Below are 239,045 nucleotides of genomic sequence, written 5' to 3'. Positions count from 1 at the left end.
ACGAAAAGAAAGTGGACTTCTACACAATTTTTTTCCTTTTTAAACGTCTCAAAATACAGTTGTGGTCAGAAGTTTACACACACTCATTCATAGGCATGAATGTCGTGATAATTTGGGGCTTTTAGTGATTTCTTCGACCTGTTCTTTTTCCAGGTTTGGCTGATAGGACATCATACATCTTTAATGACTTTAAAAAAACAGTCAGAATAATTCTTACTGGATATTTGACAACTCTTATTGTCAGACTCGGTAGAATTCATTCATAGTGACTGGTTTCATGGCATGTGCTTATAATCATAGTCTACAGATTTTGAGGTCTGGGCTTTGAGAAGGCCATTCCAGAAGCCTGTTCTATCTATTTTAGTTTTAATATGTGTTTGGGATCACTGTCCTGTTGGAAGATCCAACCATGTTTCAAGTTTCAAATGTGCAGCTGTTGATTTGAGGTAACATTAAAGAATTTGGAACTAATTCCCTTTCTTCATTCTTCCATCCACTTTGTCCAGTGTACTCATACCATTAGCAGCAAAAAGCCCCAGAGTATGATACTATGATACTACTTTTGTCATGTTAAAGACATTGTGAAAGAAGTCATTAAAAGCCCCAAATTAGTGACATGTTCAAAATGAGTGTATATGAATTTATTATTTATTACTTGAGGATTTAAATGTAAAAAATCCCTTTACTTCATTTACTGCAGATTTTCTCCAGTAATGCAGCATATTTTATAAAATCACCACAGCTTTAGGATCATGACTACCGCATACACGAACTGAAGTGCAGTAAGCTTACAGTAAAACTTGTCTGTGAATGCAGTTGATTATGACACAATATTTCTACTCATGTTCCATAAGCAGTATGAAAGAAATAATGACAAAAATCACACTGGGAACAATTACAGTATATCATTAGTTTTATTTTATATATTAACAGAAGAATAGTGTCAAAAAGGTTTTATTATCATCATTCATCATTATTTTTATTATTTTTAACGGTGCTGTGGGAAACATTTGCATCGGCCCTGAGAGTTGAGTCCCACCCCACACTGGGATGGAACCACAGGTCTCTGTAAACCTCTGCAGCAGAACTCCCTTCAGCTGATGTAAATCACATCTCTTCTCAGTGAATGGCTGACTGCTTCCTTTCACAGAACCCTTTATTATACAGTCACTGATGGGCTGGTGGTCGTGTGATATCTAGATCTCTCTCTACAGTTACAGAAGTCAACTGTTGTCCGCTACACAAACCCGACAGCCACTGCCAGAAAGTGCCAACATCAGGTTGTTGATGTCTTACCCAATAGCGCATCTCCATGATTTAGTCACCTCTTTCTCTCTCCCTTTCATGTAACACAATGTGATGTTTACTACACTGTCTGTCGCCTTCTCTGGAACAAACATGACACACTTTTATAGGGTTTATTTTCATGCCCTCAGGTGATTATTGTTCCCCAGCGGGGACCCCATACCAAAGGAAAACACCATTTTGCACATTGAAAACACTGGGAATCACAGGGAAGCACTTTGCACAGTAACTCTACACTATAATGATCAATTCAACCACAGCAAAGGCATCCAGGAATCATCAATCACTTCAAATCAATATTTTGGAATGAGGAATAGCGAATGGATCTTATTAAATTAGCTGGCTTAGTTTTAAGAGGTAAAGGAAATCTCTTATGAGAGCTTCACTCCTCTTTAGTTGTTTTAGTCTTTTAAATAACTAACAAATGTACACATTTTTCATAGTTTTCTAGCATGTTAACCATAAACTTTCTAAATTAAAGCTTTTATCTTAAGTGAAATGTTAGAAAACAATCACTTGGTGCCAACTAGGGATGTTATTGCAAATTCACACCATTTTAAAGCTGATCGTAGCTGAATAATAGATGAAATTTCACATTCTAATGAAACCTAAAAACAACAACTTAAAGTCACTTTGAAAAGGCACCGTTTATACCCGTGAAGTGGTTTGATGTAAATCACCATAAGGTTAAACAGTATGTAAAAGCAACACTGAGAAGGCCAGTGGTATTTTCTTCTTACAGAAACTCTGCTAAAATTATAGAGTGAAGGAATTGTGGCAGCTGCTAATGAAAAGATGTCCAAATGTTCTTAGTTGTGCCTTCCGTGATTTTTATGGAGAAGAATGTGTGTTTGTGTTGTTTGTGATTCCTTATGTTGCTTCTGTTTCCACACACTTTACTCTTTAGGGGGGAGAGCAGTGATGACGGATTAGTCACACTCCTGCCTGACATTTGCTTCTCATTCTGTCCCTCTCCCCCGCTGCTGACACACAAAGCGACCCTTCGGCTCAAGTGCTTCAGATGGACACCACCACTACCCTCATCACATGATGGAGCACTGCTCGGCTGACCCGGCCCCAGGGCCTCCAGGAAGATTGAGAGAGTCCATGTCAAAGTTAAAGCCAGGAGGCTGGAGAGGAAGAAAAAAAAAAAAGAGGAAGAAGCCTATAAATATTTGTGCTCATTTCAAATCACATAAAATTCAGATGAAAACATCAACCGCAGTTCTGTTATGAAAGGGACAATCAAATTACAGCACATTTTCTTTCCCTGAAATCTTAGTGAGGTCAAACACACAATGGTGTTTTTACTTACCGCATCACCTGCTAGCTCTTTAGGTGGTTGTCCAAGGTCTTGCAGCTGTTGGTAGAAGAAACAGGATGAGTTACCAGTTTCACTCTACACATAAACTGTTTTTTTATGAGATAAGAGATAGTGCTGCATCACCTTTTGCATCAGGTCCATGATCTTCTCAAATGTGCTCTCTTTATCTGCTGCACCCTCTCCCTCTCTCTCAAAGAGCTTACAGATGTCTCCCATGATTTTGGCCTGCTGCTCATAGCGCTGGTAATCCTCTGGACTAAGGCTCGGTTTGTTGGCTTCCAGCCACTCTGGGTACTGCAAGAATGAAGTAGAGTTAATACAAATACTGAATGGGACACTGCAGAATATAATGTCTGCTATAAAACCAAAGGCACACCTTAGTAGTGATTTCCTTCAGAGATGGATAAAGAACCTCCTTAGAGAGAAGATTCTGCATGATAGACTGCATGATGGGCAGGATGTTTCCATCATCACCACCTCCTTCACCCTCCTCCAACCCTAGGCCCTCTAGTGCTTTGACAAGATCATCTCCAGCTAGTCCCGAAGACTGCAAGAAAACAATCAGACTATGAAGTTGCTCTCATTTGCAAAACCTTCATTATATTTGCTCAATTTCAGCTTCACCCACCTTCAGGTTGTCTGCATTTTTGGCCAGCCCCTGAAGGGTTTCTTTTAGACAGCAAGTGAATTCTTGTTGGGAGGCAGTGTCAGTACCTGCTCAGAATAAACAGAGTATTTTGAGTAAAATAACAAGCCAAAATAGGCAGAAGACTCGAAGTAAACCATAGTCAACACAAGCCTATATCTTACCAACTTTTCCCGCAGCCTCTGATAGCTTTTGAAAGTGTTGGAGAAGCTCCGGCTCCTCCTGAGCCAGCTCCGTCATGGCCTTCTCCCACTCCTCCTTAGCTTGGGCAGCCATGTCCCCTTCAAAGAGAGTCTCGAAGAGCTTACAGTCCTCAAGCAAAGGGGGCTGAGACAGGCAAAGAAGAGAAAACAAACAAAATCCCTTATATAGAAATAAGGAAAAACAGAGGAAGATGTTCTTCTTTTCAGTGCATCTGAATTGAAACAGTTTTGTTTTTTTGTTCTAGACCCGACTCTAGCTTACAATGTTTTAAACTTGACGTAAACCTGCAGCAGTCTTGCTTCATAATAGTAAAAGAACCAACATTTGAAAGCTCAAAACTAAAATAACACTGACACTTTCTAGTTGCAGTTTTGGATAGAAAATTAACAGAAAAAGACAAAAGCATTGCTTTATCAGTCAAATATTGCCATCTGCAAATACTGATATTTACTGATATCAGGAAATAAGAAAGTTGCGATGTTTATCTGTTGTGTGACCTCAGTTTTTTGGTGGTGAAATGTTAAAAAAGTGATAAAGGACTGAAAAGACTTCAAATTGTGTCAGTTATTTCTTAAAATCAACATTTCCTAGATTCCCTAACATTAGGGGTAATAAATTTTAAAAAAAAAACTGAAAATGTATTGGTATTCACTATTAGCCAAACTTTTATTTAAAAATTTGCCACCGTGACACCACCGTGGTTGGACTCAACTCTGATGGAGATGAGACAGCGTACAGGACGGATGTAGAGAACTTGTCCCTCTGGTGCTTAGAAAATAACCTGAAGCTGAACGTCCTTAAATCAAAAGAACTCATAATGGACTTCAGGAGGCACAGACAGATCCATTCCCCTCTCATTATAAATGGAGAACGGGTGGAATCTGTCTCCACCTTCAGGTTTCTGGGCACCCACATCTCAGCTGATCTCACCTGGACCCACAACACCATCGCCCCGGTAAAGAAGGCCCAGCAGCGGCAGCACTTCCTCTGGGTCCTGAGGCAGAATAATTTGAACCGGAAGCTGCTGCTGGCCTTCCATTCCATTCTAAATATTCCATTCTATTCTAAATTATTTCGCAAGCACCTTTTGTGCACCACTGCTGGCTGAGGACGAAGCGGCTGCAGGTTCGGGGGCTGGAGGGGCGGGCGCCTTGTCAAAATCATCCAACGCACCTGAAAGAAAGAGATGATATTAGAACCAATTCACTCAAAATGCTTTTAATGGTTTCATACTCACTGACAAATAATTATCCAGTTATTCCATTGCTATGGGATAACTGGATAACATATAATGCTGCAGCAATTTTTCTGAACTTTAAAATAGTCATTCTTGTTTTTAATCAACTCATTCTGTGTTCAAAATTTTAAAAAAATTCATTATCAAAGAAATGAGCAAAAACATAATATATTCACATTTTAAAACACGAAAGCAGTGACTTTTTTTTTTTTTAAACTAATCAATTAATCAACAATCACTTCATTCTTCAAACACCAATTCTGGCCTTTAATTAGGAAAACAACAACCTGCTAAAGTTTAAACTGAGCATAAGAGTGGCAAAGAAAGGTTATTTAAATAACTTAGAATATGGAATGGTTGTTCTGAAACTGCTGATTTACTGGGCTGTTCCCACACAACCATCACTGGGGTTTACGGAGAATGGTGTGAAAAGAGAAAAGATCCAGTGAGCAGCAGTTCTCTGGGTGAAAATGTCATGTTGACGTCAGAGGTCAGAGAATAGCCAGGAAGCTTCGAGCTGACAGGAAGGCAACATTAACTTAAATAACCACTCAATTCAACCAGTCAACATACAAAATATGCAAAATACATCAAACTTTGAAGTACATGGGCTATAGGGGCATAAGACCACGCCAGGTGAAATTCCTGCCAACGAAGAACTAATTTGAACATTAGAAGATTGGAAAAGGTTTGACTGGTCTGATGAGTCTTGATTTCTGCTGCAACATTTGGATGGATGGGTCAGAATTTGGTGTACATAACACAATAATATGTTGTCTTATATAAGACAAATGATGACTTTAAACTGAAGGAAAAACATATAAAGCGGTTTGAAGATTTTTAGCCCTTTTCTGATGTATTATTATTGTTATTAATGTCTTTTATATTGAAAACCTACTGTTCAGAAAATAAAACTGTAGATGATTTAGCCTTTATACATATTTGGAAAAATAAAACTGTTTAAATCCTAAGCTGGGTTGTTTTGAAAATTTGCCTTGAACAAAATATGTGGTTAAGGAAACTGACTCCGTGTTCTGTGCAGATACACGATGAAGGACACAAATTGAACCCGGATAAAGTTATCTGACAGCAGAGACATTAAGCGATTCGTGCTGACGTTTCTTCTTGAACATTACTCCTGCAGACCCCGGCAGGAGCACCTGACGTTGAGCTAAGCCCTGACACGATGAAAGCACAACAACAACAACAAAAAAAGGACACAGCGACACCACGAAGCTGCACGAAAACCCCACTGCTGTGTTCAGAAATACACACACTGATAAAATATTAATGCCGACTCTTACTGTCCAATAATTCGTCCAGCTCTGCATCGTGCCCATCGGACGACCCTCCTGGTCCTGACGCCATGATGTTGCCTTCTCCAACCCAGCGCGGAAACTGCCGCTTCTGCTGTAAAAATGTCGCAAACACCTCTACGTCACTCCTCCGAGTGAGCGCCGCCTCGTGGCCGGTTAAATATTTTACTCTGGAGCAAAGTGTTGTTTAGTGTTCTGGAAAACACGCACACAAAAGCACAAATGTTTACATGATACTTCCTGTATTTTATTTGTGTTTGTATTAGAATTTATGTGAGTTTTTAAATGTTTACTATTTAATTGTGTTCCCCCCCTTTTTGTCATTATCCCATCTTCACCTCATTGATCTTATTTGTCCATTGATCTTACAATGGACAAATTCTGTATCTGTAAATGTATACTCATTGATAAGAAGCCACACTGATCTGTACATTTAGTCAGTTTAAAACTGATACAATGCATCGCTACACGAAATATTTCAAAGGACACAAGAACAATCGGCTGCGTTTGATGTTCGCCCGTGGAGCCAACGAGCCACGCGGCCTCATGACATGTAGCAGGTTGAAAATGTTTACACTTAACATTCGGGATGTTTTTCAGTTTGCACTTAACTTTGCGCTAATTTTGTACTTACTGTATTCCTTTTACTATTTTGCATTCTGATAGAGAAGTATAGAGAAGATTAGAAGGACTTGGACTGTGAATCTAGCCAAAGCGTGTGATAGAATGAAGTCAAGAGTGGCAGAGAAGTGTGTGAGGGCAGTGCGGGACACGTATGAGGACAGTGAGACAGTGGTGATGCGTGCAGTTTAATTGATAGATGGGTTCAAGGTGGGGGTGGGATTATATCAGGGTTTGGACAGGTTGGCAGATGAGGTCAGCCTGGAGTCTCTGTGGACGTCGACGTTGGTGGCTCATATTGTGATCTATATTGAGAGCAGGCAGCAGGTGAAAGAGAGCCTGGAGAGATGGAGGTTTGCAATGGAAAGAAGAAGAATGAAAATACGTAAAAGGCAAGATAGATTACATGTGTTTGAATGAGAGGGAGACAGGTGTAAGAGTGAAGCTGCAAGAAGCGGTGATAGTGAAGGTAGCTGCGTAAACCATCCAAAGCAATGGATGATGCACACGAGAGGTGAAGAAGAGAGTGCAGGCAGGGAGGAGTGGGTGCAGCCAAGTATCAGGGGTGATGTATGATAGAAGGCCAGCAGCCAGAGTGAAATAAAATTTTAAGGCTTACAAGATGACCTGCTATGATGTCATCTTAGAGATCATGGCGCCATCACCGGAAATGGTTACATCAGAGGGGCAGCTCAGGTTGAATGCCTTGGAGACAAAGTTAGTAAGGAAAGGCTGAAATGGCTGGATCATGCAAAGAAGATGGATAGTAGATATACTGATATGCATGCATTTGACAAAGGGTGTTGAAGATGGAGCTGCCAGACAGAAAGATTAATTGACATATGGTAGACAGGGGCTGAGATGAAAGCAAATGATCCACTGTGGTGAACTCCACTAAAAGGATCAGCAAAAGAAGAGGAGGAAAACTCTGAAACATGAATTGAATCAATATTGTTACAGTTTATACTGGTTATTATCCTCAATTTTAAACTGACAGAGAAGCTGTTTCATTTTCCCTTGTTTTTTATATCAATGTGTTGTATGTTTGGACATGTTATGAACATGTAAGATGCTGTTCTTAGGGGTTACTGAATTTTGAGCAATAGTTAGTTCATTTAGGCCTCATCCAACCCCTTAACTGTGCAGCCATTGTGCCAAATATCTAAGATTAGAAATATTATAACTTTATATCATTATGGGCAGATGCACTCCTGTGTGCAAAGTGGAAAAACTATCTTTAATTAGAATTAGAAAGACTAGTTGAGTAGTTTCATTTCTTTGTGCTTCTTAGAAACCTTTCCAGTTCAGACACTTTGTGCCACAATTTTTGTGATACAGCTGTAGTGCACAAGATGTTTTTTAATACAAAGCACAAGATGAATTTTACAGAGACATGATAACACACAGGACACTAGCCTATATAATAGATCATGGAACAGACATTCACATTTGTCATTATATTAGAAAATATATTGTTAGGCATCAACATTTTACTTTTAAACGGACTTCAAGAACTATAAATACTTTCGGAACCAGTAAAATTGTACATGAGCAACACATAAAATCACCCAAAGGAGTGTAACTTCCTTTTTAATGTCATGTGGAAATTGATTTATTTAGAAATTCAATAATAAAACCCCTGAGCTGTGTCATGAACAACTACTATTGCGAAGTAAAATACACTTTAAAAAAATGTCTATCTAGTTATTAGCCCCACAGGCCTTAATTGTTGAAATGTGAATGATTTAAATAAGTCAAATCAGTCTTGTATAAATGCCTATGTGATACCAGAGGGGGTTTCCTTTTTCTATTTTCAGGAAACGTGTCAGTTTTACAGTCCATACAAATAAATATGGTCGTCAGGGTGTCGTTGCTAAGCAACAGCATGAAAAAATATACTCCGAGTGCAAAGATTCAGAGGGAAGCGCTGACAAATGTTTAGCACATCCGGCCCGTAGCGATAGTAACGCTGATGGAGTTGACAACATTGATTGTTCACGTGGGGGTTTCTAAAACGTTAACGTCTAATTTTCTAATCGGATATCGGGCAACTCAGGGGTGTGTCCAGGATGGTACGTTGTGGGGAAATCTGAATATTTAATCACAAATAAATACAGTGTAGAAAGCCGGTGGATGATTTTCAGCATCACATGAAAAGTGTTTAAACATTAGTTTTCATTAAGCAACTTATTTTCCAAGGAGTGAAACACATACTTATATAATTGCTCCCATATAAAAGTCATGACCCTGCTTAAGTAACACAAAGGTTTTAGGATACCATTATTATCAACATCATGTTGTTAGATGATAATTATTGATTCATTAACCTGTACATCACTTTTACTTTGCAGCTGGAGATTATTTTACTTACTGAGCTATATATTTCTGATTGGTAGTAAAATATACAATATAATAATTAACTACAGCTTTAAAATAAACAGCAGCCTACAAGATTTGCAAGTAAAATAAAAATAGAATATAGAACTATATTCTATCACCAGCCCTATGCTTTTGTCCAGTGACATTATGATTAACAGTACTGTACAATTATTCAGTAGTTATGACCACGTGTGAATAAATACCTGATTAGAAGGAAAAAAGAAAAAAAATAATATTTTTTTTAATCAAATTAGATTTTTTTAATCAATTTTTTTTTAATTATTATTTTATTCTATTTTAGTTGTTTATTTTTATTTACTGCTACTGGGATTATGGTTGATCTGAGCTGTCCTAACTCAAAATGCTGCAATGCAATTTCAAAGTAACTGGAAACAAGTGATATTAAGTCGAGATTTTGAGATTAATAACCTGAAACTCTGATTTACAGATGGCAAAAATAAGTAAATAAATGAATCAGTCTCTCTCACACACATACACAAACACATGCACATACAAATCAGAGTTGGAAACAAGCTTCCATAGCTTATAGCAAGGTATTGCTAATTTCCCAGCCATTTTCTCTTATTGAGAAGCATCAGCTTCTTGGGTTCTGCCACCATCTTTGCCGTTCGTGAAATCTCCCTTAAACTTCAGTCCAAGATGTATTTGAGGGATACTGAAATTAATTTAGGTCAGTGTTCAAAATAGGTAAATATCACGATGGCTGGCAAGTCGTGCTTCTAGAAGGATTCTGGCACAATGAAAAGTGAACTTTCAGGTAGCTCTGCATTTCCAACAAGCATATCATGCTAACAGACTTCACATAGAAAGCTGCAGTCACTCACAGAAGCTTTTCATTATTTTGATTCCCTGCTTTTCATTAGTTTTGCACCAATAAATAGTATTAAACTAATTAGGAAGATTAGATAGGAGGGCTCAGAGTAACAGAGCAGTAGCCTGGGTAGCATGGAGGAGGGAGATGAGGAGGAGGAGAAGGAGGATGATTTAAGTCAGACGAGAATAACGGTGCAGACATTTGACGCCTAATTTGGTTTTTTGGGCGGGGAGCAGCTCGTCTGAGCTACTAGAAGATCCAGCCAGGGGGCTGAGGACCTGCAATCGTCGACTCTCCTACCACTTGCATGTTCTCAGGAGCTGAGAGCAGCAGCAGCAGCAACAACGAGAAAGCAGAAAGGAAACTTCCCGCTGTGGTGTTTTTGCGATCAAGGTAGGCGTTTTGAGAAGTGTACAGGAAAGTTCACAGCACACAGTGGTAGACTTTACTGAGAAGAATTGATTACTTAGTCTACGCTTTTATTTTGAAAATCTACAGGCTTTCGACGAATTAGAATTTTCCACCACGAGGAGTAACTTTAAATATCCAGATGTTTTACTAAATATTATCGCGTAGTTCGATTTTTCAAAAGAAAATGTTTGTTATATGTTTTTGAGACTATATAAAAGACTGCAGTGTGGTGTGTATCTGTGGTTGGAGCAGGGTGTGGCAAGTGGCACTCCCACTTTACTGTCAATGAATGAACTGCATGAGACTAAAACAGAGCTGTCAAACTTACATGTTTTACTTTACAAAGGGGTTACATTCTCCTTTTACCTATTCCCTGATATGCCTAAATATTTCTTCATCTTTTTTTAAGTTTTTCCTTTAATTTTAATTAAGAGATGTGTCTTTTGTTGAGTGGGTCAGTCTCAGAGAAGCAAAATGTGATCCTCACTGTACCTTTTATCAGAAAGATTTTGTGCCTCGACTACTTAGGATTTTTTCAGCAAATGCCTATCAACCTTTCAAAACGCAGTACTCAGTTTTGAATACACTGACATCATGCTCTGACTTGCACATACTGAAATTGTTGGCCAACAGAGTTCATCTTGTTCATCTTGTGCCTCCATCTCTGTAAGTGGATTATAGGTGAAATTGAGTAACTAACGTTGTGTCATGGCAACAAAACAAGGACACCACATGACCTCTCTGCTGGGACACTGAAACATTCGTTTCCTGAACATCTTGACATGATGGTACATCTTGACATTTGTGTGTGTGTGTGATATGTGTAAAGCGACTGTGCAGAGGAGCATGATGCTGTCACATCCTGATATAATCTATTTTCTATTTTCAGCATCTCTTGCAATTAAGGAAGTCCCCCCCCCACCCCACCCCTTGTGATTTCCATGCTGTGCTGTGCGACGACACTTTTTCCACGCTTTTTTCTCTATCATGACTATTTTTCTCTCCTTTATTCTTTCCCGATTCAATTCCACAAGTAGCAAAGCAATGGCAGTAGGAGTAGCGGGACTGATTTTTCCATTACGACCCTACATATTCATTTATTTTGAGTGGTTTACACAAAGCATAATCGGTACCCTGACTCTCAGGCTGGGTAGGGACTTTTGAACAGGGAGGGAGAAAGAGGACAACTGATGGAAAAGAGAGGCAGTAGCCAGCCACCAAATGAGACCATGAGGAGGAAAGCAAGGAAAGAAAAAGAGAAGAAAAGACAAAACTTGGCAAACATGACAAAGTTACCAGTTGTTCAGCAGCAGCCAGACTGCAGCACATCTGGAACCCATGAGTAACTTGGAAAATTTTTATAAGAAATAGGGGAGGAGGTAGAGAGAGAAAGGAGGAGTGGTGAAAGCAAGGGGCCTTGTAGTGACTCAACCTTCAGCTATTCCACTCCATCACTGTGTTTAAACTATGTGTCCTTCTGTGGCCAAGGCACAGGGCTTCCCCCGTGTTCCCCTCCCTCCTAGGGTGAAGTGAGTCATCCTGAATCAGTTTGCATGGACTTTTTTTCCCCATTTCTCTCTTTTTGTCCACTTCTTTGTCTTGATACCTCACCACCAGTTTAGCTTTTCACCTCCCAATCCATGACTGTGTCATAGATGTTTAATAGGACTAATGTAAACAGGCCTTTTCTCCATGTTTATAACTGTCTCTCTGTGTAAGCTGTGTAAGGAGAGGAGCACTTGTGGAGCCAAGCAGGCAATAGGTGTCATGAGGGGAAGGGAGGAAAGGGAGGAAAGGCAGCCAGTGTTGCCAGAGTGAATCTGAGCTGTAAAAATGTTAGATGTGGAAAAAAAAAACAAGGAAAAAAATCCAACCCCCCCCAAAACACCACTGTAGATCAGCTGCTATATAGAATTTTCCTAAAAGCATTACAGCAAGCACAATGACAGGATATGAACACTTCTGTAAGTTGACTAATCTTGTCAACCTTGCAGTGCAGTGCAGCTGCCCAACCAGTTGCAGTTTGAGGTAAATTATATTATCTGGAAAATACTTGCATACAGATCGCTAAAAGCATTTTGTAAGTAATTTTTGGTATGAAGTCTGGAGATAACACTAGTACTAATTATTCTGGGTGGAAGGCTGAGCAATAAAATTGAGCAAACGGTAAGAAGGATGAGGGATAAGTGTACCAAAAGATATAAGGCAAAAGCAGCGATGCTGTGTTTTGTATCAATTTGTATCAAGTTAAGTACTTTTCGAGTGAAAACGTTGCATTCAGCTTTGTCATGGCAATTTTGTTTTCTGACATTTTAAAGTGTGCCTAGCTGATTTCCTGCTCTGTAGCTTTGTAAAATTAACAGAAAAGCTGTTTGAGTTCTACCATAGAGCCACTCTCTTCCCTTGCAAACAGAAGGTTTGAACATTTAGTGGGTGGGGCTTCTGAGCCTGAGCTGTCTGGAGCTCGAGCTTTCGTCTGAAAAGGATTACCACTAAAAATGGTGACCTGATTATTTGAAGTGTTGACCACTTTAACATGTGCATCCACCATTGTGACAGTATGACACCCCAACCCCTGTGGATTTGTAATCTTCTGCGTTGAAGCGTCAAGTTTGGCATTCTGGTCATGTGGATGCTGTGGTTAAATCAAACCTTCATTTACTAAATGAACACTTGCTAATCTGAGGAAGACTCAAAGTAGAAATTAAGAGTATAAACACACTTTATACTGTCACCCAAAAAAGTAAGATTATATATAATAAAATAATAGTGCATTCATTCTCTTCATCATTAAAAATGTTCTTCATTGTCCAATTAAAATAGACTTGCTCAAACTCGACAGACTTATGAGTTTTGCGGTGACACCCATTCCAGGTCCAGTATGACCACTAATTTATTTTGGCCACTGATAACAAAGTTTATTGCTCAGTAATTTGTAATTATCATAAACCTGATGTTGGTTGAAGCCAAATATATGCAGTCTTGCATTAAAGCAACAAGGTGTCTCCAACAAAAAGCACCATGTTTTTAAATTACTGCCAAATGAAAGAAAAAAAGTTATGTGACACATTCTGTCTTTGAAATTAGAGGTCTTGTAGTTTTTTCTAGTCATTGTAAAATGCTAGCGTCAGCTCTTACCCCAGGTGGGTGTAACTTAACTGAAAGCAGCTCTGTAGCCAGCTGAAGAAGTAGTGACAGGCAAGTAGTGACATACTTGTTGGACTAAATCTTACATTTCCAGAAATATTTCTAGAAATATGAACTGTAAACTTTTTAACCACTGACAAAAATATTTTAAACTACATTAAATATTCTAGTCAAATATAAAATTTAATTAAAACACCTTAAAGATATTAGATATTAGGATCAATATAATTTTGCTTGGTGCTATGTTACACTGAACTTTCTACCCAAAAAAGGAGAGGACAAAAAGACTTCAGCTTTCCTTAGACTATATTCATAGTTTAAATTCAAAATTGCACTGTACTTGCGACACTGGGAGTGGGTGTGGAACAAATAGGCCACATTTGCAACACGATGACAGACAGGGGTCTGAGGAGTTTGTAGCACAACACCCATCTCTGAGGACATGACTATTGAGCAATGTCTGAAAGAAAGAGGCTGCACTCGGTGCTTCAATTCTGTTATGAGAACAAGTCTGGAGCTTGTATGAGACATAAACTACCAGAGAAATTAAAATGGTGTGTTCACCAGCTGATTTGACCAGATGTGAATGGGCTGTGACACGTTTGACCACAGTGAACTCATTATTTGCAGTTTCGAATTGTGTTTTCAGGATTTGAGTTGTTGTTTAAGTCATTCATGAAAATACAACGGTAGAATTGTTCCACTCAGAAACTGGTATGTAGTCGGATGAACCCTGTTTGCGCACAGGTTGCTGGTCTCGCATAGTTGTATCTTATATTTCATCTAGAGCCATAAAAAGTTGCATGAGACTCTAAAACACCACTTACTAATCATTATCTTTTTCTTCTTACAGATTTGTCTGCCTGACAGAGGAAACTCCCACAAATAAGAGGAAACTTTTCTGCTTCTCTCATCGCCCAATTCACCTCTCATTATGGGTATAGTCCTCCACTCCAGCCCTCTGCTGTGGACACGGCTGGCAGCCCTGGCTTTCTCCTGTGTGGCATTCTCTGTGGCCGTGCATGGTGCCCAACTCGGGCACGGCACCGGAGACTGGTGCATCTTCTGCTGGGCCTTCAGCTTTGCCGGCACTCTGCTCGTGATTCTGGTGGAGCTCTTCGGCCTGCAGACCAAAGCCCCTGTTTCCTGGAAGAACTTCCCTATCACCTTTGCCTGCTACGCTGCCCTACTCTGTTTGTCCGCCTCTATCATCTTCCCACTCTACTTCCTCAAGGGTTTATCGGGCTCCAGTTCGGTCCGCGACTACCGTATCGTGGTAACCGTCTTCTCCTGCTTGGCTACCATTGCTTACATAAGTGAGGTGAGCATCAGCAAGGCGCGTCCGGGTGAGGTGGCCGGCTACATGGCCACAGGACCTGGACTATTGAAAGTCTGTGAGACCTTCGTGGCCTGTGTCATCTTCGTCTTTGTGAGTGACCCCGTGTTGTACGACCGTCACGATGCACTGAAGTACTGCATGGCCGTGTACTGCATCTGCTTCATCCTGTCAACAGCCATCATCCTGCTCTGTATAGGCGAGTGTACTGGGTGCTTGCCTTTCCCATTCCCCCGGTTCCTGTCAGCCTACGCCATGCTGGCCGTGGTTCTCTACCTGTCAGCAACCATCATCTGGCCTATCTTCAACTTTGACCCCAAACACGGTGGGAATAAAAATAGGCCATACACCTGCAGCTCACAACCGGGGTTGTGTTTGTGGGATAAGCGCATGGCAGTGGCTGTACTCACCGGTGTCAACTTCATCCTCTACCTGGCAGACCTGATCTACTCCACCCGTCTAGTATTTGTCAATGCTTAAAAAAAAGGAAATCACGCTAGCAGTATGCTCCAAATAAAATTTAATTTGCCCACTTTGACAAAGGCTTTGGAATTGCTGTCTCTTTTATTGCTACAAGCAAATGGTGGCATACTCAGTCTAGCACTCTGATCACTTTAATGGTATCACTTGAGGACAAGCCGTGATAGGAGACTAGAGAACAAACTTTAGCATGATAGCACAGCTGAGAAGAATCCTGTGTGACACAATTTGTTGTTTTAAATTTGCCCTTAAAATGATATGATTTGACTTTTGCTAGAACCAGACAGAAGGAGAAAAGCATGCCCTATGGCCCAAGCTGCCCTAACTGTGCAGTGGTAAATACGGAAATGCATTTAAAAAAAACAAAACAAAAGAGAGTGTGCTCAAACCATGAATGAAGCTTTTCATAGGTAGAGATTGACATATTCGGCTGGTCAAAACACAGATCTTGCGCTCTTTTTGGCCCGAAACGTTAAAAATTAGCCCTGAAACCTTGCCAAATTTCATTTTGTGTGAAGTATACTGCATGACTGAATTTCTTAGAGAGAAAGTGTGTGTGTGTGAGAGAGAGAGAGAGAGAGAGAGAGAGAGAGAGAGAAGGGAGGAGTTGGAAGCAAGTTAGTGGTTGTGTCTACACATACAACAATATGACTTTCTGTTCATGTATTGGGGCATGTAAATGGCAAATATTTTCTTCCAGTCACCCAAATAGACTCTTATCTTTTATATAGAGACCTGAATGTGATTGCTGGAATCTGCTGATATTACTCAAAATTTTTAATGGTAGATCAGTTCCCATTTTTATACAGAAAATAAATTTTAATGTATGCAGGGATGCTTTGGATAGTAGTAATCTACCAACAGATTTCCCAAAAGAAGGCCACGTCTTATTTACATGCTGTGTGCATGTAAATAAGACAGAAAAATAAAAACAAAGCTAATGTTGAGTTTTTGTTTGATACTTTTGGCAGAGTGTATGTCAAAAGTGTATATATAAAAAGAAAATCAGTGAACATTTCAGATTAACTGTTACAGAAAATATTGCAGTGCCATGTGACTGACTTTTGTGACCTTTTTTTTTAATGGCATCATTAAACTTCATTGCAGTACACAAAGCAGCTGACAGGGTTGCATCAGTCAGTCATTTCTTTAAGTTCATATCCCAACAATTCAACCACTTAAAGAAGTGATGAATTGGTTTACATGATGTTAAAGATGATTGGTAGGCTAGCTTTTGCTCTTGTTATGGAATGTGCATATCTGTGAGCTATAATCTATTGTAAGAACATATATGGATTTAAAGAAACAAGAAAAACATATAGTCAAAGTGCACGTATTAATGTTTTCATTGTGTGTTTATATTTCTGGTGTCTCCAAATATCCAAGAACCTACTAATGCTGGTCCCTCACATCTAAGGTTATATTCATTACATCTATTTGTTTTGTACTGCTTATAGAAATCTAATAAAAAGGTTTCTCTCAGTCTAGATGATCTTAGGATTGTAGTCTTTACATTTTTTATACTTTGCTGTTCCAAGTGTGGAAACCGCATCAGTGTTGAAGGAAAATGTATTCCAGTGTTTCAATAAAACCACATGATTAACAGATGTTTGTGTGTTACTTTCATGTTTTATGCTTTGGTTTAGTCCCCATATGATCCAATTTGAACATTTTATTTAACTCTAAACTTATTTTTAGCCACCCTGTTGGTGTAGCTCCTCTTCTTAGTCAAGGCTGAAAAATGCCAACGTCTATTAGAAGCTGCAAAATCTGGTATAGATATTTAATATTAAGTGTGTGACACACACACATAGGAAAATAACTGGTAAATAAGTAGGTACCTGTCCAAATGGAAACAGCCAGGGTTTAAAGCAAGACCCCAAAAAAATCAATACCTTCAGTGGCAACACGGGGCTGGCTCCAAAAGTGAGTCCCACAACCAACTCTAATGTTAATACCTCCACCTTTCCAGCCAAAAAAAACAGCGTGTTGGTCTAAAGAGCTTGGAAAGAAAGCAACTGAACTTCTTTCAGTTTCTTGAGTTTCTATTTAAAACTGAGGTGAAACGCCATTGTAATGGAGAATGTCACTTTAAGAGGGATGGACTTGACCTCCTGACTATGAATAATGAAGATGATAAGGTGCTGACTCTATGAATCCACAATCTCAACAGGGTTGTCCGATAAGAACAGATGGCTTATCCACAAAATCCACTGCCACTCAGGTATCTGCCGTTCACTCATTTATTTAACAAGAATCCGAGGTACACATCCATAATGTGAGTGAGGGGATTTAACAGGCTGTAAAATGCCATATGCCGTGTGGTGAAGTGATGGTGTGGTTTCTGTTGGAAAGAACATAAAAGTCTTCCATGATTATGTGAACAGAGTGAATTAAATGTGTAATACAACAATACAAACAATACTGGGTAGTGGAACATTCAACCAAAATAAGGGAGTATCAACAAATGCTAATTTCACTATTTACATAAATCCTAACTAGGCACTTTACACTATAGCCAACATGAGAAATTAGTGACGGTCCCTTAATGACCGCATGGCAGAGGCTGCTTGCAGTAAATGGCAGTAACATTCGGTAAACAAAGTGTGTGCCAAGGATTTAAACAAGGGAGGATAATGGCCGCAGCAAAGAACAAACAGGATAAACACAGAAACTTACAGTCTCATGGACGCACACTGCTAACAGCACAAGGAACGAAAATCCACAGGGTGAGTAAAACTCTACTGACTCTCCCCACCTGCAGCTCCGACCGAACTCTGCGTCGAAGTGTGTGCGTAATGATGAGGTAGAATTGTGTCTTCTGATTGGTGAAGAGGATGGGTTGCCTCACCGCTCATTGGCTAGTCGGCAGCTGTATGCTGATATATTTACTCGGCAGATGTGGCTCTGTTCGTCGGTTCAGCCGACGGGCTGGCCTTTTGTACAGCCGCCCCCAACTTTGCGGAGCAAAGGTGCACTTCACTCAGGAAGGTCAGGCAGTAGACTCCGGTGGAAGAGCTGTGAGTCTGATGAGTCGAGCCACTGGTCGGGTGTATGTCTTGTCTCCAACCTGTATCTGAACGGTCCGAACCCTGCCATCTGCTCCAGGGATGACTTGGATGACCTTACCAACTGGCCATATGGCACGAGGGAGCTGCTGGTCCACAATGAGAACGATAGTGCCAACAGTCAACTCATCTCTTTCCTGCTGCCATGTATGCCGCATCTGGAGTGAAGGTAGATAATTCCGGATGTAGTGGATCCAGAATTGATCTGCCAAGGCTTGACACTGCCTCCACCTACGACGGCTCAGGAGTTCTGCTTCTGGGTAGACGACCTGTGGCATACTGGAATCAGGCCGCCCCATCAACAACATGTTGGGAGTGATTGGATCAGCATCTGCTATGTCTGAGGAGACATAACCTAGCGGCTTAGAGTTGATGATGCTCTCTACCTTGCTGAGTATCGTCCTAAAGACTTCCTCAGTGACATGCTGCAAGCCGAGAATGGTATGCAGCGCAGACTTGATGGAACGAGTCTCCCGTTCCCAGGAACCACCGAAATGTGGAGCCTGTGGAGGGTTGAAGCGAAAATGAATCTGCTGGCTGGCCAACTGTGACTTCAGAGCTGGGCCGAGGGCGTTGAAAGTCTCCTGGAGTTCAGAGCTACCACCTTTGAAGTTGGTACCTTGATCCAACAGTAGTTCGAAGGGCTTCCCACGTCTCGCGATGAAACGACGCAGTCCCATCAGGAATGAGTCAGTGTCCATGCTGGCAAGCAGATCAAAGTAGACTACATGGGTGGTTAGGCATTTGAAGATGATCCCCCACCGTTTCTCGGTACGCTGCCCCATCTTGACAAGGTATGGACCAAAGCAGTCCACCCCAGTTGAATAGAAGGCTGGGCGATGAAGTCTTAAACTGGATGAGGGAAGGTCAGCCATCTTGGGAATGACCGGCTGACGGCGCCACCTCCATTCAGGACAGTTGTACTGGTGCTTCCGGACGGCCTCTCGTCCTCAAAGTATCCAGAACCTGCGCCGGAGCTCAGCAAAGACCCTCTCGGAGCCTGGGTGAACAAGCCTGCGATCACAATCCTGGATGATGAGCTTTGTAATAGGATGCTGAGGGTCAAGAACGACAGGATGCAAGATGTCTTGACTGAGGGTTTCACATCTGCGAACGGCAGCAAGCTGGGCTCCCACATGAGCAGCACAGAGCTCCAACCTCAGAATGGACTGTTGACGGACGGGAGCAAATCGAGATCGGCGCGGCTAGGAAGGCTACCTGGATTCCCCCCATATGATCTTCCGTCCGAAGGTAGGCTACAGCTCCATATGCCTTCTCAGATGCATCGGAGAAGATGTGGATGCTCTGCTTGCAAAGGGATAGGTCTGTCTCTGGCTGCACATAACAACGTGGCAGGGAGACATCAGGGAGCTGAATCAATTCACTTTCCCATGCATGCCACAGCTGCAGCAGGTCGTTTGGCAGATTCGGATCATCCCAGTCTCTCCTTTTCCTCCAGAGATGCTGCACCAGGATTTTGGCCCGAGTGGTGTAAGGAATGAGGAGGCCAAGCGGATCATACTGCTTGGCCAGAACGCGATAGATGTTGCGCATTGTGGGCTCCACCAACTGCTCGGTGTGCCAAATCTGATATCTGAGCTCATCAGACTGACAGTGCCATTGCAGGCCCAGAGTCCGCTCTGGTACATCAGTCCCATCGGGGGAAAACCACAGTTCACTGCTCTGTGAGTCTGATCCAGGTGGCATATGACTGATGAGTTCTGGGTAGTTAGAAGCCCACTGTCGTAATTCGAAGCCACTGGTGAGCAGCAACTGCTGGATTTTGTTGACCAGTTGCTGGGCTTCGGGAAATGATGCGAAGCTCTGGAGGAGATTGTCAACGTAGAAACATTTCTCTACTGTGTGACGGGTATCTTCGCTGGGGCTGCTGTGATCCAGAACGTGCTGCTGCAGAGCATAGGTGGCACAGCAGGGACTGCATGTTGTCCTGAAAGGCAACACCTGCCATTCGTAGACATCTGGTTGCGTCGTGCAATCCATATCTCTCCAGAGGAAACGGAGGAAAGGCTTGTCCTGAGTCAAGAGGTGGACCTGGTGAAACATCCCCTTGATGTCACTGCTCACCGCAATGGGATACTCCCGGAAGCGAAGTAACACACCCAGGAGCGTCCAGCCCAGGGTAGGACCAGCTAGGAGATGCTGATTCAGGCTGGTACCATTGTGCACAAAAGAACAGTTGAAGACAATGCGATCCTTGCCATTATGATGAACCATGTGGTGTGGTATGTACCAGGTGCTGCCATCTATATCCATGTCCGCGATGGTCAGTTTACTCACATAGCCTGCATCCACCAGCTTCTGAATTTCCTGGTTATAGGTGGCTGCTCGTACAGGCTTCTTCAGGAGGCGCTTCTCCGTGGCTCGCAGGTGACCCAGGACAGAGTCCTTAGTGGAATGAAGCAGGACTGGTTCCTCTTTCCACAGCAACGGGGTGGCATATCGGCATATCTTCTCCTCTAGCATCTTGACAGCCATGGTATCTTGTTTTGAACGTGTGGCCACCTTCTCATTCTGGTATGGGAGAACATCCATCTGCCAGAGCTTGGCTACATTACTGAGAAGTTCAGCACTGGGAGTCAGGGTGCTTGTGAGTAGACACTGAGGAGTGGAGGCTTGATGTAGAAGAACCTTGGCTGGACCCTGCAGAGTCCAACCCAGCCGTGTCTTGAGTGCAGCTGGTCCTCCCCATGGACCCAGATGTACAGGCTCTATTGGAGTCAGGAGATGTGGGTAGTCAGAGCCAATCAGCAATAATGGTTGAGCTTGGTGGAACGAATGAAGTGGAAGACCTCGCAGGTGGTGGTAGGACCTTTGCAGTGCTGGATGTGAGTGTTTGGCGAGCCCAAGCTCAGTGGCAGTGAATGCTCTTTGGATCCGGAACCGTTTCCGAGGGCTATAGAGAAGGAAACGGAATGTCCCTCCACCGTTCTCATGTTTGTCGGATGGTTCGAAGCGCCAACTCCTCCCTCATTCCCTGAAGGCCCAGCTCTTGGGCAACACTGTGAAGAAGGATTGTGCGCTCTGACCCATCATCAAGGATGGTGTATGTCTCTAGCTTCCTTTTGCCATTGTAGAGACACACCCTGACCATTTTCAGTAGCACGCAACTGGTCCCCCAGGTTGGTTCAACGTAGTACGTGACGGGTTGGACCGCTTCCTCCGCCGGTCTGTCAGAGCTAGTGGATCGTGATGCATTAACCTCATGGAGTGTCTCCAAATGCACCTGACTGCATTGCATCTAGCTTTCAGGTAGCATTTCGCCTCTGGATGGTCCCTTCCGCATCTCCAGCACCGCTTGCCTGTCTGATTCCAAGACAACTTCTGCTCTGTATTGAGCTTCTTGAAATTTGTGCACTGATTGAAATTGTGCTGAAGATTATTACAGAAAGGGCAGAATTTCTTTGGCTTCCCCAATTTGGAAACTGGACGTGATGCCTGTTTCGGAGGCTCTGGTCCTTTAGCAGGAGGGTCGTAGCCCAATAAGACGGTTGTGGTTGCCGCTGTAGATCTCTGCTTGGGTCTGGCACCCTTCCCACAATCCACATGTGGCTCTCGAGGTTGCCGAGGCTGATGGAAATACACATCATCATCTTGGATGCGGACTTCATATTCAAGCCACTCTGCCAAATCTGCTAAGGTTGGGATGGGTGTCTGAAGAGGATTGATGAACCGCTTAAACTGCGCTCGAAGACTGTGTGGCAGTTTGGACAGCAGTCTGGTAACGTGTGACCCACACTCTAGTTCTGCTCTCCCCTCTTTCCCAAGCTGTTCCAACATTCCCACGAGACCCCTCACTTTGAGGGCGAAAAGACGGAACACTCGGCTGTCACCACTCCATACCAGAGACTCCGACAACACGTCTAAGATCCGCTGCAGGGTAAGTTTGTGAGGTTGACCATACAGCTCTATCAGAGATGACATGGTCTGGCTGTATGGGTAGCGGCTATTGCTGTAGGAATCGGCAATCAATCTTCCAACTTGAGGTGATCGACTAGGATCTGGTACTTGAAACGTTCAGTTGCATCATGAGGCAGGATATTGTCAAGTGCCATTCGCAAACGAGCGAACTGGCTGGGGTCATCAGAGGTGAAGTATGGAATGTGTGGTGTTGGTCCCCGGTACACGGTCTCTGTACTCGGTAGAGGTTCGTGCTGACCATATTTCCTCCAGTCTTTGGAATCAGTTGGCGGCTAACGAGGCGGGTCCCCAGTCATCTCCCGGAAGCTTTCTGGTTGTTGGCGCTGAAAAGTGTATGGCTCTGCATATTCAGGGGTGACCTGCCTCTTCACCCATGCTCCAGGGCCATACTCATCCTTCACGTTAATTTTCCTGACCTGTTCAGTCACAGGAAGTTGACTGTACTGATAAGGTGACGCACGTCTGAGAAGAGCTGAGGCTGCTGCACTAGCAGGAATTTCTGACACCGGAGGTGGTGGAACAGGGAATGGCTCAGCACTCTGAGGATCAAGTGGAAGTGATGCCTCTGGCCAAGGTAAATCCTGTATGTCATCCTCTGGTATGTGAAAGGAACGTACAGTGTGTGAGTAGTGCCTGGAGGCATGGTCAGGATGAGGAGACTGAGGCATGGAATCAGTCCACAAGGACTGCCTCTGGTCCTGGGTACTGGGGCCTAATGCAGAAGGTTGGGGAGCTGGCAATGTCTGGAGGGCTGAGGACCGGAGAGAGAGAGCACCAAGCAGTGTCTGAACCTCTCGTCTGAGCTGATTATTATCTTCCTGCATTTCTCTCAGTGCTGATAATACCACGTCTGAGGTGCCATGCTGAGAAGTCTGGTCAGCTGGAGTGGCTGAGGTGTTGGGATGTGCCCCATGGTCATCAGGGGAGTGGTTGTGCGACGCATGCACCTGTGGTAGTGATCTCCTCGACAACTGCACCAAGAAGTCATCAAGGTAACCATCACGATGAGGACTACTCCGCCTAGGCTGCACTGTCGAGTGCAGATCCACTGAGCGCTGTGCAAGCTAGCAAGACAGAAGCTAAGCTCGTTGCAACATGGCAACTGCCTCAACGCTACCCGAAATTGAACCTCCCCCACCCTCATTCAGATCTGGCGTTTGGAACCATCTTGGTTTTCATGTGAAGCATGACCCTGATGGTAAGCGCATCATGGACAAAAGTAAAACAGTATGTCGGATGTGCCACAAAATGCTCAATTGGTGAAAACTAGTGCGTTAGCGCAGTTAGCTTGTTAACGTGTTGACGCCGTCCAGCCCCACCCACGAGGCGATCCGAGGTAACTCATTAACGGAGATTTGCCACGTTATGGCGTTAATGTCATTTTAACGAGATTAACGCTGACAGCACTAGTGGGAACACAACGAATATGACTGCACATTAATGCCGACATCATCCTAGTGCAGCGGTCCCCAACTCCCGGGCCTCGGACCGGTACCGGTCCGTGAGTCGTTTGGTACCGGGCCGCGAGAGTTGAGGCTCAGGTGTGAAATGTATGGTTTTCAGGGTTTTTATCGGTTTTCAGCGTTATTTTGTTATCGTTTTTATCGTTAACTCGGTTTTCCTGGGTCTTTTTACGTGTGTTATGAATAAATCTTCTTTTTTTCGGTACCGGTACTAGTTTTATTTTGTTGTATTTATCCACGACACCTTAAAGGCCGGTCCGTGAAAATAATGTCGGGCATAAACCGGTCCGTGGCGCAAAAAAGGTTGGGGACCGCTGTCCTAGTGCAAAGACAAGTGGAAGCAGACAAAAACAACAAGCACACATGCTACAAACTTTACCCGAGTCATTTAGACAGCCGTTAGCACATGATTCTCCTTATGGGGACCTGATATGTTTAATATGCTGCTGAGAGTATACCCCAGAAGAAGCGTATAGTGGAAAGAGCCATTTCTCTGTAATAAACTCTCTTTTCCAAAGATGAGTGATTTCTTGATCAGATAGATTTATTATTTTATCCCTTTGTTGTTTCAGCAACATTAAATCTAAAAACTGTACTTTTGAGTTAAAATATATATTTATAATTTTAATAAATGACAAATTAAAAAAGCATGAACATTTTTTTGTATCGAAAAAATATCAAACCGTGACACCAAAGTATCGAACCGAACCGAACCGTGAATTTTGTGTATCGTGGCACCCCCTAATATACTCATATCGATATTGAACCGCTCGATACAGTGCTTTCGGTTCGGTATGCATATGTATCGAACAATACAAAATATTTAATTTATTTTATCAACTTTTGTTCTGACCATGTGTGTGTGTGTATATATGTATATATATATATATATATATATACATATGATGCATGTACCCATCACCTCTCTTCTCAGAGATTCCTTTCAGCTTTGTGCTGACCCCAGGGTGTGAATCAGTGACAACTGTCACAACGACTGTAAATTTTTGACCACTGGAGGCTGCAATTCTGTTATGAGAACAAGTCTGGAGCTTTCATGAGACATAAACTACAAGAGAAATAAAAGATGGCGCACTCACCAGCTGATTTGACCAGATGTAAATGGACTGTGATGGGTTTGACCACAGTGAACTCATTATTTGTAGTTTTGCGTTTTCAGGATTGGAGTTGTTTTAGCCATTCATGAAAATACAAAGGCATCATTGTTTCACTCAGAAATTATTATGTAGGAGGACTGACTCTCTTTGGGCACAGACTGCTGGCCTCACATAGTTATAGCTTGTATTTCATCTGGAGCCATAAAAAATTGCATGAGACTTTAAAACACCACTTACTAATCATTTTCTTTTTCTTACAATTTTCTCTGCCTGACAGAGGAAACTCCCACAAATAGGAGGAATCTGTTCTGCTTCTCTCATCGCCCAATTCACCTCTCATCATGGCAATAGTCCTCCACTTCAACCTTCTGCTGTGGACACGGCTGGCAGCCCTGGCTTTCTCCTGTGTGGCATTCTCTGTGGCTGTGCATGGTGCCAGGACCATCCCCATCATCGGAGACTGGTGCATCTTCTGCTGGGCCTTCAGCTTTGCCGGCACTCTGCTCGTGATTCTGGTGGAGCTCTTCGGTCTGCAGACGAAAGTCCCTGTTTCCTGGAAGAACTTCCCTATCACCTTTGCCTGCTACGCTGCCCTACTCTGTTTGTCCGCCTCTATCATCTTCCCACTCTACTTCCTCAAACATTCCACAGGCCCCAGTACGATCCGCGACTACCGTATTGTGGCAGCCTTCTTCTCTTGCTTGGCTACCATTGCTTACATAAGTGAGGTGAGCATCAGCAAGGCACGTCCAGGTGAGGTGGCCGGCTACATGGCCACAGGACCTGGACTATTGAAAGTCTGTGAGACCTTCGTGGCCTGCATCATCTTTGTCTTTGTGACTGATCCCGTGTTGTACGACCGTCATGATGCACCGAAGTACTGCATGGCTGTCTACTGCATCTGCTTCATCCTGTCAGCAGCCATCATCCTGCTCTGTATAGGCGAGTGTACCGGGTGCTTGCCTTTCCCGTTCCCCCGGTTCCTGTCAGCCTACGCCATGCTGGCTGTGGTCCTCTACCTGTCAGCAACCATCATCTGGCCTATCTTCAACTTTGACCCCAGGCATGGTGGGAATAGAGATAGGCCACACAGCTGCAGCACAGAATCGGGGTTGTGTTCATGGGATAAGCGCATGACAGTGGCTCTACTCACTGCTATCAACTTCATTCTCTACCTGGCAGACCTGATCTACTCCACCCGTCTGGTATTTGTCAATGCTTAAAAAACAGGAAGTCAGGCTAGCAGTATGCTCCAAATAAAATTGAATTTGCCCACTTTGATGAAGGCTTTGGAACTGCTGTCACTGTTACTGCTGCAAGCATACTCAGTTTAGCACTCTGGTCACTTTAATGGTATCACTAGAGGACAAGTCGTGATAGGAGGCTAAAGAGCAAACTTTAGCATGATAGCACAGCTGAGACAAATCTTGTATGACTCAATTTGTTGTTTGAAATTTACCCTGAAAATGATATGATTTGACTTTTGCTAGAACCAGACAGAAGGAGAAAAGCATGCCCGATGGCCCATGGTAACTGTGCAGTAGTAAATATGGAAATGCATTTTAAAAAACTCAAAAGAGAGTGTGCTCAAGCCATGAACGAAGCTTTTCATAGGAAAAGATTGACATATTCGGCTGGTCAAAACACAGATCTTGCGCTCTTTTTGGCCTGAAACTTTAGAAATTAGCCCTGAAACCTTGCCGAATTTAATTTTGTGTGAAGTATACTGCATGACTGAATTTCTTAGAGAGGAAGAGAGCGAGAGAGAGAGAGAGAGAGAGAGAGAGAGAGAGAGAGATGGGAGGAGTTGGAAGCAAGTTAGTGGTTGTGTCTACACATACAACAATATGACTTTCTGTTTATGTGTTGGGGCATGTAAATGGCAAATATTTGCTTTCCAGTCACCCAAATAGACTGTTATCTTTTATATAGAGACCTGAATGTGATTGCTGGAATCTGCTGATATTACTCAAAAATCAATTCCCATTTTAATACAGAAAATACAGTTTTCATGTATGCAGGGATTCTTTGGATAGTAGTAATCTGTCAACAGATTTTCCAAAGGAAGATTCAAAAAATGCTGTGTGCGTGTAGAAAAGACAGAGTGGAATAAAAACAACGATAATGTTGAGTTTTTGGGTTCTAGCAATTAGTCTTTTTTTAAGTTCATGATATCAACACTTCAATGATTTAAAGAAGTTATGAATTGGTTTACATGATGTTAAAGATGATTGGTAGCCTAGGTTTTGCTCTTGTTATGGAATGTGTGTGTCTGCGAACTACAATCTATTGTAAGAACATATCTGAAAAAAACAAGGAAAACATATAGTCAAAGTGCACGCATTAATGTTTTCATTGTGTGTTTATATTTCTGGTGTCTCCAAATATCAAAGAACCTACTAATGCTGGTCCCTCACTGCTAAAGTTATATTCGCTATGTCAGTTTGTGTGGTACTGCTCATAGAAATCTATTAAAAAAGGTTTCACTCCGTCTACATGCTCTTAGGATTGTAGTCTTTACATTTTTTATACTCTGCTGTTTCAAGTGTGGAAACCGCATCAGTGTTGAAGGAAAATGTATTCCAGTGTTTCAATAAAACCACATGATAAACAGATGTTTGTGTGTTACTTTCATGTTTTTATGCTTTGGTTTATTTAAAGCTCCTGTATGGTCCAATTTGAACATTTTATTTAACTCTAAACTTTTTTTAGCCACCCTGTTGGTGTAGCTTTGTCATGTCACAATGTGAGTCAATCCCCTTGTAAGTCAAGACTGAAATATGTCAAAGTTTATTAGAAGCTGCAGAATCTGGTATAGATATTTAATATTAAGTGTGTGACACACACACATAGGAAAATAACTGGTAATATGAGTCAATAAATATACACATTTACCTGTCACAATGGAAACATCCAGGGTTTAATACAAGCTTGTATGACATAAACTACCAGAGAAATAAAAGCTGGTGTGTTCACCAGCTGATTTGACCAGATGCAAATGGGCTATGATGTGTTTGATCACAGTGATGTCATATTTGCAGTTTCACTTTGTGTTTTCACCATTTCATTTGTTTTAGCCATTCATGAAAATACAAAGGCATCATTGTTTCACTCAGAAATTATTATGTAGGAGGACTGACTCTCTTTGGGCACAGACGCCTGGCCTCACATAGTTATAGCTTGTATTTCATCTGGAGCCATAAAAAGTTGCATCAGACTTTAGAATACCACTAATCATTTTCTTTTTCTTACAATTTTCTCTGCCTGACAGAGGAAACTCCCACAAATAGGAGGAATCTGTTCTGCTTCTCTCATCGCCCAATTCACCTCTCATCATGGCAATAGTCCTCCACTTCAACCCTCTGCTGTGGACACGGCTGGCAGCCCTGGCTTTCTCCTGTGTGGCATTCTCTGTGGCTGTGCATGGTGCCAGGATCATCCCCGGCACCGGAGACTGGTGCATCTTCTGCTGGGCCTTCAGCTTTTCCGGCACTCTGCTCGTGATTCTGGTGGAGCTCTTCGGTCTGCAGACGAAAGTCCCTGTTTCCTGGAAGAACTTCCCTATCACCTTTGCCTGCTACGCTGCCCTACTCTGTTTGTCCGCCTCTATCATCTTCCCACTCTACTTCCTCAAAGGTTCTATGGGCCCCAGTACAATCCGCGATTACAGCATCATGGCAGCCGTCTTCTCCTGCTTGGCTACCATTGCTTACATAAGCGAGGTGAGCATCAGCAAGGCACGTCCAGGTGAGGTGGCCGGCTACATGGCCACAGGACCTGGACTATTGAAAGTCTGTGAGACCTTCGTGGCCTGCATCATCTTTGTCTTTGTGACTGATCCCGTGTTGTACGACCATCACCATGCACTGAAGTACTGCATGGCTGTCTATTGCATCTGCTTCATCCTGTCAGCAGCCATCATCCTGCTCTGTATAGGCGAGTGTACCGGGTGCTTGCCTTTCCCGTTCCCCCGGTTCCTGTCAGCCTACGCCATGCTGGCTGTGGTTCTCTACCTGTTAGCAACCATCATCTGGCCTATCTTCAACTTTGACCCCAGGCACCGTGGGAATAAAAATAGGCCATACAACTGCAACACACAATTGGGGTTGTGTTCATGGGATAAGGGCATGACAGTGGCTGTACTCACCGGTGTCAACTTCATCCTCTACCTGGCAGACCTGATCTACTCCACCCGTCTGATATTTGTCAACGCATGAGAAACAAGAAGTAAGGGTAGCAGTATGCTCCAAATAAAACTGAATTTGCCCAGTTTGTCCAAGGCTGTGGAACTGCTTTCACTTATACTGCTGCAAGCAATTTGACTTTTGATAGAGGCAGACAGTAGGAGTTTTTAATGGCAGATCAGTTCCCATTTTAATACATTTTTTCATGTATACAGGAATGCTTATTATTTGGATAGTAATAAGCTATCAACAGATTTTCCAAAAGAAGACTCAAAAAATGCTGTGTGCATGGAAATAAGACAGAGGAACAAAAACAAAGATAGCATTGAGTTTTTGTTAGATATTTTTTGCACTATGGATACCCAAGAATAATTTTGGCATGCAGAGTGCAGCAGCCAGGGAATAGTACATGACCTGCTCTACCTCCTCAGCTACAGCCACCCTGATGTGATGCTGTCGTGTCAGTATGGACCAAAATTGAGGAATGTTTTCAACACCTTGTTGATGTTATCTTTATATGTATTTAAGTAAATTATGGCAGTTCTTAAGGACAAAGGGCATTCAACCTGGGACTAGCAAGGTATGCCTAATAAAGTTTCCAGTGAGTGTATGCTTGCAGTTTAGGATTCCTCAGGATTGACTGTTAAAACTGATTTTCATTCATCAAATTCATGATTGTCCACTGAAATAGATGCAAAGCACCACGTTTTCCTACTCACTCTTCTGAAACCTGATTTTCTGTTAAACTCTGATCTCTAATTGTGCTGAATGTTCACAAAGTATATAAATGAATTAACTAAGTAAACTAACTGTAAATCAGCATAAGCTCAATGAACACTATTTGCACTCCCCTGTTTTCTTGTAACCACCACCTCTGTTCTCAGAGAGACTCCAGCTTTGTGTGGACCCCAGGATGTGAATCAGTGACAACTGTGATTCACACCAACTGTAAATGTTTGACCACTGGAGGCTACAAGGGGGGCAGAGTGGAAACTATGAATATTTAAGTTGCCTGTAAATCTACCGTCAGGAAACAAGACAGCGGTGACGCCCAATCGAGACACAATGACTTGTACATTATTTTTCTAAAGGAAACGCTGGATATTCTGGTCTGGGAATGTGGTGCTGTAGCTGCTGGCAAGATCAGAGTTAATAGGGCTTTACCATAAATCAGGAACATGATGACTCAGCTTCAACCAGCCTAGACAGTTTTTAAAGTTTGGTTTACAGCATATATATGAGAAAAGTGGTCGGTAGATAAATGATATGAGGCTAAATTAACAGCTTTGTGTGATTAACCATGTTTACCATCCTGAGCAATATATCGTCATTAATGTGGACAGAACACAGAAGACTTTTTATGTTCTCTTTATACCAGAAATGTCCCCTTTGGGATTTCAATTATACTGAAATTCTTGATCATCAAAATGTTGTTCTGTATTTTCTCTGTCATGTCACTTCGATGTTTTACCTGCACAGAATTTAACAAAAAAGACTCTTTACTAGGTCATCTGCTAAAAGAGGAAAAGGACTCTGAGCTCATGCAAAAAAAGAGAGGTCAAGATGTTTACCAGTCTAGTCACGACTTGACTGGAGGCCAATCCTGGTCCAACTTCCTGCATGACGTAGTAACTTAAAGCCAGTATTGCTAAACGCTGATCAGTGTCTGGATTTTAAATGAAGGAGAAAAGAATAACTGTACTATCCTGCATTAAAAAACACCTTTGCTGCAATGGTTTAGGGATTTTTAAAGTCTTAAAAATCTGTTTTGAATCAACAGATAAAAACAAATCAGACCCATCTTACTACTTTGATTTAACAAACGTTTCATTTCTGATGTGTCTAAAAAAGTCATTCAAACATTTCAAAGTCCATTTTTGCACATTTTCATTTTAATAAAAGAAATATTGTGCAATCTGCAATAATTAAACATTACACATCTTAACTCTCTTGTGTTTGTGTGTGTGCGATTTTTTACTCCATCTCGTATAAGTTTCATTTTTAGGGACAAAAGTCCTGTGCAGATCAGCTTCCTTACCCTACGTTACTAAATTAATTCTTGGCCATCCCACTCTGACTCACAGGAAGAACAAAGAGTAAGTCAGCAGCACTACAATAGCTTGATACAATCTCAACTGAAAGAGGCCATAGAAAGAACTCTGTCTCTTACGCAGCATCATGTTTCCACTGGTAGAGCAGACGTGTTGTTCCAAACACTGCCAAGAGTTAAATGTGGAACAACAAGCACTTGAATGACAGCACAATACCTAACTGAGAACATGTGGCTAATTAACACAGACGCACAGATGTGCTGAGAGCCTGAAATGTGCAGCAGTGCTGACATGTATACATTCTCATCTTCCTGAAACTGCTTGTACACAGCCTTCTGCTTGGCCCGAACCTGATTTCTTCCTGATTTTTAATGGCTAATAGCTGGTCAAGCTGTGTGTGTGTGTGTGTAACAAATTAAGTAATTTAAAGAAGTATGTTTCCCAATATGCTCATTTGCTTTCAACATGTTTGTGTCCTCTGACTTTACACTGACCCTTTGCCGTGTTGAATTTAGCTTCTTACTGCACAGTCTCAGATCATCTTTTTATTTTAAAGGGGAACTTCAACACTTTACCACACATAAAAATCAGTGTGTTATAGAGCCTGTAAAGCACCAAGTCGTGTTTTTTATCAAAGGTTATGTGACGTCAGTCAAGAAACAGTCAAACACGAGACCCCCTCATAAAACCACAATTTGATCTCTTTTTACTTCCATTGGGGGCTCAACAAAAAGTGAAGATGGTGATCAAAAAGCTTTAGAAATATTCTCTTCTCACTTTGTGACTTTTTTTTATGCCAATCAAAGAGACTGATGTCTGCAGTCTCTTATTTATAGGTCAGCCTAGTAAGTAGCCATCCGTGTTCTTCTCAAGAGCATTTAACAGATTATAGCACAAGGTCCAAAGTAATTGGAGACATTTAGATGTATACTTACATTATAAACCTTATAAACTTATAAGGTTTATGATGTAAGTAAGTACAACCTTATAAGTTTATAGGAGATTAGTTAACATATTGTGTGTTCCAAACACCCCTGCTGATGAAACCTCTTTATAAGGGACAGCCAGTGAGAAGGAAATTCGGGTAAAGGGAGAGGAATAGCTAACATTTGTTGTTATCAGAAGGTTTATGAACTGCAAGTGAACAGTGGAGAGGGGCTCCACCAAGGCCCAGCATAAGATAAACAAAGAATATTTAAACAGTGACTCATTCAGAGCTACTCTAGTGGAGTCTAAGTGTAAAAATATGAAGCTGAAAATGAGCATAATTGGTCCTCTTTAACTCTATCTATTGTAATGTATTTTACATTGAAAACAGAGCATTCCTTTAATAGTACATTTTGCAGCTTAGCTGAATAGGTAGATCTTTTTTGGATGCCTGCTTCTTTACTTTTCTGCCATAATAAAGCTTGGGTAAGATAAGGCTGTCTCAGATGCAAAATGCTTTTTCTTCAGTGGTCTAATGTGATTTGCCTTCACTGTATATTGCAATCCAGTGCAGACGCCAATCTAAAAGGCTATCATTAGCATCAGCATTAGTAAAATAGCAAATTAGTGTGCTAAACACATGTTTTCGTATCAGTAATGGCAGTATTTAATCTGAGATTGCATAGTTGTTACTTGTGCCTGTCCATAGTAACAAAATCACAGCGATACACTACTTTTGACTAATATAAAAAAAAAATGCAAAGGACTATAAAACAAAACTTTCCACTTTAATCGGTTACCTTCATGTTTTGTTTTCTGCCAACTTTTGTGGTTGACAGTGTATCAGAGTCTGAATCTGACTTTTGTGATACTTTAGTAAGAGTTTATGCAACTCTGAGCCTCAGTCACGATTATAGTTACTCACAAATATTAGCTAAGCTTGTAAACATTAAACCTATTAATGATCAGCTGTCTCGGTGTGAGCACACTGCCAGGAACTTGTTATAGATTAACAAGAACTAGCATGATTAGAAATATAGTCAGTGGAGCATTATTGGCATTAAAACCAGAGCCTGTAGGCTGCTTTGTCACATTAACAGCAGGCAGCAGGCAGATTGCTATATTTGTTTCTCACATACTTGAGGATCCTAAAATTGGATTGCAGCTGCGTTTACTGATGAACTCGGCTAGGGATTTCTACAAAGACAAAAGCTATGTGAACCTGCATGTGTCGGTCAGGCTGGCCAGAGCTCAGTCTCTTATGTTTGAGATTATACCTCCCCCTGGTGAATATCTGTGTGATTTCATGTGACAAGATTAATCTGTAGAACAACAAAACAAGAGTCACTGTAATGAATATTATCTGTGGTGACCAGGGAGATCAGGTGAAAGTTAAAAACCCTTTACTGTAGTAAAGCTGAGTCAGGTATACAGTAAACAGGTGATCGGTCAAACCTGGCAGATAAAACCAGGAGAAACAAGCAAAGAAAAAAAACAGAGAGACAAAATTGGGTCAGACACAAAAAGGAAGTCTAACATGAGGCGAGGATTACCGGAAAACAGTGCGTGCACAATAATGAGGACAATGTGGCAGATGACAGGGGAAGACAACAGGACACGGGTGGAGCATATACATTTCTCAGTTTTCACTTCTTTCATTCCTTTCCTCACACCCTCTCCTCACATCTTGGTCCCTCCCATCATAGATGCAAGCAACAGAACAAAATGACACAGCCTTCCTTTCGGGAAGTCGTTTTAAAGCAATATCAATTACATTTTTTTGTGGAACAGCTGTATTGTCTGTTTTTATGTCACATCTGTCACATCTTTATGTCACACTGTCACATCTCAGATGTGACCTCTATATTTTGTCTTACTTTTAATTAACTTCACACAATGTGACAAAAAAGGACATATATGACTTCACAGGTTAAAAACCCTTCCTCATAGAGCTCCTCCACCTCTCCCTTCCTGATGCACTTTAGAAATGGAAACATCCTTCAAGATGCCATACTGTGATAAAGTCCACTGTCATAGTCAATGGGAAGAAGGAGAGAAGGATACAAATAACAGACAAATGAGAAAAAAAAACACACAGAAGGGCAAGAAGGGAAGGGTGAGTAAACAGATTGTGCCATATACAAAAAATTCACTAGTGCACAGAAAAGCGAAACATATTTTTTCTGCCTTCACAAAAACATTTAAGCACTATTTTCTGGCCTACTAAAACACTTAATGAAAACCTACATGGATTCAATTTTACAAGGTCGTTCAGCAGCTTGAAGTCAGGGCGACCTCGTTTATCCATTTATAGGATGAGAAACTATGCAGTACTGATAAGATAGTGACAAAGTTCAAAAATTAAGAGATTGTGGAAGTCATAATCTACAATCTGGCTGCAGATCGTGCTTTTATCACACTGAAGATGTTATTAAACCTTGAACTGACAGACAGTCACATAGTTTGGACCAAAGTGTTTTTTCCCAGTAGGAGAACACGTGGTGTGTTAGCAACGAGAAGATGCTGAGGTTGATTCTTTCATAAGGCTTTTTTTCTTCATTTTCTTCATTTTTTCAATTAACAAAAGCATTACTTTGTATCAGAGGACTGGAAATACAGTGGATCTTAAAAAAAATACATAAATATTCCCATGAACATGCTTACACATACATGTATAGAATGGCGGTGTCTGCCATTGAGATGTTGGCAGTGGACCCCTTGGTTCCTGTGGTTTGCTGGGTGGGGATTCCTTGGTCTGATTCTTGTGCTTTCCACTGTTGCTCACCGGATTGGGATCTGGGGAGTTTGGAGGTTGGGCTAACAGTTTAAGCTATTTTTCTTGTTCTGGAAGATTTTTTTGAGCAGCGTGGCGAGCCACATTTTACTGCCACTGTCACTGGTGCATGACTTTGCAGCGGTTAGGGGTGGGGGGGTGGGGTGGGGGGGTTCAGATGGGTGGTATGTGTCAAAGTAACCTCTGCACGAGTGCCAGGACCGAACACTGTAACAAGATGATCAGTGTTATTTACCTCATGTGCTGGTTGTTTTAATGCTGTGGGCCAATCGGTGTATAATCACTCCAGTATGAAATAGTTCTTCCACGCAATTCTACATCTGCACTAATCAATTCCAACGACTGCACTGTCCTGTTATCTGATTGTGATTTGATTCCTTTAACTCAGCCCTTTGTGCTCTTCAGCTATAATTAAAATGCTATTTGCAGCTTTAAATGCAAGCTTTCCATTTATTTATTTTTGGCACGTTTGCTTGTCATGAACTTTCCATGTGTAACTAACAACCTTTCCTGAGCTGCAGCCAGAGAGAAAAGTAGGACAAGGAAACGGAAAAGTCAGTGTCATGAAGGCGTTATGGCTTCAGTAGAGCTACATTCAGAGCTCCACGGCAGCTATACTGTAACTATCCTGTACCATTAGTGATTTTGGTCTCAAGCTCACAGCATGCCCATGTATGGTTGCAGCGAAGCATGTATACCCATAAAAGTGTCAGCAAACTATCTGCTGCAACTTTAAGATCTTCTTGTTGTTTGAAAACTTTTTATTACCTTGAATGTTTTGCGAGACTTAAAGACTTTTCATCCATCTCTCCTGTAGCCACAGTTCTTTAAGAGGAGGAAAAAGGACACTGTAAAGGGTTGCAGGACTATGAGTACTCTTTCAAACAGCTGCTGATTTAAGACTGCTGAGGCATCCTTCTGCTGAGTCACCCACCAACTCCTCCATGTTTCACCATTCTGAAACAAACTTGCTCTACTTTGAGGTATTCTAACAAACTATATCTCTTACAAACCTTTCAAACTGTTTTAAAAGTCCCTGCCTTATCATCCTTTCAAGAGGTCAAATATCAGCCCTGCACCAGCCGATATATACTGAGAAACAGTAGCAGCTGGTTTCCCAGTTGTGGATTAAGCCCAGTTCAGGACCAGAAGAAAAACATCAATGAAGACAGCCCCTGAAAAAAGATTATGGTCTACTATGTTTTGCAGACATTTCAAACTCAAGCAGTTTCTTATATAATTTATTTTGAAAACATGTTACAAATATTAGTTTCCCTTTATAAAACAGTTACCTGTGGTCATAATTACAACAGTGTCCTGGTAATCCCCTTTCAATATTACATGTAACTGCAGCGACACATCTTGATACCGAGTGCATAAGGAATTTAAAATGAGGCTGAATATCAAACGGGGGACCCTCTCAGCTCAGTTTGGCTGGTTGTCCATCTGTGAGCTTGGCTGGTAAGACTGGATGTCCTCCCCGATGAACTCTGATACTGTGGAAGGAGAAGAAAATCACAGATTCACTGGATGCAATTTGCTGCTGCAAAATACAATACTAACCTATACTGCACTGTCAGTTTCAATCATATGTATATTTTCAGAATTCATTGGCTTTATTTTAATCGTATTTCAACATCCCCTTTTTAGAGATTTTGTATTTGGAACATCTAGAAAAACTGCACACCACATCTTCTTGCATCAAGTAAAAATAAAATCTAGTCCCTAACTTAACCACCAAGGTTAATGCTTTGTTTCTTTTTTAAAATGTTATAATGCAAATTACAGTGAAGACTGTAAACGTCTAAAAACACCAGCAACCACAAGATGCTACCAAACATTACATTGACTAATATCTGTCTATATATCTGTCAATGACTATAACTTGTATGCTATTTGATAAAAAAAGACAAACAAACATAGTTTGGTAATTAGTTTATAAACAAAAGACAGTTGTTTTTTTATGTTCAAGTTACCAGAAATTTTTAGTTTTGATGTATCAAAAATAGTTTATACAATTATCAACTCAATCAAGTCAAGTCACCATCAATAACTCCATGCAGTTAAATCAATCATCAATAATCGTAAAACCCTACAGTATTGGGTAAAACCCAAACAATTGAGCAACCCCTTAAGAGTAAGCACTTTGTAACAGGAAGCAGGAAGAAGCTCCTAGCAGAACCCGGCAAGAGACTTTTGAGGGTGTTTTTAGAAGAGACTGAAACTCTACAAATAAGGAGTTACCTGTTTGAAAACTAGTCTTTCGGGGTTCTTTTATTTTAGTCAAGAGGTAGGTTGGAATTAACCACTTTGTTTCTCAAGCTACCAGTTTACCTACAACAAGGTTTCACTTTCTCATCAAAAAGACAATTTTTGTTGTGTTGCATGTCATATCACGTTCTCACTCCATAAGGCAGTGTTTGTAGATCAACTCAAACCCCAAGACAATGCACCAGTGAGTAGAAAAATATTTCAGCATTAATAAACATGATTTAATAAACTTGTTTTAAAAAGTGCCTTTAAAAATCATAGTCCCGGGGCTGAAAAACAAGGACAACACTGAAGTGCTAAAAACTGCAGTTCCTATGGTGGCCACTGGAGACTGGCTGCAAAAGTGAGTCAACTTCCGCTGATACCCACTTTAAAATGGCCAGCTTTACGGCATTAAAGTCGTGTTTACAGTCTGGTACAACAAATTGTTTCTGTGAAAAGTTTGAATATGAATGAGTTTGAATATGAATAGAATGTCTATTAGACTTCTAGTATTGCCCTTTCAAAAAAAAAAAGTTATTTTATAACCTGTACATTTAGATACTAGAAAGGCTGCTAAGTGTAGTTGTGCTGTTTGTGTGGTACAGCTGTCCAAGAACTTTGTGATCTAGTTTTGTGGAGTGAAATTTCTGTTTTTTATTTTTATGTTTCTTATCGATAATTAACAGATATGTATGTCAAATTTGGTGATATTACCAGATATCTTAGGACTCCACATTCTCTTCCAAATCTGGTCACTTCTGGCCAGAAAAACAAAATAAAAAACGCCCAAAATACCTAGAGAGTGGCAGCCAAAATGCACAGTCCATTCAGTGGATACCATTCATTCTTCTATCCAGAATATTAAAAATTCTTTGTATTTCTTCCTGCAACATTTCTGTATCTGTGTTTGTAGCCACTTATGTCATTTTTTATCAAATCAGTTTTCAAATATCACTTTTATTTTTTGAAAAAACTATGTCTCACCTTCTTCAAAGGTAATGTGGTGCATAGAGGCAGAGCTGGTAAACTCCAATGGGTACTCCTGGATCTTGGGATCCCTCTCTCCCCCATTTCCTGTATCCAGCACTCTTCCCTGGGGGTCCCAGCCCTCATAGTGGGAGTAGGATGCTGGGCAGATATCCTGATAGGGGTTTGGGTTGGTAGGAGGGGAGGGACAGACCTCCTGAGCATAAGCAGAGTACTGTGGGTAAGGGGAGTTGGGGATGGGAGGCAGAGGGGAGGTTGAGATAGGACTTCCAGCTGGGAAAGGGCTGAGAGAGGATGAGTGGGAAGGAGAGGGTGAAGAGGACAAGTAGGGTGAGTCCAGCCATGGGGAAGGTGAAGGTGAGGGAGGCTGCGGACCACGTGGGTACAGAGGGGGAAGGAGCTCGGTGAAGCCCAGCTCTAGGTTCTCAAAACTGGGGCGACGCTCGGATAGTGCTGGCCTGGTCCCGCCGGGCTCTTCCACCGTGGCATCAGGTTTAGAGCAGTACTCCTCATTGTAGTTTATGGGTGGGCACGGAGAGGAATAGGTGGAGGGGTAAGGGGGTAGGTGGAAGCTCAGATTTTGCTCATCAGACATCTGGTCCCCTCTCACATGGAAGCCTCTGTCTATCCTGGGTGGACCCCCTGCAGGACACATGTTTCCGCCATCCAGAGGCAGCATAGGGGATCGAGAGAGCAGGGGATCATCTTCTTTGAACATAACTGAGGGAAGAAACCGAGAATAACTGACACACATAACTGATGTTCATGTAAAACATGTCCAGCTGACACATATAAGTGTTGTATTTACATTGGATTTCAAACTGTAAATCTTTTTATTTCAAAATTATTTGTGGGATTAGATACTCACTGGGTAAATACTTGAAGCAGTGAGTGCTGCTCCGTTTCCTCTTCCCATTAGAAACATAAAGATTGACCGACACAGGCCGACTGACGGATAGGTCACTGTAGGCTGGGACCCTCACACATAACAGACACTGGAAGGCATAAAAACGACATACAGGGGGATTAAAGAGCATTTATCAGAGCATCTCCAGTTGTGTTGGATGCGTCTGCTGAAATTTCACAAATTTACCTCATTGCTGTTGTCACGGTCAACATGAGCCTCCTCCTCCCACTGTAATTTGCCATCTAATGCAAAAGAGCACAAGAGCAAGGTTTGACATAATGAACACAAGTCAATTAAAAAAGTGCAGCATCAAAATTAAGCTTCATTTAAAATGTCTGTTAGACTTCTAGTATCCCCCTTCTGATTCTGAACTCATCATTCAATCAAATAATCATCATATAATCTTTTCTTTGTGTGTCTTCTGGGTTGAATTTTGATGTTCAGCTTGAATAAAGATTTGTTTGTTGATTTTTTTTTAACTCTTGAGTCTCTATCTGAGTCAACGTTCTCCCCACATTATGACATACATGTGAGATAAGTTTCTAATACCTGGATTACACAGACCTGAATGTGAAAATTATCAGCATATAATGAACTTCAAATATGTGAAGACAACCATTTAAAGGGGGCTATTGTTTGTTGTAATAAAAATATTGTCCCACATCATCTTCAATGTTTATTAGACCTAGTTGCACAAGCATTGCATCAAATCCTTCGTGCTCTGCATTTGAAACTGCATTATAACTTAATGTGGTTTTTGAACTGTTTTAGGTTGTTTGGTATTTTTATTTTGGTTTATTGATCTTTATGTTGTTTGAACATTTTGCTTTTCTCAGTTCTTGACTCATTTTTTATTTGTTCCCTCAGTATTTGTTCCATTTAGTTATGACTCTCACATTTAATTTTGGAAGTTCCTTGTCTTTAGTGTCTTGCATTTAATTTTATTTCCTCTCTTGCCTCTCTGTGTATGTATAGTGGGTCTGTTAACTCTCCCATGCATGTTTAATTAGTTGGAGAAGTTAACAGTTAGAGAATTGTAAGTTCTAACTGTGAATTCCTGCAGCACTATTTTAATCTAAATCTAATGGGCTGAAGTATCATTTACCTAATATTAAAAACTGATTTCAAATTATTTTCTGTCTTATTATATTCCCAATCAACTTTTACTGCCAGTTCTGTAAATTAAAATGCGCCAAGGCTCCTCTGGACGCTTACCTGTGCCTCTCTCCATGAAAAGGACTCTGGAGACTGGCAGGAAGTTTGTGCCGCTCAGCAGCAGCTCCTCCCCTCCTTCCAAAGAGCAGGAAGTGAGGCTGACCGACTCGATGACAGGCAGCTCCTGGGCCGAACGCTGGGCTGTGGTGGAGAGAAACGATAAATGCATATGTAGTCATCAGACTTTAATCATACACTACCTTTCATCAAGGTTAGTGCATCTCAAAGTGCTCTACAGATGACGGACAAGCCATTAATAATACAGAGCAAAATGCAATAAAACATCAATCCATCCATAAAATACAAAGTAAAATAAAATGTAAAAAAAGCAACAAAGAGTAATCAGTGAAGTGCTTGAGTAGTGGAGCAGAAGTAATGCAGGATAAGGTTGATTAAAAAGACATGACATTATAAAGTAGAATAAAATCAAATATATCAAATAAGATCTGTAAGTGAAAAACAAAATAAAATAAAATAATGTTTATAAAGCAAAGCGCTTGTGATCAGTGTTTGCAGAATTATAAAAAATCTCAACCTTTGACAAATCCAAGTGACAATGCGTGTTTCAAATGTGACTCCTTTGTAAAAGGATTCTGTATCATAATATGAATTCTCCATAAAGCAGCCACTCACAGCATTCGATGGGCAGAGAGGCAACCTGCAGAGCCAACACTCGTCCAGGGGGTCCTGAAGGGGGCACTATAGGGAGGTGGGTACGAAACACCAAACGAACACGTGTGTTTTTCCTTCCAACATCTGTTTCTCCTTTCCTCAGCTCAATGTCTGAGTTCCTCAGTTTCAAAATCCCGGCACAGTCGATGCTGTGAAACACAAGATTTGTCTCATGACATAAATTTGAGTAGGAAAAGTTTCACTCAACACTGAAACTGAAACTTTAGGGAAAGAGCTATTTAAAACTTAAAGTAGACCAGTTACAAAGTGTGACACAGCAGTCAAACATGAGCAGCCCATCTGAGCATATATAATAAGCAACTCCAGCATATGTGTTAAAAAAATCCTTTTTCTACAAACATGACCAGGACAGTGAGAGCATCCTTCTGACTTACAGAGCAGTCATGTTGTTCTCGGAGCTGAGGGGGATGTCCAGTAGTTTGGTCCCCACCTGGACGCTCTCGTGACTGGCAGTGCCCACCATCTTTCCAGTCACTCTGAAGGGGAACATACGTTTAAATTTACCAGCTGAGAAAAATAAAGTGAAATCCCAGCAGAACACAAGTTATTTATGAATGGAAAACAGTGAAATTGCTTCCAAAATGTGAGGATTTATGCTCCTTTTCACGTCACTTCAAATTCTGTGAACACATGAGATCAATAATCACTAATATCACCCTCACTTTTTTTCTAATGACTTGAAAAAATAATGAGCATTAGTTAAAGTCTTGCACTTATGTTATTAACTTAAAAAAAACATTGTAATATACAATGGCTGGAAAATTTCACTGGCCACTAAAAAAATATTCATCTAACTTGACCTCGTAGACTTACTTTGATATTTTTAGTATTGACTGACAGTTTAAGGTGTGCAGAGTTGACTACATTCCCTTCTGAATGATAAATGAATCTCTCACATATAATTTTAAATTATCCATCCATCTATCCATCGATCTTCTTCTGCTTATCCGGGGCCAGATCACAGGGGCAGCAGCCTAAGCAGAGAAGCCTCCTCCAGCTTGTCTGGGGGGACACCAAGGCATTCCCTGGCCAGCCGAGAGACATAATCTCTCCAGCATGTCCTGGATCTGCCCTAGGGCCTTCTCCCTGTGGGACATGCCAAGAACACCTCACCCAGGACGCGCCCAGGATACATCCTTGTCAGATGCCCGGACCACCTCAACTGGCTCCTTTCGATGTGGAGGAGCAGCGGCTCTACTCTGATCCCCTCCCAGATGGCTGAACTTCTCACGCTATCTCTAAGGGTTCTTGACTCAGTTTTAAATTATATTCCTTTCAAAGATGGAACTGAACTCAATATTGTGTTTAAAATACAAAATTTGTGTGGGTGTGGTTTTTTTCTCCGTTTGGATCTGCTTTGCTTTGGATCTGCACTTCACTCGATATAGGATATCATAATCAAAAATATATTCTCTGGATTATGGAAAGGGACTAAGAACAACTGTAACACATTTTCTGGACCAACACGAGAACCAGCTGGTGGTTTATTGCACAATGGTTAAAGCTACGACAGTCACGTGATTGGTCCCCTGAATTTTGTGCTCCTTGAACATTATGGCATGAAGAAAACGTTTGTGTTTAAATAGAAAAATACTGCAGCTCAGTACCTGTGTATCTGATAGAAAGGATGTGGTCTGATTGATCGGTCATCAGCTGTTCCAACGAAAACCTGAAGAGAGAGCGGCTTCCTCTCTGTGTAACCACACAGCTGTGAAGAGAGAGAGAGAGAGACGCAGTGTGAAATCAAACTGCGATGAGGCCAGCAGCAGTGAGCCGCGACCGTGTGGCCAAAGAATTTGTTCCAGTGTTGTGTGAACATGATCAAAGACATGTTAACCTTAAATTAGATCTGATATCATATAACACAGTTAAAGGTGAAAAAAAACCCTGAGAAATTTCATTTTCACCTTGACAACAGGATGTCCAGTCGGTGCAGCTTTGACGGCTCCTCTGCTGCCCTCCGTCTCGTAGTGGGCTCTGTGGTGTGGCCGAGGCTGGACCTCAATACGCAGCTCATACTGGTCAAACTGGGATGGCAGAGGCCAATCAAGTGGCGGCAGGGCGTTAGACCTGAAATAAATCAGATGTGAGAATTTTAGATGCAGTAAGAATATAAAGAACCACATGGAGAGAAGCAAGTAAATTTACAGGATTGAAATGTTGAAAAGTGATGCTGTCCTTGCCTGAATAGAGGGCTGTGGGCGCTGGCTCGGGTTCTGCCCCAGGCCAGAGGAGGGGGAACAGAGAGGTAGTCCATGCCCACAGATGGGGGCTCTCTCCTGTTCTGCTGGGTCTCTGGCAGTGGGCAGGGAGAGCTGTGGCCCAGAGCCTGCTCCTGGTCCACCTCCCTGGGAGATAACTGCAATACAAAAATCTGACCTCTTTAGTTCTCCACAGACTTGTTTTTGCTTTTCTATTTCTATTATGTTTCTTTTATATTTCAGTCTTCTCTGTATGGTTATGTTTATGTTTATTTAAACAATTCATCATGTGAATGTGCCAGATTTAGCCGCACGGGCTAATTTTCATCTGTAGTCCCTGGCAGATTGATAACATATCAAATTAACCAACAAAACCACACATACACAAGCATGTGAGGCTAGCTAAAAGAGAGAAACATATCTAAAATAAACACATGCCCATATAACGTATTAAAAATCAAATGTTAAAAATCCTTACACATTAAAGACTTTCTTTGACACTACTCAAAATCATGACAACATGTTTGATTATCCAAAAACCAAAGTTTTATAGATTTAGAGAAAGAAGTAAATGTTGTTTTCCTTATTTCTGTGTAAGGGAACCCTAATGTACTCTAAAGCAAAGTCAACAAAACTATGGCAAGGAACAGATGCCAAAATAAAGGAGTAAGAAAACATGCCAATGCAGCCTGAAAATTACATCATGGTCAGCTTTTGGAGGTATCTACACTAATACACTAATGCAATATTAGCAACATTTATGCAATAATGTCCAAGCACGTGGATTATAGGCAGGCCCTCTACACAGAGGGGCCTGCTTATCTCTAAAAAAAGATTACAGAGGAAGTATAGTAATGGCAAAACTGTTTGGACCGGCAATCATGTGGAACTATTGCTGAAAGTAAATGGACTGATACTTAGATATAGATATAGCACTTTTCTGTTCTAACTGAGCATCCAGAGAGCTTTTTTACACCCAGCCATACACACATTCCATGCCTTTACATGGTTTCTAAGCACACACACACTCTCACACTCTGATGACTACATCAGGGTTCAGCAATAACGCAAGTATAAAGCAGCCACAGCACCAGAACACACAGACTGGGAGTTTTTGCACAGTAAATACAGAAACTCTGCATTATCCATCACCAGAGGAAGCCAAGGTATTGGGAAAGAAATATCCATATGATGAAAATGAAATCTCAAAACATAACAGAGTTTAATCGTTGCAAATTAAACATCCAATCAAGAACTAAAACGTTGGTGTCTGTATCATTAAAAAGTCGCAGCTTTTAGCTTTCTTGAAAACTGTTTTAAGACTTAAACTGCTTCAGTTTTTGTATTTGCTAAAATGCATATTTAGTGCCGATGCTAGACAGAAGCATAGTAAAAACAACATAATATGAGCATACACTGTATAGATGGCTCTGAAATAAAGGTCCTTTGAACCTGCATTCTTTGTGATAGCCAGCAGGGGGCGACTCCTCTCGTTGCGAGCGCCATTACATAGAAGTCAATGAGGAAATCACTGAGTTTTCACTCGATTTTCTGCCTCACTGAACATTTTCCTGATAAGTTTAATGGGTCAGTCACTGGTTTCAAGTCTTCTTCAGTACAGCTTGGTGTTCATTTGATATATGATGGTCACATATAGACTCAAATAAATCATGAAGCTGGACATTCATTATGGCTTGGCTACCTTGAGTTCCACAAGTTTTTTACTGTGTGACTGTGAAGTGTCCTTGGCTTGACAGTCAGATTGAACCCTCTCTTGTAATTTCTGTTTTAATTTAAAAACAAACAAACAAACTAGACAGGGATGGCAGCTTGAGGTCTAAGAGCAGGAGCCGAGTTAGAAAACAGAATTTTATACTGCTGCTTTGAGAGGCCTACTCCAGGTTTGGCAGGGCGGTACCTAAATAAAGGCAATAGATCACACACAGCACTTTACCTGCTCCAATGATGTCTTCCTGGTTTTCTGAGGAATGCTGAGCTCACAGCTGCTGGGCGGAGCTTGAGAGTGAGGGGTGGACTCTCCACCCTCCAGGTTGCACCCCTGCAGTTCCTCTGAGTAACTCCCTCTGCGCGAAGTACAGGGAGACGCCAGCGGGGAGTTTCTACGCTTCTTCCCACTAGGTGAGGTGGGCCTTGAGGATGATGAGTGCCCAAAATTGATGCTGCCTTCGTTCAGCTCCTCCTCCTCCACCAGCAGAGAGTCGCAGCTGGAAGCGGGACTGAGCCAGCCTCGAGAGGAGGGGCTAGAGGCGGGGCTGGGGCTGAGGGAGCTGGGGCATCTGTCACGATAGGTAAAAGGATCCAGTAGAGGCAGGTAAAGGCGCTCTCTGTCCCAACCGCCGCTGTTGCCCATGTCCCAGTAACTGGAAATGGTGGGTGTTGTGTCATCGTCAGGCGAGATGGTGGTTATCTGGATGCTGGGGCACTCGACCACACGAGATTCAGAAACCTGGAAAAAAGATAAGAGGCTCGTCACAAACATTGTCACACACAAAAAAATATATCTAATTAACAATTCAAATCTCAGTAAGAAAGCTGGCAGTAAGAAGCACAATTTTAAATAGCTCTTTAAACCATTGTTATTACTTTGACCTTCAGATCAATCTTTTGACCTTTAAGGAGAGGTCAAAGGTCAAATGCAACATGATAGTTTAAGATTCTCTATGGTACTTTCTACAAACACTGCACTTGTAAGAATCATATTTTTATAAGTTATGAGGCTTTTTGACAATTTTCAACTAATAAATAATGAAGTTGACCTTGAAGACCTTGGTGGATGCAGACCAAATTTTAATGGATTTTTTAACACGACCCACTCTACATCCTTACCAAGTCTTATCAGAACTGGAGGAGTTAATAATAATAATAATAATAATAATAATAATAATAATAATAGTAATGTATAAAAAGCAAAGAAAAAATATTAGAAAGTGTTCATTCTTGTGGTCTCCACCAAGTAGTTAAAGGGGACATCTGTTAACGTCAAGGCAAACAGCCGTTATTTATTCCCTTCTCTATTTAGAGAGCACTGAGGCAGTGATCACTACGTTTTGTTTGTATGTACTAAGAATTTCATTAAACATCGTGGTGAGATAAACTATGAGAAAACAAGCTTTTTTTATGTGTGGATTTGTATCCTTTTCTTGGCACTGACCCTTTTTAAGCATGTGCTCCCTGAAAGCCTCTTTAGCTTAATTTGAAACCTAATATATAAAATCTGCCACAGTGAATTTTAGCTGCCTTCAGACTTTTTCAAAATTACTCCAGGACTGTAGGAGAAAGTAGGCTGGGTGTCTGGCTGTGTTTAAAACCTCTTGTTTGTCAAGTCCTGTGGTTTTTATAATTTTGAGTTTTAGTTAATATAATACAGTTTGGGTTATGTGTTTTATTTGTGGGATGTTTTTATGTTTTGAGGAACATGCTTGCTTCTCCACCCTCTCGTTGTCAAGTCTTCTTCTTTTTCACGTGATTCGCTGTGCAGTTACTTCCTGTTTTATTTTAATAGTCTGTTTTCCTCTCTGTGTTTATTCCCTCATGTATTGTGCAGCTGTGGAATTTTCAACTTTTGTAAAGGACTTTCAACCTAATCAAGGATTATTTTTCATTTACCTTGTGTTGTCTGCAAGTCCAGAATTTGGGTCCTTCAGGTACAAAAGACCAATCTTTACCCAGTAAACCACAGAATTCAGTGAAAACTGTACATGTACTCTCACCTTGTTATATTCTGAGACAGTATTACAACATATTTCAGCAGCTGCCCTGCAAAATGCTTAAGTCATAGTAAAGAAGTAGCTGAATGCATAATAACAAAAAAACTTGCCTACCAATAATAATATATGAAAAAAATCAAACCAAGTATTGGTGCTATTGTTTGTCAATCTCAAGCAGTTTTCAAGTCACTGTGAGTTGATTTTCAGGCTGTGCTGAGATGAATTGAAACAACTGTCTGAATGAAAAGCAGTACATCCACTTCTTGCCTAATATTTCCTCAACTGCATGAGTAGAAACACTAAATGTGTGTGTTTAAAAGTCTGTTTACTTTGTCTCAAAAAACTTTAACTTATATACTCTAAGTCTTTCGGCCCTTGGTTTGGATACAGAAAAAACTCTCCAAGTAAGGAAAACCTCTTAATCTTAAGGGAAAATGGAAGGAAACCCAAGAAAAAGCTGCTGAGGAAGCCTCCTTCTTCTTGGACTGACTTACATGCAATCGACGGCGTGTCTACAAAAGTTGAATATGCTCTTGGAACAAACTTAAGGTCAACCAATCAGACGGCTGCTGCAGCTGCTGTAGCTGATTCTTTCTACGGTCATTTGTTCAGTCAAGGTTGAAACTGCAGATTATATGAAATACTTAGACATAGGCAGTCTCACCTGTACAGAGCGTGCCGGCAGGCTCTCATAGGTCCCGCTGAACTTATTGAAGTGATCCCTTCGTGGAGGTGGGGAATGCATCCCTGCCCGCTGACTGGACGCAGGTGTTGGGCTGGGGATGTCGATTGAGTGACCTGCGTGAGAGGCAGCCAGGTTTTTGTCTGTAACTTAAAATACATAAAGGTTAGACACATGAAGGGCACACCCACAAATTATATGAATAGAAAATCTTTACAATACTCTTTCTGTTGGCAAGTTGCCCGCTTGCTTAAACTGACTATAATCCCATGCTCCCAAAGAACAGCACTTTGTTCTGTTCACTTTACACCTTTTCATCCACATGAGAATAAATAATTATTCATCTACTTTTCATCCCCTTAAACACACAATAATAGCTAGCTCTGCATCTGTCCTGCTCTTGTACATCTGGCGTGAGAGAGACTCGTTAGATGAAAATCAAAATATTGTAAACACAATTTGTGGTGAGTAAAGATTCATTTTTTATCATCAGTGTGCTTCTATCATGCTTTACACATCAGTTTCCCTTCATTTTACTGTAATTGCTACCATATGGAAAATGCACACGCTGGAATTTTACCGCAATAATGTCTTAAAAGCAAGTGCAGCATTTTTGTCACTTTTAATATAAATTAGGAAATAGAAGTAATTTTCGGAAAATGCAAAACTACTCCAAACAGTTTAGTAACTTAGCTTTGCAAATAGATAAGAAACAACTAGCTGCACTGACAGAGGATTAAGTCGTTTGACATTTTTAGAAAATCTGAGGCAAACAGCTGCTTAACATTGTTGAGTGATTTTAAAACATTTTGTGTACAAGGTGTACTTGATAGCCAGCCAAAATCTTAAGGCAAATAGTGGTATTTGGAAGCCTCTATTACATCTGTCATTTAAAATTTCTTCTGATTACATCGCCTGAAGGAACATAGCATTACAGCGGTATTTGTGTTCTTAGTAAAAAGCTCCACTAGCATCACACCATACATTTCCTTGCTTAAAAAAATGAAATTAGGAGTTGGGAACGTCGCCGTTTGCTGGATGCCCCTCTTAAATCTCAATGAAAAGAAAAGCAAGCAATTCGAGAAAACATACTCCACGAGTACACCTCTAACATCTGACCTTGTGCTTTGAACTCTGTCTCTTGTGGTACTGAGCAACCTGAGCCAGACTCGTGTCACATCACAGGGTTATAATGCAGACACTGGGGTTAGGAAGGTGACAAATGTCATAATCCAGACATGTAAGAGTCCATGAAATTAATGAAACAGAATTTACATGTAGACAAATGTATATGCCATTATATTTAAAAGCAAAAGTAGTTTGTGTATATAGGTGAACTTCAGTCAAATGCTAATGTATTTAAAAAAGATGCATGCATATGCTTTCCCAATTGCCACAACCTAATCAACATTTATAGCTCTGTCTGACCGGACTTCCACTCTACATGGAAGAACCAATGTGAACATCTGCCCACAGTTTTTACCATCACAACACTAAAAGCATTGCTGTTTAATTCTAGGATATAATTTGTCTCTGGCACCTTATCAGACAGTTTTATACAGTCCACAAAAAACAGGAAAAATGCTGACCATGTGTCACGTTCAGAGCTTTTTTGGAATGAGCCAGGTCTCAGTCACAGACCAGTTTGTCTTGGGAGACCCAACCTGGAGAAAATGCCCCCAACAACATAACCCCCGGGATCACTCTGACACTCAAACTGCTGCACCATCATAACGTGACCATTCACTGAGGTGAATCCCAAGGCATATCTACACTGTTCCTTGGTACACTATTTGGAGACAACTAGCTTAATTTTATAGCATAACAACTGGAAACAGCTAGTCAGAAGCATAAAAATCAGTGTATTATTATCTCTGAAGCTGTTGTTAAATCTTTATGCTAGCTAGGCTAATTAGCAGCTAACTATAGCTTCACATTTAAAAGGCAGACATGAGTTTGGTATCAGCCATGTTTTCTTTGTGACTCTTGGACACCAGTTGGTTTTCATTTTAAAATTCTTCATGCTATTTTTTAGTCTTAGTCTTTATTATTTTGTTAATAAAGGCAACAAGAAACAGGGGACCAAACTTGGAATGGTAAATGCTGCCAGCTTCCACATTCAGTTCAAAAACATCAACGTAGATGTCCAGATGAATCTAAATATGGGCCAAAAAGACTGTGATAATCTTGCCTTAAAGTGGGATTTGGTTTTATCCATAATCACTCTGTCATATGGCAACAATTTATCAAAATCCCTCCAAAACTCCAAAACTTTCAGCTCTACTTTTAAACTATTTCGTACATTTTTCCATGTATTATAGTTACAAATTGCACAATAAAGGGTGAAATGGGAATTCTAACTAAATCATGAAGTTTACTTTTGGCCCACTGATTCATTTCACAGCATGAGGAACCACACACCCAAATCCACCGCTGACCTTGACATTTATATAGAGACTTTTTTCATTGTATAATCTCAACATGACTCCTTTGGATTTTGCCCATAAGCCACCAAACTGACTCCTTAAGGCCACATTCCTTGCCACAACATTTTCCCAGTGTGGTGTGGTCTGGCTTCACATGGAGTCAAACAGTAGTTACTCTCTAATGAACGAGGCTCCGACTGATCACTGCCGCTCCGTAGTGGCGGCGGGCCATGCGGGCAATTTTTGGGCAATGCGGACACACAACAGCAACTGCCAACGAATTAAGAAGCTGGGTGAAAAAAAAATCTCTTCAAATGTTTCCTGGCAACAAAAGTATTTCCAAGTGATTAAAGCTGCAGTACTGAGGCAACTCTTCTGCTGGCGGATTTTTCACATGAATCGGTGATTTAGCGGTTTATATGTAGACCAGCAGGAGTTTATGAGGCACCAGAATTTAACTAACACTTATCGAACAGGGAAAAAAAAGACTCACTGATCTAATATACTTTCATGTTTGTTTCCATGTCCTGAGCTGAACCTCAAAAAAGCAATGTTTACCTCAACCTGGGGGTCTGTGGGGCCTCACAAGTGGTGGAAAAATACATGAGAGGGGTCATGAGACATTGAGAGAAGAGAAAAGCAAAAATGTCATAATACTGCTGTGTGCCCCCTTGTATGACATATATATGTATGTATGTATATATGTATATATATAAGCCTTATAGGGTTCAAAGGAAATGGAAAAAAAATATACATTTGTGCCACTCAGATTGATTTCTTCTTAAGCTTAAACTGTTGTCTTTTTTTTTTTTTTTGCCTCAATTTAATGGGCAATTTATCTCTTCGTGTTCTCTTCTTAATCTTTTTTTTTTTTTTAAAAAAAACATAATTTAAATTATCATTGGATCAGTTTCTTTTGGAGATACCAGTCTAACAGATCTAATATACTTCAGAGAATCTCAGTTCGAGAGTCCAGCTCTTTAACAAACTTCGATCTTAAATGAGATGGTTTCCGGCATGAGGTTCGGGGTAAAAACAATAGGTCACAAAACAGATCTGGAGCAGCATAATAGACTGATTCACCTAAAGTATAAGTATTTTTGCAATAATGTATTTTTTAAAAGTCTTTGACAGTTAAATTATTCAACTCATTGGTGAACAAACTTTACCACCACAACAATCTTGTTGCAGCTAAATTGGCAATCTGTTTACCTTGATAGATATTGGATTCATATTTAACTTCTGCATTGCTTCGTTTTGAAAAGCCCAACTTTAACACATTTAATGGGCATATCCATGGAGATTTATACCCAAATAAATAAAACCTACATACTCTGAAACATTAAAAAAAAAAGTGAAGAAAAACGTGAAGACTTGCCCTCTCCTTTTTCTCCTGTAGTTAATGTTCATACCTTGGGTGTGGTAATACAAATGTATGCCAGTGTGGGCGGGAAACAAATGAGTGAGAAGATGTGAGGATGTGAGGTATGTGTATGTATTGGTGGAGCTCGGATGAAGACGGGAGGGAGGTGTGTGTGTTCAGTACACAGAGGTTGAGGTTCCTTCCCAGATGGCAGCTGTTAACTCTACTCACACGCACAGCTGATTAGAAACACATTGAGTCTGGGGCTGCACGCACGCATGCACAAGCTCACAATGCGCAAAGATATGCACGCAGATGCATACCACACAGAAAACAAACACACAGTAAAAATATACTCGTTCTCACGCAAGCATCGGACGTACGTTCAAACATACACATCACATAAGCACAGGCATGCAGATGAAAGCCCCATCAGACGACACGCAAAGGCACGCACGCGCACAGAAGTTCCCATGAGTTATAGAAGCCAACCCGTCAGGCCGCTCAGACCCCCTTTATCCAGTATGTCCCTTTGCTTTTACCACATTCAGCTATTCAGGAAGTGACTCTAACCCAGGCTGCTGCTGCTGGAGGAGTCGAGTTGCAGCAGGGCGCCTTCACTTTCCTCCCCGGCAGCGGAGCTCTCCGGCTCGGTAGTGCGCACCGGGGATGGACCCTGGCTCTGCCGCGACGGCGGATCCTCCTCAAAAACCAACTTGAACTCGAACTCTCCCTCCTCCCAGCCCGAGCCCGGCGCGGCCCCCATCGCCCTCCGGCAGCAAGGACAGGATACAGATATACTGATACAATCTTGTCTCCCTGCGTCAGGCGATTTTAACGTCCCTTGGTGTGCCTTTAAAAAGAATTCAAAAGAACTTTATTCCCCAAACTCTTCTCCTAAGTGCGTGTCATTGTGCTAATATTCCTCATCTGGGATATGTAGGAAAGTTTTGCTTCAGAAAGTTTCTACGCGAAAAATTCTGCTTCTTGCCTCCTTGTTTGCAAGTTTTTCCAGACTTGATGTCTTGATATCCAAATCAAATTTTCGCTCCGGATAATTTACAGTCTTCTCCGAATCATATTTCCAAAATACCGTCGGCTCTTTCATTCTAGCTCCATCGTCATCCCTGTAGCTTCTTCTTCTAGTTCTTCAAGAGACTGGGAGGAGGGGAAAAAAAGTTTATCAAATATTTTTGTCGTCCTTTACCCTTAATTGCCTTTGGGTGGGTTTCCCAGCTCCAGTTGGTCCGTTACTCATTCCCCATAGGACCTCATGTCTGTCAGTCATGAATCCCCTCTGCCCAACCTCCTGCCCCCCTCCTCTCCCCCTGCCTCGCTCACTCTGAAGGTTTCTCTTGAAGTCATTCACTTAACATTCACTTATTATAACAATCCCATGCAAATTTCTCTTTTCTTGTCTCATTTTGCATCATTTGCATCAGCTCATTTAGTTTTTCCTTTTAAAATCAACTTCATGTCCTCATCATCCTTATCATCAATTAGATTTTCGCACAGTTAAGCCCAAAACAATATGATTATTATTCCAATCATGAGCAGGACACATGGCAAGAAGTTCATTATCTCTGAAACCTGCTATAGGCCGCCTGCACGGCCACCAGGGCTGTGATGTTAACTGTCAGTTAGTGAACATAAGAGGGCCTATTTCCTGTGGCAATGAACACAACAGCCCCCCCTTTTTTGGCTGTCACTCCTCCCCTTTTCTTCTCTTGCATTTTTTTCCTTTCCCTCCCAGCTCTTTCTCCCCTCTTCTCCCCACTGAATCCTCCTTGTCCCTCCTTGTCCTGAGTCTTGCCTCCCTCCTCTTCCTCTCCGCCAAAGGTCTGTTTCTCATTATCCTCTGTAGTCTGCTCTCTGTCTGAGTCAGGAGACGAAAAACTTAAATAAACACTCTCTCTCTGGCTCTCTCCGCCTCAGTTCAGCTCTCAGTGCCCCCTCCCCTCCACTCTGTCTCTTCTGTCCTCCTTCCTCGGCCTCCTCTCGTTCTCACAATCATTAGGAGTATGTTATACTGGTGTGTAGCTGGGGGCCTGTTTCACTCTCTATGTCATCCTCTTGGGGTTGTGTGGGCAGGCCTTGGATGCTGGACTGATTTCAAGATGTTGCAGTGTGGTTGGGGAGAGGAAAAAGTGCAACCAGCAAGGCAGGCACAAGAATTTCTGAGGCCCTAACAAGCCTCAGACTTGATAAACCTTTACACAACCACGGTGAAAAAAATCCCACTGACTCCACTGGGTTATAATCAGGGAAATTGTTTTCTCTGTGGTAAAGAAAAAACCCCATAGAGGTTTGATTGGTGACCTCATGATGGTTGAAATTTTCTAATCAACCATTTAGTTTCCTGCTTTCCTAAGAGACAAGAAAATGTCCAAAATACAAGTGAAAGCATGCTTCAGACAGTGTGATTAATATTTAAAGTCCTCCAGTACCTTTCCAAAAGCAGAAGTATGTGAAGCCAGTTGCTCCAGCTCTTGTAACGAGTATTTTCCAAAAGGTCTTGCATAGGGCTTAGTTGTTGCTAAATATTTCCTCCTAATGAAACAAATGGCCTGTTTGGAGCACCCATAATTAGAATCAGTGGCGCTATTATAACCGAGTACTGATGATAACCATCTTATTTAAAAATGAAACATCAATATCATGGCACAAAATCACATAGGATAACAGGATACACAGGATGAGCTTCAATCCATATTATAATATTTTTATCAGCTGTTTATCCAGTTTAGTTTTAGGTTGCTTTTTTTTAACAAATGTTGTGACCCTTTTTGACAAGGATAAAAATTTGACATCGTGACCACCCTTGATAACAGTGATAGATATTCTATTTAACATCTTAAATAAATATTGGACTCTCTCAGGGTCACGTCCACCCATCAAACCACCCTGAGCTCCTCCACAGTTATTAGAGACTAGAGAGCACTGTTTTTAGGGGAAATATATATCAAGTTGGACAAAAGATGCTTATATTTGACTGCAACTGAGTTTCTAAACACAAAGGAATGCCTTTACTATTAACTTACTCGATACACCTGAGGTTGTACAGGGGGTTTTACAGTGTAAGATAAACCTGCCTTTTGAAACCCCCATTTGGCCACAAAACAACACAGAGTTTTGCACCTTTTTATAATGACTTCCTCTAGCTTTACAATACAATGAAAATACCACATGTTTTTATTACATAGTAATCTCCTTGCAATGTGCATTTGCATGTATCTGGGTCAATCCAGTGCCGGAGCTGTCAGGACTGCGTTCACACAGCGGTGTCACTGAAATTAATGCAACGGTTTGTGTTTTTCATGCAGTAAATAATCCAAGAAAAGAGGTGAGGGGTGGGGAAAGTCTTTTCTTCTTGTTTGTCGTGTGGAAAACAACAAAAAGTATATATTCAGTCTGCTCTCTCTCATTCCTCCTCTATATCATTTTCACTTCAGGTGAGTTTACAGGTATTTATTTTAAACAGCTTTATTTTTCTTTCTGTTATCGAGATAGATAGATTAAGACTTTGATAAAGATATAAAATAAAAAAACTAAATGTGCATTGTCCATTGTCACTTAGAGGATAAGCATTTATTGTAATTAATCAGTCTGCATGTGTATGTTCTGAATGATTTTTTTTTTTTTTTTTTTGCATAGATGACAAAAGTACTCTCTTATAAACACTGAATCCTAAAAATCTATGTGTAAGCAGTGCTGTACATTTCCAGCAGTTCAGAGATAGGACACTGCTATAAATGGAAAGATTTAAAGGGCTGTGAAACTGTAAAGTTGAATGGCTAATAAATTGTTTAAAGCAGCACTGCAGTATGATGGATGAGTGCAAAAGACAGGAGGAGCTGCTGAGTGTCAAGTATATGGGAGGAGAAGACACAGAAGGAATGATTCCCGTGGATGTGTTGCCCTCGTGTGGTGAAAGCTAGAATAATTTTACTGTAACTTTCCTAAAAAGCAAAGTGAAGTGAATTTTCAAAGTGAAATTTACCAAAAATGATCAGTAAAATGATTTTGGCAACATGATTTCCGTTATACATCAGATTTGCTGTCTTTTTTTTAATGCTGCTTTTATAACTCAGTGTCTCTCTGGGATTGATAAAGTTCCTGTGCTCTGTCGACACAGGAACCACTCCACTCAGGAACCAATCCCAACCACTCCACCACCATGGTTGATATTTCGTTTTGTTCATTTTATTGTAAGTGAGAAAACTTACAAATTCACCAGAGGCCCAAATAATTATTTCTCCCAGTTTACTGGAGGCTGAGTCTTCACTAGTTTGCTTGGGTGACGTTGGGGTTGAGCTAAGGGTTGGTGAGACTGCCACAGGTTAAAGTCTATTATCAAGTTATCCAGTGAATGTCGATAATCTTCTTATTTTTTTATATAATACTTTCTTTTAAGGGGGCTCCTGGTCCCAGGCAGACACATTTTCACAGAATCACGTACATCACATACAATCACATACAAGGTCTTGAATAATCAGGCCCCATCTTATCTTAATGACCTCATAGTGCCATATCACCCCATTAGATCATTTTGCTTTCAAACTGTGGGCCTACTTGTTGTTCCTGGAGTATTCAAAAGTAGAATGGGAGGCAGAGCCTTCAGCTTTCAGGCTCCTCTTCTGTGGAACCAGATTCCGTTTAGATTTGGGAGACAGACACTATCTCTACTTTTAGTATTAGGCTTAAAAGTTTCCTTTTTGATAAAGCATGTAGTTAGGGCTGGATCAGGTGACCCTGAATTCTCTCTTAGTTATACTGCAGTAGATGTAGGCTGCTGGGGGAAGTAGTTCTCCTTCAATCACTATTTCTAGTCACTATGTGTTTATAGACCTCTCTGTATTTAATCATTATTTATTACTATCTCTGGCTCTCTTCCACAGCATCTCTTTCATCCTGCCTTCCTCTCCTCACCCAAGCCAGTCATGGCAGATGACTGCGCTTCCCTGAGCCTGGCTCTGGTGGAGGTTTCTTCCTGGTAAAAGGGAGTTTTTCGTTCCCACTGTCGCCAAAGTGCTTGCTCATAGGGGGGCGGTCGCCCCATGATCAGAAGGTCAGTGGTTCGAATCCACTGAACGGCTACCCTGAGGTACCCCTGAGCAAGGTAATGTCCCTGCACACCGCTCCTCGGGCGCCTGCTTAGTGGCTGCCCACTGCTTCACTGAGTGAATGGGTCAAATGTGAAGAAAAACAAAAGTGATTTCCCCACAGGGATCAATAAAGTATACATTATTATTATATGACTGTTGGTGTGATTTGACGCTGTATAAATAAAATTGAATTGAAATTCAGGTTTATTTAAAATGTTTAATAAAAAGAAACCCTCAGTTTATTTTGTAAATGAAAGACAATGAACTTCAATAAAAGGACCATCACATCTTTCACTAAATGTTTACTGTATAGGATGAGCACACAGAGTTCATCTTGAAGGGTGACAGATGGTTCTGAGAAACTAAATTACTTCCTTATTTTACTTTTTTCCTAATTTACACTTTTAGTTCAACTAAAACTACAAACTAAAAATATTATACACAAATTTCCAAGTACTTAATTGTTTGGATGGCACTTTTCCACTTTTACTGACGACTCAAAGCACTGCACACATTTACATTCAAATCAAAATGATCTGTTTTTATTTTGGTCTGTAGAGCTATTTTCCACTCAAGTTTATTTTAAAATTACTTACCCAAATAAAAGTTCAACTTTTAGAGTTTAATCTTAAAAATTAAACTCCTTAGACATTCTTTTGCAAGCATGTCCTATAGGTCATGATAGGCAGTATTAACGAAGCTCTTTAAAAGTAGTGGGAATAAGTGGACCAGAAAAAACCGGCAGAAGCAGGATAAACTCAACACTTGAGCCCTGCGTGAGTTCAGATGTAAGTGCGTTGTGGTATGAGGAAACACTGAATCATCATGCTGCTGGTGGTTACTCACATCTATGCCCACGATGAAAGTGTGAAAAGTCTGACAAGAGTGAGTGAAAAAAAATTACCGTTAACACTCACAGAGTTGAAATGAGGTGAGAATTCCTTAGAATTATTACATTTGGCTTGTTTTAAACATGTTGAAAGCTTTTAAACATGGACAGAGATTTTGCTAAAATACATCTGCACTATAAAAGTCCACTGTTTTTGAGATTTACCTTAATTTATTCTTGACATGAATGCATGACACACTTAAAAGACACAAAGTATCCTACCATCAGACTGAATTTTAAACCTGTGACACCAAGAGAAATAATACATAAGAAAAAGTGAGAAAATTTCACCCGCTGTCTGATTTTTGTTTACATAAACACATTTTCACTGTAAACTGATGTAGGATAATATCAAACTAGAGCATCAAACTCCCCAGGCAGGAAATGAATGTCTGGTTTTTCCCCCTCTTTTTCATTTTATTCAGTGGTGCAAACAAACCTGAATAAGGGAACCGCTAAATACACTAAATACATATAATGAATGAACTAATTTCATCTTGAAGAATGGCATGCTGGGAAACTGAACCACTTCCTCACTTTTCTCTTAAAATAAACTATCAAGCATATTTACCATTTCAATTTCTATAAAACATTTTATCCATTCTCAGTTATTTTAAGACCACCTCGCACTGCTACAATCAGAGCCCCCTCCTTTAATTAATATACACTCCAAATATTATTGACATGTTTCCAAATAATGAATTGTTTGGTCTTTCTTGGACTTTTGGGACTGGAACTTTTCTAATCTTCCTGAACACTTAAAGTCTTTTACCCATCATTTTGACAATTTGTATCAAAATGATGGAATGCCAGTTTCCAGTCCAGGTTATTTTGGTGTTATTTACCCATTTTTTGATATTTAGGTTGAGCTAATGTAAATAAATCATGTTTCAAAATCCAAAAAAACGTCAAAAATCTATAGAATCACTCTCACAAATCACATTTTTAAAACTTTATTTGACCAGGAAATGTAACTGTTTTAAGCCAAGACAGGCAGGATCAAACTAGTTTCTTCAGTGGTGGCACTAACTAGACCACAAAGCCGGCACAAGCAGGATAAACTCGGTGCTTGAGACCTGTGTGACATCTGAGTTTGACGAAAGATGTAATCACCACAGTGGTTACGGTTGACACATCGATACTGACGACGAGAGCTCAGGAGATGTGACAACACTGATATAGTAACAGGATGTTAACGTAGCCACCCTCAGTTGAGCTACTTTGGTTGTCAGATGAAGTCCAGTGTAGAAAAATCGTTAATTGAACAGCTTTTTGAAAAGTAAAACGAGTATTTTTGTTTGTTTGTTTATTTTGTTTAGTGGTTGCATTTGAGGTTATCTGATTGATTGTGGTTTGCACATGTGGTTTCTCCATTTCAACAGCTTAGAGCAGATAATTACGAGAAACATGGCTTCACTAAAGGTAGACATGCATAATCTGGAATTCCTGGAAGTAAAAGAAAAGGAAAAAAAACCCGTCATTCACTCAGTCCGTGAGCGGGTTGGGCTTCTCCAAAGTTTCTCTCTTCCCCGTTTCATGGAAAGCTGCATTCCTGTCAGTGACAGAGACTTGTATGAACAAGAATGTTTTGCTTATGCGTGTCTATTCTCTAAAATGCAAGCTTTTAAATTTTATCTATACGCCTCGGGTGCTTTTAATAACAATTGACTCAGGGTGAAAAGCGTCTCAGGAAACAGAGAAATGCATTATGGTACCTCACACTGGAACATGTTATCTTAAAGAATGCATGCTTTTTTATAGATAATAACAGAGTGAAGACTCTGTTTTAGCACAGAAAAAAAATCCCAGAACAATCATACATCGAGATAATATAAAGGTTTCGACAGAAAAGGGGAGCGAGAGAGTTGAAGGACACGCCTCTCTGAAGCGCTCCCTTAAACCACAGCATGTTACAACCCGCGAGGCGAGATGTTATAGTTTGAGCTCACAGGAGCACTGTCAGGGCTGGTGAGCAGCGGATATTTGAACGATATACATATCACAAAGAGAAAATACATCGTGAAAAGGTGAGTGGATTATAAATAAAAACACTTAGCACCTGTTTTTTTGGACCACCTGTTATTTTTTTGACAAGTGAATTTATTTCAAAGCTAAAAAAATCTTAAAATAATTTTTCTGAAGTCAGTTATTGATACAAAATAACATGTTTTTTAAAACCCATCACATTATCGGAATGCTTAGATGCACATTTATTGGCTTTTTCGCAGTTCTTTACTTTTCAGACTTTCTAAAGTAGATGATAATTTTTCATCTCGTTTATTTCGTTCTCAAATGCCTGAAAATAAATTACTTCTTCTCATCATGTCATGATATGATGACCAACTTCTGAACCCATAAACTTCCATCACTCACGTTTATGTATTTATGTATTTATTTATTTGTGGTCAGTGTGCACAGATACACAAAGGCTTTTACTACAGTGTGCAAAATTGACTCAGAAGCCAACTGCTTGTACTGCACTTCCAGTGAGAGACTGTAGTGACACAAGTAAGGAAAAAAACTTCAATGTGAACCAAAGACTGTTGAAATAATGCTCTTCGATGCAGTATTTGCTGTTAGTATCAATGTTTGGTGCGTTTTAGCATGCTGTTTATGAGATTATGCTGAATCATTGGCTAGAGCCTTGGATGTAAATAATTTAAAGGCTGCAGTACAGTAGTAAGGAGTGAGCCAACAATTGTTTTTATTTTCAGTTATTTCTGTACAAAAAGATGTAGAAAAAGATGACTGAAGAAGAAATACTTCCCATGAATCATGGCAATCCTTCAACATCCTACGCCTATTGCAACCTAACAAAGGGAGGATTCAGGGTCACCTGATCCAGCTCTAAGAATCTGGTTAGATCTAAGATTTTTAGGGCCAAGTACATCACCTCAGTTTTATCTGAATTTAGAAGCAAAAAATTAGAGGTCATCCAGGTCTTTATATCTTTAAGACATTCCCGCAGTTTAACTAATTGGTGTGTATCATCTGGCTTCATGGAAAGAGAAAGTTAGGTGTCATCTGCATTGCAGTGAAACTGTATGCGATTCTTTCTGATGATACCGGATAAAGGACGCGTGTATAATGTAAACAGAATTGGTCCTAGCACTGAACCCTGCGGAACTCCATAATTAACCTTAGTGTGTGAAGAGAACTCTCTATTTACATGAACAATTTGGAGTCTATTAGATAAATATGATTCAAACCACTGCAGCACAGTACTTTAATATATATACAGCATGCTCTTATCACTGTAATAAAGTATTATGGTCTACAGTATCGAACGCTGCACTGAGGTCTAGCAGAACAAGCACAGAGATGAGTGAAACTCTTCAAAGAAACCATTCCTCTGCAGATGATCTGTCAGCTGTTCAACAGCTACTCTTTCAAAACGTTTTTAGATCAAAGGAAGGCCTAAGACAGCTAGAGATGGCTTTTTAAGTAATGGTTTAATTAGTGACAGCTTGAAGGCCTGTGGTACCAATTATTAGAGATAGGTTGATCATATTTAAGATTGCAGCATTAACTAATGAGGCAGCACAGTGGAAGGGTGGTTAGTACTGCTGCTGCATAGCAGGAAGGTCCTGCGTTCAATTCCACCATCAGGCTGTGTTTTTTCTGTGTGGAGTTTGCATGTTCTCCCCGTGTTTGCGTGGGTTCCCTCCGGGTACTCCGGCTTCCTCCCACTGTCCAAAGACATGCAGTTTGTGGGGATAGGTTAATTGATTAGTCTACATTGCCCATAGGTGTGAGTGCAAATGGTTGTCTGTCTCTCTGTGTTAGCCCTGCGAAGGACCCTCGGGAACAAATTAATTTCGTAAGTCGGGGTTCCACTGTAATTATTCCTGCGTCTTTCAGGATCTTACAAGACGACGCATTGACTATTAAATTTGTCGTCGCGATTTTGATAGTCGATGTGATCGTGACTAGTCAACTAATTGTGGCAGCCCTACTGGGAACACAGGGAACTTGGAGCGTGGAGAAAACACAGCGTGATGGGACTGGTTTCCCCAAATCTCTGACCACAACGCTACTGAATTTTTTTGATCTCTGCTTAAAAGTTGTGTCTATACCAAAAAATCCACCAATTTAAATTAACTCTACTATTTATGCCAAGAAGAATGATCAGATAGCTATCCACAATTATACTAGAAGCTTGTTAATGGCTAGCAAAAGCCTTGGTTGAGGTGAAACTTGCTAAGGGATATTTAAACAAATATTAGTGGAGGTGTACATATATATTTGACTCTGCATATACTTTTGACTCTATGTGGATTAGAGAAAACCCAAGCTTTATAAGTGCATGTAGGGAATATGTCTGTTAAGTATGTATATTGAAGCTCTTTTTTGACTAGTAATTCATGTTTCAATTGGAGAGTCAAAGAAAACCAATGGGTTTTTCTTTCAGGTTCAAAAGTTCATCTAGCATGAACGACATAAGTGTCTCATTCCTGACTGGCCCAAACCCCACTCCTGACCCTGATGAGGAAAATGCTGTGAAAAATGACTATTCCACAGCCATTGGTGCCCTCATCTTCAGCTTGGTCTTCCTCCTGGGTGTCCCTGGAAATCTCTTCATTGTCTGGAGCATCCTGGCCCGCTGCCGACAACGCTCAGTCACCACCCTCCTCATCCTCAACTTGGCATGTGCTGATGGGTTCCTCATGGCTCTCTCCATCTTTTTCATCATCTACCTGGTCATGCAGTCGTGGGTCTTTGGTAACACCATGTGCAAAATTGTGTTCTACCTGTGCAACTCCAACATGTATGCATCAGTCTTTCTGATAACCCTGATGAGCGTGAACAGGCTGTTGGCCGTGGTCTTTCCACACACACTGTATCACCTGATCACCAGGAAGGTTGTGAAGAGGGTGCTCCTAGGCACGTGGGTGCTAGTGATGGCCATTTCCATTCCCTCGTTGGTGTTTCGAGATGTGAAAAAAGAAACTGATGATATGAATCAAACAACATATGTGTGTGCATCCAATCACACACTGCGAAGACATGTAAGTACACTTGTGTTGGTTATCTGTCTGCCACTAATCAGATTAGATTCATAACCATATTTTTTTCCATCATCAAAATGCCTTCTAAAAACCTTCTGCATGTGAGAGCCCGTGAAATAGTGAATGAGGTATTGAACATGATCACGCTTTGAGCAAAAGGGCCAGAATTCTTCATTCATGACTTAATTAATAAAAGAAAAAATGGTTCTTTAAAAGACTGGTTAAATGTTGTTGGGGAAATCTACGCAATGGAAAAAATGACTTACATTCTCAGATTAAAGGAGGATATTTTGGTTGTTTGTTTATTTCTCCTGAAATGTAGTATATCTCTGTGTTTAAACTGTAACTATTGATAAAAACTACCGTGTCAAAAAAAAAATGGTAATACCATTTTATAATACTCTACATTTTATTAGATATGATTTCATGAACAATTAGACAGCTAAATCATTTGCCTATTTTAACAGGAACACACTATCTGAAACTGAGAGGAAAGAAATATTGCAGATGTGTTTGTTACTGTGTTTAAGGCCTTGAAAGCTGCAGCTTAACTAGTGTTCAAAATGTAGTTAAAATAACTAAAATTACACCAGACTGCACGTTTTTTAAGCCCTTGAGCCCATACACTGTAAATCCTGATGCATGAGCAGTGGCACTGCACAAAAGTCTGAAAATCATTTTTGCATTGATCCTTCATAAATGTAGTAATGCTCTTCTGTAAAACATTCCTTCGAATCAAAATATTCTAAAACTACATAAAGTAAAATGATTAATTTTGCAGAATGGCCCTTTTCAGATCAAAGACCATAACAACATTACTTGGTTTTAGGTCTTCAGATGTTTCATTTTGTCCTCTCATTTGACAAAAAAGAACCAGAGAAGTTGATCAGTTTAAACAGTTTCATAATTTTGGCTCTATTTCTTTGTTTTTCATTTAATATCTAAGGAAACAGCTTTTCTTTATATCCTCTCATGTGCAGGTGAGGTTTGAGTACGCCTTTCAGACAGTGGCAGGATTCATTATTCCTTATGCAATCATTATAACCAGCTACGTTCTCATCCTGAAACGCCTGAGGGAGACCAGGTTTCAACGAAATGTCCGCAGCGAGAAACTTATCCTGGCTATCGTCATAATGTTTGGCCTGTTCTGGTTGCCGTACCACATCATCAACATGATACAGGTGTGCAAGGGCATCTTCTCTACCAATAACCCAATAACCACATCAAATCTGTTTGTAAATCGATTATCTGAGGATTCGATTGAATACTGAGTGGGTTGGTGTTTTTTTTTTCCACCCAAGGTGGCAGCTGCGTGGTACCCAAACGACACAGCAACAAGAAAACGGTGAGTAACTGAAGATTTTCATAAACGTGGTGCTAAAGTTAGTGAAGTACAATATTGTCATTTTATGCATTATGTCCAGTAATAACAATACTCTGTAATTCAAAGCTGATATTGGTGGTATGTCTCCGTGCATGCAGTGACATACACCTAGATTTAATTTTTACCATCCAGTAAACTGAATATACTATAATTGTAAAGAGTTTGAATGTGCCGCCATCTTCAGTATATAATATTATCAAAATATTCCAAAATCTGGAGAAATCTCAATATTTGGGCTTCATGTGACACTGCACTAAAAGCAGGCAGGATTCTGTTGTGGAAAATCACTGCAGGGGTTTAGGACCACTTCCAGAAATCTCTCTGTGAATACCATGTTCACCTTACCATCCAAAAGGTTGAAGCTCTAACAAACAAGAGACAGAGCTGGGTATCGTCACTGATTTCTAGACTCGATTCGATTCCGATTCACAAGGTCCCGATTCAATTCGATCCATGATTCGATTCGATTCAATCCAATTCAATTTTGACCCAGACAGTCAGAGATATTATAATTCTGATCATTTATCAGTACTGGCACTTGTGAGACTTCATCAGAGGTGTAAAACACAGAAAAAGATTAAGGAGAGTTTCCTGGCCTGGCTTTTTATAGCAGATAACCTTAAAAATATTCTGCAGTAGATCAAAAATGGAAGAAAAGCACAAATCAGTATATGAACATTACTGATGCTGCTGAAGTGAAGGAGTGCAAAGATACAGAGGGTTTATTAGAGACACTTTAAAAAAAAAAAAAAAAAACAGCAGCCGACAATGCTGTAAACAATGGTAGACTGGTGCGAAATGGGAAACTGTTCTTGAAGTACACTGAGAGAGAGCAAGAGAGAGAGAGCTGTGCAGGAATTGTGATTTTATTGTGGTGGAAGCAAAACAGCAAAAGTCAGAGCGAATTAATGGCGATGTTTATGAAACGTGAAGCATAGTTTTGATCTTCTTTTGCTGCCAGTCAATTTAGTTTGGAGAGTGACAAAACCTGCAGCTTCAGAATGTGTGAGCTCTCGGCTTTCAGCCCCAATGGGTGAGAAAGCTGACATCTCACAGATTCTGAAGCATCGGCTCTGCGCATTGTGTTTACATCTTTGTGTGGAATCCATTTACCTGCTCTCACTTGCTTTTTTAGCTGTTTGGTGGTTGTTGAAATAGTTTTGTGAGTTTTAACCTGAGATTCTGGCATTTCTGGCAAAATACATGTATATTTAAAAGTCGACTCAGGATTTAATGAATCAATATCACTTTATTCAAGCTAAAATGTTAATTTTCCGATTTTAATCTGAAATTCAATTATCGAAACCACCCCTAGTTGAGACTCCTCCTCTGGACATGTGCAGAGGAGGAGTAGTAGGTAAACTGGATAACAGATATGCAATAAGGAGCTGCCAGGAAGGAGGAAAAGACTGCAGAGAAAATTCAGAATGAGAATACTTTAATTATCCCTGGGGATTATGCGGTTCTCCCCCTGAAGGGAGAAGCCAAAAGAATAATAATAAAAAGACTCAGAAAGCATCTTTTTATGGAAGGTCTCAATATGTCTTGATACTGCAGGTGATGATTAAGGGGTACTTGAGTCAGTCTGTACAAAAACAATCACCATCAATGTGAAAAATCCAACTTTAACTTTCTTGCCTGCAGATTGCAGGATTTTGCCGACTTAACCCGAGCGGTGACCTCAGCTTTGGCCTTCATCAGCAGCTGTGCTAACCCGGTCCTCTACACCTTTGCTGGGAAATCCTATATCAAGAATAATGGCTTTGCCTTTATGGCTAAGCTGTTTGAGGGAACATCATCGGAACAAACAGGAACCAAAACCACCCAGTTCACAGCAAAAGACGATCTGGGAAAGAATAACGTTGATTCTGAAAATCATACACTGGCTTCTACTCAACAAAATCGATGTTGAATGAACTTAATGCACTTAACAGACTGTATATAAATGAGAACATTTAAAATTGTGTAAATCTTTAAATGGAATATGTAGCTTGAGCATTTGAGGCTACAGACGATAAGCACCAGCACAGTATATTTAGAATCTGATAACAGAGTTTAAGTGAAAGTCAGAGGCACAGAGACAGCCGGGCTACTTTTGCCTGCATGCACCTGAATATCTGTAAAGTGTATAGGACTGTACATACTTTTTTGTGTGTGTCACATTATGTGTATGTGAGAATGCTACCTAACATAGAAAGCAGACTCAGCTGAGTGTTTTCATGCTTAGTGTGTTCATTTATAGTCAGGTGAATGAATGAAGATGGGACGGTTGGGGAAATTTGCGAAGTTTGGCCTTACACAGAGACACAGATTGAATGGTTTATATGACACTGTGTGGGATGTGTTCATGTGATGTGTGTGTGTGTTTTTTAAATGCAACTGTTAAGAATTGTAAATGGCTGTACCCAAAAGGCAGACTCACAAAATTGCCATAAAGCTCAGTAGGTTGATTTATAATGATATAACTATATAAAATGAGCTGACAAAGAGTGATGTAGCCTAGGTGGGCCTAGGACGTAGTCTAAGAGGGTCATGAGAGAGAGAAAACAAGTGTAAGTGATGACTTGCAGGGAGGAGAAAAAAAGTTCGGCTCAGAGGAGACATTGTGAAGTATTCCTCAAGGCAGGCCTAATCAAAATTAGGTTTTTGGGGCCTTCTATTACTGTCAGTAATACTGCTTAGTGATCATTCACACACCTACTATTATCTTATTTCATTTTCTAATGTTCCATTATAAATATGCTTGTGAAACTAGATGTGAGAACTTTTTGTTGTTGTTAGATTGAGCTTTAGCACTGTAGATTACAAAAAATCAGAAAACAATTTGCACACTTGCAGAAAAATAATTCAAATAATATTTAGCAAAGTCAGCATCTCCCCACACAGACCACATGGCCACACAGACAAGCAATATACAAAACCTCAAAGAGCTGCACAGTTGCAGCAGTGTTGTTTGCATCATCTTATTGCCAGCCTGGAATGTTTAACCCATCTATGACTTTAATCTGAATTGGTAGTAAGTTCAGCTGCAAGTGTGCCTGGGATTGATTTACACTTGATATTCAGTGTGATATAATATTGTAATAATTGTTAAAGGCTATTCTACTGTGACAGGTTGACTACCTGTGTGCACTGTTGTTGTTTCTTTAAGAGACATGTTTGGTTGTGCAGCAGGAAATGTCAGTGAGTGTGTGCAGGAAGAGAAAGGGAGTTCTTGTTGGAGCTGGAGAGGAGTTATACCGGAGGTCTGTCTTAGGGGTTAACAGCCTGTGTTCCTCTACCTACACAATAAACTGTGGTGAGATCAAAATGTCTGGTTCTTGAGAGCATATGTGAACATTACAATATTAACTAGGATACTGAATGTCATAGGCCAACTAAAATTAACAAAATAGAACAACAAAATTGTATTTACTATAAATACATCAGCTGCCTTATTATTTTTGGTTTAAAAAAAAAACTGTAACAGCTTTCTGCAACAACAATTTGAAGTGCAACAACACAGCACTACAAAAATTAGACTAATGATTAAAAGCAATTCAATGAACCTATGTACTTAAAACATGGAGCTTGCCTTCTCAAGCACTTGCCTTGCTTGTCCAGAGGGAAATGCCTCTGTGGGATCCACAGGCTGACTTTGGGCTTTTGCTAAATGTTACGTACTGTCTGAAAACGTGTTGCTAATGTTTTGTTGACAGTTGGTACATGATTTAATGTAATTCATCTAATTCATCTTTCTGTGATGTTAAGTGGGCTAGAGCAATTCAGTTCAGTTCAGTTCATGTATGTAGCACAAAATCACAACTTCTGGCTTGGAGCATAACCGGTCAGTATCACCCTTCTGTCAGTTTAATTACACATTTAAAACCTGAGATATTTTGATATTAAAAAAGTATCACAATTTCATCTGTACATCTCAGTTTTTCTACATGATAAATGATGAATCTATTTTGTAGGGTAAATTGAACACTGCACACTGTACTGCTTCACGGCGTGTGCAGCCCTTTACATGGCTGTAGAACAGAAGCATAGGGCCCTTTGAAGGGCTGTAAAGCAAAGGCCTGCGGCCCTTTGAATGACGGTACAGCAAAAGAAGGTGACCCTCAATAGTGTTTATTTTTTCCAGCTGAGTAACAAAAGGATCGGAGAAATCGAGTGAGGATCTCAACACAATACATGAGAAAAGCTATGAGTATGAATAGAATAAAGTTAAATTAAAAAAAAATGCCAGGTGGCGCAAACTCAAAAATATAAATTATTAGCACATATTTCAAATTAAATTTTAAAAAATTGTCTTATTGTCTCAAACTTTGGAGTAACTTGAAATTTTTAGACATTTTGAGATACAGCTGACTTTCAAAGATTTTAGATGTGGTCCAAAGCAGTTTTATAAATTATGTCAAGGCCAGCTTTCATTGCATCACGCACATATTAAACAAATATGTAAGACTGCTTTCTTCCATTTGCGCAGCATCTCTAAAATTAGAAATATCCTGTCTCAGAGTGACGCTGAAAAACTAGTTCATGCATTTATTACTTCCAGGCTGGACTACTGTGATTCATTATTATTAGGATGTCCAAAAAACTCACTGAAAAGCCTTCAGCTAATCCAAAATGCTGCAGCAAGAGTACTGACAGGGACTAGAAGGAGAGAGCATATTTCTCCTGTTTTGGCTTCCCTTCATTGGCTTCCTGTTAAATCCAGAATTGAATTCAAAATCCTGCTCCTCACATACAAGGTCTTAAATAATCAGGCCCCATCTTATCTTAATGACCTTGTAGTACCATATCACCCTATTAGAGCACTTCGCTCTCGCTCTGCAGGCCTACTTGTTGTTCCTAGAGTATTTAAAAGTAGAATGGGAGGCAGAGCCTTCAGTTTTCAGGCCCCTCTTCTGTGGAACCAGCTTCCAGTTTGGATTCGGGAGACAGAAACTATCTCTACTTTTAAGATTAGGCTTAAAACTTTCCTTTTTGCTAAAGCATATAGTTAGGGCTGGACCAGGTGACCCTGAATCCTCCCTTAGTTATGCTGCAATAGACGTAGGCTGCCGGGGGATTCCCAAGATGCATTGAGTTTTTCCTTTCCAGTCACCTTTCTCACTCACTATGTATTAATAGACCTCTCTGCATTGAATCATATCTGTTATTAACCTCTGTCTCTCTTCCACAGCATGTCTTTTATCCTGTCTTCCTTCTCTCACCCCAACCGGTCGCAGCAGATGGCCGCCCCTCCCTGAGCCTGGTTCTGCCGGAGGTTTCTTCCTGTTAAAAGGGAGTTTTTCCTTCCCACTGTCGCCAAAGTGCTTGCTCATAGGGGGTCATATGATTGTTGGGTTTTTCTCTGTATCTATGAAGCGCCTTGAGGCGACTTTTGTTGTGATTTGGCGCTATATAAATAAAATTGAATTGAATTGAATTGAATTGCTGCTATATTTCTTCAGCCCATAATTGGACTGGGAATTTTCTAGACTTACTCACCACTCAATGCATTTTACACATTTAAATAGACAATTCGCTGAAAATTTTGAATCATATGTATTTCTGTTATTTCATTTTATTCTTATTTTAAAATATCTGTGATTTATGCCATCTGTTAATATAATGATGTTCGCCTGATGGTGCTCAATGTGCAAATTTTACATTGATTTGTTTATTAAATGGGGGAGGAGGGAGGGAGGGCAAGGCAAAGGACAGGGGGAGATGCTGACAATAAATGCACACCAGGTGCTTAGGGGGAAAGGTATATTGCAGTGGAATCAAAGCTAAGTTATTGATTACTCTTTCATATGGTTGTTTGTTTGTTTTTTTGTAATTCATCTAATTCATCAGATTCAAGATAAATCCCAGCCAAAAGTGAAAAAGAGAATAACACTTCCAGCAGGCTCCTGGTACATATTTTCGAGATTGAAGAAAAAAAGTCTTTAAAAATCCACAAGATTTTATGTAAATGTAAAGTGACATTCCTTTAAGTTTTGATTTACTGTAATGTAAAAGTACAGAAAGTTTCTGTGTTTTAATTATTTAAAAAATCTATTTTTTTTACGGCTGTTGGAATATTATTAAAAAATATTAACACATTTCTTTGTTTTGTTTTGTCTTGTTTCATTTTGTTTTATATTGTGAAGAGTAGCATCTTCGTCAGTGACAGAGCCTTGTATGAACAAGTAGGTTTTGCTGTTGTGTGTGTGATCTCTAAATGCGTGTTTGCGCTTGTGTGCCCAGCATACATGACACAGGAAAGTCTTTTGAATCATCTAACCCCCCGGGTGCTTTTCATTGCACAACACTTAGCTTGGAGTTAAAAGTGCCTACGGACACAGAAAAATGCATTCTGGTACATCACATTGGGACATCCGTTTTTAAAGAATGGATATAAAAATAACAGAGTTCATATTCTGTTTTAGCATAGATACACAGATACAGAAAAATTCTACACGACACTCATACATGGTCATGAATACAAAGCTTTAGAAAGAAAACGGAAAAGCGTGACTTTTAAGGAAGGGCATGCCTCTCGGCATCCCTCCCCTCACTGACAGCATGTTAAAGCCTGCGAGGCAGGAAAGGGTTCAGTTCGGTTTTTATGGTCTGAGCTCACAAGAACACCTTCAGACTTCGGGAACACATCACAGAGAGATAACAAACCATAAAAAGGTGAGTAATATCATAAATGAACATTTAGCATATTTTCTTTTGGACCTCCTTTTGATATTTTTGATACATGGGTTAATTTCAAAGTTTAAATTAATGCATACCAAATGGTTTACAAACCTTCTGCATGTTATGGAGCCCTTCCATATAAAGTTATTGCCATTCTTTGCAGTTCTTTTATGATTCCCAGTTTTTAACCAACATTTTTGGGGGGTTTTCTACCCAAAGAAATGCTTGAAATTGAATGAGATAAAGACAATCACACCACTTATTTTTTCTTTGCGGTCAGTGTACAGATGCTTTTTACTACAGTGTCCAAAACTGACTCAGACAATGTCTGTGACATCTGCACTTCAGTTTTCTATGTGAAAAAATGAGGTGAGAAAAAGAAAAAGAAAAAAAATCAAGTTGAATCAAAGACTATGTTGAAACACTGTTCTTTGACGCAGTGCTGCCAATCTTCAACGTGTTTTAGCACGCTGCCTCTGAGGGCTGAATCGTTGGCTAGATGCTTGGATACAAATATTTTAGAGGCTGTGTCAGGGTAGCACACGTTCCTCTTTAAAAAAAAGTATTAGTCATTTTTTTAATCTTCCGTATCTGGTTATTATGGGTTTTTTTATTGAATGAACCAAATTGTCAAAGAACTCTGTGTTCAGTAATTTCTGTCACTTTTTGCCTCTTACATACCTTTCTATCTGTTTCTATATCTTTTCAGGTAATTTCTTTTTTTAATGCAGAGGGATGATTCAATGGAAATACCACTTTTAATTATAACTTATGTGTCAGTGTGGAGCTCTCGATCATATGCCCATTCAAACCACTTGTTCATATTTTTCACCTCATGTTTCATTTTACCGATTACCGAAATTACACATTAGCAGACCTCACAACTAGAAAAAATACAGTCACATAATTATGAGGTGTTGTTTTTATATATAACTATATTATAAATTATGTTTTATAATATCTAAGTATATCACTGGTTGGAGATACAATACGTATGTGCATTTGTTTGATAAAATTTTAGAGTTTCAATATTCATCTACCAGACATATTTAGGAAGTGTCTGAAATCCAACTGTACAGAGCTGATGGTAAATGTCAAAAAACACACTTTACCAAAGTCAAACTTTGTTGTTTTCATTTTTGTATAAATTTGCTCAGATCAATTAAGTAAGATACAATTTAGGCTTTAGCGGTGCAGGTGACAACGTGTTTTGGATGGTCTCCAATGATAATTTCTGGATTAATGTGCATTAATCCAGAAATTACTTGTTACTGTCTTGACAAGTAATTTCTGTTCCATGTGGAGAGCCAGAAAAAGTACTTCTAAGGTGCTTATCTTAACACTTTCACGCATAGTGGTCACTAGAGTGGACAGCTATTCGAATGCTGTTTTCTTGCATTCGTGTCAGTGTTGATGCGATATTTGCACATAAATTACTACATTGGACACTGATGTGTCACTCCATACCCTGCCACCCACCGGTCGTTCAATGTTACTATAGATGTATGACGCGTTTCATTGTAATTATTTAACCCTGTCATGCATGACTTATGACAACCTTAATATGGATTTTTTTTCTTAAATATTTATTCTATGTATTTATACATTTTTTTCATGCCTAAAGATGAATAAAAATACTTTAAAAAATCCACATTGAGGTTGTCATAAGTCATGCATGAAAGGGTAAAAATTATAAATGAATGAAAGAATAAATAAATAATACTGTAGTGGCAATCTGGTAACCTGACAGTTCCATGCTGAAAACTGAAGTTAGCATTTATCAAAGTGCTACTTTAGTGTTTTGGACGTCATTAGTTTTGTTTACTAAACTGTTGACTGAGTTTGTGTTTGAGGTTCTAATGTTTTTTCCCACCTTCAGGGTCAAAAATTCTTCTACAATGAGTAACACGAGTCTCCCACCTCTGACAAATCCAATTCCCACTGAACCGGCAGAAGATAGCGCTGTGAGCAATAACTATTTTACAGCCATTGGTGCCCTCATCCTCAGCTTGGTCTTCCTCCTGGGTGTCCCTGGAAATCTCTTCATTGTCTGGAGCATCCTGGCCCGCTGCCAACAACGCTCAGTCACCACCCTCCTCATCCTCAACTTGGCATGTGCTGATGGGTTCCTCATGGCTCTCACCATCTTTTTCATCATCTACCTGGTCATGCAGTCGTGGGTCTTTGGTAACACCATGTGCAAAATTGTGTTCTACCTGTGCAACTCCAACATGTATGCGTCAATCTTTCTGATAACCCTGATGAGCGTGCACAGGCTGTTGGCCGTGGTCTTTCCACACACACTGTATCGCCTGATCACCAGGAAGGTTGTGAGGAGGGTGATCCTAGGCACGTGGATGTTCGTGATGGTCATTTCCATTCCCTCGTTGGTGTTTCGAGCTGTTACTGCTCAAAACAAAACAAAAGTTGTGTGTGCACCCAATCACACACTGTCTGAACATGTAAGTACACTTGTGTTAGCTATCTTTCTGCCACTGATCTGATTAGTTTGATAACTATATTTATTGTCATGCATAAAATTCCTTCAAAAATCATCTGTACATTTGAGAACCCGAGAAATAGTGGGTAAGCTACTGAACATGATAACATATATTGAGTAAAAGGTCCAGAACAACTAGCTGAAATTGAGGCTTTTTTTGTTTTGTTCTGAAATAAAGATGCATTAATAACTTAAACATCTGCACAAGCTGATATCAGCTTTCCTAATTCATATCAGTTTATTTCATGATAGAGTGCTGAATCGGTGAAGAAAGAAAGAGAGAAAGAGAGAGAGAGAGAAAAGCTTTGTTACTGTGTTTAAGACCTTGGAAGCTGCAGCTTAACTAGTGTTCAAAATGTAGTTAAAATAACTCAAATTACACCAGACTGCATGTTTTTTAAGCTCTTGAGCCCATACACTGTAAATCCTGATGCATGAGCAGTGGCACTGCACAAAAGTCTGAAAATCATTTTGCATTGATCCTTCATAAATGTAGTAATGCTCTTCTGTAAAACATTCCTTCTTTACAAGTAAAAGTCCTCCAAAGACCACATTGACATGACTTAGGTATTTAATCTCTAAGGAAATGGCTTTATATCCTCTCATGCAGGTGAGGCTTCAGTACACCACTGAGACAGTGGCAGGATTCATTATTCCTTATGCAATCATTATAACCAGCTACGTTCTCATCCTGAAACGCCTGAGGGAGACCAGGTTTCAACGAAATGTCCGCAGCGAGAAACTTATCCTGGCTATCGTCATAATGTTTGGCCTGTTCTGGTTGCCGTACCACGTCATCAACATGATACAGGTGTGCAAGGGCATCTTCTCTACCAATAACCCAATAACCACATCAAATCTGTTTGTAAATCGATTATCTGAGGATTCGATTGAATACTGAGTGGGTTGGTGTTTTTTTTTTCCACCCAAGGTGGCAGCTGCGTGGTACCCAAAAGACTCAGCAACAAGAAAACGGTGAGTAACTGAAGATTTTCATAAACATGGTGCTAAAGTTAGTGAAGTACAATATTGTCATTTTATGCATTATGTCCAGTAATAACAATACTCTGTAATTCAAAGCTGATATTGGTGGTATGTCTCCGTGCATGCAGTGACATACACCTAGATTTAATTTTTACCATCCAGTAAACTGAATATACTATAATTGTAAAGAGTTTGAATGTGCCGCCATCTTCAGTATATAATATTATCAAAATATTCCAAAATCTGGAGAAATCTCAATATTCGGGCTTCATGTGACACTGCACTAAAAGCAGGCAAGATTCTGTTGTGGAAAATCACTGCAGGGGTTTAGGACCACTTCCAGAAATCTCTCTGTGAATACCATGTTCACCTTGCCACCCAAAATTGCAGGTTTAAGGTCTGACAAATGAGAAGTCATATGTGACTAGGATGTACAAAATTAGAAATGAATACATCAAAGAGTCAGATCAGGTTAAGCCGACAGAGGTAATATTAGAGAGGCAATGTTGAGATGGCATGCAGAGGAGGAAAGCATCTTTTCAGAGAAAGTCTTAATAGGGTCTTGATACTGCAGGTGATAATTAAGGGGTACTGAGTCAGTCTGACGAGGCTATAATGGCACTCTGTATAAAAACAATCACCATCAATGTGAAATATCCAACTTTAACTTTCCTGCAGATTGTATGGTATGGCTGAGTCAACCCGAGCGGTGACCTCAACTTTGGCCTTCATCAGCAGCTGTGCTAACCCGGTCCTCTACACCTTTGCCGGGAAATCCTATATCAAGAATAATGGCTTTGCCTTTATGGCTAAGCTGTTTGAGGGAACATCATCGGAACAAACAGGAACCAAAAGCACCCAGTTCACAGCAAAAGACGATCTGGGAAAGAATAACGTTGATTCTGAAAATCATACACTGGCTTCTCCTCTACAAAATCGATGTTGAATGAACTTAATGCACTTAACAGACTGTATCTAAATGAGAACACTTAAAATTGTGTAAATCTTTGAATGGAACATGTAGACATGTAGCTTGAGCATTTGAGGCTACAGACGATAAGCACCAGCACAGTATATTTAGAATCTGGTAACAGAGTTTAAGTGGAAGTAAGAGGCACAGGCACAGCCGGGCTACTTTTGCCTGCATGCACCTGAATATCTGTAAGGTGTATAGGACTGTACATACTTTTTTGGAATAATCAAATAAAATTGTGATAATATTATGTGTATGTGAGAATGCTGCCTAACATAGAAATCACACTAAGGTGAGTGATTTCATGCTCAGTCTGTTAATTTATAGTCAGGTGAACGAATGAAGATGGGATGCTTGGAAGTTTGCAAAGTTTGACCTTCCACAGAAACACAGATTGGATAAATGCTTTATATGACACTGTGTGGGATGTGTTCACAGCTAGTGTGACGTTTGTAATTCCTCATTAGTGTTTGTGAGCATATTTCCCTTATTAAAAGACACTGTATTGAAGCTGTTTTTGTTGTTTTGTGATTTAAAACAAAATCATATTGCAACTCTGCCAGCATAACTCTTTTGACTTAAAATTGTAAGAAATAAATGTGTAAAATTGCAGAAAAGGTTCAACAATTTTCTTTTCTTGTTGAATACAAAATTTATGCCCTCCTGCACATTTTCCACAGCCATGCAGTGGCACTGGATTAGAGTGTTCCCCAGGCCTTATGCTTGACAACCCCTGATTTAATTGTTCTTAAGGCAACTTTTTTGCAGTGGAGATTTTCTTCTGTAGAGTAAAGATACGTAAATTTTAGGTATGGCAGAAGCACAGACTCTTTGGAAGTACAGATATCTGTGTTAAAACATACTCCAGTAAAAGTTGAAGTACTGAAGAAATTTCTTTACTCAAGTATAAGTGAAAAAGTACAGGCTCTAAAATGTACTCAAAGTAAAAAAGTAAAACGAAGCTCCTTGAAAGACAATTCTATTTTTGTACAAAGATAACTGAACCTTGTGCTATATTAATATAATAATCAAATAATATTAGTACATGAGAATACAAAAATTATTTGAATCTAAATTTTAATTCTAATGAATGTGCTTGCTTTGAATCTGCTTTGTAGGGCATATTCAGTAAAAAAAGAACTTTAAAAAAGACTTATTGTCTGTTGTCTGCATCGTAGAGGGTGAGTTTGCCTCCACAACTACACAGTTAAATGAGTGCAGTCAGCAGTTACAGTAGGATTCAGGAGGTATGGGAATAAACTTTTTGGGATTTCTTTACTTGGATGACTGAGCATACATCGAGACATAGCTTCAAAGGGTTTTCATGTGCTCACTCACTCAGATGACATGTAGTTGTCTACCTCCACAAACAGCTAAGACACGGTTTGTGACAAATGTCGCAAGTCAACAAAACTTGTCAAACACAAACAAAAGTAAATCACAACACAGAACATGATAATGAGTTTGTATGAGGCCAACTGACTCAGGGGACAGGTGCTGCTAGGGTGAGGCAGACGTCACCGACGAAGTCCTTTGGTGCTGCAGGCAGCCACTAGGTATCGAGGGAAAAAATGTGCATCTGTTTGCGATTTGCAGCACCATTGCTGAATTTTGGCAAGTCACCTGGGTCTGGGCTTAGAAATAGATTTCTAAACTATTTTATTAGAAATATCCTGTCTCAGAGTGATGCTAAAAAACTAGTTCATGCATTTATTACTTCCAGGCTGAACTACTGTAATTCATTATTGTCAGGATGTCCTAAAAACTCCCAGAAAAGCCTTCAATTAATCCAAAATGCTGCAGCAAGAGTACTGACAGGGACTAGAAAGAGAGAGGATATTTCTCCTATATTGGCTTCCCTTCACTGGCTTCCTGTTAAATCCAGAATTGAATTTAAAATCCTGCTCCTCACATAAAAGGTCTTGAATAATCAGGCCCCATCTTATCTTAATGACCTTGTAGTACCATATCACCCCATTAGAGCACTTCACTCTCGCACTGCGGGCTTACTTGTTGTTCCTAGAGTATTTAAAAGTAGAATGGGAGGGAGAGCCTTCGGCTTTCAGGCTCCTCTTCTATGGAACCAGCTTCCAGTTTGGATTCAGGAGACAGACACTCTCTCAACTTTTAAGAATAGGCTTAAAACTTTCCTTTTTGCTAAAGCATATAGTTAGGGCTGGACCAGGTGACCCTGGATCCTCCCTTAGTTATGCTGCAATAGGCGTAGGCTGCGAGGGGATTCCCATGATGAAGCGAGTGTTTCTTCTTCAGTCAACTTTCTCACTCACCCCTCTGCACTGAATAATACTTGTTATTAATCTCTGGCTGTCTTCCACAGCATGTCTTATTCTGTTTTCCTTCTCTCACCCCAACCGGTCGCAGCACATGGCCGCCCCTCCCCGAGCCTGGTTCTGAGAGTTTATCCGTCCCACTGTCGCCAAAGTGCTTGCTCATAGGGGGTCATATGATTGTTCGGTTTTTCTCTGTATGTATTATTGTAGGGAGTACCTTAAAATATAAAGCGCCTTGAGGCGACTGTTGTTGTGATTTGGTGCTGTATAAATAAAACTAAATTGAATTCAAACAATGGAGTAAAGCCACACAGATGGCTCTAAAAAATTTTAGATGTAGTACAAAGTAGTTTTGTCAGTTATGTTAAGGCCAGCTTTTTCTGTTGCCATACATCTTTACTTCATATAAACTCCAAACATTATATAAATGTTTTGGTTTGGTTTTGTCTCTCAAGTCATTGCTGTACTGCAAATTTTCTAGTCTTACTGATCACTCAAAGCACTTTGCACATTTGAATAAACAATATAATTCAAAATTAAAATGACATCTTTATTTTATTGTTTGTTTATTTTTTATATATTATCTTCTGTAGAGATTCATGATGTCTTTTGAAATAATGGAACTAAATGATATTTACCAAACAGTCCTCAATTAAGAAATACATTGGAAAAAACAAATCTTCCAGACTATACCTTCAAATTCTACATTTTTCAAACTTTTAAGATCTCCTTTTGCAAGAGTTTCTTAGGTTGATTCTGCCAATCTTGGCCTAATTATTTTTCTGAAGGAATAAAACAAAATAGCACAAGCAGGATAACTTATAGTATAAACTTCAACAATTCGTGACCTTGTGAAGTAGTCAGACTGGAACATCAAGGAAGGTGGTAGGGAAGCAGACTACGCAGACATTTCAGGTTTCCAGAGGTGAGCAATTTATTTACAGTGAAGTTAATTTAATGTGTAACTTAACAAGACTTCCCCCAAATCAACTCCATTAACAAAACTCAACAGACCATGGACCTGGCAACACAGCTCACCTCTCCTCTCTCTGAATCTGGTAGAGACTGGCTTTAAACAGGGCCATCAATTTCCCTCCAATTAGCCCAGCCAGTACCACTCACTCGAACTGAGGGATCTAAAACTCTACACAGATGATTAAAAAGACACAAAACATCTTCACACTTCTAATATGCACATTTACACAACTAAATGGCGGTATTAACGAAAGGAAAAAAATTCAACAAATCCCTATAAACCTTAACACAAACAAAAGGAAACATCTCTATGGAAAAAGAAACCCCTCCACTTGGTTTGACCTGCTGATGTCATGTGTAACATCATGTGTGACTTTAAAATGAGAAAATGCTAGGCGGGTGTTTCCCCACACCTGACCCTCATGAAGACTGAAAAGACAGAACAAAGTAAGTATGAACAAATGACTTAATCTGTAACATAATAAAATATAAAGAAACATGTAACTGAGTATTTGCCTTAATTTGCAGAATGTTTGATTTGCCGGCAACAGAACGCTTACACAAACGAAACCCGGGATAGTGAGTGCAACAATGTTACTTAACAAATAGCAAATCATAGCAAATAAATAGAAACAGAATAATGTGTATAATGTGCAAAAAAAAAAGGTCAACACATATGGGACAGTAGGAGAGCATTGCAACTGCTCATCCACTTTATCACAGACCTTCACAATTTGGGTTGGATTTCTACAAATTCTCTTCACTTTTCATACAAAGTTTAATATATTTCTAAATGTATGAAATTCTAACAAAATCACAAAAAAGTCATGTAAAAACTAAACATGATTATAAAAGATTATAGTCAAAACTTCATAAATTGAGTGGAAATGACAAAAAATAAGTAGTTTCTGTTATTTTTACATGGATTTGTTAATAACTGATATGTTGTGCAATTAAGGAACTTTTCACACACAAAAAATGGTGAAAGAAATTAGATAATTCTTTCTTTTTTTTGTGCATGACATCTAATTATAAGTATTAGTCAATTGTGAAAAGGTATAATAAGGTAATTACACAGATTTCACAGTTATATTAGTTGTATATCTTGTAAGATTATTCACTGAAATTGGTAACTGTAGAAAACTAATAGATAGTGATTTAATGATTTTGAACAATAAATGTTAAATGCATGTAGAAGTAAAAGGTATGATATAAAAATATAACAAAATCTAAAAATATCATTGTACATATAATGCATTTTGAAACTGACACTGAAAAAATGCAACAACAACAAAAAATGAACAACTAATTACATTAGTTTGACAAAAATCCTTTCCATGATTATATAAGTTGATTTAAAGAGGTATTTTTTGGAATGATAAACAAAGTCTAGAGTCTGATTAACATAAAATTTTAATGGGCTTCCACTCCCTCCATCCTCTTATCATTACCGGGGCTGCAGGGAGGCATCATGGCATCACTCGTGCAACCATCAATTACAGGTGACCTGTTTGTTAACAATTCTGACAACAAATTAGAGTGCAGATGGAGGAGATGGATGTTGGATTCGCTCCAAAACCTCGATGCAATTCCAGCACAAATGCTTTAAATGTTTCACTGTCTCACATAGCCTCATTTTGGCCCTCACAACCTTCAGGGAACTTAGAAAGAATGTTCCTTTATGGTTCCCTGAAGGTCACTGATTGCTGGGTTATGTAATTAAAACAGAGAACTTATATGTATTAGGAGCAGCTGTTTTTCAGGGATCTCTGCTGATGTTAGGTAGACAGAGTGCTGAAGTGTTGCTGCCCTCTGCTGGACTGTGTATTGTATTCAACAGTCTAAAAATAAGATACCCATGTAATCCCTGCATGCTATTAAATGGTGTGAAGATTGAAAACTGCTTCTACTGATTCTGAAAACTTTCCATCGGGATCTTTATTAATCAGTCACCTCAATCATTAACTCACAACCACAGAGTTTCAACCTGGTTACAATAAAATATCTTTTAATAGTGGAGAGAAAGTTTATTTGTCATGGCTTTCATGAATGAAAGACTTTCTGTTTTCCTTGTTTTCACACATTTCCTCAATGGTTATGACATATGTACGTTCGGTTCTTTCCTCAAGAGTGACTCTTTTTGCGAACTGATCTTCATCCGCACTGCCCTGGACACCCACATGCAGTGCATGGCAGCCAAACAATAACATGAACCCGACATCTCTGCCTTAAACACTGATATATTGTCAGGAATTCTGCATGCCTTTTTAATTCATGAATTCATCTATCAGTACTTCTCTTTCTGAATCTTTTTTCTTCGGTAAAAATAATTCAAAATGTGTTTAGCTACTGGCTTCTGGATCTGACAGACAGGAAGAGATTACAGTGAATAACAGATCTGACTTCATTTAGCTCCCAGTTTAGAATTGGTTGTTGTTGTTCTCAATTGTTCTGTATTTTTAAGGCTGTCGAAATATTTTTTTTTATTTTTGTTCTGTTTGGGTTTTTTTGTTTGGTTTTGTTTTATATTTTGAAAATTAGCATTTCTGTCAGTGACAGAGACTTATGTGAACAATTACATTTTGCTGATGTGTGTAATCTCTAAATACATGTTTGTGCCTGTTTGCCCAGCATACGTGACACAGGAAAGTTGTGCAAGACAGAAAAAGAAATAGCATGACTTTTAAGGAAGGACATGCCTCTCAGCATCCCTCCCCTCACTGATAGCATGTTACAGCCTGCGAGGCAGGAAAGGATTCAGTTTTTATTCAGCTCACAGGAACACCATCAAATTTTGGGAACAGCGGACATCTTAAGCTCATACACATCACGGAGAAATAACAAACCGTCAAAAGGTGAGCAATATAATATATACTAAATAGCCATTTTAGCATATTTTCTTTTGGACGTCTTTTTGATAACAAACAGCATCTTATTTTTGTTGCAATACTTACTGGTGATGTAAGCCTGGCAATAATAAATTTTTTTGCTCTTGCAAAAATCCAACGGGAAAATAAACAGTGTGTTTTAGTGGTACCAGAGAAAAGAAATTAATTCTCATCATATCATCGTATGTTGACCAGTTTGTGAACCTTTAGACTTCTGTCACTATCACTTATATTTATTTTGTCTTTGCGATCAGTGCACAGATGCGTCATACTTTTTACCACAAGGTGCAAAACTGACGCAGAGGATGACTGTCTGTGACTTCGGCATATCAGTTTTCGACATGAGACAAAGGAGAAAAAAAAATCAACTTGAAACAAAGACTGTATACTTTTCTTTGACGCAGTGCAGCTAATGTTCGACAAGTTTGGGCTGAATCGTTGGCTTGGTTGCAAATATTTAAACGCTGTGTCAGGGTAGCACATGTCCCTCTTTAAAAAATTCTAGTCTGTTTTTTTTTTGTCCTCATTTATTGTGTATGACTGTCTTCTTATTATTATGGTTTGTTTGAATGTTGTTTGTTGAAAGAATCAAATCATCCAAAAACTCTGTGTTCAGTCATTTCTGTCACTTTTAAAAAAATAATAATAAACTAGTAAAAAACTATATCTAATTTGCTTAACACAGAGAAAAAATAGGTTGTGGTTTTAGGAAGTGTCTAAAATCTATCTGTACAGAGCTGATGGTTAAATATCGAAAAATAAACACTACCAAAGTCAAACATTTTGGTTTTCATATTTGTAGAAATTTTTCAGATCTATTTAGTAAAATAGGATTTAGGCTTTGGCGGTACAGGTTAAACGTATTTTGGGTGGTCTCCCATGATTTCTGGATTAAGGTATTGAAGCTCTTTCTTGATAAGAAACATCTGTTCAACTTGGAGAGTCCGAAAATGCAGTTCAAAGGTGCTTATCTTAAAAAGATAAATGAATGAATGAATGAATGATAATAAATAATACTGAAGTGGCAATCTGCTAACCTGACAGAGTCATGGTGAATTATAACCACTGTAAACAGTTTCCATGAAGTTAGCATTTATCAAGGGCTACTTTAGTGTTTTGGACCTCATTAGTTTTGTTTATTTATTGATTTATAGAGTTAAATGTCAATCTCATTTATTTCGCCTCTGTAATATTCTTGATATTTAAATTGATCTATAATTATATATATTTTAGAGCTATTACTGATGTTTTGTAGACTTTTTAATACATTGTCATATTAAATTAGTTTAGTCTGTTACTGTCATTGTCTTGGAGCAGCTGTAAGCTACATAATTTCCTTTTGGTGTTCTAATGTTTTTTCCCATCTAAAGGATCAAAAATTCTTCTGCCATGAGCTACTCAAGTCTCTCACCTCTGACTGGACCAAACCCCACCTCTGACCCTGATGATGAAAATGCTGTGAAAAATGACTATTCCGCAGCCATTGGTGCCCTCATCCTCAGCTTGGTCTTCCTCCTGGGTGTCCCTGGAAATCTCTTCATTGTCTGGAGCATCCTGGCCCGCTGCCAACAACGCTCAGTCACCACCCTCCTCATCCTCAACTTGGCATGTGCTGATGGGTTCCTCATGGCTCTCACCATCTTTTTCATCATCTACCTGGCCATGCAGACGTGGGTCTTTGGTAACGCCATGTGCAAAATCCTGTTCTACCTGTGCAACTCCAACATGTATGCGTCAATCTTTCTGATAACCCTGATGAGCGTGAACAGGCTGTTGGCCATAGTCTTTCCACACACACTGTATCACCTGATCACCAGGAAGGTTGTGAGGAGGGTGATCCTAGGCACGTGGGTGCTAGTGATGGTCATGTCTATCCCCTCGTTGGTGTTTCGAGATGTGAAAAAAGAAACTGATGATATGAATCAAACAACATATGTGTGTGCATCCAATCACACACTGCGTAGACATGTAAGTACACTCGTGTTGGTTATCTGTCTGCCACTGATCTGATTAGTTTCATAATCATATTTCCATCCATAAAATGCCTTCAAAAAACCTTCTGCATGTGAGAGCCCGTAAAATAGTGAGTGAGGTATTGAACATGATCACATGCTTTGAGCAAAAGGTCCAGCACACCTATCAGAAATTGGGTTTGTTTTGTTTTTTAATAAAGACGCATCAACAACTTGAAAATCTTCATTGGATGATATCAGCCTTCTTAATTCACATCAGTTTATAATAGGGTGCTGAAGAGAAAAAAAAACTGAGAACAGTCTTTTCTTTAAAAATGAATTCTGTTTCAATGTCACTAACCACTGACTTAAAAAATAATAAAAGAAATAATGGTAATACTATAGTGTAATACTTACATAAAAATACATTTCATTAGATACAACTTCATGAACAAGTAGACAGTCTATTTTAGCAGGAGGTTGCAGATGTGTTTTTTACTGTGTTTAAGGCCTTTTATAGCTACAGCTTAACTAGTATCCATAGCGCCTTGAGCAGATTACTTTAAAAAAATTCTTTATACACCAGACTGCATGTGTTTCAAGCTTTTGTGTTGATCCTTCATAAAAGATCAATGCAAAACATTCTGTTTTTACAGGTAAAAGTCCTCTTTTTAAAATACTAGTTTTGTTTGCATTTTTCCCTTTATTAGATAGCAAAGCAGTTAAGATAATACTTGAAGAGGAGGAGAGAGGGAAGACATGCAGCAAAGTGCTGTACGTCAGATTCAAACCTGGGTCATAGCTCTTCAGCCATGTGGCAGGTGCTCGCTTGTTCACCCACTAAGCTAAAGTGGCAACAATAAAAGTTGTTGTTAATTAAGGCTGCAAAACTAGTAGCATCCAAATTCCCTTTAGAATGTATAAAGTAAAAATACTTATTATGCAGAAGGTGCTTTTTCACACAAAAGACATCATGACGTGGCTTAAAGTCATCAGATGTTTGATTTTGTCCTCTAATTTGACGAAAACAAAGCAAATAAGTTAATTCAACTTAAACAGTTTTACAATTTTAGCTTTTACTTCTTTATTTGTTTTCCATATTTGGAGAAATCAGTTCATGTCTGAAGAAAAATGCCTTTCTTTATATGCTCTTGTTTTCAGGTGAGGTTTCAGTACGCATTTGAGACAGTGGCAGGATTCATTATTCCTTATGCAATCATTATAACCTGCTATGTTGTCATCCTGAAACGCTTGAGGGAGACCAAGTTCCAACGAAATGCCCGCAGCGAGAAACTCATCCTGGCTATTGTCATCACATTTGGTCTGTTCTGGCTGCCGTACCACGTCATCAACATGGTACAGGTGTGCGAGGGCGTGTTCTTGACAAATATTCGCATCAAATCTGCTCAAAATTTCTGTTAAGAGAGCTGAGCTTTTGAGTGAATACTGAGTGTGTTTTGTTTTCTACCAAAGGTGGCAGCTGCTTGGTACCCAAAGAACTCACCCATAAGAGAAAGGTGAGTAACTAAAGTTTTCTGTAGAGGCTCTTTCTCCACTCTGTTACATATTCTTTACTTGGTTGTACATGTGTGTGCTTTTGTGTGGCATCAATATATGGTTAGTGTGTGGTGACAGTGTGTGTCCGTTTACCTTTATGGTGGGAAGCCTGTCTCGGTAGCTTCCCAGGATTCTGTTGCCCTGATCCCCACAACAGAAGAATAAAGTTGTAGCTGCTGTGTCTCTAGCGGCTAGCTGTGGCTAATGTGTTAGCCAGTGAGTGAGACCCTCGGGTCACATCCCTAGCTCAGGACTGATGAGGAAAGTGGATATCTCACAGGCAATGGCAGAGTGTCCAGGCCCTTGGGCGGGATCCACTCCCTTATCAGCTTTGGGATCAGACTACAGCGGGCTAGGCCACCACCCCCTCCCCTGTCTGAGAATAACTTGGGGCGCCTACAGCTCTGTGGACCCTTGGGTCACGTCCCCAGCTCGGCCCCCCACTTCCCACCACACCTGAGCAGGCGAGGAAGGTGGAAGTGTCTGGGCCCTCGGGCGGGATCCACTCACCCATCTGCTGTGTGGCCAGGTCAACCTTCCTACTGGCCCTTCCCTGCCCTCGCACCAGGCAGCAGCCAGTGGAGGGCAGTTATCAGTTGTCTGTCCTTTGAAGCTGTGCCATGGGGACAGTCCACAGCTACCTCCACAGGTACACAGTTGGGCCGACATTAAGTATTGTTGTAATAGGCACGGCTTCCAGGGCTCTGGGGACTGTGGGGTGTGGCCAAGCTAGATTCATATATATATAAGGAAAATTGGTTATATATATATACATATATATATATATATATATATATATATATATATATATATATACATATACATATATATATATATATATATATATATATATACATATACATATATATATATATATATATATATATATATATATATATATATATATATATATATATATATATATATATATGTATATATATATATATGTATATATATGTATATATATATATATATATATATGTATATATGTATATATATATATATATATATATGTATATATATATATATATATATATGTGTGTATATATATATATATATATATATATATATATATATATATATATATATATATATATGTATATGTATATATATATATATATATATATATATATATATATATATATATATATATATACATAGTAACCAACCAATTTTCCTTATTATTTCATTCATTTGAACAAAAACAGTGCCAATTATAAGTTACTGAAGTTCACTATAGTCATTTTATGCATTGTGTGCATCTGCTGAAACCAAAAGCTGTTTTGGGTGGGGGGGCATTCTTACAAGAGCAAGTACAAACTTTGAATGTTTAAATGCAAACATACATGACATTTTAACTTTTAACATTCAGTCAACTTATTTTAACCATTTTGTAATATACTAGGTTATAAAAATAATACAAAGTTGAGACGCTGTGCAAAATGTAAAAAAAAATGCACTGATGTGGAAATCTCATGAACCAATATTTTATTCACAATATAGTATATAAAAACATCAGATTTTTCAACCGAGACACTCTTCTATTTCATGAAAAATATTAGATTGAATTTGATGGCAGTAACATGTTTCAAAGCTGGGATAGTTTTCGCAAGAGATTAGAAAAGGTGAAACTAAAAAGAATTAGCTAGAGGAACAGGTCAATAAGAAGAGCATCTTAGAGAGGTATAGTTTTTCACAAGTAAAGATGGGTAAAGGGTCACCAATCTGCAAAAACTACATCTAAAATATGTGCAGCCATTTCAGAGTAATGTTCCATTGACCATCCTACCATCTCAAGTACATAATATTATGAAATTATTCAGAATGTGGAGAAATCTATGTGCAATGAACACAGCTGAAAAAAAAAATATATATATGACTTTTCAAACTTTTCCCCTGCAGATTAGATGCCATCTCTCAGTCCAGCCGTGCAGTGACCTCAGCTTTGGCCTTCATCAGCAGCTGTGCTAACCCAGTCCTCTACACCTTTGCAGGGAAATCCTACATCAAGAAAAATGGTTTTGCCTTCATGGCTAAGCTATTTGAGGGAACATTATCAGATCAAACAGGAACCAAAAGCACCCGACTCACAACTTATGACAATGTCGGAGAGAGTAATGTTGATTGTCAAAATCCTACAGTGGCTTCTACTCCAGAGAACGGAAATCTTGAATGAACTTCCTACACTAACAGACTGTATATATAAATGAAAGCACTTAAAATTGTGTAAAGCTTTAAGTGGACTTATACATTTTAGGCTACACACAACAAGCATTAGCACAGCATGTTTTTTTATTTAAAATGTGATAACACAATTAAAGTGGAAGTCAGGAGTGTAAGCACAAGCAGTTTACGTTCGTCTACGTGCATCTGAATATCTGTAAAGTCTCAGGTCTGTAAATACGTTAAAACTACAAAAAAAAAAAAAAAAAAAAAAAAAGCGTAATGTATGTATGACACCTACAAAAGTTTTTATTCCTTAATGTAAAGACGGATTTTGTAAAATAAAAATTGTGTGAATGAAAACCGATGCTTGCTACTAAAGTACACTTTAAGAAAACTGCATATTCAATATCAAGAAATTTTTAATGCAGTTTACTTTCAATTAAAAAAAACAAAAAAAAAAACATTTAAAATCTTCTGTAATTGACAGTGTCGTGAGCTTCTGTCAGATTTGTTACATAGAAGCTCAAGTCAAAGGACTCGTGTTTAACCTGCTCTTTGTCCAACATTTCTACATAATCTGTTTTTATTTTGTCATTGTTAAAACCAGAATGACTTTGAGCCAAGAAAAGGCACCACCAACTTAAACTAATTGTTACAAAGGTATGTAGAAGAGCATCTCTAAATTAAAGCAAATTGGCTACAGCTGCAGAAAATCCATACCAGGTGCCATTCCCAATGCTACAATTTCCTCACCAAAAATGGTCAAAGTCAGAGTTTTGTGCAAAAGTGGATTCTCCAGGCTTGCATCGATGCTGGTGATCAATGTTTGAGCGTTGTTAAACACAAGTACACTTGCATACTATTGTTGCGGCCAAGGCACAAGGCTCAGGTCATCTCAAACTGGTTTCCTCAACTTGAAAACAAGCTCACTGTGCTCAAATAGCCTCCAGTCACCAGTCTAATACAGCACCTTTGGTATGTGGAATGAAGGTTGTATCAGCTGCCAAACCCAAAGCAACTTATTCCATCACATCCAAATAGACCAAAATCTGAGTAGTCTTTTCAGCATCTTGTCAAATCTCTGCTATAGTAGCAGGCTGTAGCCAATGAAAGAGCCCACTGAGTGTATACGGAGGTCAAGACCTCAGTTTTACTGAGGCTTTTCATACCTTTCAGTAACGCCTTTTCCCAGATTAGGCAACAGAAATTTTAATTTAGTCATTTTCCCAACTTCACTTTAAACATGTTTTGACTGGTCCATTTAGACATGCTGCTACAGTGTAATTTTAATATTCATTTACCCATTTTGCCCCAACTTCACATTAACCATAATTAAAAAGAAGTCATTTGCACAGTCCAAGCCCAACACATCCCACAAAAACAATTCAAATTACACATTTTAAATAAAAACCTGCAAACGTTTGATTTACAAAAAAAAGATGCTTTATTGAACACACAGATGTACCTACTACAAATTGTTATTACTGAAATATAGAGCAAGAGAATTGTATTTGTCAGTAAACAAAGATTTAATTAAAATAAATTACATCTAATACTTTAAAATCACAACAGTTCCACCTGAGGAAACCCAGCAGCCAGAGCTCATGAAGGATCCATCACCTGTCAAACAAAAAAAATAATATTAATAGAGCCTCAAAGGCATTAATTCAGCATTACAATCACTTTGGAGGGTAAAAAGGGGGTGCTGTTGAACTATGTTGTACTAAACTCTGGTTACACATTTTAGTACACCACAATCTAAAAAAAAAACAAAAAAAAAAAACAAAACATACTGCACAGACTAAGTAACACTTTAATGTTAACCTAAGATTTAAAGTCATCAACTTAATGGCTTTGCTGACTTCATGCGTCACTGACTAGCCAATCAGTGACACGCAGTCTGACGTCACATCTACGGACACATTTTCATATTTCTGCCTCGATTGCTTGGTACCCCGGTTGAGTTAGTACTAAAAATAAAAAAGTACCAGGTACTATCACCTAATGGAAAACCCCAAAAAGTGTTCTGACCCAAATAGGGACTAATGAAAACAGGCTATTAGATAATATGGTTCCTTTGTGATGCAAGCTTATTGGCCATTCAATATCAGATTATGGGCTGGATTTTGATATCCAGAGTGGATTGCATTAACCATTTAATTTCAAAAGGTCAAAGAAATTATCCAGCAGAATCTGACCCTAGTTAAATTTTGACTGCAGCATCTTAAATTTCTTAATTTTATCTCCTTTTCTGTCTTCATTTATTTATTTGTACCATTTGTATTTTATCTGCTCTATTTCTATTGTATATCTTAACCAGCATCTGAGGGTGGACAGCAAAGAAACAATTTCATTGCACAGAGAAATGCCTTTCTTTGGACACATGACATTAAACACCTTGAATCTTGAATCTAAAGCTTGGAATTTCCACACTTTTAAACCAACAGATATTGTGATGCAATTTCAGCGAACAAAAACTGAAGAAAACCTTACCTTGGACACACCCAGGTTCTGAAATCCTGAAAGAGAAAAGGAACATAAGATTAGCTTAACCGTGCACTTACACACCAGAGTGCCTGACCTGCGTGCTTACTGTCAAACCCATCAGTGCAGTGAAAGATAATCATGAGGTTTCAGGTGAAACACGGACTCACATGCAACTCATCATCAAGGTTTGACTAAAAGCTGGCAAGTCTGCATCTGCAGCAGGTATAGGATGAGAACTGAAATGGCACAACTGAATTAATGGGCCTAGTGTGATAAAGCTAAGAGTAAAGAAATAATTTCTTATTTTTTATATAATGCACAGTTTAGTTGATGCATTTTAAAATGTGTGAACTGAGCATTCAGCTTGTGATTTTGGTAAATATTACAGCAATGTTTAGAACTTACAGAACCTATTTAGCTCATTTAGGAATTTACACTCTCAGATAGGACAAGACAGGAAACCCTTTGTTTTACAAGCATAAACAAAGGGAACTCGCTGACTCCTCAAGTTCTTACTAAAACGGATTATACCCTTTGTAAACAAGGCCTTAGTGCTTGACCTTTATATTAGTTTTAACTTTGTTACTTATGAAGTTCATATTGGACGTTAGTTGACCCAACATAGTAGCACGGACGTCTTATGCACGGGTATTGTCTTGTTTGACGCAACTAAAATTCACTTCAAGTTTTAATCAGTTTCGTTCAGTTCTCGGTGAAGCAAGCCAGCTTCATTTAGATCGTTTTGTATGTGATGTTTGAAGTACACACCAACCCTTACCCACAGGTCTTCCTCCTATGGGAGTCATTAACCTCAAACACATCAACCTAAACTGTTATAACATTACAGAACACAGCCCCAGCACCTTATGTTTCACTGGGCTCCCAATCAAAGCCTAAATTGCATCATTCCCTCGTATGCATCGTTTAATATTCAGCTGCATTTTCCTCATCAGCGGAAACCACGAGGTGCATTTGGCGCTACTGAAGCTGCGAGCTAACAATGTGCGGAAATAACGGCAAGAAACGCGCAAACGCATAAATATAAACACGACACCTGCGACAATAACGAAGTGAATCATCACTAAATGTGAACATTTAAAGTAAAACAAGGTTTCACCTCGTCAGTTCTCGTCTCTCCAGCACCTCACGTCCGACCTGAATCACCGCAACAAGGAAGAGAGGTCGTTAATGAGCCTGAGCCGCAATTTATCTCTTTATCAAAACCACGTGTCCCCTGCTCTCTGCCGTCAAGCAAGCAGCTTCCGGGTTTGCCTGTGCCGCATAAAAGCAATACAATAAAAACATCGTTTAACAGTATACTTTCAAGACATCTTCTCTTTAATACGCATCCTGCATATTATTACTGAAACACATTACTACCGAAATGTAAACATAATGACATAAAGTAGCAGCATAGAGGCACAGCCTGAATATACAAGTAAGGAAAATAAATACAGTGGCATACAGTACATTTTCCACATGACTTTATCAATCTCTCACGTCATTTTGGAGGAATTTAGGCCCACAAGTGCTTACGGTGTTGCTTCAGCTAATTGACGTTAGCAGGCAAACTTTTATGCACAGCTCTCCGAAGGTCCTGCTACAATATTTTAATAAGGTTGCAGCCTGGACTTTGACTGAGCCAATGCAACATCTTTTTTTAGCCATTCTGTTGTAGATTTGCTGCCAAGCTTTAGCTTTGGGACCGATTACTTCTTATTTGACCCTAGAATACTTTTGATTAGCACAGTGAATGCAAGGTGCACAGGTCCTGTGGCCGCAAAACAGTCCTCAAATTGTTACCCCCCTCTACCACCAACAGCTGGTATGAGATGTTTGTGTTGATATGCTGTGTTTGGTTTTTTGGCAAACATGGCGGTGTGCATTATGACCAACCATCTCAACTTTGGTTTCATCTTTCCAAAACACATTGTTACAGAGCTCTAGTGGTTTGTAGCAGCTTAGCAAATCTAAACCATGCTGCTTAGGTTCCAGGGAACCTAAGCAGCATTCCCCAGAAGGGAATTTGTAAGGACACCCTCTCCAGGGAAGAGGACACACACACACACACACACCTACACACACACACACACACACACACACACACACACACACTTGACTGTATAGCTAACATAATTAACAACATTAAATTATTATTGTTGTTACTGTTGTTAAGATTTTTGTTTAGCTTTTGTTGATGTTGGACTGTGGCCCATGGAGCTATTGTAATATTTACGTTTTGTATTACCCTTTAATTAGCAGAAAATGATACCATAAATGGCATTTTTATTTCACTCATATTCCTGTGCATCTGTGCTAATCCTGCAATGATAAATGTCTGTTACAAGATATTCGCTTTAAACTTAAAAAAAAAAACCTTTTATTTGTTTTAACTATGACCTGCTACATTAATAATTTATTGCCTAATATTACCTAATTTCTTACCTAATCAAGGGTAAACATTTCTCATTCGGATGCTGTAGTTACGTGTGAGTTGAACTTTTAGTACTTAAAGCTAAAAAAGTTTGGGGTTATATCTCATATTATTCCTTTAAATTTGAAAAGGAACGACATCACATCACTAAAACCAGCAGGTGTCAGCTGTTACTAAAGAATTCCGACTTCGGCCAAGCCAACTGTTAACTACAAAATGACGTGTTTGCATGTCTAAAGTACGGAACGCCGATTGGTCCAAACTCGCTGAAATTACAGTTTGATAACAGAGAAGCTGGAGAAGGAGAGGAGGGAGGTGGAGATGGGGGAGATGCCTCTAGGACTGAGAAGAACACATCTTGTACTTAATTATTGGGCAAATCTTCAAGGCCATGAACAGGATCACCCACCACAAGCAGTTCTCAACCCTTGCTGGGAGAAAGAAAGGTGGAAATCAAAGAGCTTTGGATGGATTGTGGGTGGAAGAGCAAGTGAATTTAAACTGGATCAGTTGGACGTTTGTCAAAGAGTTTCATTACCAGCAATATCTCCCTGGATACTTCCTGAAGCCATAGTTGATTTCACTCTACTGGATAAGAAGACTAAGGATGGGGCATTTATTTTAAACTCCTATACTGTGCAGGCTTACATTGACCAGTTTTATGGTTGTGTTCAATTATATACGGATGCATCTAAGGATTCAGCCAGTCAAATTGGTGTAGCAGTTGTGGTCCCAGAGTTCATGGTTAAAATAGAAAAAAGGATTACTGATAGACTGTCAGTATTCACTGGAGAACTGCTTGCAATTCTGTTGGCGGTTCAGTGGGTGGAAGATATGAGGCCATTAAAAGCTATTGTTTGTTCAGACTCAAGAGCATCATTGCTTAGTTTACAAGGTAGTCACTCAGATGCGAGAGCAGATATTCTAGCAGAAATTCAGCAAACACTGTTCAGGATAAACATGATGGGTCTTACAGTTGTGTTTCTATGGATTCCAGCTCATTATGGAATAATGGGGAATGAAATGGCAGACAGAGTGGCGAAGCAAGCCACAAAACATGGGACAGTTGACCTGGCTGTTAGTTTTGGTCAAGCTGAAGTGAAGAGTATCATACAGCAAGAAATGAGGGGTAGATGGCAAAAGCAGTGGGAGGAGGAAAGGAGAGGACGGTGGTTGTATACAATACAAAGGGGGGTAGGAGAAATGAGGACCACTGGAAGGAGCAGGAGAGAGGAGATGGTCATATCGAGATTGAGATTTGGACATACTGGGTTAAATGCTACATTATTCTTGATTGGGAAACATAATACGGGGAAATGTGCCTTCTGTGGAGACACAGAAACTATAGAGCATGTGATATTGCACTGTCCGAAATATCAGGTGGAGAGGAGACAATTATCCCAAAACCTTATTAATATGAAAATGAAATTGGATCTGGTTGACCTATTGCAAAAGGATTCTGGAAGTAAGAGTTACCAGGCTTTATTTCAGTTTTTTAAAGCGGGAAGAGTGTTTAGAATAGAATAGAATAGAATGCCTTTATTGTCACTATACAGTTGTACAATGAGATACAGAGCATCTCCTACTCAGTGTAAACATGCTGGGGGGGGGGGGGGGGGAGTACAGTTCTGCAGCGCTATGTACATATGGACAGTATTAACATAGGGAAAAACATATATATATATAAAATGTACAATATACAAGCCGTAAGTAATATGTAATAAATAGTGTTATGTATATACAGTTGAGTTATTGCACATGGAATTGGTATAAATAGAGTTATGTATATACAGTTGTTTGAAAGGCTTTGAGGTGGGGTTTTTTTTGTTTTTTTGTTTTTTTCGTTTTTGTTTTTGTTTTTTTCTTTTGGGGGGGGGGGGGGGGGGGGGCGTCATTCCAGTCCACACTCCATACTAGTGGTGGCGGTAATGCACCAATCAGTTGTTTGCCAACCGCCAATAACATTTAAGAAGAAGAAGAAGAAGAAGAAGGAGAGGCGGGACTCGTGTACGGTGGCGTTTTGAGATTTAACTCAAGGTTAAAGGGCAAGCTTCTGGCCATGAGAATTTTAATAGGTATGTACAATTTTTAGTTACACGTTTTTTAAAGTTGCTCGGAAAAGACAGAGTGACATTACGCTTTCAGATAGCTTATAGCTAATGTTTACGTTGCAGCCAATAATGAAGTGCCCTATATGCATTAGTGAGTTTGTACTTGTGCATTATGTTGGGCTGTAGCACTAATGCGAACAGAGCCTGGGAGCTTTGAGAAAGCGTGCTGAAACTGTGTGCTTATGGTGTGTTTCATAGTTGAGTTTGCTCAGGTAATGCACAAAGCAATGTTTTGTAAGCATGTACAATACGCATGCGCACCACGCATGCCTGACTCGCCTAATTTTGAGGGTTTTTTTTAAATAATTTTGAAGCGTTTCTATGTATTTATTTAGTTGCTTGGTTAGTTAGTTATTTTCACCCTTTATTTACATCTGTAAAAATCGGCTAAATAATAGAAATATTTCTCTTTAAGTTAAACTGCAAAAACGAGAATAAAGTTGACCCAAAGCCACCTTAACGTCATGAGCAAAAAGGGTTTTTTGAAAGTTGCGACTTTCCTTTGTTACAGCAGTTAAAACTGAGTGTAATTTTAAATTGAACGTAAAACGTTAAAAAAAAATTTTTAAAGCACGATATGATAAAATAAATCCGATTTTTTAAAGATTAATTAAGAAAAAGAAATACCAAAAAAATTACATGAGTGTAATTTTAAAAGAAGAAGCACTCAGAGAATGCAAACCTCCAACAAAGCAGCTCACTATCTGGAATATTAATTTTCTTTTAAGAAAATAGTATTGTATTTTATATATATTCATGCAATTTTCTTCTTTTAAAATGTACTTTAAGGAGTTTGTAGTGCAGGAAAGTGAATAAATTTTGAGGTCAATTAGAAAGAAAGGTAGATGTGAAATGTAAAAATGAGGTCATAGGTAAAATGTGATATGATATTTGGATACAAATTATGTGTGACATTTACAATCCCCATTTACCTGTATCATTTCCTAAATGTTCCCAATACAAACAAAGACAGTAGCATTTTAAGCTGTTTTAAAGATACATTTTATCAAAGTTTGACCTTATTTAACCTTGAAGAAATCGCCAGCGCTAACTTGATATTTAAAATGCTCATATATAATTCCTTATGTAGCTACATGTTGTCAATACAATCAGCAGTTAGAAACCTAGTTTCAAAAAATCCCATATAGCATTGCATTAGTGTCACCTGAAGTAGAGGACAGAGGTCAGCTGTGACATGCAATTTAAATCTTTATACAGTACTTTCTTTACACACTTGTAAGAATCACAGTTTCTAAGTTGGAGGACGTGTGGGGCTTTTGTTTTTCAGTTTGTTCCTTTTGATGATTTCTCTGTCCGTTGTGTTTCTTGTAGGAGGGGGATCTGGCTTCGTTGGCCGTGAGCTTACCCGCCTACTTAGGGACAAAGGTCATGAGGTGACACTGATATCCCGCCAGCCTGGTCCAGGGAAGATAACATGGGTATGACCTAAAGTTAATACAAAGTAAAAAGCTCATTTTAGGACCTGTTGATTCATCACTGTTAACGAAACATCATATTGGAGCTGATGCCTGATGGTTTGAAGGACTGAGATTAGAGAGGTAGAAGAAATTTATTAATCCCTCGTGTTGGTTCCTCTGGGAAATTCAGTATGTACAAACTGTACAGACAGAGATGTACAAACTGATAAATGTGGAAGGGGGATAGTTTACAGATCCAGTGACATTTCTAAACATCTTTATGTTTCTTCCTCTCTGCTCCTGCAGGGTGAGCTGGAGTCTCAGGGTCTCCCACCGTGTGAGGGTGCCGTCAACTTGGCTGGAGAAAATCTCATAAACCCACTGCGATGGTGAGAAATAAATAATCAAAGAATCCATCCTAATATTTGCAGCATTTTAATGCATTTACAGGGATTGCCACTGTTTTTTCCCTTGGGTTCTGTTTTGAAGGTGGAATGAAAGCTACAAAAAAGACTTGTTCTCCAGTCGCGTTGACACAACTAAAGCTCTTTCTCAAGCCATTGCTGCTTCCTCCAGTCCTCCTCACTCTTGGGTGCTGGTGTCAGGTGTAGGTAAGCATTTAATAAGTGAGATTCTACTCAGCACAGCAGATCAGATGAACTCATTGATAATATAGATAGTAATTCTATTATTGCTTTTTCATTGTTTGTTTTCATGACACAGCTTGCTATAAACCCAGTCTAACAGCTCAATACACAGAAGACAGTGAATGGACTCCGTTTGACCTTCTCTCGAGACTTGTCAAAGAGTGGGAAGCAGCAGCACTACTTCCTGAAAATGTGGCAAAAACCACCAAACAAGTCATCATCCGGCCTGGTTTGTATACGGCACATGCTTATGTTTATTGTCCATCCTGAATCTGTCTAAATCAGGGGTGGGTAACTCCAGGCCTCGAGGGCCGGTGTCCCTGCAGGTTTTAGATGTGTCCTCGAACCAACACAGCTGATTTAAATGGCTAAATTAGCTCCTCAACATGTCCTGAAGTTCTCCAGAGGCCTGGTAACGAACTAATCATGTGATTCAGGTGTGTTGACCCAAGGTAAGATCTAAAACCTGCAGGACACTGGCCCTCGAGGCCTGGAATTGCCCACCCCTGGTCTAAATGGATCAGATGAAGGGCCACATGCATCTTTCTGGTCCTATGTGAGGTCTTTGCTGGATCTTTTTCCTATTTCTTAAGAACATGGCTTTCAGATACTGTTCGTCTGCTGTAGATGGTTTCTTTAGGCCTGCCACTTCTTCTTTTGTCCTCACGTCTAGTTTCTTGGCGTCTGTCTTGTGTCAGTGATGTAAAAGACGGATTAAATGCGACATGACCATTCAAACAGCAGTCGCTTTCTAAAACATCAGATATGTAATGGATTCAGTACCACATACGAAAGTGACCTAGGTCGGATTTGAAAATATCGGGTTTGTGCTGTTCAAGCTGTCATACCATGATCGGATATCAATCAATCAATCTTTATTTATAAAGCACTTTCATACAGAAATGTAGCACAAAGTGCTTTACATGGTTAAAAGCAGCCCACCCCACCCCATCCTGCCCTCCAATTCACCACCCACACTCTCATTAACATAAACGGTCATGGATACACACACACACACACACTCTTGAAAAGTAAAATTGGGCCCAATTTTGAGTGGGATAGGGTCAAAAAAGTCGGATTTGATGCGCTTTCGCCTGCAGTGTGAACATAGCCTAAGTGTTCTGCTCATAGTTATTTTGGAATCACCAAAAATACAATTTGTATGCCTGTCAAAATATATTATCCTTGGCATTTTTCAGAGATTGACTAAATCGACTTAAGCAATGTGGAAAAAAATTTTGTTTTTATGACTGGCTACTAATAACCAAGTGCCTAAGGATACATTTTAAAAACAGTGGTTCATTTCTTGAATTGGGTGCCTTTTTCATGCTTGAATGATTCACAGGTCAGTGTTAACTGGTTTAACAAACTAAAGAAAGAAATTGGGGCAAAAACCCTTTGAAGATGATCAGGTACAAGAACTAGAATAAAAAGAGTGAAAAGGCTACCAGCATCCAAAGAAAAACTTTAAAAGACCATCAGTCTGTTAAACTTTTGCATTTTGTACATGCATACACAACACGTGAAGATTTAAAGTATCTTATCTCTGTATTACTTTTATCTTTTTCAGTTTTTCTAGCATGAATTAAAATTTTATCTCGTGGGCCATTTCACGGCAGATAATCTGACTAGATTGACTGAATGAACAACATAAACTTGAACTAATGGTTTCTCAGTTATAAAGAGTATCCCAGTAAATCATCATTAAACAAGTTAAAATGACTGCAGTGAAAAACATATGTGCTTTCTTATTTTCCATGCATTCCCCAGGGGCAGTGCTGGGTCGTGATGGTGGGGCCATGAAGCAGATGCTGCTGCCGTTCTGGCTCGGCCTCGGGGGTACCCTGGGATCTGGAAGACAACCATTTCCCTGGATCCATGTTTCAGACCTGGCAGGAATCATTGTCCGCGCACTGGACCCTCCTGCTGACACTCCACCCTCCTCATCACCACAAGTGTTCAACGGAGTCGCTCCGGCTCTCAACACCAACTATGAATTCACTAAAGAATTGGGTCGGGTCTTGAGGCGGCCCACCATCCTTCCTGTACCTGGCTTTGTCATGAACGCCCTGCTGGGTTCGGAGAGGGCCGTGATCCTTACTCAAGGCCAGAAAGTCATACCTAAGAGGACTTTGGAGTCTGGATTTCAGTACAACTACCCTGACTTGACCTCAGCTTTGAAGGAGATTGTTAATTAACAAGAGAGTACGGCTGTTCATTTTTTACTGTAATACAAGAATAAACAAATATGAGCCTAAATGAGTCATTGAAAATGAATCCCAGGATCATGACTCAGTAAAAGACGGTTGTAAATTACTTATTCATCAGATCTGTGTACTGATGAACTGGTGTTTCTCATATTGCTAAAGAGCAGTTATGGGATCATGTTTGAAAAACTGTGTTTTAAATAAAACGTCATGCTTTGCTTTAAAGTGTTTCTCCGCATTTGGGACAATAACAAGCGGCTCTAAAGCCTGGTGTGACGGCATCTTTGCTTACATTTAGAAAGCACTGGGACATGATTGTTGATACTGAAGTATTTCTGTAAAATAAATCTGACAGAGTTGAGTCTTGATGACAGATGTGTCTAAACTTTCTCCTTTAGCAGCTTTTGCTCCTTTCGTTCAAACTCATGAACAGAGCTACAGAAGATAATCTTGGATGGTTGTACATCTAGCCATTAATGCTGCAACTAGTGACTGTGTTTATTGTTATTAACTCCTAATTAATGGGAAAAAAAAATGTCAGTGACACAGTGGTTAGTAATACTGCCACGTGTCAAGAAAGTTCCTGGTTTGAACCCTAGCTTTCCGTGTGGATGTTGCCTTTCCTTGTGCCTGTGTGCGTCTCCTTGGTACTTCAGCTGCTGTCCACAGTCCAAAAACATGCTTTTTAAAATATTTAGTGAATCTAATGGTTGAGATTCAGATAAAGTCCCTTAAGTGTAAATAATAATCCCCTAAATCTTTAGTTAAACTGGTCTTGTCGTCTGAATTGCTTGTAATCGTCAGTAAGACTAGACCAGTAGTATATCAATGCCAGACCAGTTGTCTAGCTTTCACTCTAAAGTGGCCTCAATATTTATAGTAATATTTACTGGAATCCTGCTGTTCAGCAGTTCAGTCAGGAATAAATAAAAGATCTGAACAGTTGCACAAACCAGTTAATAAAACTTTCCTTGCATGGTTAACGAGTTACAGCTTTTTTGTTAAGGTCTGCTTACAGATACAAAGCAAAACACTACGTGTAAAACTGTGCTCAGGTTCCCTGTCTGTGTGTGGATTTCAACTCACAAGTAAATTTTGACCCGATTTTTCTTCCTTTCAACTGATTGGTCAATATCAGATGGGTTTGGCTCTCAGACAGGGAGCTTTACTGAGCTGCGGGTCCTGGAAGGATAATACAGTTTGAAGCTGGGGGATCTCTCTATATGAATGTCCCATAGGGCTCATACAAGCCAGGTTCCTTATCTTTCAGTAGCTGTTGAAAGGATAAAGGTTTTGGTATATCAGTGGTTAGAAATACCATTATTAATGTAATGTTACTTTCACACAGAGTCAGGGCTGAGCCAGGACCATTGCTGTGAGTCACAGTGCGCAGCATAAAGGCCCTTTCACAGCGGACGCAGCATGCGCTGCTAATGCTAACTACTAACTAGAGCGAAGATCCAGAATTTGTTGCGCTAACTGCTGAGCTGTGGTTTTTTTGCGGCAGCTCTACGTGTACTAGATACGCCTGTTGCTCGTCGTTTCTGTCTCTGACTTGAGCATGATATTAGACCACAGAATCCTGAGAGAACAGATGACAGCAAAAGTATCACAACACAAGATGTTTATGACTCCAACAAAGAAGAAAGTCTAGCTCGTTTATGGCAGACATGACATCCAGCTGTTTTCATGACCACATTACTAATGGTGAAGCACCGAAACAATTATTGGAGCTATAGGTCATGGCCTGGAGTCTTTTTTTTGTTGTTTGTTTGTTTGTTTTTATAAATAGTCGTTTACATAAGTCTAGGTTAATAATCAAGTTTACTGGAGCTTTTTTGTGGCCTGCAGTAAATTAAAAATGTTGCTGAAATCTCATTTTGAGTCTCACAGTGTCACTGAATTAACCTGCAACACTGAAACATGTGCAAAAAGAAAATTTACCCTTTTTATTTTAAGGCTGTGAAATGTTATGTTACCAAAAAAATACATAAAGCTCATGTTATGTATTGTTCTGCTGAATAAACAACTTTAAGGTTTGTTTGGACCGCATTGAAAATGAAATGCTTCTCAAGGTAAATTCAATTTCAAAATACTTTTTAAAAGACACATTTCAGTCCAAAGAGCATCACACTTAAAAATATAATGGTTTATTGGAGGTGGTACACAATAAAGAAAACTGCAGAGAGGAAATGTATATGTAATTTGCAGCTCCTTTGTCTATAAATCAAAGTATTATCAGTTTCACGATGTATCGTATGTTTCCACAGAGTCTGTTTTTACGGCTGAATCGTCACTCTGAATCACTGTTGACGTCTTCCTCTACACCCTGAATGATCGGCATTTGATCTCCCCAGTCACTGCTCCGAGCGCAGCGGTACATATCTCTGATTAAAATGACATTGAAATAGAACAATTAAACAGAAAAAAACCCAATACAAAACAAAACAGTCAAATAAGTCCATCAGTGACAATAAAACTCATACAACAAAAAGAAATAAGAACATCCAGCAACCAAAGGCTGCCTGTAGCACAGAGTATCGATTATTATGACATACAGAAGGTTTACAATGAATTTCTGCTCCATTTGGTCTAGTTCTGACACATTTTCGGATCACATAATTCAGAATTATAGCAAATTTTGATCAGCGATTCCCCAGTTTGAAGTCCAGGCAAGCCAGATCTTTTGCTGCATTTCCTTCCCTCATTCTCTCTTTCTGTATTTCCCGCATCTTTCCTGCGTACCTACCTGTGTCTAGGTTAAACACCCAAGGAATTTTGTTAATTTTAGAAAACGCTGTTGATGAACTGCGTGGCCCCACACTGAATCAAATTCAAACAGTACGCAGCCCTAATAAGCATTTTAATGACATATTTCTTCTTAGTTTATTTTAACGCACCTGGTCCCTAACATCATATCCTAAAAACCCTATGGTATCCGATCTGACCTAGAGTCTTAATATCTCTGGATTCAGGACTGATATCCTCTCGATTATAAAATGAGACCTCAAACGTTTCTTTTTGATGAAACCTGAGCAGAATTTGATGACCCTGAAGAATCCTTTTGTCAGACTGCTGGGGGACTTCCCATGATGCACTGAGCAGTTCTTCTTCACTCTCTTCTTTTCCCTCCCAATGCACTCACCTGTCACTACTGAATGTCAGTACCTTTTGTCTTCTCTCTCTATGCCAGAGGTGGGCAACTCCAGGCCTCAAGGGCCAGTGTGCTGCAGGTTTTAGGTGTATCCTTGAGCCCACACAGCTGATTTAAATGGCTAAATGACTCCTCAACATGTCTTGAAGTTCTCCAGAGGGCTGGTAATGAACTAATCATTTGGTTCAGGTGTGTTGACCCAGGGTGATATCTAAAACCTGCAGGACACCGGCCCTTGAGGCCTGGAGTTGCCCACCCCTGCTCTATGCTAGCATTTAAGGAAAAGGACTAAACCTATTCTGCAGCTGATGAATTTGTGTGACACTGATTTTTCTTTTTACCTGCCATGTTTACGGGCTGTCACCACCATGTGCTGTAGCTGTCCGTCCGGGTAACACACGCGACAGTGGACATGCCTCGTTCTGCGCAGCACTGGTGCAATCAGCCTGGCCCACTCCACACCCTTTGTGCCTTCCTCCACTGCTTCTGTCCGCCTCAAAATTAGGTAGCTGAACTTCTCGATCTGACGGTCATTGTGCTGGAAAAGGAAAAAAAAAAAGTGTTGATATGGAATTCATTCAGCATTTATCTGAAAAAACAAAAAACAAAACATGTTTGCATATATAGCACTTTCTGTGTAAAGTGTAAATTAATAATACTTAAAAGGCAACAAGAAGAAAAAGTTATGAAGTTAAAAATAACGAATTCAATCCAAGATAAAATCTTGGCGCAAGACTTTGTGTCTTTTATGTTTTACATGCTATTAAATAAATATGAGTTTCCTGATAATATACAATAATACGAAACTTCAGCTGTGTTCACAGAAGGGAATAAAGTGCAGCTGATTTTAATAGAGCCTGGTACAGAAGACTATATGTTGTTTTTGCTGATTACACTAAAATGTTTTAGTCTTATTTGGTCTGTTGCTTTGTTTGCAGGACCAGCATTCTAAGAAGAAAAGCCTCAGAACTTCCTCTCCTCCCGTCACCCTTCCAGCTCATCCGAGGTGTTCCCAAAGCAGCTGAGGCATAATCTCATGGGTCTGTCCCAGAGATTCTCTAAGTAGAATATGCTCAAAATTCCTCACCAAGGAGGTGTCCAGGTCATATCCTAGTCAGATCCTCAAAAACCCTCAGCTGGCTCCTTTCAAGTTGCGGATGTACTCTGAAGCCCTCAGAAAGGACTCCCAAATGACAACAGTGAGCCACCCTGCGGAGGTAGTTGATTTCTACTGCTTCTATCTGTGATCTTTTTGTCACTAGAGCTTGTGACCATAACTGTATACCCACCACTGCTTGCCATCTTTCTCTGAGGGCAACTCTAGACTGAGAGTCCAGCCCCTCTCCAGGAGACCTGTTGCAGAGCACCAGCTGTGCGTTGAGGTGAGCCTGACTATATTAGCTGGTACTACTCAAGCACTAATTCACCAGTGTTGTCTTAGGACAATAAGGATAATTTAAAATTCATGCAATGCTGCTCCGGTGGAGTCCAAGAATAAAAAGAAAGAGACCTGGTAATTAACAGATTAGATCCCATTTAAAGTGAAAAGCTGTAAACAGACATAGACAGTTGAGTCTTACCCTGGGTAGAGACAGAGGTTGGTAATGCTGCTGGAAGTTGCAGGGTGTGACGGGCTCATGAGCCAGTTTGGGACACACCAGTTCATGCGAACACTAAAATAAATAAATAAATAAATGAATAGACGTGCAATAAGACTGAGACACTAATGGCTCTATGTATGACTTTAATTAAATCTACTGGGTGTTAAACTTACTGGAGCAAACACTGATGCTGGCCTGGAGTCATAAACAGTCTTCTCTTGTTTCTGGAGTCAGAAAACCAACAATTTAGTTTGATCAAATAACAACTATTGTGAACTGCTGTCTTATCTAGTGTGTTTAAATACCTTCAATAAAGTATCTCTGGCTTCCATGAGTATCTGATGGCCCTCTTTGGTCCCATTTTCCACCAGCACCTAGAACATAAAATGCAACGAGTAATAGGTTTTTTTCTGTTTCTTTTTAAACACCAGAGGCTCACCAATCATTTTCTTAAGTTGTATCTTTATTTGATCTCACCAGATATGAGCTTGTCTTTCTCCAAAGAGTGAATGCTGCCTCCTCTCGGTCTTTCACATTTGGCAGCTCTGAGAGGGTAAAAGCTGCAGTGACTAAATCAAACTGCACCTGAAAGGAGAAAAAGGATGGTCAGGATTTCCAGCTGTTGAGATTATCTGGAACATTAATGACAGCAAATCAAAAATATTGGGATTTTCTTTATTTTTTGATTTTGTCTGTTTGTGTTCTTTTCTAGAACAACAACTAAAAATATTTTAAAAATCCATGTATAACCCAGAATTGAAGTCTAGAATATTGCATATACATTTTTAATAACACACTGAATTGTTTAAACTCTTGACAGTGAACACATTGTGACTTAAATAAAAGCTGAGGGAGTTTTACCTTAGGAGAGACAGGGAGAAACTGCCTGAAATACACTTGTTTGATGCAGGGTTCAGCTCTTTCATCATCACCTGCTCAATTCAAAAAATAATAATAATAATAATACAATTCAGTCAGTTCTTATTAACATCTGTATTTCACATAAAGAAACAAATAAATTGTCTACATGTGTGTCTACCTTTCAGAAGTCGTTCTGCCAAAATGTTCATTGGCCCTGAGCTGTCCACACACACCATCTCCTTCAAAGAGTCACCCCAGCATGCGTGAGATGCCCTGAGGAAACGGCCAGATTATAAACTTAGTTTAGCTATTCAGACTAAAGCATTGACATGTTTTACTAGTGTTGCACACTAACCAGACAACTGTTCCTAACCCAGAACCAAAATCCAGGAGAGTGTGAGGAGCAAAGGAGGGATCCCTCTTCTTTATCTAAATGATGAGGGGAAAAAAACTGCAGGTATAACTGAGTTTAACCACAAAAAACAACTTGTGCTTGGATTCAAGCGATTCTTAAAAAGGAAGCTCCCTGTATCACCACGTAAGCCGATCGCCTCCACAGCACTTTGTTACCTCATTCAGAGCTCTCCTCACTGCAGCATAACCGCCAGCAAGTCGAGCTGCCATGTAGACCACGCCGAGCTCTTCATCATACCTGAAACACAGTGAGATGCTTGTAAATCTACTGCACGTCAAATTTAAGGACCAAAACTACAACTTCAGGATGGATCATGGTGGAGCGCAACCATTCACTGGGTTTATCTAAAGAAAGCATCTTAAGTCTGTTAAAGGTATAAAATGTTCAGCATTTGTCATAAATCGCAGTTTTAGCTTCTCCTATTATGGGTAAAAGAGGCTTTTTCTCCTTTAGGAATGAGTAAATATAACAAAGAGGCATTCAGAACAGACTGAAACGTGAAAAACTGATAATGGATAACACTGTAGTTAAATGACATGTTACTTCGTGGGTGCCCAGTGATATGTCGTTCTTCGGAGCTCTGAGAGAACTTTCCTCCTGATGCGGTCTTCCATTGCTTGCTCGTCTATATCTGCAGAATGAATGTATATTTATTTTTTCTAGCTGCTGCATGATATGATCTTGTTGCATGTGTATTATTACTTTAAAAAAAATTATACATATGTCACCCACCTCCTCCCTTTTGCATGGCTTTCTCCCACAGTTCTTTCTCCAGACTCACAGCTTTCTGCCTCAGAGTTAAATCCTCGACCGCTCGTTTCCTGCTCCACAGGAAGTTCGTGAGCTTGTGAATGCGCTCGGGAAGCTGATTCACCTGAGCTCCTACAGATGCAGAGATGGATGAGAGGCAAAGGGTTTCAACCAATGAAGCTGGTCAGAAAGATCTGTTATATTAACTGATTTACCAACACTAAGCTTACTGTGAATAATCGACTGTGCAGCCACGTGGAGTTCCTCAGGTAGCCGTAGAGTTTTCAAGTTGGTCACACCTGGGTGTTTTCTGTGTGGTTCACCCTTTAGGAAATCTACGTGTGGCTGTGGGTGTGTAGCTGCACTCATTGCCTGAAATAACAGGTTTAAATGATGCCGTTTTACTGACCTTTGAATTAAACTGAAATATGATTATATGAGGAAAATAAAAAAACAGGAAATCCAATTACAGCCAGATTTTAGAAAAAAACAAACAAACAAAGAAACAAAACAAAATCTGTGTTTCATTTTTTCAAAAGATCCAGTGGCCACTACATTAGGCACATGTACTGTTTGAGTGCTTGTTAACGTAGGTATTTCATCAGCTAATCACATAGCAGCGACTTAACGCATTTAGGCATGACAACATGGACAAGAGGACCTATTGAAATTCAAACCAAGCATCAAAATTTGGATGAAAAGTAATTTATGTTACGTGACGTGGTTGTTTGTGTAACAATATACTCGAGTATTGTTGCTGACCATGTCCACCTACTTATGATCACAGTATTCTGAAGGCAAAAGGAGGGCCAATCCAGTGCTAGCAAGGTGTAAATAATGAAGTGGCCAGTAAGTGCAGTTTTAGTTTATTTAATGAAATGTTTGAGTCCAAGGTAACTGGGAACCAGACAGCAGCCTTACTGGCTCCAGTTATAATATCAGAAAGACATAGCCAAGAGATTTTTTATGCTGAGCTGATAATAACCCCAGAAAATCCCCTCAGTGTTGTATTCAGAGATGTGTTTGGGCAGTGTTTGAATGAACGTAGAAATCATGTTTTACACCAGTGAGAGCTGGCAGCCCTGACATCTGGGGGACAGGTAGAGTAGATTCACGACTAAATGGTGTATATTATGCCAAAAAATAAAATGTAAATGTACAGACTGAAACTATTTTGTTCTCTATAGCTTATGTGTCTGACCTCTGCGATTAAAAAGCTGCATTCAGTGGTAATATCAATCCTTACTCACCCGGCACACCAGCATTCCCAGAGGTGTTCTCTGACAGAGAACACAGGCGCTAAATCTACGTGGTACCATAACATCTGCTTCTAAACGTTACGTTTAAATGGCTTAAAATTCAACTTTCATCCAGCCCTCCTAAAGTGTCACGTTAGAATCCCACTAATCCTTCAACAAAATAATTCCGACCACTACCTAAGGCGGAACACTTTCGCCCCTAATCTCTGTTCCCACCTCAGGAGAACAACGAAAAGTGCTACTCCGCCTACTGTCCAGCATCTGCGACATCAAGTTTACCTCTCGGCCACAGCATAGACAAAGTTGGGACTAAATTAAAACAAATATTAACCTAAATGTATTTTAAACTTTGAACTGCGTTTAATATAAATCGCTGTCATATTAACTGCCTTCGCGCCGGAAACAACAATGGCTTCAGTTTTCACGGCGGAGTGACTCATCTTCTCATGAAACAATCGTTTGCAGTGCGGCTGCCGGTCAGGAAACAGTAGTACGGTGGGGAAAAGTTTCCCGCCGTGTTTTAGTGTTATCGCTGAGGTTCCCCTTTAACAGCAGCCAGATAATTATTTTTAATAACCCACCATGAGGCGAGCGAGAAGTTCCAGAAATAAATGTGAGAGTGCACCAGAAAATGGAGAAGCCCAGTCAAAAACAGGTCTGTGTGTCTTATTAGCATAATATTGTAGCTGCTGCAGGGTAACTACGCCATTGAACTGTGGACATGTTCGGACAGGAGACAGCATGAAGATCAATATTATGAAGCTTCACTCATAATTCAGACACCGGTACTGTCTGTGTGAAATAATAATAAAAAATTGTCAGCTTAAAAAACAAACGAAACAATTTGTGTAGCTCGGTTTGCTGATAAATCCGGTTGCGCTTCTAAAATTTCAGGTAAAACAAGTTCCTAAGTGAGCGGTTAAAACGACCAATAAAAAAGTATTTATTTGTTGTGAGCTACATTTATTGCATACCAAAAGCGAAGGGGCCTTTTCTAATGTGACCTGTTTTCTGTCTAATATATACTGCTAACATTCTGGAATGTTTATGTTAAATATGACCACTTTAATTTTAAAATAATAATGCCAATGTGTGTAGAAATGATTATGCTTTAAATTACTGTAAACATTTAGTTTTTGACATTTTCCCTCAAATTTTTGTTCCAGATGATGTCAGTGAGAGGGTTAACTCAAACATGATCATGCTACTTTTTAAACCTTCTGTTTGCCTAGAGCAGCCAATCAGAACAAACTTGGAATAAAGGGAGTTTGCACTGAAATGAAGGCGAGAAAAAACAGTTTGTTCTGATGCATTTGTTGAACTAAGGGGAGAATTCGAGTGTAATGAGCTCCCTTTAAAAGTAAGGCTGATTTTTTTTGCAGCCACTCTTTGTATTGCTTCTGTTAAAATTAAAATGTTTGACAGCTATTTGCACCTTCCAGGAAAAAGAAGAAGCATGTATTGGTTTTATTTTTCTTTTTACTATTTTGCAGTTTATCCAGACTTTTTTTCATTTTTTTAAACAACAGCAGCATTAATACTTTTTTTATTTTAATATAATTGGTATTTGTCAGGGGACAAAAATTAAGGAAGTTTAAAACAGGTATTACACACACAGAGTTTTAATAACTTAAAGACTTGTTTCTGATCTCTAAAAGGCCACTGTGTAAGAGTTAGATTTTCTTCTGTGTGTATTTCTAATCAGTGTGGCAGTGGATGGGGGATAAAAGACAGTGGGAACCATACTCTCCATCAGCCTGTGCCGTCTTGGACTCGGCCATCTCTTCGGGGAAAACATCTGTCACTCTCTCTCTGGGCTCGGGGACAGCCTATGAAGTTGATCTGAAGAAGATGGTTCAGATCAATCCTGTCACAAAGTACAAACGGAAAGTTCGCTGTCAGACTGTAAAAGCAGGTGTGTTTTTTGTTGTGAACTTTCTGTCATCCTCCCTGCTCCCTGTGTTCTGTTTTCATAAATCCTCATTTTTAAATTGTGTTGCTTGATATTTTCTTAACTGCAGTTTAGTTCATTTTTAAATAAATGTCTTTTGTAGAAATGGTATCTAAAACATAATTTCATGAAATTTATATAGTTTATTTCAGTTTAAATTTAATTGAAAAATCTGAATTCTTGGAGGTACTCACAGTCTTTCCTCTTTTCTCCTGTTTTATTAAGAAAGTCCGAATGAAGCTGGTGACGTTGCTACTCATAATGAGAAACCAGCTCAAGTTAAAGAGGAAGAGGAGGACACAGAAGCGCAGCCTGCAGCTAAGAAGAGAAGAGGACAAAGCAAGAGCCAGACAAAAACTGAAGAAATGCCCAAAAAAGCCAAAGAAGAAGTAAAAAGTGAAGGTAACATGGATCTAATTTCTGTATATACTTACAAAATTTTACAGCCATGACAATATTAGTCATTATCAAAGCACAGTAACTTTTAAAGCTTTTAAGGATCAGGTGAGCATGGAATTGCATCTGAACTGTAGATGTTTCTTCACCTCACTACTCTTTTGTGTTTGATCTGTTCTGAACAGAAGTTGTGAAGACAGTGGTCATGAAGGGAAAAGCACCAGTAGACTCTGAATGTAAAGCCAAACTGGGAAAGGTACAGTGTCTGCATCCACACGATATATAAATCTCACGATTCGTGTCAGTCATGCTTGTGGTTTGACACCTGGCTGCTATAAGGCAAAGCTTTCCCCCAGTTACAGTTCCTCTTGTGACTAACTATTCTGATCAGTGTCTGGTTAAACACAAATAAATCTTTCAGTGAAGCTTAAATTTTCTAAATGGTTGTTTTCAACTGAATACCTTATATATGATTGCATTTTTCCACACACTAAACAGATAAGCAATAAATCTGAGAAGTATTGTTACAATTAGAGGATAATTAAATTCATCTTACCTAATTGTCAGTAGATTTACATATGACTGTTACATGAAAATATAAGACGTGGTAATTGGTTCTGTTTAAATTATTTTTTAACATAATTGCAAATCTGTTCTTTTTAAACACAAAAAAGTAAATATTTTATATACAAATATTTATATTTCCTGAATGCAGACATGGTGGGATTATTTTGATTTGTATAACTCAATTTTATATTTCTATTTCAGGCTCATGTTTACAATGAAGGAAATGATGTTTACGACGTGATGCTCAACCAGGTAACACAATTAAAAGGAAATAAATTATGCTCAGTTCCATGTTTATAGTTTTTTTTAGGGCTGTGTGCCTTAGATCAGCAGTCCCCAACCCCCGGGCCTCGGACCGGTACCGGTCCGTGAGTCGTTTGGTACTGGGCCGCAAGAGTTGACGCTCAGGTGTGAAATGTGTGGTTTTCAGGGTTTTTAGCGGTTTTCAGCGGTTTTCAGCGTTATTTTGTTATCGTTTTTATCGTTAACTCGGTTTTCCTGGGTCTTTTCACGTGTGTTATGAATAAATCTTCTTTTTTTCGGTACCGGTACTAGTTTTATTTTGTTGTATTTATCCGCGACACCTTAAAGGCCGGTCCGTGAAAATATTGTCGGGCATAAACCGGTCCGTGGCGCAAAAAAGGTTGGGGACCGCTGCCTTAGATGGTCATACTAGGGACTATCCCTGTCTATGACATCATCTAAAGTCAAGAGCTGAAAAACCTGCCAGAAACTGACTGTTTGGAGCAGACTGAACCCTGAGGTTTTGGCTCACAGGGATTATTTGTGCACATGCTGACCTCATTGTTCAGTAAATATGCGATAGCATGATAGATCTATTTTAATAACATTTATTATTATTTCGTCCTGGAGCAGTATAGGTAGTACTTTATAGGTAATAATGAAAATGTGAAAAATTTAAAACTCACAAATTCAGTTTTTTAGCTTTAGTTTCCAATTTTTAGCCTGCAGTAAACATCATTTGTTTCAATTTGTAGACAAATCTTCAGTTTAACAACAACAAATTTTACCTGATCCAGCTGCTGGAGGACGACAGCTCCAAGGTTTACAGTGTGTGGATGAGATGGGGCAGGGGTATGTTCAATGTCAACTGACAGTTTTTGTTTGAAAATATTTGTCATTTTGCAGAAATTGTACCACCTTTGTGCATTTTGTTGATTTCTATCATTTGTTTCTGCAGTGGGTAAAGTAGGTCAAACCAGCCTTACGGTCTGTGGTGGAGACCTGCTGAAGGCCAAAGATGTCTTCAAAAAAAAGTGAGTTTTTCTGACGTTTTTAATTTGGTTCTGCCTGCTTCTAATGATGTTGATTTATTAACAAATCTTTTTAATAATTACTGTCTTTCTATTATCGATAATATTTGCCCTTTTAAAACTAGACTAGCCCCTGTTACAAAACCCTCGCCCTGGATAAACGACAGCATTCGCTGTTTAAAGCTTGTCTGTCGTAAAGCTGAGCGTTTGTGGAGAAAGACTCGTTTACAGGTTCATCTCTTTCATTTAAAAGACCTTTTAGTTTCCTTTAACGCTTCAATTCGTGATGTAAGGGCTGCTTATTTTTCAAACCTAGTCTCTAGGAACAGAGGTAACCCTAAGGTTTTATTTGACACTATTAGGGATATTGTTGCTCCGGCTTCTGCTGCTGTCCCAATTTCTTCGAATGAAGACTGTGAAAATTTTCTTTCCTTCTTTGTTGAAAAGGTTAGCAATGTAAGGAGCAACATCTCTCCCTCCATGTACCATTTGCCTGTTCCGATTTTACTTAAGCCTGTCATATTTGAAAGATTTTCACCAGTGTCTTTACCAGAGTTGTTGAAGCTGGTTACTTCAATTAGATCATCCTCTTGCCCCCTTGATATTTTATCTGGGTCTTTGTTTAAAAATGTTTTTGAGTCTATTGGTCCTAGTGTTCTTAAAATTATTAATGCATCTCTACTCTCTGGTCAGGTCCCTGGTTACTGTAAAAGTGCTGTCATTCACCCACTTTTAAAAAAGCCTAAACTTGATCCTTCTTTGCTTTCCAGTTACAGACCTATCTCAAAATTGCCTTTTATTGCCAGGATTTTAGAAAAGGTTGTGGCCAAGCAACTCACAGTTGTTCTAGATGAACATAACATTCTTGATAAATTTCAATCTGGCTTTTGTAAGGCTCACTCTACCAAAACTGCACTTCTTAGAGTGTCTAATGATATTTTGATGAATTATGATGCTGGAGAGTGCACTGTTTTGATGTTGCTGGATCTGATCTCTGCCTTTAACACTGTTGATCATCTTATTTTGTTAGATAGATTAAACCACTGGGTGGGTGTATCGGGTACCGCATTGGAATGGTTTAAATCCTATTTGTCAAATCGATCTTTCTCTGTGGCTACCTCTAAGTTCAGATCCTCCGTCAGCTCTCTTGCCTATGGGGTGCCTCAGGGCTCTGTCTTGGGACCGTTATTGTTTTTGTTGTATTTACTCCCTGTTCTGCAACTTCTTAGCTCTTTCTCTGATATTTCATATCATTGTAATACAGATGATATTCAGCTATATATCTCTTTTAGGCCACCTGATGTTTCTAAGCTCCAAATCTTGCAGTCCTGCTTAGATTCCGTTAGAGATTGTATGGCTGGTAATTACCTTCTACTAAATGCTGATAAAACAGAAGTCATTGTCTTTGCTTCTGAGAAATTTTGCCCCTCGTGGTTAAAAATCTAGGCCCTCTTGCTTCTTATATTAAATCCTCCATTAGGAACCTTGGTGTTACACTTGATCCAGCTCTGACGCTGGACACACACGTCAAATCTTTGGTTCGCTCTTGTTTTTACCATTTAAGAAATATCACTAAGCTGAGTCCCATTGTGTCACGTTCCGAATTGGAAATGATTATTCATGTTTTTGTTTCATCTCGCTTAGACTATTGTAATTCCTTCCTTGTTTACTTGCTTAAGTAATGCCTCCCTGGAACGACTGCAGGGTGTTCAAAATGCTGCTGCTAGGCTTCTGATAAAGCATCACAAATACTCCCATGCCACTCCCCTGCTGATTCAACTGCATTGGCTCCCTGTCAAGTTCAGGGTCCATTTTAAGATCATAATCATGACTTATAGGGCCCTGCACAGTGTAGCTCCAACTTACATAAGTGATCTTCTTCTTCCTTATCACCCCAGCAGGTCCCTGAGGTCTTGTGACCAGGGGTTGCTGGTTGTCCAGCATACAAGGTTAAAAACAAAAGGTGACAGAGCGTTTGTATCAGTGGCTCCCAGACTCTGGAACTCGCCCCCTTTGAGTTTGAGATCTGTGGACTCAGTCATGTCTTTTAAAAAGCAGTTAAAAACGTATCTGTTTAAACTTGCTTTTGGTTGATTTTGTTTTGTTTGAGATTTTAATGTCTGTTTTCTGCCTTTGTAAAGCACTTTGTGATTTTATCTTGAAAGGTGCTATATAAATAAAATTTTACTTTACTTTACATTATGTGACTGACAGTGGAAAAAGAAAGGTTTTCCAGGTGCCTTGCATGGATGTGTGTTTGGTGAAATTCAGACTTGTTTGTTTTGCTGCAGGTTCTTTGAAAAGACCAAGAACGAATGGGAGCATCGAGATAGTTTTGAGAAAGTAGCTGGAAAATATGACATGGTGTTTATGGACTACAGCACGAATGAAAAGGTACGTTTAGGAAAAGTCTTACTAAAAGTCATTCTTGGCATTTAGCAGCCATGTTGGCAAAGCCTCTGGGTGTTCTTACTTTGAAATTCCTATATAAGTGAATAGAAAAAAGCCATACTACTAGTGACAAAATTACTGCTTCATAAACACCTCAGTCCAGAGGCCTGAGCTGATTAGCATCTCTGGGTCCTAATTAGCTCTTTGGGGGCCGGATAACTGTCATCTCTGTTGTTGAAGAATTGTACCATTGATTTCTATTAAGGAGTCTTTGAGTGTTATAATGCCGAAACTTCTGTCAGCAGAAGTTGCACTGGAGAAATATGTTCAGAAATATGTTATATTCAATAAAAGATCACAGTAGGTAGCCGCCCCTCCCCGAGCCTTGTTAAAAGGGATTTTTTCTTCCCACTGTCACCAATTGTTTCCTTATATGGGGGCTGTCTGATTGTTTGGATTTTTTTCTGTATCTTTTTAGAGTTTCACCTTACAATATAAAGCACCTTGAGCTGACTGTTCTTGTCATTTGGCACTATATAAATAAAACTGAACTGAATTAAAAGGTTGGATGTGTCAGATTGTATTCTTGGATGTTTTTCACCATTCCAGGAGGAGAATCAGACCACAGTGGATACTGTACCAAAAAAGAAAACCTCCGAGCTGGATTCAAGGATTCAGTCTCTCCTGGAGCTCATCTGTGATCTGAAAGCCATGGAGGAGTGTGTGCTGGAGATGAAGTTTGACACCAAGAAAGCTCCTCTTGGTCAGTCTGACTCAAATTCATTATTATAGGTTGATTTGACTAAATGAGAAGATGAAGTTGGTGACAGAGTGACCAGTATTTCCATACACTGTGTCAGACTTGACATTTTTCTTCCTTTCTACCTTTAGGCAAGCTGACCCCAGAGCAGATCCGAGCAGGTTACTCAGCACTGAAGAAGATCGAGGATTGCTTGAAGAAGAAGAAAGGGAGCAGTCGTGACCTTTTAGAAGCATGCAATCAATTTTACACCCGCATCCCACATGACTTTGGGTAAAAGGATGAAACTTTAGACAAAACCAGAGTGTGGATAGTTACCACCGATTCCTGTCTTGCTGTAACTAAAAGGTGTAACCCTTATAGGTTGAAAACTCCCCCACTTATCCAAACAGAAGAAGAGCTGAAAGCCAAAATTGCCCTTTTGGAGGTAAAATGTTTTGATTTTATTCAGTTTGCTTAAATTTTTTTCTTAACTGAACAATGTCTCCCATCCCTGTTTTAAAGGCACTGAGTGACATCCAGATAGCAGTAAAAATGGTCAAGTCCAGTGAAGACAGCGATGAACACCCTCTGGACAGACAGTATCACTCCCTCCAGTGCAAACTGCAGCCTCTGGACTCCAGCAACAATGAGTACAAGGTCAGTGTGATTTAAATAGTTAACTAACCAGTTTTACCAAACCGTGTCACATTATTGATATTACTTGTTCTTAGCCTCAAAACAATTTGATAGGCTGATGTAGTTGCTTAAGACTTTTCTGCATCTAAATCATTATGCACAGAGAATAATTTATTCATTTGTAGTCATTTCACTTGAAGTGCTGCAACCTCAGTGTTGACTAGTCGATAGTTTGTGGTGAATCTTCTCATCTGATCATATTCTCCTTGGTAGGGCAATTGCTGGTGTTACTTTATTAATGCCAAACCTGTCAGGGCTCATATATTATTTTTGGCAGCAGGAGGAACAGACTACTTGTGACCTTCTGACTGCTAGTTAATTTATGTTTACACTAACTAAACTAATTGACACTATGTCAAGAACATAGTGTTCCAGAGGTCTGTCTGCAAACACAGATAGTTAGTCTGTCAGCAGAAGCTGCTGCTGCTGAGTTTGTGAAACCTCCTGTCATGTCCAAATGTGAAAACAGCACAGGCTCTGTTGTTATGATTTCAGTTGAAATAAAAAAATATTTGATATGCTGGAAATACTAGCTTTTTAATGTGTGTTTTTTTAATCATTATTATTATTATTTTTATTTAGACTAAAATACCTATCTGGTGGGGCACTGCTCTGTAAACAGTGGCAAATCTTGTTTAATTTAATCAAGAGATAACGTGCATATATCTCACAGTGGACTGACTGATATTGAGGAGGTACCATGGAGATTTCCTTTGGCTGACTACATTTCCATTCGCACTTAAACTTGTGTAGTTGTTAGTCTTCAGTATTATCTTGGATTCCTTTCAGCATTTTGCATTGAGCTAACTTTCCTCCTCTTTGTGTGAAGGTGATAGAGCAGTATCTGCACACCACTCACGCCCCCACCCACTGTGACTACAGCATGACCGTGCTTGACATTTTCTCAGTGGACAGAGACGGGGAGAGCAAAAATTTCCTGTCACAGTTAAGTAACAGGTAGGAAGAAATACTGTTACTGCTTTATGACTTCAAGCTGACTTCAAAATCAGATTTATTATGTTGCATGTTTGCCTTGATAAAAATTCAACATTGATGTCAATGAAAATTATGTTTTCTTTCACAATGAGCCAAGCTAACCGTCTACCTGTCTGCCAGGACTCTGCTGTGGCACGGTTCACGTCTGTCTAACTGGGTCGGCATCCTCAGTCAGGGACTTCGAGTGGCCCCCCCTGAAGCTCCTGTTACTGGTTACATGGTAGGATGGAATATCAAAATTCAAAAAGACCAGTCCATAAGACCAGTCTTAGGTCCAACACGGGTTGCAGTACACTAGCGGAAAGCCTGGATATTAAATATTCAATATTTATTGAATATTGAATATTTACAGTACATATTGTTATCATCATTGTTCTTCATCGGTGTCTTAAAATGTCTTGATTTTAATTTTTTTAAACAGTGTAGGAACCTCGGTGAGAGAATGAAAGACAAATAAAATATGCAGTTTGACTTTGTCTCAGCTTGTATGTAACAGAAGTTAAACACATTTTTAAGAAAAAATCAATAAAATTGATCTAAATAATTACATTTCAAGGAGTCTCTAAAATTTGATCAATTTTCAACATGAAATTATCTCAGGCATTGAAATTAAACTCACATCGGTATATTACATTTTCTCATTTCTCTTTCACTCAGTTTGGTAAAGGTATCTACTTTGCTGACATGTCATCAAAAAGTGCCAACTACTGTTTTGCCAACCAGAACAACAACGTTGGACTGCTGCTACTGTGTGAAGTAAGGGTGGTTTTTTTTTTTGTTTGTTTGTTTGCCATTAATAATTTTCATTATTGAAGTTTTGTTGCAGCTGCTCTGGCCTGCAAATTTCTTAAATTTGCTGCCAAGGAAATGTCTTGTCTGTAATCTGCAATGAAGTTTTGTTTTTGCAGGTTGAACAGTTATATTTATAATTTGTATCCAGATACTTTTTTGATCCTGCAATGAGGATGTTTACTGCTGAGGTCTCAGGTAGAGACCCGTAGGAAGCCAAAAAAGCTGAATTTGATACCCAGAAAAATTCCTCTGCAAAGTGTAGTGGCCTAAATATAATGCAGCACTGGTAAATATTCATATATTCATGCCCACAGGTCGCTCTGGGAGAATCTAATGAGCTGCTGGATGCAGACTATGAAGCAAACAATCTGCCTGCTGGAAAACACAGCACCAAGGGGCTGGGACAGACTGGACCTGACCACAAAAACTCTGTCACACTGTAAGTCTTTCTAATTATAATGATATATTTAACACAGGCCAGTTACTGCTCAGTTATTTGGTCCATTGCTTTAAAACGAGGCCTTCATAAGTTTTAGCTCACTCAAAACACAGCTGCCTATCTTGTTTAGCACTGCTCATTCAAGGACAGTATAGACGGGATGCATGCAACCTCTAAGTTCAGTGAAGCAGTTCTCCACCTGCTGCTTACAGCAGGTTTCCAGAGCCGTCTAAGAACTGTCATTACCAGCTGCTGTTGTAGTCTGTACTACTCCAGGATAACAGACTCTCTGGAGAGCAGCTGAATGACACCAAAGAGCACAACGACACCCTGCTGGTGGGAAAATACCATGGGAAGGTCCAGGAATAGTTGTGTAGAGATCACTTATCGTTTAAAACAAAAGGAAGGGAATATTGTAAATAGATGGGCAAAATAAATAAAAGAAATGCTAAAAAGCAACACAGAATACACTTAGGCAGCTTTAATGTCCCTGTCAAGCCCACTGAAGTAAAGTCTAAAGCTCAATTTGTGTGGGAAGCACTGATTTAAGGTGATACATTTAGTTCAGAGACCCTTGTAACCCATAGTGCTTGTATAGATTACCTAAGCTGTTTATCTAATCTACTTAGACCTCTCTACTGAGGGCTATGTTCAAGCACTTCATATAAATGTCGGATGTTTATGTTACAGAACGAGGCAATTTGGAGTGAGACCACTTAAATGAAAGTCAAAATCCTGAATGCTGAACTCTGCTGGCTACATGGTGACTCATTCGTTAATGCACTGGCCTTGCTTTCCCCTTGTTTATTCTGCTGTTTTTCCTGCTGTGCCGCTTCTCCTCCATAGCTTCCACCAAATTCTGTTTTTCACTGCAGACCAGTCAGCTGGGCATGAAACACAGCAGTGAATGTGTTTAGCTCCATTTGTGAAAATGAAGTCTGCCATGATAGAAAATTCAGTTTGTTTGTGGTTTGCTATTACCTTATTAGATGGTTGAAACTGCTGCAGTCTGTGGGGTTATACACTCATAGCTTCTCTAGTCTGCTTGTCACAGTTTCGTAAATCCCTTCGGTGTGTAAGGAGTCTGTAAGGCTGCAATAAAACCGTAGCATATATGAATGTGGTGGGTGACGGTGTTTGTTGTGGTAGTGGTGTGTGTAGGCGTGAAAATAGGTGCACAAAGGTTTCTCAAATAATTTATTAAATAATACGAATAGTTTCTAAATGTAATTGGTAACCTGTCCAGGGTGCATCTTACTCTATGACAGCTGGGATAGGCTCCAGCCTTCGTCTGACACTGAATTGGATAAGTGGGAGAAAATGAATGCATGCATCAATAGATTGACCCACTTTGTGAAGAATAAGCAGTATAAATGTCTAACTGTGATCCCATGGTTGGATTTCAAACTCACTGGAGATGTAGCTGGATGAGAAACAGACCAGCAGGAAAGGCCAGGGGTAGGTGGTTAGCAACATCTGAATTGTTTCAGATGGATTAAAAAACCAAGTTTGAATAAATTGCCAAAGATTAAAGAGGTGTTCACATAACTGTGCCCCATATAAAATCGATGTGTTTGAAACACTGGGTTGAAGTCACTGTGAGTAGTCAGTGAGACTAGAACGATGCTCCCTAAATGCACTCCATTTACCAGTGAACAAATTCATAGTCACAATCTACAAAAACGATAGAGAAGATTCAACAGTGTGAACATTTTAGAGCCATATTTATTTGTTGTTGTTGAGTTGTCTAAAAACAAGAATGCTACAGAAAGTAATTTCAAGATATTAACGCACGGTTTACAGTCCTACGTTAAGGCCTGTAAATTACTGAATCCTGTTTCCACTATAACGACTTTGTCATTATATATAGTGAGAAGTCTCACCTTAGGCCTACATTTACATGCCATGAGCAGTAATTCTATTCTTTTAGACTGGTATTAACAAACTGCACCTGTCCTGTTAGTAAGTTACCTGAAGCTGAAGAAATTAGTTTACGACTTTTCACTGCAGTTTTTTTAATGCCTTAAAATGCTCTTTAATCTTCACATGATGTAACTAATTCTGTTAAAATTAGCAGGAGGTTTGGAATATATCTTTATCACTTGCATAACAACAGCAGCCCTGCATTTGTCCAATACAAGCCCAAGGTTTGATAACGGAGCTTATTCTATTTGCAAATTAATTGTAGTATACTGCTGCACACTGTTTGACTACAGTTTAAGTGATTTGCAAAACATCCCCAAAGATGGATGGCATAGTGGTGCAGTGGTTAGCACTGTTGTCTCACAGCGAGAAGGTTCTGGGTGTGAATCTCCTGGCCAGCTGGAGTCTGCATGCTCTCCCTATGTGCGCTTCCTCGGCTTGTTAGGTTAATTCTAAATTAACGATGAATAAGAATGTTAGTGGCTGTCTGTCTTGTGTTGGCCTTTTAATAGATTGGAAGTGCCCTGCCTCTCGCTCCAAGATATCTGGGATGCGATTGAGCTTTCCCATGATTCTGAACTGGAGAAGGAGTTAAGAGGATGGATCCCCAAAGATCCTAAAAAATACCCGAAGAAAAAAAAAAAGAAATTGAAGCCAAAGAGTGCAGAATGTTTTCCTTTTTTGGGAAAAAAAAATTGTTACAATCACCTAAAAGAAATTTTAAACAAAGGTCATTTGTGTTAATCCCACGGATTTATTTTATTGTTTCTCGATTTCTTTCTCAGGGACGGTGTGACGGTGCCAATGGGGCCTGGCGTGAAAACGGGAGTGGGTAAAACTAACGCTTACTCCCTCCTCTACAACGAGTTCATTGTTTACAATCCTGCACAGACTCGCATGAGGTACCTGCTGCGTGTAAAGTTTAACTACTCATCACTATGGTGAAGCCTTGGGAACTGTGTGCCTTTGTGAAATATGGATGAATGTTTAGGTTTTTTTAGTCATTCTTCATGTAGCGTTAACTTCTATGTTTCGGGCCATGGGTGGGGGTTGGATGTTACACCTGAAAACACTCATTCATATAAGGCTGCAGCAATTGCTCAACTGAGAAAAATCATTTACAGCTGTTTTGATAATATAATGAATTGTTTTAGGGGTTTTTTCCAAGACAAAAACTGTAGATGCGTCATCACAGGCATGACTGGTGGATGTTTCATTATACAATAAATTATATTAAAAAGGAAAATCTTGCATATGAATTGATTTTTTCCCCCCATCTTGGGATTAGTGCCAGCATTTTCACTTCTTTGACATCTTATATAGAATTGACTGCTGGGTTGAAATAACTCAAAATAATCACTGATGCTGGCAGCAGGATTTGCTGAAGGTTCTGCATCTCCATATATAAATGAGTGTCTGAGGAAACCATGAGGGACCAACTGAGGGAAAACATCAACTTTAAATTCAACTTTTTCTTGGATTTTCTACAGTTTCTCTTATATCCTGGTATCATGTATAAGAAAAAGCTGTTGTTCGACAGAGGTTTGTTATACTAGATACTAGATACTTTAACATGGAGAGGATACACAAAACCTTTTGCACTACTTTTTGTCCCTGTATATGTATATTACTAAGCGTCCTTGGATCAGTAGAAGGTCTCATTATCATAATTAAGGGTAGGATGGTTTTAGTGTAGGTGTTTGTTGTAACACAAATATTCTTCTGGATCTGTTATGAGGATGAAGGTTTTTTAAATTTTGAAGAGTGGGAATAAAAATAAATGACTCAACATAAAGTGTGGTGTTTTTGTTTGTTTGATTTTTAATGGATTTAAATCTGAGACAAAGACAAGATTCTATGCAAACATTGATTTTTTTTTTTTGTGTGACATGATGCGAGGAGATTATATACAGCACATAATGATAGAGGACATTTTAATCCACAGTCTGAAGTGTCCGTTTGTTTTGTATATGCAGTTTCACCTCCTCCCCAGGATGTAGAGGAATATTAGGACTACATCTAGGTAGATTCTGAGAGCAGCGTTGATGTAATCTTCTGGATCTGCACTGTAGGCCATCCTCCCCATCACCAGCTGACAGTCGATCACCAGGTACTAAGAGAGGCAGAGGAGGAGGAGATTTAGACCAGTGTGAGAAAAATGCGATCAAATTATATTAAAATACGCTGTATTTTAAATTAAACAAAATACAGCTAATGCAGATTTATTTAAACTCCTTGAATTAAAGCTGAAACTCTTTGTTGTTGTATTTTAAAAGTGTCCTCGTTCGAAAACCTGTGGACCTTACTGGATCTTGTTCCTTCTCTCACCAATGAAAACAACAGAGCTCCCAGACATCCATAGATAACTTCAGCGATGTAGCTGTAGTAGAATGTGCAAAATATCCCAAACATGGCGACGTCCACGACCAGAATCAACAAAGCACTGTTGCAATAAGTAAAATCATAGCGAGTCTGCAAATAACAGAAAGACATAAAGACATGAATGTCATTATTAAATAATCTATTGGTGTCTAATCTTATTTAGATTTTTTTCTGTAGTGCACAGTAACCATGTGACATATGAAATGAACATGTGAAATATTAATCTTTTGAAACTTGAAGCATATGAGAGTCTCATAAAATAAGGCATTTCAGATCTTTCAAATATAAGGAAAAAGTGTTTGCATACTCTCCAAGGGACTATGTTAATGTATTTAAATGTCTTGGATGAGAAATAATCTACAATATGAGCAATATTACATTTACTGTGATATAAAAAAAAAAACCCTGCAAAATTAGCAAATGTTTGCACTGAAGGAGGCGGGACCAGTGATTTATAATTTTCTTTAAAATGAAAGATTGCTTAATCATTAAAAATAGAGAGGAGAATAAAAAAACTATTGGTTGGGCTGATCAGTATCGGTATTTATAAATGAATATTAAAAAAATATATATAATAATGGAATCCTTCAACCATGGTATGAGTGGTGAAGTTGCATAGTTTGTCCACCAGAGGGCAACCTGCAACTTCCCTGCTGGCAACACATGTTGGAAACGCCACAAACAAAACAACCCGCTGATCCAAGCAGAGTCGGGCAGAACGTAAAGCAGTGAATAAATAACTACAGATCATGAATGTTAGGGGAATCTATTTATGTTTCATGTGTCTGAAAGAAAAAAAAATCTCAAATATCAGAATATTCGATTTTTGAATAACCAAATATTGATATCAGTCTTACAAATATCAGTCTATTAAAAGCATCTATGACCAAATAGTTAATCAGCTTCCCTTTCACGTTACATTTTTCACTGCATGCATTTTGTGTTATTCTGATGTGCTGTGGATTTTCTTTACAGAAACTTTTCAGAGTTTTGCCTTCAAAGTCAGCTGAGAAATCTGCACTCTGCTTTTGTGAAGAAGAAGAAAGCTTTTCAAATGCAGCGCTTCTGCACAGCCTGACGGTCTCACCTGCGCTGAAAAAGCGATGATTGAGATAGAAATGGCCAGCGTTACTCCCATAGCGAGGATCACAGCAGTGGTGTTGTGAAAGGAGGCGATGGTCCCCGTCATGTATGACATGCTCACGGTGACAACAAACTGGAGGTAGAAAATTAAGTGCATTAAACATCTCCAGAACACGTGAAACATATTTTCCACTTATTTTCAAAACAGAAGAGAACATGTACAAGAAGCAAGGCCAGATAGAAATTGTGTGAACGTGGTCTTCAGGTATGGATGCTTGTTTCCGACATTGAAAAAACAAACTTTTATATTCGGGCAATGTGGCCATTTGGCCTCTGCTTTTCTAGTTAGTTGTGTTTGCCAGTCTCTTCCAGGAATTGCTGGGTTGAGGTGACCTAGATAAGAAAGCAGAACACATGAGCAGGTTTGGTTTAAGGCTTTTTCTTTTTCTCTTATACACACACTCATTCACACACTTGCCATGCATTCAGACATGAATGCACTTAATGAGTGCTTTTAAAAGAAAAGGTGCAGCAGTGAGCTTCTGCTTGCGTTTTGCTCTGCTGTACGTGCAGTATTTAACAACAACAGGAACAGGAAGAGCCTGTCCTAAATTAACATGCCAACCAAACCTGAAATCACCCAGTGAATCTGCTGCCCTTTAGAGAAAACTTTAGAGGTTTTGTTTTGGAAAATGTAAAAAGCAAACTTTTCACAAGTCATTTAGAGCTTTGAGTGCTCAGTTAGAATAGAAAAGTGCTACATAAGTGCCAGAACATTTACCATCTGTTTGTGGAAGTCTAAATCTTTGACAAAAGTCATCAGTGATTTTTTTTTGTTGCTGTTGTTCTTATTCTGACCTTTATTTCCTTTTTTTAAAAAAAAGTTGTTGCTGAGCACTTAGCACGTATACTTTAACTTCTAGTTTTTAGTTAAGTGGTTCACAAGCTGAGGTGCCATCCTGACTGCATGACCAAAGTATTTCACTTCTCTTTCCAAAATGTGACTGTGCCGTGTTTCATATCCATCTGATACATGGTTTTGTTATTTGTGACCCACCAGTGCCACAATGTTCCACGGGTGATGCTGGCTGAAGGACTTGCAGCAACTGAGGGCGATGGCGACCACAACGAAGACGATGAAGGAACTAAGATAGACCCAAATGTTTGATTGCACTGCCTCTTTGACCACGCTGGAGAAGGTGAACACGCACACTACAGTGAAGGTGAACAGCAGCTGGAGCGTCACGATGCTAAAAACCTGTGCAGGAAAAGAGAAAAGGCTGAGTTTTGTTTTTTAAATTACAACTTTATTACTAAGTAACTACACTGTAAAAGAAAACTGCAAATGTTTTGTCACATTGACAAAGAAGAACTAGTCCAACAATGTCAGCTGTTTCCTTAGTCAGAGGCTGCTTTGAAATATTATAAACATGGTGTCAAACATGCAGTTCTGGGGCCAGAGCTGGCTCACCAAAGACCCCAGACCAGCCCCCAGGATGGCCCAAAGAAATCTTTGATTTTTCAGTAAAACTCACACTGGAGTCAAAGAATATTAAAAGTTGAGTATTTTTAGATCTCGAGACGTTATTTCAATCACAGAGTAAAATACTATCAATGTTTAGTGCGTGAAACCTGTAAATGTGAAGAGTTTGTGCTTTTCAACAGTCGCTGTGAATTATAATGTACAATAAATCAGTTATACTGTTGAAATTACACTTTTTTAAGGTGTATCATCTGCAAAAGCAGGGTTCATTAAATGTTATTGTTTTTAAAACATACTTTTAGTTCTCTATATTAAAATAAAGAGGGGTTGTTATACAATTTCTTTACTGGCTAGTCCCACTCAAATTGGGCTGTATGTAGATCATCTATTCATTTTCCTCAGCTTATCCAGTTCAGGGTCACTTAGCAGCTGGAGCCTATCCCAGCTGTCATAGGGTGAGAGGCAGGATACAACCTGGAGAGGTTGTTAATCTGTGGCCATCCTAACAGAGTGGCAGCCGATCACATTTGGCCAGTTTAATGTCAACAGTTAACCAAAGTGTGGGTCTCTGGACTGTGGAGAAAGCTGGAGTACCCGGTAAGGACCCTTGCAGGCTCAGGGAGAGCGTGGAAATTCAAGGATGCTTGTGTGGTCCTTGAAAATAAGTTTGACTTCTCTTATTTCTCAAATCTACTTATTTGTGCTCAGGAAGAAAGTGAGAGAAACAGCCTCCTTAATCTTCAGCATACAGGCACAAAATAGTTCCTGATTTTGCCAACTGTAACATGTGAATACCACGTGCTGCAATTACCAGTTCATAAAATAAACAGCTCCCTAAAAGTAAACAGGATTTGAAAACACCCAACTTCTCCCACTCCAAGTGGCTGTTGTGTGAAGGTAGACCCGACCAAAACATCTGGCTGCTATGTTGAGGTGCCATTACGGCTTCCTGTAACTGGCTGTGAAATTCAGGGTTACTTAAGTTTTGTATGTTTTAATTCCTTTTTGATTCTTTTCCTCTTTTATTGTTTCAGCCTAGTTTTTAGTTTTAAAAATTGCTTTATTTTTATGAGCTTTTGTGTTATTTTCAGTTTCAGAATATAGAATAATATGTCATTTTTCAGGGGCAAGAAAGTTTACTTACTCAGTTAATTTAGTCTGATTTTTTTAAGGTGCATAATATTACTTATTTTATAGCTAAATGGAGTTAAAATTACTGATCATAACAACAACAAAAGAAAGCAGTTTTGTGTTGTTGTGTTGCAGCAAATACAAAGAGTACTTGGCGCACATGTCTCAGAAAGATTTTCAACATTTATGGTGGATTCTTAGAGTTATCGTCCAAAACGTAGCGTACAAACCTTTCTAATAAACCCTTTCCTCACTATCTCGTCATCAAAGGAAGATGAGGACATCAGCGGAGTCGTTTCTGATGATATCTGTGGGTTTATGTCATGGAAAGACTCATAACGAGAGATTTGAGGTGGTTTGTACGCTGGTGGGGCTTCAGAGTAGGCTGGAGGCTGCTCTCCTTGGTAGGAATGCATCGATGCTGAGGGGACATCAGAGCCGGGATCGTGCTGTGTCTCCTTGGAAGTGATGACTGCTGACATTCTGGTAAAAACTGAAAGTCAGTGACAAAAGAGGAACCAAATGTAAAAGTTAAATTCAAGTAAACATCAGCTGTGGTATGTATGTCAGCACAAGTGGAAAGTGCAAGGTTTAAAAAAATACAATAAAACACGAGGACGTCATTAAAATCAGTAACCGAGCTACTAAAAGAATATTTCTTATTCTTTTATTCTTATTGAAACCAAATCATATATTTGGTTTCAAATAGCTGCAATAATTCTGAATGTGGCCAGAAGGGTCATCCACAGCATTGCTTAAGTCAGATGCAGATTGTTTTTTAAAAAATCCAGGCTTGCCGCTGACTTGATACACAAGAATGATGTGGGCACTGAGAAGTAAAACGTTTGATTTCAGCATTTACCGTGGGAAAGTTGGTGTTGTGTCAGCTGATGTTGGCTAAAAGATTTATGATACCCAATTAAACTGAACTTATTTTGTAGCTGCATTTTGAGTGTTTGCAGCAAACTATATTGCAGCTTTCACACTAAAATTAGACATGCTGTCTTTACTTAAAAATTAAACACTTGAACACAAATGACCTTACTTTACTTCATTTAAGTTTAATGCACATTACACAATATTATTTTAGCTAATTTTGTTACAAATAAACTGTTGCTGGGAATATCCTTGATCTTTTTTAAGTTAAGACTACTTGTAGACAATGAAGTGTTTAATGGACAGAGCTCAGTTTTTGCCTTATCTTACATGAATTCTGTTTTTATGGACATTTGAATTAGAAGTCTATAAAGGGAACTGACCCAGAGTCATGGTGGCCTTTTAAACCTTTCAGGTTTTTGGTCACACTACGACTGGAAATCATATCAGACATCCACAAGAATCTGAACGTCTAAACACAGCAAAACTTAAATAATGATCACAACATCAGTAAAGTAAGAGTCTGAAATTAGACATGATCAGATCCATGAATGAAAAAATGCTGCCTTATTTAGAAAAAGCAGTTTTTACCAGTAGGAGAAGCACTGGTGTCAGGTACACAGGACGTTACCTTTTACCTACTGTAGTATAGGTCTATAATAGAGAGTAAATTATTGTTCTTCCTACCTCTGTTGCTTGATAATCCCACAGTACTTTATGTGATGAAGGCTACACGTTAAACCTGGACAGGCTGACAATGGCAGCTGTATATTTTACTTACGTGATATCGAGTTTCACTTCCTTCCACTTTAAAGTGGCGAAACCTTCTGATGACTGACAGGGTTTAAAAACTCCTTTGTTTCTTAACAGATCGTTGGCCATTAAAGTGTCCAGGGACTTCCCAGGGTCCTCCTCAGTCTGAACTTCCAGAATTGAGTGCTGTAAAAATGTAAAAATGATTGATTTTTACATATTCCCCTGTGTCATTGTCCTGATTGTCTGTACCTGTGTATCATTCCTCCAGCTGTTCCTGCTTCCCTGATTACCTTATATGTATAAATAGTCCTCTCCTTTCCCTTAGATTTTGACATAGTGGCTGCATCATTCATTAGTTGCTCAGTTGTGTGCCTTCTCTCTGCATTGATTTGGCTTCTGTTTGCCCCTGTTTTTGGACTTGTTTCCTGGACTGCTTGCAACCTGAATAAAGGTTTGCCATTTGTTGCTGTCATCCTGCCGTATCCTTTTTCTCACAGTCTACCTAAACTGCAGTTTGTGACAATATGGCCAGGCTTCTCCTTCTGCAGCAAATTTGCTGAGACCTTACTCCAGCAGTCAGCCTCTCGAATCATCTGATCAGAAGCTACTGACTGTTCTGCTTTCATTTTGAATCTGTTAAACTTTCATTCACTTTAACCTCCTAAGACCCGAACTCTTTCATGGCATGCATTTTTAATTTCTCTTTGCTATTTGGGCTAATTGGGACCTGATGAATGTAAAAACAAAGAATTACGTTATTTTTTTTTACCTGTCTGTCTGTGGTTCAAAGTATTGCTTATGTGTGCAAATGTAGAAACACGTGCTTGAACATGAGTACATTCATAATTGTCTGGTTTTATTCAAATTATGAGGAAGTGCTTAAAGTATAACACAAATAGTTCTTTTTTAAAAATAGTATTTATAAATGCTAACTAAATACAATATTCATAGAAATCTGGGGTAATATTTTGTCTTTGGAAAGCTGTGCTGAAAATATTCACATATTCAGTTTGTCTGCTGCTGCCAGGCATAACTGTAATTGCAATAATAAGTGTGCAACCTATTTCCAGACAGCTCATTCAGTGCTCACATTTCCCTCAAGAAAATAAAAGTACTAGGATAAATATTCATCTTTTGGGACAACACAAAATATTTTGTGTTAACTTCAGTTATTTTTAATGTCTGCTGTCCTTAATTAAAAACAGTATATATACACACACAACCATAATGAACAAACAGACACTAAGAGGAGTTGTTATTTAAGTGATAGCTTTTATTTCACAGGTTTATTATTTTTAAATTATGACATAGCTTATATTTTTGAAGACGGTTGTGGTATATTTTCAGGTCTGTTTACCTCACTGCCTCTTTTCAGTTTCATTTTCATTGTGTTTATACAAAACAACCATAGTGTGTGTTGATATTTAGGAAAATCCATTCTTTCCTCGACGAATGCTGTGATTCTTGTAACACTGGCTGCCGGACACTTCCTAAAAATTTAAAGTTACTTTACTTTCTTCAGGTCAATTTCTGGAGCAGTTCGAGCTTAGAGTTCAATGGTGACGTCGAGTGCAGAAGAGGAAATGGCTGAGGGGCATCATGTGGTAGAGCTGAGAGCTTCAGTTCACAGATACTGAGGGGATGTTGTGGTTTCAACTGTAAAAAGAACTAAGGCACAAAACATGCTTTTAAATGCAACAGTAACGTTGTGCCCGCCCTGATTTTTAGATTTAATGCAGAATAAAGTCAGAAATTCGGAACTTGGAAATGACCACATCACAAACTTAAAGCTCAGATTTCGTAAATGGGAACTGTGTGATGTTTGTCTTCATTGCACAATGACCCATACCATTGCATAATGGTTGGGCTGTGCTGGGACTTGCAGGTACCAGCTGCAGGAGCTACAGCTGAGCTAGTTTAGACACTTGGACGTTTATTTTAAAGCATTATTTCAATTAACTGTAATGTTGGTGGTCACAGGACACAAAAATTGCATGTATGGAATCTCCAGGCAAATCTGATCAAAACTGCTTAAAACGTTTGGTGACTTTCATCTGAAATAAGGATTGGAAGGATTTGATTTTTATTACTCCTGCTGAATTACTCATGCTTTTAAATTCAGGATTGTTTGAGTGCCACGTCTCGCTCTTATAATGTCTGTGTACATTATAAGAGTACATTATGTGTACTGAACACAGTGTACTGTGCTTTATAAAAGCTCCCTCATTGTGCTGTCTGGCTCTCACAAACCTCTTCTATGCTCAGCAGTGTGCACTTTGCTGTCTGCCACATATGCATATAAGCCTGAAATAACTGATATGCTGGCTTGTTACTGATGATTTTTGTAAAATAAGTGCATTACTTAGTGGCAGTCTTTAAGTCAGCCTACGACAGTAATACAAATCCAATTATTGTTTCTTTTAGGACTTTAAATATAAATGTGATAAAGCCATACAGCTGAGTAGACACTCTGGTTCATAGGTTGCCTTAAATTTCATTTAACTTATTATAGTTTTGTATTTTCTAATTGGTTTTTAATTTTACTTTCACTTTGTTTTTAATTCAGTTTAAGTTCCAGGGTAGTTTTCCTGTTTCAAGTTAGTTTTTATTGTCAGAAAATGTTTAGTTTTATTCGTGTAAGTTTTTCTTTTTAATTATATTACGGAGGGCAAATGTCAGAAGTAAGATTTGGGAGCATCAGTACAAGTATTAAAGTAAGAACACAGAACCTTTTGAAAGCTGATGACTCACAGTCTTGGAGACATCTAGAAACTCAATAAACACGTGCCTCAGCAGGCTTGTTGTAATACAGTTTTTACCAAAGTAACAGATCCTAAAACTACAGATGTGTCCTATAAAATGTTTTTTCACATCTAATTATTTTTAGTTAACTACATTAACTGATCGGACCATCATGAACTGTAACATTTAACATGCTAACTGAGGCCTCTAGCCTCTTAGATTTCAAGTTTCTCAGAGCATTGCAGAGTCAGTCCTTGGGCAGGACATCGTTGGGACATTTCACTTCTGGGAAGGTTGGCAAATGTCTTGACCGTATTCCCACTTGTGAATAATCTCTCGCTGTAAAATGACGGACTTTTTTGGGGACATTGCCTTTATGTATTTTCCCTGCTAGCTCAAATCAGATAAATATCTTCTGTGTTTACCTGGTTTCAGTCATGAGAGTTGGACCATGAAGCGTATCTGAAATCGTGCTACTTTTATGCATTTTGTTTGCTGAAATGTGATGTCGTTTGCAAATCTGCTTCAGTAGCTCAGATGCATTTTAGCAGCAATTTTGCATATTTTCAAAATGGTGCATTTTTCTGCACCTTAAGGACATCACCATTGTGGATGTTTTTCATCATTTTTAGGAATTATTTATTATTGGGGGATGAAAACAAACAAGAACAGCCAACGATGGCTTAAGATTAGTTACCAAACACCTTCCTCTGCTTACTATACATTAATTATTAAAGAACAAGTAATGCCTCTCCTTCTGTTTATAAGATTGAGGAAACCTGCAGTCAGCTGAGACTGAAGAAGTCACTTGGATGAGTGACGAAGCGTTTCTCCCACTGAAAACGCTACGTCCACATGAACAGTATCAACTTTTGGAGATTCCTCTCCTTCTGTTCATATGGAGATGACATGTCCAATGTAACTCCTGAAATCTACACATATGCTTAAGCAGGCGCCGCAGTCAAGCTCCACAAACAAGGAGACATTTTTGACAACTTAACCAAAACAAAAATATATATACACACACACAAAACAGACACGGACAAAACATCTGTCACACATATTTATTGTAAAAAATACATATAAAAACAATTTTTGAGACATACAAAAGATTGGAGCTTAGAAACAGTATATTGAACAGACAAGGACCAAGCAATTTTCTTGAATTGTATTACATATTTACAATTTAATAAATAAAACTCAATTTGTTTGTTTTATACCAGAGTAAAGGCAGATTGTCCATATCTTGGGGATGCAGATACCGCTGTGGTGACAGTTTAAACATCGGTCTGTAATCACAGGGCAGGCAGGGAAATGGCGCCCTGTGATTCGAAACCAAAGACTTGAGAATATTTATACAAAATACATCCTTGGTTGGAGAGGGGCTAGTTTGCACACCGAGCATTTAGCTAGCATTGGTAAAAATTTGAGGTATTGCACCGCACAGCTTAGAGGGGGTTAAGGAAGTAAATCAAGAGTAACGTGGCAGTTTTGGATTGTCTGTAGTCTTTATTGACAACCCAACTGCCACCAACACCCCTCTGAACACACACACACACACACACACACACACTCACACAAACACCCCCCCTTAAAACCCTCCCAGCCAAAGTATACAATATCATAACTTATCACCACGACAAATGTAATCTGAACATCTAAATGATCAATGCGCCTCCTCTTCTGCCCTGTCCCCCGCAACAACACAGACCTAAATGCACAAACAAACTATTTTTGGCTTTATTTTTTTCTCCGATACAAAATAAGAGAAACATGCACAGGGCTGCCCTCTAATGACGGGACAGGTTATAGCACCGCAGACTGCAGAACATTGGGGTGGGGGAGACAGAAAAGACCAACAGAGGCTGGGGTGAACAAACCTGTGAGCATGGCTCACCTCTTGGCCAACCTCTAAACCGCCCCCACACCACTGCAGCGCTGAAAGGTAAACACCTTCAGAGCAGGCAGCAAAAGCAATCAGTTACAATATATTTTTTGTTCTTTCTGCTAGAGTTTCCACTGGCCTACGTACAACCTGTATCAGGCAGCATCTGTTGAGCAGCCTTACTGTTTGGGCTTCCACTTCAGCTCAGCCCCCAAAAACGACACCACAAATACCTCTTTTCACAAGAACCCCTTCACCAGGCAAAAGGCAATCAACACACACACACACACACACACACACACACACACACACAAAGAAAGGCCAAGGATAGCCATTTAACACATTTAGCAATAAACATGAGCATTGTGATAATAAAATAGCCTAAATTAAAAAAAAAAAAAAACCAAAAAAAAAAAAACCAAGGGGAATGGGAGGGGGGGCTGCTTATGTAACAATTAACCATCAGCTGTCCGTAGCCTCCAGTGTTATGGATCGAGGCAGATACCACATGGTGTACACTTGCTCCAAAAATACATCTGTCCCTTTATCTCCCCTCGATCTGGCATTTGTGTAACCAGATGGCGAAACTGTTGCGTGGTCCAAAAGCGGAGAAAAAGAATCCAAATTACACCCCAGAGGACAGAGGAGGCAGGGGACAAAAACTCAAAACAGCTTTCAAAGTAGAAGTTTCGACCATGTGAGCCGCCATGTTGCGTACCAAATACAACATTAAACAGAAAGGATGTTGAATGCAGTTAAGCCGGTTCACCAAGCAGACTTCTGGGCAATTTACAGTATACACACACACACACACACACACACACACACACTTGAATTTACAGTCGTGCTCAGGACATAGTCTGTCCCTGGTTGTTATCTAAACGTGCACACGCGTACAAACACACACACAAACAATCTTATCCTGGATCTTATGGTTTAAACTAAAACAAGCCTGAGGGACAAAAGTGCACAAGTTGGTGCAAACACCAGCGCTACTATGGCCCTATAAAATACCTACAAACCCTCCTCAACGCTCACCAAGTAGCAGCACATTAAACCCACCGCTATTCAACCACCTACAAGAGTCTGACCTACCAAAAAAAATGACTTATTTTTCCGCTCCCCAAACAGTTAGGCCCCCAAACATCCCCTGAAATGTTTACATGTAACAGGAGAGGAAAAACAAACAAAAAAAAAAAAAAAACACCTAATGATGGCAGCCCCCATTCACCAAATAAAAGTCCTCAACCTCCAGCTCAATCAAAATAAAGCAATGTTTACATAGTAACAGTTTGCGCTTTCAGTGTGAGGTTGGTTCATTTTGGGGTGAGCCGAGAAAAGAAAACATTCATCCGATGTATGACATGGAACGATAATCGTTCTGTTTTGGATTTTCTCTTTTTTTTTTGCAAAACACTTGATAAAATAAACAATCCCGTTGGGAGGGAGAGAAAATACACAGGAGAGGATCCAGAGTCACAGTTAAGACCATTTTTTCCTTTTCTTTTTTAGCCCCCCCCCTTCCCCTGCAGCCAGGTTTAAGTTCGTTCTAGGATGAAAATATTTATACGTTCCGCAGTTTAAAGCCAAGTGCGCAGAATAGACGGATAAACGCTGTCGTTTCTGTTCCAACCGGGAGGGGATGTCTCGACCACGGATTTTTAAACTGTCGGGAGGAGTTTGGCTTGAAATGGTCAAGCTCAAAGGGAGCGATCCCAGCAGAGAGCATCAGGTGTCTTCACGTGCAGCTTCCTCTTAGGATCGTCTGTTCTCCGCTCATGTATTTGTAGTCTGTGTCCAAGAGTGACAGTGGGCTTTCGTTTGTTCAATTACACATTTTTTATTGGGGTTTTTTCGGATTCAGTGTAGTCTCCTGTGAGGGCAGAAAAAGACACGAAAAAAGAAGAAGAAAAAAAAAAGATTCATTAATACAGGCTGTGGGGACTGTGCTGAAAAACAGACCGCAGCAAAGACAGAAAAAAATGTGAAAATTTATGTTAATTCGATATCTTTTTTGTTGTTGTTTTTGGTGTTTTACAGAAACAATGTGGCCACAGGCAGAAGTTCTTTGTGCTGCCAGCATTTATTTTCTATTCAAACACTATTAAGTTCAGCACTGACGCAAAAACTTTGAGGGTGCAGCTTCTCCCAACCCCACCCACCCACTCACACACACACACAGTGTTTTTTACAGCAGAAGCCCTTATTTCAGGAGTAGAGCAACACTCTAAAAATGAGTCAGCGGGGGAAAAGGCTGCCTTTTGGGCTCGATCAAAGAGCAACTTCCAGCCATTGATAACTAGCAGACGTCCCCTAAATGTCCCCTGATGCTTGACAATACAAGTGAGTCAATCAAAAAGACTCCCATGTTAAAAACAAAACCTTTACACCGTTTACAAAACAAAAACATTCTGGCCTCTAAGCATAGTTTTGCCCAGAGCAGAGTGCAGTTTTTCTTAGAACTCATCCACCTGGAAAATGGAGTTAGAGGTGCAGCCACTTTGACTGGAAGGTGGAGCTGGTTTATTTTATTATAAATTATATTGGAGCATTTTTTAATGGATGGATCTGACGAACTATTATCAAACTGTAACAAACGGAGGTAGTTTCCTGGTCTGAAAAGCGAAACCAGTGCAGCAGTGTCTTAAACCTGCATTATTTCTAAATGGCCACCAGGGTGCAGTCTCTCTGGTTGCTTTTTATGGGAAAAGACTTCTCGGATTTGACCTTTGAACACTTTCCTGACGAAATTATGTGCACAGTCCCAGAAAGTTGAGTCTGTTCAAGTGGATGTATCCACATCAGCATAATCCAAATGAACAAAATCATCTTACTGGGATTTCCTAACCTGATGACAAGTTGGCTGAGTCACTCATTTTCAAAGCCATGCTGTAAAACTCAGAAACCAGTCTTACTTGTTATCATCTATCATCCACCTGGGACTTACAGAGTTTCTGTCTGATTTCTCAGACTTTTTATCTGATTTAGTGCTCAGCTCAGATAAAATAATTATTGTGGGTGATTTTAACATCCATGTAGATGCTAAAAATTACAGCCTCAACATGGCATTTAATCTGTTAGACTCAATTGGCTTCTCTCAAACTGTAAAAGAACCCACCCACCACTTTAATCACACTCTAGATCTTGTGTTAACATGTGGTATAGAAACTGAACATTTAACAGTGTTTCCTGAAAACCCTCTTCTGTCTGATCATTTCCTGATAACATTTAAATTTACAATAATTGATTACACAGCAGTGGAGAGTAGACTTTATCACAGTAGATGTCTTTCTGAAAGTGCTGTAACTAGGTTTAAGAATATAATCCACCCACTGTTATCTTCAATGCCCTGTACCAACATAGAGCAGAGCAGCTACCTGAACGCTACGCCAACAGAGGTCGATTATCTTGTTAATAATTTTACCTCCTCACTACGTACGACTCTGGATACTGTAGCTCCTGTGAAAACTAAGGCCTCAAATCAGAAGTACCTGACTCCGTGGTATAATTCTCAAACACGTAGCCTAAAGCAGATAACTCGTAAGCTGGAGAGGAAATGGCGTGTCACAAATTTAGAAGATCATCATTTAGCCTGGAGAAATAGTTTGTTGCTTTATTAGAAAGCCCTCCGCAAAGCCAGAACATCTTACTATCCGTCACTGATTGAAGAAAATAAGAACAACTCCAGGTTTCTCTTCAGCACTGTAGCCAGGCTGACAAACAGTCAGAGCTCTGTCGAGCCAACCATCCCTTTAACATTAACTAGTAATGACTTCATGAACTTCTTCACAAATAAAATTTTAATCATTAGAGAAAAAAATTGCCAATAATCATCCCACAGATGTAATATTATCTACAGCTACTCTTAGTACCATTGATGTTAAGTTAGAAAGATGAATTGGAGAAAAAGAGTCTGAGTTAACTTCAATAATTACTTCCTCCAAACCATCAACGTGTCTTTCAGACCCCATTCCTACAAAACTGCTCAAAGAAGTCCTGCCATTAATTATTGATTGATTGATATACCTTTATTAGTCCCACAAGGGGAAATTTCATAAGGCTGCCGACCTATTGCACGCAATGGCGGCGCCATCTTACCCTCCGACCATACATACATTACACAAAACATCACATGGGGAATTAATGCTTCAATCTTAAATATGATCAACTTATCTCTAATAATCGGCTATGTACCACAGGCCTTCAAGCTGGCTGTAGTTAAACCTTTACTCAAAAAGCATCTCTAGACCCAGCAGTCTTAGCTAATGATAGGCCAATCTCCAACCTTCATTTCATATCAAAAATCCTTGAAAGAGTAGTTGTCAAACAGCTAACAGATCATCTGCAGAGGAATGGCTTATTTGAAGAGTTTCAGTCAGGTTTCAGAGCTCATCACAGCACAGAAACAGCTTTAGTGAAGGTTACAAATGATCTTCTTATGGCCTCTGACAATGGACTCATCTCTGTGCTTGTCCTGCTAGACCTCAGTGCAGCGTTCGATACTGTCGACCATAATATTCTTTTAGCACGATTAGAGCATGCTTTCGGCATTTCAGGTACTGCGCTGCAGTTGTTTGTATCATATCTATCTAATAGACTCCAATTTGTGCATGTAAATGGAGAGTCCTCTTCACACACTGAGGTTAATTATGGAGTTCCACAGGGTTCAGTGCTAGGACCAATTCTGTTTACACTATACATGCTTCCCCTAGGCAGTATCATTAGAAGACATAGCATACATTTTCACTGCTATGCAGATGACACCCAGCTCTATCTATCTATGAAGCCAGATAACACACACCAATTAGTTAAACTGCAGGAATGTCTTAAAGACATAAAGACCTGGATGGCCGCTAACTTTCTGCTTCTTAATTCAGATAAAACTGAGGTTGTTGTACCCGGCCCTGAAAATCTTAGAAATATGGTATCTAACCAGATTCTTGCTCTGGATGGCATTACCTTGGCCTCCAGTAACACTGTGAGGAACCCTGGAGTCATTTTTGACCAGGACATGTCCTTCAACGCACATATTAAACAAATATGTAAGACTGCTTTCTTCCATTTGCGCAACATCTCTAAAATTAGAAATGTCCTGTCTCAGAGTGACGCTGAAAAGCTAGTTCATGCATTTATTACTTCCAGGCTGGACTACTGTAATTCATTATTATCAGGATGTCCTAAAAACTCCCTGAAAAGCCTTCAGTTAATCCAAAATGCTGCAGCAAGAGTCCTGACAGGGACTAGAAAGAGAGAGCAGATTTCTCCTGTATTGGCTTCCCTTCATTGACTTCCTGTTAAATCCAGAATTGAATTCAAAATCCTGCTCTTCACATACAAGGTCTTAAATAATCAGCCCCCATCTTATCTTAATGACCTTGTAGTACCATATCACCCTATTAGAGCACTTCGCTCTCGCACTGCAGGCTTACTTGTTGTTCATAGAGTATTTAAAAGTAGAATGGGAGGCAGAGCCTTCAGTTTTCAGGCCCCTCTTCTGTGGAACCAGCTTCCAGTTTGGATTTGGGAGACAGACACCATCTGTACTTTTAAGATTAGGCTTAAAACTTTCCTTTTTGCTAAAGCATATAGTTAGGGCTGGACCAGGTGACCCTGAATCCTCCCTTAGTTATGCTGCAATAGACGTTGGCTGCCGGGGGATTCCCATGATGCATTGAGTTTTTCCTTTCCAGTCACCTTTCTCACTCACTATGTGTTAATAGACCTCTCTGCATTGAATCATATCTGTTATTAATCTCTGTCTCTCTTTCACAGCATGCGTTTCATCATCACCCAAACTGGTCACAGCAGATGGCCCCGCCCCTCCCTGAGCCTGGTTCTGCCGGAGGTTTCTTCCTGTTAAAAGGGAGTTTTTCCTTCCCAAAGTGCTTGCTCATAGGGGGTCATATGATTGTTGGGTTTTTCCTCTGTATCTACTGTACAATATAAAGCGCCTTGAGGAGACTGCTGTTGTGATTTGGCGCTATATAAATAAAATTGAATTGAATAAAACAAACTGTTTCTTTCAATCTGATTATTCTGTTTTAGAAAGCAGGATTAACCAGGGTATGCTGGGCATTGTCTGATGACTTATTGAGCTCATCTTGAGGTCTCAAAATAGAACCCATAAAAAAATGTTTAAAAAAATAAATAAATAAAATAGTTGCTTTCATTTTTTATATTCTCTATGGCTCAGACGCTAACGCTAAACTAAAAGATTCACATTACATTTCTTTACTTTTCTGAAAAGTACAACTAATAAATCCATCTTGAAAAACACATCATTTTGATGAACAGTAAATAAATCTATAACACATCCACTGGGAAATTAATATGCATACCAGACTAGCATTTTACAGACATTGCTGGCATTTATCACACACAATAGCTAATCAAGAAAGCAATCACTGGATCCGTCAATAATGGCATAATTAACAGTCGCAGCTCTTTGTCTTGCGTCAATTTCACACTCAAGGTGGGGGCCTGTTTCCCTCCAGATAACAAATCTAACCACACATTTTATTTTTTTCAACAACTTGCCAACAACTCGTGGATACTGGCACTCTTATTTGGTGCTGGCTCTTGTTGTGGCAATGTCTCACTTCCTGTTCCCGTTGCAACGCACCGCGGTGCTTATCTGTAGTTTAATCTGTAGCTTGGTTAATTACAAGCATGCACAAAGCGACTTATTTCATTGTGTAACCTACACGTGGGTTATCAGAGCACACTTTCTGCAAATTAAATTTACAGCTTAATGTGTCTTCAGGGGTTTGAAGGGCTTGTCGTTTCTCACCAGCACTTTCCTGCTCAGTGTATCCAATGTTTAGTTACACCTAGGCCTCCTTTAGTGCTAATAGGACTCATAATAAATGTCGTTCTTTCATAGCTTTGAAGGCCTGGTTCTTCAAAAAACACAATTGCTGATGCAAAAAAATCCACCAGCTCAGCTGTAGTACTGGCAACATTTTAAATGACTGTGTGACCTAAATACATTACACTTAATAATTGTAGTTATGCGTAATTTAGTGCACCACAATTGTGTCAATTTGCGTATGCATCTCCCTAGGGGGATGCAAACATTCTCCACTGCAGTCCTCCAAAATCCCAAATGCATGCTGCTGGACACGGATGATGCCGTGCATCGGTAGAATGCTGAGTGGTTGGTAAGAGGGCCAGAACAGGGAAGGGAGCAACAGCAGAGTTAACCGCGAAAGTGAGAGGCATTGTCTTCAAATTCAAAGAGCTGAAGTGAAACTGAGTCTGTTATAAGTTTGCTTTTCTCCACAGCTCGCTGATGGACCAACGGTAGCACAAACAGGGGAAATCCACAGACTGGTTGTGCCACATACATCACATGCTGACCCTATTGAAACCAGGCGCTCTGTGCAAGTAGACTGGCACTCCGGACTGCACACACGCTACCACTGCTGAACCATAATGTCACCATTACTCTTCACTGCAGGCAGTACTAGCTGCACGTTTTGGTCATTTATCAGGTCAGCAGAGCACGTACCTGAGTCAGGTTGGTCACGGCGTGGAATACATGTCACCCCATGAGTCAATCAAAGGGATGTTCAGGGCAGCAAGGCTTCACCTTTGACCAGGAATCAATGCAGCTGCAGGGAGACAGAGCACACTGAGAATGTGGAGACACCAAGACGATATATTTGAATCAACTCATGCGAATGTGGGAGAAGCTCGAAGGTCTGCCTGTGGTTGTAGCGTCTCCCGCAAGGCCTAATCCACTCACAGGAGGTGTGAAACCAAAATAAAAGGGTAAACATTCAGCAGTCAATCCTTTAAGGCCTCGTTGATTCCCTGAATGCAAATGGAGCAGAGATAAGACGCCCGAAGACCTCGGGGCCTCTTTTGGCTGTTTTCCTTTGTCTTTTTGTTTTGAGTTGCAAAAGTCTGTTAGGAGTTTTTTTCCCCCTGAAGTTAATGGCCTCTTTACTTTTAACTCGTGCCCTCACCTCATGTTTTTCAGATGGTAATGACTTTTATTTTTATTGGCTTTAAGTCACTAATCTGGAGCTGAGACAAACAGTCGATACTTAATGAGCCTGGATGGGGGGAAAAAAAAAAAAAAAAAAAAAAGGGGGGGGGGGGGGGGGGGGGAGGAGCAGCAGCTAAAGCAAAACATTTACCAGCAGGAGATTTTAGGTTGTGCTCCCTTCTCTCTCCTTTTTTTGGATAATTAAACTGAATGTTTTGGGTGATGCTACTACTAAAACAAAATTAAGTAATTGCATTGAGCGTTGGGTAAACACATTGAATAATGAAAACCGGTATAAGATTAATCAACAGTAAAAAATAAAATACTTGTATAGTCTTGTATAAACTGTTTAAAAAGACACTCAATCAATACAAGTAGTTTTATATAAGACACACACGATGTAGTCACATAAGTAACCCACTGACTTTCTTTATTCACTAGAAATATTCAATGATTTTGGGTCTGTTAGCAGTGTAGCTAGTAAAACACAAAACAACATTATGGCAGATTGTCCTCATATACCTCAGACCCGATTAGTGATCCTATTCGTCTCCTGGCTTGTGACCGGCTCTAGCAGCGCGTTCCATTTGAAGTTAGAAATTTTCAAAGAAAGCTGGAGCAGCCTCACCGACCCAGACTTAACAATCCGAGATGGCAGCAGCAGTGCACGTAAACATTCATAAAACTGCAAAACTTGCAATCTGTACAACTAATGTACATTTGTTATTCACCAAATGAGCCACACGCAGAGCACTGACCAGACTCTGTCCATGACTGTGCTTACAGTGTTTTTAGTCCTGCGCTCTACTTTTAGTGATGCATAAAAAGGCCTGCCGTACTAAGGAGCAAAACAAATCCCACTCAAAACGCTACGTCCAGATGAACAGAATCAACTTTTGGAGAACTAATTATGTTATCTGTAATTTTTTTAAAAGTTATAAAAAATACAGCAGACTGGATCTTGAGCGATCGATTACCTAATCTCGGTAAATCGGCTGTACTGAGATTAAGGGGAAATCAGTGGCTTCTTGGAAGCTGGGCAAAAATCAAGTGATGAACATTACAGTTTGTTTTAAACAGTTTTTTTAAATAAATTGGCTGAAACATACAACATACAGGATCACAGTAAAAAAAAAAATCTCCTAGAAATGTCATTAATTTCTTGGAAGTTACAAAAAAAATAAAGCGCTAAACATTACAGCACGTTTTAAAAATGTCAAATGGGCTGAAACACATTATGAAAGTTGATAGTCATTTAGTTTTTTCCTAGAAATGTCATTGCCACTTAGAAAACTCTGTGCTCACATCTGGTATTTGTGTAAGAGTGTCAAATTAAAATGCAATAATCCTGCATGTGTTTTCACAGTTGTAAAAGCTCTTACTGAAAAAATATTTAAAGTCTTCCCTTTTTTTCTGTCACATATTTATAATGGAGGATGCTCTTATTAAACGTGGCCAAAGTTTAAATGAATTAAAAACATACAGCTGGAAATTAGCATAATAATAAGTCAAAATAATGTGAACACATGTTTGGCTTTAATCCATTTTATCTCAAATTTCAAAACAAGGCTTCCCAATTCCATCACTTTAGCCAAGAGTTGAGTCTGGCACATCCTATCTGGGACATGAGCAACCAATCTGTAATTCTCAGAAAAGTGTAGCTCTATATACGATACACACTAGTACAGAACAACTTTTGCGTCCTTGTTTCAGATAGATGTCAGCTCTGGAAACCACCACATTTGCCCAGTGAGTTTACTTTTAATGTCACGTTTTGTCCCAAGCGAAGAAACAAGCTTATCTGCCCTATATTTTATTTTAATTTCATTCATACCTCTTGTGGTAGACGCAGAGGCAGGCCAGTCTGGCGATGGTCTCTCCCTGTACCAAATCCTCCAAACAGATGGAACACTCTCCACTGTCTTTACTGAGCACATCCGCTGTAAATGCACAAACACACCAATCAACAATCAGGGTTTTTCCAGGCTAAAAATGGCCCTCTGGGGAATGGCAATGCATGTAACCAGTCCATATATAGCAAAGGCAATGAGTCTATAGAAGTCCGAATTTTCCTCTTATTACGTTCAGTTTGATGAACAAAAGTTTCTTTTTTGACTTGATTAAATTAAAGCCTACTTAAAAATAAAGTGTTGCTCATATTTTTGTCAGAGACTTTGTGATCTTCTCTTCTGGGAAGTTCAAAAGGCACTTTGATGAGTGCCAGAATGGGGTTTTTTTATGCATAGGAAAAAACCCTGACATTAAGTCACCAGCCTTTTAATAAACACAGCTGTAGGAGTATTTTAGTGGCACGATACTTACTGTTGTAAGGTAGAGGAGGAGATGTGAGGCAACTCAACAGGTGATCCTCAATCCGACCCCCCGGGAAAGGCTTTGAGCAGAAAGGACAGCGGATATCTGCAGAGGGCACAGACACAACAGACCCAAGATTAACACGGTGTGTCACAGCGCGATATAAATGATAGATGATGCGCGCTGAGCACAAGTGCTGTGTTTGGACATCTAGGTTGCACAAGCTGAAACCGCAAACCATAGAGCAGCCTGAAACACACATGCTAAATGAGGCGTTCCCGTGCCTGAGATGGTGAGAAAGACGTTGCCCTGAGTGTAACTGACCTGAAATAGCGTTATTTGACTGTACTCACTGCTCAAAACACTGACTCAGTCTTGAGGGATGGCCACTGCTCGAGCCATTCGTAGATAGGACAGTCAGGCAGAAACAGTGCCTCGCTGCCCTACATTTGCCTCCTCCATCTATGATTCGCTGCCAGCAGTGAGCAGGCATGTGCAGTTGTGACCCATTTCCCTACACTTGCTAGAGGGCTGGCCTGGGAAATCCACCACACTGCTCTGTGTTGGCTCAAAATGTCACGCTTGCCGTCACATCTCCACCATCTCTATTCATCTGATTATCTAATGCAGGCCGAGACAAGTGCAATTTTTTTTGGCTTCCTCTGCACACTAATGTTCTAATTTTAATGCAAGTTCTTTTTTTTTTTAAAAAAGGCAGTTTGTTGCTTAAGACTTTCATGCTGCAGGATTTACCACGGACAGCCACTGTCAGCAGGCCTTGTGAACTGAATGGACTTGTATATCATCACTTCCAGTTTTATGCCACATGTCTGCTTCATACAATAGGTCCTCTGATTATTTTAGTCAGCATGCGAGCAGGGGAAAAAAAAAAAGATTATCTGTCCAAGAATGTAAATTACTCAGCAAATCCATTTAATTCCAGACTGGCTTGATTGAGGGTTGCACTGTGGCATTTATGATGTCGTTATATCCAAAAAAAAAAAACATGTCTTTTACTTAAGGATGCAACAGTTGCATTTTTCTCTTAGTCAAGGTTTTAATAGCCCTGTGTTATTATTTTGTCTGACTTCAGATTAACATCAGCTGTCTAATGAAAGCACAGTCAACCCCCATATTTTTTCCCCTTCTCCTCAGGTATTGCGCAATCTTTTCCCGTCATCTTCAAGCTCCAACACATCCATGGATTTTATGTAGCTTCTGTGGAAAAACGCCTAGCTGTATGCAAGCGTTCCTGGCATCTAAAAACGAGCCAAACCACAATTACTGGTGCAGACCAGCCCCGTTACTAAGGAAATGTCATTTATGTGGCGCAAATGCTACAGATTGTATTTTTAAAAATATATATACATATCTATCTGGTGCTGTTTAGATGTTAACTTACTGCCGTGGCGATTGTTCAAACGGTAAAGGCCGATCCAAGCCTCTGACACCGGCCGCTGGTGTGTGCTTCGAACACGGGCGGACCTTGCGCCAACACGGGTGGCAGAGTGCCGATTCCCGGGCAGCCGCTCGGAAAAGGTGCGGTGTGGTGTGCGGCCTGTCTCCTCAACCTGCTGGTGTTCTGCGTCGACGGGAGCCTCTGGGCTAACATTGCCGTCTTCCTCGGGTTTCCCCTCGCTGTTGTCGTCGTCCCCGGGTGACGCCTGGCCAATGCTAGAGGGGATGCTGTGGTGGTCAGCGGGGCTGCCGTCCGCGCTCGCTCCGAGCTGCCCCGGGTCCGAGTCACTACCCTCCTCCGATCGGCTTCGGTTAGCCTCAGTGTCATCGAAGCTCACCGAAAAGTCGACAACGAGGCTGGTGGGCCTCGTGCAGCGAGGTCGCCGACAAGAATCTCGCTTCGTCCCATCTTTCCCGAAAGCTGAGGAAACCGTGTCTTCGTGTAGGCGACTCGTTCTCGTCCCCATCTCTGGTAGGCTAATTGAGCTGGTTAGCCGCGCTGCTTCCTCAAAACAAACTACCACAGAACGAGGTGGACGGATTAACTTCGAAACGACCCGTAATATGGTAAAATACTCGGATGGACAGTTTAAATAATCCCAACTGCCCAGTAACGTGGTCTTGTGAAAGGAGTAGTTGAAGTTCGACGTGTTTCCTCCGGCCTCAGTTCGTCCTCACTATCCACATTTTCCTTTCTTTTTTGATGTACCCGTTCTGGCTGCTGCAGCGGAAATAGAGCGTTTGCGTTTCCTCTTTGCGCCTCAGTCCGGAATTTACGGTAACTTCATCATCCATAATAACTTTATTATTTGAACATTAAACAGCTTAGATATGTTTTATGGTGTTATTTGTTTATCTAAGATTGTTATCTTTTTCAAATAAATATATCTGAATGACAGATATGACAGTTGTTCTTTTCTGGTCGACACACATATGTCCGGTATTACGGTAAAAAAAAACTCGTATTACGAACACAGTATTCTGACCAATCATTGGTCTTTTGATAGCCGGCTGACAGGACAGGTGTTTGTATGACAGCCGTTTACAGGAAATCAGTGGTTACTCTTGACTTGAAGGTGCTTCGAAACAGAAAATAACGTCTGACTGAAACGTTGTATATCAAACTCTCTACCCACGGAGTTGAAATTGTGGGTTTTGCGGTGAGTTTCCTGTGTCTAGCAATCGTTCTTGTAGCTAACCACGCCTATGAAAACTTGAGTCACTGCAAAGAACGAAACATTTGCTCCCGTATTGAATTCAGCTGCAAATGTTGTGCTGTGTTTGCATTTGACAGTTCATTCATTGCAGCTAATGTTCTTTCCGTATAACTTATATCAGTGTTTGTTTTATTTCTGACTTTGGTGGCTGATTTTACTGCCCTTATTCTTGTTGTCTACATATGGATAATTGTCAAATCGATGACATAACATGAGTTGTTGTTTTTGGGGGTTTTTTTTTTTTGTTTTTTTTTTTTATCCAAAACAAACTCTGGAGAGCACCGCACCAAGTTTAAACGTCGTAGTCCCAATTATGTATCAGTTTAGCAAGTTTTACTTTAGTTTCGAGCCGCGTTTGCGGTCTGCTTCAAGGCCCCTTTATATTTGCATTTATATTTGACATATTTATATTTGTTCACATTTCTGCATGTTATTCATGCATTATTCTGTATGTTTCCCAATGACACTATCTACAGTCTGTTGGGCATCATGTTTTCAGACTTTGTTCCTGTAATATGGTTCACGCCCTTAGATACAATAAAACAGTGCTTGTTCAAACAGTAGAAGGAATCCTGCCACTCAATACTCTGTGCTCTCTAGGATTATATGGCTTGTGACTGAGAGGAGTGGCTTTTGATATTCTGATCTCTCTTTTTCTGCAGAGATGAGTGCTCTGACTTTGCAGTCAGCAAGCCTGGCTCCAGGAGTGCAGAAGCAGCAGCAGGCAACATGTGGGAGAAGTTTGACTTCAAATTATTCTCCCCCAAGTCTGGAGAATAAGTTCTTAGCTCAAACCTCCACAATAATTCCCCAGCTTTCCTCCCCACTCATAGATTTTGCAGCACAGCCTTCCTCTTGCTCCTCTCTCCAACCCTCCAAACTATCTTCCACCTCATCCTCCCTTCTCTCCACCTCTTCCTTTGCAGCCTCCTTCACTTCTCCCCTCCTAAGCACCCAGAACAAGCTCCTAGACAGTAATTTATCTCATCATTCTTTTTCCTTGACCTCCTCAGTCCCTAATGACTCTTTGCTCCCCACATCCCTGGCCAGTGGTGCCCTACTCACTAACTTTGCTCAAACTCCTTCATTCTTCCACCATGATCTCACGAGTAAAGAAGAGAAAAGGGATGATGGAGGGGATCCAGATGATAGATATGAGATATCTGAAGTGATGCCTTTCAGTTTTGAAGAAACAAGTGTGGTACATGAAATATTCCTCATTCCTCTTTAAACATAAAATCATAACACATCAACTTTTATTAAAACTTTTGTTGCATGTCATTTTTAATTTAATTTGTTCTGCACAAGCAGATTTCTGAGGATGAAGATAATGAGGCTGAAGAAATTGATGCTGAGAAAACTATGGACTTGCCTGTACTGGAAACAGAGTTGATGGAACAAGAACTTGAACAAACTGAGGTTGTCAGACAGGAGGAGTTTGGAGTGGTCGAAAGAGGAAACGAGAAGGCCGAAGAGGAGCTGAAAGACAAAAAGGTTGTAGAGAATAATTTATTTGTGTTGGTGTCGCCAAGTTTACATTTCTGTAGACCGGTGCTCCCTAATTGAACTCCTGGGTGCTGATTAAAGTGACTCCTTGTCTTTGTCTGTCCTTCAGTATTTCCTCTTGAACATTGTGTGTTGCTCTCTGGTCAATGAGAGCACAGCTCCAGGCCAGAAGGACTGGGACTCAGAGGACAGTGTTTGGACCAGAATCACAAACCTGGCAAAGGATATTTCTGCCTATGACCCACAGTTTCTTCTGAAGGTATGCATGGGAACTAAATTTTTAATATTTTAACTCCACCAGGACTTCATTATCATGTCAATATGGTAGAAAAGCAAATTAAAAAAAACAAAACAGATAAACACTCAACACCATGTGACAACGGGATAAATCTACTATGACTGTATATATCACAGACAATATTAAATTATTGCTCTGTTTCAGGAAAATATTGCCGGCACAAATGTGTTGTTATAATGGAGTGCATTACTAGCTACACATTACTACATGCAAATTAGCTAACTCTTTTACAGTCTCCTCATGTAGGTCATGAGGAGATCTGCAAAGACTTTCCAGACCAATTAATTCCCACAAGCCTGTATTGTTGGTTGAATTTATGAATGTCTTTAGTTCAACCCAGGATAAAAATGACATGGTTTATCACAAGGTCACACAGCTTCCAACATGCAAATTTTCAGTTTGCATTAAGGTGTGCCCAACATGTAACAAGAGCTTTACTTTCTTGGATGTTCAGAATATTTTCATAGACTATTTCACTGTACTCATGCTAACTATTTAGAGCCAGAAATGATCCCATTTGGACAACAGGATAGAGCATTGAGTTCCAACTAAAGGTAACAACCTGGTTTGCAAGCTGCATCCAAAAACTGTACAGATAAGACTGTACTGTTAGCATTCAGATGCTAAAATCAGACTGATCAAAACTGAAAAAGAAATATCCTCCTCCTACACCAGATCATCTGCCTCCATCTCACCCTGTCTCTAGCATCCCCCTCAGTCACACCAGCCCATGTCCTGCATGTCCTGCTTCACGTCATTCACAAATCTTACGGCAGCTGCTTATTGCACATCCTTGGTACACTGTATCTGCTATCCCTCTTCTTCACGTCCAGACTATCTCAGCTTTGCTTCTCTAACTTTGTCTCCAAATTGCTCAGCTCAGCTGATATACTCATCTCTAATCCTGTCCATCCCGGTCACTCCTCCTGTCTTTTTGTCAGTGGCAAAGACTCCAAACCATACATCATAGTGGGTCTCACTGCCATCTTATAAATCTTGCTATCCTATTGACACAAACGACTCCTAACACTCATCTCTCCACCTACTCCACACTGCCTGCACTCTCTTCTTCACCTCTCTTGTGCACTGTACATTGCTTTGGATGGTTAAAGTCAGGTATTTAAACTCATCTACCTTGACCACTTCTTCTCCTTTCAGCTTCGCTGAACAAGCCGTATTATTAGTGAGATAATGTGATTAACAATGCTCAAAGTTCCAGCAGCAAAACATGGTAGAGAAGTCCAGTTCAGTGGCTTAAGTTAGCAGAGATAAGACTTAGAAGATGGCAGTCAGCTATAGCTGTCTATGTTTCAATACCTAACTGTAAGTCTTACCAATATATCTTCAAGATGAACTATGAACCCACTGAACACATGCTGTGTTTTAATCAGATAAGCCATAAAAAAATTCCCAAAGGGTCCAACAGCGTAAAAACAGTAGAAAATCCAGTTTAATCACTCAGAGGTCAGGGATAGCACAATCAGTTTTAGCTGCCTGTCGATTAAATTAGCCACGTCCCTAACTCTATCAAAGCGAGCGAGTTATAAAACAACAGCAACAAAAAATATCACCCCTCTTAGAGTTGTTATGAAGAAGGAAATTACTCATAGAGACCAGAACCTACTTTTTAATGCTAATAGTTGAGCATTTTTAGTGAGAGTGAATTGCTTCTGGAGCCAGGCTGAAGGGCTCATTGAGGGAACTGCAGTTTTGGGTTTTTTTACACTTTGGTGTTTGCTTAATTTTTCAGCCCTGATGCACACACATCAGGTATTCTCAAATAACCAATTTAAAGTGGTGCGTCATGAGAGTAAGCACAGCTAATGAATGGTACACAGCAGGGCTATAATCATGTATATCATATATTATATGGTCTGTCTGCTCCAATCTAGGTGGCACTTTACACTCGACAGAAGCTAAATATTCGGATCACTGCGAACTTCTTATTGGCTCTAGCTGCCAACCTGCCGCCCACCAAGCCACATGTCCGCAGATACTTCTGTGCTGCTGTACAGCTGCCGTCTGATTGGCTGGAAATAGTCAGAATCTACAGTACAGTAAGTCATAATGATTATCTGTTATATGGTCTGGACAATCTGGATGTACCAAGTCTGTCTTCACACTACAATCTGATGTTTCCAGTGCTTCAGCCGCTCTCTGCCGATGTGCCTGAAGAAGGCGATGGCTGACAAGTTCAAGCAGTTCAGCGAGTATCAGCTGGCCAAATACAACACACGCAAGCACCGCTGTAAGCACAACCGCAACAAGCGCAAAGCAAAGGTACACATTCAGTGATTATGTTCTCTCCTAACCTTTTAAGGTCTCAATGTGGAAATTAAGGCCTAACCAAGTAATACTAATTTCACCACCTTTTTAGTGGGGAAAAAACGTTAGTACTAGAGATGAACACTTTGCTTTTATTGTTTTTACTGAGTTCTGCCTCACTGACTCAACCAGAAAAAACTGCTTGTGGTTTCTGTGTTTGTGTAGCTGACTCTAAATTCACTTCTTATACATACATGCTTTAAATATCTGTATCTGACCACACTTATTATGGCATCTGTGACTTCCAGAAGCCAACCGATAAACAGATGAAGGAGTGGGCGGACTTGGTCAGATCAAATGCATCAATTCTGAAGAACTTTGTAAGTCAATACACTTTACTGTCTTTCTATTTTTTTTAGTTACTGTTTAATGAAGTGCTTTCTTAAAATAGACCTATTATGCTGGTTCTTATTTCCTGTCATATATACAAAGATATAACCAGGCTTTACTAATTAGTGAGGCCCAGAACTTTATTTTCTCTTAATGTTTTATATTTAAGTCATAGTGCTTGTGCTCCAGCGACTAGCAGAAAAGGCTACACTTTTGAGGAGATAACATCCTGCTTTTTCAAGAGTAACTGTGTATATAGAAATATGTATATGGAGTTTTGTGTGTATAAAACAATTAATTAAAACAAAATACAGATTCATTCATTCACTAGAAAATAAACTAGCACAAGGGAAAAGTTACTTAATCTATATTTCTGTCTCTCCTGTGCCGGTGGCTCACTCTTCCTTCCTAAACCAACCAATTATCCATTCTTATGAGTCATGCTTCAACCAAACCCCCCAAACACAATCCAGTGAGAGGAACACTACGGTGGGCCGTAACTCTTTAGAATTTCCATGGAGTTATTTTAAAGTGAAAATCATCTTGAGCATCACACAATGATTCATGTCACCAACTACTGTAATAGGCATACCTTGCTAGCACGCAGTTGTACCGCCTTTTGCCTTGAGCACAGAAGCTCCACACACCTGCTGTTCAAACCAGTTTTTGACAGATGACCAATCAGGAAAAAGTTGACTTAAAATGAGAAGAGCTAAAACAACTTGTTTCAGAGAGAGTATGAGTTGTTCATATCATGAAAATCTGCTAACTACTAAGAAATTGCAGTCTCTGGCCTTCCAGTAGTGTGCACCTTTATGATTTTATGAGTGAAGCCAGCAGCAGGGGAAGAGTCACCTGACTGCTATCCGAATTATCAATACTGTATTTGTGAAAACTAAAATAAAATGTGTGTTTCGTTTTGTCGTGTAAATAATTATATTTTGCTGTTTATGTCAATTTTCTACACGTCTTTACTGAGCACGGTTGGATGTGCACCTCCTTCTGGAAGCTTCTGTGCAGTGGGCTTAATCATAAACGTAATGGATCTCGTAGATTAAGCAAACTCTTTTCTGACCTAAAGGGAAAAGTGCTAAAATGGTTCATATAAAAAAAAAAAGAAAGGACAAGGTTGTGAGATCATTTAGTGCAGATTGAGTTGAAAAAGTTCCTGCTAAACAACTGAAAAAATGAATGACTCATTCATCATTTTAATATTGCTTTTGTTCTCTTGAAGAGCCGTTTCAACTCTTGTTTAAACGTCGGCTATGGCTGCTTTATTTGTGTCTGTGATTGGATGCAGTTGCGGTTAAAGGTCGTGGATAAGAAGCAGAGCGAGTTCAGCATAAAGAAGATGATCAAGAGGCTTCACATCAAAGAACCGGCTGAACACGTTATGGCCATTCTGGGAAAAAAGTAAGACCTGCTTTCACGTTGCATAAGCACATAAAAAAAAAAAAAACCATGTAATTCTCATGCTGTTTAATTATGCTTCGTCCACAAGTCCTAATTTTTTTTTTTTTTTTTGTGAATGACACCTTGTACCTGCTTACTTGTATGTTTACAGATGCTTGTCACCATATCTGTTCAAGAACCATTTATTAAAATCTTTCTGTACTGGCTATAAATGCTGGAGATAGGAAGTTAAAGTCTCGCTAAAAATATAAATGTATGCAGTGCTTTCATTTTTTTCCACTAGAGGTGCATTATCCTTTCTAATTTATAAGATAGCTGGTATGTCTCAGAGAAATGAATTTGTACTCAATTCTTTGTAAAATGCAGCACATTTTTGTTGCAGTTCCTGTTTTGACCCTCTTTGATATTTATTCTTTAGAGAAATGAAGGTAGAAATCGGGTGCATATAAAAATGCAGTGTTTTTTGTTGTTATCAGGTATCCAGCTGATGTGAAGGCATTCACACACAGTGGAATGAAAGGCGTGTGGGACAGGGAGAGAGCTGGGCAGCGAATGAAACTTAAGGAGCCGCAGACGTGGGAACGGCTGCTCAGTATGGAGGGCAACAAGGCCGCCACCTGGGAGAAGCTCATAGGTCTGAAAAACAAAAAGCTTAGGCTTTCTGTTGAACTGAACAACGTGCACGGGCTTGTTGACCACAGCAGTGCAACCGCTGAATCACTTTACCAAGCACATGATGATAGGAAAAAAAATGCATCATCTTTCCCTCTGTGTGTTCAGTGTGTTTCAGAGGTTCATTCCTTCAAGTTAAAAGCCCCCAATCACTCTTTACAACACATCAATGAATTTTATGTTTAAATTAGTTATTTAATATTTAGTACAGCAGACTTTAAAGTAGACAGAGCATGCGTGTATACATAACCTGCAAATACTCAAAGATAAACATGATTACACACACACAGACAGACGGATAATGTCTCCCCTTCGCAGACACCAAGTCTCTTCCATTCATGGCCATGCTGAGAAATCTGAGGAACATGATTACTAAGGGCATCAGTGAGGCTCATCACAACAAGATCCTCAGCAGACTGACCAATGAGGTGAAACACACTATAAATCTTTATTTTAAAGCATATAAAAAGCGAGTAAAAGATGAGTGAAATTGTTTTGCTGTTGAAATTAGCTCATCAGGTTCTCTGTAACTGTTTGTAATTTGTTTACAGAAAGCAGTTGTTCAGAGCCGACAGTTTCCTTTTAGATTCCTTGCTGCCTACAAAGTCATCATGGAGCTCTACGCTATTGGTGAGATGCACTATAGTGCAAAAAACGTTCCATATTCATTATTAAATTAGTATTAGTCTATATTACATCAAATAGGCTATTTTAATTTAGATGTTAGATGTTAATTTTCGCCAATTGACTGCTATTGACTGTGACAATCAGGTGATTAATTGGCACCTTATATTAGGGATGGGAATCAAGAACCAGCTCTTGTAAAGAACCGGTTCCTAGTAGTCCAATTTCTTGGAACTGTTAGTCTGCTTGCCTATCAATTCCGCTAGTATCAGCTGATTTCAGTTCATGTGTCTAAGAACGAAAAGATTGGCGCAGTCTGCAGCGTAGATATGGACCTTGCTTTTATTTTTATTGCACAAAAGGATGAGAGCACGATGGTAAAGTGGAAACTGCGTCCAGAACAGAAACAATTGCATTATGCTGCTAACAGAACCTCAACTTGTTTCAAGCACTTGCGCTGACAGCATGCTTACACTAAGCTACTCAAGAACCCACAGTGATGTTAAAGCTAAGTGAATGTCAACACAGGCCCAGCAGCCTGACCCTGAACTTCAACAGGTTCACTGATGAGCCGTAAGGCTTCAGCCTCCTTTTCTATTGGTTTTTGTTTCTACAGTAGAATTACTGTGGTCATCTCTGCTGGTTTTCATCATTGCTTTGTGTTCATATTTAAATACTAAGGGAAAATCATATGTGCGTCATTATTAGGATAGGGATTTGTGTTTGTATGTGGGGCTCTAGGCTAAGGTTTATGCTATTAACTGGTTATTATGTGACAGTGCGTTTCAGCATGAAAGTTGCACGAAAGTAACAGAACGAGTAGTATAATGAATTACTTAATTGCTCACAGGAGAAGGTAACACACTGCATTTAAGAAAAGTGTTCTGTGTGATATGTGTAATACATTACATTTTTAAATAATGACCACAACACCATTTACAACAAAGACAGCAAATACCTCCAACATTCACAAACATTTGACTGCAGAGCATGCAATTTATTTGCAAAAATGCAATGCCTTTGATATGCTGCTTAGAGATGGTGTTGGCTCTCAAAGCAGAGCCAATGAAAATCACTAATAAATCAAATTGATAATTGATATTGACAATGGAATTGCAATTGCTGAATTCATATCAGTTCTGATCTGGTTAGGGCCTGTGCTATAGGGCAACTTCAAGCTTTTACTCCCCAAAACCAAATTGCAGCATTATTTGAAGTGAGCCCTAGGACCATCTCCAAATTGAAGGCCAAGTTTCAACGGTGGATGTCAGAGATGGGCCATGAAGAGGGCATCCCAAGAAGACAACAACACAGGAAGACAGTTTCCTCATCCTGGCAGCACTAGGAACTGTAGGCAGTCCTCTACAGTCTTGGGGGCCAATTGGGAACAACCAATCTCTAGTCTGAGAGGGCTGCCATGTCTGCCCTTTACTGTTAGGCCCAATTGTACTGGTGTCTGCAACATGTGGACTGTAAGCAATGAGTTTTTAATCTGAATCAACTTCAGGCATCCAATCCAATAAACTACACCAAGCAAGAGTCAATAGCAGAATAAGCTGTTTGTGATTAGCAGAGAAATTTTGGGAGGTTACTTAACTCTGCTGCTCAACCCACGAATACATTTTCCTTACAAAAATAGGACCATTTAAAGTGAAATAAACAGGCTTTCCAACAGTTTAAGATTTATTGCCAAGAAGTATTGTTACAACTAAGAATTAATCGACCACACACAAATTTTCATACTTTTTCTGCTAAGTTTATGTGACCAGTTTTAAACTAAAATATGTCAGCAAAATGACACAAAACCTAACCCTCCATAGATGAGGTGTAAACATCTGTGAAAAACAAAAAAACACACATAGCACTTCTCCTTTCAATCTTTTTTTCTTTTAGCCTCTGCAGCACAGCAACAACTACCCTCTGCCAACAAGATCCTGATGGACATCCTGAAGAAGATTCCCAAAAGCCAGCGCTTACAGCGGCTGACGTGGGAAACGACTAAAAAGAGCAGGATCAGGCTGACACTCAGGGTGCCGTTTATCTCTCGAATGTATAGAATGAAGAAGGCCCAGCTCATAAAAGCCAAGTATGTGAATGCTATTTTTGAGTTGGTGATAATTACTTTTCCTTTTAGCTTTAGTTAATTTTGGAAAAAACAAACAAAAAACAAAAACATTCCTGGTTTGCTAATCTTTACACTGCATTGTTTGGATGTTTTCTATATATAATTTGCTTTTGCAGTGATGCACAGGTTACAAATGCATCACATGAAGAAAATGTAATTATATACTGCCACAAAACTGCTTATAATGACATTGAAAATGTTTTTATGTTGCAGATCTGTTCAGATTAAAATGTATTTGGTAGTGAGAAAAAGAATCAATCTGCACAGAGTGTAAGACTAAAGTTTTCTGTATGTGTGCAGTCAGAGGAACTACACTGTTGCACTGTTGGACCGTTACCGTAAAGCTCTGGAGACTGCCGTTCAGATCTCCTGTCGTCACAACGTGCCTCCGCTCCCTGGACGGACACTCATCCTGCTCTCTCCGGGCATCTATTACGATCAGTCTGCGATCCAGAAACTGGACTTCTGCCTGCCTCCTGACCCAGAGGAACAAGAAAATGAAGAAAAAGAGGCAAAAAACCCAAAACCGAAACGCAGGAAGACGAATATCGAGGATCCTGACAAACTCACTCCAAGTGTAACTCCCTATATTTTTATTTATTTATTTTTTTGTGTCTGGAAAAAGTTTGGCATATTAAAATGACGGAACCTGTTAACCTCTCCACCCATTTATTTATCATGTATCTTGACAGAAGATAGAGGTTGCAGTTTTGCTCGCTCTGATGATCTCCAGCAGTACAGAGGATTGTGAGTTGTGCATAACTTATTCCAATCAGTGGGAAGAAGCAAAGCTGAAGTCTGATGTCCTGTTGGAAAATGTCAGAAGTGTGCTCAAGCAAATAAAGGTCCAAATTCTGTTATAGCATCTTATTCTTTATTTGTTTTTGATTTGAGAAATGAAGATTATTGCTATTATTATTGTTCTTAAACCAAGCATGGTAAACTATACTTATAGTTGTTGATAGAGGACAACTGTGCAAACTGCTATAAAGTTTGTTTTCTTTTGCAGAACATTTATGAAGACAACTCTGAAGAATGTGACACAGCTTACTTTGACAGAATATTAAAGAGCAAAAAGGTTGTTTTTTTTTTTTTTTAATGTGTAGTTTGTGATGATGCGTTTGCCTGCAGAGGTGTAACACAGGAGTTGTTTTCACCTACACTTTCAGTTTTCTGTTTCACGCTTTCACTAACATCTCTCTGAACTGTATTTTCGTACTCTCTGCCATATCGTTTTTTATTTTTCTAACAAAAATATTTAATATGATTAGTTTTTAAATAATCCTGCTGTATCCCTACTGTTAACTTCCCTCCTTTCACTCACAAACAGCAGCTTTAATAATAGACTTAAGTTACTGTTTTCATTGCCTGGATGGGTCATGAGCTTTACAGTTGCAGGATTTTTCTTGCCTGTACATGGCACAGATGAGTATCTACAGCTCCTGTAAGAAGGTGGCACAGTACTGTTTTTCTGCCTGCTTTTCAGGTTCACTCACATAAGTTTCTTTTTTAAATTCACTTAAATACTTTTGAAACCTCAGGTGAGCAACATCATCATGCTGTCTGAGTCCTGGCTAAGTGCAGAAGTCAGCTTTGCCATCAGGAACTACAGGACGGAAATAAACAGCAGTTCCCTTGTAGTGCACATTTGTTCAGATAGGTAATGGTGTTTTTTTTGTTTGTTTTTTAATTTTTGCTGTTCTGTCAGGAACAGCAAAAACAGTCATCACTGGGATGATAAAACTCAAATATGCAATAATTTGTATTAAAATGATTGGTTTTAGTGATGGAAACTCAGAAACCCTCGACAGGAACCACGTAGTGCTGACAGGCTTCAGTGAGCAGGTGCTGAGGTAAAATGCATAATTTTTTATTATTCATATAAACGATATATAAATGTTGCATCCATTGGCACAGTAAGGTGTTATAATAATACTGATAACAACAAGCGTTTATTTCACTTGATGTTTAGTCATCATTCATCTTTTAGCCAATATGATCATTTACTTTCTTGCCACAATGAAACCATTGATGCCACTTCTATATTTTTTAGTTGAGTGTGAAACTGGAATCAACAGCTGGTTAGCTTAGCTCAACACGAAGCTGGAGAAAAATACCCTCTTGAGTAAAATGTAATATCATATTTGTTTAATGTCCTGAAAAACTAATAATAATAGCAGCAGGTTACCCTGTTAAGCCATTATCTCAACACTATTATTAGAGTTACAGTGGAAAGATGCAAAATATATGGGAAAAAACATCGTAAAACTCCAGCTAGGACCTGTACTGAGCACTCACTGTTGAAGATGTTTGTCAATGTGCTTCTGGAAGCAGGTTTTGCCACATCACAGGCATCTGGAAACACCTCGAGGAAGCATAAGTTAAATGAACTTTTATTTTCATCCTGACGTGAAAACTGCACGTTTTCAGCAGTTAAACCAATTTAAAAGGATCCTTATAAGTTTTGGATGAGATTAACAAAGCTTATAAGGATTTTTATTGTATGTAATGACAGAATATAAGGTTTAAAAAAGGTTTTTCCACTGGAACGTCCAGTGATGAAGTGGAAGGGGCAGCTGGTCACACCAAAAGTGTGCCCCTCCCATGGACAGAACCTGCCTTTAGTGTTCCTTTGTTTCTAGTTGTTGCTAAGCTAAGATGACCAGCTGCATATTATTGTATGGATACAACAAAAGTTTATAGTTATCAAGAAAGTCAATAAATATTCCAATTCTTTTTTTCACTATTTGACCAGGTTTGTGGCCGAGAGAGGATCTTCCAGGCTGCTCGATCACGTGGAGCATTTGGACAAATTATATAACATTCCTCCACCAGAGGGGGGTCAACACTCTCAGACCACGAGCAATGTGGTCTCAATACCAACAAGCCCAAAATTAAGGTATGTTTTACATTTTAAGATGTTTCCCCCCCTATTTCTCCTCATTGGTTTAACTGTAGTTCCTCCCTCCATCCTCAGATGGCAAGGTGTGCGGGTGTTCATCTCCTCCACGTTCAGAGACATGCACTCTGAACGCGACATCTTGGTGCGGAGCGTCTTCCCAGAGCTACGCCGGCGCGCTGCACCACACTGCCTCTACTTGCAAGAGGTAGAACTGCGTTGGGGTGTGACAGAGGAGGAGTCTGAGCGGGCCTCAGAGTTATGCCTGTCAGAGGTGTGTCGTAGCCAGATGCTGGTGGGAATCCTCGGGGAGAGATACGGTCAGGTGCCCCCCAAACCTGACCTACCAGACCTCCCACAGTACAGCTGGGTAAGACTTATGGAACAGACGTAACAGGAAAAGCTCTGTAAATGTGAGCGGGAAAATACTGGAAAGTACAGAACAAACAGAAACATATTCTGACCAAACCTGTCACACCGACACTAAATTAAATAGATTCCGTTATGACCCTTTAGAAGAAATCTTTGTAATAATTAAGGGAATGACAGTTGAGTCCAACAATACAAGAATAAATTATAATCCTATATTCCAGACATTAAACAACCAGACTTCTGCCTACATGAATTATAACATTTGTAGAAAATGGTACCAACTATCTTACTAACAACTTACTTTATGTCATATTTATATACATATAAAATTAGATGTTAAATTTTAGATACCAAGAGCAGCATATTATAAAGGCTGTCTCTGTGAGAACCAGTTTGCCTCAAAGTGCTTTATATTGCAAAGTAAAGGCCCTAAAATATTACAAAGAAACACCAACAAGCACGGTGGCACAGGGGTTAGCACTGTTGCCTCACAGCAAGAAGGTCCTGAGTTCAATTCTACCATCAGTCCAGGGTCTTTCTGTGTGGAGTTTGCATGTTCTCCCCGTGTTTGCGTGGGTTCTCCCTGGGTACTCCGGCTTCCTCCCACTGTCCAAAGACATGCACTTAGTGGGGTTAGGTTAATTGAGGTCTTTGTCTATGTGTTAGCCCTGCGACAGACTGGCTCTGTACCCTGCCTCTTGCCCTAAGACAGCTGGGATAAGCTCCAGCTGACCCTGAAAGGGATAAGCGGAAGCGAATGCATGGATGGATGGACCAACAAGCACCTGATCCTCTATAAGGACGGACTTAGTGACTGTGGGTAGTAAAAACTCCCTTTTAATAGGGAAAAAATCTCAAGCAGAACCAGGCTCAAGGAGATAAATTAGCACAGTAATTAACTTCATTGATGATAGTTACTTTGATAGGTGTTTAATAACTTTATATAACTATTTTGAAATGAGTGCTTATTCATATTAGTGATTACATGAAGGTTAAGAAACCTAAAGTGCTGTAGTAGTGCATAACATATAACATTAGAGACAAAAACATCAAGCATAACAATAAATGTGTCACATACCTGACATGTTAAGATGTACAAACTAAATTTAATGATGACTTTTGTTTTAAGTTATAAATCTGAGTTGAACTGAAAGATGAATAATGTATTCTTTGCAGCTGGCCTCAGCCCCAGCAGGTCTGTCCATCACAGAGATGGAAATCCGTCAGTTTCAGGCTCTTTATCCCGACGTAGCACACCAGCGAATGCTTTGCTACTTTAGAGATCCGAACATCATCAAGTATGTAGTTTAATATTTTAATCTGATGTTTTTATACATTTTATACATGTTGGGTTTTTGTTTTTTGGGAGTTGATTTAAGTATAGCAGTCCAACAGCAGTATAGCAGAAATGCATTACATTACTTTATCCAGTATTTCTATTGGTGTTCAGTTCAGTTCCTGTGGCTTGGAGATCACATTTTGCTCCTGAATCAACGGACGCTGCACATAAAATGGCCTCTCTGAAGGGAAGACTCTTGTCCAGTGATGTCAAGGTCACTGAAAAGTGAGTCGTCTCAATCACTCACATGCTTATAGCACTAAAGCCATAATCTAAGTAGTTTAAAAGTATGCTCTTTCACTGTATGCTCTCTACTTTTGTTTTTTGGTCTTAAATATTATGTTTGTACCAAAGTTAAAAGCCTTAAAAGATGAGCAGGTAGGGAAAAGGTCTGCAAATCGCACCAGTTGTAATTTACTTTACTTATTTATGTGTTTCACCCCACAGACCATAATAAATAACTGATAAGTTTGATGTGTTGATGTTAATTATTGTCAAATTAGAGTCATAAAGGACATCTTTTATATGAACAGAGTCGCCTGGAAATGTCCAGGTTTCTGTTCGGATCTCTATTGGATAAATTAAATATTTAAATTAAATTTAATAAGAAAATTAACTTGTTTTGTTCCTGCTTTTCAGTCCTGAAAAAGTCAGTTAGCATTCAGCTTTTAGAAATGAAACCACATTTCACTAAATTTCTCCGTGGTATAGTTATTCGTGTGAGTGGGGAGGCGTTGTGGATGGGAAACCATATCTGAAAAACTTGGAGGACTTTGGCAACACTGTGCTGGAGGACCTTTGGATGGCTGTGAAAAAGCTGTTTGTCGACGTGAGTCTGATAAGCTCTGATGAGCTATTTTGCTTGTAGAGGTAGAATCTTCTGATATGATACATTCAGTATCTTTATTCTTAGATTTTCTTCAATGCTGCACCTTACTAATCGACTCAATAAACACTTCATAATTACACATCTCACAGGAGGCTGAGGAGGCTGAGGCTGCATCAGAGGTGTTGGAGCAGGAGGTCCACCAGGAGGCGATGCAGAGGCAGTTTTTTGGCAGGTCCAAACTCCTGTCTAACGCTGTGGATTTGGTGGAGCAGGCCCAGACCAAAGGAGGGATGATTGTGGTGGAGGGAGGACCTGGAGAAGGAAAAACTGTCTTCATGGTAAATTTCTGAAAGACTTTTAACCTCCTGCACGTGTAGGAGGTGGACATAATGAAAGAAACACCACATGAAGGCATCAAAATTGATTATGGTGCCTGAACTTTTTGAATGTTTTAGAACGAGGTAGATTTTCTGGCATTTTTGCTTGTAACTAATTGATTGGCAGTTTCCTCTCCAAGTTGCATAACAAGCCAACAGTCATTTATTATCTTGTGCACTTCTCAAAGACTCAAGCTCAAAATCTCTAAAAACACATAGTTAGATTTTTAACCTGTAACCTTTTAGGTAAGGAAAGGTTTCATTCTCTCTACCAGGCAATCCCAATTATCATAAGAGGCCAAACATCTTCAGATTTTTAGATGAACGGAAATGAAAAGAAATGTGTTTGAGTTCACGTACTTATTTAGTCTTTACTTTCCAGCTAATTTTCCAAGCAGGCTTTTTAGAGCAGCGGTCCCCAACCCTTTTTGTGCCACGAACCGGTTTATGTCCGACAATATTTTCACGAACCGGCCTTTAAGGTGTTGCAGATAAATACAACAAAATAAAACCAGTACCGGTATCAAAAAAAAGGAAGATTTATTCATGACACACGGGAAAAGACCCAAGGAAACCGAGTTAACGATAAAAACGATTAAAAAAATAACCATAAAAACTCCGAAAACCATAGATTTCACACCCGACCCTCAACTCGAAATTTGTATCTTGATATTTTTATTTTGTTTCATTATCTTTTGAGCTGGTATTCAGAGCTCATATGGTCAAATATATTCTGGCCTAAATGTATATTTATTGTTTCCACACACAGGCTGGTCTAGCTGAGGCCCTCAGGACTGGAGTTAAGTCCAGGAAAAACCTCGTCTGCGATGTAATCTCTTACTCTACAGCCGCCAGCCAATCAGCACACTCTGTGGAAAAACTCCTTCGGTGTCTTGTTAAGTGGCTGAGAAAGATAAAGGGCACAGAGGAGGAATCGCCTGTTCCTCACTCGTATAAGTAAGTAACTTTTTGGTCATGTAATCTGTTCCCTTACAGTGGTTTCCAGCTGTCTGTTTCATGACCGATTTTTTTTCTTCCTTTTCTCAGAGATTTGCTGTCAGAGTTTCACTCCACATTAAGTAATATAAAGAGGAACAAACCTCTGGTGCTGCTAGTTGATGGGGCAGATCTTGTCCAGGATGGCAGAGGTCAGGTCAGCTCTGATTGGATCCCACAGCAGCTTCCACGGGTCACCTGGGGAGAAAAGGTGCTTCATCACACATAAAAAATAGCAAAGATTTGCATTTATTTCAAGGGACCTGCTGCAATTTTACGTATTATAAGTTCAGATACAGCCCATCTTAATCAAATAGATCCTTTTATTCTCTGGTATGCACAACTTTTATTTTGCATTAAAATATTTGAAAGTTGATGACCTGCAAAAATGAAATCTTATGTGCAGGCGAAAAACTCTCCATAATTTTTTCATCCCTGTCTTCATAAACTTTTTTTATATGTGTAATGTGCAGGGCTGCTCATCCATTTATTTACTTTCGTTATGTTTCAGTTTTAACTGCAGTTAATCTCAAATAATCCTGGTCTTAACAGGGTGTCTGTTTGGTGGTGAGCATCACGTCTAAAGCAGCTCTGTTACAAACACTAACCAAGAAAAAAGGGACGCTCCTGTTTACGCTGGGACAGCTTACCTTGCCAGACCGAAAGGAGATCGTTCAGAAGGAACTGGATGCATTTGGCAAGAAACTCAGCGACTCTGCTTTCAACAACCAGGTTCTTCTTATGATATCTTTGAATTCAAAACATTCTCTGGATGGTTAAATTTGTCTTTTATATCCATCTTTACACTATGTTATGCTTGTGTGTGTTTGTCCAGCTCCAGACACTAATATCCAAGAAGGGAGCAGTCAGTCCTCTTTACCTGCACCTGGCTTGTGAAGACCTGAGGAACTTTGCTTCTTTTGACAAGGTTCAAACTCACTGCTTTAGCCCCCTTCTCTCTGGTATTTTAATTTATGTGAAAATTTAATCTAACACGTAACTACAATAAAGGTAATAAAGAAATGCTGAAATATTAATACAGTGTTTAGTGGAAGATTACTAAAATACTTGAATATTTATTTAATTTTACATGTAGGAACATCAACCAGTAAATCGACACATTCACACTCAGCTCTCTCTTCCACAATAAACCAGTGCAGGATCTGCTTGACTGCAAATGAACTGTTGTGCGAATTATTTTGCTTGGTATACATTTCCTCTAAACTTTAGACTTCATTGTCAGCCTCCATATCTGTTCCCACATTAAATGGTCTTCAACTTGCCGGCTCCTTATACCATGTGATGTCCAGTAGTCCATTAGAGTAACCAACTGCCAGGAGAATTTGTTGTTTACCTGTTTGCCCTTTATCCTGCCACCTCCTGTGTGCAGAGGTAGCTTCTTATGTACACACTAGTTGAATCCTATATTTAAGAAAAGGCATCTTTGTACATCATTGTCTGGAGTTCATGTGTGAAAGCGGCTTCTGTGTTTGCGTCCTAGCTGAAGGAGAGCCTGCAGGACTTGCCGCAGTCTCTGAGACAGCTGGTGCAGTACAGCCTGCAGAGACTCTGCTCACAGTACAGAGGCATGCTGGGACTCCGCTGGGCCCTGGCTACACTCACTGTCAGCACCACAGGTATGATTGATGTCCCAATATCATATGTTAATTGCACATTTATTCTTGAATAAGAATCGATAGACATAGAATAGGAGTGGGAGGAAGTGTTTAATCCCACACCTTCTCCATAAGTTATCGTTTATTATTTATCCAGCTTCATTACTGATATGAACTTCAGTGACAACAACATACATATTTCTAATAACAGAGTACATACACGGTGTAAAATACAAATTACTATCGTATCATCATGTTTTTACAACACCATAACTTTTACCTCCACTCATCAAAGTTAAATACCTTTACTTTTGGAAATTTAATTGTAAACTAAATATGAAGTAGTAACTTACTAAACAGAGACATTCATTGAAATTCACCATTTTCCTCTTTCTATCTTATTAGTCGCCTAATAACCTCTTTTTGAGGTTATTTATGTTTGGATACTGCGTCAACTCCACACTTAAACTGTTTCACAGGCTCTGTCCACACACAGAAACACAAATCTTTTCCTGGCTGTATACACATTGAATGCAGTGTACCTTTTATAGTTGTTGCCTCAGACTTTTGGAAAACACTTCAAATAAGATGAAACCTTATTTAAAAACTTGTTGCTGTTGTTGTTTTTAATAATAATAACTTTAATAAATCTCATCTTATATGTATAATCAATGTTTATACACTCCTAACCAGAAGTCTGATTTGAGGAGTGAGCGTAAACTAAAGTGACCTACTCTGCCTCAACATTTCCTCCTTTTTATCCACAGGCCTGAAGGAGAGAGATTTATACTCTGTGTTGAACACATGCAATGATTTGTCTTTACGGGATGGACAAGTCACATGGCAGGAAGTGCTGCAGTTGTCCAGAGAGCCCAAAGGACGCATTCCTATGGCAACCTTCACCCGCATAGTGCAGAGTTTACAAAGGTATAAGCCCAGAGCATATAAGCATATTATTTAAGTTTTATGACATATTACGTTGTGTTCATGGAAAAAGAGGCAGTGGTCTGTGTGGTTTCTTGAGATTCCTTTAATAATTCATAATACTGTATTGTTATTATGGAATTATTTGCATTCTCTTTCTTTACAACTCAGATATTAATAAGAATAAACAATATCCTTTATTTTCCCTTTTCTTCCATTTAAGTTTTTGTCTCAGGTTTTGATCCGAGTGTGTTTAGAGTTTTAAGCCATATTACAAAGTTTTAAATAAGCATTACACTTGAATCTTTTCCTGCAGTCTGATTGGTCCATCTCATTGCCACAACACTGACGACCTGCTGGCTTTAACCAATCCGGAGGTGAAGCAAGCCTTTGAGGACTTTTTTCTCCCCACAGAAAGTGACAAAACCAGAGCTCACCTCACACTGGCAGGTAAAGTACTCATAATTAGCTTTTAGTACACTGAGTGTAAACCGCTGTAAATGTATTGGTGAGTTTTTTGTTTGTTTTCCCACAGCTCATCTGTGGACACAAGCTGACCCTCGGGGCCAAAATACCTTCCTTCACTGTGAAGCCAACTCTATCACGCACCTGCCTTCTAGCCTGGTTAGGAATCTTCCATCATTAATTCATGCTGCGCAACATGAATATTAATAAAATTCAGCAAAAAAAAAATACAGTAATTTATTATAATTACCGCAGATAAAGCACAATATATTGTATTGTATAAGTCCTAATCTTGTGGGAATCATAGCTACAGTTGATATTTCTTGAAGATTTTAACTTCTCACTGCTTTTGTTTGGCTTTGTTTAGATTCAAAGTGGACAACTGGGGGAACTTTCTTTCCTGCTTTCCAGCTATTATTTCCTTTATGCTAATGTGCGCCACGGCTTCCTGCACCACCTCTTGGAAACATACAGCTGGTATGGTGAGTAACTTTCTGAAGCCTGTTAGGTGGGTTTCCTTTTAAACTTTTACATCTCTTCTGTGTGCAGCTGTGTATATTTTAAAATGTGTTTTTTTTTTGAGATTACACTCCTCAAAAATTCCTGATATTTATATCCTGTAATTTCTGCAGATAAGAAGCAAGAGTCTGCACCATCATGTAAGTGCTTAAAAGTACTTTACCCACAAATCCTTGCCAGGTGTTTGATTTATTCATTCCAGTTTCTTTTTGTCCTCTCAGCTGCCATCCAGGACGATTTAAAGGATTGCCGTAATTTCTTGCGGCGTCATGCCTCCACACTCTCTTCCTGGCCAGCTCTTTTCATTCAGCAGGCCCTCAATGAACCTCAAGAGACCTCCGCTCACACCTGGGGAAAAGGCATGGTGGGCAAAGGAGGAGTGCGGGTAATTGAGTGTCTGAACATTGATGGGAACAGTGATGGTGAAGAAAAAAGGTAAGGGGTTCTCCTTCAAGGTGATTTCTTTTTTTTATTGTCAGTAGAAGAGTTCTTGATGTCTCTTACTGTAATAAAAGTGGTCATGCAGCACTTTAAAAATATATTAAGTTTTAGCACCAACATGAACTTAAAAGTATAAAAATAAGTTTCACCCGGAGAAGTCATACTTTAAAGCAGGGATGGGGAAGTCCAGGCCTTGAGGGCCAGTGTCGTGCAGGATTTAGATCTCACCCTGGGTCAACACACCTGAATCAAATGATTAGTTCATTACCAGGCCTCTGAAGAACTTCAAGACATGTTGAGGAGGTAATTTAGCCATTTAAATCAGCTGTGTTGGATACAGGACACATCTAAAACCTGTAGGACACCGGCCCTTGAGGCCTGAAGTTCCCCTTCCCCTGCTTTAAAGGGATGTGCTATTTTCAGATATATTTTATACAGAAAATGAAGATAAGGTTCATAATTCTGTGTTAACTGGGGTCTAATCCTCTAAAAAGAAAGGAATGTCCATTGTGTTGTACCGCCATGTTTCTACAGTAGCTTTGCAGAACTTGATGGTATCTCCTGACCACTAGAGGTCACCAACTGAAGTTTTTTTTTCCTGAAGGCTTTTTGCCTGTTGTCCAAGATTACATATTTTTGGGGCTTTTTTTAAATTTATTTTTTTTAAGTAAAATAATCTTTCTGCATCTTTTCTGCAATGTATACTGTAAATTGTATATGCTTATATTATAGGAAATGGTAAATGTACTTGTGGGATCAGTAATACCAGCAGAAGTACAAAACAAATAAGATGTATGTATATGTTGGATAATATAGTCCATATTGTTTTATTGTGTTGATATTCTTGTGCGTTTGAACTCCTGAACTCAGCGAGCTGCTGTCAACCTTCCCCTCGGAGCCCACCTCTCTGGTTGTGAGCCAGGATGACCAGATGATGGTGGTTGGTACCGGCGAGGGAACTCTACATTTCATCCACACGCAGACTGGACAGGTACAAATGTGTTTGTTTTAAACACATTTTATAACGTTATGGATCAACTCAGCAGCTTGTATTCATGCTTTCAATTTGTGAGATCAGTAGCAGACTGGATTCATTGTCCATGTTTGTGTGTAGTTAATATCCAGTTGGTATTTATTGTCATTAATGTGAACTTTATGCGTTTGCTGTTTTTTATTTCTAGCTGAGACATTTTCTACCCTGATTAAACAAAAATAAATTCATACATAAATAATGTGCTGTCACACTTGCTGAGAATAAGAAGCCTTTAAAATGTCTAATATGCACTTTCTCCTGGCTGTGAGCAGGAGGTGAAGTCTCTGATCAGCAGCTGTGACGGCATCTCGAGCTGTGTCTTCCTGAAGGACTTACGACTTGCTACCACCTCCTTTGATGGGCGAATAGAAGTGTGGGACATTGAAAATGGATGCAGGTGAGAGAAGGGTTAAAAGAAAGGTTTAGATTAAATTTTTTACAAATATAGCACCGAATCTTTAAATCATTTTACTTGTGTTTCTGTAGGACTGACGTTATTGATGGCCACACTAATATGATAACAGGAAGTGATGTCACTGCAGACAAGAAGCACCTCGCCACGGTTTCCCTTGACTGCATGATTAAAGTAACACTTTAATGTTGATATGTTTGTGTTTTTCTGCCTCGACTTCTCTCTTGATTCAGTATCATGTGAAATAGGACCTCAGGAATGCCAGCGCATGTGGATCAAAAACAAACAGTGTTATGTAATTTAGTTTTGTAAAGTGTTCATTGAACGAAATAATCTTTGATATCAGCTAGGTTGTAATTAAGGTTCACGGAAAGGTATAATATGTCCACTATTTTTCCAGCGTCTGTGTATAATAACGTTCAACACTTATGATTATGAGTTTTGCCAAAGCTGAGCAGCCCTAATGTAGATACAGTTGCATAAAAAAGTAACTTTGCTTTCTTTTTTTCATAATCATTGGAAGTTGAAATTGTTCTCTAACTCTAGTCTGTCTCCCTGAGGGTGAAAGTGATGATTAAGCCGGGATGTGTTGTTAGTCATTTGTGCAGCTGCTTTGTTATGGTTTACAGCCTGACGCTGCACTGCCAGGTTTGACATCGTTCCTCGACTGTATTAATCAAACCTGTTTCTTCTCTTCAGGTGTGGTCTTCTGATAAAGGTACCGAAGTGTCCTCTGTGCTCAGCAGAAGCCCTATGAACTGTGTGACCTTTGACCCTAAGGGTCACCTTCTGGCTGCTGGCTGCTGGAATGGAAATGTGATCATGTGGAACTGGCTCAAGAATAAAAAACTAACAGTGAGCTCAATGCTGTGAATGTTGCAGTGTTATTTCATTTTCACCATGAATGTATGTTAAAAATACATAATCAGTTCTGCTAAAAATCTACAGGAGAAAAAAAAATTGGACCATAAATATAACTGAAGTATGGAATATCGGAACCAATGAAAACATGTCTACAAAAGGGGGTGTGGTCTATTGAAACTGAGATGTTTATTTTTAATTTCAGTTCTTTAGCAGAAGAGGGCTTTTTTGAAAGTTATTATTATTATTATTATTATTATTATTATTAGAGAACAGCTGAAAGAAGAACTATTTCAGATAATGCACTCACTGTTTTTCTCTCTCTCCATCAGTCCCTGTGCGGCCACACACGATCAGTGCGCAGCCTCTCTTTTTCTCCCTACTCCTCCATGCTCTGCTCTGGCTCTGTGTCTGGGGAGGTGAGGGTGTGGTCAGTGCCCACCTCCACCTGTGTGGGATGTTTCCAGGCTCACTGTGAAGCCACAGAGTCCCTCACCTTCCTGGAGGAAGGATCCATGCTTCTGAGCGCTGGCTCTGATCACATGGTGAGACATCAGTCAGCACATAATAAAGCTTCTGCTTTTCCCTTCAAATGTTGCTTATTTTAATCACCATTTGGTTTTGTATAACATAGCCTTTGGTTTAAAACGTCTTGATGCATTCTCAATCATCCAGGTAAGTAAATCTCCGAACGCTGATTCTGTTCATCTGGACGTAGAGTTTTCTGTAGAGTTTTCTGAAAACTCTACGTCCAGATGAACAGAATCAACGTTTGGAGATAGCCTTTGGTTGTTTTCTGATTTATCTGAGGTGACTGATATGACACTGCTGTTTATTTTCTCAAAAACGACCTCAAAAAGCACCACCTCTGAAGCAGTCATAGTGCAGTTATCAGGAGAAAGTCAGTGCAGGAACAGGCACCAGTATCTTCTCACAAACAAAGATTTCAGTGATTATAAAGCTAATCATCACCACCTCCCATTTCTGTTTTTTCTGTTCAAACAGCTCAACCTCTGGTCTGGAGGACTTGGACGTTCTGTCACTGCATTAAAATGTGATGATGTAAGTTGTAATATTTTGCTGGACCACTTTTAACTTTAATGATGCTGCACATTTACAAGGATCTTGTACTGATGATGTTAAGTGTTAAGGTGGGGCTCTATTGATGGAAAAACCTGTTTATTCATATATTCATGAATTTCAGCATCTTCATGTTCATGTTTTTTGGGGTTTTTTTTTTTTTTTTTTTTTCGTCAGTGGGTGCAGGAACCACCTCTGAAAAAGCTAAAGGCTGTAACGTCTCAGCCTGCTGCTCTATGCGTGGCTGTGAATGGAGACTATGTTGCTGTGGGATACCACGCTGATGGCATCAAACTTTTCAGCCTCAGATCAGGTGCGTTGTGAGCTACGAATGTTTCAGAAATGTTTACCAGATGGAATCACTACAAGAAAGTGTGTGTGTGTGTGTGTGTGTGTGTGTGTGTGTGTGTGTGTGTGTGTGTGTGAGAGAGAGAGAGAGAGAAGTGGGGCCAGTGGCTCAAAAAAGACATCTCTGGCATTAAAATTCAAAGCATCTCCTCTAGGTTTTTTCTTTTCTTGCTCTTTTTAAGTGTGTGCACTATAAAAGAAACAAACTGTACCAAAATTAATTTTTCAGGTGAGAAGATTTGGGCCTCTATGGACCTGGACGTGTCTGTACCGTGCATGCTGTGGGTCATTTTAGAAGCAGAGCAGACCGACACCGATCTGCTGGTGTCTGGAGGAAGTGACAAATTTCTGCGGGTGTGGAAGAGAAAACAAGAAGAGGAGGGAATGATGGAAGTCCTGGAAATGGTGGGAGTGTTTGGTGTGCAATCGGGCACCATCCAGGCACTCGCACAAAACTCCACGTACCTGGCGACAGCTTCAGGTAGGTGTGATTGGTGGTAGTGATTATGCTTTCTTCTCAGGGTATTATCAAAAGTTCCTCAAGTTCCAGTCAGTTTGACTTATGTCTAAAAATGTTTTATAATGTTGCTCTTTGAATTAGATGACTTCACCATTGGGCTGTGGTTATTGTCTGATCTGACCTGTGACCCTCCGATCCAGCCAAATTCCATACTGAGGGGCCACAGTGGCGGAGTCACGTGTCTGGCTTTCAGGCCAGATGGTGCACAGCTGCTGTCTGGTGGAAAAGATCAGGTACCTGTAACTCCCCCCCCTCCCCCCAGCTTTCAGAAAATGTTGAGAGGTGCCATCACAGTTACCCAGAGAGGTGAAACCAATGCTTATTTTGTTGAACCTTATGAGAGTACCTCAATAAAAGGTTACAACTATGAAATCAGTATGAGAGGGGGGAGAACGTTGTCTCATTTGAGAGGGTGAAATCATGAATTCTGGGTTATTCTTACTTAAAAAAAATAAAATAATAATAATAATATTAATAATGATATCATGTAGTTGCAGTGCTTCATAGATTCAGATTAGGGATACTGCCTACTGAACATGTAAGATTTTTTGGTACACTCAAATTACCTTATAAGGTAACTAAAACTCCATCCATCCATCTTCTTCCGCTTTATCCGGGGCCGGGGATAAAGAGCTGGTCCAGTGTTTCGCGACCAGGACAAAAACGGCATTGTTCCTCCTGTATCTGAGGTTCGACTAGCGGACAAACTCTCCTTTCCAGCACCCTGGCATAGACTTTCCCAGGGAGGCTGAGGAGTCTGATCCCCCTGTAGTTGGAACACACCCTCCGGTCCCCCTTCTTAAAGATGGGGACCACCACCCCGGTCTGCCAGTCCAGGGGTACTGCCCCTGATCTCCACGCAACATTGTAGAGGCGTGTCAGCCAGGACAGCCCTACAACGTCCAGAGCCTTCAGGAGCTCAGGGCGGACCTCATCCACACCAGGGGCTCTGCCACCAAGGAGTTGTTTAACTGCCTAAGTGACCTCGCCCCTGGAAATTGGCGGGTCATCCCCAGACTCTGCTTCCTCCTCGGAAGGCGTGTCAGTGGGATTAAGGAGGTCCTCGAAGTATTCCTTCCACCGCCCGACAATTTTCTCAGTCGAAGTGAGCAGCGCTCCACCAGCACTATACACAGTGCAGGTAGAGCACCACTTTCGCCTCCTGAGTTGCTGACTGTTTGACAGAATCTCTTCGAGGCAGTCCGAAAGTCTTTTTCCATGGCCTCTCCGAACTCCTCCCCCACCCGAGTTTTTGCTTCAGCCACTGCCCGAGCCGCATTCCGCTTGGCCTGTCGGTACCTGTCAGCTGCCTCCGAAGTCCCACAGGCTAACCAAGCCCGATAGGACATCTTCTTCAGCCTGGTGGCTCCCTTCACCTCTGGTGTCCACCATTTGGTTCGGGGGTTACCACCACGACAGGCACCAACCACTTTGCGGCCGCAGCTCAATGCAGCAGCTTCGGCAATGGAGATGCTGAACATGGTCCATTCGGACTCAATGTCCCCACTCTCCCTCGGAATGCTGTTGAAGCTCTGCCAGAGGTGTGCGTTGAAGATCTCACGGACCGGGGCCTCCGTGAATCGCTACCTTATCGTGGTGGAGGGGTTCCCATGGGCTATGTTGTCCGGGGGCTTTTGCCCCCTGATAGGGTCTCCCATGGCAAATTGGTCCTGGGTGAGGGACCAGACAAAGAGCGATTCAGAAGACCCTTATCAGGAGAACATCGAAGGAACAGTTTAGCCTGACGGGATAGGGTTACCGGGCCCCGCCCTGGAGCCAGGCCCGGGGAGGGTGCCCGAGGGGGAGGGTGCCCGAGGGGGAGGGTGCCCGAGGGGGAGGGTGCCCGAGAGGGAGGGTGCCCGAGGGCGAGGGTGCCACCAGACCTGGACTAAGACCAGGTCTGGTGGCAGTCCATGGGGCCTGGCTGGGCACAGCCCAAAAAGGGGACATGGGCCCATCCTCCCGCAGGCCCACCACCCGCAGGTGGTGCCGTAGGGGTCGGGTGCATTGTGTGCTGGGTAACCGCCAGGAGCGGAGGCCCTGGCGGACTGATCCCCGGCTACCAAGACTGGCAGTTGGGAACTAAAACTCATGTAGTGTAATTAAAAGTGTAGTGTTTCAGTGTGGAATGCAGAAAAATAAAGCACATAAAACATAAACACTAACAGTGCACTTGTTATATTCCACCTCTGGAGAGATCTACATTGGTTTTCTCTTCATCTGTTATCATAAACATTTGATTGTTTCAGGCTCTGATGGTGTGGGATGTGAGTGCTCCTGCTGTTCGTTCTAAGACTCTGCCTCATGCTCACCGAGACTGGGTCACAGGCTGCGTTTGGACTCCAGACTGTGTGGTCGGTCTTCTTTTTCTTTTTTCTTTCTTTTCATATTTTGTTTGTGTCATAAAGCAGTGGTTCTGAAAGTGGGATCTGTGGTCCACAGCCAAGAGATCAAAATAATTATATATACAAAGCTGTGATGTTATATTAAAATGGGGATGGGGGCATGTCGAGACCAACCAAACAAGCGTCCTTTGTCCTTTACTACAATCACAGTTATTGTAGGCCAGTGGAAAGAAAAATACAAATAGTGGCCTTTGCCTGATCCTTGTCGGGGTTATGAGTGGTGCTTTGAAAATTTTCTCCCCTGTTTAGTGTCATTGGTGCTAAAATGTCTCACACCTGACTCCATATTGCACTGCTACCTCACAGTACAACAAGATCAAATTTAACAGGGCAACTAAGGAAAGGCAACAGGTGGCATCAAAAGATTTCATGTAAAAATTCTTTAGTCGTATGTACTGTATTCATGATAGTTAAACTGTTTATGGTCAAGTCTTTCAATTTAAAAATAAAAAAATAAAGAAACTTAGTCAAGAATTGCTGTACAGCTACATTGTAGAAAGGTTTTGTGGAAAAATTTGGCTCATTTAGTTAATAAACAGTGTATCGAAGAGGGTTGCTGTACATGTTTTGGTTGTTTTTGTTGTTGTTGTTGTTTTTTGGGTGGGTGGGGTCTATGTGTTTGGGTTTTTTTTTTTTTTTTTTCAAACTAATTTTCTGTTTTTCCTTTTTTTTGTTTTTTTGAGCCTAAAGTGTCCACATTTGGCTAAGAAGATGGAGTGTTAATTTATCAGCTAGGGCTAGGGCTAGCAAGCTTGGGAGCAATGCACAGACACGCATATCTGATAATTACATCTAAGTAACATACAAGTGCTTTCAAAAATGTGTTTTTTGTTTTTGTTCCAGTTAAGCTCTTCAAATGACGGCAGACTTTGTTTGTGGGACCTTCAGGCTGGGCAGTGTCTGAGGGAAATCTCCTGGACAAGTCCACTTACCTCTGTCTGCTGTCTGGTGAGTCACTTATGCAGCTTTAAGTAAATAAGCTCTCTATATTGTGTACAATGTAAAGAACTGTTTAACTATAGCACGAAATTGTCTTTTTCTTTGGTTTTATAAATTATTTTCTTTGTTGACCTGCTCTGTCGTGTTTTCTGTGGGCAGGGACAATATGTGATAGCCAGCTGTGCAGAGGGGGCACTGCATGTCTGGAAGTGGGAAACAAACACTGAAATCTGCCATATTTCTGCTCACATGAGACGCATACACCACTGCTCTCTTCTCCCAAATACAGGTACCACTCCTGAGAAAACATGCTGGGAAGTGATTACACACATAGTCTCCTCCTCTTTCCATCATTCAGTACGCTGTATTGAGTTAATACTGCATATTTTGAAATTAATATTTGATATTTCTAAGCCCACTTTTTGTTTTTAAGACAAAGGGAAGGAAGTGAAGTCAGAAGAAATGTCCGTTTTCACAGCGTCTGATGATGGCACAGTGAAATTTTGGAAACCCTTACAGGTCTCTCAAACAAATAAAAAAAAATCCTCTGAATTTTTAAAGTGCCCAGCTGCTTCTTCAGATGTATTTTTGTCACTGACTAGATATGTCGGTTTATTTCCAGGTGGAGCACTTTAGCACCTTTCGCGGTCACAGCGGTGCGATTCATGGAGTCGTTTGCAAGGAAAGGGTCCCACAATTCTTCACTGTTTCTGAAGACCGCTCGCTGCGATGCTGGACATGGGCAAGAGGTAAAAAAAAAAAATTTGGTTTAAATTGAGACTTTTATTTTTTTACCATTTATATAAATGATACAAATCATAATTATCAACTCACAAGTGTCTACAAATCTGCTGGGAAGGCACCTAAAGAAAGCTCAGCAAAAACCCGTAGTGATCCCGTATGTGTCAGGAGTATTGGAACAGTTAAACACAGTGTCTCTGTGGCTTTTAAACCCCAAAAACTGCGCCAAAAATTGGTCCAGACACAAACAGAGTAACATAGTGTACGTTGTTAAGTGCCAGGAGGATTGCCAGGATTTATACATCAGGGAAACCAAACAAACTCTGGTGAAGCGGATGGCACAACACAGAACAGCTACCTCGTCAGGCCAGGACTCTGCAGTCTGTTTACACCTACAGGCCAGTGGACACTCTTTCAATGATGAGGATGTACACATCCTGGACAGGGAGGAACGCTGGTTTGAGCGGGGAGTCAAGGAGGCCATTTACATGAACAGGGAAAGACCATCTCTGATTCGAGGAGGGGGCCTGAGGGTACATCTTTCGCCATCTTACAATGCTGTGATTGCAGCCATTCCCCAACTCTCTGTGAATGGTACTCATGGCTATTGATCAGTGGTCTTTGATCAGTGGTTGTTGATCAATCGTCATGAGAATTTGCATATTAATGATCAAGGAACCAATCTCCCAGCCCATTGTTCCTTCAGTGGTGCTAGTTTCAGTCACTGTGCAAATGTACTGTGTATAAGATTTGGGAAACCTGCAGTCAGCTGAGACTGAAGAAGTCACTTGGATGAGTGACGAAACGTTTCTCCCACTGAAAACGCTACGTCCAGATGAATAAAATCAACTTTTAGGGAGCTACAAATCTCTCATTTTTCTTATTTTAGTACCAGCTGTTTGGCTCCAGCTTATGTTCCATAAATTGGCACGGTAAGCCAGTAGAAACATCTCATATTTGAAAATGGATTTAACTCTCGTTATTTATTTTTTACTGTATTAAAAAGTCAATATTTATCATCTGCAATTAGGTAATGAACATTTGAAAATTGGTTAACAACGCATTATTATGTGGCCTTTTGCAGCTGTAAGTGCTTATGAGTAATGCTGTTTAAAATGCTCCCCTTTTGTGCACTGATAAGGAGGACGTTATATAGAGAGATGCAAAAAGAGAGAGGTATGATGTTAAATATTAATGTCTTTAATTATCTTTCCATTTTCCCATTAAATTTCTCACCAATATTGTGCAAAATTAGCTACTTAAAATGTCTTTAAAACTCCTTATAATTTTCATTTCCTTTCAAGAAAAACATCCTCTAATATTTTATAAGAATGCTTATGCACATCTTCTTGTGTTAGAGCCCAGACTTCATTTCAGGAAATCTTGAACCAATTAACTGCGATGTCCATCTCGGTCATTGTGTTCAAAATGGTGTGCCCACAATCCAGCACACAAATCTATGTACTTATAATGACTGCATTTAAAGTTTACGAGAGTGCATCATTTTGGTTTCAGATGCAATTACGCACAAATCAATGTGTCTTTATGAGTACAATATTCTTTTTCATATTAAAAAAAAGGCCTCAAAAAAACTTATTGTACTTTTTAAAACATAAATGAATGATGGTGAAAAAGATTGAAGAAATTCTAATTGATACTCATATCTGCCAGTGTTGAATTAATCAAAGAAGATTTTTTTAAATCTAAAAATAAAATAAGTACTACTGAACACATGCTGGGAGCTAAACTGGTGCCCTATGTAGCCTTATCTTTAAAGTAATGACAGTGTTATTAAGGGTCCTTATACACATTTTGTTATGAAAACTGTGTTTCTTCTTTTTTCCACAGCAAGTCCTCCAAACCTGAAAGGCTCGGTCACAGCTCTGTGCTTCTGTCAAAATGATGACCTGCTCCTCGCTGGGTATGAATCTGGTTTGCTCGAGTTGTGGCAAAACAACTCAGTGGTTGGCCACAAGCAGGTGAAGAAGTGTACAAAGAAAAATAGTTTTTTTTAACTCTTTTTAAATGTGTTTTTTTTGTTTTGTTTTGACCATGCCATCCATCTTTGTGTGTGTGTGTGTGTGTGTGTGTGTGTGTGTGTGTGTGTGTGTGTGTGTGTGTGTGTGTGTGTGTGTGTGTGTGTGTGTGTCAGGTATTTGATGACCCCATTACAGCGGGCTGTTCCATGCCTGATAGTCAGATCGCTGTGGCGAGTGTGAAACTTATTGGTGTTTGGAAGTTGGTGTGGAATAAAAAACATGACACAGCAAGGTAAACACCAACAGCTAATACATAAGATGCCCAAGCACTCTCATCTGCATTAGTCCTATAAAGTTAATGACAATAACTAATTTTGCCTAGTTTGCTTAATAAAAAAAAATCATATGACTGTCTAAGCGCTGTGGTAAACTGGCATGTGAAAGCTGTTTTGTGTTGATTAAGATTGTGAAGTTTAACTGATTCTGAGCTTCAGTGCATCAGCAGTGGAGGGAGACATCACATGAGGTATTATGAGTTTCAGTCTTCACACTAACTAGTTCTTCTTTAATTTTTGTCCCTTGCTTCCAGCTTGGTGAAGGTAACCACCTACACAGTCAGTGAACCAGTGGTGTGCCTCTTCTACTGCACTGCTTTATTTGGGGTGAACAAAACTGGAGAAGTATTTGATGTGGCACCCAAGAACAATGAGGGCAGCTGGCACAATAAAGTCAACAAGTAATGTATTTTTCATGCTTTTTTTTTTTTTTTAAATCAGCCATTCAGCATAATAATCCTCTCATGCTGGACTACATTCTAAAACAAGCTGTTTTAGCTTCTTTCCTCAAACTGTAGCAGACCTTGGATCAAAATGCTTATTTGATATTTGCATGACCAAAATCCAGTTCAACAGCTCTTTGATGGATTCCTTGTTGCTTGTTTTTGGTAACTCTAAATGTGGGTTGTCTCTTGTTATCAGTTGGCTCTATGAAGTTGAATTTCACTGCGTGATCCACAATGATAAGAAAAGCGTGTGGCTGGTGGGCGAATCAAAAGGAGAGATTTACATCGGCTTCCTTGTGAGTATACTAACCAGCATTACTCCACATTAAGCGTTAATTCACCATCAAAACCATTCTGAAGATGAAAAGAATTGGTATTTTAGAACTGGTGCAAGCACCATTTTAAAATTTAAGATAACTGAAATTATGAACAGTTGAAAGATTTCTCGTATATAAATGAAAACAAAAAACTGTACATATTAATTTTGAATACAGAATTACCCCTTTAGTTCCTGTATTATAGTGAGTTCCCCAGATCAAGACAAAAACCGTTGATTTGAGCATGTTCCTCATGTAAAAGACAAACTAAGGGTGCTTTCAAGAAGGAAATAATCCCCTCCCTAGAACTGTGGACACTCATAATCTCTTGTGAACAGATTTAGTACATGTCTATAGGCAGAGATGGGCAGTAATGCGTTATTGTAATCCGATTACTTTTTTAAAGTACTGTAAGGGATTACTATTGCAAAAAAATGTAATTAGATTACTGTTACTTTCCCGTAAGCACACTGCGTTACTAAACCCTGATTTTTGTTTGCGAGAGTGTCTCATGACAATCACGTAAGCGCGTGCAACGTCCGTGGCAGCAACAGACGTGTGTATATCAACAATGGAGAGAGTACGACCATGCAGCGTTTAAAGCATGGAAGTACTGACATTGGTAAATGGTAAATGGCCTGTATTTGTATAGCGCTTTTACTAGTCCCTAAGGACCCCCAAAGCGCTTTACACATCCAGTCATCCACCCAGCCACAGCCACCCTGGGGCACACTGACAGAGGCATTACTTTGAGTTTGATTCCATAAAAAGTGACAAAAACATTAGCATCCATTGTGCACTCTGCGTGGGAAGAAAACTTCTTTCTACAGCGAAAATTGTAACTTCAAATCTGAGCAACCACCTAGCACACTGCCACAGGAATGTGAAAATCACAGAGAAACCCCCGGATCCCCCCACTGACATGACCGTTGAGGCACCGGTGATAACACTGAGTAATAAGACACCGATGAAAAGACAGAAGCTGACAATCATATCCTCTTAATTTTCAGTTTCCCATGAGTCGGGAAACATCCCTTCAAACAGCTTTCAGTACACTGAACATGAAATGTGACGAGGAAGAGGAGGAGGGGAAGAAGAAGAGGATCCTGATAACAGCTGTGATAATGGATAACGGTAAACATCAGACCTGGAAGTAAAAGATGTTTACTTCAGTTGATTTTTCATGCTAATTTGGTCTCAGAAAAATAGTCAAGATATTCACTTTTCTGCAGCATATGACTAAAACATTGTATTCCTATGCATCACTGCCTAGATTTTGCACCCTTGCTTTAAAAATAATGGTCAAGATGATGCAGGGTATTCAAATATTGTAAATAAGAAGACGGTTAAGTAGAATTCCACCACACTGTTTTGCTTCCTGTTGGTTAAATTCATAAGGTAACTAAGCAAATAAGGTAACTAGGCAACACCTCTTCTCTCCCATACCATATATACACATATAGGAAATGTCCCAATGATCCCAACAGCCAATCAGAGGACTACTGAGGTTAATCTGATTAATGAGTATCTCGGACACGTGCATTAGGAGTCAGAACATGCTTGATATTGCAATGTTTTCATGTGTAAACAAGTTTTGTTTTGTGCTCTGAACTTTTCAGAGTTTGGAAGTTATATGGATTTGCTAATGATGTCTATGTATATATGGAGATTCTGTCACACCTGAAATGTTTGTCTGTTTTAGATTTTGTGGTGTGTGGAGATGCGGAGGGCAACATGTGGTTCAATCGCCCACCAGAGCTGTCCTCATGGAGCAAAAGAAAGCCTGTAAGAGTTCAAGAGTGAGAGAACAGAGTGACTGACATGAACATATAAAACTGAACATTTCAAGCAGTCTGAAACCTGAGTTTTTGGCTCACATTGATTATTTGGGCAAATGGTGACCATACACTTAATATCAAGCTTCACTATTGTAAAAACGTTTTCTTATTTTCTTCCTGTCTGACAGAGAAAAAAAAAGAAAAAAGCTTAATAAGTTCCCAGTAACGTCTGAGGTCTTTTAACAAAGCAGAAAGAGAGAAAACTGCCAAAAAAAAGCTGAAAATTCTCATATTTCAGCAGGTAAAATTACAAATCTGGCAATTTTTCCTCTGAATTTTTAAAATTTATTTATAGACAAATCAAATTTGGTCATCTTGATTTAAATGTACAGAGAAAAGAAAGCAGACAGCAGACATGATATACAACTTTCCTCCTTGTAATTGTGATGCTTTATCTGCAGGCTCACAGTGACAGGATCAGTGTGCTGAGACTCACTGACAGCACCATCATCTCAGCCTCCTATGACCGGACAGTGAAGCTGTGGGACAGAGACACCAAGAATCAGGTACTCTACAAACTCCACAAAACAATCTGGTCATAGATTATGTTTGTCTCCTTATCATATTCTTGCTAACTTACTGTGTTTACAGTGTTTTTGCAGCTGAAAACAGTACCCAGCAAATACATTTTACAATTATCTCTACTAGTAAATTACAGTCTCTACTTGTGAGGTGTGTTAAATCTTTTAACTTAATTTCCTGAATAGGAATAAATTGATTTATGCCTCAGCTTTCCCCTATAAATACAACATTTGATATTTTCCCCTATACCAATGATGCGTTTTGACATTTGATTATATATATGAATTAAGACCTGGTTTGACAACCATTAGAATTGTTTCTGGGTTTTTCCAAGGGTAGCAGCAAAGTTGTAAGATTCCTGGCTTTATATTGTAAAAATTGTGAGATTAATTGTCAAATTATTTTAACTTCTCTTAAAGCAAGCATGATTTTCTTCACCCTGTCTCTTTTTCTTTCTGCAGGTGGGCTTGTTTGTGTGTGGAGGTCCTGTTCTGATCTTGGAGGTGAATCCACAAAGACCCACTGAGCTGGTCTGCAGTGACGGAGAAAGAAAGCTCTACTTCCTCTCTTGGAGAGAGTAATTCTCTCTGCGTTACACTCTAAGCTTTAGGAATTCAGGATAGTTTGTAACAAGTCACAACACTAAGCAAAGACCAATAGGAATGCTTTCATTTTGGTGTCGAATGTACAATAAATTCATGTGAAGAAAAAAGAAAGTGAAATGTTTACCTAGCCACATTTGACCTACCTTTAATTTAGATGCATGCAAACATGACAAGCAAGGTTAATAAAAAAATAAAGCTTCAAATGTTAGATCTCTTTAATTAAAAATTCAAGCAGAAGAAGAGAAAAATGTGTTTGCGTCTTTTTTTAAATTCTTCCCATTGTGTTATTTTGGGGTATTTTGGTGTAAATTTTATTAAATATTTTTACATATTTTTCAAGTGTTTACATGATTTTCCCTTGACAGTTCTTCAAGCGTTAGATGATAGCAGATATGGGTTGTTTGTTTTGATTTTAATTACTCGTTATTTCACAGTTGTTTTACCTATTTTAAAAAACACATTTTATTTACTCACGTTTTAATGAAAGTTCTAGCAGAGACCCCCCGGATATTTTTTAATTAATGTTTGTACAGTGACTTCTTTTGACCTCCTCAAAGAGTCAGTATATAGAGGGATCAAAAGTGGTGTCGGTATTAATGATTTTCAACACAGACTATACTTTTTGAAGGGATTTTCTCTAAATGTATCTAAGTTTTAAGGAAAAGTTTAAGGAAAAAACGCACCGTATTTAATGAGCTATATTTTGTGTAAATTTACACAAATTCTAAAACGCCAAACATTGTTTGAAGTAGCTTTAAATGGCACATATTGATTAAGAAAAAGGTTAAAATGTACAGTAAGCATGCTTGTCACAGCTGTTGATAGTATAATAGGTGCTTTTATTTTTAGTACACAGACAATTTTTTACAATTATTTGAGAGACATTAACTTAAGTACTTAACCTGCTGATATCCTTCTAGTTGTATTTTATACCCTAAGGCTGTAAAGGGAATTTCCGAACTGCTCCCGAATGCAGCAGAATCGGGTTGACCGCTCCCAGATGAGACGATCACTCACCCTCACCTGGACCACGGTGAAGCGGACAACCTCCGCCAGTTTCAAGCGATAACCCAGATCTCGGGGAAGTATTCCCATACTAGCCAGTTTCTTTTTCCTTCTGTTTTGTAATTTTATTTCCTACAAAGGAGGGAGGATCCTGACCTGCGCAGCTCGCTGAGTGAAAACAACCGACAGTATCAACAAGCAGAGGACACAAAGTCCTTCTGAGGAGCGGGACTTTTATATTTATATCCGTTAACCTCTGACAACAAACGGGACAAGTTCACCGTAAGGGAGACAGCAGTTCCCTATAATGGTACGGTGGCCGTTACACGTCTCGCCCTTTATGGTGAACGCCTTTATAAAAATAGCGTTGATACAGTAAATATGTAACCTCTTGTCTGTTACAGGAGCGGTACGGTAACCTTGATTTGGACCTGGAGTGTGACGGAGGAGCTGTCTCTGTGAGTACAACTTTAGTTTGTCGACGTTTGTTTTGTTTCTTCCTGAAGTCAGCCAGTAAGCATGTTCCACACTTTACTGACTTTTACCACAAACTCTGCGACCGCAAACAGACGCATAAGTATGCGGAGAGTTCACGTTGGCTCTTCGTCGCAAAGAGACATCGCAAAGTAACGCCTGCGAGGTTACTTTAAGGGTTTATTTTTAAGCGACTGTAACTTAGCGGGTTGATCGAAGGCGAAAATAACCCTCCGGATCCCTCGTTAACTCTGCCTTTCACTGTTAAACTTCCATACTTTTAAGGTTTTATGAGGTTCCATACTCATAAAACTCATTAAAAATAGTGAGTAAAGGTAAAAGAAAATCTGCTTAGGTTGCTCAAAGCTCAGACATATGATTTTTTTTTTTTTAACTCAAAAGTTTTCTCACTTTTTTACATGAGAGATTGTTAAGCACACCAAGACGCAGTAGTCTGCTATCAGTCTGCAACTGAACAGGGTCGAGTTGGCAATTGCATACAATCTGTTTCTGATAATTTACATATAAACTATTTGTTGAAAATCATATCTTGCTATGTGGACATAAATTTGCATTTAACAGAAATTCACATGAATTGTCGCATTTATACACAGCAACCTTTCTGTTCTATAGGAATATGACCATAATACAACCAGTTGTCTGTCAGCCAAAATGCGCCCTCTTGTTCGTAGTATCCACAGAGTACTATTTTAATATATTTAATAAAATATTGATGTTTGGTCTCCCTGCATCAATACCATATCTCCATGCAAAATATCGTGATACTGTTCTAAATCAATTCTTTGCCCTGATCCTACAATTATGAGACGTTGGTTTAAATGTCCTCTAACATTACCCCAGTGAGTATGTACCATTCACTAAACTAGTGATGTTTAACTGAAAGAATAGCAGTCCAAATCTATGGTGACTATCACAAAAGGTGGCACTTGTATGATACATGATCCTGCGTCATGCCCAATAAAGCCAGTTTCTTACAACAGCTGACCTTGGAATAATATCCTCCCTCTGGAATAAATAACTGCCTGAATGTGTCACCAAGACGGCATGACTTGCCCAGAAGGACCTTGCCCCAACTAATCTACAAAGAGCACATTCACAATAATGAACAAACATGTTTGTTTTTTTTCCTGTGACGCAGAAGAATATTTCCAGGCCTGCTGTTTTCTTCAGCCAGAACATTCGAGTAGGTCCACTGGGCTCATATCCAGCACTATATTTGTTTTCGGACTCTAGCGTTTTATTGTGTAAAATAATGCCCATTTTCCTTATCAGACTTTTTCAAAACTCCAAGTTGGGGCAGTGACTGTGCATGTTCCCACGATTGGTTGAGATATAGTTGTAGTACATTCACATTCTAGTCTTTAATATACTAACACATGCGTGTCCATTATATTCGATATAGATACATACAAATTACTTAATAAAGATTTTAAGTTAAAATAAATTAAACTTATAACAAAAACTGTTAGTAATTTATTAATTCTTTTGTTTATTATTACTTTTTTCTTTCAAAATCAAAGCCTTTTTTATAGTATATTTGATTTTTGACACTTTTATGGTTTTATGTGCTACTAGTGTAATGCACAACTTGGACAGTATGAAGTTCTGTACTAAACAAAGTAGTTCAAAACACAGAAAATGAATAACTTTTCTCTGACATGTCACCTGTAATATACTGGACTAAATATTAAACAATCTGATTATGTCTGAGCTGCTCGGCAAATTTACCGTGAGGCCCAAAGGAAGACTTTGCTTCACTTAAGTGGTCAGAAGCCAGAAGCATTGTGGTCCACTTTTAACTTGTACGTACACATGCTGTAAATACAAAAATCACTCATGATGTTTTCCAAGTCCAGACATGAAATCAGCTTCAATTCCAGATTTTAAATTCAAACATGAGATTGGAGTGAGACCCTTAAATGTGTAAGTGCATTAGTAACAATTGCATTCGTTAAAATCTTTTCAGTTTTGAGTCCTGAGAGCAGAGCTGTAATCAGCGAGGCATTTTTTTATACTGCAGATTTACATCTTTTAATGGCAATGTTTCTTTGAGATGGATTTCAGTAAATGAATGTCTCTTTTTTTTAAATTTTCAATCAGCAAAAAGCCTCATTATTCAGTGGGATATTCAAAAAATCCTCCAAGTCTAAAGAACTGCTTCCATCTGCACAGGTAATGTTGCGGCTTTAATTATCCTTATTATGCGTATTTGTTTATTTATTTTGTTGTCTTTTCAAAAGCTTGGATCGAGGACTGACTTCCAACAGATTGCAGCAATTAGCTGTAACTAATTTTAATTAATTAACTTGAAACAGTCAAATTTATGTATTTGTAATCAAATTTAAAGCAACTTTTTTTAATATAATTTACATACTTGTATCTCCAATTAATGATATATTTGTGGTTGTAATTATGCTGCAATGCTTAAAGGAATGCCTGAAAATCTGCCAAAGAGGATCAGACATGACATTATACTACAAATGCAAATCCTGTCAAGTCAAAACTTTATGTTATGAATGTCCCAAACAAGTAATGTAATGAAAATTATCCCACAGGAATTTTCTCTAAACCAGAAGTAGTTCTTAAGTTTGTATACATATGAAAAAAAATAATTAAGCCCTAACAGTAAGTTTGGATAATCAGTACCACATTCATTGATAAAAGTAATATTTTCCTGTTTGTTTCCTCTTTTGCTTCAGGTTTCTTTTTGTTTTGTTGGTCATGTTTTTAAATATTTATAAGATAACAGGGAATAAAAGTTTTCTGCCTTTGTGGCTTTAATTTCCTTAGTTTCATATAACCAAAAACACCTTTTTTGTTTTTGCAGGCTGCCTTGACATTACAAAATCCTGAACTGTCTGCCAGCAATGACAGTTTAACCAGCAAGTCAAAGGTAAATTTGCTCTCTTTCTGTGATATACATATTTTTTTAATTCAAATTTTGCTTGTATTTTAACATAAGCATAGAAATGATGATGTGCAGAATTTATAGCAATTGCTAGTTTTCAATCCTGTCCCTATTTAACTATCTGCAGATCTTATATATGTATAAACTATAACTACAAAACTCCACTAAATGCTTGTAACTGGGGAAAATCTTCAAAGCTACAATGCAACAGAGTAAAAAAAATACATTATTTAAAAATAATTGCAATGTGGTTCATTAAAATAGCTGCTGCTATGATTTGCTTTTAGCCAATCATTAAGCTGGACTGTTAAATATTTAATACCTATAAATGATTTGGATTTAGTTGGACTTCACAGAGAACAACGACTATCAAAGTTCATGTAATCTCTGTGGATTTCCTGCCTAGTGTTATGTCTTTAAATTCTTTTCTGGACATTTCTCTTCAGGATAAATCAGGTGTGCTGGGTGGATTATGGAAACTATCTCCCAAACCAAGACATGTGCGGAGGCCTTCGCAGGTTAAACACAATCTTTTATTACATTTCCTCCACTCACTGGAGGTTCATGCAGGAAATGCTACTAATGACTAACTGGCTAAACTGTGTATTATTATGTTATTTGTTATTTACTGTGCATTCTTGTATGCTTCAGGATCTAAAGGACATCTCAGCCAGTAATGACAATCTGTCTGAGGACACCAATGCAAAGGTAGGTCTAATCAGCAAACAGCAATTTGAGATTCTCTTTTAAAGTTCCCATTTATGTCTTTATTAACAAAACTACATAACATCGACGAGAGGTCCATGCTAACATCAAAAAGCATTAGTCAAAATCTCTACAACAGATACAATCAAAACTCTGCAACATAAAAAATGCAACAAAGAAATACATCTTAATAAAAATGGTAATATTATCATTTAAATAACAGTATAGGGAATGACAATGCCTCCTTCTACTGCTTATTTCTCCAGTTAACTAACCGCCTCTGTCGCTTGTTATTAAAAGTGCATTTACCACTTCATAATACAAAAAAGTACCCAAACTGAATGAATGAATTTATTTGATTGAATCTTAATGGTAACTTCAAACACCAAAGGAAAAAAGGGACCTGATAAATGTCACTTCAAGCACAGATAAAGATACTGGGCAAGAGCATGTTTTTCAGAGATTTATGAAATGGTTATCTGTTAAAACCTTTATGTGTGATTTTTCTAGTATCATCCCCTGGAAAATCCAAATGTGCTTTATTAGTGACTTACAATACGTTGGTGAGTTTGAGCTACAGTAGCAATGTGCCTGAGTGGACAGGTTTTTGTTGTGTGTGTTTGTACGAGGGGGAAAAAACCTGCATGCATCAGCTATCTGGAAAAAGTGCTGGCAAATGTTTGTGGCACTGAACCCTCCCTGTCCATGTGACTGATGTGCCAGTTTAAACAAAGGAACTGCTACTTTATTCATTTAAAACTAAAAAAGGTGTTTTTATACATTTCTTTATGTATCTTTGCACATCTCTTTTTGTTACTTTCAGGAGTCAGGTGGATGACAAGTAGAATTTTAAATTTTTTTTTAACAAAGGACTCCAAAATGGGTCTGACTCCTCTTAGTTTCACCTGTGTTGAAATACATATTAAGTGGTCAAAAGGTTTTGTTTCTCTTGTTAGGAGGATTTGTCCACAACCGTTAAGATCTCAGGCAGCAACGACAATCTGCCAGTGAACAGCAACACTAAGGTGAGTTTTTTAAAAGCTGCTTCCTCCATCTGCAGCAACTGGTTTTAAAGTTCGCTTTCACCCTATAAGCAGCTAGAAATAAAAATAGTGATGGTAAATGGACTGATTCTTATATAGTGCTTTTCTACTCTCCCAGAGTACCACATTCACCCAATCACACAATTCTCACAAGCACTTTCTGTATACATAGTGCTTTCTAAGTACATTCACACTCCGATGGATGCATCAGAGAGGAACTTGGGGTTAGTATCTTGCCCAAGGATACTTGACATGCAGACTGGAGGAGCTAGGGATCGAACCACCAACCTTCCGATCAGTAGATGACCTACTCCACCTCCTGAGCCACAGCCACCCCAAAGCTCACAGCACCTGGTATTCCCAGGCGGTCTCCCATTCAAGTACTAACCAAGCCCAACCCTGCTTAGCTTCCGAGATCAGACGAGATCGGGCGTGCTCAGGGTGGTATGGCCGTAAGCCATACCACGCCGTGATGCTTCCGAGTGATTCTTGTTAAGGTAGCGCGCAGCGTCAAATCCTTGCCAAACACCAATTTTAATGTGATTTGATTTTTTTTCTTTAGGAGACAGGTGGGATGTTTAGCAGTATGTTTAAAAAATCCCCACACCCTCAGGTAAGAGATTAATAACAATGTTACAGTCCATTTTCTGGACTGTTATGAGTATTGTAGTTGATAAAGTTTTTAAACTTTTTTTCTGACCTTCAGGAGGATTCTGCTGCACCAGATGATCTCTCTGGCAGCAAAGATAAGAACCACACAAAGGTAAGTTTTTTTTCCCCTGTTTGAAAAACACAAAACCAAACAAAAGTCAGCTACCATAAGTAAATACGGTGACACAAGTGTCACTAATTGTCACTCCAGTCATGTTTAAGACTATATATAGTCGACCCCCAAATGCTCTTTTTTATGCCAGACACAAAGCATGGCATAAAAAAAAAAAAGATTGATCGCTTTTGTTTTATTTTCAAAAGTGATTTGGTGATTTGTTGCAGGGCTCAAATGTAAGGACATTGCTTGTATGACTTTAACAATGAATCATTTTGATACTGGGTTGTTTTGGAGTTAACACTGCTGTTTTTGTCTGACTGACTTTTTTGTTTGATTACTATTTCCCTTTTGTTAAGGATGATTTGTCTGTCGATGATGAACTCCTTGCTGGTAATGACAGTGCCGTGGAGAAGTCTTCAAAAGTAAGTGATAAGGTTACTGTTACAATATACAGGAAATACGATCAGTTTCTAACCTTAACTGCTCTGAATTCTGTCAGGGTGGCGTTGCAAAGGTCTTGAGGAGTCCCTTCACCTCCTCCTCTCAGGTTATTTCCTTTCTCAGTAATATCACGTCCTCTACCTGCCTGTGCGATGCATGTGTGATTATGCTTTCTGGTTTGTGATATACATACTTTGTATGTTACCAGGATAACGAAAAGACTGACCACTCAGGAGACTCACAGGAGAACAGTTCTGCCACGGGGAAGCCCAAAACCAAGGAGGTTGGTTGTTTCACCAAGCTGAATTTCAGCTCTCTTTAAAGGAGATTTTGCCTCACAGTGATTGATGATATACACTGACCTCGTTATTTTAACCTTTCCCCATGCTTAATCAGAGGATGCACGAATATAACAGTGTTTTAATTTTTTTGAAGAAAGAAAAACAACAGTTTGGCTTGATGATTTACTCTAAACAGTAACTGTTTTTGTTTTACCTCATAATGGTTTCAGTCAAATGATGAAGAGCACGCTCTACAGTAATAAACAAGTGAGAGGTCGCTTAAAATATATGAGGCACGGAGAGAGCGAATGCCTCAAAAGCATTTTAAAAATGATTATTGAAGACATCCAAGGACACTTAACAATAGAATAAAACACATAATAGAGATGACAAAATGAAGAACAATAAAAACAAAAGAACAAGATAAAATTAACAAACAGTGGGTTCACAGTGAATATGCTGATTTGAACAGATGGGTTTTGAGTTGAGATTTAAACTGGGAGAGAGAACCAATGTTTCTTACATCTGAGGGTAGAGAGTTCCACAGCCTGGGAGCAGAGCAGCCAAAAGTTCTGCTTCCCATGGTGCTGACGCGGAAAGAAGCCACAGCAAATTGGATAGCAGAAGAAGATCGAAGTGAGCGGGTTATTGTGACATTAACTCAATCAAAATTGTCATCATCCACAGGAGAAAAGCTCCAACAATGATGACGAGAAGAAAGTGGACCATGGAGATAACCAGCCCACTCAAAAACAGGTTTGTGTTAATGTTTGGTTCTTCTTCTTCTTCTTCTAAACCCAACTTTTGACTGAATGAACAGGAAGCAGGATCGTCTTCTTCTTCTTCATCATCTTCTTCTTCTTCTTCTTCAGCTTCTTCATTTAAAATACTGTTTTACCTCATATTCAGAATAAACTGGCTGGGGGAATGACGAAGCTGAATCCATTTCGATATGCAAACAAAGTAAGGATGCTCTTGATTATCCCTTGGGGGAAAAAAATCTGAGGATTGTACAGCCACATTCATCCGTTGATTTCTGTCTGTTCTGTACAGAATGAAAAGGAGGCAGGCTCAATAGAAGAAGATTTAACTGTCAGCAACAAGAAGTCATCAGGCCATAAGCAGGTATGGTTATAGATATTTTTCCCTGTTTAAAGTGCATTTGTTTGACATTTCTCAGTTTATTTAATTCAAGTTACGTTTGACAGACACTGAGGGGAAGTCTTATTTAGTAGGAAGCTTGCTGCTTCCTGTTCATTCAGTTAAAAGTTGGGCTTAGTTTCACCACCATTGATGTAAATATGGGAATGAGTGAAGTGCATTTTTTATTCTGACAAGCAGTTGTTCCCATAGGCCCTGTCTGCAGTCCTGCCTCATTTTTCCTGTCAGGCTTGTTGACATCTTCCTACATTAAGTCTTTAAATTAAATGTTGCTGAGACAAAACTTCTTGAATATCCATAATCAGCCAGACTCAGTGTTCTCAAACCATTTTTGTCATTTATTGTGCCTTCATTTACAACAACTCACTCACTAGAAGAAAAAAAAAGGACAACAAAAGATGCGGGTGTAGTTCACTGGGTTGAGGAGGTGACCCATGTTTTATAAAGGTAGTGCCCTGAGGCCATTTACTACATGTCTTTCCCCTGCCCTCTCTCCACTTATTCCCTGTCTTCTCTCCACTGTCCTGTCTCAACAAAGGCTTAAAAGTCCCCCTCAAAAAATAATTTTAAAAAGGACTAAGACAAAACAAAACCACGCTGTGGCCATAAGGCTTCCACAGAATTTAAATCTGGAGATCTACAGTGGCTTGCAAAAGTATTCGTATTTGAACTTTCCCACATTTTGTCACATTACAGCCGCAAACATGAATCAATTTTATTGGAATTCCACGTGAAAGACCAACACAAAGTGGTGTACACGTGAGAAGTGGAACGAAAATCATACATGATTACAAACATTTTATACAAATAAAAAACTGCAAAGTGGGGTGTGTGTAATTATTCAGCCCCCTTTGGTCTGAGTGCAGTCAGTTGCCCATAGACATTGCCTGAGGAGTGCTAATGACTAAATAGAGTGCACCTGTGTGTAATCTAATGTCAGTACAAATACAGCTGCTATGTGACGGCCTCAGAGGTTGTCTAAGAGAATATTGGGAGCAACAACACCATGAAGTCCAAAGAACACAGCAGACAGGTCAGAGATAAAGTTATTGAGAAATTTAAAGCAGGCTTAGGCTACAAAAAGATTTCCCAAGCCTTGAACATCCCACGGAGCACTGTTCAAGCCATCATTCAGAAATGGAAGGAGTATGGCACAACTGTAAACCTACCAAGACAAGGGCGTCCACCTAAACTCACAGGCCGAACAAGGAGAGCGCTGATCAGAAATGCAGCCAAGAGGCCCATGGTGACTCTGGACGAGCTGCAGAGATCTACAGCTCAGGTGGGGGAATCTGTCCATAGGACAACTATTAGTCGTGCACTGCACAAAGTTGGCCTTTATGGAAGAGTGACAAGAAGAAAGCCATTGTTAACAGAAAACCATAAGAAGTCCCGTTTGCAGTTTGCCACAAGCCATGTGGGGGACACAGCAAACATGTGGAAGAAGGTGCTCTGGTCAGATGAGACCAAAATGGAACTTTTTGGCCAAAATGCAAAACGCTATGTGTGGCGGAAAACTAACACTGCACATCACTCTGAACACACCATCCCCACTGTCAAATATGGTGGTGGCAGCATCATGCTCTGGGGGTGCTTCTCTTCAGCAGGGACAGGGAAGCTGGTCAGAGTTGATGGGAAGATGGATGGAGCCAAATACAGGGCAATCTTGGAAGAAAACCTCTTGGAGTCTGCAAAAGACTTGAGACTGGGGCGGAGGTTCACCTTCCAGCAGGACAACGACCCTAAACATAAAGCCAGGGCAACAATGGAATGGCTTAAAACAAAACATATCCATGTGTTAGAATGGCCCAGTCAAAGTCCAGATCTAAATCCAATCGAGAATCTGTGGCAAGATCTGAAAACTGCTGTTCACGAACGCTGTCCATCTAATCTGACTGAGCTGGAGCTGTTTTGCAAAGAAGAATGGGCAAGAATTTCAGTCTCTAGATGTGCAAAGCTGGTAGAGACATACCCTAAAAGACTGGCAGCTGTAATTGCAGCAAAAGGTGGTTCTACAAAGTATTGACTCAGGGGGGCTGAATAATTACGCACACCCCACTTTTCAGTTATTTATTTGTAAAAAAAAATGTTTGTAATCATGTATGATTTTCGTTCCACTTCTCACGTGTACAACACTTTGTATTGGTCACGAGGAATTCCAATAAATTCATGTTTGTGGCTGTAATCTGACAAAATGTGGGAAAGTTCAAGTGGGCCGAATACTTTGCAAGCCACTGTAAATATAGTCTCGGACACCACACGAATAAAAGCTTTATTAACTTTAAGCTTCAATATTCTCCTGATGTTTTCTCCCTCCCAGAATGCCGTGGTTGGAGCCATGTCCAAACTGATATCTTTCCGCCAAAAAGTAACTACACTGCTAAATATGTTTGATGTTGGTCAAGGTGTTACTGAGGCACTTGTAATCATGGCTGTTTTTTGGTGATGGTGGTGATTGTTCATTTTTAGCAGTAACGATGTTTTGCACACATTAGGGATGGTGGCAGTGGTGTAGATAGTACTATTTATCCCACAGATTTTGCAGACTACATAAAGTGCTGGTGTGGGGTGTATTTTTTTTTTCCATTTGGTTCCCTAATTTCATGAAAGTGCCACCTCATTTTTATATTCATAAGCCCAATATTTATTTTCCTTTTGTTCAGAAAGACACAGAAGATGCAGAAACACTCAAGGAGAATGAAAAATCAAAACCAGTAAGTTTATTTAATGCGTCACCGTGAGTCTTCAAATTACCCACCCACATACATGCAGTCAAAAATACTCACACTTCTTATTCCATACCTTTCACCACTTCCTTCTTCTCCTCTCTGCATGACTTCCTCTTATCAAACCTCCCTGTCGTCATGCACTAGTGCCTTCAGTTACACTGCGTTTGTTTTTGGGTTTGTGTGTGTGTGTGTGTGTGTGTGTGTGTGTGTGTGTGTGTGCGTGCCCTTGTGAGGTCAAAAGTAACATGAACCAGTACGAAAGAAGGGAAAGGAGTGCAGCTATCCTGGTCCCATCCAGACCAACTCAGGAGGTTCACATGCAGTCAAACACCGCTGCCTCTTTGTGTGACGTGTGGTCTTTGTTGGAATATTCTAACTTCTGCTCTCTTTGTTGATGTGATTTCGTTGAGCAGGAGGTGAAGGGGACGTCGTCACATGACAAAGTAAAACCAAGAAGAAGTGAGGATAACAACGTATGGTTTGCATTTCTCAGGTTTTGCTTTAATTGCCCAGAGTTTTATTATATTTGAGGGAAGCTGTTAGAATACAGATTAGATCATTTGAGTGGCTTTAAAAGAATCAAAATGTTTAAAATGCACTGCTTTGTATAAATAGAAAGCCAGTACTTGGCATTAACTGGCTGTTTCACATTCAGTTTCAGCTTTGGAACAAGTATTTTATTTTTGTCCTGTACAGGAAGGCAAAGACATGACCTCCAGAGAGAAGAAAGAAAAACCTGCAAAGCCTCCTGCAGTTCCTGCCCGACCATCAGAAGAGGTGAGCTCCCTGAGTTTGGGGAATAGTTTCTGTCTGTGATGAAGTGTATTAAAGCACTACTTTAAACCCTTATCGTTTAGAAAACTGTTGTGGTTTAATTTCAGGAGCTGAACAGAATAATTAGACACAGTCGACAAGAGCAGAACAACCAACAGGTATTAACATTTTCATACAGTACAACGATTAGACTCTAAAAAAGGGTTTAATGTTATTTTAGACAAGTATTGATTATCAACTGATTATCAGAAGTTGACTATGGCAGATGGTTCTTTCTGACTGCCGCTACAAAAGATGAAAAACTTAGATGAAATTAGCCAGAAATGTCTTTAATCTTCTCTCCTGGATAAGCGGAAGAAAATGGATGGATGGATGGATGGACGGACGTCTTTATTCTTGTGAAGAATTGAAGTTTCTCCTTACGTTTCATTTTAGCATGTGAGCAAATGTGTGGGATCAGATATAACTGATCAAATGTTTGCCTAACCTGATTCATAATATCATTATCTGCTACTTCAGTACGTTCCTGCACAATACAAAAAAAACATTGCAATTAACTGATTAGTTTAATTTGCGGCAGAGACCATCAGGTGAAGAAGGTGTAAAAGGAGATGAATCTGCTGTAGCCAAAGACGGCGATGATGAGAAGAACCCTCCGAAGGGCAAAACGTTACGTTTGTCTTGTCATCATTGTGGGTCAGACTAGACCCTCTGCATATGCCAGTTTTTTGGGTTTTCAAAATAATACATATCTATATAGATGGACCGATCTCAATAGAATGACGTGCGTGAGCCTGTGGTTGTTGGTTTTTTTGGGGGGGTTTTTTTATACTGTGTGGTATAAAAGCATGTGTGCTGCTACATGCCGATGAAAACAAACCTGAAGTATTTGTGGTGGCTAATCCTAACTTTTCAAGTTCTTGCTTCCTTCTTATCGAGTGTTTCATGTCATAGCCACACATGCAAATGTCTGCATTGTGACACCTCGTGGTTTTTACTCCTCGCGTGGAGTTTTAACCCCTTCACTACCTTGTCGTATGCTCATACTAATACTGTTTCATTGCCTGCTCATGTTATATGTTATGTGTCGTGTCAATCATTTATCAAATTTAATAAAAGCAACTTAATTACTATTTCACCTTTCCACCTAAAACAAAGTCGCCTGTGGCAGAATTTACGACAGTAGCAATATTGAAACATTTGAAAATACATAAAATGAGTAAGAAAAACAACAACAGCATGCGCAGACGCGTTGCTATGACAACAAGCAGGCAAACAAGAACTGTGTCCCAATTCCTAGGCCGCATCCTTCGAAGGACCCGACATTTGCGGTCTACGTGGGCTGGAGTAGAGTAATATTAAAACGAAGTAGCTGCCGCCATTGTTGGAAACTGGAATTGGCTGGGCCGCACTATGAATTCTGGGATAGGTTGGGCCACGAAGGATACTACCGACCCATCCTTCAAATCCGGGGAAATGAAGGACACAGTTGTTGGCCGCATTTGGAGCAGCCTTCGAATTGGGACAGCCTCCGTCACGTCGCTGTAACATAATAGGCCTTCAATTGCAGCCTCTGAAGGATGCGGCCTAGTAATTGAGACACAGCTAAGGTGCTACTGGGTTGTAATGGAAAACCAGTCAATCCGAGTTGAACCCCGGTACTAATGGAAAAGGGGCTATAGTGTTGGGACAAAAACCCCTGAAAGCACCTCTCAGCCCTTCCTTTATTTTAAGCCTTGGTGGGGGAACCTCTAAAAAGATGCACTTTAAGTTTCCAACTCAGGAGTCATCGCTTTATTCAGATATTTTACTTTATTTGCATATATCCAAACTGCTTGATAGTTTTGGTATCTTAATAAACTTTATAGCATACTTTAATAAAAAAAAACACACAGTGAAACAGTATCAGCCATGGATTGGCCTCCCCAACCTAAACGTTACTGTAGCAGTGTCGGATCATCTTGAAAGAAAACAGAACAGAACGTGATACTTCTTTTTTCACAGACTTAAAGTGAAAAAACACAAGTATCACAATCCATTTATTGCACATTTACATTCGGCAGCCAAGGTAACCGATACCCGTCATACACCGGACTTATGTTTTATTTTACATTGTTCATTACCAGGCTGGTAAGTGTATTTAGTTTATTGGGCTCACTTGCATTATGGTGTTTTTATTATTTACTTCAGGATGCAACTGATGATGAAAGGCTCAAAGATGATGAAGAGTCTGCATCCAAAGATGAAAAGAATGAAGAGGAGGGCAAGGGGAAAAAAGAGGTTTTAACCTAATTTCCACATTTTTACCCTTGTGTTTTAAGTGATAAAAATAATGCAGCGTGATTATTTTTTTATAGGAGAAAATAAAATAAAATTATTTGACCTTTTTATTTGTGTTTTCTTTTTAGACTAAAGACAAGAAAACAAAGAAACACATGGCTCATATCTATTTTTATATCTATACTCATCAGTAGAGAAATAGAAAGGTCTGGGGTTGTGACTAACAAAAACCAGGACGTGATGATTATTATTTCCTGCTCATGTTGACCTTTTTATTGTTTTGTTTTTCTTATTTACTTCAGGCTGCATCGGATGATGTGGGGCTGAATGCAGATGAGGAATCTGCATCCAAGGAGGAAAAGAATAAAGAAGAGATCAAGGAAAAAATGGAGGTCGTTAAGCTACATTCCTTCTGTTCATGAACAGCTTTTTTTTTTTTTAAGTTGGCACAAACATTTATTCATTTTACTGCAGGAGTATTTCAGTGTTTGACCTTTACAATAATTCTGAGATCTTTTTTCTTTTTATTTGATTTTGTCTTTTAGACCAAAGTCAAGAAAAAAAAGAAACACAACCCGTTCATGCCTGATGTAAAGGTAACATTCAAACATGCAACATGTACAAACAGTTCTCTTCCATTTTGGTTTACACAACACAACCGAAGCTTTCCCCAACATTCTCATAAAAATAATCAGTCAGTTTTTGTTGGGGTTTTTTTTGTGTGTGTGTGTGTGTGGGGGGGGTCATCACGAAAATGGCTCTGTACCTTTTGTGGAGCTGACACTGAGCTGGAGAAACCAAAATTTGAGCAGACTGATCCAACCTGACATCATGCTACATGCCACTTTTACGAAACGCGTATCCACCCATTTATTCTGTGCTAATTATCATTAGAGAAGTCTAATGATCAGAATGGCAATCCTCCTGGCACTTAACAGCGAATACTATATTACTCTGTGTTGAGGGACACGATCTTTGGGGTGGATCACTTTTTGGCGCAGCATGTTTTGGTGTTTAACCCTTTCATGCATGAAGTATGACAACCTCAATCAGGATTTTTTTCTTAAGTATTTTTATTCATCTTTAGGCATGAAAAAAGATTTTCGAACTTCATTTTTTTAAACATGTACTTTTCAAAGAGTTTTTTACGTGTCCACTTAGGTGGACGACAGGAATAGTAATTAGTTAGATTACTCGTTACTGAAAAAAGTAACGCCGTTAGTAACGCCATTAGTAACGCCATTACTTGTTCCCATCACTGGTCCTGTCACATTAACACCCTGGTTAAGAAGGCCCGCCAGTGTCTCTTCTTCCTCAGAAGACTTAGAGACTTCCATCTGCCACTGAGGGTGCTTAAAACCTATTAATCCTGCACCATTGAGAGCGTCCTGACGGGAAACATCTGCACCTGGTTTAGGAACAGCACCAAGCAGGACAGACGAGATCTGCAAAGAGTGGTGCGCTCGGCCGAACGCATCATTCGATCAGAGCTTCCTGACCTGCTGTCCATCTACACCAAGCGGTGCAAGATTAAAGCCAGGAAGATTTTGATGGACCTTTCCCATCCCAACAATGGACTCTTCTCACTGTTGAGTTCTGGGAAGCGCTTCCGCTCCTTTAAGGCCAAAACAGAGAGAATGAGCAGGAGCTTCTTCTCCCAGGCTATTCGGGCACCGAACCAGGTGTAGGGCTGAACTCTTTCACACACATCTCATCTCCACACGCACTCTGGTTTTTCCTTTTCCACACTTCTTAGAATTTATAATTTCTTTTTATTAATAATTTCTTATGTAAACTGTTATTTGCACATCTTGCTGTAAAAAGTTAATCTGTTAATATTACTGTCAATTCTTACTATCACTTAATGGTCGGGCACAGCAATAACCATTTCACCTCATGTCATACTGTGTATGGTTGTGTGTGTGACAAATAAAACTTGAATTTGAATTTGATTTGCCAGCTTTGACAAATGTCCAGATGGGGTAACCACATTTACTCAGGGCCTTCTTGATGTGATGTTCTTCTGCTTCCCTGGCCGCTGTGTCCATGGAGATGGTGTTCGCTCTGTTGTAGTGTCCTGATGACACCCAGTTTGTGCTCCAGTGGTTGCTGTGATTGCAGCCATTCCCCAACTCTCTGTGAATGGTACTCATGGCCATTGCTCAATGGTCTTTGATCAATGATCAATGGTCTTTGATAGGTGGTTGTTGATCAATGGTCATGACAATTTGCATATTAATGATCAAGGAACTGACCTCACAGCCCATTGTTCATTCAGTGGGCTAGTGCAGTCATTGTGCAAATGTACTGTTTATAAGGTTGGGGAAACCTGCAGTCAGCTGAGACTGAAGAAGTCACTTGGATGAGTAACGAAACGTTTCTCCCACTGAAAGCGCTACCTTTTGAGATTTACTTAAATAGATAATTGAGCATGCATCAAGATGGCTGAAAATATGCTTGACTTTGTGCCAGGGACTGACTGTTCTCAGCTCTCCCAAAGATCTAAATGCCTGTAACAACAGACCTGAAACCATATACTGCCAAGAATTCCACAGGTTCCCGAGACTAACCCAGCCATAAACTTTCTCCAGGTCTACAAAGCACATATAGACTCTAAGTCAAACTCCCACAATCCCTCTAGAAGTTGTCCGATAGTAAAGATCTGGTCTACTGTTCCATGTCCAGGACAGAATAAGCATTCCTCCTCCTAAATCCAAGGTTTGACAGTTAGCCTGTGTAGCATTCTGACATCAACTGTCCTATGGTGGATGAACAGTGTGATACCCCAATAAATAGACCATACCCTCCAAACCCCTTTTTGAAAACCACCACAGCACTGTGACACAAAATTAAAGAAGCACATCAACCAAGACAGCCCTACATTGTCCAGAGCAGGGGTCTCCAACTCCAGTCCTGGAGAGCTACTGTCCTGCAGCTTTTAGATGCATCCTTGTTCCAATAAACCTGAATCAAATGAATGGCTTGTTACCAGGCTATTGCCAAACTTGATGGCATGCTGAAGAGGTAATGCGACCATTTTCAACTGTGTTGGAGTAGGGATACATCTGAAAGCTGCAGGACAATAGCTGGGCTACTCCAGTAGGATTGGAGTTGGAGACGCCTGGTCCAGAGCCTGTATCTGGTGGCAGAGCTCATCTAAACCTGTTGCCTTGCCATCAGGGAGCTTTTCAACTACCCCAGTGACCTCTGCTATTAACAAATGGTGAAGCTTCCCCCAAGTTTTCAATTTTGCTTGAGCTTTGAATGGCATAAAAATTACCCAAAGACAGAAATAGAACAGTGTAACTTGGCTCTAACTACGATGTCTCCAAAATTGCTTCTCCCTTAAAATCTTGAGCACTGAACTCTGTTTGAGCTCATAAAGAATTTTGATTAAGGTGGTAAAAAGACCTGATATACTGTTACACAAACAGAATTTGTTTATTTATTTCTTTGAGAAATGAATAAACAAACCAGCTCCAAATTTCTCTGCTGTTCTTAAGCAAAGCAGTATTTCTGTGTTGTTTTGGCAGGTAAGCTTACATAAATGAATTACCATGGCCTGCCTTCTTGAGCAATTCACTGACCTAGTCTTAAACCTGAATACCAAAGAAAGTGAAAAGGAAGAAATTGTATGTTTTTTTTTCCTTCTTCAGCTATTTTTTTCCTTGAAGAAAAATTACTTATTTAAATCATTTATTTATTTTATGTCTAAGATCATAAAACATCCAGATAAGTCCTGTGTTGGTATTACAAATGATTGAACTGTGTGTCTGTGTTTGTTTATTTCAGGCCAAAGTGATACAGAGACGTGCACAAGAAACAGCCCAAGCAGAGGTAGACAATATAATCAAAATAATACATCAAGAAACTTTCTTTCTTTTCTTTCCTTCTCCCTCTCACCCCTCGCACATCAAACTTTAAAACCAAAAGTAACTTTTTAACCTCTTTTGTCTCACTGTATTTGCCCACTACATTGACATTTTGCTGGTTTAACCACTGTTGTTCAGGACTTACAAATTACCATTACAAAAAGCCTGTTTTTGTCACCTAATGCCGCCTCCTTCCACTCTGAAAACAAAGACTTACAGTCTTTGCATAACTTGTCTCTAGAGTGTCTGCTCACCTTCCAACAGACTCAGTTGTGGTCTACATGGTTTTCCCCTTTCCAGTGCTGACATGAAACCCACACACACAACAGCCACACAGTGTTTGTGCATGTCTATGCCATGGAAGATGAGACGAGATTAGGCTACAATATGCCCAGACTTCTTTCTCTGCTTCCTTTTTCCCCTGTTGAGTCCTTTAACTTCTGCAAAAACAGCAGAAATAAGTCACTATTCCCAGAATCCCTTTCACCAAAACTTCCTCCTCTTTAGATGCGCAACAGCCATGTAAAAAATGAAACTGACCAAATGTGTTACATGATAATGTCATTCATGCTCAAGTACTGTGTATTTTTTTTCAGTTTCACTGCAGACACAATCTTTTGTTGAAGTAATTATGATTAAAATGGTGGTTTTGATATGTCATTTTATTATTGTAATTACTATTATTTACTATCTTTCATCTCAGAGTGAAGGTGCGAACAGGTCTGTGTTTGACCAGCTAGAGGACTACCGTATTGGCACTGCCTCAGCTGAACATAGTAATGTAGGTTTTTGACATTTTAATGCAGTCTTCAGTCATTATTTGGAAAGCAAAAATAACAAACATGGAACCTAATGATGTCTTTCAGGATGTGGATCTTATGGAATGGTGGGAAACTGTGGAGCGTAAGTTGAAAATGAAATGGGTTTTTTTTTGAACCACTCATCCCATTAAGCACCTTTTGAAACATCAACTGCTGAGTAATTCTTATCCCTCAGCATTAGAAACTAACTTCACTCATGTTCTTGTGGTGAAATGGAACCAAATTCTTTCAGCCAGATGTTAAAATCAGGTAGAAAGCCTTTTTTTAAGAGTTGATGATGTTATCGCAGCAGATTAATATCATGCATGAGTGTAATAGTTTTGCATTCACATACTTTTGGGCCGCTAGGATGCACAAAACGATGATAAATCATTCTTTTGTCATTTTTTTTCAGAATGGAAAGACCCACCTCAACATAAAGACATGACAGAAAAAGAAGAGGCCAAGTAAGCTTTAATATACTATACTATAATATACATTGTAGGTGTTTATACTTCATTAAATGCTGTTTTTGGTCTTTCAGGGGTCTGTTCTGCTATACTTGTTTTTACAATATATTATCTTGATTTAAATGCATCAATTTAGGGAGGCAGCACATTAAAATGTCTTTGCGGCGTCTCTTAAGAAGATGGTAGCATTTTATGTTGATTTCCTTATTAACCATTAAATCGAGGCTGCTAATTCCTTGTCGCCTGCTATCTTTGCCAGAAGGTTTAGTCTGCTCTGATGGCTAAGATTCAAGAGTTGAATATAAAATATTGCTTTGGTATCTTCCTTTGTTGCCATATTGTTATCATATTGTGATGTGAATAAAATGTAAAAGGTTATTGTGGAGCTGCTCAAATATTGCTAGGCCCACCGTTGGATAACACAAAATTTATAATATATCTGCATCATAAACATCCACCATGGAGAACTGAAGAAGCTCATACCCCGAAACAACAACACTTATCCTTCCTCAGGAGAAAAGTTAATCGATAATCAATTCCAATGAAAACAGTGGTGTGACTAATCTTTAAAAAAAAGGTTTGATGTTTTGTCATGCTTTGAGAAACAAGATATTCTGCTTTCCTCAAAATATCAAGATTTTGGTTAATTAACACTTATTCTGTTGGTGTAAATGAGACAAAATGGCCTTTTTTGATGGAGTTACTTTGTATAATAGGACTCAAATTTCTTTTCTCAGGGCCTTTGCTTTGACCGCTGAGAAGCTGCAGAAGGGCATCAGAGTCTTCAACAAACTGTTCACGGAGCGGGCAGAGAGCCTCTGGCAGCATGTCATCGACCTCAACAGCATCGCTGATGGGCTCGACAAGTTCAGCAAGAACACAAAGATCGCTCAAATCACAGGCGGCTCCACCAGCGCCGTTGGGGGTGTCGCCACTGTTGCTGGCCTCGCCCTGGCTCCCTTCACCATGGGAACTTCCTTGATTGTGACTGCAGTGGGACTGGGCATTGCTGCGGCAGGCGGTCTGACATCAGCAGGTGCAGGCATCTCCAACCAGGTCAACAACACCATGGACCGCAAGAAGGTGGAGAAGATCGTGCAGGACTACCAGGAGAAGATGGAAGACATCAACAAGTGCCTGACGTTCGTCAAACAGGGTATTGAGAACCTGCGCAGGTTCGATCTGATCAAGATGAAGAATAGCGCATACAATCAGGACTTTCCTTCACTTACTAGCAAATTCTATGAAGATGGCGCCATGGCAGGAAAGGCGATCCTCGTCAATGCCAATGAGATCATGCGTTTTGTCCAGTTTGCCCATGTAGCAGGTAGCACCGCAGCCAGAGCAGTCCAGATTGCTAGTATGGCAACCGGTGTGCTTACTGGACTCTTTGTAGTTATGGATATCTACTTTGTGTCCAAAGACTCGAAAGAACTCAAGAAAGGGGCAAAATCAGAGTTTGCTGCCAAAATCAGGGAGGTGGCGCAACAGCTGCACGATGGTCTGGTGGAGCTGAACTCAATACATCAAGAGCTGCAGTTCAACTCACCAGAAAAAGACTCTGAGAAGACCACCGAAGATCTGGACAGTGAGAAAAAAGAGAAAGACAACAAAGAAAAGAAAGAGAAGGATGGAAAAGATTTGAACAGTGAAAAGAAGGACAATGACAGCTCAGACGAAGATGAAATCGACCGCATTAAAAAAGCCATCAAAAAGGACCTTGAGAACAGAGAATATGTTTGACACATAACTAGGAAGTACTTTCAGCTTTGCTTCCTTGTTAAGGGTTAAAGGAAAACTCAGTCCAATTCCCAAAAGACAAGCAAATGTTTTGTATTTTACTATCTATGAGGTGGTTGGTGCCAGATTTTTAAAGTAAAACTGCAATCAGGCATATTTTAATTGTCCAAAAGGAGCCCTTAAAGGTTAAAATATTAAGTTAAATATCTAAACCTGAAATAAAGGATCCGACTTCTTTAAAGATGCATTTGCCTTGATGATATTGGTGTGTTTCAGATAACATCAAGAATGGCTGATTAGTTTTGTATATTTTAATGAAAAGAGCAAATTTAAAAAAAGGTAACTGGATTTTGTACTGCTGCACCAGCTGTTTGGAAACCCTAGTTTGGACTTTGCTTAAGTTTATAGCTTGTTTCCATCTAGTGCACAGGTGTTGAACTCCAGGCCTCGAGGACCGGTGTCCTGCAGGTTTTAGATGTGTCCTTGATCCAACACAGCTGATTTAAATGGCTAAATTACCTCCTCAACATGTCTTGAAGTTCTCCAGAGGCTGGTAATGAACTGATCACTTGATTCAGGTGTGTTGACCCAGAGTGAGATCTAAAACCTGCAGGACACCGGCCCTCGAGGCCTGGAGTTCGACACCCCTGATCTAGTGGGTCATTCCATAAAAAATGGCTGCCCCATTTACCTTCAGGAATGACTTAGATGCTCGCTGTGTTTTAAAACAGTCGAACCTCTGTAGAGCTAGAAGCTACTGAGCGTGTACACAGGGACTTAAAATCTATAACATGACTTCCAAAGTGAACAATTTTAGAGGTTGTGGTGATATGTTAACTGCCTGTCCTTTTGTAAATGTGTTGCAGTTACCGTATTTTTCGGACTATAAGGCGCACATAAAATCCTTTAATTTTCTCAAAAATGCGCCTTATAATCTGGTGCGCCTTATGTATGAATTGTGGTTGATCTTACTGATCTCGAACCGAATTTATGTGGTACACGACGCTCAAAAATGTGTCAAGAAATGTTTTAGTACGACTTTGCTAAGCTACGAAGCCCCACCGCTTGATGGATTGTCGGAGCATTATGGCTACCGTAATCAGGAGACTCGCGGAGTGATAGGTACTGTGCTTCAACATAATATTGCCGTATTGTGTGTATAAGGACCACAAAATGGCACATGTTAAGAGACATACTTACGAAGCAGATTTCAAACTCAAGGCTATCAGTCACGCAGTAGAACATGGGAATAGAGCAGCTGCAAGAGAATTCAACATTAATGAATCAATAGTAGGGAAGTGGAGGAAGCAAGAAGAATGAGTTGAGTAAAATTTGACTTATCTGACTGTTTTGTTTGCTTAATGCGCCTTATAATCCGCTCTGCCTTATGGTCCAAAAAATACGGTATACATATATTAAGAATAGGGCTGCCACAAACGATTATTTTGATAGTCGACTAGTCACCGATTATTTTTGCGATTAGTCGACTAATCAGATCATGCATCCATTGGACGTACAGCTTATTGCACCAGCATGCATCTGCTCTTATATAACTATCATTAGCTTACAGCTTTAAGTGTTTAAGGTATGTGCTAACTAAAAATAAAGACAAGATGATAGTTTATTAAATTTTAATAAAATTTACAGATTGTTTCGGTGAAGTTTAATAAACTCCTTGCTATCTAAAATATAACGGGACACCGGAGTATATTCTCGAGCATCTCACACTTCTGATAATCAGTTGTCTGCTTGATGTTTATTCAGCTGTGTAAAAACTTTAATCTTAGCCAAACCGATTTACTCAGGAACAAATAAAATACTAAAAAGAAGTCAAACAATAACATTTGTAAGTTATCTAAGTGACTTATATATGTTTAACCTGAGTAGCGAAAGACAGCGGTGGGTTTGAAAACGATTTGCCGGGAGTCCGGTGTTCTCACGGGCTCTAGTGAGCCTTGCCCCCGGCTCGCTATCGAGCTAGTGGGTAACAGACGTCTCCGAAAACGTCGGAGCGCTTTTGAAAATATGTGGTGTCTTGATAAACCGAGCAGATATTTGAGGTTTACACAGCTACATTCTCGCCTGAAAATATGCTAAACGTTTATTTTGTGACCCAGAAAGAATAATAAGAGTAATATTAAAACTAACTAGCTGCCGCCATTGTTGTAAACTGAACTGGGCTGCACTATGAATTCTGGGACAAAGCTACTTCTTCTTCTTCGGGGTTTAACGGCAGCTGGCATCCTGGTACATACAGTGCTGCCATCTTCTGTTTCAGTCCGTTATTACACTCTTAAATCCTACTACTTATTCCTGCGTCTTTTGTGATCTTACAAAGCTTCAAACGACGCGTCGACTATTAAATCAGTCGTCGACGATTTTGATAGTCGACGTAATCGTGACTAGTCGACTAATCGTGGCAGCCCTAATTAAGAAATGCATTTCTTTCAGTTGGTATTATGCAGTTTAGCACTGATGGAAAAAATTTTATTTTAATTTTCTATTTAGCTTTTTGTTGTTGTTGTTGTTGTATTTTGTTTTCCTTCCCAGTATACATAATTGGTAAATAATATATTTCAAATCATGTTTTCATGCAAAACTATATTAACATTAACATAGTTTAGATAGTTAATTAGCAGGTAATTTTATTTGGTTGTCAGTAAACTTCAAGGTTTTAACCAAGCTAAGTTTGAACTTATTAACAGTTGTCCACTTAAACAGTATCAGAAAAGGACTAATCTGAATGAAACTAATTGGTTTGTAGTCATGTTTCCTCTCAGATGATTTCATTTTGTCCAGGAGTAAAACAAACATGAGGGTAAAAACCAAAGTCTGAGTTGCTTTTTCCTGAGAAGATTCATTTTTATTATTTCAGGGTTGAGGGTTAATTAGCTGTCTGCACTGGAAGCTCTGATGGTAAAAGCTCTGTGGGCTGTTTTATAACCGTTAAATAAATGTATATTTTCTGTGCTGGGTGAAGTTGATCGTTTAGTGATGCCTTCTTTGTGCAATATTCTGTTCAATATATGTCCATCCATCCATTTGCTTCCGCTTATCCTTTCTAGGGTCGTGGGGGCGCTGGAGCCTATCCCAGCTGTCTTGGGGCGAGAGGCAGGGTACACCCTGGACAGGTCGCCAGTCTGTCAACAATGGCAATGATTATTCTGTTACCTTTAAATAAAATGTTACTTGATGTTTATGCTTTTTGTAATTAATCACAGATTTGTCATGGCTGCAACACACACACACAGCAGATAAATGCATCCCTTAGATCCTGTGTTAAGTCTCTACTGGATTTTTTAAAAAACTAATTATTGACTTTTAATTACTTCCAAAACATATTTTCTGGTGGCTGTTTTAAATCTAGAAAGTTACCTTTAATTTAATTAAATGATATAAAAGGACAAAGGCTGCAGCCAGTGAATTTCCACTGTTTATTGTTATTATTGTCTCTCTTAATGTATCAGTGTTTGTTTTTCCACCAACAATGAGTTTTACTATTTTCTATCATTTAGGATTTCAAATACTTACATGACTTCAGTGACATCATATGAAACTGATAACTCCAGATAAGTCCAAGGCTCCCACAGAGGTAGGTAACCCTCTAACTGAACACGCCCCTTTTCCAGGTGACTTTACATCCCTGAAACCAGAAAGGAGACAAAGAAATTGCATCATCTACAACAGGGAAAACCAAGTGAGATACAGGAACAGTTACTTCATAAATATTTACTGACTGCAAGAACTCCCCAGATTGAATAATGCTTTATTTTTCTGTGAGGATTTAAAGCACAGAAGCTGCTTAGGGCGTGTTTTGGTTTGTCCATCCATTCTCTTCCGCTTAACCTTGTCAGGGTCACGGGAGGGATGGAGCCTATCCCAGCTACCATAGGGTGAGAGCCAGGGTACACCCTGGACAGGTCACCAGTCTATTGCAGGGTTGTGAGGATTTTGAGGTACAGAAGCTACTAAGGGCGTGTTTTGGTTTGTTTAATAAATAAATATATATAATTTTTTTTTTTTTTTTTTTTTTTCCAATCAGCGAACAATCTTATCTGTCGAAATACTTGGGCTTACTGAATGAGACAGGCAGATAGCATGCATGAGCACATACTCAGCACAAGCTGAGGCTAGATCCACCGCACCAGGCAAGACCCAAGGTGCAGGCTGTGTAAAGATGTCTGTCAGACTATCCAGCACATAACAGCAGGGTGCAAGATGCCCGCAGGCAGGACATAGATGGAGCGCCATAACCAGGTACAGAATACAGAAAAATGTGTGCCGAGTATGGCCTGAAAGTCCCGAGGTCAAAATGGGAGATGCCCGAGCTAAGATCCTGTGGGACTTCCAGATATAGACGGACAAAATGGTGATGGCTAACCAACTGCACATAGTAAGTGGTGGACAAGCAGGGGAAGATGGCAGTAGTGATAGACCTAGCGATACCGAATGACAGCAACATCAGGAAGAAGGAACACGAAAAGCTTGAGACATACCAAGGGCTCAGAGAAGAGCTCAAGAAGATGTGGCGGGTGAAGGTAACAGTGGTCCCAGTGGTAATCAGAGCACTAGGTGGTGACTCCCAAGCTAGGCGGAGTGGCTCCAGCAGATCCCAGGAACAACATCTGAGATCTCTGTCCAGAAGAGCACAGTCTTAGGAACAGCTAAGATACTGCACAGGACCCTCAAACTCACAGGCCTCTGGTAGGGGACCTGAGCTTGAAGGATAAAGACCGCCCGCAGGGGCGAGCGGGGAATTTTTATATTTAATTTATATATAAAATACAATATATATGTAACACACACACACATATACAGTGCTTAACAAATGTATTAGAATAACACCTAGTGTAAGGTTTACCTGCCCTACATTAACAGCACTGGCAATTACCAAAATATTTTTTATGCTTAATCAATTCCTTACTTGGATGATTCTGAAAATTCCACGTGCAGATGAACAGAATCAGCTTTCTGGTGTTTTTGCAATAGTTAACGAACCACTATGGACAAGCTCTTAAATCCAAATTTCATTTTAATGCTAAAACATAATTATTATTTTTGACCATGAATTTTCAAATGTACAGTTTTACCCCCCCCCCCCCAAAAAAGCATGTTGTTATCTTTTGAACAAGTTTCCAAATTACAGATGTTTATTTGAATTCATTAACAAAAATGTAGTTTTAGTGAAAGTAGAGTGTTATGCTTGAGTCATAAAGCATTATATTACAAAGATTGTTGAAATCATGGAGAGTTTTGTAACACTATTTATGTTATAACATAAACTGCATATACACACACGTAGACAGTAAAGTAAAATAGACAAACATTGCAAAATAAATGTTAAAGTAGCTGTAAAATACAGTAACCTGTTTAATGAAAAAAGTAAACAAGACAAAGAATTAGATTTTTTTTTTTTTTGCTTTGTTCTGTTTTGTGCTCAGCAGTAGGCATATGTTTTTACACGATATCAGTCTTTATTCTTTTTTGATAAACAAAAGAATAATAATCTAAAAATTTAAAAAAAAAAGTTCTTTACATAAAATAAAATAAAATAAAGTAAATGGGGCTTCTACAGTGGGGCAATCCAGAAAAAGTTTGCTCTACAAGGTGTGTTTTATTTGTCTAATTCACTGTATTAGTCTGTCAGTAGTTGCCTGTACGTGCTACATCTCACTGGAAAATGAAAATGAAGCAGCTATATCTTTTTCATATTGTTTTTCATTCTGGTAAGGATAAGTAAAGTTAATTTCAGTTCAGAATTGTACTTAAAATTACAAAAACAAACTAAAACCGCTGCGTTCCACTCGAAGATGTGATTTCGCAGCTTTTTGCGGAACTCCTGAACGCACCAGTGTGCAGATGTGCGGATTTGGAGAAGTTTTAAAAACTCCTGAGAATGCCCTGACCGTGAAGGAGTCGTCGTTTCGCTCCGCACTGATTTTGTTTATTACAAATTAGATGTCCACGAGTGTCTGCGGCGTCTTCAAACCTCCGGTAGGTGAAACTGCTCAGTGAGACATCGACGGGACTTTCTGTCTGTGTACAAGCTTCTTGTTTATCATTTACAGTTAAATATACGCACAGTGGAAGCTAACCTGCGTTATTTTTGGTTTCCAGTGTTGACATTGTAGTTGGTCAGGTCCTGTAAGCTTACGGTTTATTATTGACTCAAATACATTTCTTCAGTTTTGAGAAGCACTGCGAGTATAAATTGCATGGCTGTATTTGTAATCGGTAGCGTGAAAACAATTCAGTCAGAATACTTGTGATTAATTCCTTAATCGCAACGCCTGGAGCAACTTAAAACTAAACAGTAACAGCAAATCTTTGTGAGTCAACCCTCGAAAAGTTAAACTTAAAAGCTGCAATAGGAAATGGGGAGCGGGCGTTCAATGAACCGTTAATTTTTTTCCAGATCCGCATTTTAGTTTGAACCCTTTTAGAGTAGCTTTGCGTGATTCACAGTTTAACCTTACTTTACTTTAGCCTTGATGCAGACCCTCAGTAAACGAGCTCTTTCAGCTCCTCTCCTTTTGAGCTTTCTTTCTTCTGATTGGCTGCCCTTCATGGTCATAAGGTTTGAACAGCAGGTGGGTGGCTTCTGTTCACACAGCCAGAGCTAACACGGCCATATTATTTTTTAAAAACACTATCTAATATTGAGCACTGAGAACAGTCTTAAGCCTGAGCTTTTGATTCAGAGGATTCTACATATGCTGACCTCATCATTTGAAATAAATATGCTTAATAGAAGCATGCACCACTGTAACAGTATGTACATATGGCTGAAAATATTACTTTTCGTGTTTATTTAAAATTTATATATAGCTGAAATCAACAAGCACCATTTATTTATATATACATATATATATATATATATATGACATGCTGTGGAAGAGAGACAGAGATTAATAACAGATATGATTCAATGCAGAGAGGTCTATTAACACATAATGAGTGAGAAAGGTGACAGGAAAGGAAAAACTCAATGCATCATGGGAATCCCCCGGCAGCCTACATCTATTGCAGCATAACTAAGGGAGGATTCAGGGTCACCTGGTCCAGCCCTAACTATATGCTTTAGCAAAAAGGAAAGTTTTAAGCCTAATCTTGAAAGTAGAGATAGTGTCTGTCTCCCAAATCCAAGCTGGAAGCTGCTTCCACAGAAGAGGGGCCTGAAAACTGAAGGCTCTCCCTCCCATTCTACTTTTAAATACTCTAGGAACAACAAGGAAGGCACCAGTGTGAGAGCGAAGTGCTCTAATAGGATGATATGGTACTACAAGGTCATTAAGATAAGATGGGGCCTGATTATTTAAGACCTTGTATGTGAGGAGCAGGATTTTGAATTCAATTCTGGATTTAACAGGGAGCCAATGAAGGGAAGCCAAAACAGGAGAAATATGCTCTCTCTTTCTAGTCCCTGTCAGGACTCTTGCTGCAGCATTTTGGATTAACTGAAGGCTTTTCAGGGAGTTTTTAGGACATCCTGATAATAATGAATTACAGTAGTTCAGCCTGGAAGTAATAAATGCATGAACTAGTGAATGCAATGAACTGTGGACAAGTCGATATTTGCTGTGCTGAATGGTGGAAGGTGGTCTCCTACTGCTGCTGCTCCCGTTGGCATACAAATGGCGATGCTGCCATCACAAAGAAGTTAAACCCTTTATCTCTCTCTGCAGGCAGGATGGAGGCGTGTATGATGAAACCAGAAGTCAAGAAGAAACCAAAGTCGGTGAGAACATTTACAGTTAACACAGAACAAACACAAGCAATGCACAACCCCAACACATCACCCATACGGTGCTGTAAATGTATATACAGCCTGCAGTGCAGATGTTTTAAGTGTTGAAGTAAATTGAGAGTACTTGCACAAATTAGTCAGTGTACAAGCTGCATTTTACACTGAACAAGTTTTCCTGTAGAATCTTTCAAGTACTTTGCAGGAACGATGCTGGAGGAGTTATTTTGTCTGTGTTTTCAGGTCATCTTAGTGTGTACTGTGTCTTCTAATCCTGGACTGACTTCATCACAAAAAGCTGCACAATATCTTGTTCTTGTTATGGCTGCCAATTGTTATTTATGTATGCTGTATGTCTGAGCTGCTGCAGAGAATATTAGAGACTAATCACACATCTTGTTAATATTTGCCTAATAGATTACAAGCTAAACCTTTAAACGCCCAAAGCCCAAACAGTACTTAGCATAGCTAACAGCTTCTCTTTTTTTCTCTCTCTTCTCCATTTATAGCCCAAACCTCCTCCAAAGCCCACAGAGGTAGAGTGATAAACACATAAATATATTCATTAAGCTGGTGTTTAAAATAATCACATTTGGTTGTTTGCTAAAGTGTATGTGTGGTGGGATAAGGATATTTTAAAGTATGTCATATGCTGTAAATATATTATAAACATATTTTCAGATAAAAAGAAATGAACCACAGAGACCTGAGAAACCCCCTCCTGCTGTTCCTCAGAGACCGACAGATTCTGTAAGTCCTGCATGTGCACAGAAAATAAAAGATTTCAAATGTGTTGACATCAAATGGTTAATGATAATAATACATGCTGACTTATTTGATTTTTCATTGAAATGATGAAGCTAACAGGAGCTGAACTGTTCAAAAACGGCTTCTTCCCGTATGGACGTTAGGTGTGAGATTATTTTTGAATGGGATGACCTCTGAGTACAAAAGAAATATCTGCTTTAGAATTTTGGTCATTTATTAAAAGCCAATAAAGCTTCTTCTGTAATAAAAGAAAAATTTGTCACCTGTATCAATTGGACTTTTACTAACTGATCATTTGATCACATCTGATTTGTTTTAGTCATTTTTAAGATCTTAAATTTTATTATATTTTTTTCCTTTGTGTTAATTTTTTTTTGTGTACATTGTTAATTTTTTACCTTATATCGTTTTACTTTATGGGCCATTCTTATTTATTTAAACTATTATGTTATTTTTTTGTTTTTTGGGAAATCTTATCTTATTCAGCCTAAACATTTTTCTTAAGCTGTTTTCACACATGCCTGTCAGCCTTGAACACTGACACAAGTGATGTGAGAACGCAGTCAGATCGTTCATCAGCCGGTCTGTAACCTGCCAGCGCTCGAGCACAAAGTCTTTGTGATGTCACCGATTTGTAACAGTGTGAGATTAGAACAAATAAGTGTCAGGTGAATTCACAGGTAGTGAGTGTCTGCCTGTCAAAAGCACGCAGAGCATTTCCAGTAATCAAATTTACTCCTGCTTTGCCATGAACGTGAGAAAGATGAACTTTGAATAATGTTCTGACAGGATTCTCTACAGTTTTGTGTAAAAGTGGCTCTTCAGTCTAAAAAACTGTGTGGTTTCTAAAAATCTGTTTTAAATTGTTCTACTGTACTCATTTATTTCAAAGCAGATTTGTATTTTCTCCACAGGAACTAAGTCACACACAATGCAGACTGAAAAAAGTCACAGCAGCATACAATGGGGTGTGTACACATTGTGTTGCTTCTCCACTACTGCTGTTTACCACTTACATCATTACAGCTTTCCTTCATTTTCCCACTTCAGATATCTCGCTCATTTGTGTGACCTTTAAAAACAAGTTTACAACTTTTTTTTTCTTTATCAGAACGATGGAAATGTGAAGCAACAACAGACAAAAGATAAACCACCTGAGACGCCCGTGGTCCCACCCAGACCCACAGACAAGGTACAGCACATTTTCTCAGGGTCAATGTAAAACTATTGTTTTACTGTTTTCTGTTTTCATGTTGAAATGAACATGAGTTTGGAGCTTCTCAGGGTTTCATGTTTCTTTCCTGTTCCATATGTCTTTTGTTATTGTTCCATGTGGGGCGTTTCGTGTTTGCAGGAACTGAACGCCCCAACCAGATACAGCCAACGCAGGCCGAGCGCACAGACCAAGGTCACAGAGGTACAAACACAACAAAGTACCATCTTCCTCCTCGCTTCTTTTCATAAACTCCCAGATCAAAACCTTCCTCTTTCTTTCCAGAGTGCCAAAGAAACTGAGCAACTTGAAGCTGCTGCGGTTCCCAAAGATGATGCAGACTTCAAACAGGTATTTGAACTGCAGCCAATAATGCTCAGCTCAGGCTTAGTTCATGCACAGTACATACAATGTCTTCCTCTTTCTTCACACGTGTGCTTTGTTGTAGGGTAATAACTCAATGCTGACTGGAATATTTCAGTGGAGCCAAAAAGGGAGAGCACCCACTTTCACTGTTAGCAAAACACCTCCAGCTGTTCAGTGTAAATGCACAGCAGGGCTTTAGACAAGCTTTAACATTTTGTGTTAGTATATCAGGGTGTGCGTGTGTGTACTTTTGCACTGTTTCAGGCTAATGTAATTACTTGTTGTTTATACTGTTCTGTAAGCAGTGATGCACAACAAGTTGTTTCAAAATTAGTTAATGATGGATGTGGAAGTGGCGAAATCCTATTTTTCATTATATAAATGAATATTTCTTTGAAATTATGATGCCTGTTCCTCCCTAGAAACAATTTCCCCTCCATTTTAATAATCCTGACTCGTCACTCGTCCTGTCTTCTTGCCAGTCTGGAAACCCTCAAGCAGAAGAATCAGTGTTAGGACTAATAAGGGATGTTTGTTCTGCGTTGAATCTGTGGTAGGTACATTGTAATTGAAACCTTCCCGAAACCCTGTGCAGTAGGGCAAACTAATGTTCATCCACCTGCACAGGTGTGAATGCTGTCTTTGGATAGTCTTGTGGGCTACATTGTAAGGTCTACATAGATTCAACGCAGATGTATAAATGAAACATAAAGCGCATTGTCACGCATTGCTTTGTCGTTGATGGTCACTTGCTAGAAGATGTGCCAATTGCCTAAGTAACAATCTTGTGTATTTACCACCTTGCCAGTGTCCTTCACTCTCATTGGTAGTCGCTTCAGTCGCTCACATCAAAGTTGGGAAAATTTAGCCTTGGCATCCACCTACTTCCTGTCAGCAGAAATTAGTAGCTGAATGTCATTGTCTTTCTATGTCAGAGGTCACACCAAATTGCAAATTTAATCCCAGTAAAAAAAAAAAAGTTATGAAATATGAGAATTTGAAGCATTAACAAAAAATAAAAACATAGTATCTGTATAAACAAAGTACGTCACATCATGAGATTAAAAAGTTAAAGATCTCTGCAGCATTTAAATAAATAAGAATAATAATCCAGCCCGTTTTGCCAAGTCTCTCCACATATGAGCGCTGCTGTTTGTGACTCTTTCCGAGCCTTTCTGGTCAGCTGAGTAGTCAGAGTTTAGTTTTAATGTGGATAGGTGTGCTGAGCTTTCTTTTTTTTCTACTCAGGGTTACATGACGAATGGAGAGGAAAAGACTGATGACGTCCCAGTCAAACAGGCTCCCGAGAGCAAACCGGTATGTGTCATACGTGTTACCAAGCGCTCCACTGTCAGTGATCTCAGCTGTTTTTGTGACATGTGACTGTGGTTGGCAGGACGTTCTGAAAGGAGTAATGAAAGGGTTGCAATTCAAGTCATCACCAAAGGTATGAAGCCCAGCCTAAGCTTTCTGTTGGTGGCGGCTTGATGTTGCTTTACTTTCAAAAATGATCGAATATTTAATAAGACGATAACACAAAATATATCTTTGGCTGCACAAATTGAAAACAACTTGTTGGTTTAATTTAGCTCTGGTGTTTATAAACACTTTCCTATTTTAACAATCCACCAAGATGTGCAAGCACGTGAAAGTTGGTGCATGAACAGTGTTGGGAAGGTTACTTTTAAAATGTATTCCACTACAGATTACAGAATACATGCCCCAAAATGTATTTAGTAACGTATTCCGTTACGTAGGTATTCTGAATACTTTGGATTACTTAATATATAATCGTGCTTTTTACAACTAAATGAATGTACTATTGCTGTGTGATTTATTACTTTTACTGAAGGTTGCTCGCCATACCAATACCAACTAGATTTTTAAATCTTAATATAAAATGAGTAACAGTAGGGTGGACATTAGGTAAGGCTGCACTTTTAGCAGCGATCTCGTATAGAAAACTATTCCCCGCGTATATAAAACAGGTCCGCGGCTCCGAACCGTAGTAAAGGGACCTCTGGCTAATACGTCGGGTTCCGTGTTGGGCTCGTAGCCGAAAACTAGCTTTACTTTGTTGTCTGGGTCAAGTTTGCTAGCGAGAGACAGAGAGCGGCGTTGAAAGGCGGAACTTATTGATCCTGAGGAAAACACGAGCACAGTGTACAGTCGAGTTTTAATAGCTTACTTACAACTGGGCTCGTCAGGCACTCTTTTTGGCTGCAGTGGTTATTAATATATTTACATGCCTCCATCTCCCGTTTCTGGTCGGTGACAACTCGTACTGTTCGACTCTCCTTTTTCTCCCTCCCTCGCGCTCACAGACACATAATGGGTATGGCAGTCCATTCTCCCTGCAGCACTACACTGCCCATGAGGCTACATTCTTTAGGGCTATGCCTGTAACACTCTGCCTATTGCCTTCATATTAAATCATTTTTTAAATAATAATTTTAAAAAATATTTCTTCATGTGATTATGCGGGCTGCAAGTCGAGGTGACATGGGCCCCGAGATTGAGACACAGGCATTAGAGCCTCTTAATGCGTGTTTTGTTTGGGTTTCCACCGGCGTGGAATTACCAAAAAGGGGACAGTCTAACATATGAAACAGGAAAATACTGCAGTGTAATCCATTTATTTCAACAAAGTAACTGTATTCTGAATACCGCCTTTTTAAACGGTAACTGTAACGGAATACAGTTACTCATATTTTGTATTTTAAATTAAATTAAAAATAACAGCGGTACATCTATTCCGTTACTCCACAACACTGTGCATATAATCACACTTCCTGTCTTTAACATGTTTTTTGGCTTTGACAACAAAATTAGTGGATTATCCAGCTGTTAGGTCAGATGTATTTGATTCACTAGTGGGAAAGTTGGAGGTTGATGGTGATAAGTCGCTATAGTAAACTATGCTGCACACCTTATTTGTTCCATATCATAGATAGTGTGTGTGTGTGTGTGTGTGTGTCAGACTGCACTAAATTCACCATCTTATGCTATTTTCTGCTCTTTGCTCTGAATGGTGAGAGTAGTACTCTTTCATGGCATGCATTTTTAATTTCCCTTTACTATTTGGGCTGATTGGGACCTGATGAATGTAAAAACAAAGAATTACCAGATTTTTTTTGGCACGTCTTCTAGCAAATGATCATCAACAACAAAGCAATGCGTGACAATGTGTGCTTCCTGTCTGGATGCTGCTTTATGTTTCATTTATACATCCACGTAAGTGGATATCAGGCCCTTGTAGAGCAAAATTTAGTATTTTGGTCTAGACAACCCAAAATGTGATGCCCACATATGTGGATGCCAGGTCCTAGGAGGTTAATGCAGGGATCCAGCTGTGAGCACAGAAGCCCCACCCACCTGATTTTCAAACTTTGTTTTTACAAGGGTCAGCCAATCAGAAGCCAAGTCTATTTGTAAGCAAAACGACAGGTGTTGATAAAACTGCTGTACAGCTGACAGACAGCAGCAGTACCCGGTGAATGTGATACCTTCTGATATACTGATAAAGCTTGTCTTCTCTTTCATTTGAAACTATCTGAATTTTGTCTCTAGTACAAACTATAATGGAGTTGCCGCTGGCCAAGTGGTAATAACAGGGTTAAGAGAGCTGTGCATAAACTTCAATGAAATGAAGCAATGTTGTAAAGAAGAGTGGGCTAAAAATGACTCCACAGTGATGAAAGAGGCTGATTAAGTCATACAGACAATGATTACTTCAAGTTGTTGCTGCTAAAAGTTGTTCTACAAGCTATTAAATTACGGGGTCTACTTTGTTTACTGCCTACTAAGTTTTCACATGACGTCACTTCATTTGTAACTTTGTTGAGACCTGCATTTGCCTGTTAAAATACTTTGTTTTGGTTAATCAGCAACTTGTTTCATATGTAAAGAAATTGTAGATGTTGGCGCCCGTGCTTTAGGGTATAGCCACATTCGTTTTTGTGGGGGGTTTTTTTGCGTCTTGTTTTTTTGTTTATCAATCACATTGTTGACTCTTTTTTCAGGCCAGCAGAAAGCAGAGTCCAGATTCTAGCGCAGAGGAAGTGGGCTCAGAAAACCAACAATCTGTAGAGAAAATCAAGCAAGAAAAAAACGCAGAACCCAAACAGGTACAAACTGATAAAAGAATATTAAAAGTAAAGTTCTGCTTTTCCATTTAAAACACACACATTATATGATTAGTGTGTAGACTTAATGTTGGATAATTTTTTTTGACTCTTTTTTCTTGTGTTTGCTCTCAGGTCAGTAAAGCCGACAGTGATGCTGAAGATGGAGAAGAAGAGGCGAAAACATCAGAGACGTCCCATGTAAGTTTTGTTGCAGTGGCATTAGCATTGGGGAGAAACTCCACAGGAGGAAAGAGGCAAAGATGCCATCATTTAAACACAAAGCTCTATTTAGATCCTGTTCATAAGCTGTACAGCAGCAGTCTGGAGTAACTTTGAATTAATTTTGCTGCTGTGTTTATGCCAAAAGAAAAAAAACCAAACATTCCTTTCCAGGGAAAGAGAGGTTTCTTCTCTGGTATCCTTAAAAACAAACAAAAAAAATCACCAAATGAGATGTCAGCACAAGTGAGTGTGCACTATTTCTTAAATAATAAAATAATGTAAAATGTAGAAATAAAAATGTTCTTCTGCTTCCCTGGCCACTGTGTCTGTGGGGATGGTGTTTGCTCTGTGTTCTAGCATCCTGATGATACCAGGTTTGTGCTCCAGTGGATGATGAGAGTCATCACTACTGATAGAAATCTCACAGTCTAAGAGGCTAACCTGCCACTTTTCATATCCTCCCTGGTGAATTTGATGTGTTGGTTATGGAAGCCCGTTTCCGCCACTAAATAAAAACAAAACAGCTAGTATCCATAACTCGAAATTTTGAGTTATATTTCTCGAAATTTCGAGTTATTAACTCGAAATTTCGAGAAAAGTAACTCGAAATTTCGAGAAATATAACTCGAAATTTCGAGTTACTTTTCTCAAAATTTCGAGTTAGCTCTGCCAATCAAAAATATACGTGAATGAGGTCGCTTTCTTGTTACCCGGAAGCACATGGCGCAGAGGAACGCGCACTCAAACACGGATCCCAGCAAATTGGCGCTTTCGCGAGTACGTTTGCTGATAGTAACACCATGTGATTCAGCTAATAACACAGGGATTTCATCATTTGTGAAGCCAGGCTGAAAACACTCAGCAATCTGTGCATTCACGACTGGATGTAATACCGGTAGCTTAGCTGTAGCATTTGTAGCTGAGGGCTTCAGCTTCCAGGTAACGAGGAAATGACGTCATTCACGTAGATTACTGATTGGCAGCGCTTACTCGAAATTTCGAGTTACTTTTCTCAAAATTTAGAGTTAATAAATCGAAATTTCGAGTTAATATGTCGAAATTTCGAGAAAGTAACTCGAAATTTCGAGAAAATAACTCGGAATTTTGAGTTATGGATCCTTTTTTTTTTTTTTTTTTTTTTTAGTGGCGGAAACGGGCTTCCATAGTTGGTCCACCGAGTTAATGTGATCCATGAATTGTGGTACATCCTTAGATTTGATTTTCACCCAGACAATCAAATCTCAGGATCAGGAGGGGTATAGGGCTCACACAAATGCACTCTTTATTAAGACGCAAGCTATAAAATTCCAGGATCTGGTGAAGTTTAAAACAGTGCAAATAATATATAAAGCAAGGAAAGGGATGCTCCCAATCGAAATAAGTAAATGGTTCTTAGAGAGAGAAGGGAGGTATAATTTTAGAGGGAAGTGGAATTTAAAAATACAAAGAGTAAGAACAACTTTTAAAAGGATGTCTATTTCAATAGCGGGAGTTAAATTCTGGAATGAGTTAAAAGAAGAAATGAAGGTCAGTAGTGATATAAACCACTTTAAAATAAAACTCAAAAAATAAATTTTAAATAAGTATAAGAATGAAGAAAATGCAATTAACCCAAGACAGCAGCAAAGTGATGTTTATTTTCCTTTGCAAAATAGTAAATCTAAACATAGTTTTAGTCGAATATGAGAAAATATTTTTTGTGACGTTATGTTCTAAGTTGAAACCATTGTATACGTTTTTGTTGTTTAAATTTAGATGACGAGGAAATGATTAAGATGTAAACCTGAGGGGGTCGGGCTAAATAAATATATACTTCTGCCTACTCCTTTTCAAACAACTGCATGGAATGATATTATGAAATGTTGGTGAATGCATATGTTTGAAATAAAAATGAACTGAACTGAACTGAACTGAACAGGTGTCATCCACATACCTAAACCAATGACTTGGTGATGTTCCAGGGTAGGATAACAAAGCCCTCTTTTCCATTTTTTCCATGTACAAGTTGGCCACAATGGGTGAAACTGGGGAACCCATGGCACACCCATTTTTCTGTCTGTAGTACTGACCCTTGTATGTGAAATAGGTGGAATGAAGACACAAACACATTTGGTCAGTCCTGAGAGTGGTCTTGTTGCTGAGGTTGGGGTCCTGTGAACCACCTCCAACGTTTTAGTGACTGGAACCCCAGATGAAACAATCAGACCATTGTTTCATCTGGGGAAACAGGCAGTTAGCTGAGACTGAAGAAGTCATTTGGATGAGTGGCGAAATGTTTCTCCCACTGAAAATGCTGAGTCCAGAATCAACTTTTTAGATAATATTAGTGTTATTATCTTTTTTTAAAATCTGAAATCATTTTGATGTTTCAGGAGAATCTGAGTTCTCACAGTGAGCTTTCTGCCAGCAGCGACAGCCTGTCTGAAAACAAGGTGAGGCCCTGTAGCTGCTGTAGTGGCAGCAGAGATAATGTTATCTGGAATTACAGTGTACACATACAGCTCAGTGGTATATTTACCTGCAAAATTAGTTGTCTGACTTTGGGTAGAATAACCGAACATGAGCATGCTGTTCGTGTCTGTTTCAGGAAAAAAAACAATGGTACAGCGGGATGTTAAAGAAGAGGTGGAAACCAACAAAAAGTCTTCAAACTGATCAGGTAGAATCATCAAAAATACACATAAAACATACCAGATTATATGCACATGTATTGCGTAACTAGTCACACAATAGACATAAGGTCGCATGATTAGGTTACTGCTTCCATCACCTGATAATCCAATTGCACGCTCTTATTTTTTGGGCAGGACAATAAAGCAGACAGTAATTCTGAAGACCTAGAAGAAGAGGAGAAAACATCAGAGATGTTTCATGTAAGTTTTCTTATCTTTAGCAAATGAGGAAATTCTCTTGCACAAGAGGATAGAGGCCGAGGAAGGCTTAGTGTAGAGTTAGACAAGCTGCCATGGAGTTGTTTTTGTTCGGAAGCTCTAATTTTGTACATGCGTTTAGATCATCAATATCAATTCTCTTGTGTTTGTGGAAAGATGGAGATGTGTGGTCGTCATCATGTTTTATCTAATCTATCTTAGGAAAAGGGAGGCTACTTGTTTGGTTTCCTTAAAAAGCCAAAAAAACCAGCCGCTGAGACGCCAACGCAGGTGAGCTTGCAACAGAACTGTTCAAAATAATAATTTAAATTGTTAAAATAATGGTTTAACTTTTAGGAGAACTTATTTGCCTTAGAAATACGTGGACAGAAAGATTCATTTTAGTTTATCGGTATATTTTTTTCCCTCTCAAATGACTTTGGTGTTTCAGGAGAATCTGAGTGCCCACAGTGAGCTTTCTGCCAGCAGCGACAGCCTGTCTGAAAACAAGGTGAGGTCCTGTAGCTGCTGTAGTGGCAGCAGAGATAACGTCACGTGGAATTTTAATGCACACACAGAGATCTGTGATAAATGAGCACGAGCATACTGTTCCTGTTTGTCTCAGGAAAAAAAACTACGGTACGCTGGGATGTTAAAGAAGTTGCCGAAACAAGCCAAAGCTGAAAGTGATCAGGTAGAAAACCTGATAAAACATTCCCTGACTCCCATGATGTTTTTCATAACTACTCAAACAAAAAATTTTGTTTCAGGACCAGCAGTCCCTGCATGGTGACTTACCCAACTCTAATGATGATCTGACTGAAGCCCAGTCAAAGGTGAGGATCATTTAATATTAATATTGATGTAATTCCAATTAATTGTTCTGATGTCACCAAGAAAAGATTATTATTATTTTATTATTTTGAGTGGAATCATTTGCAGAAATCCCAAAACTCCTGGAGAAGGGATGCCCGGGCAGGGGATGTGTAAACCGCTGAAATTATTAAATGACAGGCTCTCAATAACTAGTGTGCATTTGGGGAGGCCACCCAGATACATTTACAGACTTATTTTTATCTATTTCTAGTCTGTATTAGAAAATAAAAAGTACGGAACAGTCGTCCGTCTCTAATTTTAAAAGTTCAGTCACTACTTACCTTTCCAACCTACCCCATCTCTTATGTTCCACACTAGTTTCTACTGTGGCAGTGCAAATATCATTCAGCTTCTTCTCCATAGAGGATCTCATTCCACCATTAAATAGACTCCAGTTCGACCATCTTGGACACGCAGCATGTCCTCATACTGCTCTGGATGTCCGCTGAGAGCTGCAGCACCCATGCAGTCCAAGTTCACCCACGTGACATGAGACTCACAGGCGAGGCAGCTGAATTACATCATTCGGCTACATCATGAAATACACAACAGTTAAAATGTTTGCAGAGGAGAAACTTAAAAATGGCTTTTTAAAAATGTATTTCAGAGTCAGTCTTTTGCAGCACTCAAATCCATTCATATACACATGCAGAAATAATTTTTTTGCACCTTTGGTACATGCACACGCACAAACATCTTAAATCTTACGTCTGTACGAAAAACATGAACTACTGCAAATATTGGTTTAAGCTGAAGGAAACTCAGGTAGGGTTCATGTAGTGGTCAGTAAAATACTAAAGGGTGTAAAGTGGAGAACATGGGGGGGAAATGGAGTTTATAGTGTATGTGTTAAGATAAGTTAAAAGAGTAAACAGCTCAGTGAAGATAATGGAGGCAAAAGTGACAACGAAAAAGAGTTTTTAACAAACGTTGGAGGACTTTGTGTTATTATAATATTCATATCTGAAGCCAGACATCTCAGGGTGATTGAACCAGACACTGCTAACTGACTGATGAAAACGCCAGTTGGTGGTGAAAACCTTTTTCTACTGTGTATAGGAGAAAGGAGGTGGAGCCTAACAGACAGCTACAAGCTACAGCTGCCAAGGTTGGCACCAACCTGTAATCAAAGCAAACACACCCAATAATGCAAACTAGAAGCTTAAGTCATTTTTAAACAAGAGGATTATGAAAGATTTCACACCAGGACTGCTGAGGAGCTCATCCTGTGGTCACACTCGACCACCTTGGACAACAGTAGTCTTTTTTTTCTGCTCTGGACAACCGCTGCAAGGTGGAGGGCCACTCTAATCAGCTCAAGGACCAGCACCAGCTGTGATCCAAGATGATGGAGCTGGGGTTTGTTAGGATGATAAGAGATTCACAGGCCAGCAGGAGGTTATATTCAGGGGTGCACAAAAGTGGTCTGCAGGTGCACATTCGCTGGCAAAATAAAAGACGTGCACCAGATAAGAAGTTGCAACGTGCGTTTGCGTACATAAGATTTTCTGGAGGAGGACAGACATTTGTTTAGAACTCTTAAAGATGTCGTAGAAGCTCCTTTAAGCAATTACTTTGGTTTTCCTCCACCTCCAAAGAAATGTCAGAAGGAGTCCAAACCGCAAAAGAAGCGCGTATTCTCGGAAAAGTGGTTGCAGGAGGTGAGCTGGCTTCAAACAAATGATGAACGCACAGAGATGTGGTGCAAAATATGCCGTGAAAATCCCACTCTAGTGGACAAAAACAGTGCCTTTTATATGGACGCAAATGTGCGTTACAACTTCTTATCTGGTGCGCGTCTTTTATTTTGACAGCGAATGCGCACCTGCGGACCACTTATGTGCACCCCTGGTTATATTGGAGTAGAAAATAAAGGTTTTACAGAAGAAAGGTTTATGAATGTTAGTGATTATTTAAAGATGCTCCCCACATTTAGAATATGCTGGTTGAAAACAATGTAAATTAAAGTGAAGTTTATATTTATTACTAAAGAATATAAATTCAGGTACTAGTGTTGCTCACTGGTTGAGCAGGTGCCTATATGCCTGATGGCTGAAATGCAGTGACCTGGGCTCGAGTCCCCTTCCCCGGCTCTCTCTCGCTCTCTCTCTCCCTGTCAAAAAAGGCAAAAAGCCCCCAAATAAATATTTACAATAGAGTATAAATGCAGTGCACAGGAATAAAAAATTGGATCGTGAGAGTGTGCTTCAAGGTAAATTAAAGGATTAGAGAGCAAGCAAAGTGAAGGTAATGGTGGGAAGGTGATAAATGAGAACAATCACTATCTAAACGTCAACACTTTGAAAGGGAGGTGTTTTCTTAAGTTGCAGTGCATTTGACCTCTCGGGTCTACTATAGATAGGCCTTACAGTTTGAGAATTGGTGCCCTGCATTACAGATATGCTGTTGGCTAAACGTACCAGAGAAAGCAAAACAGAAATGACAAAGATGTGTTTATTATATTCAGGGACAAGCAGAACTTGACATAGGCAGACTAAAAAAAGCAAAATGTACAGGAAACAATTTTTCTCTTATTTTTCATATTCAGTCATAGGGAATGATACTTTCCTGGTTATACTTATGCATATTTTGGAAGATTTTCTTTTTGTTTTGTCACTGTGGTGGTATTGCCTAAATACTCTACAACTTCCAGAAGTGCTTTGCTTTGGTCTTTCTGATGAATGCACACATTGGTTAAGCATCACCATGTCAGACACTCCCTTCTGTCTGTCCTCTTCTGCTCATCTAATTTACAGTCGTAGGGGGCTGAGGCCTACCCTGGTTGTCACAGGGTGAAAGGAAGGGTAAGCCATCGACAAATCAAGTCTGTCACCAAGCCAACACAGAGTTGAGGATTTGGTCTTACTCTTATACGTATTTTTGATTAACCTAAAATCATGAATGTCTTTGGAAGCCACACAGCCTAAATCTGAACCCAGGATCTTTTTGTTTTGAGGGGGTGCTAACCACCACACCACCACCCATGAGCATGCTAGCTTCCCAATAAACTGTCTTTAATACAAAAATCATATAAGAAATTAATTTAAAAACTGAATAAAGGTGTTGTTGGATGAGATGGTAAAGACATTAAACACTTAATTGTACCTGTTAAAATGTTCCTTTTTAACAGGTACCGTCCTATCTATAAGATCTGAGCTCATCCTGTTTATTTTGTCTTTATCAGGAGAAGGGCCTGTTCGGTGGACTCCTCAAAAAGACGCCTAAAGCGTCAGCAGGAAGAACTGATTCACTGGTAAATGACAGTTTGTGGATGTGGAGAAAGTCTGTCAAGTGAAATAAAAATAAAATTAAAAAACACCATCTTTATACTAATGGACCACTACCTGTTTCAGGACAGAGAAGCTCAGAAAGAGCTGTTGGCCAGCAATGATGACTTGTCTGACAATAACATCACCAAGGTCAGCGATTAAAAAAAAAAAAAAAAACCCAACTTCTATGGCAAATCTCTTCATCTGCAACTTTTACTGAAACCAGTAACGAACCAGGTCTTATAACCAAACACCAAACTACAGAGGAGAAGTTGGTTTTTATTGTTCTTTGCTTTTAATTCAGGAGTTGGAGGTAAATACTGAGGCTCAGTTATCTGCCAGCTGTGAGAATGTGAATGACACAACCGTCACAAAGGTACTCGATTTAAAAAAACAAAAAAACCCTTCTTCTCCTTTAAAAAAACCAAAAATCAACTGTAGCTGCTTTTGTCATGTGAACATGAACTGAAACCTGGCCACACACATTAGATCTGATGCAGTGAGTGCAGTGAGTCATTTACTGCTTTCAAATATGTGTCATGAAATATTGATACTTAATAATCTACATAATTAAAACCTCTGCGGATGTGTCAAAATCTTTATTACAAGTAAAATCTTACAAACAAAAGAATCTAAAGTACTTACAGTTGAAGTAGTAATTAAGCAGAAAATGGTCCCTTTTATTTTATTGTGTTTTTTTAATACATTTAGTACTCTACATGTCCTAAATACTGTATTTACATATAATTCTTTGGTTTGTTTTACACTTTTTGCAAGAATTCTTTGGACACATCACATCTTATCTTCACAATTGCACATTGAATTGAAATAAAAATCGATTTGACATGTTGACGTTCTCGTGGATCCATATTAGTCCACTTCTAAGCAGCCAGTTTCTCAAACTCTCCACCTACCTGCTTGTAGTATACGCTTATGTGAAACTTAACTCAAGGAGTAAAATATTCGGGTGAGGACATTTTGCACACACTGTGTGAATGGTGCTTTTTTATTTTTTATTTTACTAACTTAAGTGTGTTTTTAAGAAAATTAAGCAATAACTTTAGATGTCAAATAACTGTAAGGGAGTAGAAGTATAAGAGGAAATTAAAATACTATGCAAGTACACTTCAGTGAGGGTTAAACTTCAGTACAGTACTAGAATAAATCACAGCGACATTGAGGCTTACTGATATCGAAAGTCAGCGTGTTGTCAAGTTCCTGTTTTATTTTCCCTGAGACAGTTTTTGTTACTGAATGTTTTAATGAATTTTAAAAAGTAACTTAAATGTGTTTGTTTTAGCAGAAAAAAGGAGTCCTGGCTAAAATTTTAAAAAGATCCGGCAGCATTGACAACCTGTTGGATGAGGTCAGTGTCAGTCCTGCGCAGAGCGATTACATGTTCAGTGTTTATGCTAAATCAGTAATATTCCTCTTTCACACACGGCATCCCGTGTAATCTTGAAACTGTGTATAAAAGCAGACCTCATATGAGTTGCTTCATTCTTGTCTTGTTTTTTTATTTGTTTGTCAGATCGTTTCCTTTGTGGGATTTCATGTCGTCACACTTTAACCACTTCCACATCAACATTTTAACTTTGCCTTGGTGCTTGAGTTACCCTTCGTTTTTGTTTTCTCTCTTCTGGATTCCTCAGTTCAACACACTGTTTTATCTCCAATCAACGTTTGGAGATATTGATCCTAATAAAAAAAAAAAGAAGAAGTCATTGTTAGCCATGTTACTTTTCAGACAGACCTTATGAAACTGATGTAGTCTGTACTGTCTTTTAGCAAGATTGTTAATTGTCTGATTTCAGGGGGAAAAACATTTCAGTGAGATGTTCAAGAGAGCTCCAAAACCAGCAGATGAGGTGCAGTGTTGACCTTTAAATAACTATAATACACTCTAAGATATTCAGTTGTACTTGTGTTGGTCTTTTTTATGCTTTATGTTGTGTTTGTTCAGGAAACAAACGCAGATGAAGAACAGAAATTATCAACCAGCGATGAAAACCTGTCAGAAGCAAACACAGCAACGGTACAGATGTGGACCAGAACATCTGGACAGTCACAGTCATGACCTGTTTCACCCTCATTTATGTCTTTGATAGTTTACTGTTCATATATTTCAGGAAAAAACAGGAGGATTGGCAGGATTCTTCAAAAAGTCTCCCAAACCAGCTCCACGCTCTGTTGCTACTCAGGTGCCAAATACATTTGGATTTTTCATGTATTTTTATGCTTTTCAGAGTTAGATATAGTATATTATCAGAAAATTACTCTTTAAGGCCAAAACTGTGCTTCTTCCTTCGCATTTGTCACTACTTCTGTCATTTATATTTATTTCACTTCTGAAAATATTCCACAGCAGCTCAAACAAGGATGCAAATAGTGAAAAATTTAAACAAACACACAAACAAAAGCAGATGTCACACAGCTAATAAAATCTTATTGTCATGTCATCACACTCAACCAGACCAAAGTTTTGAAAGCACCATCAATCAAAAGACTGTTTTCATCATTTAATACAATAATTTAGACTTTTTCCCTGAATTCACTGCATTTCTTTTCCAGGATCCCCTCTCGAGGCAGCTGTCAGCCAGCTGTGACAGCCTCACAGATGCAGGAAAGGTGAGATTACTACTGAAACTACTGTCAGGATAATCAGGTCGGGAAGTTATCCTTTCTCAGTGTTGTGGAGTTCTACTTGTGGAAATGCAGTGTCTGGTTTAGGCTATTTGTGCTGCTGCATGTAAGACGCAGCACACAGAAATAATATTCACTAGCGTTGAATAAACTGGCACATCAGGACAAATCCTAATCATGCAGACTTTGTACAAGGGAGCTAGCAAGGAAAAGACTGTAACTCACACGGGTAATACCTGAAAAAAAGTTCGGCACTACACTGCATGTGTGAAAAGGCTGTAAAGTCTTTAAATACAACACATTAAGAATGCTCTGTATTAATAATGTGATGCCAGCAAATCTAAACATAAGTTTAGATGAGAGTCTCTGCATCAAAAGTTTTAAACATTATAGTGTAATCTTTACATTTTTGTCCCTGTTTGGTGCACAAAATAAGTGCTAATAGTTTATATAAGACTGTATTTGTCTTTTTAAAGGAGGCGGCTTTGGCAAACAGTCAGCTGTCTGCCAGTAATGACAATCTTTTAGAAGCTTCAAGCACCCCAAAGGTCAGACTTTTGATTTTAACACTGTTTCTGAGGTTTAGCAAATAAATAAATAAATGCCTCATGGTTTTATTTTGTTAACAGGAGAAAAAAGTCGTGTTCTCCGGGATCACTGGGATGTTCAGAAGGACGCCCAAAACTGAGGAGCAACAGGTAGAAATGACATCAATCACATAAAAATCCCAACTTTTTAAGCTTTTTAAGCTAATAATTTGGGCAAGTAATATTTTAGGAAATTTAGCCGATCTCTCTTGAAAAGAAGTTATTTCTGTTGTCTGCTGCAGGAAGATGAGGACATGGAGGCTCCAGCAGGAGGCGGGCTTAGACGCAAGAGGACCATCAAAAAGAAAAGACGAGTAAGAGCGCAGACGAGGAGGAATAAGCATGATCAGTGCGACGTATGCTTTTTACTTCCAGTGTCAGCTGCTGTAGTCGGGGTTCATCAACAATAATCGCTGCATATCCAGACGTTTTCTTACACCATTTGAGTTCTCAGTTTTGATGTCAAAGCTCCACTTAAATAAATAAAACATTACTCTTGTTTATTTCTTTCAGGTTGTATCATTCCGAGTTAAGAAAACTCTTCCTAAAATTCCCAAACTTGGCCTGGCTTCTCAGGTACCTGCATCTGTCTGTTGTTATTTTTGTTTTGTTGGTGTTTTTTTACCTTATTTTTCCACCAGATTTTACAAAGTTATATTTATTAATAATTTACTTGCAGTCAGTCTGTAAAATGTAAAGTTTTTCAGTGTAGATTATTGTGGTCTATGACAACCATCATCATTTTCCCTCCACAGACTTCAGATGAAATGCCTTGCATTGAGGAAACTCTTGAGTTGCAGGAGATGAGCCCAGCACAGGTCAGCATGATGGCATAAAAGATTTTAAGTTAAAATATTCATTGTGGTTCATGAATGAAATTTTTTAAATTCTCCACTTGATGTTCATATTGTTTAATTTAACCTCCAACCAGAACTATGATTTTCAACTGTCTTTAATTTAGATTTTTCTAAATTTTCACACAAGACATGTTTGTATAGGATAACCTCTGACTTTTGATGTGGACCTGTCACGTATGTGTTATTATATGTATATCGTAATTTACAATGTGTACACCACCGCAGTGGATTTTAAGCAGAATGTAATATGTGGCTGGAGTTCAGATTATCAGCTTTAATTCACAGGGTTTAACAAAAGTGTTGCATTAACTCACTGAGACTGAGGGGAAAAAAATTAGGAGTGACCGAGTCAACAATCTGGTGGATTCGACTACAATGATCAGCTCAGCAACACCACTGAAGAAAACTGAAGTGCATAATGACAGAATATTTTTCATGGTTTTAAAAAACCCAATATCATAGCATCGAGCCAAGTCCAGAACACTATCAAAGGAAGTAGACACATCACTTTCAAAGACTGCAATCAAGAGACGCCTTCATGAATTCAGTTCAGTTTTATTTATGTACCGCCAGTGCACAACAAAAGCGTCTCAAGGCGCTTAAATTGACAGGAAACTCGCAACAGTGCGACTAACAGCTGTTTTATTATTTGTTTTCCAGGAGAGCACAGTGGAGGTTCAGCCGGTGGAGATGGCTGCTTATCCGACTGAGGAAAACCCAGTCGAACCTGAGCCGGTGAGCCTCAGAGTTTGTGAGTGTTAGTCATTTATGGTATTTGACAGATGAGTTGTCTCTTCATTCGAGCTCCTTGTTTTCAGGAAGAGGATGAGCTCTTGGAGTGGTGGAACACAGTCAAAGGTTAGTGTGGTTTCAACATTTAGGAGAATTATTATTTATTTTTTATATTTTCTGTCTACTCGTTGTATTATTTCTGCTGCTGTTTGTCAGGTTGGAAGGAGTGGAATGAGACTTCTGATTTCCGGGCAGAGGATGAGGAAATGTGAATACAGTTTCTGTTTTTTAATAACTTTACCTTCATGTTTCCAGTAAACATAATATTTGAGATTTTTGCATTTGTTTTTAGGGTATAATTCTTTTTTGATTTGTTGACAACTTTAAGGCTTGAATTTAGCAGTAAATCTAGTATCAATAATAATAATTACAACTTTATGTGTCAGATCGACAAGCATAATGTTTCTGTTTGTGTCTGTTTCTGCAGGGCGATGGAGCAGGCAGCCGACCGTGTCTACATGGCAGCCCGTCTTTTTGTGCGTCTTTTCAACCAGCGCGGGGCGTCCTTACAGCATCGCATCCTGGAGCTTTTGGCTATGGCAGACGCTGCAGATGAGTTCCATAAGAAGACGGTGTCGGCCGCTGTGGGCGGAGGCGTGGCCAGCGTCGCGGGTAGCGTCACCACAATCACAGGCCTCATTCTGGCGCCTTTCACTTTTGGCGCCTCTATTATTGTGACAGCAGTGGGGATCGGTGTGGCGACGGCAGGCAGCATCACGTCAGCAACGGCTAAAATCACAGACACGGTCCACTCCAGCATGGACCGTAAGAAGATGGAGAAAATGATCCAGGGCTACCAGGAGGAGATCAAAGTCCTCAGAGAGTGCATGGAGTTTGTGCAGGTGAGGGGATTTTTTCTAAAAGGTTAAGAACAAAGTATTTGAAGCACACTCTCTGAGATCAGAATACATTCCTGAGTCTACTAAAATATGATGGATTTGTTTTGTTTTGTTTTGAAATGCAAAGAAACATGTTGCCTGCCCAAGCTGAAATCTCTTAAGCTTTGCAGTAGTATCACAGATCCCTCAGCAGGTGGCATCATACAGCTCCAAGCTGTGTTGACTTGCAGCACCTGTTATTTCTATGGAGGCAGTAAGCGTGTACTTAAATTTCACAGGACTGCAAAGCATCCAATGAAAACCTTATTTTGTATGTGCTATTTATTCACAAGATTATTTACGAGCTGTGTTAAGGTATTAAAATATATTTAAAAGTATTGATTTGGGCTTTTTCAAAGAGGATAAAGTGGCAGCCTTTCTTTCTCAAAGGTTAACGCCTGTGCATGGGTATGCGCTGCTCTGGTCAAGTGCTTATATGGCAGTTTACTGTGACACAATACTGCATTACAGTACTGCAACAATGACTGCAGTGTTTTAAATTCCTAGGACTGTAAATCCAGAGTCTAGCCTAGATTCAGTCAGTTAAGTCCATGTTTAACTGATTGTGTATGGTTGGTACTTTATACCCCTTGGCTGAAATCCTGCAAAGGCAAAAATATCCATCTCTTTATTGTCTCTCTTTTCTGCTGTAGAAAGGTCTTGACACCCTGCAGGAGTGGGATTTTGAGAAATACGCTCAAAGTGCTGCCAAAAAAGCTATGAACCACAACATTAAACACGTGATGAAAGAGGGAGGCCGCGCGGGAAAAGCCCTGATGATCAACACCAACCAGCTCGTCAGCACCGTGCAGGTTTTAGGTAGGGCAGGCGGCATAGCCAAGGCCGCTCAGGCCATCAGCGTCACCACAGGCGTCATGTCGGCACTCTTTTTGGCTTTGGATGTTTTCTTCCTCGCTAAAGACTCTCATGAGCTTCGCAAGGGTGCCAAAACCAAATTTGCCACTAAGATCAGAGAGGTATGTAAAGACCTTCAAGATGGCCTCCTGGAGCTCAACAGGGTGAAGACGCAGCTGCAGAAGACGATGGACGGCATTGAGGTAGAGGAGTTTGAGGAGGTTGAGGAGGTGGAAGTAGAGGTTGAGGACGACTTGGTGTCTGATCCAAAGAAGCTGGCTGAGCTGGAGCAGGAGCTGGACCTCCTGGAGGAGAAAGTGGACAAGAAGGTTGTAGAGGTTGAGAAGAAGGGTAAAGAAATGGAGAAGAAAAATTCAAAAATTAAAAAGGTAAAGAAAGAGGAGAAGAGCATAAAAGAAAAAGATGAGAAGGAGAAAAAGGAGAAGAGCTTGAAAGGAAAAGATGAAGAAAAGGAGAAAAAACAGGAGGACAGTAACGACAAAGACAAAGAAAAATGCAAGTCCAAAGAAAAGATGCCCGATGAGGAAAAAGAGGAGAAAAACAAGGCAAGTGGCAAAACTGCCAAAGAAGAAGTCCTGAAACAACAGTCTCAGAAAGAAAGCAAACAAGACAAAAACACCAAAAACAGAATAACAGCTGGAAATGACAACTGTAAGGGTAAGGTCAGCAAGATAGACGATGATATTGGTACAAATAAAACAACAGAGAAAGAGAAACATAAAAGTAGAAAAGAGCAGGAGGAAGTGAAGAGCAGATCAGAGGGCAGCAAAAGTGAGCGCGTGAAACCTGAGAGAGGAAGTGAAAGGAGAAGAAGCAGCAGGGATGATGAAGGAGAAATGAAGCCACCTGAAAGTACATCTGTAAATAAAGAGAAAACAGGGGACAGCAGTAAGAGGAGACATAGCAGCAGCAGTGAGAAAGGGGTAGAAAGAGGAGGTGAACATCTAAATAGAGGAACTGGCGAAGAAAGGCAAAGCAGGAAAGGGAGCGAGGAGGATAGAGGAGTGAAGGACTGGAGAGCTGAAATGGCAAAAAATAGAGAAGAAAAGAGACAAGGTCAGGAGACTGAGAACAGGAAGGAGTCGCACCAAGATCACGAAATATCATCAACGAAGAGGAGAGGGTCAGAAAGAGAGTTAGGAGGCAGCAGAGAGTATTCAAAAAGGAGCCACCACAAGAGGGAGCACAGGGAGAGGGGAGATGAGAAGCATGGGAGCAGGGTGGAGAGTGCAAGGAGGCAGTTTGAGAGGGCAGGAGGTGAGGGAGGTGACACAAAGGCAAAAAGAAAAGACGATGGAGAGAGTCCGAGGAGTAACAGAGAGAGGAGAGGAAGTGAAAGAGGGAGAGAGCATGAACACAGCCAACCAGGACAGCGAGCTCGTGCCAAAGCTCTCCTGCGAGACGGACTGGACATTTAATTCTAACATCTACCGCCTTACCAACAAAAACATACAGTGTGTTACTTCAACAAGAAAATCCACTGCCTCTACGGTTTCTCACAGTACTGCAGTAAACCAGTGATAGCTGTGTGTACATGGAGGCGTACGTTACAAACAGGAGCAGCAGAAGGCTAACTGAACTCCTTTTAATGACGCAGATACAAGGATGAAACAGTAGCACTACTGGGGTGGGGGGTAGGGGTTGTCCCACTTCTGACCTGATGCTCTGCGAGGAGCTTCAAGTTGAAAGTCAGGACAGTTTGAAAAAGAAGCTGATTTTTGTCATCTGACAATAAGACAGTGATGTAGGAACGCCAGCAGCAGTGTTGTGAGCTGTCCAGAGATGCATTAGAATATCGTCTTGAAATTTTTTAGCATATTTGGTTTTTGATTTTTGACTCCCAGAACGTCTTGATTACACCTCTTACAAATGTGATGAGTACGGGTGTCTTCATGGGATTTGTGTGATCCACAGATGGTAACTCTAATGACTTTGATGCCTTCAGCACGACTGTTGGGTCAAAGGTAAAACTTTATTGTATCAGAGGAAAATTTACCTTCTGCTACTGTGCAGTGCTAAAAATAACTCGACATACAACCTATAAATACCCCAATAAAACGTGGCAAATGCAACAACAATAAATAAATAAATAAAATCAACACTAACATCACTTCACATGGAATCAAATCAATTATGACACCTGAGAATACAAGTAAATCTGCTAAATTAGAATTCGAAGTTATCATTAGACAGTTATCAGTAAAAATAATAATAACCAACCACTGCTAAGCCTTTGGCATACTGACACACTACATAATACAGTGACGATTAGCGTGCTAATGTTTGCAATAGGTTCAAACTCTGAATTTAGTCTCTCTGTTTCACTCATTTGCTTCTCCCTTTGAGTGGGAAAATGTAAGGGGGTCTATCTGCAAACAATGTGAGACACGACACTAAGACTTCATATGAATCATTGCATTTAGAGGGGCAGATGTTTTAAGGTCCTGCCATACAGTCAACCTGCAGAATGACTCTTGCAAAAGCTTTCAGTGCGTTGTGGCATGATTAGCAGAAAGTAGTCTACAGGCCATCGGCACTTTCTAGTGGACTAACTAATGCACTAAAATGGATAATAGTAAAAATAAGTAAGGGGAGGTTAATACATTTAAGATGTGGCTGAAGTCACTCTGTAACATTTCTGCAGCTGAATAATAAGCATGTGAATGGCTGGACTTATGGGCTCAAAATGTGGTCATAAATATTTTGTACTTGTAAAAAAGATTTGTGTGTGCGTAAAAAAGATTTGTATGTGTAAAAAAGATTTGTGTGTGCGTAAAAAAGATTTGTATGTGTAAAAAAGATTTGTGTGTGCGTAAAAAAGATTTGTGTGTGGACTTAGAAAAAAAACCCCCTGCAAGTTACAAGTACGAATTTTGACCCTATTTTTCTTCCTTTCATCTGATTGGTCAATGTCATGTCAATCACAAATGTAACAATCCAATCAGAGAACAGATGGGTTTGGCTGTTGGAGGGGCGCTTTTTTGAACTGCAGGTCCTTGAAGGGTGATACAGTTTGAAGCTGGAGGATCTCTATATAAATATCCGATAGCAGCTAGGTCCCCTAACTTTCAGTAGCTGTTGAAAGGATAAAGTTGTGGTATATCAGTGGTTAGAAATACCATTATTACTTTAGGATTAGTTTAACACAAAGTCAGGGCTGACCCAGGACCATTGCTGTGAGTCACAGTGCGCAGCATAAAAGTCCTTTCACATCGGACGCAGGATGTGCTGCTAATGCTAACTGCTAACTAAAAGCAAAGGATCCAGAATTTGTTACGCTGGCTGCTAGGCTCTGTGGGTTTTTGCAGCAGCTCTACCTGTACTAGATGCACCTGCTCCTTGTCTTTTCTATCTCTGACTTTATGTCCTCTACAAGAGTTTCAGTTTTTTTTGCTGGTTCTTCAAATGTTCAATAAAAACATGTATGCTAATTCATAACGAAGAAAGCTTTGTAATGAAGACTGTCATTTCCAAAACACTGCCCGCCCCCACCCCGCGGTCCGCAGCGCTGTTTAAAAGGCTGTGGAAGTCCCTATATTAAACACGTAGACCTGTGACACAAAAATCACCAAACTCGGACGACCACAGACTGTTTTCCTTCGTGGTGATGAAGGAAAACGCTGGGTTGGCATGTAAAAGTATGTATTCCCTTCAAAGACCTGCAGTTCAAAAAAAGCGCCCCTCCAACAGCCAAACCCATCTGTTCTCTGATTGGATTGTTACATTTGTGATTGACATGACATTGACCAATCAGATGAAAGGAAGAAAAATAGGGTCAAAATTCGTACTTGTAACTTGCAGGGGTTTTTTTTTCTAAGTCCACACACAAATCTTTTTTACGCACACACAAATCTTTTTTACACATACAAATCTTTTTTACGCACACACAAATCTTTTTTACACATACAAATCTTTTTTACACATACAAATCTTTTTTACAAGTACAAAATATTTATGACCACATTTTGAGCCCATATGGATTTGGTGAGTCGGGATGATTTGCAGCCCATGCTATACCTACCCGTTTTATTTTCCACAGCTTCAGAGACACTACATTTAGATGTTTTATGTATGTTTTGCAATTGCAGTATTTGTATGTGATAGGTTTGTAGCTTAAACCTATTCGCTGGAACGTTCAAGACAATTTAACTACACAGCAAAGCAAGACACGAGTAGGCAAAGTTCTTTATGTTTCTCGTGCACGGGAGAGAACTGGACAAACACCGTTCCTTCGCTTGGCCCCAGTTGCTCTCGTCCGCTCCCCCCGTAACACTGCTCTTTATTGAGGTACATGAGTATGCATAGGTTCATTAACATATGACGTATGCATACAAACAAAGAGTACCTTGTCTGTGCGTTGTGTGTGTGTGTGGTCAGAATGTTACCCCATAAACGACTTCCCTAAACCTGCTGGTCTGCGAGTCCAGCAGTTCATCTAAATAAAAGGCACTTAGACTAAAACAGATATAGATGTGTGTGAAATGCACTACACACAGGTACACACACACACAGGTCTTTATCACCAGATTCCACATTTATTTATAGTTTTCCCTGGGTTATGACTGAACACAGTCTGACAGCTGTCGGTCCCAGCTGATTTCCCTCTCCCTCCGCTCCTCTCCGTCTCACTAAGGGAAGGAAAAAACCATCAGTCCAAATCGCCATCAGCTGTTCTCACCGGCATCTCCAGCACCGCCCCGTTGAGCTCACTGCACCACTCCTCCCCTGCAGCCGCGCCCGGGACCACACCTCCGCCACAATGTGTTTATCCTACCATGAAACAATAAGAAGGTATGACCTCTTAATGACCTCTCCCATGCTCCCAGGATGTGGGTGTGAATGCCAGAACAGTCTGGAAGGCACACAGAGTCTTTGCAGACTACTAAGGATCAGACCCCTATCAATATGACATCGATTCTAAACTCTAAGCATATATGAGTAAATATTTCTAAGCATAAATGACAATCAACCATATAAACCTGACAGTATGTAGTATGTAATTGCAGCATTTGTTTAGGCAGATTTAGGTGGGTTAGGTTTAGATGCTCCCTCCTTCCTCTGTTGAACACAATCAACCAAAGTCGGTGATTAAACACAGGAGAAATGACAAAAAAACCCCAGTCATGATTATTACTGACTTCTAACATCATATAACCTTTTTTATATTTGTTTTAAAATATGTTACACAGTGTCTGTGTTTTTTTTATTGGTGTATGAAAGTAAAACTTGTATGTTTTAACAAGGTTTTCTTACAGAAATGCTCCAAATTGTTTTTTTATATGACAAAAAAAGCCAGTTTGACTTTGAGTCGTTTTTCAAACAGAGCACTTTAACCAGGTGTCGTTTCCTCCATGCCCATGCTCTCAGGTTTAAAGCCGCTACATTTTAGTGATGGTACTTTGTTTCTGTGTGTGTGCTTTCATCACTGGTGTCTCAGTCTGTGTATAGTCATTGTATGTGTTTTTACATGAGTCTTTTCTACTCCTCTGGGCTTTTCATGAGTAAACAAAGAGAGAAAATGTCTGTTTTGTGTCCTTTCTGCTACACCTAATAACCTTGAAGCAGATGTCATGGATCTCACTTCCACAGTTAAAGTACAAGAGTTTCTAAGCTCACCGATGAGCTCTCATGATGTATACCATAGCTACAGTGTTGATCAGATGGTTCAAAATAAAGTGATCGAAGCCGTTGCAGTTTACCAAAATCAAATTAAGAGCTACATTTAAAAGCTACATTTCCATTTATACAAAGCAGTCTTGTTACCGCCAAAAGCACTCTACATTTCCGTACAAATTTTACACACTCTTTCATACCTGAACAATTTAATGTGTAGACTGGAGGAACTGGGACCTATTGGGGGTGTTTAAAATGCCATCATATAACATCACCACTTTTAATAGATTGCATTATTTATGTTATAAACAGATCACAGTAGTTTGCACATTTGCCTAACAAAGAAAAGAGCCTTGGCTTGGCTCTGGGAGGAGATACAAATGCTTTTGGGGTTGTGTCAGGAAGGACATCTGATGTTGAAACAAGAAAAGAAAAATCTGCCAAATCAATCTATCCCCTAAAAATGTTGTGAGTTGAATGTGATGGGTTAATTAAAAATGATTTGTTAGTTAACTGTTAAATTATATATAGTTTAAATTAACTATCAGTTCACCAGCCTTTAATAAAGGGTCACGCTTCTGGGTCTTTGTGACGCAGCATTTTGAGTCTCTTGTGTCTTGGTATTTTATATTATGGTTTATGTTCTGAGTCCTTTGTTTGGCTGTTTTGATTATTTTAGTTATTATTATTACTCTAGGTTCGGTTATGGCTGTTAAAGTTTTAGTTCTTAGGCTTTGTTATGGCTTCCCTGTGTTCTGTGTCTACTCTGTGCCGTTCTGTCCCACACTTCAGGCCTCTGTTCTGTCTCCCCAGTCTCTGTTAAGTTTACGTGTTTAGAGTTCAATCGGTGTGTTTCATGTTTTACTTTGAAGGTCCGTGTCTCATATCAGTGTTTCTAGTTTTCTTTCCCTTGTCTCGTCCGGCCTAATTACTCCCAGCTGTGCTCTCCTTCTGTGTCGCATTCCCCTCGTTATTCTTCGGTGTATTTAAGCCCCGTGTTTCTCTTTCCCAATGTCGTGATCTCCTCATCCATGGCTGTGTGGTTTCTTGTGTGCCTCTCCTTGTGTTTAGTTTATATTTTCCCAGTTTAGTTTTGTACTGTTTTCCACTTGTGTCAGCAATAAAGCTGCCTTTTGAGTTCACTTTCTCACCTGTGTGTCGTGTGCAATTGGGTCCTTTCCCGCCTGCGCACAGCCGCATTATGACATAAAACCGTAAATTAAACATAAGGGAAAAGTGCTTACAAAGCACAATACTTATCACATGGTTACAAACCATGTGATAAGCCTGCATTAACACCATGATGATCTCAGCTATTTTCTGCGGCACATTAAAAGCAACTCAGTGATCAAGCTGCTTGTGTTACTGTAGACCAGCTGAGTCCTTGAGAGGTCAAGTTAATAAGTAGAAGGCTAAATATGAACAGGGTAAAACTTTTTACTATCTTGTAAATTGTGGCTGTGTTTACTAAAGGAGAAACCAGCATGTTCTTATCTCAGTCGTTTATTTTATTATCTCAAAGGATTTGGGATCATTTCAGGGTTTTTTTTAAATGTGGTGTGCTGCTCTACAATGAAACAGAAGGTGTTACAGCAATTCCTGCTTCCTCTCTGGGGGGAACTGATTATTTTAATCAATTAAATGTCAAGTAGGTGGGAAGGCTATATTTAGTCATATGGAAAAGCACCAGTGTGTTTACTGAAGACAGCAGCAGCCTAACTCAAAACAGGTCTGATTGCAGGAAAACTTGTCAAACGTGATGAAGAAAAGGGAACAGTGTGATATTTTTCCTCAATGACTAAAGGTTCTTATGCTTCATACCTCGTGTTATTACACATAACAAGTGATCCTTATCTCAAAATGAGGAAGAGTTTCAACATCATGACAAATGGAAAGAGTTTATGACAAAACAGTAAACAATGTTCCTATTGTTTCTCTGCTGCTAGTATTGTATAACATACAGTGTGAGTGTGTGTGTGTTAATGTTTTCTTTAGCCTCGACAAGATCAACGTGTTGATAATAGTGTGACTAAAGTGGATGTAGTATGTGATCTCCTTCATTTCTATTTCTATTGTAGAATAAAAGTTGTGGGCATTTTTTCAGGCGTATATACACTCACCAGCCACTTTGTAAGGTACATCTTAGGCTGTGGGGTTTAAATGATGCCCTGTTAGTACTAAGGGGCCAAGAAAATATCCCCTACACCATCACACCTTGCTTACCAGCCCGAGCCATTGATACACGGCAGAATGGATCTAGGCTTTCATGATGTTTCTGTCAAATTCTAACCCTACCATCTGAGGGTCACACCGGAAATCAAGATTCATCGACCAGGGACCTTTTTTTCAGCCTTTTGTCATCAAATTCTGGTAAAACTGCAAATTGTTGCCTCAGTTTCCTGTTCTTAGCTCAAAGGATTAGCACCTGGTGTGATCTTCGGCTGCTGCACGCCATCTGCTTAAAGGAGTGACATGTTGTGCATTCAGAGAGATGCTCTGCAGAGCTTGGTTATATCAAGTGTTTATTTGAGTTACTGTTACCTTCCTACCTTCTCAACTTAAAGCCATCTGTCCATTTTCCTCCAACTTTTGGCATCAATAAGTTTTTTTTTTACCAAGAGACCTGCTGCTCATTGGAGATGTTTTATTTTTAGACTGTTCTCTGTAGACTTAAGCCATGGTTGACTGAGAAAATCCCAGCAGATCAGCAAGCAATAGGGTTAGGTTTATGTTATGTTTAAGGGTTAAAGGAGTTAATTAAAAACAAAAAAGCTCATAAAAGAGGTAGTTTTTGGTTTATGTTAAATTTTTATTACTTACATACTCCTTTTACATTGTGGGCCACAGACAGCCCACTTTGATCTTAAGTGAACCAGTGAAACTACATGAAACAGATCACAGCCATTGCACAGCAGTAAATGAGCTCTTTCACAATGACCTCATTCAGGCTTGTGATATCTTGGCTCAGTGGTCATTCCAATCAGCATTACTCTACTCTGGTGTCACTTTGTGTCCTGGTGTTTGCTTTGTCTCTCTGACGGCACAGGGCACGGCTTATTTGACTGTTGTATTTTTGTGAAACAGTTCAGACCTGCAGAGTAAACAGAGTTATTCAGAGTGTTAGCCCATTGGGGTGGGGTGGGGGGTGGGGGGGGAATCAGCCCTGCAGTGTGTTTGATGAAGGGTCACTGCCACTTAAACTTGTCTTAACCAAATGTACTTTGCTTAACCCCCTAAAGAAAAAGCCTATTCTGATGCCCCAACCGTAGCGATTTCGTTTTTCACAAAAGAGCTCCTTATTCTGACCACATTCAGGATTCATGGTCCACTCCCCTCCTGACCTTCAGAGTAAAAGCAGACTAGTACTTGACTTGCATGAAAGAAAATATATTTAAAACATGTATAAATGAAATAATACTCTTTCTTTTGCCCAAGTACATATAAACAGTTTACTGTAATCATTCGGCACTTTTTCCTAGATGGTGACATTTAAAAAATTTAGATGAATGACTAAATGTGAAAAAAGAAAAGAGAACAGTGAAGAAGAGTATTTAGTAAAATGAAGTCACATGACGTCAAATTGCAGCTGGGAATTTACCTTTCAAACCTTAAGTAGATCTCAGATTACAAAGGAGATATGGTTCGACCTTTTCTTCCTACTTACCAGCCATCTTGCCTCTGAATAGTTCTCTTAAAGATTGCTTATCAGTTAACTTATCATTAAGACATAAGATTACCAATGAATCTGTACTCTGACATTTCTTTAGCCACTTAAGTCAAGTGTTCCTGGAGCCAAAGTGGGCAGATTAGATTTGAGGGAACAATACCACCACACCTGAATGACTTTTTAGTGCTATATCATCACAGACCATAAACTGTAAAATATATTTTTCTATACAGTCTATGACAGAGGCAAACAAAATTATATTTGAAAAATAGCAGATACAGGATGACATTACTATGGCAAGGGTTTCGCTCAGTGTATGTAAAAGGGCAACTTTACTTTTAGACAAAAAAGAAATAAGTCCTGTCAAGTTTAGAGGAGTTTTGTTATTGTCGTTACAATAAAATATGCAATAAAAAAAATGTAGTAAAATTAAAAATGTTGACTTTTGGCTTGAAGTAGACTAGAAAACAACTGGGGCTCTCCCATGCTAGAGTCCCTTATTGTATTCTCCCATCCCTGCCCTGACCTCATCCTTATATCAACTTTGTGATGTATACATCATCTGACTGACATACAGTACTGTGCAAACATTTTAGGCAGGTGCAGGTGTTAATCGACAAAGTGCAGTGAATGAACAAAAGAGAAATCTAAATCAAATGAGTATTTGGTGTGACCACCCTTTACCCTTAAAACAGCATCAGTTCTTCCTCACACTTCTGTCCCCTCGTGTAATCCCAGACACACTCGATGATATTGAGATCAGGGCTCTGTAGGGGCCATACCAGCACTTCTAGTACTTCTTGTTCTTCTTTCCACTGAGGATAGCTCTTAATGACTTTGGCTGTATGTTTGGGGTCGTTGTCCTGCTGCAGAATACATTCGGGGCCAATAAACAATTATTTATATTTCTGAAAGCATTCTTTGTTTACAGCATTTTTCACACCTGCCTAAAACCTTTGCACAGGACTGTAGCTTCATTGTTTAGAGAAGGATTTGTAATTTACATTTAAAATGTCATATTAATCAGTTTCGCTCACTGTGTAGTTCTGCACCACTGCCAGTATTTTAAATAAGTTTATCCTGTAGTTATGACAGGACAAAGTATTGTTAGTTACCTAAAAAAGAGGCTCAAATTTCATACTTGGAAACTGATAAACATCAGCCACTGGTAGCTTATTTCCTGGTGCAAGGTAAATACTGGCAGATATTGACAGTTGCGCATTCTACAGGTACATTCCCAGTATTAGGCTGTAAAAACGTCTGTCTGTCTGCCTGTCTGCCTGTCAGTCAAATTGCATTAATTCAGTTTTATTTTTTCAGTACTAATTCTGTATAACAGTGATAAGGTTAAGACCTTGTTATGCAATCCAGGAAAATATTATTTGATCCCTTGATGAATTTGTTTAAGTTTACTCACTAAGAAAACAATGAATACTGGAGAGAGACAGAAAATCAACAACAGCAAAATTTAAAAAAAAAAAATCCAGAAAAAAACATATTATGTTACACATTACGTAAAAAAAGATTTTAAATAATACATCTATATAAATTGATATATAAATCTACTAAAGATGCAGACGACTTCCCCACACTGATATACCAACAGGCAGGGTCATGTTCTGTAAAATCTAGATGAAAACAGCCAGAATATTGCAGATGGTTCGTGGATGTGTCATCCAAAATGATAATGAATTAAACCGCAAAAGCAACAAAGTAGTGGCTAAAGAAGCACTCTAAGGTTATGAATTGCCCTTCGCCAGTCTCCAGACCTCAAGCCTATAAAAATCTGTGGGGCCAAGCCAAATAACAACCAGGAAACTTAATGGATTTAAAGAGCTTCCGTAAAGAAGAGTGGGCCAAAATCCCTCCCAAGATGTGTACAAACCTGGTGACCCAGTACAAAAAACTACTTACAACTTTGCTTGCATACAAAGGTTTCTCTGCCAAATACTAAGTCATGTTTTGCTTAGAGGTCAAAGACTGCAAATAAGTTTATAACCTTTATGTAATGTGTTTCTTTCTGGGTTTTTTGTTCATACTTTGTCTCTCTCTTCGGGAGATCAAATTAAATATTTTTCCCACTGTATTTAAACCCTCTACTAACTCCGAAAGCTTATAAGTAGACTTTCAATCTAAGAATTTTTAGTTATATTTAATTTCCACAAATTCAATCTAAATTTGCTCTCAAAGATGAACAAATCGGTGCCCTTTATGGTTTTCACGTCAGCCATAAAAGCCTGCTATCCACAGTGTGGGAAATAGTTTATATTCTCCGTAAGAATGATGAAGTGCTAAGAAGAAAGAAGCTGTTTTTGGTAAATAACACAAGCTTCATTCTAAGATTTAGTTT

General features: G+C 39.5%; 16 protein-coding genes, 1 long non-coding RNA gene and 1 other non-coding gene across 26 annotated transcripts; 11 read left to right on the top strand and 7 right to left on the bottom strand.

Annotated features, from left to right (window-relative positions):
* Window positions 1-895: 895 nt before the first annotated feature.
* pex19 (peroxisomal biogenesis factor 19) lies at window positions 896-6,130 on the bottom strand. Its single transcript, XM_084913280.1, has 8 exons — window positions 6,021-6,130; window positions 4,564-4,652; window positions 3,440-3,602; window positions 3,258-3,343; window positions 3,006-3,176; window positions 2,753-2,923; window positions 2,621-2,665; window positions 896-2,435 (listed from the first exon to the last, which is right to left on the bottom strand). Exons 1-8 carry the CDS (start codon window positions 6,082-6,084, stop codon window positions 2,349-2,351), a joined length of 876 nt encoding a protein of 291 aa, XP_084769406.1. The 5' UTR covers window positions 6,085-6,130; the 3' UTR covers window positions 896-2,348.
* Window positions 6,131-10,069: 3,939 nt separating this feature from the next.
* LOC146368003 (myeloid-associated differentiation marker homolog) lies at window positions 10,070-16,848 on the top strand. The gene is made up of 2 exons (XM_084913472.1): window positions 10,070-10,260; window positions 14,279-16,848. Exon 2 carries the CDS (start codon window positions 14,360-14,362, stop codon window positions 15,239-15,241), a length of 882 nt encoding a protein of 293 aa, XP_084769598.1. The 5' UTR covers window positions 10,070-10,260; window positions 14,279-14,359; the 3' UTR covers window positions 15,242-16,848.
* An 8,207-nt stretch (window positions 16,849-25,055) lies between these two features.
* Window positions 25,056-26,602, top strand: LOC146368002 (myeloid-associated differentiation marker homolog). The gene has a single exon (XM_084913193.1). It carries the CDS (start codon window positions 25,168-25,170, stop codon window positions 26,047-26,049), a length of 882 nt encoding a protein of 293 aa, XP_084769319.1. The 5' UTR covers window positions 25,056-25,167; the 3' UTR covers window positions 26,050-26,602.
* Window positions 26,603-28,161: 1,559 nt separating this feature from the next.
* Window positions 28,162-29,043, top strand: LOC146368001 (myeloid-associated differentiation marker homolog). The gene has a single exon (XM_084913502.1). The coding sequence runs from the start codon at window positions 28,162-28,164 to the stop codon at window positions 29,041-29,043; it is 882 nt and encodes a 293-aa protein (XP_084769628.1).
* A 6,967-nt stretch (window positions 29,044-36,010) lies between these two features.
* nfatc4 (nuclear factor of activated T cells 4) lies at window positions 36,011-52,434 on the bottom strand. Its single transcript, XM_084913160.1, has 13 exons — window positions 51,811-52,434; window positions 47,431-47,597; window positions 44,993-45,505; window positions 43,021-43,196; window positions 42,745-42,907; window positions 42,445-42,545; window positions 41,212-41,313; window positions 40,778-40,965; window positions 40,145-40,285; window positions 39,116-39,171; window positions 38,891-39,017; window positions 38,020-38,742; window positions 36,011-36,278 (listed from the first exon to the last, which is right to left on the bottom strand). Exons 1-13 carry the CDS (start codon window positions 52,001-52,003, stop codon window positions 36,208-36,210), a joined length of 2,721 nt encoding a protein of 906 aa, XP_084769286.1. The 5' UTR covers window positions 52,004-52,434; the 3' UTR covers window positions 36,011-36,207.
* Window positions 52,435-59,174: 6,740 nt separating this feature from the next.
* LOC146367999 (leukotriene B4 receptor 1-like) lies at window positions 59,175-69,091 on the top strand. The gene is made up of 5 exons (XM_084913406.1): window positions 59,175-59,258; window positions 61,643-62,240; window positions 63,221-63,421; window positions 63,542-63,585; window positions 65,269-69,091. Exons 2-5 carry the CDS (start codon window positions 61,662-61,664, stop codon window positions 65,534-65,536), a joined length of 1,092 nt encoding a protein of 363 aa, XP_084769532.1. The 5' UTR covers window positions 59,175-59,258; window positions 61,643-61,661; the 3' UTR covers window positions 65,537-69,091.
* A 1,108-nt stretch (window positions 69,092-70,199) lies between these two features.
* LOC146367998 (leukotriene B4 receptor 1-like) lies at window positions 70,200-75,513 on the top strand. Its single transcript, XM_084913416.1, has 5 exons — window positions 70,200-70,281; window positions 72,167-72,749; window positions 73,398-73,598; window positions 73,719-73,762; window positions 74,450-75,513. The coding sequence occupies exons 2-5, from the start codon at window positions 72,186-72,188 to the stop codon at window positions 74,715-74,717; spliced, it is 1,077 nt and encodes a 358-aa protein (XP_084769542.1). The 5' UTR covers window positions 70,200-70,281; window positions 72,167-72,185; the 3' UTR covers window positions 74,718-75,513.
* Window positions 75,514-80,756: 5,243 nt separating this feature from the next.
* On the top strand, window positions 80,757-86,813 carry LOC146367997 (leukotriene B4 receptor 1-like). The gene is made up of 5 exons (XM_084913415.1): window positions 80,757-80,865; window positions 82,269-82,866; window positions 84,012-84,212; window positions 84,324-84,367; window positions 86,310-86,813. The coding sequence occupies exons 2-5, from the start codon at window positions 82,288-82,290 to the stop codon at window positions 86,581-86,583; spliced, it is 1,098 nt and encodes a 365-aa protein (XP_084769541.1). The 5' UTR covers window positions 80,757-80,865; window positions 82,269-82,287; the 3' UTR covers window positions 86,584-86,813.
* A 254-nt stretch (window positions 86,814-87,067) lies between these two features.
* Window positions 87,068-90,327, bottom strand: LOC146367996 (uncharacterized). The gene is made up of 3 exons (XR_014797685.1): window positions 90,178-90,327; window positions 89,067-89,092; window positions 87,068-88,193 (listed from the first exon to the last, which is right to left on the bottom strand). It is a non-coding gene; the product is annotated as an uncharacterized LOC146367996 (long non-coding RNA).
* Window positions 90,328-93,462: 3,135 nt separating this feature from the next.
* sdr39u1 (short chain dehydrogenase/reductase family 39U, member 1) lies at window positions 93,463-99,755 on the top strand. Its single transcript, XM_084913323.1, has 6 exons — window positions 93,463-93,569; window positions 94,938-95,044; window positions 95,330-95,412; window positions 95,513-95,634; window positions 95,747-95,899; window positions 97,441-99,755. Exons 1-6 carry the CDS (start codon window positions 93,554-93,556, stop codon window positions 97,866-97,868), a joined length of 909 nt encoding a protein of 302 aa, XP_084769449.1. The 5' UTR covers window positions 93,463-93,553; the 3' UTR covers window positions 97,869-99,755.
* Window positions 99,756-100,011: 256 nt separating this feature from the next.
* On the bottom strand, window positions 100,012-106,100 carry mettl17 (methyltransferase like 17). The gene is made up of 14 exons (XM_084913316.1): window positions 105,909-106,100; window positions 104,889-105,030; window positions 104,641-104,790; window positions 104,452-104,539; window positions 104,064-104,145; window positions 103,849-103,922; window positions 103,672-103,766; window positions 103,494-103,564; window positions 103,110-103,217; window positions 102,938-103,006; window positions 102,806-102,856; window positions 102,612-102,704; window positions 101,373-101,569; window positions 100,012-100,264 (listed from the first exon to the last, which is right to left on the bottom strand). Exons 1-14 carry the CDS (start codon window positions 105,975-105,977, stop codon window positions 100,171-100,173), a joined length of 1,383 nt encoding a protein of 460 aa, XP_084769442.1. The 5' UTR covers window positions 105,978-106,100; the 3' UTR covers window positions 100,012-100,170.
* A 51-nt stretch (window positions 106,101-106,151) lies between these two features.
* On the top strand, window positions 106,152-120,203 carry parp2 (poly (ADP-ribose) polymerase 2). Its single transcript, XM_084913315.1, has 17 exons — window positions 106,152-106,572; window positions 107,623-107,832; window positions 108,094-108,270; window positions 108,450-108,520; window positions 109,033-109,083; window positions 109,830-109,926; window positions 110,033-110,108; window positions 112,397-112,499; window positions 113,106-113,259; window positions 113,388-113,529; window positions 113,620-113,683; window positions 113,761-113,895; window positions 114,764-114,891; window positions 115,051-115,150; window positions 115,588-115,686; window positions 116,037-116,161; window positions 118,870-120,203. The coding sequence occupies exons 1-17, from the start codon at window positions 106,500-106,502 to the stop codon at window positions 119,027-119,029; spliced, it is 1,965 nt and encodes a 654-aa protein (XP_084769441.1). The 5' UTR covers window positions 106,152-106,499; the 3' UTR covers window positions 119,030-120,203.
* On the bottom strand, window positions 119,886-129,485 carry LOC146367992 (protein lifeguard 1). Of its 4 annotated transcripts, none has more exons than XM_084913319.1 (6): window positions 125,727-129,485; window positions 124,394-124,656; window positions 122,607-122,807; window positions 121,554-121,682; window positions 120,391-120,556; window positions 119,886-120,197 (listed from the first exon to the last, which is right to left on the bottom strand). In XM_084913319.1, exons 2-6 carry the CDS (start codon window positions 124,643-124,645, stop codon window positions 120,019-120,021), a joined length of 927 nt encoding a protein of 308 aa, XP_084769445.1. In that variant the 5' UTR covers window positions 124,646-124,656; window positions 125,727-129,485; the 3' UTR covers window positions 119,886-120,018. The 4 variants fall into 4 exon arrangements, with proteins under 4 accessions (XP_084769445.1, XP_084769446.1, XP_084769444.1 ...); XM_084913320.1 differs by having other exon boundaries at window positions 125,821-129,485; XM_084913318.1 differs by having other exon boundaries at window positions 124,394-129,485.
* A 102-nt stretch (window positions 129,486-129,587) lies between these two features.
* On the bottom strand, window positions 129,588-142,896 carry LOC146367991 (uncharacterized). The gene is made up of 5 exons (XM_084913324.1): window positions 142,131-142,896; window positions 140,738-140,833; window positions 140,250-140,355; window positions 137,933-138,035; window positions 129,588-132,295 (listed from the first exon to the last, which is right to left on the bottom strand). The coding sequence occupies exons 1-4, from the start codon at window positions 142,651-142,653 to the stop codon at window positions 137,978-137,980; spliced, it is 783 nt and encodes a 260-aa protein (XP_084769450.1). The 5' UTR covers window positions 142,654-142,896; the 3' UTR covers window positions 129,588-132,295; window positions 137,933-137,977.
* tep1 (telomerase-associated protein 1) lies at window positions 142,880-178,119 on the top strand. 2 transcript variants are annotated; one of them, XM_084913314.1, is made up of 56 exons: window positions 142,880-142,964; window positions 144,066-144,604; window positions 144,715-144,897; window positions 145,019-145,168; window positions 147,100-147,264; window positions 147,350-147,487; window positions 147,781-147,852; window positions 149,163-149,275; window positions 149,752-149,909; window positions 150,266-150,375; window positions 150,499-150,577; window positions 152,465-152,657; window positions 152,997-153,273; window positions 153,389-153,541; window positions 153,706-153,774; window positions 154,238-154,356; window positions 154,481-154,549; window positions 155,452-155,595; window positions 155,674-155,965; window positions 157,144-157,265; window positions 157,418-157,531; window positions 158,018-158,135; window positions 158,285-158,473; window positions 159,282-159,469; window positions 159,560-159,719; window positions 160,061-160,240; window positions 160,344-160,436; window positions 161,010-161,145; window positions 161,892-162,051; window positions 162,365-162,498; window positions 162,584-162,672; window positions 162,881-162,995; window positions 163,146-163,172; window positions 163,254-163,467; window positions 164,344-164,464; window positions 164,779-164,903; window positions 164,993-165,092; window positions 165,618-165,773; window positions 166,112-166,324; window positions 166,785-166,841; window positions 167,037-167,172; window positions 167,437-167,688; window positions 167,809-167,960; window positions 169,977-170,081; window positions 170,976-171,080; window positions 171,231-171,360; window positions 171,505-171,590; window positions 171,694-171,820; window positions 173,661-173,791; window positions 173,965-174,083; window positions 174,381-174,527; window positions 174,769-174,868; window positions 175,900-176,023; window positions 176,592-176,674; window positions 177,129-177,233; window positions 177,711-178,119. In XM_084913314.1, exons 2-56 carry the CDS (start codon window positions 144,068-144,070, stop codon window positions 177,828-177,830), a joined length of 7,854 nt encoding a protein of 2,617 aa, XP_084769440.1. In that variant the 5' UTR covers window positions 142,880-142,964; window positions 144,066-144,067; the 3' UTR covers window positions 177,831-178,119. The 2 variants fall into 2 exon arrangements, with proteins under 2 accessions (XP_084769440.1, XP_084769439.1); XM_084913313.1 differs by lacking the exon at window positions 142,880-142,964 and adding an exon at window positions 143,084-143,346.
* Window positions 178,120-178,634: 515 nt separating this feature from the next.
* Window positions 178,635-202,366, top strand: apol1 (apolipoprotein L, 1). 4 transcript variants are annotated; one of them, XM_084912792.1, is made up of 28 exons: window positions 178,635-179,169; window positions 179,264-179,317; window positions 181,455-181,526; window positions 182,182-182,247; window positions 182,709-182,780; window positions 182,914-182,970; window positions 183,924-183,992; window positions 184,573-184,623; window positions 184,717-184,773; window positions 185,136-185,201; window positions 185,279-185,326; window positions 185,429-185,503; window positions 186,189-186,257; window positions 186,411-186,464; window positions 186,555-186,626; window positions 188,983-189,030; window positions 189,326-189,376; window positions 189,805-189,864; window positions 190,088-190,168; window positions 190,273-190,323; window positions 192,356-192,445; window positions 192,748-192,837; window positions 192,991-193,041; window positions 196,238-196,282; window positions 197,021-197,098; window positions 197,184-197,220; window positions 197,533-197,584; window positions 198,325-202,366. In XM_084912792.1, the coding sequence occupies exons 1-28, from the start codon at window positions 179,167-179,169 to the stop codon at window positions 199,328-199,330; spliced, it is 2,625 nt and encodes an 874-aa protein (XP_084768918.1). In that variant the 5' UTR covers window positions 178,635-179,166; the 3' UTR covers window positions 199,331-202,366. The 4 variants fall into 4 exon arrangements, with proteins under 4 accessions (XP_084768918.1, XP_084768920.1, XP_084768919.1 ...); XM_084912794.1 differs by lacking the exon at window positions 186,411-186,464; XM_084912793.1 differs by lacking the exon at window positions 188,983-189,030.
* On the bottom strand, window positions 184,350-184,468 carry LOC146367989 (5S ribosomal RNA). Its single transcript, XR_014798355.1, has one exon. It is a non-coding gene; the product is annotated as a 5S ribosomal RNA (ribosomal RNA).
* Window positions 202,367-205,232: 2,866 nt separating the features above from the next.
* Window positions 205,233-228,917, top strand: LOC146367987 (uncharacterized). 2 transcript variants are annotated; one of them, XM_084913312.1, is made up of 36 exons: window positions 205,233-205,321; window positions 207,013-207,065; window positions 207,581-207,607; window positions 207,753-207,821; window positions 208,754-208,807; window positions 208,951-209,031; window positions 209,194-209,256; window positions 209,338-209,403; window positions 210,667-210,735; window positions 213,441-213,545; window positions 213,678-213,743; window positions 216,140-216,199; window positions 216,355-216,426; window positions 216,575-216,640; window positions 216,860-216,928; window positions 217,089-217,148; window positions 217,263-217,331; window positions 217,408-217,473; window positions 220,698-220,766; window positions 220,867-220,932; window positions 221,087-221,158; window positions 222,083-222,148; window positions 222,597-222,650; window positions 222,746-222,817; window positions 222,912-222,983; window positions 223,354-223,410; window positions 223,902-223,973; window positions 224,055-224,123; window positions 224,255-224,326; window positions 224,526-224,588; window positions 224,768-224,830; window positions 225,530-225,604; window positions 225,688-225,727; window positions 225,818-225,869; window positions 226,089-226,503; window positions 227,193-228,917. In XM_084913312.1, the coding sequence occupies exons 2-36, from the start codon at window positions 207,018-207,020 to the stop codon at window positions 228,831-228,833; spliced, it is 4,200 nt and encodes a 1,399-aa protein (XP_084769438.1). In that variant the 5' UTR covers window positions 205,233-205,321; window positions 207,013-207,017; the 3' UTR covers window positions 228,834-228,917. The 2 variants fall into 2 exon arrangements, with proteins under 2 accessions (XP_084769438.1, XP_084769437.1); XM_084913311.1 differs by lacking the exon at window positions 205,233-205,321 and having other exon boundaries at window positions 206,576-207,065.
* The last annotated feature ends 10,128 nt before the right edge of the window (window positions 228,918-239,045 follow it).

This window comes from Perissodus microlepis, chromosome 18 (genome assembly GCF_051167445.1).
Source record: "Perissodus microlepis isolate ML-2025 ecotype Zambia chromosome 18, ASM5116744v1, whole genome shotgun sequence".
NCBI classification, from domain to species: Eukaryota; Metazoa; Chordata; class Actinopteri; order Cichliformes; family Cichlidae; genus Perissodus; species Perissodus microlepis.
The sequence above is the reverse complement of the archived record's forward strand: the minus strand, read 5'-3'. Positions and strand labels throughout refer to the sequence as shown.

Excerpts from the sequence above, each read along its gene's own strand:
- pex19 (XM_084913280.1), bottom strand. The coding sequence starts at position 6,084 with ATGGCGTCAGGACCAGGAGGGTCGTCCGATGGGCACGATGCAGAGCTG. Across the intron at positions 4,653-6,020 it reads GCTGGACGAATTATTGGACA|GTGCGTTGGATGATTTTGAC; the intron begins GTAAGAGTCGGC and ends TCTTTCTTTCAG. Across the intron at positions 3,603-4,563 it reads CCAGCAGTGGTGCACAAAAG|CCCCCTTTGCTTGAGGACTG; the intron begins GTGCTTGCGAAA and ends TGCCTGTCTCAG.
- LOC146368003 (XM_084913472.1), top strand. The coding sequence starts at position 14,360 with ATGGGTATAGTCCTCCACTCCAGCCCTCTGCTGTGGACACGGCTGGCA.
- LOC146368002 (XM_084913193.1), top strand. The coding sequence starts at position 25,168 with ATGGCAATAGTCCTCCACTTCAACCTTCTGCTGTGGACACGGCTGGCA.
- LOC146368001 (XM_084913502.1), top strand. The coding sequence starts at position 28,162 with ATGGCAATAGTCCTCCACTTCAACCCTCTGCTGTGGACACGGCTGGCA.
- nfatc4 (XM_084913160.1), bottom strand. The coding sequence starts at position 52,003 with ATGGGGGCCGCGCCGGGCTCGGGCTGGGAGGAGGGAGAGTTCGAGTTC. Across the intron at positions 47,598-51,810 it reads CTCCAGCAGCAGCAGCCTGG|TTACAGACAAAAACCTGGCT; the intron begins GTTAGAGTCACT and ends ATGTATTTTAAG. Across the intron at positions 42,908-43,020 it reads GCCCACAGCCCTCTATTCAG|GTCTAACGCCCTGCCGCCAC; the intron begins GCAAGGACAGCA and ends GATTTATTTCAG.
- LOC146367999 (XM_084913406.1), top strand. The coding sequence starts at position 61,662 with ATGAACGACATAAGTGTCTCATTCCTGACTGGCCCAAACCCCACTCCT. Across the intron at positions 62,241-63,220 it reads ATCACACACTGCGAAGACAT|GTGAGGTTTGAGTACGCCTT; the intron begins GTAAGTACACTT and ends TCTCATGTGCAG. Across the intron at positions 63,422-63,541 it reads ACATCATCAACATGATACAG|GTGGCAGCTGCGTGGTACCC; the intron begins GTGTGCAAGGGC and ends TTTCCACCCAAG.
- LOC146367998 (XM_084913416.1), top strand. The coding sequence starts at position 72,186 with ATGAGTAACACGAGTCTCCCACCTCTGACAAATCCAATTCCCACTGAA. Across the intron at positions 73,599-73,718 it reads ACGTCATCAACATGATACAG|GTGGCAGCTGCGTGGTACCC; the intron begins GTGTGCAAGGGC and ends TTTCCACCCAAG. Across the intron at positions 73,763-74,449 it reads GACTCAGCAACAAGAAAACG|ATTGTATGGTATGGCTGAGT; the intron begins GTGAGTAACTGA and ends ACTTTCCTGCAG.
- LOC146367997 (XM_084913415.1), top strand. The coding sequence starts at position 82,288 with ATGAGCTACTCAAGTCTCTCACCTCTGACTGGACCAAACCCCACCTCT. Across the intron at positions 82,867-84,011 it reads ATCACACACTGCGTAGACAT|GTGAGGTTTCAGTACGCATT; the intron begins GTAAGTACACTC and ends TCTTGTTTTCAG. Across the intron at positions 84,213-84,323 it reads ACGTCATCAACATGGTACAG|GTGGCAGCTGCTTGGTACCC; the intron begins GTGTGCGAGGGC and ends TTTCTACCAAAG.
- sdr39u1 (XM_084913323.1), top strand. Across the intron at positions 95,045-95,329 it reads GTCCAGGGAAGATAACATGG|GGTGAGCTGGAGTCTCAGGG; the intron begins GTATGACCTAAA and ends CTGCTCCTGCAG. Across the intron at positions 95,900-97,440 it reads ACAAGTCATCATCCGGCCTG|GGGCAGTGCTGGGTCGTGAT; the intron begins GTTTGTATACGG and ends TGCATTCCCCAG.
- mettl17 (XM_084913316.1), bottom strand. The coding sequence starts at position 105,977 with ATGGTACCACGTAGATTTAGCGCCTGTGTTCTCTGTCAGAGAACACCT. Across the intron at positions 103,923-104,063 it reads TGAGGAGAGCTCTGAATGAG|ATAAAGAAGAGGGATCCCTC; the intron begins GTAACAAAGTGC and ends CTCATCATTTAG. Across the intron at positions 100,265-101,372 it reads ACAGCCCGTAAACATGGCAG|AGATATGTACCGCTGCGCTC; the intron begins GTAAAAAGAAAA and ends CATTTTAATCAG.
- parp2 (XM_084913315.1), top strand. The coding sequence starts at position 106,500 with ATGAGGCGAGCGAGAAGTTCCAGAAATAAATGTGAGAGTGCACCAGAA. Across the intron at positions 109,927-110,032 it reads GTGGATGAGATGGGGCAGGG|TGGGTAAAGTAGGTCAAACC; the intron begins GTATGTTCAATG and ends TTGTTTCTGCAG. Across the intron at positions 116,162-118,869 it reads CACAAAAACTCTGTCACACT|GGACGGTGTGACGGTGCCAA; the intron begins GTAAGTCTTTCT and ends TTTCTTTCTCAG.
- LOC146367992 (XM_084913318.1), bottom strand. The coding sequence starts at position 124,645 with ATGTCAGCAGTCATCACTTCCAAGGAGACACAGCACGATCCCGGCTCT. Across the intron at positions 122,808-124,393 it reads GGAAAGGGTTTATTAGAAAG|GTTTTTAGCATCGTGACGCT; the intron begins GTTTGTACGCTA and ends TTTCCTGCACAG. Across the intron at positions 120,198-120,390 it reads GAGAGAAGGAACAAGATCCA|TACCTGGTGATCGACTGTCA; the intron begins GTAAGGTCCACA and ends TGCCTCTCTTAG.
- LOC146367991 (XM_084913324.1), bottom strand. The coding sequence starts at position 142,653 with ATGGGGACGAGAACGAGTCGCCTACACGAAGACACGGTTTCCTCAGCT. Across the intron at positions 140,834-142,130 it reads TTTGAACAATCGCCACGGCA|ATATCCGCTGTCCTTTCTGC; the intron begins GTAAGTTAACAT and ends TGCCCTCTGCAG. Across the intron at positions 140,356-140,737 it reads TCCTCCTCTACCTTACAACA|CGGATGTGCTCAGTAAAGAC; the intron begins GTAAGTATCGTG and ends GTGCATTTACAG.
- tep1 (XM_084913314.1), top strand. The coding sequence starts at position 144,068 with ATGAGTGCTCTGACTTTGCAGTCAGCAAGCCTGGCTCCAGGAGTGCAG. Across the intron at positions 173,792-173,964 it reads CAGTGGTTGGCCACAAGCAG|GTATTTGATGACCCCATTAC; the intron begins GTGAAGAAGTGT and ends TGTGTGTGTCAG. Across the intron at positions 174,528-174,768 it reads TGGCACAATAAAGTCAACAA|TTGGCTCTATGAAGTTGAAT; the intron begins GTAATGTATTTT and ends TCTTGTTATCAG.
- apol1 (XM_084912792.1), top strand. Across the intron at positions 181,527-182,181 it reads AACTGCTTCCATCTGCACAG|GCTGCCTTGACATTACAAAA; the intron begins GTAATGTTGCGG and ends TTGTTTTTGCAG. Across the intron at positions 186,465-186,554 it reads CATTTCGATATGCAAACAAA|AATGAAAAGGAGGCAGGCTC; the intron begins GTAAGGATGCTC and ends TGTTCTGTACAG.
- LOC146367987 (XM_084913311.1), top strand. The coding sequence starts at position 206,859 with ATGCATGAACTAGTGAATGCAATGAACTGTGGACAAGTCGATATTTGC. Across the intron at positions 210,736-213,440 it reads AGGCTCCCGAGAGCAAACCG|GCCAGCAGAAAGCAGAGTCC; the intron begins GTATGTGTCATA and ends CTCTTTTTTCAG. Across the intron at positions 225,870-226,088 it reads CGGGCAGAGGATGAGGAAAT|GGCGATGGAGCAGGCAGCCG; the intron begins GTGAATACAGTT and ends CTGTTTCTGCAG.